Source organism: Ranitomeya imitator, chromosome 3, assembly GCF_032444005.1.
Source record: "Ranitomeya imitator isolate aRanImi1 chromosome 3, aRanImi1.pri, whole genome shotgun sequence".
Classification (NCBI taxonomy): Eukaryota; Metazoa; Chordata; class Amphibia; order Anura; family Dendrobatidae; genus Ranitomeya; species Ranitomeya imitator.
Genome location: NC_091284.1, coordinates 112,801,982 through 113,090,339, shown reverse-complemented (window position 1 = coordinate 113,090,339; position 288,358 = coordinate 112,801,982). Strand labels below are relative to the sequence as shown.

General features: G+C 44.0%; 1 protein-coding gene and 1 non-coding gene across 2 annotated transcripts; one reads left to right on the top strand and one right to left on the bottom strand.

The window, feature by feature from the left end:
• The first annotated feature begins 67,331 nt into the window (after positions 1-67,331).
• Positions 67,332-270,570, top strand: NLK (nemo like kinase). Its single transcript, XM_069761294.1, has 11 exons — positions 67,332-68,578; positions 174,273-174,402; positions 191,534-191,589; positions 207,669-207,775; positions 212,387-212,472; positions 214,213-214,422; positions 227,814-227,915; positions 256,784-256,870; positions 263,975-264,173; positions 267,283-267,376; positions 268,706-270,570. The coding sequence occupies exons 1-11, from the start codon at positions 68,100-68,102 to the stop codon at positions 268,758-268,760; spliced, it is 1,605 nt and encodes a 534-aa protein (XP_069617395.1). The 5' UTR covers positions 67,332-68,099; the 3' UTR covers positions 268,761-270,570.
• TRNAF-GAA (transfer RNA phenylalanine (anticodon GAA)) lies at positions 84,265-84,337 on the bottom strand. Its single transcript has one exon. It is a non-coding gene; the product is annotated as a tRNA-Phe (tRNA).
• Positions 270,571-288,358: the final 17,788 nt, after the last annotated feature.

The window sequence follows — 288,358 nt, the reverse complement described above, 5'->3', positions numbered from 1 at the left end:
AAAAACGCGAAAAAACACGCAAAAAAAAAATGCGGATTTCTTGCAGAAAATTTCCGGTTTTCTTCAGGAAATTTCTGCAAGAAATCCTGACGTGTGCACATACCCGCGGTCATTAAATTCCTCCATAAACATTAGATAACTTGTGACAAATAATCATTCTGTTATAAGCCATCTCTTTTCTGACTCACCCTTAGACAGGAACACGTTGGCTTGGCTGATTGCTCCTATGTACTCTATGTGACAGGCGCTGATAATCCAGGACCAGAGGAGCTTATCTCCTGGAGAACAAAAGAATTGGCGTTTGAAATTCAATGGCCAATTCATTATTTATTGTGCATTGTTTGTATAGCGCCACACTCAGCGACGCTGCAGCGATACCGACAACGATGTCGATCGCTGCAGCGTCGCTGTTTGGTCGCTGGAGAGCTGTCACACAGACAGCTCTCCAGCGACCAACGATGCCGGTAACCAGGGTAAACATCGGGTTACTAAGCGCAGGGCCACGCTTAGTAACCCGATGTTTACCCTGGTTACCAGCGTAAAAGTTAAAAAAAAAAAAACACTACATACTTACCTTCCACTGTCTGTCCCCGGCGCTGTGCTTTCCTGCACTGACTGTAAGCACAGCGGCCGGAAAGCAGAGCGGTGACGTCACCGCTGTGCTTTCCGGCTGGCCGGCGCTCACAGTCAGTACAGAGAAGCACAGCGCCGGGGGCAGACAGTGGAAGGTAAGTATGTAGTGTTTGTTTTTTTTTTTACTTTTACGCTGGTAACCAGGGTAAACATCGGGCTACTAAGCGCGGCCCTGCGCTTAGTAACCCGATGTTTACCCTGGTTACCAGTGAAGACATCGCTGAATCGGTGTCACACACGCCGATTCAGCGATGTCTGCGAGAGGTCCAGCGACGAAATAAAGTGCTGGAGTTTCTGCAGCGACCAACGATGTCACAGCAGGATCCTGATCGCTGCTGTGTGTCAAACTGAACGATATCGCTAGCCAGGACGCTGCAACGTCACGGATCGCTAGCGATATCGTTCAGTGTGACAGTACCTTTAGGATTTCTGGCAGAAATTTTCCTGACAAAAACCTGACATTTCTGCCAGAAATCCGCATGTGTTTTTTTCGCGTTTTTGATGCGTTTTTTCCAAATGCATAGAATAGCGGGAAAATCGCGGAAAAAAAACAAAATTAATGAACATGCTGCTTTTTTTACCGCGATCCTTTTTTTTTTTTCTTGGAAAAAAACGCATCATGTGCACAAAAATTGCAGAATGCCTTCTAAATGATAGGACGCATATGTCTGCAGTTTCTAATGCGGTTTTATCGCGTTTTTATCACGAAAAAAACTGAACGTGTGCACATACCCTTACAGACATCATCATTGTTGTCTTCAATGGGGCTCACAGTCTACATTCCTTATCAGTATGTCTCTGGAGTGTGGGAGAAAACCTGAGAGTGTCCACTCAAACATGGGGAGAACATACAGACTCCTTGCAGATGATGACTTTGGATGGATTTGAACACAGGACCTCAGTGCTGCAAAGAAACAATGCTAACCACTGAGCCACAGTATTGATCCTTCCCTCCCATTACATCATCTGCTGAGGGAGTCTGGATGTCCCCGTAGACATTAGACTGTCAGACGATCCCACCGATATCAGCGAGTGTCAAAGTTATTACAGTGACGGATCAGCAGCTGATAACCTACCTATTCATCCAAGCTTCTCACTTATTTCCCATTATTCATTTATGGGCAAATCTACTGTATATAATGTACATCTAGCTCAAATGTAAAAACTTATACAAAAATCAGCTATCCTATTGAATGTCTCAGAACAGGAAAATTAGGCATCGCAGCTCAAAAGGAATTAAAGAAATCTGTGTATAAACATAATATACGTAAATAGTGGCATGTACCGTATGTCCTGAAGAATTGTATGGCAGGCCATTCTAAAAGTGAATAACTAAAGAAACCACTAGGCATGGGGGAAAAAAAAAGGAGTAGTGATGGGACAATGGTAATAAAGTAAAACACCTTTATTGAACGGTGGGTGGCAAAAGTTGGCACTGTGGGCAAAAGAGTGCCTGCACAAATACAATGGTTAGATTTAAAAAAACAAACATATTAAAAAGCAAAATATACAAAACTAAATTGATTCAGGAGAAATGGGGACCACAGTGAAAGCAAGATGGTGAATGATTAAAGTGCAATTATTATTATTTATATAGCACCATTGATTCCATGCAATGTTGATTAAAATACAAAATAGTAGTAATCCCTTTAAGAATAAGCCTGTAGGTATAAAGTATGCAGAGGACACATTCATCTAATTAAATATTTGATGCATTATGTCAAAAACACTAATATATATATATATTTTATAACGCTGGGAGCGTCACTCTGTCTGAAGCCTTTATAGACTGCGCAAGCGCCGGCGCAGTCTGGACCCCACAGAGTGACGCTCCCAGGAGATCGCGGTATGCTTAAGCACTGAACGCACACCGCCATCTCCAACGGAGAAGCAGGGATGAGCCAGGAGGGTGATTATGTAATATTTACCTGTCCCGTTCCACCGCTGTTCCGTCCTCCACCCTCCACATCCTCTGCCTGTGACGTTCAGTTCAGAGGACGCGATGACGCGCTTAATGCGCGCCGCCCTCTGACTGAACAGTCACAGCCAGAGGACCCGGAAGTCGGAGCGGCGCGAATCGGTGGAACGGGGGACAGGTGAATATAGCAAGTGCCCGGGGCCTGAGCTAGCAGCGACTCCGGCACCTTACCCCCACAGCGCGCTGGTATCCCCGCCTGCTCAGGCCCCCAGCACTTGGCACCACGCACAGCCGCCCGCACTCAGCACAGCCGCACTCGGGCAGTAGAGCCGGAGAGAGAAAGATGGGAGCAACATATGGCAGAATGGAAACAGGAACAGGCAGAATGGGTGCAGCACATTACAACAGAATGGGGGCACAGGATGGGAGCAGCACATGACAGAATGGGGCGCAGGATGGGAGCAGCACATGACAGAATGATTGTGCACGATGGGAGCAGCACATGACCGGATGGGGATGCAGGATGGAGCAGCACATGACAGGATGGGAGAGCAAGATGGGAGCAGCATATACAAGGATGGAGACCATATACCAATATAGCCACCCAGGCGTAGATCGGGTTCAATAGCTAGTATATATTTATTAGGAGATGGAGAAATATATATATGTATATATATTTCTCCATCTCCTAATAAATAGGAGCAGGAGCTCCCCCTAGTGGCCTGGAGTATGAAATGCGTTGCATGTTTGTGATGCCTGGATGCAGTTATCCTTCTTTGCCTCCAAACGTAGCATCACTCTCCCAGAGAGGAAAGCAATACCACTGTGACGACCAGGACACTGGGGCGCCACACTTGGACCAAAAAAGAGTAGTGATGGGACAATGGTAATAAAGTAAAACACCTGGGTGGCAAAAGTTGGCACTGTGTACAAAAGAGTGCTCGCACAAATACAATGGTTAGATTAAAAAAGCATATTAAAAAGCAAAATATACAAAATTAAATACTTAAAAGGGAATGTGGTTAGCAGCAATAGGCATTACCTGATGGTGGTCCCCGATGCAAGTGCGGCGCACACATCCACGCTTGTTTCAGATTTGACCCCTTGCCTTTCAGAGCGGAGTCCATCAGACTACGCTCCGAAACACGTGTCGGGGTGTGTGCCGCACTTGAACCGGGGACCACCATAAGGTAATGCCTATTGCTGCTAACCACATTCCCTCTTCCCTTATGTGTACTATGCAGTCTAAATGCCCCACATGTCCCTCCTATGATTTCTCCTTATATATAAATATATTAGTCTGTAGGAAAAGTTTGTCAGTTCCAGACAGAAGTTAGTTCCTGACAGAGCTCCAGACAGGAGTTCTGTAGGAGTTGAGTTCCAGACAGTAGTCTGAGGAGGACAGAGGGTCAACGGAGCTGTGCATGCCCTCAGAGCTGCAGCTCCCAGAAAGAGACATTGAGAGGCAGAACTGTATTGCAGCGAGCGTGAAGGAAGTCGAAGCAAAGGAGAGGATACCAGAAGGAGACCAGCCCCGTTCAGGCTGCCTCCTTCTGAGGCGCAAAATCCCAGTAGCCGGAACACCGAGGGGGTAAGTACCTCTACGCCTTATTTCAGAGACCGGCAGGACAGTTAATTGCAGGTTACCTGTCCGCACCTATACCCAGGAGGCACGGTGACACCTACAGAGCCAGGTTATCTAAGAGACTTTAAAAACAGGCTCAAGTCACCAGTCATACGGGTTTTGTCCTATCCTATACGGGGGACAGAGAGTGAAACATCACATCTGTGAGACCCTTATATGAAGCCATATGCAGTAAGGGGCTACACCACTGCAGCACAAGAGAAGGCTACTGATTTCCACCTGGACAAGGGGACTCTGGACTTTCCTCCAAACTGGCCGGACTCTGCCTGCCCTGTGATCTGGTGCCCTGGACTGTGGATGCTGAAGTCTTCAGTAAAGGTAAAGAGACTGCAACCTTGTCTCCTTGTTCTTCTCTGCGCCTGTCACCATACCACCATCTACACACCGGGAAGCCCTGGGGACATACTTCATCTGTGGGAAGGTATACCATCTAACTGCCATAACATCACCCCAGCGGACCCTTTAAAGCAGCGTCAGTCACCTTGACCGAATACCACTGGTGGCGTCACGAACATAAGCTTTATCCCTTTAAAGACCTTTCCCTGTTACACGGACGTCCAAGGGCCATGGACCAGGTCAGCCATCGTGACATCCCCGTGAACCGCAGGACCCGGTACCGAGTACCCCGCGGCCCTTGGGGGGCGATCCACATGCCTGTGCAAATCAGGCAGGTAGTTAGCAACTACCAGAATATTAGTACTTAACCCCATTCACAAAAATAATAAACCCTTTTAAACAGAATTTTCAAATAAACATAGAAAAGTTGGATTTTTTTTTTTCAAAGTCATTTACATGGATTAGGGCCATACACTTCATGTATGAGAGATCCAATGTACATAGGAATACACTGGGAAAGACCCAGGGGTGAAAAAAAAAGTTGCATAGAAGTTTCACTCAAGTTTTCAGAGTCTATATGGACCGTTCCTGAAAAAATTCTGTGTAGCCTCAACATGAAACTATCATATCCAAAGTTACCCACACAGATCTATAGCTAAATACTATGGATGTTATTGGTCACATGGACTTTAATAGTTTACTGACCTTTCTTTCTAACAGAGATGACTTCATAGTTGTGTAAGCAAATAAGTCACATCCTATTTCCGTGTTAATTAAAACTGCATTTATTTTTTATTGTCCTGAATATATTAATGTCTCTGTCACAGGGAAATTGGTTGGAGTTGCTTGTCTCATCACGGTACAGTACATTTATAATCTTTCACGCTATATTTAGCATCTTCTTTAATATTGATGCGTTTTTTGGGGGCAGAAAGGGAGGCAACACACAACATACAGACACGCACAGGAGTCAATGGTAATACCGGTGCTGTACTGGTGGCAGTAAAGGAGTTAATCTCCCTGACCTAAATGTAAAGAGCATTTTTAAAGAAGCTCAAAATTGCTTTTTAATCCTGGCTCCCGAGGATTTCCTTTGTTGCCATCTGCTCTGCACCCTGGGTATTCACTTCCAGAATTAGGTCTCTAAACATCAGGACCATTGGTTGTGTTTATCCAGCGCACCATAAAATCCTACAAACCTGCACATTTTATTCTACATGGCATACCGGATATATAATGTACAGTGGATATAAAAAGTCTACACACCCCTAATAAAATGGCAACTTTTCTTCAAGTAAAAAAAAAAAAAAGAAATTCCAAGAAGAATCATTTCAGAACTTTTTCCACATTTAATGTCACCAACAATCTGTACGAAGTCTATTGAAAAACAAATTGAAATCATTTTACAAGGGGAAAAACAAAAAAAAAATACATAATGGGATTGCATAAATGTGAACACCCTCTTATAATTGTGGATATAGTTACGTTCATAATAAGCCAATCACATTTAACCCCCACACGGCATGCGCCATACATGTACGGCGCATGTCGTGTCTCTCCCTTTGATGTGGGCTCTGGCACTAAGCCCACATCTTTCCCGGCACGTGTCAGCTGCTTTAAACAGCTGACATGTGCCCCCAACAGCTGCGAGTGGAATCGTGTTCCACCCTCAAGCTCTTGACCAGTTAAAAGCCGCTGTCAATCTCTGACTGCGGCATTTACTGTGTTTGCACCAGAAGCGCGTCACTAATCCCACCCGTCGGTGCCTGTGTCACATGACCATGGGTCCAGAATGGGTTAACATTAGTGATGAGCGAATATACTCGTTACTCGAGATTTCTCGAGCACGCTCGGGGGTCCTCCGAGTATTTTTTAGTGCTCGGAGATTTAGTTTTTCTTGCCGCAGCTGAATGATTTACATCTGTTAGCCAGCATAAGTACATGTGGGAGTTGTCTGGTTGCTAGGGAATCCCCACATATAATCAAGTTGGCTAAGAGATGTAAATCATTCAGCTGTGGCAGTAAAAACTAAATCTCCGAGCACAAAAAAAAAAAAAAAAAAAAATACTCGGAGGTCACCCGAGCGTGCTCGAGAAATCTCAAGTAACGAGTATATTCGCTCATCACTACTTAGCATGACCAAGCGGGCGGCGCTCATAGCAAGTGAGCATTTCTGCTACAGACAGGTGATCTAATCAGTCTCCTATGGAGACTATTGAAGCATGCAAAAAGTAAAAATGTTGGAGACGCTACAGGTATCAAAATGACGCAATTTTTTTTTTTTTTTTAATAAACTTTGGATTTTTTTTATTTAAATGGTGAAAAAGCAAAAACAACAATCTATACATGTTTAGTATCTATGAACTCATAATGACCTGGAGAAGCATAACTGCAGGTTAATTTTAGCATTTGGTGAACATGGTAAAAAAAAAAAAGTTGTGGAATTGCACTTTTTTCGTCATTTCACAGCACTTGGAATTTTTTTCCCATTTTCGAGTACATAATATGGTAAAACCAATGGTGATGTTCAAAAGTGCAACTCGTTCAGCAATAAACAAGCCCTCACATGGCCATATTGACGGAAAAAAAAAAAAAGTTACGGCTCTGGGACGGAGTGAAAGACAAAAGCAAAAATGAAAAAGGGCTGCGGCATGAAGGGGTTAAACTCATGTTAAAGAGAATCTGTCAGTTTTTTTGCTATGTAATCTGAGGGCAGCATAAGGTAGGGACTGACATACTTCTTTCAGTGATGTGTCACTTATTAGACTGTGTGCTGTTTCAATGCAATAAGCATATCAGCAAGAGATAAAGGGTATGTGCACAAGTTGCGGATTCTCTGCGGATCTGCAGTGTTTTTTGGAGGTGCAGAAATGCTGCAGATCCGCAATTGATTTACAGTACAATGTAAATCAATGAGAAAAAAAAAAAAAATGCTGTGCACAATTTGCGGAAAATCCGCTGCGGTTTAAAAGAAGTAGCATGTCACTTTGTTTTTGTGAATCTGCAGCGTTTTTGTACCCATTCCATTATAGAAAACCGCAGGGGTAAAAACCGCAGCAAAAACGCACAAAAAACACTGCGGAAATGCACAAAAAAACACGACAAATCCGCAGGTGCGTTTTCTGCCAGGAGAGGCAGAATCCGCACCAGAAATTCCTAAGCCTAATCCGCAACGTGTGCACATAGCCAAAGTGTTTTTATCACTGTTAGGCCGGCGTCACACTTAGCATAGGGAAATACGGTCCGTTTTTTTTTTTTTTTTTTTTTTTTACAGGCATAATACGCAGAGATGATCCCAAAACAGTGTTCTGTATGTCATCCGTAGGCAAGGTGTGGCTGCGTATTTTGCGCATGTAAACCTCTGTATGTAATCCGTATGGCATCTGTACTGTTTTTTTCACGCAACCTTACAAAAATGGACGGTTTTGAGGCCTGAAATTAAATTTAAATCATCAGCATAATCCTATTTAAGGCCTCTCCAACAGGTGGAACCCTCCCATATGGCCATTTTGTTGCGGTGCTTGTGTAGGCATTTTGGTGGTACTTGGGCAACATGTGTGACCTCCTGCAATTCACACCAACTCAGCGGGTGTTATTTAATTGGGTCTTATCACACCGCTTTGGGCAGCCATACCCCGTGATAGTTGATCCGCGAAGGAGGAGAAGAAGAAGAATGTGGGTGCATCCACTTTTGCAGCAACGCCTCACTAAAGGGCAGTTGCACAGGCTCTATTCAGCTCTACTGACACATCCGCACAAATTCTTCCAGTGCTGCCGCGTGACAAAGGCCGGCGTCACACTTGGGAGTTTTACGGACGTAAGAGCGCAGAAACTACGTCCGTAAAACTCGCAAAAAATACGGCACAATTATTCTCTATGCCCCTGCTCCTATCTGCCGTATTTTACTGATCAGTATTATACGGCTTTCTACGGCCGTAGAAAATCGCAGCATGCTGCGTTTGTCACCGTATTGCGCAAATAAAACGTCAATGAAAGTCTATGGAAGCCCCAAAAATACGGATTACACATGGACCAGCAGTGTGACTTGCGAGGAATACGCAGCGGTGTTAGAGAGAAAAGCCGGTAATTCAGTGCGGTGTACAGTAAAATCACACTGACAGCTTACAGTAGAATAGGTAGAATAAATGTGTACACATAGAATAGGTATATATATATATATATATATATATATATATATATATATATATATATATATATATGTCAGTGAGACACATATATGTATATATATTAATATTTCATCCAGCGTGATATAGCAGAAAACCGGTAATTCAATTACCGGCTTTTGCTTTCTCCTTCCTAAAACCCGACATGATATGAGACCTGGTTTACATACAGTAAACCATCTCATTTCCCCATTTTTTTTTGCATATTCCACACTACTAATGTTAGTAGTGTGTATATGCAAAATTTGGCCGTTCTAGCTAGTAAATTAAGGGGTTAAATGGCGGAAAAAATTGGCGTGGGCTCCCGCACAATTTTCTCCGCCAGAGTAGTAAAGCCAGTGACTGAGGGCAGATATTAATAGCCTGGAGAGGGTCCATGGTTATTGGCCCCCCCTGGCTAAAAACACAGGCGTCAATTATGACACCTATCCATTATTAATCCAATACTAGTAAAGGGTTAACAAAAAAAACCACACACATTATTAAAAATTAATTTAATGAAAAAAACACAAAGGTTGTTGTATTCATTTATTCTACTCTCAATCCACTCACTGAAGACCCTCGATCTGTAAATAAAAAAAAAAAATAAACCAAGAATATACATACCTTCCGAGGATCTGTAAGGTCCAACGATGTAAATCCATCTGAAGGGGTTAAAATATTTTGCAGGCAGGAGTTCTGTTAATGCAGCGCTACTCCTGCCTGCAAAACCCCGGAGAATGTAGGTAAAGTAGGTCAATGATCTATATTTAGATTCATTTGCGGTAAGGCGCCCTCTGCTGGCTGTTCCTAGATCGTGGGAACTTTCCTAGAAAGCTCCCTTGCTCGAGTTCATATGAGGACAACCAGCAGAGGGCGCCCTCTTATGATCTCGAGCCAGGGAGCTTTCTAGGAAAGTTCCCACGATCTAGGAACAGCCAGCAGAGGGCGCCTCACCGCAAATGAAGCTAAATATACGTCATTGACCTACTTTACCTTCATTCGCTGGGGTTTTGCAGGCAGGAGTAGCGCTGCATTAACAGAACTCCTGCCTGCAAAATATTTTAACCCCTTCTGATGGATTTACATCGTTGGACCTTACAGATCCTCGGAAGGTATGTATATTCTTGGTTTATTTTTTTTTTTTTGATTTACAGATCGAGGGTCTTCAGTGAGTGGATTGAGAGTAGAATAAATTAATACAACAACCTTTGTGTTTTTCTCATTAAATTAATTTTTAATGTGTGTGTGTTTTTTTTGTTAACCCTTTACTAGTATTGGATTAATAATGGATAGGTGTCATAATTGACGCCTCTCCATTATTAATTTGGCTTAATGTCACCTTACAATAGCAAGGTGACATTAACCCTTCATTACCCCATATCCCACCTCTACACGGGAATGGGAAGAGAGTGACCAAGTGCCAGAATAGGCGCACCTTCCAGATGTGCCTTTTCTGGGGTGGCTGGGGGCAGATGTTTTTAGCCAGGGGGGGCCAATAATCGTGGACCCTCTCCAGGCTATTAATATCTGCCCTCAGTCACTGGCTTTACCACTCTGGCGGAGAAAATTGTGCGGGAGCCCACGCCAATTTTTTCCGCCATTTAACCCCTTAATTTACTAGCTAGAACGGCCAAATTTTGCATATACACACTACTAACATTAGTAGTGTGGAATATGCAAAAAAATGGGGATATGAGATGGTTTACTGTATGTAAACCAGGTCTCATCATGTCGGGTTTTAGGAAGGAGAAAGCAAAAGCCGGTAATTGAATTACCGGCTTTCTGCTATATCGCGCTGGATGAAATATTAATATATATACATATATGTGTCTACTGACACATTATATATATATATATATATATATATATATATATATATATATACAGTGGGGCAAAAAAGTATTTAGTCAGTCAGCAATAGTGCAAGTTCCACCACTTAAAAAGATGAGAGGCGTCTGTAATTTACATCATAGGTAGACCTCAACTATGGGAGACAAACTGAGAAAAAAAAATCCAGAAAATCACATTGTCTGTTTTTTTATCATTTTATTTGCATATTATGGTGGAAAATAAGTATTTGGTCAGAAACAAAATTTAATCTCAATACTTTGTAATATATCCTTTGTTGGCAATGACAGAGGTCAAACGTTTTCTGTAAGTCTTCACAAGGTTGCCACACACTGTTGTTGGTATGTTGGCCCATTCCTCCATGCAGATCTCCTCTAAAGCAGTGATGTTTTTGGCTTTTCGCTTGGCAACACGGACTTTCAACACCCTCCAAAGGTTTTCTATAGGGTTGAGATCTGGAGACTGCCTAGGCCACTCCAGAACCTTGAAATGCTTCTTACGAAGCCACTCCTTCGTTGCCCTGGCGGTGTGCTTTGGATCATTGTCATGTTGAAAGACCCAGCCACGTTTCATCTTCAATGCCCTTGCTGATAGAAGGAGGTTTGCACTCAAAATCTCACGATACATGGCCCCATTCATTCTTTCATGTACCCGGATCAGTCATCCTGGCCCCTTTGCAGAGAAACAGCCCCAAAGCATGATGTTTCCACCACCATGCTTTACAGTAGGTATGGTGTTTGATGGATGCAACTCAGTATTCTTTTTCCTCCAAACACAACAAGTTGTGTTTCTACCAAACAGTTCCAGTTTGGTTTCATCAGGCCATAGGACATTCTCCCAAAACTCCTCTGGATCATCCAAATGCTCTCTAGCAAACTTCAGACGGGCCCGGACATGTACTGGCTTAAGCAGTGGGACACGTCTCGCACTGCAGGATCTGAGTCCATGGTGGCGTAGTGTGTTACTTATGGTAGGCCTTGTTACATTGGTCCCAGCTCTCTGCAGTTCATTCACTAGGTCCCCCCGCGTGGTTCTGGGATTTTTGCTCACCGTTCTTGTGATCATTCTGATCCCACGGGGTGGGATTTTGCGTGGAGCCCCAGATCGAGGGAGATTATCAGTGGTCTTGTATGTCTTCCATTTTCTAATTATTGCTCCCACTGTTGATTTCTTCACTCCAAGCTGGTTGGCTATTGCAGATTCAGTCTTCCCAGCCTGGTGCAGGGCTACAATTTTGTTTCTGGTGTCCTTTGACAGCTCTTTGGTCTTCACCATAGTGGAGTTTGGAGTCAGACTGTTTGAGGGTGTGCACAGGTGTCTTTTTATACTGATAACAAGTTTAAACAGGTGCCATTACTACAGGTAATGAGTGGAGGAAAGAGGAGACTCTTAAAGAAGAAGTTACAGGTCTGTGAGAGCCAGAAATCTTGATTGTTTGTTTCTGACCAAATACTTATTTTCCACCATAATATGCAAATAAAATGTTAAAAAAACACACAATGTGATTTTCTAGATTTTTTTTTCTCAGTTTGTCTCCCATAGTTGAGGTCTACCTATGATATAAATTACAGACGCCTCTCATCTTTTTAAATGGTGGAACTTGCACTATTGCTGACTGACTAAATACTTTTTTGCCCCACTGTATATAGACAGTATATCTGGGTTTTTTTTTTTTTTTTACACTTGGATCCCTTGTATAGCCGTATGTCGGTTTTGCAAGCCTGCGATAAAAACACGCATTACGGCTGCCATACGGATTACATACGGAGGATGCCATGCGCAAAAAACGGTGACACACCCTGCCTACGGAGGAGCTACGGACCACTATTTTCGGGACTTTTCAGCGTATTACGGCCGTAATATACGGACCGTATTTTCATACGCTGTGTGTGACGCCGGCCAAATACTCACATTTGATATCTTGTTGGAGACAGTACGTCGATGAACAATGTATCAGGATAACAGGATGTGGAAATGCATATATCCGCAGAGGAGCGTCTTCCTTACGGTACGTATTCACCATCCTCACATACTGTATCTTGATGTTTTTTGGCCTATTTTGAAATTCCTAGCATCAGATTTAAATTATATTAATCAATTTGTACAAAATCAGATACAGATATGTAGTTAATGTAAAATGTAAGTAGCCAGTGTAAATTTTGTAAGGTACACTGGTCTCCTGCCGTTTTATATCCTCATATTACTTTGCTTTACTATGGTTTTTAACAAGCATTGTAACATTGCTAATATTTTTTGTTGTTGAGTGCTTTCCTATTCCTGCCAACTGGATTGTCTTAGGCTATGTGCACACATTGCGGTGCAGAATTTTCCGCACAAAATCCGCATCTCCTGGCAGAAACCGCAGGTGCGGATTTGCCACGGACTTTGTGTGGTTTTGATGTGGAATTAATGCGGATTTTGTACAGATTCTCTGTGGTTTTTACTACTGCGGATTTTTATAATGGAAGGGTGCAGAAACACTGCAGTTCCACACAAAAGTGACAAGCACGGGATGTCACGGTGACTGTGACCCGGTCCGTGGCCCTGGGCATCCATGTAAAAGGGAAAGGTCTTTAAAGGAATAAAGTTTATGTTCGTGAAGCCACCTGTGGTATTCAGTGGGGACCGACGCTGCTTTAAGGGGTCCGCTGGGGTGATGTTATGGCGGTTAGATGGTATACCTTCCCACAGGTGAAGTATGTCCCCAGGGCTTCCCAGTGTGTAGGTGGTGGATGATGAGAGGCGCAGAGAAGAACGAGGACACAAGGTTGCAGTCTCTTTACCATTTACTAAAGACTTCAGCATTCACAGTCCAGGGCACCAGACCACAGGGCAGGCAGAGAAGTCCGGGCAGTAAAGAGACAAGCAAGTTCCCATGGGTAAGTCAGGTGGGAGCTTACCACTCTGCGCTTTCTGTCTCTAAGTCCCTGCTGCCACTAAGTGTCTCAACAAGGTCTTTAATCGTTCTGCTGTTCTAAGACAGGTACCTGTATGGCAGGCAGCTCGGGCTGTGAACTGGGGTTCGTTTTTGGTGACTGCAGGCTCCTAGGTGCTGCTGTGCCACAAGTAATTATGGGCAAAGTGCTTTTAGAACAATACCCTCCGGTGTTTTATAATCCACAAAATCCTCGGGCTCCCGGTACCCGGATTCTTGCGTTGATACTCTTCAGTGGCCTGCTCATGGCCTCCTGGAGCTCTCTCTTTCCTCTGTGCTCCACTCCTGTCTGTCCTCGCACACAGACTTCTGCTATAAACTGAGCTGTCTTCGCCTCCAAACCAGGATCTTTATTGAGGGAAGCTGCCCTAAAACAGGGCTTGGAGCTCCCCCTCCTGGCCTGGAAGTGGAAGGTGTTGTGTGTGCGTAAACCTACCAAAGGAAACCTCACTTGTCTCCAGACAGCACCATCCTCCCCGTGAGGAAGACCGCACTACTGTGGTACCCGAACTCCTGGGGTGCCACACACTTTTCAATCCGCAGCGGATTTAGTGCAGACTTTTCCGCACCATTAGCACAGCTTTTTTTCTCCCCTATTGATTTACATTGTATTGTAAATCACTGTGCGAAACTGCAGCGTTTTTACGCAGAAAAATCCGCTGCGGATCCACACCAATTCCCCATCGTGTGCACACAGCCTTATACTGGAATGCATCTGGAATTTCTGATAGGGAGGTCCACTATTTCCGGCATTGTGCGTAATACATGTGTTCAAATATGGGACAAAACTACATCAACTTGTGATGCTCGGGGGTCCTGGTCAGGTGGCCTTTGTTGGGCCAATTGTCCTTCACCCTGTGTGTATGATGTCTGTCCCTGATCAAAATGCTGCCCTTGCTCATATTGGCCAGTCGGGTGTTGGCCATAAGGGTTTTGAGTATGGCCCTCATGAGGTTGGGAAAAAAGCCTTGCCTCATCTCCCTCCCTCCCCCCCCAATATGGCCATGTTGTCCAAACCCAGGTTGGGACCAGCCTCCAGCACTGGGTCTGTACGAGTGGCCATATTGGGAAGGTTGATGGCATATGGTAATGTGCTGGCCTTGGTGGGTTTTAGGTGGTAACGGGTAGAGGAGTAGGCACACGTGGAGGGGGTGCTTCAAATCCTTGTTGAGCATGCACCTGTTGAGATGTTGGAAGGCGCAGGACAGTACGCGCTGACAGCTGCCACCTCTCAATTAACACAAACAAATAATACGGTTCATTTCGGGGGGCGGGGGGTACATGCATCAATAAGGATTTGGAAACACCCTCTAAGGCTGGGGTCACACTCAGCGTATGAAAATACGGTCCATTTTTTTACGGCCGTAATACGCAGAAATGTTCCCAAAATAGTGATCCATATGTCATCTGTAGGCAGGGTGTGGCAGCGTATTTTGCACATGCCATCCTCTGTATGTAATCCGTACAGTGAGATTTTCTCGCCGGCTTGCAAAATGAACATACAACGGATCCATGGGCTCAAATATTCATGAAAACATATATACAGTCAGTATATTTCATACAGCGCTAGATAGCAAAAAAGCCGGTAATTCAATTGCCGGCTTTTGCCATCTCCTTCCCAAACCCGACAGGATATGAGACATGGTTTACATACAGTAAACCATTTCATATCCCTTTTTTTTTTTTGCATATTCCTCACTACTGATGTTAGTAGTATGTGCAAAATTTTAGGACTCTGTTAAAATAAAGGGTTAAATCGCGGAAAAAACTGGCGTGGGCTCCGGCGCAATTTTCTCCGCCAGAGTGGTAAAGCCAGTGACTGAGGGCAGATATTAATAGCCTAGAGAGGGACCATGGTTATTGGTCCCCCCCGGCTATAAACATCTGCCCCCAGCCACCCCAGAAAAGGCACATCTGGAAGATGCGCCTATTCTGGCACTTAGCCTCTCTCTTCCCACTCCCGTGTAGCAGTGGGAGGTGGGATATGGGGTAATAAAGTGTTAATGTCACCTTGCTATTGTAAGGTGACATTAAGCCAGGTTAATAATGGAGAGGCGTCAATAAGACACCTATCCATTATTAATCCAATAGTAGTAAATGGTTAATAAAACACACACATTAGGAAAAAAGTATTTTATTGAAATAAAGACACAGGGTGTTGTAATAGTTTACTATACTATCAATCCAATTGAAGACCCTTGTCACCTGAAACAAAGTTCAAATAAAAAAACAATATCCCATACCTTCCGTCGTTCAGTCTTGTCCCATGCTGTAAATCCATCTGAAGGGGTTAAATAATATTACAAGCAGAAGCCTGCTAATGCAGCAACCCCTGCCTGTTTAACCCTGGGGGAATGAATGGAAAGCAGGGGAACGTAGCTACCTAGACTTGCGGTGCTGCGCCCCCTGCTGGCATAACTTCAGATGAACTCGAGCGTGGGAATTTTTCTGAATATTTTCTCACACTCGAGTTCATCTATACTATGTGTAGACATTTATTCTATCTATTCTAATAAAACCTGTCAGTGTGATTTTACTGTACACCGCGCTGAATTGCCGGCTTTTCTATAGAACACCGCTGGATATTTCTCGGAAGTCACACTGCTGGTCCGTGTGTAATCCGTATTTTTCTTGCCCCCATTGACTTTCATTGGCGGATTTTTTGCGCAATACGCTGACAAACGCAGCATGCTGCGATTTTCTACGGCCATAGAATACCGTATAATACGGATGCGTAAAATATGGCAGATAGGAGCTGCCCCATAGAAAATCATTGGTCCGTTTGCAATGCGTATTTTCTGCACGTCTCATACGTCCGTAAAACTCGCTAGTGTGACCCCAGCCTCACCTCATGGGCTCTGGGACGGAGGTACGGGGCCAGGCTCCTCGCATAGGCCGCCTCACCCTCATCCTGAGCAGCTCTGGCCAAATAATTAAAGGACCCCAGTGTCCACATTCCTGTGACTTTCTTGCAGCTCTCTCCTTCTGCGGCCACGGCAGGAAATGACAGCAGGCTGTGGGGATGTCTCCAGTGGAACAGTAGGGCTGCCGTTTCCAGGATCATCCTGGCTTAGGGCTCCTTCTGACTTGTGAGAAATACGTCTGAGTCTCGCAGGTTAAAACCCTGCTCTAGCGCCGGCACTCCTGAGCGGAGCGTGCGGCCGCACAGCAATACATGGAGCTGCACGCTCCGCTCTGGAGTGCCGGCGCCAGAGCAGGGTTTTAACCTGCGAGACTCGAACGTATTTCTTGCAAGTGAGAAGGAGCCCTAACTGGAACTTGTGCTGCTGTGGGTGGTGGTGCAGCTTCTTGACCAGTTGTTGAAGCTTGTGGTGCAACTGAAGATGTTCCAGGAGGGATGGCCCTTGAAGGATCCGAAGATGGGCCAGCCACCTCTTCTCCTTCCCCAACCGGATCAATCATGACCTCCGAGTCTGACCCGGTCTCCCTCTCAGTGAGGTTGGACTGTGTTCTGTTGGTAAAGTAGAAGAATAAGTAAATAAAATTTAAAGTTTGACTGTTAAAAACATAGGTCTAATGTGTTTTGAGGTTTGTACTTACGGTCTCAGATCCATACTGGCATCCAAAAAGGAGAGTCTTTCATAATAACTGTATTTGCGCTTTTTTGAAGGCGCTGCTGACCCACTCCTGGCCCGCTGCTGCCTTTCTCTCCTATACTGGTCGCGTATGCTGCGCCATTGTCTCATAACATCTTCTACTGCAATGAAAGAATAAAATAATGTATAAGGCCAATGTGCACAGTGGTACCACATGGTGTCAGTGATTTAACCCCTTAGTGACAGAGCCAATTTGGTACTTAATGACCAGGCCGATTTTTGCAATTCTGACCACTGTCACTTTATGAGGTTATAACTCTGGAACGCTTCAACGGATCCCGCTGATTCTGAGATTGTTTTTTCGTGACATATTGTACTTCATGTTAGTGGTAACATTTCTTCGATATTACTTGCAATTATTTATGAAAAAAACGGAAATATGGTGAAAATTTTTAAAATTTTGCAATTTTCAAACTTTGTATTTTTATGCCCTTAAATCAGAGAGATATGTCACGAAAAATAGTTAATAAATAACATTTCCCACATGTTTACTTTACATCAGCACAATTTTGGAAACAAAATTTTTTTTGTTAGGGAGTTATAAGGGTTAAAAGTTGACCAGCAATTTCTCATTTTTACAACACCATTTTTTTTTAGGGACCACATCACATTTGAAGTCATTTTGAGGGGTCTATATGATAGAAAATAATGAAGTGTGACACCATTCTAAAAACTACACCCCTCAAGGTTCTCAAAACCACATTCAAGAAGTTTATTAACCCTTTATGTGCTTCACAGGAACTGAAACAATGTGGAAGGAAAAAATGAACATTTAACTTTTTCATCTTAATTCAGAACCATTTTTTTTATTTTCACAAGTGTAAAAACAGAAATGTAACCATAAATTTTGTTATGCAATTTCTCCTGAATACGCCAATACCCCATATGTGGGGGTAAACCACTGTTTGGGCGCACCGCAGAGCTTGGAAGAGAAAGAGTGCCGTTTTACTTTTTCAATGTAGAATTGGCTGGAATTGAGATCGGACGCCATGTCGCGTTTGGAGAGCCCCTGATGTGCCTAAACAGTAGAAATCCCCCACAAGTGACCCCATTTTGGAAACTAGACCCCCCATGGAACTTATCTAGATGTGTGGTGAGCACTTTGAACCCCCAAGTGCTTCACAGAAGTTTATAACGTAGAGCCGTGAAAATAAAAAATCGCTTTTGTTTACACAAAAATGATCTTTTCGCCCACAAATTCTTATTTTCACAAGGGTAACAGGAGAAATTAGACCACAAAAGTTGTTGTGCAATTTCTCCTGAGTACGTCGATACCCAATATGTGGGGGTAAACCACTGTTTGGGCGCACGGCAGAGCTCGGAAGGGAAGGAGCGCCTTTTTGGAATGCAGACTTTGATAGAATGGTCTGTGGGCATTATGTTGCGATTGCAGAGCCCCTGATATACCTAAACTGTAGTAACCCCCCACAAGTGACCCCATTTTGGAAACTAGACCCCCCAAGGAACTTATATAGATGTGTGGTGAGAACTTTGAATGCCCAAGTGCTTCACAGAAGTTTAGAATCCAGAGTCGTGAAAATAAAAAATATATTTTTTTTTCACAAAAAAGATTTTGTAGCCCCCAAGTTTTTATTTTCACAAGGGTAACAAGAGAAATTGGACCCCAGAAGTTGTTGTCCAATTTATCCCGAGTACGCTGATGCCCCATATGTGGGGGTGCATGTAAAGAAGCTGCGGAGACACCATCACGTGTTTCTCGACGCAAGCAGTGAATAGCCAGGCCTTTCCCTGGGAAGGAACAACCACGGGAAGGGCAGCATCTCCGCAGCTTCTTTACATGCATCTGCATATTTCCCATAAGGGATGGGGGCAGTGTTCTGGAATCACTGCGTTGAGAAACACGTGATGGTGTCTCCGCAGTGTTGGATGTTTTGGTCTCCCCGAGGCCAATCATCTGTGCCTTTATAGCCTTTTTACTAGGCACTGCTCCTAATAGCCAGATTCCTACTCCACACTGATGAGGGGCAAACACCCCGAAACAGCTGTCTGTGGATGGATACCATGCTTGGCATAGGTGGCTTTCCTTCATAGGATGCTGCCCTTCCCGTGGTTGTTCCTTCCCGGGGAAAGGCCTGGCTATTCACTGCTTGCGTCGAGAAACACGTGATGGTGTCTCCGCAGCTTCTTTACATGCATCTGCATATTTCCCATAAGGGATGGGGGCAGTGTTCTGGAATCACTGCATTGAGAAACACGTGATGGTGTCTCCGCAGTGTTGGATGTTTTGGTCTCCCCAAGGCCAATCATCTGTGCCTTTATAGCCATATGTGGGGGTAACCCACTGTTTGGGCGCACGGCAGAGCTCAGAAGGGAGGGAGCACCATTTGACCTTTTGAGCGCAAAATTGGCTGTCGTGTTTGGAGACCCCCTGATGTACCTAAACAGTGGAAACCCCCCAATTCTAGCTCCAACCCTAACCCCAACACACCCCTAACCCTAATATATAATAATAATAATAATAATATTTATTTATATAGCGCCAACATATTCCGCAGCGCTTTACAAATTATAGAGGGGACTTGTACAGACAATAGTCATTACAGCATAACAGAAATACAGTTCAAAACAGATACCAGGAGGAGTGAGGGCCCTGCTCGCAAGCTTACAAACTATGGGGAAAAGGGGAGACACGAGAGGTGGATGGTAACAATTGCTTTAGTTATTCGGACCAGCTATAGTGTAAGGCTCAGGTGTTCATGTAAAGCTGCATGAACCAGTTACCTGCCTAAGTATGTAGCAGTACAGACACAGAGGGCTAATACTGCATAAAGTGTATGAGAACATGATGCGAGGAACCTTTTTTTTTTTTATTATAAATAGGCCACACAGGGATCGTTAGGTTAATGCATTGAGGCGGTAGGCCAGTCTGAACAAATGAGTTTTTAGGGCACGCTTAAAACTGTGGGGATTGGGGATTAATCGTATTAACCTAGGTAAAATAATCCCAACCTGATCCATAATCCTAATCACTAACCCTAACCATAATCACAACCCTTAACCCAAAACAACCCTAATGTCAACCCTAACCATAACCCTAATCAAAACCCTAAATCCAACACACCCCTAATCCTAATCTCAACCCTAACCTCAAACCTAACCCTAATCCCAATACACCCCTAATCACAACCCTAACCTTAACCCTAATCCCAAACCTAACCCTAATCCCAAGCGTAACCCTAATGCCAACCCTAACCCTAATACCAACCCTAATCCAAACCCTAACCCTAATCCCAGCTCTAACCCTAACTTTAGCCCCAACCCTAGCCCTAACTTTAGCCCCAACCCTAACCCTAGCCCTAAGGCTACTTTCACACTTGCGTCGTTTGGCATTCCGTCGCAATCCGTCGTTTTGGACAAGAAACGGATCCTGCAAATGTGCCCGCAGGATGCGTTTTTTGCCCATAGACTTGTATTACCGACGGATCGTGACGAATGGCCACACGTCGCGTCCGTCGTGCACTGGATCAGTTGTGTTTTGGCGGACCGTCGGCACAAAAAAAGTTCAATGAAACGTTTTTTTGTACGTCGCATCCGCCATTTCTGACCGCCGTAACTCCGCCCCCTCCTCCCCAGGACATAGATTGGGCAGCGGATGCGTTGAAAAACTACAGCTGCTGCCCACGTTGTGCACAATTTTCACAACGTGCGTCGGTATGTCGGGCCGACGCATTGCGACGGCCCCGTACCGACGTAAGTGTGAAAGAAGCCTAACCCTAAATTTAGACCCAACCCTAACCCTAAATTTAGCCCCAACCCTAACCCTAAATTTAGCCCCAACCCTAAATTTAGCCCCAACCCTAGCCCTAACCCTAGCCCTAACCCTACCCCTACCCCTACCCCTAACCCTAACCCTAATTTTAGCCCCAACTGCTGTTCTCCTGCCGGCCGGCAGATGGAGACAGATGGCGGGCGCACTGGGCATGCGTCCGCCATGTTCTTCTGCCGGCGGCCAGGAGGAGCAGCAAGAGGATCCAGGGACCTAGGTGAGTATGCTAGGGTCCCCGAATCCCCCTATTTCTCTGTCCTCTGATGTGCGATCACATCAGAGGACAGAGAATTACACTTTACTTTTTTTTTTTTTTTTTTTTTTTGCGGTCGCCGGTAAACAGTTAATTACCGGCGATCGCAAAACAGGGGTCGGTAATACCGACCCCGATCATGCTCTTTGGGGTCTCGGCTACCCCCGGCAGCCGAGACCCCAAAGATTCTCCCGGTGCCGGCCGGCGGGCGCACTGCGCATGCGCCCGCCATTTTGAAGATGGCGGCGCCCACCGGGAGACACGAGGAGCATCGGGGGAGCTAGGTGAGTATTGGGGGGCCACCTGGGACCCCTTTTCTCTGTCCTCCGATGTGCGATCACATCGGAGGACAGAGAAATTAAAAAGAGATCGCGTTTTTTTTTTTTGTTTTTTTTTGCGATCGCCGGTAAACGGTTAATTACCGGCGATCGCAAATGAGGGGTGGGTTAAAAACCCCCCGAATCATGTTCTCTGGGGTCTCGGCTACCCTCGGCAGCCGAGACCCCCGAGAAAATCGGCCTCTGGGGGGCGCTATTGACTTTTTCCACAGCGCCGTTAATTAACGGCGCTGTGGTTTAAGTACCCTTAGCGGCCGCCGTTAAAAGGCGTATCGGCGGTCGCTAAGGGGTTAACAGATTTTAATGTGGCCTAGTAACCTGCATTTTTTTTAAAAATGTCAACAATATAAATATTGGAAACACAAACAGCACAATACGATATAAGGGAAGCTACATAGAATGTAAGGCCACAAGGACAGGGTCCTCTCCCCTCTGTAGCCGTCTGTCATTGTAAATTTGGTTACTGTAAGCGACATCTATATCTCTGTACGTAACCCCTTTCTCATGTCCAGCACCATGTAATTAATGGTGCTATATAAGAAAAAATATACTAATAATAATGAAAATAACAATAGGCCCAAATTCATGTAGGTACAGCAGTTTACAATATTAATTAATAGAGAAACATGAGTGTACTTACTAATTTGCCTCTGGACCTCACGTGGCCGCTGCTCATATTCTGGGAAAAGGATCCCACAGATGCTCCTCCGAGCAGCCTCTTTCCTTGCCCGGTTAGCATAGTTTGCATCCTGTTGGTCCCAAATTTCGGGCCTTTCTTGGACCAGGATGAGAAGCATGTCCACATTTATGATTGAAGCCATGATGCAGGCGACTCTGGAGGCGTGCGGCAGACTTCCGGGATGTCTGTCTGGCTTTTTCAGCTAATTAGCATGTCTGAGCTTCCTGATTGAGGGCTTGGCACATTTCCTGGCACCTGCAAAACTCTTGCGTATTTTACGCAAATCACACTGTTGGTCCGTGTGTAATCCGTATTTTTCACGAACCTACAGACTTTCATTGGCAGAATTTTTGCGCAATACGCTGACAAACGCAGCATGCTGCGATTTTCTACGCCCGTAAAATACAGATGCGTAATATACGCCAGATAGGAGCTGCCCCATAGAGAATCATTGGTCCGTGTGCAATGCGTAGTTTTTGCGCCTCTCATACGTCTGTAAAACTCTCTAGTGTGACGCCGGCCTTAAGGTACCGTCACACATAACAATATCGTTAACGATATAGTTGCTTTTTGTGACATAGCAACGATATCGTTAAGGAAATCGTTATGTGTGACAGCGACCAACGATCAGGCCCCTGCTGGGAGATCGTTGGTCGCTGAGGAAAGTCCAGCACTTTATTTTGTCGCTGGATCTCCCGCTGACATCGCTGAATCGGCGTGTGTGACGCCGATCCAGCGATGTCTTCACTGGTAACCAGGGTAAACATCGGGTTACTAAGCGCAGGGCCGCGCTTAGTAACCCGATGTTTACCCTGGCTACCAGCGTAAACGTTAAAAAAACAAACACTACATACTTACCTTCAGCTGTCTGTCCCCGGCGCTGTGCTTCTCTGCACTCCTCCTGCATCCTGTGTCAGCGCCGGCCAGCCGGAAAGCACAGCGGTGACGTCACCGCTCTGCTTTCCGGCTGACCGGCGCTGACAGTGCAGCGCTGCGCTTAGTAACCCGATGTTTACCCTGGTTACCGGGGACCTCGGGATCGTTGGTCGCTGGAGAGCTGTCTGTGTGACAGCTCTCCAGCGACCAAACAGCAACGCTGCAGCGATCGACATCGTTGTCGGTATGCAGCGTCGCTCAGTGTGAAGGTACCTTTAGACTAGCTGGCCCCATGCCACCTGTTCCAACCCAGCCACCAGCACTAATTAGCAGCTTACTGTCAATATACGATAATGAGGGCAAATTGTAAAGCGCTGCAGAATATGTTAGCGCTATATAAAAAGATAATATTATGAGCTCTGCTATACCTACAGCAGAGTAAACTATGATTGTATCACAACTGCTGCACTCCGTAAATTAAGGGATACATCGCTGAATTCGGGGTCATCTTTCCCTACATTATGCGGTTCTCAGATTAGGTAGCAAACACCTGGTAACAGATTCCCTTTAAATAGTAGTAAGTACAGAGCTGCCATCATTTAGGCTCTGTGCCCACGTTCAGGAAAGTGTGCTGAATTTTCCTGAGCAAATCCAGACTACTTTTGCACTTTTGTTTTTTTTTTGGTGCGGATTTTTCGTGTTTTTTTTTCCCGCAACTTCCAAATGCAATAGAATAGCGGAAAATCCATGAAAAATCCGCAAAATTAATGAACATGCTGCGTTTTTTTCCGCGATGCGTTTTTATCACGTAAAAAAACGCAACATATGCACAAGAAATATGCGGAATACATTAAAAATGATGAGATGCTTAATGTAAGCTTTTTTTTTTTTTTTTTAAGTGTTTTTTGCAGCGGAAAACTGCCGGAAAAAGAATGCAAAATATCCGGAACATGTACACATAGCCTTACAGTGATTCTGATTAAGCCCTTGTAACATTTAGCTATTCTAGTAAGATTTTACTTACGTTTTTTAGTTGCATTTTATAGCAAAAGCCATGATCTGTAAACAGCTTACAACCCAGCAAAGGGATCTCGTTGGTAAAAAAACAAAAAACAAAAACAAACAAACAAAAAAAAACATCCAAGGCATGAGATATATCATGCAATGCTGTGAAGATAGTCATCAAGAACAGGCTTAAATTTGGACAAGTCATATTACTTAGAACTGGATGTCCCTCAAAAATTGATGAAAATAGGTTCTGGAGGCTGCCAAGTAAGCCTACAGCTATATTAAAGGAGCTGCAGGAATTTCTGGTTGTGTAATGCATGCGACAATTGCGATCTTATCAGATCCGGTTCTGGTCACACTTGCAAGATTATTACACTTTGATGCGGAGTACATGCAGGTTCTGTTAGGCCGGTTTCACACGTCACACATACCGGAGCCACTGACACACGTAGACACATTGAAATCAATGCATCTGTGCAGATGTCATTGATTTTTTGCAGACCGTGTCTCCGTGTGCCAAACATGGAGACATGTCAGTGTTCGTGGGAGCACACGGATTACTCGGACCCATTAAAGTCAATGGGTCTGTGTAAAACATGTACTGCACACGGACGTTGTCCGTGTGCAGTCCGTTTGCCGTGCAGGAGACAGCGCTACAGTAAGCGCTGTCCCCCCCACTGGTGCTGAAGCCACCATTGATATCTTCTCTGCAGCAGCGTTTGCTGTAGAGAAGATATGAATATTCCTTTTTTTTTTTTGTTTCTCGTGTTTAAAATAAAGATCCATGTCCCCACCCCCCTCCCACCCACTGTGCGTCCGCCCGCTGTTCTTAAAATACTCACCCGGCTCCCTCGCTGGCTGGTGCTGCTTCCTGTCCTGGCCGCACCTTCTACTGTATAAGCGGTCACGTGGGGCCGCCGATTACAGTCATGAATATGCAGCTCCACCTCCCATAGGGGTGGAGCCGCATATTCATTACTGTAAATGAGCGGCCCCACGTGACCGCTCATACAGTAGAAGGTGCGGCCAGGACAGGAAGCAACGCCAGCCAGCGAGGGAGCCGGGTGAGTATTTTAAGAACAGCGGGCGGACGCACAGCGGGTGGGGACATGGATCTTTATTTTAAACACGAGAAACAAAAAAAAAAGGAATATCTTCTTTACAGCAAACGCTGCTGCAGAGAAGATATCAATGGCGGCTTCAGCACCAGATGCAGGGGACAGCGCTAAACTTTAGCGCTGTCTCCTGCACGGTGCGTGTGGTACCCAGTGGGCACACGGGCGGCACACGTGAGCCACACTGATGTGCCACAGAAACGCACGGGCACACGGACACGGATAATTCCGGTACCGATTTTTCTGGTACCGGAATTATCTGGACGTGTGGGACTGCCCTAATAGAGGAGAAATTGGACCAAGTGCTCACTGTTTCCTAGGGAACTAAGAAAACTGGACCCACAAAAGCAACCGTGAAAGTGAAGCAAAGGCTTCAGGCTGAGTTCATACAATACATATTTGGTGCAGATTTTATGTTTGTTTATTTTGAAACTGAAATTGGAAGCATTTTTTCTTGTAAAGTCCAGGCATATTTTCTGCAACAATGCATGCGTTTTTACATGCATTTCTTGTTGCGGCAACACACCAAAAACTGTGACCATACAATGCCAGGACAGGGACTTAACCAACAGATTAAGGGTATGTGCACACGTTGTGGATTCTCTGCGGATCCGCAGCGTTTTTTGCAGTGCAGAAACGCTGCAGATCCACAATTGATTTACAGTACAATGTAAATCAATGAGAAAAAAAATGCTGTGCACACGTTGCGGAAAATCCGCTGCGGTTTAAAAGAAGTAGCATGTCACTTCTTTTTTGTGAATCTGCAGCGTTTTTGTACCCATTCCATTATAGAAAACCGCAGGGGTAAAAAACGCAAGAAAACCGCATCAAAAACGCACAAAAAACGCAACAAATTCGCAGATGCATTTTCTTCCAGGAGAGGCAGAATCCGCACCAGAAGTTCCTAAGCCTAATCCGCAACGTGTGCACATAGCCTAAAGGAAGAAAAGCAGCCATACTTACCAATACCTGGTCACAGTACTAATGCTCTGCAAGACACAGCAAGCCCTAATGATAAAAAAAAAGAAAAGCAGAGATAGCACAGGTGCAAAATACTGATAACACCACCACTCACACACACCTGCCAACCATAAGAGGAAGTGGAAGGAGAGATGTCTAGTACTCTGAAGGTATGTGCACACGTTGCGGATAAGGCTACTTTCACACTAGCGTTGTGTGACGGACGTCGCAATGCGTCGTTTTGGAGAAAAATGCATCCTGCAAAGTTGCCCGCAGGATGCGTTTTTTCTCCATAAACTTGCATTAGCGACGCATTACGACATATGGCCACACGTCGCATCCGTCATGTGACGGATGCGTCATGTTTTGGCGGACCCTCGGCACAAAAAAACGTTACATGTAACTTTTTTTTTGTGCGTCGAGTCTGCCATTTTCGACCGCGCATGCGCGGCTGAAACTCCACCCCCTCCTCCCCGGAACTCACAATGGGCAGCGGATGCGTCGTAAAACTGCATCCGCTGCCCACGTTGTGCTAAACAATCACACTGTCCGTCGGTACGTCGGGCCAACGGTTTGCGACGGCCCGTACCGACGGACTAGTGTGTGAAAGTAGCCTTTTAGACTACTTTCACATATCAGGTTTTCGCTGTCAGGCTAAATCCAGCTAAATTTCAAAAAAACGGATCCGGCGAATGTTGCCGCTGGATCCAGTTTTATCCCCATAGACTTGCATTAGTGCCGGATGACATTGCGTTTCGTCTGGTTTTTGCCGGATCCGGCAAATCTGGCGTTTCTGGAAAAAACGTCCATAGCAACATTTTTTGTCTCTGACGAAAAAGCCGGAAGCGGCGGATCCAGCGCTTCTGGCTGTTTGCTAGAATGGAAGCCTATGGGAGCCGGAAGGTGCCAGATCTGGAAAATGACAGATTCTGGCGCCGAATTCCGGTTTTATAAACTGAGCATGCTCCAAATTTTTTTTAGCCAATAATCTAGATATGCTAGCCGGATCCGTCGAAAAAAACCGGATCCGTCGCATCAGTTTTTCACAATCTGAGCCGGATCCAGTTTTTCCAACATTCGCCGGATTGTGCCTGATGCAAAAAACCTGATGTGTGAAAGTAGCCTTAGGCTTAGGAATTTTTGGTTCGGATTCTGCATCTCTTGGCAGAAATCGCAGGTACGTTTTTTGTGCGGATTTACTGCGTTTTTTTATCCCTGTGGATTTCTATAATGGAATGGGTACAAAAACGCTGCAGATCTGCAAAAAAGAAATGACATGCTACTTCTTTTAATCCGCAGCGTTTCCACACGGAATTTTCCACACCATTTGCACAGCATTTTTTTCCTATTGATTTACATTGTACTGTAAATCACTTGCGGATCTGCAGCGTTTCTGCACATCAAAAAACGCTGCGGATCCAGAGGAAATCCGCAACATGTGTACATACCCTAAGGCTATCTGCACACGTTGCAGATTGGTGTGCGGACTTTTTGTGCGGATTCCAACTGCGGTTTTATACCTGCGGATTCCTATTGAGGAGCAGGTGTAAACCGCTGCGGAATCCACACTAAGAATTGACATGCTGTGGAAAAAAACAACCATGCATTTTTTTCCGCAGCATGTGCACTGCGGATTTTGTTTTCCATACGTTTACATGATACTGTAAACCTGATGGGAAAACAGATGCAGATCCGCAGCGTCAAATCCGCTGCGGATCCGCAGGAAAATCCGCAATGTGTGCACATAGCCTAAATGCACACACATAATGCTCGTATAGGGCGCTGGTCACACACACATGAAGCGCACCATAAAGCCTATTGATCATGCCTATACTATTAGAACAGTTGGACTGACCAGCACTCACAAGTGCACCCCACAGCAACAGACACCCCAATTTCCCTACCAGTATTTCAGGGCTTGGTTGCACCCAGCAAAAGATGAAATAGTATATGGGGTATTGGCTGATATTTATAGTGCTGCGCTCTCTATAAGCATGGCAGTTTAGAATTTGTAACACCAGCACTAAGGCTGGTTTCACAGTTGCGGTTGTGTCCACAGTGTTTCTTCCGCAATTATCCGCATGCGTTGTGTATTCCTATCTTTAACATTAGGGACGCATGTGTCTGCGTTAGATTGCGTTTTGCCGCGTTTGACGACGCATGCGCCGTTTCGTCATCTGCAGTTTGGCGCGTTAAACGTTACATGTAGTAATTTTAGAGGCGTCAATTTGCCGCCTAGAAATGTATGTGGTTGTTAGCGGATGGAATGCGGCAAAAAACGCATTGCTTTCTATGTGAACGCATGCAGCCGCAAGCACATGCGTTTGCTTGCACTTGTGAACGCATGCGCTGCACCAGAGAAAAGCATGTCTAGACACTAATTAGCCACCCCCCACATACAAGGTGATAAAGGGAGGGAGTGGACATTTGCAGGTCACTATTCAGCAGACAGAGAAGCAGAGCAGACAGACAAAAGCACCTTGGAGGAAATAAGACTCTGAACAATGTGAGTATATTCTAGCCAATGCCTTTATTTTCTATTTTCTGTCTCTGCATGTCCTAATTTCAGCCATTTCTTTTTTTCTGCATGCATCAGAATGTCATCTTCTGATGAGGAGCAACGTCATGGGCCTTCTCAAGCCGAACATGTCAGTAAAGTGAGTACTCAACTCCTCAGATTGGTAAGTATTCACTGCCACATCTACACATATGACAATTTTTTTACTTTTTTTAGAGCACTTCTTCCACTGCGGCAGAGGGTGAGCAGGAGCAGTGGGGTCACGGTCGGGTGGCAAGGCGGTAGCGTGTAAGTATACTTGGCTGATTGTTTACTGTATCCTCACTTTAGTATTCTTCAATCTTCCTTTCTTTTACTTTCTTCTTTCTTTACATTTTTCTTCTGGACCCTTTTTTTATCTTGACTTTCATTATTCATGCCATTTCTCAGCCTCTGTTTTTTTTCTTTTCCTTATGTTAATGTATCCAACATTAATGTCTTCATTTATTTTTAAGATTCCAGGACAGGATGAGGACCTCAATGACAACGATATCCTCATCTCCCTGGTCCATGAGCGAGTCCCGTTGTGGGACACCCGGATTCCACAGCACTCGGACAACGTGACGATCCGGCGGAATGAGGTGGCCAAAGCGATGTGGGATGGCTTGGACAACGCCCCGACTCGGGTCCGAAATGCATTTTGTAAGTATTGCAATGTAGTGTGAAGCAGCCCTTGGCCATTGTCTAACCATTATTTTTTGTTTTTTCACCAGTGCTCAAAGTCAAAACACGTTGGCGTTCGATGAATGACCGCTTCAACGTGGACCTGCGTCAAGAGAGCCGTGTTCCCAGTGCTTTTGGAGCAGGGATCCGAAAGTATAAATACCACCACATTCTGTCATTTTTAAGACCGGTCCTTGCCCAGAGAACGTAAGTATTTTTCCTGTGTATTAGGTTGTGTTGTATTGCTATAATCTGTATGTTTCTATTCAACAGGAGTTGGCTTTTTTTAGTTTTTGGTATTAATTTTTTTTTTTCCTTTTTTTCACAGCACATGGCACAGCACTGTTGACCCAGGTTCTGGAGCGGTCCTTCATCAGACAGCCATGGACCCGTCCCAGCCATCCTGCAGCGCTGCAGCAAGTGGGCCTGCCACACTAACTGGAGATCAGGAAGCTGGTGTCCATCAGGTGTTCCCCTTTCCCAGTCCTCTGCCCCTTTTTTTTTGGGCTCCTCCCGGCAGCGGCAGAGGGCATCAGACAGGTCACTCATGCCCGAGTTTTTGCACTTGAGCTCGGTTTTGCACGATGGACTCAAGGCTTTGGGTGACCGACTGGATACTGCCATTAGCCATATGAATACACGTATCCAGGAGGTCACCAAAAGCCTTGACCAAGTAAAAGCCGACCTCCAGAGGCCAGCACATCATTTTTTTTTTTACCAAATTGAACAGGGCATGTCGGAAAACCTTACTCCTGATCTCCAGCTTAGTGTCATGCAGGCCTGCAATGCTGCTTACGTGCAGGCTATGCAGCAGAGTCGGTATTTTCAGCAGACAGTTGCGGCATATCCACCTGTGCCTACACAGTCACGCTTTACCACAATGCCGACTTCTGCTGCATACCACTGCACGGCCACCTCCATTCCTAGCACTGACGGACACCACTACAGCACCACCACCATGCAGAGTGCTGTTGGAGAGCCCACTGCCACCACCATGACAACTGCTGCTCCTGCTTGGACTTCCTCCACTGCCGCCACCATGCAGCAGCAGGACCCTGGCATGGCCTTCCGTTCCACCACCACCACGATGCAGCAGGACCCAGGCTTGGCCTTCTGCTCTACGAGCACAATTGACCCTGGCATGGCCTTCCGCTCTACGAGCACTATGGACTCTGATATGGCTGCCCACTCTACGAGCACAATGGACCCTGGCATGGCCTTCCGCTCTACGAGCACTATGGACGGTGATATGGCTGCCCGCTCTATGAGCACAATGGACCCTGGCATGGCTTTCCGCTCGACGAGCCCTATGGACTCTGGCATGGCTGCACGCTCTATGAGCACTATGGATTCTGGCATGGCTGCACGCTCTACAAGCACAGTGCAGCCGGACCCTGACAGGTCACCCACCACGGCCATGCCGCGACAAATGAGCCCACAAATGAGAACACGTCGATCCCAGAAAGGGAAAAAAATAAAAAATGCGTAATTTCAGTATTCCTCCCCCCTCACCTCCCAGTGTGTCTGTAATGTCAGGTTTGTCTCACCATTCCAGTGCGTCTCAGGCCTCTCATGTGTCAAGCCCCATCCCCGAACTACCAGACCCCACTAGTTTAATTACCCCTTCTCCTGCCACCCCTGCGTCGTCCACACTTAGCCAGGCCTCACAGCTACACATCCCCCATTTCCATCACTCTACCCCAAGCAGGCGCAGTTAAATAAAGATTTTGTTTGTAATAAAATAAATACTATTGTTTTTTGCCCCCAATTATGTGTGGTTAATTGTGTATTTCGCCGCCGGCAACACACACCGTTCACCAAATAAAACACTGCACCACACACTTTATTTTTTGGCCACATCATAGCTCCAGTAGTTAGCAAGTACAACACTGCAGCTTTGTGTGTCTTTAGTATAGAGATATGAGGTGGGCTAAAAAATTTATACTTGTATTTTCTCCATAATCTCTTCCTTCTGCTTACTCTGTGACTGGTGTTGCAGACTGAAGAGAAAATGGTGGCAATACAATGCAGAACTATACTCAACAGGAAAAGTGTCCAAAAACTAATTAGTTAGGACACCTGACCTGGTGAGTAGAGAACTGCCATGCATAACCTCCATTTTCTCTTCTGTGTACGTTATCTATTTCACACAAAGTGAAGGGACGATGGCGGTCATACAAGGCATATCTATGCTTACCTGGACATGTGTCAGAAATAGTGAATTCATGAGGCTGTTATATGTGCATCATGAATTCATTATTTCTGACACCTGACTTGATGAGTATAGCTCTCTTTTGTATTAAACAGCCATCGTCTCTTCAGTCTGCGTCCAATAGATACTGCAGAACAGAATCAGGACACAATGAGGTCAGCAACCTTACCACTAACAACCTGGCTGCCATCACACTAGCAGTATGTGGTCAGTATTTTACATCAGTATTTGTAAGCCAAAACCAGGAGTGGAACAATTAGAGGAAAAGTATAATATAAACATATTTACCACTTCTGCATTTATCACGCACTCCTGGTTTCGGCTTACAAATACTGATATAAAATAGTGACCAAATACTGCTAGTGTGATGGCAGCCTTGGTTTGTAGAGGAAATATATAGGAGACACGGTCAAGATACCAAAAAATAAAGTTTATTAACAACAAATATTAGTAACATTTAAAAAAATAACTGGTACAGATCAAATCCCAACAGGACATTTACACAACATTGTCCTGCCATGACACACGTCCAATATCAGAATCAAAAAAGGCAGCAAATTGGTCCCGCATGTGGCCAACTTCAGCAGTTGACTGCAGCAGGTGATGCTGGTAATCTGGCAATGGGTTTCCAACTGGATCATCCAGTTCAATGTTGGGTCGCTCCTTAGCCATTATGTAATTGTGTAGAACCACACAGGCTTTGACCACCTCATCGTCTTCATTTTTAGATTAATGGCTGTTGCAAGAATGCACCATTTTGAGACTAGAATCTCAAAGGTACACTCTACTGTTCTTCGGGCCCTGGTCAGTCTGTAGTTAAAGATCCTTTTAGTGTGGTTCAAGTCCCGACTGGAATATGGCTTCAGTAGGTTTTCACACATCTGAAAGGCCTCATCCCCAACCATAACAAATGGCATCGGTGGACCTTGAGTGTTGGGGAGAGGTCGTGGCCGTGGAAAATTAAAATTTTTGCCATACACACGGCGCCCGATATCCGAGTTCTGGAAAGTCTGGGAATCGTTGCCACGACCAAAAGCTCCAATGTCCACGGCAATGAAGCGACAGTCCGCATCTGCTATTGCCATGAGCACAACAGAAAAATATTTTTTATAGTTGATGTACTCCGATCCTGTTCTGGCTGATTTGATAATGCGGATGTGCTTTCCATCCACCGCACCCAAACAGTTGGAGAAATCACACACACTCCAGAATTTTTCAGCTATTTCAATCCACATGTCCACGGTGGGCAGGGGTATAAACTCATCCCGGAGAACATTCCAGAAAGCCCGGCAGGTGTCCGCAACTATTCCGGACAGGGTGGAAATTCCAAGCCGGTATTGGAAGTGGAGGGATGATAAGCTCTCTCCGGTTGCCAGAAATATGGAAGAAAATAAATAATAAAAAAAATTACAATCAATTCTATTTATGGTGTTGTTCTGCTAAAGACATAAAGGAAAATACAAAGAATACATGTCAGAACACCCAAAATTAGCACTGGCACTTGTTTTGAATTGTTACGTACCTTAATGTAACCAGCAGACATTCCTCTGGTGGAATCGCTCTATGGAGCTGGGTGTCCTGTCTCCGGATGGCTCCTTGGACACGAGCAAGCAAATTCGAGAAAGAGTCTTGAGACATCCTTGTGTATTCTGGGAATTTGTCCGGGTTGGCATTAAGCTCGCCATACTGCGTGTGATAGGCTCCACGGCTCTCACGTAGTTCGATAATGGGGTGTCGCCAAAAACGCTTACGCCGTGTCCTTCTCCATCTTTCGCGATTTCAGTGTTGCTCCCAAGCAAACGCACAGGCAAGAAACAGCTTGATGCTTAAATTCAGGTTGAAATAAAAGCTCTCCATGCCAAGATCCATCATGACACAGGATACAGTAGCACACTGTTAAGATTTCAGCAGTCCTAGAGTCTATTTATAGATATCCCATAATACACACCCTCCGTAGTCCTATTGGCGGTGTCTGGTTATCTAGATTTTTCTCCTGTAAAATTTTCCACCATGCGTACAAAAAATGCAAACGCATGACAAAACGCATGGAAAAGCGTGAAAACGCGGCATTTTATTAACCGCATGCATTCCCGCATGCGTCTAAAAAACGCTGCGTTTGTATGTATTTCTATGCGTTTTTTCCTGCACTTGCGGATCCAGATTAAACGCTGCGGATTCGAACGCAAATGTGAAACTAGCCTAAGATGGTGCGTTTCAGGAACAAAAATGGACATGCTATGAATTAACGCAACAAAAGCCAATTTCAGAGCACATTCTGAACAAAAAAAAATAAAACAAAGGGATAAAAATAAGGAAAAATGCAACTTGTAGATGGAAGTAAATTAAAATTCATAGACGTTGCTAGAACTGTAAAATCCTGCAAATTTTAAATGCGAAAATTCCAAACCAAATGTGCAACATGTGAACCCAATCTCATCAGGACTACCATTAATCCCCTTCACTATTCATACATTGTAAGGCACATGACAGTATAAAAAAAACTCACTCCCATAAACCTAAATAGGTGAGTCTCATCCCATTTTCAGAGAAAATCATGCATGCTGAGTTTGTTTCACACACAGATTTAATCAGTCAAAAGAACCAATCATTTATACTGCCCTATTAAATAACATTGTCTGAGTGCGATTCTTTTTTTAACGGACAGCACTCAGATCGAAAATATGGTCATATGAAAATGCCCTAAGGCTGCATCAGTTGGTCACTTGAGGTGGGCACTGCACAGAAACAATATTTGGCATTGTATGCCGGTATTAATCTATAAATATTTGAGAATAAAAGAGCTTTATAAAGGGGTCTTCATAGGAATACATTATTAAATAAACAATAATAATACTAATATGACATCACCTGCGCTGCTTTTTGCACTGTCACTCTTCAGTGAAATGCCATAGAAGTCAATGGACATGGACAATATTTTTCAACTCTAAAATTATATTTTCTTCTCTTCTATGGAGAAAAAAAGGAAGTTGAGCAATCAAAATTGCTGAAAACTTGAAACTTGTGATTGGAGCCATTCAGTACAAGTAGCGGTCTCACCCAATTCTGTATCCACCAAACCAAGTCACGAAAGCCAGACTTCTTGAACTGTCTATTGTACAGATAAGATATAAATATATAGCAGTGTAACCACAGTATAATGTATAGAAATGCTTTGTTTCTGGCTAAAGTAGGGTCCTGTCAGCCCCGCCATCTTTCTTTATCCATGGATCATTTCTTGTAACATGAAATGTTCTCTCTCTTATGTCGCTGAGGATAAAGCTGAGAGCTATTTTCAGAGGAGGTCTATTAACTGTATGTAATTTACAGATTCACAGAAAAAGTCTAAATTTTCTTCCCAACTAGAACAGTCTGTACCGATCTCAAGACAATGGACACCAAGGCTGCGCTCGTGATTCAGGAGAATGAATGAGAGGTGTGAAGCAATACTTGCCTGTTTCATATACCACGGAGAAAGGCAGAAATAATCCCAAAATAGCTTGAACGCCATAATCACTAGTTTCAGAAGTTCACCCCTTGTCATCTATGCACACTGGCTTAATGGTTCCAGTTAACTCAAGTTTTATTTACTATTCACTATTGAATAAAAAAATTAGACTGCAATTGAACGGATTATTTATAACTTTGTTATATTTTCAAATTAGTCCGTCATAATTCAGAATAATAACTTTTAACTTCTCATAAATGGACAAAGCCTACAAGAAACAAAATAAGCAAAAACCCTGCTGTAACTAAAAAAGTAAAAAGCAAAAGAGCATTTAAATAACACAGAGATCTTAGTAATACTGTTTTTGATCAAAAATAGCATAAAAGCCATCCCACCTCTACAAGGTGACTCTGATAGGGACGGTGATTGGGAGCTTCAGTGAATAGCGGTGATGTCACTGAAGCTGCGCTCCCTCACAGCCTGAACTGCGTTGATCTGTGTACTGAGGGGAAATGCCAGTGCATTTTCCCACAATCCAGAGTTCACCGCAGTCCAGCACGGCTGGGAGGGCAGCCTCAGCGACATCACCGCTATTCACTGAAGCTCCGCTCTCAGCAGCTCATACACCAGTGGATTTCAGCTGATACGGTCGCATCTTGGCACCGTCCAGGTTGAAAACTGTATATCCCCCAGATATGGATTACTGCGTGGGACACAACTACTGACAGGTATGGGTATATTGTTGGTTTATTATTTTATTTTTATTACAGGAGAGCGAGGACTTCACAGGAATTAATTGTGGTTGTAAGTATGGTTTAATTAAGAATATTAAAGGAGTCTGAGTCTTGATTTCAATTGAAGGATTTTTTACTGAGTGTCTGTGTTTTCTTAACAGTTTGGGGTTAGTAATGGGGACGTCTTATTAACACCTCTCTATTACTAACCTCGCAAAGCACAAGAGAGTAACATCAGGGAAGATCAGCTAAGCTCAGACTGCCTCCCTCTGAAGCGGAGATAACCGGTAGCTGGACCACCGAGGTTGTAAGGACTCTACGACTTATATCAGAGATCGGTAGAACAGCTGAACATCAAGTTACCTGTCCGCCTTAATACCAAAGAGACACGGTGATACCTTTAGAGCCCAGGGCATGCTAGAGTCCCTATAAACAGATTCAAGTCACCAGTCATACGGGTTATTGTCCTATCCTATATGGGGGTCAGAGAGAGAACATCTGTGAGGACCTTATCTGAAGCCATAGGCAGTAAGGGACTACAACACCACCGCAATAGAGGAAGGCTTTTAACTTCACTTGGTAAAGGGGACTCTGGATTCGCTTCCAAGCCGGCCGGACCCTGCCTGCCCTGTGATCTGGTGCCCTGGACTGTGGCTGCCGAAGTCTTCAGTAAACAAGGTAAAGAGACTGCAAACCTGTGTCCTCGTTCTTTACTGTGCCATTCACTATCTTCCATCTACACACTAGGAGCCCTGGGGATATACTTCGCCTGTGGGAAGTTATACCATCTAGCTGCCATAACATCCCCCACAGGACCCCTTAAAGCAGCGTCGGTCCCCACTGACTGAATACCACAGTTGGTGTAATGAACATAAACTTTATCCCCCTTAAAGACCTTTCCCTTTTACATGGGCGCCCAGGGCCAAGGACCGGGTCGCCACCGTGACATTCCCCTGTGAAACACCAGACTCGGTATCGAGTACCCCATGGCCCAGGCAGGGCGACTCATATTCTATGTGTATATTTCTATTCTATCTCTTCTACTCTAACCTGTCAGTGTGATTTTACTGCACACTGCACATGAATTACCAGCTTTTCAAAGGACACTAGTGCGTAAAAAAACAGATAGCACTCGCATGCTGCGAGTGCTGTGCGTTTTTCTCTTGCACCCATAGACTTGCATTGGCGAGACTCAGCTGATATACACGTAAAATCGCAGCATGCTGCGATTTCACTTGCACGTAGAATACGCCAGAGAAATAAAATGGTGAAGTGAGCTTCCCCATAGATTAACATTGGTCCGAGTGCTATGCGATGTTTTCTCGCATAGCACTTATCCGTATTATGCGCCAGTGTGACTCCGTCCTAAGTGACATACTTAGTGAAAGGCAGTCCACTTGTGTGCAATCTAAGTGTCACATGGTCTGTCAGTATATCCCAAGCTCTGATGATCCCCCAGAGCACCATCAAATCCATTATCATGAAATGGAAAGAACACGGTACCACAACAAACCCACCAAGAGGGGGCCGCCAACCTAAACTCTCACCCGGGTAAAGAGGGCATTAATCAGAGAGGCACCACAGAGACCAGATGTAACCCTGAAGGAGCTGCAGTTTCCCAAACAGAGAGTGGAGTATCTGTCCATACGACCACAATAAACCGTACACTCCATAGAGGTGGCATTTATGAAAGAGTGAGTAAAAAAAAGCCTTTACTTACAGACTAAAATTGTAAGGCTAATTTCGAGTTTGCCAAAAGACATGCGGCTTAATATACATTTTTTGCAAAAAAACGTATCAACCAAATACCCTGTTTTTTTCCATCTTTTTACTAGCACTTGCTGTCCACTGTGATTTTCTTGCAACAGAGTGTTTTTGGTTTTACTGTGCTTTTTTGTGTTTTCAGGAACATCTGCACAGCATACGGGCTAAGTCCCCCCAAATCCAGGTGGGAGACCCCAGAAAAAGTGGTGGCGAATGAAAGGGTTAAAATCCTCTGGGACTTCAAGATCGAGACGGGTAAGCAGGTGTTGGTTAACCAACCAGACATTGTGATATTTCATATTATTTAGAATTTCTTTTGACCCATAATGCCTTCACATTTAACAATCAAATGTACCTGCAATTACAGGGTACAGCAATGGGGGCCTCCTGTGCCCCCTCTTATGCTAATCTTTTTTGGGGGGCATGGGAGAGGGACGTTTTTCATGGTGACCTCATTCAGGGAGTGAACCATGTTCACAACTGGATGAGGTACATCGATGACGTCCTCTTCCTATGGGATAGGTCCTTGGAGGACCTAAATAGCTTCATGCATAGATTAAATCAAAATGATCGTAATATCAAATTAACTTTTAAATGTGGCCGCCAAATTGATTTCCTTAATATATATAAATATATCGGTTGCTGGAGATGGTTGTTTGAGTACCGATATTTTCAGAAAATCTACTGCTTCTAATTCCTATTTGGCTGCCAACTCTTCACATCCAATATCTACTATTAGAGGTATTCCGATTAGTCAATTTCTGAGGGCTAAAAGAATTTGCTCTAACTCAGAAAATGTTGAAATTTAGGCCGCCGATCTGACACGCAGATTCATCAATAGAGGATACAGCAAGAGATCAATCAAAAGAGGCTATTTTAGAGCCGAAAGAACAACAAGAAATCAGCTTCTTTATGGCCCATCTACATCCTCCAAACAGGAAAATCAGAATCGGGTACGCTTTATCTCTACCTACAGCAACCAATGGCATAATTTGAAAAGTATCAATCGCAGGCACTGGGGGGTCCTCCAGTCCATACAGACGATTCTACCCTTAAATCCCTTCCCAGACATTTTAAATCGTTTCATGGACGTGGTACCAGGGGTCTAGTTATTAAAGCCATTGATCAGGTAAACCTAGGTGTACGTGGAGGTGATTTATCCAGGACCCTTGCACAGGTAGAGTAGATGGATTTACCGCCTTGGCACCATGAGTCCATGAGAACAACAAGAAATCAGCTTCTTTATGGCCCATCTACATCCTCCAAACAGGAAAATCCGAATCAGGTACGCTTTATCTCTACCTACAGCAACCAATGGGATAATTTGAAAAGTATCATTCGCAGGCACTAGGGGGTCCTCCATACGGATCCCATTTTGAGTCATGTATTACCGAAACAACCATCGTTTGTGGCAAAGAGATCGGCCAATCTGAAGGATATTTTAGTACGCAGTCATTATGAGTCCACGAAAAAACTAAAGGTCCTGCTACACCTTTAGGATTGCCAGGTTTCTTTCCCTGTGGCCTCTGCAAGGGATGCCTTAATCATACTAAGTCCAAAACCTTCACAAATTATGATGGGTCCCGTGTCTACCAGATACGGAAACATCTGAACTGCACCTCTCAAGGAGTTGTCTACCATTCCCAATGTCCCTGTGGAAAGGTATATATTGGCATGACTACCAGGGAACTAAAGGTAAGAACACGTGAGCACATTAGAGATATCGAAAAGGCTAAAACATGTGAGGACGATTTTACCCTTAAATCCCTTCCCAGACATTTTAAATCGTTTCATGGATGTGGTACCAGGGGTCTAGTTATTAAAGCCATTGATCAGGTAAACCTAGGTGTATGTGGAGGTGATCTATCCAGGACCCTTGCACAGGTAGAGAGTAGATGGATTTACCGCCTTGGCACCATGAGTCCAGGGGACCTTAATGAAAGCCTGGGATTTTCTTCCTTTTTATGATATTCCTATATTTAAATTGTATTAATGAGGCATTTTTAAGGGTATGGGTTGTTTTTTATTATTAAGCTCAGGTAGTTTGATTTTAATTGCTCTATTCAGATGTTAATTGTGTTATCTATTACTCCGTTTAGATTCTGGAGTTGATATAGGGACGAATAGAAGAGGCTTTGCTGCCGGAGCTATCTACCATACTTTGAAGCATTGGAGACAATATGAAGAAGGAGTCGTACAAATGCTATATCAGACTTTTCACCTCCTCTCCTTATCTATACTATTTTTGTGGACTATTTTTACTGATTCGAATGTAGTGCCATTTTGGCCTATTAGTATTGGGTTATGACATTGTATGATTGTCACATTTTTAAGTGGGTTGATATAATACAGTGGGGCAAAAAAGTATTTAGTCAGTCAGCAATAGTGCAAGTTCCACCACTCAAAAAGATGAGAGGCGTCTGTAATTTACATCATAGGTAGACCTCAACTATGGGAGACAAACTGAGAAAAAAAAATCCAGAAAATCACATTGTCTGTTTATTTAACATTTTATTTGCATATTATGGTGGAAAATAAGTATTTGGTCAGAAACAAAATTTCATCTCAATACTTTGTAATATATCCTTTGTTGGCAATGACAGAGGTCAAACGTTTTCTGTAAGTCTTCACAAGGTTGCCACACACTGTTGTTGGTATGTTGGCCCATTCCTCCATGCAGATCTCCTCTAGAGCAGTGATGTTTTTGGCTTTACGCTTGGCAACACGGACTTTCAACTCCCTCCAAAGGTTTTCTATAGGGTTGAGATCTGGAGACAGGCTAGGCCACTCCAGGACCTTGAAATGCTTCTTACGAAGCCACTCCTTCGTTGCCCTGGCGGTGTGCTTTGGATCATTGTCATGTTGAAAGACCCAGCCACGTTTCATCTTCAATGCCCTTGCTGATGGAAGGAGGTTTGCACTCAAAATCTCACAATACATGGCCCCATTCATTCTTTCATGTACCCGGATCAGTCGTCCTGGCCCCTTTGCAGAGAAACAGCCCCAAAGCATGATGTTTCCACCACCATGCTTTACAGTAGGTATGGTGTTTGATGGATGCAACTCGGTATTCTTTTTCCTCCAAACACGACAAGTTGTGTTTCTACCAAACAGTTCCAGTTTGGTTTCATCAGACCATAGGACATTCTCCCAAAACTCCTCTGGATCATCCAAATGCTCTCTAGCAAACTTCAGACGGGCCCGAACATGTACTGGCTTAAGCAGTGGGACACGTCTGGCACTGCAGGATCTGAGTCCATGGTGGCGTAGTGTGTTACTTATGGTAGGCTTGTTACATTGGTCCCAGCTCTCTGCAGTTCATTCACTAGGTCCCCCCGCGTGGTTCTGGGATTTTTGCTCACCATTCTTGTGATCATTCTGACCCCACGGGGTGAGATTTTGCGTGGAGCCCCAGATCGAGGGAGATTATCAGTGGTCTTGTATGTCTTCCATTTTCTAATTATTGCTCCCACTGTTGATTTCTTCACTCCAAGCTGGTTGGCTATTGCAGATTCAGTCTTCCCAGCCTGGTGCAGGGCTACAATTTTGTTTCTGGTGTCCTTTGACAGCTCTTTGGTCTTCACCATAGTGGAGTTTGGAGTCAGACTGTTTGAGGGTGTGCACAGGTGTCTTTTTATACTGATAACAAGTTTAAACAGGTGCCATTACTACAGGTAATGAGTGGAGGAAAGAGGAGACTCTTAAAGAAGAAGTTACAGGTCTGTGAGAGCCAGAAATCTTGATTGTTTGTTTCTGACCAAATACTTATTTTCCACCATAAAATGCAAAAAAATGATAAAAAAACAGACAATGTGATTTTCTGGATTTTTTTTCTCAGTTTGTCTCCCATAGTTGAGGTCTACCTATGATGTAAATTACAGACGCCTCTCATCTTTTTAAGTGGTGGAACTTGCACTATTGCTGACTGACTAAATACTTTTTTGCCCCACTGTATATATTATATACATTGTGTTGTTATTTAATTTAGGACTTTATTGTAATATTCGTGCGACACCTCATTCATCGAATAAATTTTTTGGTTTTCGCACTTTGCACTGTCACTTTGTATGTAGATGTGCCGCATCACACTACTGTGGGGTATTCTCTTTTTATCTCCTTATTTTGTCTTTTTAAACTGATATCTTATTTAATGCACTGTCACTTTCATATATGAGGTGTACTATATTATCACCTTATGTAATTTCTTTATTAAAATATTATATTTTCATGTCCCTTGTTAGTATTCATTCTATGTCTTGGCATTATGTCACTTTAAAGCACTGTCACTGTAATACGGAGGTGCATGGCACTGGTATTCTATTACTTTTAATATAGATTGATTATATTACTTTTTTTCATATTTTGGGATCATGCTTCAATGTTCTACCACTTCATTTTAGTACACTTTTTTATTCTCGCCTTTGTCTGGCAATATTTTTGATTTCACCAATTTCTTTATGCTTCTGCACATTATATTTTTATGGACTTTAAATACTTACTGTATTTACTTGAGCATATTGTTCACCAGCCTTAGGTCTAATTTATATTGGCCCACAGTTTCTTTAATGCACCCTTTTGTGATCAGCACGTACATTTGTGCTGACGTTATGTTTATCTATATAGCGTTCTTATTCTTGTATTTATAATCTTAAAATCTGCTTATCATAATGATTCCCTTAATTATAGCCTTGATCTTAATGTGGCACTTAAATTATTATTGCACCGGTTTTATTTTGCTCCAATTGTTGTTAGTTCCCTGCTGTACTCCTTGTGGACGGTGTGCATGCGTGTGATGTCACCACCCCATGTACTTCCGAAGGCGCTACATCCCTGGATCCATATGCGTTCCAGCGTGCGGACCAGGGAGTGCCGGTCCGGAAGTACGATTTAGTACGGATGGAGGTATGATGTCTGAATGCGCCATTATGTCCCAAGGCGCACTATGATCAATGGTAGAAGGCGTAGCCGTTAGGAGTATCTTGATTGGCACTCGTCCCTTTTAAATACCCCTAGTTATTCCATACAAGACACACCCCCGGAAAAAGCTACGGGCGAAACGCGCTTCGGGGCGCAGGGGAACCTTCGGATCACCGCTATCCTAATCACCCAGCAGTCTCTTTTAGCTCTTAGTGTTCAGGTAATATGTCTTTTTACAAACCGGGCTTGATATACTTATTTGCAGGTTATTGGGGACTTCTAAAGATGATATATTGATATAAGGGATTCCTTCTTTGGTACCACATAATAATGAGGATTCTTGCATGATAAATCTCCTAACAGAGATTATCATAACAAATGGATTATTTATGTACCCCATTCTTATTCTACTAGACTGTTTTGTGCCTGACCTAGGGCTATTGGGTAGATTTGTAACCGGATTGTTTGGTTGTTTTCTATGTGGATTCCCTTCAGGGTATTTTTTGTAATTTTGTCCTGTGACCATTTTAATTGTAGTAATAAATTCTCAATTTAAGCAATCATTTGGGTTCTCTCCTTGTAGTGACTTGTTTAATTATGTTTCAGTTTTTGGTGTTACAGACATTGTGATAGTAGACAAGGATCAGAAGACAGCAATGATAGATGTGGCAGTGCCAAGCGACAGTATCAGAAAGAAGGAATATGAGAAGCTGGAGAAATACCAGGGCCGTAAAAAAGGAGAATTGGATAAGATGTGCAAGACGAAGGCAACCAGTGATTCCAGTGGTGATAGCAGCACTTGGAGCAGCGACCCCTAAGTTGGAAGAATGGCTACAACAGATCCCAGGAGCAATATCTGACAAAAGTAATAATAAATAAAAAATCTACAGTATGAAAATGAACAAATGAAAGACAGACATTGCTTTTCAACCATGCTTCCACAGAATTTAAAAAAAAATAAAATAAAACTCATGAAATAGGCCTGGACAGAAATGATGGTACCCTTAACTTAATATTTTGTTGCACAACCTTTTGAGGCAATTACTGCAATTAAACGATTCCTGTAACTGTCAATGAGACGGCACCTCTCGACAGGTATTTTGGCCCACTCCTCAAAAGCAAACTGCTCCGGTTGTCTCTTGCTTCAAAGGTTGCCTTTTCCAGACAGCATGTTTCATCTCTTTCCAAACATGCACAATAGGATTTAGGTCAGGGCTCATAGAAGGCCACTTCAGAATGTTTTCCTCTTATCCATTTTTGGGTGTTTTTAGCTGTGTGTTTTGGGTCATTATCCTGTTGAAAGACCCATGACCTGCGACCGAGACCAACCTTTCTGACACTGGGCAACAAATTTCTCTCTAGAATCCCTTGATAGTCTTGAGATTTCATTGTACCCTGCACAGATTCTAGACACCCTGTGCCAGATGCAGCAAAGCAGCACCAGAACATAACAGAGCCTCCTCCATGTTTCACAATAGGGACAGTGTTCTTTTCTTTATATGCTTCATTTTTCTGTCTGTGAACATAGAGCTGATGTGCCTTGCCAAAAAGTTCAATTTTTGTCCCATCTGTCCATAGGACATTCTCCCAGAAGCTTTGTATCTTGTTAACATGTAGTTTGGCAAATTCCAGTTTGGCTTTTTTATGATTTTTTTTCAACAATGGTGTCCTCCTTGGTCGTCTCCCATGAAGTCCACTTTGGCTCAGACAAAGAGGGATGGTGCGATCTGACACTGATGTTCCTTGAGCTTGAAGTTCACCTTTAATCTGTTTAGAAGTTTTTCTGGGCTCTTTTGTTATCATTAGTATTATCCGTCTCTTTGATTTGTCATCAATTTTCCTCCTGCGGCCATGTCCAAAGAGGTTGGCTACAGTCCCATGGATGTTAAATTTCTGAATAATATGTGCAACTGTAGTCACAGGAACATCAAGCTGCTTGGAGATGGTCTTATAACTTTTACCTTTAACATGTTTGTCTATCATTTTCTTTCTAATCTCCTGAGACAACTCTTTCCTTTCCTTCCTCTGGTCCATGTTGAGTGTGATACACACCGTGTCACCAAACAGCACAGTGAGTATCTGTAGCCCTATATACCGGCCACCCACTGATTCCAAGATTGTAGAAACCTGTGGTTCTAGTTAGTGGACACACCTTGATTTAACATGTCCCTTTTGTTACATTATTTTCAGGGGTACCATCATTTCTGTCCAGGCCTATTGCATGAGTTTTATTTAAAAAAAATTCTGTGTAAGCATGGTTGAAAAGCAATGTCTGACTTTCATTTGTTCATTTTCATAGATCTTTTATTTGTTATTACTTTTGTCAGATTCAAGTTATTTCTGTGACCATTGTGGGTTTTTCTGTCATTAAACGAGGGGTACCAACAATTTTGACCACTTGTGTATATAGTTATGTATTATGATCAGATGGCAGCTACATAGTTCTGTCTCCTGCGCCCACGAAGCTGAGAGATACCATGAGGTCCAGACAATGTCTTAATCACCAGTAATCTATGTCACTGGGTTATGTTCCTGCTCATGTAAGTGATGTATGAGTGCACTAATGTTGCTTGATTTATGGCTTCCCTTGAATATGACATTTCAGACTGCTCACAGCGCTCTGTGTAGGTGGGTGTCACAGGGGCGCCTTCGCCTGTTGAGAAAGCCACAAAACATGACAGTGGTGATGAATGAACCTTTCACTGCAGCCACCCCTGGTAATGTTAGGACTCCCCAGCAGGGGGCACTCCTCCTCACCTCTGTTTTGCTATGGCTGTCTTTTCTAGATGTTATTAGTCTGTGGCTCCCAGTTATTCTCCATGTGGGTGACAGTAAGCAGACGGGAGGGTTCATGGATGTGGCTTCCTCTCATGCTGGCCATCCACTTTAGTGTGAACTTCAGTGCGGAATGAATGTTTGTGTTCTACAGAGCTTCTACTTCGCACTGTAATGTAGGTGAATGTGGGGGGGTACTTGGACCATCAAGGACTGCGACAAGCAAGTCACACAAAATATCCAACTACTTCCACATTTTTGCGACTTTTCATGCCGCAGTGAAACTCCATTCACTTGCATTACACTGCAACCCATCTCTGAACGGGCAATTTCATTCCTTAGGCCATGTTCACACATTCAGTATTTGGTCAGTATTTTACCTCAGTATTTGTAAGATAAAATCAGGAATGGAACAATCAGAGGAAATGTATAATAGAAACATGTCATCACTTCTGTATTTATCACCCCTGGTTTTGGCAAATACTGAGGTAAAATACTGACCAAATACTGAATGTGCAAATACTGAGGTAAAATACTGACCAAATTCTGAACGCGTGAACATGGCCTGAAATGGCACAATTAATGCTGACCGTAGCATCTAAGTGGTTAGCAACAATGGGCCCCATGTCGGTCGTCTTAGTATACCTTTAACCCCTTAGCGACCGCCGATATGCCTTTTAACGGCGGCCGCTAAGGGTACTTAAACCACAGCGCCGTTAATTAACGGCGCTGTGGAAAAAGTCAATAGCGCCCCCCAGAGGCCGATTTTCTCCGGGGTCTCGGCTGCCGGGGGTAGCCGAGACCCCAGAGAACATGATTCGGGGGGTTTTTAACCCACCCCGCATTTGCGATCGCCGGTAATTAACCGTTTACCGGCGATCGCAAAAAAACAAAACAAAAAAAAAAAACACGCGATCTCTTTTTAATTTCTCTGTCCTCCGATGTGATCGCACATCGGAGGACAGAGAAAAGGGGTCCCAGGTGGCCCCCCAATACTCAACTAGCTCCCCCGATGCTCCTCGTGTCTCCCGGTGGGCGCCGCCATCTTCAAAATGGCGGGCGCATGCGCAGTGCGCCCGCCGGCCGGCACCGGGAGAATCTTTGGGGTCTCGGCTGCCGGGGGTAGCCGAGACCCCAAAGAGCATGATCGGGGTCGGTTTTACCGAGCCCTGTTTTGCGATCGCCGGTAATTAACTGTTTACCGGCGACCGCAAAAAAAAAAAAAAAAAAAAAAGTAAAGTGTAATTCTCTGTGCTCTGATGTGATCGCACATCAGAAGACAGAGAAATAGGGGGATTCGGGGACCCTACAATACTCACCTGTGTCCCTGGATCCTCTTGCTGCTCCTCCTGGCCGCCGGCAGAAGAACATGGCGGACGCATGCGCAGTGCGCCCGCCATCTGTCTCCATTTGCCGGCCGGCAGGAGAACAGCAGTTGGGGCTAAAATTAGGGTTAGGGTTAGGGGTAGGGTTAGGGGTAGGGTTAGGGGTAGGGTTAGGGCTAGGGTTAGGGGTAGGGTTAGGGGTAGGGTTAGGGGTAGGGTTAGGGGTAGGGTTAGGGCTTAGGGTTAGGTTAGGGGTAGGGTTAGGGGTAGGGTTAGGGGTAGGGTTAGGGGTAGGGTTAGGGTTAGGGCTAGGGTAAGGGCTAGGGTTAGGGCTAGGGTTAGGGTTGGGGCTAAATTTAGGGTTAGGGTTGGGGCTAAATTTAGGGTTAGGCTTCTTTCACACTTACGTCGGTACGGGGCCGTCGCAATGCGTCGGCCCGACATACCGACGCACGTTGTGAAAATTGTGCACAACGTGGGCAGCAGCTGTAGTTTTTCAACGCATCCGCTGCCCAATCTATGTCCTGGGGAGGAGGGGGCGGAGTTACGGCCACGCATGCGCGGTCAGAAATGGCGGATGCGACGTACAAAAAAAGTTTCATTGAACGTTTTTTTGTGCCGACGGTCCGCCAAAACACAACTGATCCAGTGCACGACGGACGCGACGTGTGGCCATCCGTCACGATCCGTCGGTAATACAAGTCTATGGGCAAAAAACGCATCCTGCGGGCACATTTGCAGGATCCGTTTCTTGTCCAAAACGACGGATTGCGACGGAATGCCAAACGACGCAAGTGTGAAAGTAGCCTTAGGGCTAGGGTTAGGGTTGGGGCTAAAGTTAGGGCTAGGGTTGGGGCTAAAGTTAGGGTTAGAGCTGGGATTAGGGTTAGGGTTTGGATTAGGGTTGGTATTAGGGTTAGGGTTGGCATTAGGGTTACGCTTTCGATTAGGGTTAGGTTTGGGATTAGGGTTAAGGTTAGGGTTGTGATTAGGGGTGTATTGGGATTAGGGTTAGGTTTGAGGTTAGGGTTGAGATTAGGATTAGGGGTGTGTTGGATTTAGGGTTTTGATTAGGGTTATGGTTAGGGTTGACATTAGGGTTGTTTTGGGTTAAGGGTTGTGATTATGGTTAGGGTTAGGGTTAGTGATTAGGATTATGGATCAGGTTGGGATTAGGGTTAGGGGTGTGTTGGGGTTAGGGTTGGAGCTAGAATTGGGGGGTTTCCACTGTTTAGGTACATCAGGGGGTCTCCAAACACGACAGCCAATTTTGCGCTCAAAAAGTCAAATGGTGCTCCCTCCCTTCTGAGCTCTGCCGTGCGCCCAAACAGTGGGTTACCCCCACATATGGGGCATCAGCGTTCTCGGGATAAATTGGACAACAACTTCTGTGGTCCAATTTCTCTTGTTACCCTTGTGAAAATAAAAACTTGGGGGCTACAATATCTTTTTTGTAAAAAAAAAAATATTTTTTATTTTCACGACTCTGCATTCTAAACTTCTGTGAAGCACTTGGGCATTCAAAGTTCTCACCACACATCTAGATAAGTTCCTTGGGGGGTCTAGTTTCCAAAATGGGGTCACTTGTGGGGGGTTACTACAGTTTAGGTACATCAGGGGCTCTGCAATCGCAACATAATGCCCACAGACCATTCTATCAAAGTCTGCATTCCAAAAAGGCGCTCCTTCCCTTCCGAGCTCTGCCGTGCGCCCAAACAGTGGTTTACCCCCACATATGGCGCATCAGCGTACTCGGGATAAATTGGACAACAACTATTGCAGTCCAATTTCTCCTGTTACCCTTGTGAAAATAAAAACTTGGGGGCTACAATATCTTTTTTGTGGAAAAAAAAATATTTTTTATTTTCACGACTCTGCATTCTAAACTTCTGTGAAGCACTTGGGCATTCAAAGTTCTCACCACCACATCTAGATAAGTTCCTTGGGGGGTCTAGTTTCCAAAATAGGGTCACTTGTGGGGGGTTACTACAGTTTAGGTACATCAGGGGCTCTGCAATCGCAACATAACACCCGCAGACCATTCTATCAAAGTCTGCATTCCAAAAAGGCGCTCCTTCCCTTCCGAGCTCTGCCGTGCGCCCAAACAGTGGTTTACCCCCACATATGGGGTACCAGCATACTCAGGACAAATTGGACAACAACTTTTGGGGTCCAATTTCTCTTGTTACCCTTGTGAAAATAAAAACTTGGGGGCTAAAAAATCTTTTTTGTGGAAAAAAAAATATTTTTTATTTTCACGGCTTTGCATTATAAACTTCTGTGAAGCATTTGGGCATTCAAGGTTCTCACCACACATCTAGATAAGTTCCATGGGGGGTCTAGTTTCCAAAATGGGGTCACTTGTGGGGGATTTCTACTGTTTAGGCACATCAGGGGCTCTCCAAACGCGACATGGCGTCTGATCTCAATTCCAGCCAATTCTACATTGAAAAAGTAAAACGGCACTCCTTCTCTTCCAAGCTCTGCGGTGCGCCCTAACAGTGGTTTACCCCCACATATGGGGTATCAGCGTACTCAGGAGAAATTGCACAACAACTTTTGTGGTCTAATTTCTCCTGTTACCCTTGTGAAAATAAAAATTTGTGGGCAAAAAGATCATTTTTGTAGAAAAAATGCGATTTTTTTTTTCACGGCTCTACATTATAAACTTCTGTGAAGCACATGGGGGTTCAAAGTGCTCACCACACATCTAGATATGTTCCTTAAGGGGTCTAGTTTCCAAAATGGGGTCACTTGTGGGGGGTTTCCACTGTTTAGGCACATCAGAGGCTCTCCAAACGCAACATGGCGTCCAATCTCAATTCCAGCCAATTCTACATTGGAAAAGTAAAACGGCGCTCCTTCACTTCCAAGCTCTGCGGTGCGCCCAAACAGTGGTTTACCCTCACATATGGGGTATCGACGTATTCAGGAGAAATCGCACAACAACTTCTGTGGTCTAATTTCTCCTGTTACCCTTGTGAAAATAAGAATTTGTGGGCGAAAAGATCATTTTTGTGTAAACAAAAGCGATTTTTTATTTTCACAGCTCTACGTTATAAACTTCTGTGAAGCACTTGGGGGTTCAAAGTGCTCACCACACATCTAGATAAGTTCCTTAAGGGGTCTAGTTTCCAAAATGGTGTCACTTGTGGGGACTTTCCACTGTTTAGGCACATCAGGGGCTCTCTAAACGTGACATGGCGTCCGATCTCAATTCCAGCCAATTCTGCATTGAAAAAGTCAAACGGCGCTCCTTCACTTCTAAGTTCTGCGGTGCGCCCAAAAAGTGGTTTACCCCCACATATGGGGTATTGGCGTATTCAGGAGAAATTGCATAACAAAATTTATGGTTACATTTCTGTTTTTACACTTGTGAAAATAAAAAAAATGGTTCTGAATTAAGATGTTTGCAAAAAAAAGTTAAATGTTCATTTTTTCCTTCCACATTGTTTCAGTTCCTGTGAAGCACGTAAAGGGTTAATAAACTTCTTGAATGTGGTTTTGAGAACCTTGAGGGGTGTAGTTTTTAGAATGGTGTCACACGTCATTATTTTCTATCATATAGACCCCGGCCATTAGCAGTGACGACATTATCTTGTCATATTCCTCCGTCTTATCACTAGCAACGTACGGGAACCTTCAAAAAGCGGGGGAATTTCATTGTTCACTTGACTTACATATATGAACATAGAGTACTATAAGAAAATAACTGAGTTAGACACTATTCTGATCTATAACGACATCATAGATTATAATGGGTCTCACAATGGATGTATAGAATATTTCATGTGCACACCAACTAATGAGAAAATATTTTTTTATATATATACCGGACCCACAGATTAAAATGGGTCTCACATTGAGTGCGAGAGTGCTTCAGATTACCGCACACCCATAAATCAAAAAAACTTTTATTACGACCCGTTAGATATTTATATCGGAACAGAAAGTGCTATACTAAATCAGTATTAACCCTAAAATAATGGGTGATAACCTCAGAATTGGTGCCGTCAGGTAGTTTAACTCTCTTCGAATACAGTCCATTGGCTATATACAAAGTTTAAGGCAGACAATTACCTATAGCATCCTAAATGAAGCAACTATAATTTAGTTGCTCATTAAGCCTGTCATGATCCCAATGGCAGGGGATCACAAAAGGACAAGCACAAAAAAACAAAACAAGCTCTAGGGTGATGGAAACTGAGCTGACCGCGATCCTGAACCTAACACACAACTAGCTGTAGCCGGGGAACGTGCCTACGATGATTCCTAGACGTCTCGCGCCAGCCGAAGGACTAACTTCCCCTATTAGAAGAAACACAGACCTCTCTTGCCTCCAGAGAAACACCCCACAGAAATAGCAGCCCCCCACATGTAATGACGGTGAAATGAGAGGAAAGCACATACGTAGTTATGAAAACAGATTCAGCAAAATGAGGCCCGCTAAAGCTAGATAGCAGAGGATACAAAAGTGAACTGCGCGGTCAGCGAAAAACCCTACAAAAAAACCATCCTGAAATTACTTGAACTCACGTGCCAACTCATGGAACATGAGGAGTAATATCAGCCCACTAGAGCAACCAGCAAAAAGGAATCACATATCTGCAAGCTGGACTAAGACAAAAATTAAGCCAAACGTGGAACAGGAAAATCAAAAACTTAGCTTGTCCTGAAGATTACAGAAGCGGGAAGCAGAGGTAACAAGACACACTGATTACATTGATAGCCGGCGAGGAAATGACAAGAAAGCCAGGTTAAATAGGAAACTCCCATATCCTGATAGAACAGGTGGACACCAGAGACCGCAGAAAACACAAGTCACCCAGTACCATCTGTAACCACCAGAGGGAGCCCAAAAACAGAATCCACAACAGTACCCCCCCCTTGAGGAGGGGTCACCGAACCCTCACGAGAACCACCAGGGCGACCAGGATGAGCCCTATGAATTGCACGGACCAAATCAGCAGCATGAACATCAGAGGCAACCACCCAAGAATTATCCTCCTGACCATAACCCTTCCACTTGACCAAATATTGGAGTTTCCGTCTGGAAACACGAGAATCCAAGATCTTCTCCACAACATACTCCAATTCTCCCTCCACCAGCACCGGAGCAGGAGGTTCAAGCGAAGGAACAACAGGTACCTCATACCTCCGCAACAACGACCGATGGAACACATTATGAATAGCAAACGATGCCGGAAGATCCAAACGAAACGACACAGGGTTAAGAATTTCCAAGATCCTATAGGGACCGATGAACCGAGGCTTGAACTTAGGAGAAGAGACCTTCATAGGAACAAAACGAGAAGACAACCACACCAAGTCCCCAACATGAAGTCGAGGACCCACGCGGCGACGGCGATTAGCAAACTGCTGAGCCCTCTCCTGGGACAACTTCAAATTGTCCACCACATGACTCCAAATCTGATGCAACCTATCCACCACCATGTCCACTCCAGGACAATCAGAAGGCTCCACCTGACCAGAGGAAAAACGAGGATGAAACCCCGAATTACAAAAGAAAGGAGAAACCAAGGTAGCAGAACTAGCCCGATTATTAAGGGCAAATTCGGCAAGCGGCAAAAAGGTAACCCAGTCATCTTGATCAGCAGAAACAAAACACCTTAAATAAGTTTCCAAGGTCTGATTAGTTCGTTCCGTGTGTCCATTCGTCTGAGGATGGAATGCAGACGAAAAGGACAAATCAATGCCCATCTTAGCACAGAACGTCCGCCAAAATCTAGACACAAACTGGGATCCCCTGTCAGAAACGATGTTCTCCGGAATCCCATGCAAACGAACCACGTTCTGAAAAAACAGAGGGACCAACTCAGAGGAGGAAGGTAACTTAGGCAAGGGTACCAGATGAACCATCTTAGAAAAGCGGTCACACACAACCCAGATGACGGACATTTTTTGAGAGACAGGGAGATCCGAAATAAAGTCCATGGAAATGTGCGTCCAAGGCCTCTTCGGGATAGGCAAAGGTGACAACAATCCACTGGCCCGAGAACAGCAAGGCTTAGCCCGAGCGCAAACTTCACAAGACTGCACAAAAGAACGCACATCCCTCGACAAGGAAGGCCACCAAAAAGACCTGGCCACCAAGTCTCTAGTACCAAATATTCCAGGATGACCTGCCAACACAGAAGAATGGACCTCGGAGATGACTCTACTGGTCCAATTATCCGGAACAAGCAGTCTTTCAGGCGGACAACGATCAGGTTTATCCGCCTGAAACTCCTGCAAAGCACGTCGCAAGTCTGGGGAGACAGCCGACAAAATCACCCCATCCCTAAGGATACCAGTGGGCTCAGAATTTCCAGGGGAGTCAGGCACAAAACTCCTAGAAAGAGCATCCGCCTTCACATTCTTTGAACCTGGCAGGTATGAAACCACAAAATCGAAACGGGAGAAAAACAGTGACCAACGAGCCTGTCTAGGATTCAGACGCTTGGCAGACTCAAGGTAAATCAGATTTTTGTGATCAGTCAAGACCACCACACGATGTCTAGCACCCTCAAGCCAATGACGCCACTCCTCAAATGCCCACTTCATGGCCAAAAGCTCCCGATTACCAACATCATAATTCCGCTCAGTGGGCGAAAACTTTCTAGAAAAGAACGCACATGGCTTCATCACTGAGCAATCGGAGCTTCTCTGCGACAAAACCGCCCCCGCTCCAATCTCGGAAGCATCAACCTCAACCTGAAAAGGAAGCGAAACATCTGGCTGACGCAACACAGGAGCAGAAGAAAACCGGCGCTTAAGTTCCTGAAAGGCCTCCACAGCAGCAGGAGACCAATCAGCAACATCAGCACCCTTCTTAGTCAAATCCGTCAAAGGCTTAACAACACTAGAAAAATTAGTTATGAAACGACGATAAAAATTAGCAAAGCCCAAGAACTTCTGTAGACTCTTAAGAGATGTAGGCTGCGTCCAGTCACAAATAGCCTGAACCTTGACGGGATCCATCTCAATAGTAGAAGGGGAAAAAATATACCCCAAAAAAGAAATCTTCTGGACTCCAAAGAGACACTTTGAACCTTTTACAAACAAAGAATTGGCCCGCAGGACCTGAAACACCTTCCTGACCTGCTGAACATGGGACTCCCAGTCATCAGAAAAAACCAAAACATCATCCAAATACACAATCATAAATTTATCCAGATATTCACGGAAAATATCGTGCATAAAGGACTGGAAGACAGAAGGAGCATTAGAAAGTCCAAAAGGCATCACCAAATACTCAAAATGGCCCTCAGGCGTATTAAATGCGGTTTTCCACTCATCACCCTGCTTTATCCGCACAAGATTATACGCACCCCGAAGATCAATCTTAGTGAACCATTTAGCCCCCTTAATGCGAGCGAACAAATCAGTCAACAATGGCAAAGGATACTGATATTTGACTGTAATCTTATTCAAAAGACGGTAATCTATACAAGGCCTCAAGGAACCATCTTTTTTGGCCACGAAAAAAAAACCTGCTCCCAAAGGAGATGAAGATGGACGGATATGTCCCTTTTCCAAGGACTCCTTAACATAATCCCGCATAGCAGTATGCTCTGGCACTGACAGATTGAAAAAACGTCCTTTAGGAAATTTACTGCCAGGAATCAAATCTATAGCACAATCGCAATCCCTGTGAGGAGGAAGCGAATTGAGCTTAGGCTCCTTAAAAGCATCCCGATAATCAGACAAAAATACAGGAACCTCAGAAGGAGTAGATGAAGCGATAGAAATCGGAGGTGCATCATCATGAACCCCCTGACATCCCCAGCTTAACACAGACATCGTTTTCCAGTCCAAGACTGGGTTATGAGTTTGTAACCATGGCAGACCAAGCACTAAGACATCATGTAAATTATACAGTACCAGGAAGCGAATCACCTCCTGATGAACGGGAGTCATACGCATGGTCACCTGCGTCCAATACTGAGGTTTGTTCATAGCCAAAGGTGTAGAGTCAATTCCTTTCAAAGGAATAGGAACTTCCAGAGGTTCCAGACTAAACCCACAGCGGTTGGCAAATGACCAATCCATAAGACTCAGGGCAGCGCCTGAATCCACATAGGCATCGACGGAAATGGCTGATAATGAACAAATCAGAGTCACAGACAGAATGAACTTAGACTGTAAAGTACTAATGGCAACAGACTTATCAACCTTTTTTGTGCGTTTAGAGCATGCTGATATAACATGAGCTGAATCACCACAATAAAAACACAACCCATTTTTCCGCCTATAGTTTTGCCGTTCACTTCTGGACTGAATTCTATCACATTGCATTGTCTCAGGTGCCTGTTCAGAAGACACCACCAAATGGTGCACAGGTTTGCGCTCCCGTAAACGCCGATCAATCTGAATAGCCATAGTCATAGACTCATTCAGACCTGTAGGCGCAGGGAACCCCACCATAACATCTTTAATGGCCTCAGAAAGGCCATCTCTGAATCTTGCAGCCAGGGCGCACTCATTCCACTGAGTAAGCACCGACCATTTCCGAAATTTCTGACAATATATTTCTGCTTCATCTTGCCCCTGAGAGAGAGCCAATAAAGCTTTTTCAGCCTGAATCTCTAGGTTAGGTTCCTCATAGAGCAAACCCAATGCCAGAAAAAACGCATCCACATTGAGCAACGCAGGATCCCCTGGTGCCAATGCAAATGCCCAATTCTGAGGGTCACCCCGCAGGAAAGATATAAGAATTTTGACTTGCTGAGCAGGGTCTCCAGAGGAGCGAGATTTTAAAGAAAGAAACAACTTGCAATTGTTCCTAAAATTCAGAAAACTAGATCTATCTCCAGAAAAAAACTCTGGGATAGGAATTCTAGGTTCAGACATAGGAGCATGTACAACAAAATCTTGTATATTTTGAACCTTAGCAGCAAGATTATTCAGGCTGGAAGCCAAACTCTGGACGTCCATGATAAACAGCTGAGGTCAGAGCCATTCAGGGATTAAGAGGAGGTAAGACGCAGCCAGGCTGCAATTAAGGCTAGGCAGCAAACTCTGAGGGAAAAAAAAAAAAAAATCTTCCTCAGACTACTTTTCCTCCTACTTCAGCCAATACGATTACCACTTTTTGGCCGGCTATACTGTCATGATCCCAATGGCAGGGGATCACAAAAGGACAAGCACAAAAAAACAAAACAAGCTCTAGGGTGATGGAAACTGAGCTGACCGCGATCCTGAACCTAACACACAACTAGCTGTAGCCGGGGAACGTGCCTACGATGATTCCTAGACGTCTCGCGCCAGCAGAAGGACTAACTTCCCCTATTAGAAGAAACACAGACCTCTCTTGCCTCCAGAGAAACACCCCACAGAAATAGCAGCCCCCCACATGTAATGACGGTGAAATGAGAGGAAAGCACATACGTAGTTATGAAAACAGATTCAGCAAAATGAGGCCCGCTAAAGCTAGATAGCAGAGGATACAAAAGTGAACTGCGCGGTCAGCGAAAAACCCTACAAAAAAAACATCCTGAAATTACTTGAACTCATGTGCCAACTCATGGAACATGAGGAGTAATATCAGCCCACTAGAGCAACCAGCAAAAAGGAATCACATATCTGCAAGTTGGACTAAGACAAAAATTAAGCCAAACGTGGAACAGGAAAATCAAAAACTTAGCTTGTCCTGAAGATTACAGAAGCGGGAAGCAGAGGTAACAAGACACACTGATTACATTGATAGCCGGCGAGGAAATGACAAGAAAGCCAGGTTAAATAGGAAACTCCCATATCCTGATAGAACAGGTGGACACCAGAGACCGCAGAAAACACAAGTCACCCAGTACCATCTGTAACCACCAGAGGGAGCCCAAAAACAGAATCCACAACATAAGCCCTCTTGGAGCCACCGTATTCAAATTGAAAATCCATCTCATCTTTTTGTAATATTGTTTTATCCCAGTTGCCACCTCTTACAGGTTTCGCACTTTTTCAATGCCCATAAATTTAACGGAATCCGTATTGCCCCCTTGACAGGTGTTCACATGTCGAGCAATGGGGGTCTCTCGCTTATGAACAATATCCCCGATATGCTCCCCAATCCTACGTTTGAACTCCCTGATGGTTTTACCCACATACTTTTTCCCACACGCACAAGTGGCTCTGTAGATTACTTCTTTACTACTAGAGTTGATGAATTCTCTAATCATGTACTGTTTACCAGTCACATTACTGGTGAATCCATCTCCTGTCTTGATGTGAGAGCAGGCAACACAATGCCGCATCTAAAGCACCCCTTCGTGTCACTTGTTAGCCATGTTCTAACGGTGGGACTCTTAAAATGACTCTTAACAAATCTATCTTTCAATGAGCGAATAATGCCACGATCAGCATTATCAGCGTCCATATCTGTTTAACCCTTAGATGCTGCTGTCAATAATGACTATATCATATAAATGATTAAAAGAGTATGGGGGCTTCTCCCTCTTTATCCCCATCGGCACCCTGAGATCATGATTGTGTGGTCCTGATGTTTGTCAAGGCAATTCATGAGCAAATAGTGGCCTTAGAACTTGCCGGCTACAGAGACCTGTAAAAAGTCAGCGACATTTAGGTGGTGAAAATCAACTTTTTCATTCCTATCATGCAGCTTTGTATTAATTCCTGAAAAGCACCTGAAGGGTTAACAAACTACCTGACAGCGGTTTTCAGTATGTCAGGAGGTGTTGTTTTTAAAATGGTATCAGTTTTGGGGGTATTCAAATATATAGGACTCCTAAAGTCACTTTAACCCCTTCCCGACCCATGACGCCACGTAGGTGTCATGAAAGTCGGTGCCAATCCGACCCATGACGCCTATGTGGCGTCATGGAAAGATCGCATCCCTGCAGATCGGGTGAAAGGGTTAACTCCCATTTCACCCGATCTGCAGGGACAGGGGGAGTGGTAGTTTAAACATGGATAGGCCCCTAAAAAACAGTAATTTTGTAAATTTCCTTGAAAAAATTAAAAATTACTGCTACATTTGGAAACCTCCTAAAATGCTAACAAAACAAAATGACATTTTACAAATGGTAATGTAAAGCACACAAGGGAAATGTTATTTATTAACCCCTTCATGACCCAGCCTATTTTGACCTTAAAGACCTTGCCGTTTTTTGCAATTCTGACCAGTGTCCCTTTATGAGGTAATAACTCAGGAACGCTTCAACGGATCCTAGCGGTTCTGAGATTGTTTTTTCGTGACATATTGGGCTTCATGTTAGTGGTAAATTTAGGTCAATAAATTCTGCGTTTATTTGTGATCAAAACGGAAATTTGGCGAAAATTTTGAAAATTTCGCAATTTTCACATTTTGAATTTTTATTCTGTTAAACCAGAGAGATATGTGACACAAAATAGTTAATAAATAACATTTCCCACATGTATACTTTACATCAGCACAATTTTGGAAACAAAATTTTTTTATGCTAGGAAGTTATAAGGGTTAAAATTTGACCAGCGATTTCTCATTTTTACAACGAAATTTACAAAACCATTTTTTTTAGGGACCACCTCACATTTGAAGTCAGTTTGAGGGGTCTATATGGCTGAAAATACCCAAAAGTGACACCATTCTAAAAACTGCACCCCTCAAGGTACTCAAAACCACATTCAAGAAGTTTATTAACCCTTCAGGTGCTTCACAGCAGCAGAAGCAACATGGAAGGAAAAAATGAACATTTAACTTTTTAGTCACAAAAATTATCTTTTAGCAACAATTTTTTTATTTTCCCAATGGTAAAAGGAGAAACTGAACCATGAAAGTTGTTGTCCAATTTGTCCTGAGTATGCTGATACCTCATATGTGGGGGTAAACCACTGTTTGGGCGCACGGCAGGGCTTGGAAGGGAAGGAGCGCCATTTCACTTTTTGAATGAAAAATTGGCTCCACTCTTTAGCGGACACCATGTCACGTTTGGAGAGCCCCCGTGTGCCTAAAAATTGGAGCTCCCCCACAAGTGACCCCATTTTGGAAACTAGACGCCCCAAGGAACTTATCTAGGTGCATAGTGAGCACTTTGAACACCCAGGTGCTTCACAAATTGATCCGTAAAAATGAAAAAGTACTTTTTTTTCACAAAAAAATTTTTTAGCCTCAATTTTTTCATTTTCACATGGGCAACAGGATAAAATGGATCCTAAAATTTGTTGGGCAATTTCTCCTGAGTACACCAATACCTCACATGTGGGGGTAAACCACTGTTTGGACACATGGTAAGGCTCGGAAGGGAAGGAGCGCCATTTGACTTTTTGAATGAAAAATTATCTCCATCGTTAGCGGACACCATGTCGCGTTTGGAGAGCCCCTGTGTGCCTAAACATTGGCGCTCCCCCACAAGTGACCCCATTTTGGAAACTAGACCCCCCAAGGAACTTATCTAGATGCCTAGTGAGCACTTTAAACCCTCAGGTGCTTCACAAATTGATCTGTCAAAATGAAAAAGTACTTTTTTTTCACAAAAAAATTCTTTTCGCCTCAATTTTTTCATTTTCACATGGGCAATAGGATAAAATGGATCATAAAATTTGCTGGGCAATTTCTCCCGAGTACACCGATACCTCATATGTGGGGGTAAACCACTGTTTGGGCACACGGCAGGGCTCGGAAGGGAAGGCGCGCCATTTGACTTTTTGAATGGAAAATTAGCTCCAATTGTTAGCGGACACCATGTCGCATTTGGAGAGCCCCTGTGTGCCTAAACATTGGAGCTCCCCCACAAGTGACCCCATTTTGGAAACTAGACCCCCCAAGGAACTTATCTAGATGCATATTGAGCACTTTAAACCCCCAGGTGCTTCACAGAAGTTTATAACGCAGAGCCATGAAAATAAAAAATAATTTTTCTTTCCTCAAAAATGATTTTTTTAGCCTGGAATTTCCTATTTTGCCAAGGGTAATAGGAGAAATTGGACCCCAAATGTTGTTGTTCAGTTTGTCCTGAGTACGCTGATACCCCATATGTGGGGGAAAACCACTGTTTGGGCACACGGCAGGGCTCGGAAGGGAAAGAACGCCATTTGGCTTTTTAAATGGAAAATTAGCTCCAATCATTAGCAGACACCATGTCACGTTTGGAGAGCCCCTGTGTGCCTAAACATTGGAGATCCCCCACAAATGACCCCATTTTGGAAACTAGACCCCCAAAGGAACTAATCTAGATGTGTGGTGAGGACTTTGAACCCCCAAGTGCTTCACAGAAGTTTATAACGCAGAGCCATGAAAATAAAAAAAAAAAATTATTTTCTCAAAAATGATCTTTTAGCCTGCAATTTTTTATTTTCCCAAGGGTAAAAGGAGAAATTTGACCACAAAAGTTGTTGTCCAGTTTCTCCTGAGTACGCTGATACCCCATATGTGGGGGTAAACCACTGTTTGGGCACATGCCGGGGCTCGGAAGTGAAGTAGTGACGTTTTGAAATGCAGACTTTGATGGAATGCTCTGTGGGCGTCACGTTGTGTTTGCAGAGCCCCTGATGTGGCTTAACAGTAGAAACCCCCCACAAGTGACCCCATTTTGGAAACTAGACCCCGAAAGGAACTTATCTAGATGTGTGGTGAGCACTTTGAACCCCCAAGTGCTTCACAGAAGTTTATAATGCAGAGCCGTGAAAATAATAAATACGTTTTCTTTCCTCAAAAATAATTATTTAGCCCAGAATTTTTTAATTTTCCCAAGGGTAACAGGAGAAATTTGACCCCAATATTTGTTGTCCAGTTTTTCCTGAGTACGGTGATACCCCATATGTGGGGGTAAACTACTGTTTGGGCACATGCCGGGGCTCGGAATTGAAGTAGTGACGTTTTGAAATGCAGACTTTGATGGAATGGTCTGCGGGCGTCATGTTGCGTTTGCAGAGCCCCTGATGTGGCTAAACAGTAGAAACCCCCCACAAGTGACCCCATTTTGGAAACTAGACCCCGAAAGGAACTTATCTAGATGTGTGGTGAGCACTTTGAACCCCCAAGTGCTTCACAGAAGTTTATAATGCAGAGCCGTGAAAATAATAAATACGTTTTCTTTCCTCAAAAATAATTATTTAGCCCAGAATTTTTTATTTTTCCAAGGGTTAAAGGAGAAATTAAACCCCAAAAGTTGTTGTCCAGTTTCTCCTGAGTACGCTGATACCCCATATGTGGGGGTAAACCACTGTTTGGGCACACGTCGGGGCTCAGAAGGGAAGTAGTGACTTTTGAAATGCAGACTTTGATGGAATGGACTGCGGGTGTCATGTTGCGTTTGCAGAGCCCCTGGTGTGCCTAAACAGTAGAAACCCCCCACAAGTGACCCCATTTTAGAAACTAGACCCCCAAGGAACTTATCTAGATATGTGGTGAGCACTTTGAACCCCCAAGTGCTTCACAGACGTTTACAACGCAGAGCCGTGAAAATAAAAAATCATTTTTCTTTCCTCAAAAATGATGTTTTAGCAAGCATTTTTTTATTTTCACAAGGGTAACAGGAGAAATTGGACCCCAGTAATTGTTGCGCAGTTTATCCTGAGTATGCTGGTACCCCATATGTGGGGGTAAACCACTGTTTGGGTACACGTCGGGGCTCGGAATTGAGGGAGCACCATTTGACTTTTTGAATACGAGATTGGCTGGAATCAATGGTGGCGCCATGTTGCGTTTGGAGACCCCTGATGTGCCTAAACAGTGGCAACCCCTCAATTCTAACTCCAACACACCCCTAACCCTTATCTCAACTGTAGCCGTAACCCTAATCACAACCCTAACCCCAACACACCCCTAACCACAACCCTAACCCCAACACACCCCTAACCCTAATCCCAACCCTAACCACAACCCTAATTCCAACCCTAACCCTAAGGCTATGTGCCCACGTTGCGGATTCATGTGAGATTTTTCAGCATCATTTTTGAAAAATCCGCGGGTAAAAGGCACTGCGTTTTACCTGCGGATTTACCGCGGATTTACAGTGTATTTTGTGCGGATTTCACCTGCGGATTCCTATTGAGGAACAGGTGTAAAACGCTGCGGAATCCGCACAAAGAATTGACATGCTGCGAAAAATACAACGCAGCGTTTCAGCGCGGTATTTTCCGCACCATGGGCACAGCGGATTTGGTTTTCCATAGGTTTACATGGTACTGTAAACCTGATGGAACACTGCTGCGAATCCGCAGCGGCCAATCCGCTGCGGATCCGCAGCCAAATCCGCACCGTGTGCACATAGCCTAATTCTAAAGGTATGTGCACACGCTGCGGAAAACGCAGCGCAGTTCAATGTAAACCTATGGGAAACAAAAATCGCTGTATACATGCTGCGGAAAAACTGCACGGAAACGCAGGGGTTTACATTCCGCAGCATGTCACTTCTTTCTGCGGATTCCGCAGCGGTGTTACAACTGCTCAAATAGAAAATCGCAGTTGTAAAACCGCAGTGAAATGCGCAGAAAAAACGCGGTAAATCCGCCATAAATCTGCAGCGGTTTAGCACTGCGGATTTATCAAATTCGCAGCGGAAAAATCCGCAGAGGACCAGAATACATGTGCACATACCGAAACCCTAACCCTAGCCCTAACCCTAGCCCTAACCCTACGCCTAACCACATTAGTATTTCCAGCCATGGCCGATGATATTGCAGCATCGGCCATGGCTGGATTGTAATATTTCACCAGTTATAATAGGTGAAATATTACAAATCGCTCTGATTGGCAGTTTCACTTTCAACAGCCAATCAGAGCGATCGTAGCCACGGGGGGGGGGGGGGGGGGCTAAACTACCACTCCCCCTGTCCCTGCAGATCGGGTGAAATGGGAGTTAACCCTTTCACCCGATCTGCAGGGACGCGATCTTTCCATGACGCCACATAGGCGTCATGGGTCGGATTGGCACCGACTTTCATGACGCCTACGTGGCGTCAAAGGTCGGGAAGGGGTTAATGTTTTGCTATGGTATGACTATCTGAATTAAAGGGATAATCATTCAAAGTTTGAAAATTGCAATTTATATTATATTTTTGTTAAATTTCTGATTTTTTTTATAAACACAAAACATATCAACCTATATTTACCATTATCATAAAGTATAATGTGTCATGAACAAACATTCTCAAAATCACTGGGATTTGTTGATGCGTTCCAGAGTTATTACCATATAAAGTGACACATAAGGACTCCACACAGAAATGGAAGATATGGTTTATTACCATTTCTGCCTTACTGGTCACTGTATACACAGTGCCGAACAAGAGTTGTACATATAGCTTAAGACGTACTGATAGTGCCTCCTCCTCAGCACCCAGTGGTCATGTGATCGCTGAGTGTAGGAAGGGAACGGGCTGCTGTATCCTAAGAAACTCTGGGAGCTCTATTTAGACAGGAGACTGAATCGCCACTGGAACTTGGTCTAAAATACCAGCCCCAGTAACAGGGAAACAAATTATTTATTCCCTAATTTGTGAAAAATAAAGTAAAAAAAAAAGTAACAAAAAGCTGTTTCACAAACAAATGCTTTATTATGTAAAAGACAAAGTCACACACAGCACCAGAACATATATATATATATATATATATATACAGTGGGGCAAAAAAGTATTTAGTCAGTCAGCAATAGTGCAAGTTCCACCACTTAAAAAGATGAGAGGCGTCTGTAATTTACATCATAGGTAGACCTCAACTATGGGAGACAAACTGAGAAAAAAAAATCCAGAAAATCACATTGTCTGTTTTTTTAACATTTTATTTGCATATTATGGTGGAAAATAAGTATTTGGTCAGAAACAAAATATCATCTCAATACTTTGTAATATATCCTTTGTTGGCAATGACAGAGGTCAAACGTTTTCTGTAAGTCTTCACAAGGTTGCCACACACTGTTGTTGGTATGTTGGCCCATTCCTCCATGCAGATCTCCTCTAGAGCAGTGATGTTTTTGGCTTTTCGCTTGGCAGCACAGACTTTCAACTCCCTCCAAAGGTTTTCTATAGGGTTGAGATCTGGAGACTGGCTAGGCCACTCCAGGACCTTGAAATGCTTCTTACGAAGCCACTCCTTCGTTACCCTGGCGGTGTGCTTTGGATCACTGTCATGTTGAAAGACCCAGCCACGTTTCATCTTCAATACCCTTGCTGATGGAAGGAGGGTTGCACTCAAAATCTCGCGATACATGGCCCCATTCATTCTTTCATGTACCCGGATCAGTCGTCCTGGCCCCTTTGCAGAGAAACAGCCCCAAAGCATGATATTTCCACCACCATGCTTTACAGTAGGTATGGTGTTTGATGGATGCAACTCAGTATTCTTTTTCCTCCAAACACGACAAGTTGTGTTTCTACCAAACAGTTCCAGTTTGGTTTCATCAGACCACAGGACATTCTCACAAAACTCCTCTGGATCATCCAAATGCTCTCTAGCAAACTTCAGACGGGCCCGGACATGTACTGGCTTAAGCAGTGGGACACGTCTGGCACTGCAGGATCTGAGTCCACGGTGGCGTAGTGTGTTACTTATGGTAGGCCTTGTTACATTGGTCCCAGCTCTCTGCAGTTCATTCACTAGGTCCCCCCGCGTGGTTCTGGGATTTTTGCTCACCGTTCTTGTGATCATTCTGACCCCACGGGGTGAGATTTTGCGTGGAGCCCCAGATCGAGGGAGATTATAAGTGGTCTTGTATGTCTTCCATTTTCTAATTATTGCTCCCACTGTTGATTTCTTCACTCCAAGCTGGTTGGCTATTGCAGATTCAGTCTTCCCAGCCTGGTGCAGGGCTACAATTTTGTTTCTGGTGTCCTTTGACAGCTCTTTGGTCTTCACCATAGTGGAGTTTGGAGTCAGACTGTTTGAGGGTGTGCACAGGTGTCTTTTTATACTGATAACAAGTTTAAACAGGTGCCATTACTACAGGTAATGAGTGGAGGAAAGAGGAGACTCTTAAAGAAGAAGTTACAGGTCTGTGAGAGCCAGAAATCTTGATTGTTTGTTTCTGACCAAATACTTATTTTCCACCATAATATGCAAAAAAAATGTTAAAAAAACAGACAATGTGATTTTCTGGATTTTTTTTCTCAGTTTGTCTCCCATAGTTGAGGTCTACCTATGATGTAAATTACAGACGCCTCTCATCTTTTTAAGTGGTGGAACTTGCACTATTGCTGACTGACTAAATACTTTTTTGCCCCACTGTATATATATATATATATATATATATATATATATATATATATATATATATAAGGTGTGTGTATAGATGACAGATATATACACTGCTCAAAAAATACAGGGAACACTAAAATCCCACATCCTAGTATCACTGAATGAAATATTCTAGTTGTAAATCTTTATTCATTACATAGTGGAATGTGTTGAGAACAATAAAACATAAAAATGATCAATGTAAATCACAACTAATATCCTATGGGAGGTCTGGATTTGGAATGATGCTCAAAATCAAAGTGGAAAATGAAGTTACAGGCTGATCCAACTTCAGTGGAAATGCCTCGACAAGGAAATGATGCTCAGTAGTGTGCGTGGCCTCCACGTGCCTGTATGACCTCACTACAACGCCTGGGCATGCTCCTGATGAGGCGGCAGATGGTCTCCTGAGGGATCTCCTCCCAGACCTGGACTAAAGCATCCGCCAACTCCTGGACAGTCTGTGGTGCAACGTGACGTTGGTGGATGGTGCCAGACATGATGTCCCAGATGTGTTCAATCGGATTCAGGTCTGGGGAACCGGTGGGCCAGTCCATAGCTTCATTGCCTTCATCATGCAGGAACTGCGGACACTCTCCAGCCACATGAGGTCTGGCATTGTCCTGCATTAGGAGGAACCCAGGGCCAACCGCACCAGCATATGGTTTCACAAGGGGTCTGAGGATCTCATCTCGGTACCTAATGGCAGTCAGGCTACCTCTGGCGAGCACATGGAGGGCTGTGTGGCCCTACAAAGAAATGCCACCCCACACCATTACTGACCCGCTGCCAAACTGGTCATGCTGAAGGATGTTGCAGGCAGATCGCTCTCCACGGCGTCTGCAGACTCTGTCACGTCTGTCACATGTGCTAAGTGTGAACCGGCTTTCATCTGTGAAGAGCACAGGGCGCCAGTGACGAATTTGCCAATCCTGGTGTTCTGTGGCAAATGCCAAGCGTCCTGTACGGTGTTGGGCTGTGAGCACAACCCCCATCTGTGGACGTCGGGCACTCAGACCATCCTCATGGAGTTTGTTTCTATCCGTTTCTGTAGACACATGCACATTTGTGGCCTGCTGGAGGTCATTTTGCAGGGCTCTGGCAGTGCTTCTACTGTTCCTCCTCGCACAAAGGCTGAGGTAGCAGCTGCTGCTGGGTTATTGCCCTCCTATGGCCCCCTCCACGTCTCCTGGTGTACTGGCCTGTCTCCTGGTAGCGCCTCCAGCCTCTGGACACTACACTGACAGACACAGCAAACCTTCTTGCCACAGCTCGCATTGATGTGCCATCCTGGATGAGCTGCACTACCTGAGCCGCTTGTGTGGGTTGTAGAGTCCGTCTCATGCTACCACGAGTGTGAAAGCACAACCAACATTCAAAAGTGACCAAAGCATCAGCTAGAAAGCATTGGTACTGAGATGTGGTCTGTGGTCCCCACCTGCAGAACCACTCCTTTAGTGTGTCTTGATAATTGCCAATAATTTTCATCTGTTGTCTATTCCATTTGCACAACAGCACGTGAAATTGTTAATCAGTGCTGCTTCCTAAGTGGACAGTTTGATTTCACAGAAGTCTGATTTACTTGGAGTTATATTCTGTTGCTAACGTGTACCCGTTATTTTTTCAGCAGTGTATATATGGTGTGTATATAGATGACAGATAAAACGTATGTTTATCTGCAGACCTGTACTGCCAGCGGTGGATTTTTTCCATTTACGATTTGCCACAGTTGATAAAGGCTCAGTGCCCTGTTTAGTGGCCCGGGGTATGTGCACAGTATTCGCAGCTGACATCTCTGCACCATTATCTCTTGGCAGGAAAAGACGCTGCGTAACATCTGCGTTTTTGTAACATTTGTTTCCCCATTTTAGCCTGAGTGACATCTGCCGCCACTAGGCGCCTGTGCGTGAGACTGCGGGGCTCACTTTACTGCTGTCAGGAAATCCATCAGGTTTTGTGACAAATCTGAGCAAAAAAAAAACGCACCGTGAGCACTGGCCCTTACAGCTCATCCTGCCCAATCTCCCGGGTCTGTAGGCTGAAAAATACAAAGTTCTGATTTCATCAGGTGAAGATGAAAAACAAAACAAATCCTGGTGAGGCTGAGGCAGTGCGACCCCGGCTCTGCCACCTCTGCTGTCAGCCACTGCTGCCGTCTCATGTGTGACCTCCCGCCTGCATTATAGGGCAGATAATAAAGTGACCGCGGGGCAGAGATCTCCCCCATCCTCCGCCCACCCTGGGCTGATAACAGCGAGCAACATCCCGCAGCCATTAGCCCAGCGCGCAGATAAGATAGAGCAGTGTTCAGACAGTATGACCGAGTCACGAGTCTCCGGTGTAGCCGCTAAGAGCTGCAGTGTCCTGACAGTCACCTCGGAGCACGAAAGGGTTAAACGCGTTACCTCTTCCACACGGGTCATTGAGGGCGTGTCCACGTCTGCCGAATCTAATAGTTTATTGGCTACTCTTCCCATCCGTCACAAGGAATCAGCCCTCGTCTCCTTTCCTATTGGTTCATTTCTTATCTCCTCCTTTCTTTCGCTTCCACTGCCGTCCCGCCCACTTTGTACCGACTTCCCCTATGCATTGGTTGGCCGTCAATGAATCGGCTGCTGTGATTGGTTGCCGTCGCTGCCAGTCAGACGCGGCGTCAGGTGGCTGCTGCTGGGGCTGCCCGCGTCTAGCAGTCTGTGCTTGCTGTGACTGGTCGGACTGTGGCGGATTAGAGCCCTGTGGATTGTTCTCTCCGCGACCTCGGTGCCGGTCGTCGTTGTCCCCCGCCTGTGTGGTGATATTGGCGCCATCCTGGGAGAAGAGCATCCGGGAACCGTCTGTGTGTGACTGACAGGGATGGTGTGGCCGGTGTAGCCTCCATTTGTGTGTGCTGCCCCAGCCCCTCCCGCGGCGCTCACCTTGCCCCGGTCTTACCTGCCTGTAGTCGGGGCGGCTGTGGCCTGAGCGGCGGTCCCTGCCTGCTGCCCTGTGCCGCTCCATGGTGCGGGTGTAGCAGCTGGCACCTATATGTGTGCACCAGGGGGTGGGCTGCACGCACTCGGGTCCCTCTGCCAGGCTACAGGAGGATGTGGGATGGAAGGGCCGGCCTGTCATTTACTTCCTAATTGCTGTAGTTTGCTGCTCCTGGTAGCCGCAGGCTGGAGGGAGACGTCCGTGCACCCCAAGTGACAGGAGAACTATGGAGTTTTAGTATTTAGTGAGGAGCCACAGTCTTTGGGGGGGTGGGGGGTGGGTGCCCGCTACGAGCTGATCGTGGGGTCTTTGTGGGTGACTTCGGTTGCGGTGACAGGTGCCGGTTTGGTCTAGGATGAAATATCTTTCTTGGTTGTCACAGTCCTGGTGATCTCGTCTGTATGGCCCAGTGACGGGTCCAGCTGTCAGCAAGAACCATCCAAGGGCATTTCTGTGAATGTCTCTTTGTAGTACCCCAGCCAATGCAAAAATGATGGCGGCGTACAATGGGGGTACGTCAGCAGCGGCTGGGGGCCACCACCACCATCACCACCACCACCTGGCCCACTTGCCCCCTCCTCACTTACATCATCACCATCATCTTCACCCCCAGCATCATCTGCACCCAGGGTCGGCTGCTGCTGTGCATCCTGTGCAGCAACATGTGGCTTCTTCCTCTGCTTCCTCTTCATCCTCCGCTGCTGCAGCAGCTGCGGCCGCAGCAGCGGCTGCTGCCATGCTTAACCCTGGCCAGGCTCAGCCATACTTCCCATCTCCTGCTCCGGGACAAGCCCCTGGACCAGCAGCGGCGGTGGCACCTGCCCAGGTACAGGCAGCGGCAGTGAAGGCTCATCATCATCAGCACGCTCATCACGCTCAACAACTGGATATTGAACCCGATCGACCCATTGGCTACGGAGCTTTCGGTGTAGTTTGGTAAGTGATGCAAACTCTCTTCGGACTTTGTCACCCCTTGCAGGGCACCGCCGGCCAATGTCGGTAATCTAGAGCCCGATAGTGGTTTAGAATATATTAACATTGCAAAATCTAAGCTTGAAGGAACACTAAATGTAAAAAATGAAGAAAAACAATCTTAAAAAAAAAAAAATTGCAGCAATTTCTCCCTTGGTTTCCTCCTTTTCTTTCCTATTTTGTCTGTTGACAAATATAGAGGAATCTTGTGTCACGAGGTCAGACTTGTCACCCTCTGTCCGCCCCTTTTCTAGGCCCAGTCCGTCAGCTGCCCTCCATTTGGAAATGGGACAGTTGGCAACAGAGTAAAGGGTTTCTGTGCAGAAGTTACTCCACAATCAAACATCAGGAGTGGAGAGATGATGTCCGTGCCAGCTCCTTGCATGTATTTTGTGATGTCTGTCCACATCCGATGTCAAAAACGAGCACCCCGGAACAATCCCTTTAACCAGGGTTCATACAAGACTGTTTCAGGTGTAAGCAGACAAGCCTACGGCTTTACAACCTGTGAGGGTAAGAGTATCTACTGTGGCTTTCATTTTTAGGTTTAGTGTTCCTATAAATGCTGGATGACTTGGGTGTCGGCTTCTGAAGGTTCTTTCTAAATTTTAGATGAAAGTAAAGGATGAAACTGAAGAACTCTCCAATATTTTATTTTAGGGGTTCTGTGGTAGAACAGTGCAGACAATAGCCATGATTCCCGATGGTCCTCAGTGATTTACCATCTATAACTTTCTGCCGGTTGCTTGTCACTTTCATGGTCGACCATCAATAAAACTTTTAAAGCTTTTCTGATGAGCGTCCCGTAATAATTGGCTGGATAGGAGTTGATCGGCATCTCTCGTTTGATCACCGTAGTCTCTCATCTGCTGCCAGCTTCATTTCTCTCCTTGGCAGATGCTTCGTGTTATTGGAAACTTTTAGGGTGAACATGATAATAATGTGATAACATAATGACCGTGTATGGACCGTGCTCTGATGGGTTTGTGTCCTGTCTGTTCATGGGTGGCTTGTCCTGTCCATGTTGTCACTTGTGTCCCGGTTTTCCTCTGTTCTCTTGACGATCATTCTGAAGCCGCCGCTCCTCGTTGGAGACATGGTGCCCTGTTCTGTTTCTTTGTATCTGGATGACATATATATTTTTTCTTTTTGTGGGTAATTGCAGTTATTAAATTTTGAAGGTTCCTCACATCCATGCTGAAACAGATTTATTATTACAGACTGGTATTATTTTGGCAAGACGTAATTATCCCCCCACCCCTGTGTCACGGTGTTCACATTCTGTATTTCAAGCACATCTGTGTTTACAGTGTTTGCCTTCTTAAGCGAGAAAAAAAAGTTTTCTTCTACTTGTTTAAAGGTGAGGTATTGTTCTGTGTTATCAGCCGTTTCAGTTTGGGGAGAGGCTGACCGTTATGTGGAGGTTTATAATAAGTGAGTTTTCCAGAGAAACAGAAATTTGCCCAAACGTAATAAATGCCATAAGATAAGGCTACATTCACATTTGCGTCGTTGGGCGCAGCGTCGGCGACGCAATGCAACCAACAACGCAAATACACGACGTAGAGTTTTGCGACGCATGCGTTGTCATAGGATCGCACAGAGCAGGAATTTCGGCGCAGGGGAAACGCTACAAGTAGCGTCCTCTGCGCCCTGTCTGTGCGTCAATATGACGCATGCGTCAAAAAAAGCAATACAACGCATACCTGCGCATGTCCATGCGCCCCCCCCCCCCATGTTAAAGATAGGGGTGCATGACGCATGCGTCGACGACGCTAATGTGAACGTAGCCTAAGCCAACCATGAAACCAACACCGGTTCTCCCTGCCACCTACTCATGTGACCACTGCTGCCAATCAGTGATGTTGAGGTGGATGGCACAAATCCAGTAAGTGGCTGCAGCGGTCACATGGGTAGACAGCCAGAGACTGGTGGGGTGCATCGGAGGAGTGGTGCTGGAGTGCTGGAGATTCTTATATGTAATGGTTATTTTGTTCTTTGGCATTTATTGGCTTTAGCCAAATTTTTGTTAATCCCCCAAAAACTTTAAGAAGGGCACAAGGGGGTATTTACTGTCAGCAAATCTGCAATCTAATCCTTGTGTGTAACATGCGGACTTCACCCCTCTAAATTGAAATGGGTGAAATCTATGGTGACTCTCCGCATCGCAGGTCAATGTCCATATGGAGAATCTACGCCGCAAGTGGGTGACATTTGTTAATATCTCATCTGCTTTGCTGCTCTTGTATTATGCTGTGGATTGTCCATCACAAAATCTGCAGCTGCACTTGCTGGAGGAATAAATCATCTGCTGACGTGTAACTGAGACGTCTGTAAGCCGAGACCTCGCACCTTGTACTGGATCTACCATATCTCCCATCAAAGCCCACCCATGACCATTTAGGACCTCCCTGTCTCCTGTTCACTGCTTTATCTGAGGATTTCCAGAAATGTGTCCATACATATGTATGAGGATATTGGCGGCTCAGGTGTTGGGTGTAGTGCTCCTTTAGGGCTGTATATTGGGACTCGTAGATCTCACATGTAGAGTAGAAGCCTCGTTACTTATAAGAACTCGTGATGTGACGGAGGCGGCCAGGCTAATGGCCTATTAATAAGGAGTGACATTGTTCTCCATTTGACATAATGTGGCACCCTCATTGTGGATGGGGAGTCAAGTCGTGCTTTGTACCACCGAGGGTCTCCAGAACTGATGCACATGTCCTTTTTATCTGGATAATCTGGATTTATCTTATTATTGTTCTCACAACTGGATGAGGTCCCGTAGATCATCTCCCCCCACAATTACTGATGTCAGCTCCAATGCAACAAGGTAATAGAACAGATCAGGATTTTGAGTGTTCAGTCTGGGTTGCTCATTGTGGTTGGGTCGGTATTGATCACACGGACTGGCTTCTAAGACTTGTCACCTCTCTGGACATGTGTGTTTTATCAGATCACTCCATTGCCCCTGTTATGTGGTTGCTCTGTTATTCCTCCTGGAAATTTGTGTGAAACTACCAGAGTTGATCCAGTTATGCTCCTTGTCACATGGCTATATCCCTGCGCAGATTGAGAAGGGATTGATTGCACAGAGACTCCCCTTGTGGATAATGACTGTCAATTTATTCAGACATTTCCAAGAGGAATAATGGAGGGACTGCACAAAACAGCGTTCTGTAAAACAAAACAAAAAATGTTTTCAGTATTATGGCAATTGCTAGTGATTACTAAAACGGACATGTCAGGAGAGCTGACAAGGACTTTTAAACACCATGAAGTAATGTCCAAAATGTAACAGATTGTATTATATTAGCTGTTATAAAGCAGATCTGTCACCAGATTTCAAAATAAAATGGTATTTGTTATTAAATAGATCTCAGACCAGATGAGACTGGTATACTTACTTTGAAATTCCATGTCAGAATGGCTATAAAATCCAGATATTTAAAATGAGCATTTGTGTCTATTTGTAGCTGGACTCCTCCTCTTGGTATCTAAATTATACAGCTGTCCTGACCTAGATTTTCAAAGTAAGTACATCAGGTGTAAGGTACCTATTTGGTTACGTGCACACGTATTCTTGAGGTCTGCAGATTTTTCCGCAGCGGATTTGAGAAAGCCGCAGGTAAAAGGCACTGCGTTTTATCTGCGGATTTACCGTGAATTTTATGTGGTTTTTGTGCGGATTCCACCTGCGGTTTTACACCTGCGGATTCCTATAGTGGAGCAGGTGTAAACCGCTGTGGAATCCGCACAAAGAAGTGACATGCTGCGGAATGTAAACCACAGCATTTCCATGCGTTTTTTTCTGCAGCATGGGCACAGCGGTTTCTGTTTTCCATAGGTTTACATGGTACTGTAAACTCATGGAAAACTGCTGAGGACCCGCAGCTGCAGATCCGCAGCAAAATCCGCAACGTGTGCACATAGCCTTACATGTACGCAGCTTTAATTCTGAAATTTGGTGTCTGATCCCCTTGTAAGTGCCCACCTGCCCCATGGTTGTCACATTTTAGCAGTGATTGTTACATACATTATATAATTGGTGATCTCAGAGACACATTGCTTTAACATCCTCGCGTGATTTGCATTTTTAGACCAGCATTGATGTAACTCTTCGGTATCTGGTGCTTTTCACCCATGAATCCTCTGCTGTGCCTTGTTATACACCTGCAACCCTTTGGACGTCTGTTTGACATTTTGTAATTTTCTGAGTCATTTTGGCAGCCTGACTATTTCTATGAAAATGCCTGTGTGTTTCATGTCTCCTCCATTTGGCTCTCATTGTGGTTCAGATGAGTCTCAGAGATCTGGATTGGTAACCTGTTCCAGACTGTGTTTCAGCTGTGTGATTTCTCAGCTTTTCTTGACTTTCCTTTCAACGTGACATTGTTATTGTAGAATTTTTCTCACTTACTTGCTCTTATAATAAAGGTGTCCATATGAAGAGGATATTATTGTGTATCGGCTTACAATCTAAGGTATGTAGTGGCGAGCCCAACTCTTCGCCATCGGCAGATGTCTGGTCAAAGAAGCATTGCCGATGTTTGGAAGTCCAGTAAAGTACAAGCTGATTCTGCCCCCACGCTCACTATAACATTATTTATATAGCACCATTGATTCTATGGTGCTATACATGAGAAGGGGTTACATACAAATTACAGATATCACTTACATTAAGCAAACTAACAATGACCTCTTCAACCTCACTCACAACAGGTGTCTTTCCCTCATCCTTCAAGCATGCCAAGATCACACCCATCCTCAAAAAGCCCTCCCTCGACCCATCCTCTGTGTCTAGCTATCGCCCAATATCTCTTCTCCCTTATGCCTCCAAATTGCTGGAGCAACACGTCCATCTTGAACTGTCCTCCCACTTCTCCTCCTGCTCCCTCTTTGATCGGTTACAATCAGGCTTCCGTTCCCATCACTCAACTGAAACTGCCCTAACTAAAGTCACCAATGACCTACTAACTGCCAGGAGCAAGCGACACTACTCTGTCCTCCTTCTCCTGGACTTGTCTTCTGCCTTTGACACTGTAGACCACTCCCTTTTGCTACAAATCCTCTCATCCCTTGGCATCACAGACTTGGCCCTTTCCTGGATCTCGTCATATCTGACAGACCGAACATTCAGTGTCTCCCTCCCCCACACCACCTCCTCACTTCGCCCCTTGTCAGTCGGTGTTCCTCAAGGCTCTGTTCTAGGACCCCTACTCTTCTCCATCTACACTTTCGGCCTGGGACAGCTCATAGAATCCCACGGTATGCAGTACCATCTCTACGCTGACGACACGCAGATCTACCTCTCCGGACCTGACCTCTCCTCCTTGCTTACCAAAATCCCGCACTGTCTGTCTGCCATTTCAGCCTTCTTTTCTGCTCGCTTTCTACAACTGAACATGGACAAAACAGAATTCATCATCTTTCCCCCATCTCACTCTACCCCTCCACCAGACCTATCCATCAATGTCAATGGCTGCTCACTATCCCCAGTCCCACACGCCCGGTGCCTCGGGGTGATCCTCGACTCTGCCCTCTCTTTCAAGCCACATATCCAAGCCCTTGCCTCCTCCTGTCGTCTCAAACTCAAAAATATTTCCCGGATCCGTGCTTTCCTTGACCGCAACACTGCAAAAACACTAGTGCATGCCCTTATCATCTCCCGCCTCGACTACTGCAACCTCCTACTCTCTGGACTCCCCTCTAGCACTCTGGCACCACTCCAATCCATCCTACACTCTGCTGCCCGACTAATCCACCTGTCCCCCCGCTATTCCCCAGCCTCTCCCCTGTGTCAAGCCCTTCACTGGCTTCCTATCGCCCAGAGACTCCAGTTCAAAACCCTCACACTGACATACAAAGCCATCCACAACCTGTCTCCTCCATACATCTGTGACATGGTCTCCCGGTACCTACCTACACGCGACCTCCGATCCTCCCAAGACCTCCTTCTCTACTCCCCTCTCATCTCTTCTTCCCATAACCGCATCCAAGACTTCTCCCGTGCTTCCCCCATACTCTGGAACTCTCTACCCCAACACATCAGACTTGCGCCTACCATAGAAACCTTCAAAAAGAACCTGAAGACTCATCTCTTCCGACAAGCCTACAGCCTGCAGTGATCCTCAACCTACTGAAAAGCCGCACAGCCAGCTCTTCCCTCTCCTAGTGTATCCTCACCCACCCCCTGCAGACTGTGAGCCCTCGCGGGCAGGGTCCTCCCTCCTTATGTACTCGTGTGCCTTGTTATCTGCTCATGTTTAATGTATTTGTCTATATTTGCCCGTATTCACATGTAAAGCGCCATGGAATAAATGGCGCTATAAAAACGTATAATTATTATTATTATTATTATTATTATTATTATTATGACGGACTGATACAGAGGGGTGAGGACTCTGCCCTTGCGGGCTTACATTCTACAGGATGGTGGGGATGGAGACAATAGGTTGAGGGTTGTAGGAGCACTGGTGTTGGTGAGGCGGTAGCTTCTGTAGTGGTGAGGAGGCAGCGGGGTCAGTGCAGGCTGTAGACTTTCCTGAAGAGGTGGGTTTTCAGGTTCCGTCTGAAGGATCCGAATGTGGTTGATAGTCGGACGTGTTGGGGCAGAAAATTCCAGAGGATAGGGGATATTCTGGAGAAGTCTTGGAGGCGGTTGGGTGAGGAGCGAATAAGTGTGGAGGAGAGAAGGAGGTCTTGGGAGGACCGGAGATTACGTGAGTGAAGATATCAGGAGATTAGTTCAGAGATATATGGAGGAGACAGGTTATGGATGGCTTTGTAGGTCAGTATTACTAATTTGAACTGGATACGATGGGGGAATGGGAGCCAGTGAAGAGATTTGCAGAGGGGGGAAAGCGGAGGAGTAGCGAGGAGAGAGATGAATTAGTCGGGCAGCAGAGTTAAGGATGGACTGGAGAGGTGCAAGGGTGTTAGCAGGGAGGACACAGAAAAGAATGTTGCAGGAGATGATTAGGGCATGCACAAGTATTTTAGTAGATTGACGGTTGAGGAAAGGACGGATTCTGGAGATATTTTTGAACTGGAGGCGACAGGAGGTGGAAAGAGCTTGGATGTGCGGTTTGAAGGACAGGGGAGAGTCAAGGGTTACTCCGAGGCAGCGGACTTCCGGTACGGGGGAAAGCGTGATGTCGTTAATAGTGATCGATAGGTCAGGTAAGGAAGATCTATGAGATGGAGGAAAGATGATGAGTTCAGATTTGTCCACATTGAGTTTGAGGAAGCGAGAGGAGGATATGGCTGATAGACACTCCGGGATTCTGGACAGCAGAGGTGACGTCTGGTCCAGAAAGGTAGATCTGAGTGTCATCAGCATGAAGGTGGTACTGGAATCCATGGGACTTTATATCCCACGGATCTCTAGTTTTGTGACCCACCAGATAAATTGAATAGTATTTGTGAAAGTAATTAGAAGCTCATTTTATAGGATTTCTGTTAAAGGGTCATTTACTCTTTAACTGTGATTTTAATTGTTCTTTCCAGATAAAGGAGCTGTCAATCATTATTTTTTAATTTATTGGTTTCCTATGCTTTAAAAATAAGACGGTTGTACCTCCCAATTGTCATTGCTGTCTTAGGTCCTTCTTTATGGATGTGGCTGCAGTGGTCAAATATTAACATGTGCCTGCTGCAGCCAATCACTAGGCTTAGCGGTACAGCACCATCTACATTGAGATCTCTGCTGGGCCCCCCTAGTGATTGACTGCAGTTGTCACATGTTCTCAACAAGTCACTGGTGCCGCCATATTAACAAAGACCAGAGGAACCTACAGCAAGTCGGTGGGCAACTACAGCTGTCTTCCTTTAGCATAAAAAAGAAAAACAAATTGAATGAAATTGAAATGGACAACCCCGATCAGATCTCTCCATATTCAGTGCCAGTGTGCTAAGTGTTTATCTTCTCAGTGAGGCCTTTTATCAGGTACCTCTTGGAATGCCTTGGGCAAATAATGTAGAAGTCAAGTGTCCTTTAGCGTTTGCTTTGGCTTCTAATGAAATTTGAAACTTGTATTAAAGGGGGTTAAAAAAAACCCACAGCAGGGCTTCCATGATGCATCGGCAAAATTCAGATTAAAATCTGCAAAGTTTGCATTGGGACTGGGAAAAAGAATATAATTATCTTCAGTGTTTGCAGCAATGAGTCTGGGCTCCACCTTATTCTGTGGCTCTTGTATGAGAGATATAGTATTGCTGAGGAGACAAACAACGTCATGAAAGATATGAGGGCCAGACTAGATAGGATCGATCTATCCATTCATAGTAACATAACATAGTTAGTAAGGCCGAAAAAAGACATTTGTCCATCCAGTTCAGCCTATATTCCATCATAATAAATCCCCGTATCTACGTCCTTCTACAGAACCTAATAATTGTATGATACAATATTGTTCTGCTCCAGAAAGACATCCAGGCCTCTCTTGAACCCCTCGACTGAGTTCGCCATCACCACCTCCTCAGGCAAGCAATTCCAGATTCTCACTGCCCTAACAGTAAAGAATCCTCTTCTATGTTGGTGGAAAAACCTTCTCTCCTCCAGACGCAAAGAATTCCCCCTTGTGCCCGTCACCTTCCTTGGTATAAACAGATCCTCAGCGAGATATTTGTATTGTTCCCTTATATACTTATACGTGGTTATTAGATCGTCCCTCAGTCATCTTTTTTCTAGGTATTGTAGTTCTCCCATCCCCTTTATTAATTTTGTTGCCCTCCTTTGTACTCTCTCTAGTTCCATTCTATCCTTCCTGAGCACCGGTGCCCAAAACTGGACACAGTACTCCATGTGCGGTCTAACTAGGGATTTGTACAGAGGCAGTATAATGCTCTCATCATGTGTATCCAGACCTCTTTTTTAATGCACCCCATGATCCTGTTTGCCTTGGCAGCTGCTGCCTGGCACTGGCTGCTCCAGGTAAGTTTATCATTAACTAGGATCCCCAAGTCCTTCTCCCTGTCAGATTTACCCAGTGGTTTCCCATTCAGTGTGTAATGGTGATATTGATTCCTTCTTCCCATGTGTATAACCTTACATTTATCATTGTTAAACCTCATCTGCCATCTTTCAGCCCAAGTTTCCAACTTATCCAGATCCATCTGTAGCAGAATACTATCTTGTCTTGTATTAACTGCTTTACATAGTTTTGTATCATCTGCAAATATCGATATTTTACTGTGTAAACCTTCTACCAGATCATTAATGAATATGTTGAAGAGAACAGGTCCCAATACTGACCCCTGCGGTACCCCACTGGTCACAGCGACCCAGTTAGAGACTATACCATTTATAACCACCCTCTGCTTTCTATCACTAAGCCAGTTACTAACCCATTCACACCACAACCCGTCTCCTACACTGTGTACACGGTGCACGGTCACAGGCGACTATCAATCCTTCCTTCAATTGTCCATAGTGGGTGTTCAGGCTGGTGCATTGCCCCTTTTCTTCTCTGCTCATTCTGGCACTTTCTGTGAATTGGCTTATACTGTCTGTTGCTCGATTATTGACAAGAGGAAGAGATGGGGGGAGGGGGACATTGTGTAGACAGTGGAAAACTTTAGAAATGAGTAGGGCCATTATTCTATGTATTAAATCAGGTGTCCTCTTCCTCATGTGGTTTGTCTCTTTTCTGGCTGGAATATTCATCTCTAAAGGAAAGTTCTCCCGTCCGTCTGTTCTCGAGTCGTCGTCCTCTGCTGTAGTTTACACACATCTAATAACAAGGTTATTTATTTGTGTATCCAAACATGACTTAACCTTTGGCCCTTTAACCTGTACTTCTCTCAAGGTTTGCTTATTTTATCAATATGTAGACACTTCTAAAGTTCATCTGTCACCAGATTGGACAATATAAACAGCATACATTAGTAAATGGAGCTCTTAGGCTACTTTGCGTTGGGCCGACGTACCGACGCACGTTGTGAAATTTGTGCACGATGTGGGCAGCGGATGCAGTTTTTCAACGCATCCGCTGCCCATTCTGAAGTCCGGGGAGAAGGGGGCGGAGTTTCGGCCGCGCATGCGCGATAGAAAATGGCGGACGCGAAGGACAAAAAAAGTTACATTGAATGTTTTTTTGTGACGACGGTCCGCCAAAACACGACGGGTCCATCTGACGACGGACGCGACGTGTGGCCATCCATCACTAATACAAGTCTATGGGTAAAAAACGCATCCTGCGGGCACATTTGCAGGATCCGTTTTTTGCCCAAAACGACGGATTGCGATGGATTAAAAAAAAACGCAAGTGTGAAAGTAGCCTTAGACCTGGCGATGATTGTGTACTTACTTTGGAATACCTTGTCAGAATGCATGTAGAATCCTGATATTAGGCTGTGTATTTTAAAAATCCAGCTACAGAATGACATGGCTCATGAATCAAGTGTATTGTCTCTTTCCACCCAGCCTGACGGACAGCTGCAGCTTATCCTGAGCAGTGTGAGATCTCAGCAGCAGGGAGGAGGGACACTGAGGAACTGTCATTTAGGCTAATTGGGCGATGATTGATTTGAGCTTAGACTTTCATAAAGGAAAACCCAGCTAAGGCCTCTTTCACACTTCCGTCATTTAGCTCCCGTCGAAATCCGTTGATTTTTGAAAAAACAGGATCCTGCAAATTTTTCTGCAGAATCCTGTTTTTTCCCATAGTAACATAGTAACATAGTAACATAGTTAGTAAGGCCGAAAAAAGACATTTGTCCATCCAGTTCAGCCTATATTCCATCATAATAAATCCCCAGATCTACGTCCTTCTACAGAACCTAATTGTATGATACAATATTGTTCTGCTCCAGGAAGACATCCAGGCCTCTCTTGAACCCCTCGACTGAGTTCGCCATCACCACCTCCTCAGGCAAGCAATTCCAGATTCTCACTGCCCTAACAGTAAAGAATCCTCTTCTATGTTGGTGGAAAAACCTTCTCTCCTCCAGACGCAAAGAATGCCCCCTTGTGCCCGTCACCTTCCTTGGTATAAACAGATCCTCAGCGAGATATTTGTATTGTCCCCTTATATACTTATACATGGTTATTAGATCGCCCCTCAGTCGTCTTTTTTCTAGACTAAATAATCCTAATTTCGCTAATCTATCTGGGTATTGTAGTTCTCCCATCCCCTTTATTAATTTTGTTGCCCTCCTTTGTACTCTCTCTAGTTCCATTATATCCTTCCTGAGCACCGGTGCCCAAAACTGGACACAGTACTCCATGTGCGGTCTAACTAGGGATTTGTACAGAGGCAGTATAATGCTCTCATCATGTGTATCCAGACCTCTTTTAATGCACCTCATGATCCTGTTTGCCTTGGCAGCTGCTGCCTGGCACTGGCTGCTCCAGGTAAGTTTATCATTAACTAGGATCCCCAAGTCCTTCTCCCTGTCAGATTTACCCAGTGGTTTCCCATTCAGTGTGTAATGGTGATATTGATTCCTTCTTCCCATGTGTATAACCTTACATTTATCATTGTTAAACCTCATCTGCCACCTTTCAGCCCAAGTTTCCAACTTATCCAGATCCATCTGTAACAGAATACTATCTTCTCTTGTATTAACTGCTTTACATAGTTTTGTATCATCTGCAAATATCGATATTTTACTCTGTAAACCTTCTACCAGATCATTAATGAATATGTTGAAGAGAACAGGTCCCAATACTGACCCCTGCGGTACCCCACTGGTCACAGCGACCCAGTTAGAGACTATACCATTTATAACCACCCTCTGCTTTCTATCACTAAGCCAGTTACTAACCCATTTACACACAATTTCCCCCAGACCAAGCATTCTCATTTTGTGTACCAACCTCTTGTGCGGCACGGTATCAAACGCTTTGGAAAAATCGAGATATACCACGTCCAATGACTCACCGTGGTCCAGCCTATAGCTTACCTCTTCATAAAAACTGATTAGATTGGTTTGACAGGAGCGATTTCTCATAAACCCATGCTGATATGGAGTTAAACAGTTATTCTCATTGAGATAATCCAGAATAACATCCCTCAGAAACCCTTCAAATATTTTACCAACAATAGAGGTTAGACTTACTGGCCTATAATTTCCAGGTTCACTTTTAGAGCCCTTTTTGAATATTGGCACCACATTTGCTATGCGCCAATCCTGCGGAACAGACCCTGTCGCTATAGAGTCCCTAAAAATAAGAAATAATGGTTTATCTATTACATTACTTAGTTCTCTTAGTACTCGTGGGTGTATGCCATCCGGACCCGGAGATTTATCTATTTTAATCTTATTTAGCCGGTTTCGCACCTCTTCTTGGGTTAGATTGGTGACCCTTAATATAGGGTTTTCATTGTTTCTTGGGATTTCACCTAGCATTTCATTTTCCACCGTGAATACCGTGGAGAAGAAGGTGTTTAATATGTTAGCTTTTTCCTCGTCATCTACAACCATTCTTTCCTCACTATTTTTTAAGGGGCCTACATTTTCAGTTTTTATTCTTTTACTATTGATATAGTTGAAGAACAGTTTGGGATTAGTTTTACTCTCCTTAGCAATGTGCTTCTCTGTTTCCTTTTTGGCAGCTTTAATTAGTTTTTTAGATAAAGTATTTTTCTCCCTATAGTTTTTTAGAGCTTCAATGGTGCCATCCTGCTTTAGTAGTGCAAATGCTTTCTTTTTACTGTTAATTGCCTGTCTTACTTCTTTGTTTAGCCACATTGGGTTTTTCCTATTTCTAGTCCTTTTATTCCCACAAGGTATAAACCGCTTACACTGCCTATTTAGGATGTTCTTAAACATTTCCCATTTATTATCTGTATTCTCATTTCTGAGGATATTGTCCCAGTCTACCAGATTAAGGGCATCTCTAAGCTGGTCAAACTTTGCCTTCCTAAAGTTCAGTGTTTTTGTGACTCCCTGACAAGTCCCCCTAGTGAAAGACAGGTGAAACTGTACAATATTGTGGTCGCTATTTCCTAGATGCCCGACCACCTGCAGATTTGTTATTCTGTCAGGTCTATTAGATAGTATTAGGTCTAAAAGTGCTGCTCCTCTGGTTGGATTCTGCACCAATTGTGAAAGATAATTTTTCTTGGTTATTAGCAGAAACCTGTTGCCTTTATGGGTTTCACAGGTTTCTGTTTCCCAGTTAATATCCGGGTAGTTAAAGTCCCCCATAACCAGGACCTCATTATGAGTTGCAGCTTCATCTATCTGCTTTAGAAGTAGACTTTCCATGGTTTCTGTTATATTTGGGGGTTTGTAACAGACCCCAATGAGAATTTTGTTACCATTTTTCCCTCCATGAATTTCGACCCATATGGACTCGACATCCTCATTTCCTTCGCTAATATCCTCCCTTAAAGTGGACTTTAGACAAGACTTTACATAGAGACAAACCCCTCCTCCTCTCCGATTTTTACGATCCTTTCTAAACAGACTGTAACCCTGTAAGTTAACTGCCCAGTCATAGCTTTCATCTAACCATGTCTCGGTTATTCCCACTATGTCAAAGTTACCTGTAGATATTTCTGCTTCTAGTTCTTCCATCTTGTTTGTCAGGCTTCTGGCGTTTGCAAGCATGCAGTTTAGAGGATTTTGTTTTGTTCCAATCTCCTCGCTGTGGATTGTTTTAGAAATGTTCTTACCTCCCTTCTGAGTATGTTTTCCTGGATCTTCTTTGTTCAAGTCTAATGTTTTTCTTCCCGTCCCCTCTTCTTCTAGTTTAACGCCCTCCTGATGAGTGTAGCGAGTCTTCTGGCGAATGTGTGTTTCCCAGGTTTGTTGAGGTGTAGTCCGTCTCTGGCGAGGAGTCCATCGTACAAGTAATTCACACCGTGGTCCAGGAATCCGAATCCTTGTTGTCTGCACCATCGTCTTAGCCAGTTGTTTGCATCAAGGATCCTGTTCCATCTCCTGGTGCCATGCCCGTCTACTGGAAGGATAGAAGAAAAAACTACCTGTGCATCCAGTTCCTTTACTTTCTTCCCCAACTCTTCAAAGTCTTTGCAGATTGTCGGTAGGTCCTTCCTTGCCGTGTCATTGGTGCCAACATGTATCAGAAGAAATGGGTGGACGTCCTTGGAGTTGAAGAGCTTTGGTATCCTATCGGTCACATCCTTGATCATCGCACCTGGAAGGCAGCATACTTCTCTTGCAGTTATGTCCGGTCTGCAGATGGCTGCTTCTGTGCCTCTCAGTAGTGAGTCTCCCACCACCACCACTCTTCGTTGCTTCTTGGCTGTACTTTTTGCTGTCACTTGTTGCTGTGTGCCCTTTTCTTTTTTGCTTGCTGGTATTGCTTCATCCTTAGGTGTGCCATCTTCATCCTCTACAAAGATTTGATATCGGTTCTTCAGTTGTGTGGTTGGTGATTTCTCCATGGTCTTCTTGCTTCTTTTGGTCACATGCTTCCACTCATCTGCTTTTGGAGGTTCTGACACTTTTTTCACCTTCTGTGACCAGTAGAGATGCTTCTGTTCTGTCTAGAAAGTCTTCATTCTCTTTGATGAGTTTCAAGGTTGCTATTCTTTCTTCCAGACCCCTCACCTTTTCTTCTAAAAGGGCCACTAGTCTACACTTCTGACAGGTGAAATTTAATTCTTCTTCTGGTCGATCTGTGAACATGTAGCACATGCTGCAGCTCACCATGTAGGTTGTCACATCTGCCATGTTGCTCCTAGATCCTGCTGACTTGCTGTGTGTTTTCCTTCTTGTGTAATCTACTCAGCCAAGCTCTCTTGCAATAATGTCCTACAGGCAAAAATTGGTTTGGTGATTCTTTCCAAGCAGCTGGTCCCGGCTGTACCCAACGATCTTCTAGCTTAGGGAGACTCTTCGCTTTCCCAGAAGGCACCTGGAATATGCAAATTAGCCTCCTCAAGCTTGAATCCCTGGTTTGATGATTCTTTCCAAGCAGCTGGTCCCGGCTGTACCCAACGATCTTCTAGCTTAGGGAGACTCTTCGCTTTCCCAGAAGGCACCTGGAATATGCAAATTAGCCTCCTCAAGCTTGAATCCCTGGTTTGGTGATTCTTTCCAAGCAGCTGGTCCCGGCTGTACCCAACGATCTTCTAGCTTAGGGAGACTCTTCGCTTTCCCAGAAGGCACCTGGAATATGCAAATTATCCTCCTCAAGCTTGAATCCCTGGTTTGGTGATTCTTTCCAAGCAGCTGGTCCCGGCTGTACCCAACGATCTTCTAGCTTAGGGAGACTCTTCGCTTTCCCAGAAGGCACCTGGAATATGCAAATTAGCCTCCTCAAGCTTGAATCCCTGGTTTGATGATTCTTTCCAAGCAGCTGGTCCCGGCTGTACCCAACGATCTTCTAGCTTAGGGAGACTCTTCGCTTTCCCAGAAGGCACCTGGAATATGCAAATTAGCCTCCTCAAGCTTGAATCCGTGGTTTGGTGATTCTTTCCAAGCAGCTGGTCCCGGCTGTACCCAACGATCTTCAAGCTTAGGGAGACTCTTCGCTTTCCCAGAAGGCACCTGGAATATGCAAATTAGCCTCCTCAAGCTTGAATCCCTGGTTTGATGATTTTTTCCAAGCAGCTGGTCCCGGCTGTACCCAACGATCTTCTAGCTTAGGGAGACTCTTCGCTTTCCCAGAAGGCACCTGGAATATGCAAATTAGCCTCCTCAAGCTTGAATCCCTGGTTTCAAAATTATGTTGCCGAAACCCGGGATCGAACCAGGGACTTTTAGATCTTCAGTCTAACGCTCTCCCAACTGAGCTATTTCGGCCATAGACTTGTATTAGCGAGGGATTGTGACGGATGGCCATCCGTTTCATCCATCGTGCACTGGATCCGTCAAAAAATTGCTGTCCGTCGGGCGGAGAACGTTCAGAGGAACTTTTTTCTGCATGTTGGAAAATCGGTCAGCGACAGGTCCTGCGCTGTCCGTCGTTGGCTATAATGGAAGCCTATGGACGCAGGATCCGTCGCTGACCATCAAAAACTGGAATCCAGCGACGTATCCCGTGTTTTTTTTTTTTGTTTTTTTTTTCTCTTCTCCTCTGGTGACAGATCTGTGTTAATTTTGTAGGAAGGACTGTAACATGTAAGTTGCAAAATGGAGATATTAATCGAGAACTTGTCTTTAGCATTTTAGCTTTGACTTTGAGCTCACATTTATGTCACATACAAAGTGAGAGTTCAGTATAGGCCGAATGGACATGGCAACACCGAGGGCACCCTGACTTTTCAGCACAGCGGCACCCAGGGCACCCTGACTCTGCAGGACGGCGGCACCCTGACTCTTCAGCACGCCGGCACCCTGACTGTCAGTGCACCGCTGTGCTCTGCTTTACGGCCGGCCAGTGCAGGAAGCTGACGCCGGGGGACGTGACAGACATCAGAATGTGAGTATGTACTTTTTTTTTTTTTTAACTTTTACAATGGTAACCAGGGTAAATATCGGGTTACTAAGCGCGGCCCTGCGCTTAGTAACCCGATATTTACCCTGGTTACCAGTGAACACATCGCTGGATCGGTGTCACACACGCCGATCCAGCGATGACAGCGGGTGGTCAGCAACCAAAAAAAGGTCCTGATCATTCCCAGCGACCAACGATCTCCCAGCCGGGGCCTGATCGTTGGTCGCTGTCACGCATAACGATTTAGTTAACGATATCGTTGCTACGTCACAAAAAGCATGACGTTGCAACGATATCGTTAACGAAATCGTTGTGTGTGAAGGTACCTTTACTGAGAGCCAAGCAGCTCTGGGACCCTCCCCAGATGTTGAATTAATAGGTAGGCCGAAAATGCCCCATGTCCCTTGTAATATCACACAATATCACTTCTGGGGACTATTTTTTTTTTTTTTCTTAAATGGATGTATTTTGGGTAAAAAAAAACAAACACCTTTTTTCAATTTGGTTTAATTAAAGACTTTGCACCTTTTTGCTTTTACAGGTTCTTTGTTTCCTTGCACATACTCGGCTGAGAGGAGCTCAGAATAAAAGAGATGGATGTTGGAAACCCTCTCATCTTTCCTTTAGAACGAGTTCACTGATGGATTCTGTTGACTCAGTCGGCAGCCAGCCATAGTCAGTGCAACACTCAAACAGTACAAATATAAGGGATGGTGGGTGATTCCTCCCTTAAGCAACGCCATGTGATTCTGGACTGGGAGCTAATGGGAAATCACTATGTCTTACTGGTATCCTGTTTCTTACTTCAATGTAAACAAGGCCTCTAGCCTTAATGGTTGCGGAGTTATTTGAGGAAAATGATGCCCAAGGGAATCCTTTTTAAAAGCCCGTTTGAGGGGCCCCATCACATCTAGATATGAATAGTCACATGTCGGTACCATGTCGGCGTGCTGAGCCCAGCGCTTTAATCACAGTAGGGTTATCTGCAAGGTCAGTGTATAAGAGGCTTTGAAGTTCTCAGTCTAAATAGACGCTCTGTTCTTTAAAGGATGCAATTTTACAAGTCGAGCGGAGGACACGCTCCCATCAATAGCTCCAACTGCACTGTAATAAACACCATCTCCATCAATATTTAATGCGCTGAATAATTGTGACCATTTCATTTTAGTATCTTGTTCTAATTATGAGTTGTGCCCAAACAGTCGCTTTCGTCTTTTCCAGGATTATATCTAACTAGATGGTGGCTCGATTCTAGCGCATCGGGTATTCTAGAATATGTATGTATGTATGTATATAGCAGCCACATAGTATATAGCACAGGCCACGAACAAAACAGTATGTGACACAGCCCACGCAGTATGTTAACACAGCCCACGCAGTATGTTAACACAGCCCACGCAGTATGTTAACACAGCCCACGCAGTATGTTAACACAGCCCACGCAGTATGTTACCACAGCCCACGCAGTATGTTAACACAGCCCACGCAGTATGTTAACACAGCCCACGCAGTATATAGCAGTATGGGCACCATATCCCTGTTAAAAAAATAAATAAATAAAAAATAAATAAATAAATAAATAAAAAAAATAAAATAAAAAAGTTATATACTCACCCTCCGGCGTCCAGCGAAGCTGTGTCGTTGAGCGTGCGGCTGCCACCAGCTTCCATTCCTAGGATGCATTGCGAAATTACCCAGATGACTTAGCGGTCTCGTGAGACCGCTAAGTCTTCTGGGTAATTTCGCAATGCATCTCTGGGAACGGAAGCTGGCGGCAGCCACGTGTGCCTCGGCGGACGACAGAAGGTGAGAATAGCAGGTTTTTTGTTTTTTATTATTTTTAACATTAGATCTTTTTGCTATTGATGCTGCATAGGCAGCATCAATAGTAAAAACTTAGTCACACAGGGTTAATAGCGGCGGTAACCGAGTGAGTTACCCGCGGCATAACGCGGTCCGTTAACGCTGTCATTAACCATGTGTGAGCGCTGACTGGAGGGGAGTATGGAGCGGGCACCGACTGCGGGGAGGATGGAGCGGGCACTGACTGGACGGGAGTAGGGAGGGACTAATTCTCGGCCGGGCTGTGGCCGTCGCTGATTGGTCGCGGCAGCCAGGACAGGCAGCTGGCGAGACCAATCAGCGACGCGGGATTTCCGGGACGGAAGTCACAGACAGACGGAGGTACCCCTTAGACAATTCTATATATAGATGTGATGAGGATTGTGCTCACTCACAGAGGTATATATTACTAGAAGGGCGAAGCTGCCATAGTTGGGAGATTTTAGATTAGTTTGAACACCCTAATTTCTATTCAGATACCGTGGCCTCTGCTTCGATTTTGTTTTATTAGGGATTTTACATTGGGAGGGAAGCGGCTTCCTGTAAAACGATCAAATAACATTCTAGATTGGCCTTATTACACAGGTTAAAGGGGTTCCCTTTAATGGCGGTCTGTAAACAGAGGCTGGACAGACATCTGTGTGAGATGGTTTGGTGAATCCTGCATTGAGCAGGGGGTTGGACACGATGACCTTGGAGGGCCCCTCCAACTATAACATTCTATGATCACATATCCTTTCATTAGGACATCAGTAACAGAGTGGTGGGAGTTCAACATCTGGCAGCTCCACAATCGGCACTTCTAAGCATAAAACAGCTGCACTGCGCAAAGCTCCTATTCAGGAGAGTATAAGCTAATCCTAAGGACTGGCCATCAGTGTCATATGCCCATAGAGAAACATTTCAGGACTTGTAAGTACTCCCAAGCCTCTATACCAGTGTTCTCCAACTCTGGTCCTCAAGAGCCACCAACAGGTCATGTTTTGAGGATTTCCTTAGTATTGCACAGGTCATTGAATGCTTGCCTGTCCATGTGATGCAATTATCACCTGTGCAATACTAAGGAAATCCTGAAAACATGACCTGTTGGTGGCTCCTGAGGACCGGACTTGAAGAACACTGCAGTCTATACCATATTATTGGCTGTTTTTAAAAGGTTCTACAGGAAATGTGGCGCCACACTTCACAATAGATTGTTTGAAGTATTGCAACTCCATCCAAATTGGAGCTGATCTGCTATGCGTGGCACAGCTAATGGACTAGTGTGGTGATGTTTAAGAACAAGGCGAATGTTAATCTGTTATTGTATTTTAGTGGAGTTTGAGGTCCCAAAGTCTCATTAAGGCTGCTTTCACACATCAGTTTTTTGCCGTTGGGCTCAATCTGGCAAATTTTGCAAAAAAATTATTTTTTTTTTCCACAGATTGTGAAAAACTGATGCGACCGATACGTTTTTTGCTGGATCCTCCAGCTATTTTGGATCCTGAGAGAGAAGAATGGAAAAAGCAAAAATGTGCCCATGGTCCATTTGAAAAAAAAAAAAAAAACAGGAATCCGACGCCGGATTCCATCATTGGACGGAGCCGGTGCCATAGGCTTCCGTTCTGGCAAAGACCAGATGGCGCCTGATACGTTGCTGTGCGTTTTTTTTTTTTTTTTCAACATACACAAAAAAACGTTACTATGTCTGTTTTCTCCTGCCGCCGGAAAACCAATTTTCGGCGGATCCGGCGAAAAACAGATGAAACTTGAGGCCATCTGTCACTAATACAAGTTTGAAAAAAAACTGATCCGGCTTCAATTTTTGCCGGATCCTTTTTTTCAAAATTCGCCGGATTGTGCCTGACTGCAAAAAACTGATGTGTGAAAGCAGCTTAACTTGCTGCCCCATGAATCTTTTTCTTTCACGCATGACAGCACCAGAGAGCATATCCGCCCTTCAAGGACAGGAAACCTACAGAATGAAAAGGAGGAGCCTCTCCAATCGCCTCAGTGGTTTCTTGTCCTTGAAGAAGAAGCCTTCACCCTTGTATTTTGCTCAGGGAGAAGATCAAAACCACTTACCCAGTGGCTTCTTAGTGGCGGACTGTGTGCTTCTTCTGGCCAGATAAGTAGGTCGATGGTACGCCGCAGTGCTTCCTGGTGAGGAGTACGTGGCTGCATGGCAGCGCTGTAAGCACTTCAGTGAAGACTGCAAGTCGTTCCAGACAGTGCCGTACATCTGCATCTCCCTGAAATCCTTATGGTACCTGTGGGAAGGAGGTACAGGTGATGAATTCCTACTACATGCCAGACCTGGTATCCTGTGGATTGATTTATTGGTTCATAATTGAAAGGACTTATTTATCACTGGACTGATGGGCACAGTATGGGATTACTGTTTATGCCAGTATTTACTATGTAGGTACTGTCAAATTATATTCTGTGGGAATTCTGTGCTTTATACACTGTATGATCGATAGGGGCTGCCCTCTAGGACAACAAACAATCATGTGAATGAGCACTGGAGAACCATCTTCAGTCTAGGTGCCAGAAGTCTGCCACCCATCCTTGTGGATGAGGATGTCATCCGTGCACAGTTTTGGAGGTGTCTTTGTTGTGGCTGTTTCTTTTCCTCCTATTTATGAAATGAGTTAAATTACTCTGTACATTTCTTTCTAAAGTTAATGTAACTAGTAATCCTGAAGGATTACTGTGTTGTGTGTGCGGCAGCTAATGGGGGTCTGTATACTTAAGTCTGCTCTTGAACCTTTGCCCTTCTTTAGTAAGTTGGATGAAGTCTCCAGGGCAGGATGAATGCGTCCTAAGTCGTGTCACACTGAGGGAAGGCTCTTTTCCTTTCTTCAAGGTTATCAGTTTTCTTACCTTTGTGGATTAGGTAAATAAATCCAATATCACTGGGCACATGACGGCAACTCCTGCATGTAGATGAATCTATTAGCGCATAGTTTACCATTTCTGGAAGAGCATACTTTTACTTTGCAGTTCCTGGTTATTCAGTGGGTGCTGAATCAAAGGTGAAGATTGCCCCTAAGGCAGACTGGTCATCTCTACCCCATACCAGAATTCTTACATGGCAATGGAAATGCAGTATTACCATGCCATATCAATAATCTGATATGGACACTATCCACAGATATATCTGTGATCTGGGGACGTACCGTAATCTCTTCTGTGGGTTTAAGCGCCATGATTTTCGGCCTTGGGGAAAAGGCAGAATGTGGTTGCATAAGTGTGAGCACTATATAATTCGGGGTGTTTGTGTTCAGAATTAGCAAATCACATTCAAACTCGCGTTAAATTGTAGTCAGTACCCTGCTGTCATCATTTACAGTGATTCGGATTAACCCCATATAAAGTTTAGCTGTCTTAGTAGGATTTTACTGAAATTTCTTAGTACTTTATTACTTGCATTTTACAGAAAAAGTCATGGTCCGTAAACAGCTTACAACACAGCAAAGGAATCTCGTTGTAATTTATCAGTCAGTAGGAGGATGCAATTTGTTTCCAAGGCATTAGATGTATCATGGAGCACTATGAAGATGGTCATCAAGAAGTAGCTTAAATTTGGCAAAAGAGTGACATTACCTCCAATGGGCGCCGCTCAAATTTATGAAAATACAAGAAAAAAAAAATGGTCCTGGAGGCTGCCAGCAACATTGCAGGAGCTGCAGGAATTTCTGGTGTGTTCTGCATATGACAATAATTTCAAATATTTTTCATATATCTGGCCTGTGCGGTAGGTTGGTAAGACAGAAGCCTATCAAGTATGCCAAAAGCTTGTGAGGAAACGGGTTATGGACTGATGAGACCAAGGTCGAGCCTTTGGGCCATATTCCAAAAAGTATGTTTGGAGTTAAAGTCAACAATGAGCCTCACCAAAAGAACACTGTACCCATAGTGAAGTATGATGAAGGCATCATTATTCTTTGGGCTGTTTTTCAGTAACTAGAAATGGTGCTTTAGTCAAGATGGAGGGAATTATGAACAGTTACAAACATCATTCAGTTTTGCAACAAAACCCTCAGTCCTCTGCTAAAAACCTGAAGATGAAGGATCATTTTACATTTTAGAACAATGACCCTAAGCATACCTCTAAACAACAAAAGAATGGCTTCACCAGAAGATGGCTGTTTTGGAATGGACTACACCTGAATCCAGTAAATCTATGGGTGACCTAAACAGGGCGCTGTACACAGATGATGGCCTCGAGATTTAGGCTATATTCACACTTTGCGGATTTTGCTGCGGATCCGCAGCGGATTTGACCGCTGCGGATCCGCAGCAGTTTCCCATGAGTTTACAGAACAATGTAAACCTATGGGAAACAAAAAACGCAGTGCACATGCTGCGGAAAAAAACGCGCGGAAACGCTACGGATTACATTCCGCAGCATGTCACTACTTTTCTGCGGATTTTAACCTGCTCCAATAGAAAACTGCAGATGAAAATCCGCAGAAGAAACCGCAGTAAAAACCGCGATAAATCCGCAGTAAAAACCGCGACGGGTTTTCACTGAGGATTTAGGAATTCTGCTGTGGAAAAATCCGCAGTGGAATCTGCAAAGTGTGCACATAGCCTAAGAGCGCTACTGCAAGGCAGAGTGGGCAAAGATTGCCAATTCCAGATGTGTTTGTGATAGGCTCTTGCCCAAAAAGACTGAATGCTTTCATAAAATTCAAAGGTGTACTTCAGCCAAGTATTACTCTGTTGGTGTGCATATTTTATGCAACTGCATTATGTTCTTTATTTTTTCAATTGAATTGTACAGATTATGGATGGCAATAAAGACGGAAAGGCTGTGCACACGTTGCGGATTTATTGCGGATCCACAGCGGGTTTTTTTTTTCTGTGCGGAATTGCACCAAATCCACAAAGGATTGCTCAAGCAAGATTAGTCAACGGGAATCCAGAATTGTTGTGCACATGCTGCTGAAAATTCTGTCCTGATTCGCAGCATTTTATTTTCCGCAGCATGTCAATTCTTTTTGCGGATCTGCAGCGTTTCTGCACCAATTTACTTTCATTGAGTCAGTCAAACCGCAGGAGTAAAAAGGTTTGCGGATATGCTGCCAAAAACGCTGCAGAAAGGAAATGTCAGAAGTAGGAAGTGTGTGTGGGCGGAGAATATGTGCATGTCTGTGCGTGTGTCTGTCTGCGGGTGTCTGTGTGCGTAAGTACCCAGCCGTCGGCTGGTGGGACTACTACTCCCACCCGGCTATGTCTGCTGTCACATAGAACAGTGACAGCATGAGCCGATGATGGGAGAGTAGTCCCGACGCCCTCCTCTCCTGCAAGCAAACAAAAATAATAAACCAACATATACTTAACCTTTCCGCTGTAGTCCATTTAATAATGAGTGTCCCACGATGATCTCGCGTGTAAAACAGTTCGCTCTACCCGCCGCCGGCGATACACTGATGGGAGGTGATCGCTCCCGCAGTGTATCACTGAGTCACCGCGAGAGTTCACCAGAGTTCATCAGCTGATCAGCTCCGGTGCTCTCAATTGCGGCACCGCTGCTTGAGAAAATTCTCATACAGCGGTGCCGTAAGTGAGGGCATCGGAGCTGATGAACTTCGGTGAATTCTCAGTGATACACTGATAGGAGGTAATCGCTCCCGCAGTGTATCGCTGCAGACTGGGTAGAGTGGTCACATCTCCCGATGTGACTGTTCTACATGTGAGATCGTCGTGGGACACTCGGTAATGGACTACGTCAGACAGGATAGAATTATATGTTAGCTTATTTTATTTTTGTTGCAGGAGACGAGGGTGTCAGGGATTAGGCGTTCAGTAAGTATGGTAAATTAAGTATGGTAAATTAAGATTCAATAAAGGAGTCTGTGATTATTTCAAATAAAGGACTTTATTCCGGCTGTGTCTTTATTTACCATGTAACTATGGGGTTAGTAATGGATAGGTGTCTTGTGGAAGCTTCTCCATTACTAACTGTGGGCTTGATGTTGCCTGCACCGTTTCTGGAACGGCTGAGAGCTGATGTTTTTAGACTGGGGGTGCCAATAGCCATGGCCCCTTCCCAGGCTATTAATATCAGCCTGCAGCTGTCTGCCTAGCCTTTGCTGGTTCGATTTTTATAGAGGGACCCCATGTCAATTTTTTTTCTGGGGTTCCCCTGTAAACTAGTAAAGGCTAAGCAAACAGCTGTGAGTGGATATTAAGTCTGGGAACCTTTATGGCTATCGGCTCCTTCCCAGAATATTAACATCTGCCCTCAGCCATCGGCTTTCCCTCTGCTGGTTATTAAAATTATGTGGGAGCCCATGCAGTTTATTTTTTTGAAAAATAAAGATATTGCATTTCACGCAAATTTCTGACCGTTGCTTTTTTGTTACAGCATATGTAAGTGAATTATGTCAATCAAGAAAAAAAAGCGCATGAACCGCACCTCCAAAAATCATACGTTGATCTAAAGCCGCTAGGCAAAAATTACATAACTGAACATGAGGTTCTTAGTTTAACATTCCGATCAGAGTGTATGAAGCTCACTGCCACGTCACGTTGGTGCTGTGGGGCAGCCGTTGTTGTGGTTTTGTGCTGGTGGGGTGGCGTGGTCTGAAGACACCGAGCCGTCTGCCTTCCTGTGCTTTGCCGCTGTGGCGATGGCCGGTGCGCAGCTCTGCTCCGTTAGGGCGGTAGGACCTACTACGAGGCTTCACGTCAGTTGGCTTCATACAGTCTGATCAGAATGTTAAACTAAGAACCTCATGTTTGGTTATTTATATTTTTTGCCTAGCGGCATTAGATCACCGTATGATTTTTGGAGGTGCTGTCCACTCTCTTTTTTTTTTCCAGCATAATTATGTTAATACTCCTGCATAGACGTGTGTGTGTGTGTGTGTGTGTGTCTTTAATATTAATGAGGATATCTGGCTGAAGAGGTTGAACAAGGAAATTACATCACAATTTTTATTTTTTTTTATTATCTGTATTTAGCTCTATGGATTTACAAAAACGCATCAAAACATTAAAACCGCATTAAAACCGTGCGGATTTTCAACTGTTTTCTGCCAAGAGAGGCAGAAACCATGCAGAATTTTACATAAGCAAATCCGCAACTTGCGCACATAACCAAAAAGTTCTGAAATGTGTTTTTTTTTTTTTTTTTTTTAATCAATACAAAAGTCTGACATTTTAACATGGGCATGCAGGCCATTTATATCCACTATGTTTCCTGGTTGTGTTACCCTATGCATGCCAGAGTGGAAGAACTGTACCTCTCAGGTGCTTGGGAAAGGTGGGTGTTGTCACCCAGGCAGGCACGTCTCACTCGGGCACAGTGGTGTGGATGATGCATGGCTCAGTGTCAGACTATTGCAATAGGTGAGTAAGAAGCTGAGTCTGTCCCCCCCTTCAGTCACATCGGAGTCACGTGTGCCGCTAGCGGGTGATGGTAGTGATCTATATTACGGGACCCGGTATGGTCCAAGCCACTGCAGTGAGCAGGAGATGGCGTGTTAATATACATCTGCCGCTATTAATTTGCTGTGTGACTCGCAAGTCCCGAGTTTTGCTCACCTCTGAATAAAAATCAAAAAGATGTCACTTTTTTTTTCTGGCATTTTTCATTGTTTGGCTTCTGCAGCAGTCTTGAAGCTGTGCTCTATCGAGACCAAAGACCTCTATACACATTGGAATAATATTGGCCGATATCAAAAGGCTCAGCCATCAGTCTGATATGTATGGGGCCCCACAATAGATGCCTGCTGGGGTACTTAAGGATCCTGTGTTATCGATCCTTTGAGGTATTTTGCCCCCAGAGATGTCCGTGCGCTCCTGTGGTCTCAGAGAGCTGCTGTCAGACAGCCTGTACTGTGACTGAAGCAGCGCTCTATCCCTCTATCCCAGCTGGAAGTTCCAGCACAGTCTCACATACCCGCCTGTTAGTAGATGATATCCAGCCATCTGTAAACTTCCCATATCACCTTTCACATTAAACAACCTTTGCTAGTTGCCCAACACTTTTGTGGATGAGAAGGGAAGTTGTGGTTTTGTTTTAACAGGGTGGATGGGGCATCCATTTACAAAGTCATCTACTATTTCACTTTCCATACTGCTGTCTGTTGTGTGTGTATGTATGTATGTATATATATATAATCCATTAAGCTTAACATTATTGGTCTTCTGTACTGACGACTTTTCAGCAGTCTTTATCGTCACAGGCAGGATTAGAATGAAAGATAACACCTATACATGGATAACACACCTTCACAATAGATGATGGTCACTATTCATCTTCTCCCCGCACATTGACCTCTGCACAGATCATATCCATAACGCTGCCATACATCTCAATGAACATCTTCAGACTATCGATTTCGACCAGCCATTTCGCTCGTGGTAAATGGCACATTTCTTGTTTTAAAGAACGCCTTGCTTCCATGAATGCTGTTAACCTGCAGATATAGTGATTACAGCCGTGGGTAAGCATTCTGCCTTTAGCTGCGCTTCCACGAAGCCGACTATACAGGATTTAAATGCAGAAGATTAACCCTATATCTGCAGGTACATTGCATTTCTGGAAGTGAGAGATTTTCTTTAAGCATATCTCTAAATCCTTAGACAAAACGGCCTCCACTAAAGTAAAAAAAAAAAAAAAAAAGACTTCATGTTATTAAAGTATAAAAATATAAAGGAAAAATTCCCTTTTATTGTTTTATTTATTCAGAAAAATTAATTACCTTATCATTGGTTTGCAGGGTAGCTTTGCAGACTACAAGGACATCTGCAAGGAGTTTGTATATTATCCCTGTGTTTGTGTAGGTTTCCTCCGGGTTCTCCGGTTTCCTCCCAAACTCCAGACATACTGATAGGGAATTTAGATTGTGAGCCCTGATGGGGACAGTGATGATGGTGTTGGTAAATCGCTGCAGCATATGATGGCGCTTTACCGATACGTCCTTGTAAGCTCTTGTACCAAACCTGTAGTTTACAGAAGGTTGAGAAGATACTTGATACCCCTTTGTCCCCATCGTCTTGTCTGTTCTAGTGACTACAGATGTCACAGTTACAGGGGTTTTCCCGTCCAACGAACTTCCACAGTTTGATTTGTTTTAAATAAAATGTTCCTGTGCCGAGATAATCTTATAAATGTGCCCCTGCTGTGTACTGTGTAATGGCCGTGTCTGACCCTACAGGAACATGGTCTGATCTCACCACAGCTCCTGGGCAAGATGGGAAGCAATGGTAGACAGACAGAATCATTTGTAATCCCGTGCTGTTCTTTCTCTGTGATTAAACAAGTTTCTAAACAGGCAGGGAAATAGTTTTCCTTACAGAATTCAGCAGCTGCAATCACATGCTGTAATTTTTTTTTCTATTTTTAATATTTAAGAATAATTTAATATTTAATATTTCCCTGGGAACACATCTGGGTATCCACGCCTGATATTTCATGCTGAATTTGGTCTGTTCCATTCACTTAAAGCAAGAAGAGATGGAGAAAATGTTTAGGAATTGAGCAGAAGCCGATCTGTAAGACACAGAACTTTTCTCCCTTTATTTTACCGTGGCTTGGCCTAAAATACCCTAAACCCTTTTTAGAAGCTATAATCATTTCTTTGTGGAGGACAAGGAGTTGGTCTCTAGATTTCATTTTTAGAGCAGTATAATTGTTTGAGAAATAAATTTTAGGGAGGAAAAATATCAAACCTGTAACACTGTGGCGTTTACCATAGCGGCTTTAATGTGGCTTTCAAGCTGCAGCACTTTTGAGGGAAATACAAGACCTTTATAAGGTGTCTGGAAATCTCCTCTGTACAGACGGCTTTTGTCAGGATAGATGGTGGCATCTTGATGGGCTCCAGCAATTGCTCAGATGCTTATTTAATGTCTTAAATATCTTTTGTGTTCCGGTTTAGCATAATGGACCTCAGGGAGTTATGAAACACTTTGAAATGTTTGTGAAGGTGTGCAGCGCCACGTCTGCGTCTTACCAGGAGCCTCTGGCTGTGATATTGGCTTAAGCCATCCCTGTGTTAATTTTCTGTGTAATGAATTCCAGGCATTTCATCAGGTCAGCAGAATATTGCAGTTGTATGTCAGCAGTCTGCCCGGCCGTTAGCACCCGGCTCCTTCTACAAACAGATTTCAGGTTGACGTCTATCTCAGTCGGATAGGTTGATGTGTGTGAATCACCTGATACCCAAACCCTGGGGCCAGCCTTAATTCTACCCTTCTGCCCACTGGCCACAAGCCATTGTTGGGTATGTGATTGATGTCGCTGGTAACAGGGTATATCCTGATTCATGGAGCTGAGGCCGGAGGTCAGAATCATCACCCAGCTGTAGTCTGGAAATAACAGTAGGCGGCTGGCAGGGGGCTACCATGGCCGCTGATACTGCACATATGCAATGTGGCATACCGGCCTAATAATCTGCTGCTCTATAGCACAGATTACATACATATGTGGTAGGGTAACCAGAAGAATTGCTGACCTCTCCTATTCCTATGTAAAAAAAAGAAAACACACAAAAAAAAAAAAAACGGCATATGACACATATTGTTAAAAGATATATATGTGTGTGTATGTATATGTATATGTATATGTATATGTATATGTATATATATATATATATATATATATATATATATATATATATATATATATATATATATATGTGTGTGTATATATATGTATATATATAGTAACATAGTAACATAGTTAGTAAGGCCGAAAAAAGACATTTGTCCATCCAGTTCAGCCTATATTCCATCATAATAAATCGCCAGATCTACGTCCTTCTACAGAACCTAATAATTGTATGATACAATATTGTTCTGCTCCAGGAAGACATCCAGGCCTCTCTTGAACCCCTCGACTGAGTTTGCCATCACCACCTCCTCAGGCAAGCAATTCCAGATTCTCACTGCCCTAACAGTAAAGAATCCTCTTCTATGTTGGTGGAAAAACCTTCTCTCCTCCAGACGCAAAGAATGCCCCCTTGTGCCCGTCACCTTCCTTGGTATAAACAGATCCTCAGCGAGATATTTGTATTGTCCCCTTATATACTTATACATGGTTATTAGATCGCCCCTCAGTCGTCTTTTTTTCTAGACTAAATAATCCTAATTTCGCTAATCTATCTGGGTATTGTAGTTCTCCCATCCCCTTTATTAATTTTGTTGCCCTCCTTTGTACTCTCTCTCTAGTTCCATTATATCCTTCCTGAGCACCGGTGCCCAAAACTGGACACAGTACTCCATGTGCGGTCTAACTAGGGATTTGTACAGAGGCAGTATAATGCTCTCATCATGTGTATCCAGACCTCTTTTAATGCACCCCATGATCCTGTTTGCCTTGGCAGCTGCTGCCTGGCACTGGCTGCTCCAGGTAAGTTTATCATTAACTAGGATCCCCAAGTCCTTCTCCCTGTCAGATTTACCCAGTGGTTTCCCGTTCAGTGTGTAATGGTGATATTGATTCCCTCTTCCCATGTGTATAACCTTACATTTATCATTGTTAAACCTCATCTGCCACCTTTCAGCCCAAGTTTCCAACTTATCCAGATCCATCTGTAGCAGAATACTATCTTCTCTTGTATTAACTGCTTTACATAGTTTTGTATCATCTGCAAATATCGATATTTTACTGTGTAAACCTTCTACCAGATCATTAATGAATATGTTGAAGAGAACAGGTCCCAATACCGACCCCTGCGGTACCCCACTGGTCACAGCGACCCAGTTAGAGACTATACCATTTATAACCACCCTCTGCTTTCTATCACTAAGCCAGTTACTAACCCATTTACACACATTTTCCCCCAGACCAAGCATTCTCATTTTGTGTACCAACCTCTTGTGCGGCACGGTATCAAACGCTTTGGAAAAATCGAGATATACCACGTCCAATGACTCACCGTGGTCCAGCCTATAGCTTACCTCTTCATAAAAACTGATTAGATTGGTTTGACAGGAGCGATTTCTCATAAACCCATGCTGATATGGAGTTAAACAGTTATTCTCATTGAGATAATCCAGAATAACATCCCTCAGAAACCCTTCAAATATTTTACCAACAATAGAGGTTAGACTTACTGGCCTATAATTTCCAGGTTCACTTTTAGAGCCCTTTTTGAATATTGGCACCACATTTGCTATGCGCCAGTCCTGTGGAACAGACCCTGTCGCTATAGAGTCACCAAAAATAAGAAATAATGGTTTATCTATTACATTACTTAGTTCTCTTAGTACTCGTGGGTGTATGCCATCCGGACCCGGAGATTTATCTATTTTAATCTTATTTAGCCGGTTTCGCACCTCTTCTTGGGTTAGATTGGTGACCCTTAATATAGGGTTTTCATTGTTTCTTGGGATTTCACCTAGCATTTCATTTTCCACCGTGAATACCGTGGAGAAGGTGTTTAATATGTTAGCTTTTTCCTCGTCATCTACAACCATTCTTTCCTCACTATTTTTTAAGGGGCCTACATTTTCAGTTTTTATTCTTTTACTATTGATATAGTTGAAGAACAGTTTGGGATTAGTTTTACTCTCCTTAGCAATGTGCTTCTCTGTTTCCTTTTTGGCAGCTTTAATTAGTTTTTTAGATAAAGTATTTTTCTCCCTATAGTTTTTTAGAGCTTCAATGGTGCCATCCTGCTTTAGTAGTGCAAATGCTTTCTTTTTACTGTTAATTGCCTGTCTTACTTCTTTGTTTAGCCACATTGGGTTTTTCCTATTTCTAGTCCTTTTATTCCCACAAGGTATAAACCGCTTACACTGCCTATTTAGGATGTTCTTAAACATTTCCCATTTATTATCTGTATTCTCATTTCTGAGGATATTGTCCCAGTCTACCAGATTAAGGGCATCTCTAAGCTGGTCAAACTTTGCCTTCCTAAAGTTCAATGTTTTTGTGACTCCCTGACAAGTCCCCCTAGTGAAAGACAGGTGAAACTGCACAATATTGTGGTCGCTATTTCCTAAATACCCAACCACCTGCAGATTTGTTATTCTGTCAGGTCTATTAGATAGTATTAGGTCTAAAAGTGCTGCTCCTCTGGTTGGATTCTGCACCAATTGTGAAAGATAATTTTTCTTGGTTATTAGCAGAAACCTGTTGCCTTTATGGGTTTCACAGGTTTCTGTTTCCCAGTCAATATCCGGGTAGTTAAAGTCCCCCATAACCAGGACCTCATTATGGGTTGCAGCTTCATCTATCTGCTTTAGAAGTAGACTTTCCATGGTTTCTGTTATATTTGGGGGTTTGTAACAGACCCCAATGAGAATTTTGTTACCATTTTTCCCTCCATGAATTTCAACCCATATGGACTCGACATCCTCATTCCCTTCGCTAATATCCTCCCTTAAAGTGGACTTTAGACAAGACTTTACATAGAGACAAACCCCTCCTCCTCTCCGATTTTTACGATCCTTTCTAAACAGACTATAACCCTGTAAGTTAACTGCCCAGTCATAGCTTTCATCTAACCATGTCTCGGTTATTCCCACTATGTCAAAGTTACCTGTAGATATTTCTGCTTCTAGTTCTTCCATCTTGTTTGTCAGGCTTCTGGCGTTTGCGAGCATGCAGTTTATAGGATTTTGTTTTGTTCCAATCTCCTCACTGTGGATTGTTTTAGAAATGTTCTTACCTCCCTTCTGAGTATGTTTTCCTGGGTCGTCTTTGTTCAAGTCTAATGTTTTTCTTCCCGTCCCCTCTTCTTCTAGTTTAACGCCCTCCTGATGAGTGTAGCGAGTCTTCTGGCGAATGTGTGTTTCCCTGGTTTGTTGAGGTGTAGTCCGTCTCTGGCGAGGAGTCCATCATACAAGTAATTCACACCGTGGTCCAGGAATCCGAATCCTTGTTGTCTGCACCATCGTCTTAGCCAGTTGTTTGCATCAAGGATCCTGTTCCATCTCCTGGTGCCATGCCCGTCTACTGGAAGGATAGAAGAAAAAACTACCTGTGCATCCAGTTCCTTTACTTTCTTCCCCAACTCTTCAAAGTCCTTGCAAATTGTCGGTAGGTCCTTCCTTGCCGTGTCATTGGTGCCAACATGTATCAGAAGAAATGGGTGGACGTCCTTGGAGCTGAAGAGCTTTGGTATCCTATCGGTCACATCCTTGATCATCGCACCTGGAAGGCAGCATACTTCTCTTGCAGTTATGTCCGGTCTGCAGATGGCTGCTTCTGTGCCTCTCAGTAGTGAGTCTCCCACCACCACCACTCTTCGTTGCTTCTTGGCTGTACTTTTTGCTGTCACTTGTTGCTGTGTGCCCTTTTCTTTTTTGCTTGCTGGTATTGCTTCATTCTTAGGTGTGCCATCTTCATCCTCTACAAAGATTTGATATCGGTTCTTCAGTTGTGTGGTTGGTGATTTCTCCATGGTCTTCTTGCTTCTTTTGGTCACATGCTTCCACTCATCTGCTTTTGGAGGTTCTCTGACACTTTTTTCACCTTCTGTGACCAGTAGAGATGCTTCTGTTCTGTCTAGAAAGTCTTCATTCTCTTTGATGAGTTTCAAAGTTGCTATTCTTTCTTCCAGACCCCGCACCTTTTCTTCTAAAAGGGCCACTAGTCTACACTTCTGACAGGTGAAACTTAATTCTTCTTCTGGTCGATCTGTGAACATGTAGCACATGCTGCAGCTCACCATGTAGGTTGTCACATCTGCCATGTTGCTCCTAGATCCTGCTGACTTGCTGTGTGTTTTCCTTCTTGTGTAATCTACTCAGCCAAGCTCTCTTGCAATAATGTCCTACAGGCAAAAACCTGGAATATGCAAATTAGCCTCCTGAAGCTTGAATCCCTGGTTTAGGGATATATATATGTATATATATATGTGTATATATGTATGTATATATGTATATATATGTATGTATATATGTGTATATATATATGTATGTATGTGTGTATATATATATATATATATATATATATATATATATATATATCTCATTAAATTTGTTTTTATTCTCTGATTTACTAAGTTACATGCACCAGAGTTCTGGCTTAAGCTGTGCCGAATATGGATGGAGCAAATAGATTCTCAAAACCCGGCAACATCTGTATTTTGTAGTCATTGGATGGGTGCCCTACGGATCACCTGATCAGTGCCCCTTCTTCTGATTAACCAACGTGACGTGACATCACACATGTCGTGCTGCAGTGATGAGGTTGCGCCAGGCTTGCTAATCCCAAAAAAAGCCGGTGATGCCTTTATGTAGACGGCATATTCCACAGGGATTTATGCAGGTTCTGTAAATCTATTCACACAAACCCTAGTGCCAAATTCTTAGTTTTATAAATACTTGACAAGGGGTTGTGGCCTACTGGGTATTGGATGGGTGGTGGGGAGACTGAGCTAAATACATCCAGAAATGCATGTACCTGGATGCAATGAGATCTATAGGTAGTTTTGTACTTTGTCCTGGCACGCAAAATGCGTTTGGGAAAAGACCACTTGACCTTCAAGTTGTACAGGGGTGGAATATGCCACCCGTGAGGCCCTAATGGGCTTGCATATGCCTCTGATTGCTTAAGTATTTGTATATAAATCTGAAGGGGAACATTTTTTTTTATTTTTTATTGGTGTGCTCCATGAAATATTAGAGCACCCCCCCCCCCGAAGTGGGTTACATATGTAGTCACCATGTGGTGGCACATAGCATGTAGTCGTCATGTGGTGGCACATGGCATGGAGCAGTCACTGCACTGATCATGGCACCTTAGTATCTAACTTGTGATTACAGGGTCTATATGTAGATCTGTATAGAAAGTCATTAGATAAGGGTCACGGGCAGCCCATCTGTAGGCTGTATACACAAACCTCCTAACATGTTGGTCTCGGACTTGTGATTGGGAACTTCCCCCTTATGTCTAAGCGCTGGAGGCCCCTTTTATATACAGAGCAGAAGGAACATTTATGATTGTGGTCCAGCAGGGTTATCGCCTGACGGCATGAAGTGACCCTACTACTCCCCCGGCCTCCATGCTGCACTGCAGACCTCCTTTGATTAAAGCCTCTGTACATTGTATTCTCAGGAGTCTCTTCTACTAAGGATCTAGAAAGCTGCTCTGTCATCTGGTCAGTAAAGTGCCACATTTAGACCGATGCCATCTGTTGGGTTTCCTCTGTGTTCTTCTGATAATTTTAAGAAAACAAGCAATTCTGTGAAGTCCTAATCAAGAGCAGTTTCCCAGAGATCAGTGACCTCATGTTCACGTCTGATAAAACTACTGTGTCGGGTGGAAAGCCACAGAACTCTCCATAAAATGCTTCTAGGTTGATGCTAACGGAGTCTGCCCCTTACGGAATTATCCCATTAAAAAAAAGTTGAATTTAAAGTAAAAAAAATAAAATAATAAAAGCAACCTGTAAAATGGTATTTACAGTATACATACATTAAAATTGAAAGTTTTTGGATAGAACTTAAATTGGTGTCAGTGGTATTGCTTCCTAGTTTTTCAGCTGTATCTAAATTCTGCCACTGGCAATGCGGAGGAGGACACCCACATGCCGAACAACTTTTTCACTTTGTGATAAGGATAATAGAAAAAAATACATATGGTAAGTTTCTTCAAAAAGAGAACAAATATGGAAAGCTTTATAGATCTGTATCCTGCTGCTAGACCCTTGACGTGCTGTTAACAAAGCGAACTTGATATATTAGTCACAGTGGCCCTCACCGTTCCGGTCGTAGATGAAATCAAACTTTACCGCAGCTACGATCTTTGGAGCAGAATCCACATCATCCTCCATCCTCCACATCACCCTCCATCCTCCACATCACCCTCCATCCTCAACATCACCCTGCATCCTCCCTGTCCATCACACTTAGGGCTCGCTCACACTCTGATCAGAATGTAAGTCAAGTGTCAGCTTAGATGAGAGAATCGTAGCCTAGGTGATACGATGAACAAGATATCTCCATTCTGTAACTCTGCGGAAATCGAGCGGCAATCCGATCCGAGAGCAGTCTGATGTTTTCCATAAACTTGAATCCAATTTGCACAGCAAATTCCTCCTCATGGATCGGAATAAGGAAAAGCCTCTGATCTGGGTTGCCCCATAGAATAACATTGGAACCACCATCATATAGCACTTATCCGATGTATACGCTCGTGAGTTCCTCATTCTATGATGTTGCTCTTGTTCTTGCTATTAGTATCTCAAGTGATCACCGCCAACAAGTCTGTCCCGAGTTCTCCTTAGAGAACGACTGATACTGAGGTTTCAGTATACTCTGAAGAATAAATTAAATAAAAACGCATTAATATGTCAAACTCATGGTACGCAAGTTTCTCCCTGACCCTGTGTTTAGCCTTCTCCACTTCCTCTCGGGGCAAATGTGATGGACCACTTTTGTGGAATATTGCTTATCGCTGGCAACATTGTCACAACATGCCATCAAGATGTAGGTGGCAGATTTTTCTTCTTTTTTTTTTTTTTTCTTCTTTCTTCCTCTGTTTTAGGACGTTTTGCGAAAAGCATGGTTAAAACTCATTGAATTGATATAATGGAAAATCCTGATGGCTGTTCTGTTCCTGTGAATGTTTTCAATGATCGCTGATTCTTCTAGTGTCTATTACCGTAAGTCCCATTGATGCAAGATGAAATAAATGTAGGGGTACTCTGATGCTACACATTTAGTCGCTATCTGCTGACTGCTGGGACCGGCATCCGCACAACCCCCTGTTCCTATAATTCCTGTGGTCTGGATGGAGCTGCACTTGACAGACACCAACCTGACATCCATCTCCTGCCCTATGCATTGCTAAGAGCTATTTCAGATCTGCGGCATCGGTCAATTTACAAGGCGGCTTTTCTCTGTAGCGTGTGAAGTCTCCCTCGTAGTGCTGATACTGTCGTACGCATCGCCACTACTTTCACCCCATAGGAAAGTACAGTGCCGGCAAAAAAAATCTTTACAAGTTCAATGAAACCACAAAATCTTAATATTCAAGTGTTTTATTGTGAATATTTTATTACAATTAGTATTTTGTCATGTCACCCTTACATTTTATCACCATCTGCAGTCATTTAGGCATGGATTCAGCAAGGCTGGCTAAGTATGTGGAGTCCATGCTTACCCAGAGTGTCTTCAGCACCTCCTTTAATACTGTATATTTTGGGTTATACCGTGACACGGTACTCGGACGACGCACAACCTTTGAGCCTCCCCTGACCAGCCTGAAAGTGCTCTCATCACTAAACATCACTTTCTTCCACTCTTCAGATGTCCAATCTTGATATTTCTTACATAAGGCAAGCCTTTTCTTCATTGCTGCTGTGAGCAGGAGCTTCTTTGCGGCACGGCAACTTGGTAGACCCAGGTCCTTCTGCAGGTGGTGACGAATTGTCCTAGTTGCGATGTTCTGGAGGAGCATAGGGTACTTATAGAAGGATGTGACATCACTTCACACTTCAGAAGCTTATCAGTCCTTGGTGAAGTCTTCTGTCTGCGTATGATGCCTTCTACCTGACATTGATAGATGGCTCCTATATTTCTCAGGCATGTGAGTGTTTGGCTGGTAAGGATGACGCTGTAGTAGAAGGTATTCGGCCTTATCTTGTGTTTCCTTATGTAGAGGTGTCGGCTGCATTAGATATTACTTGTTCTTCCTACTGGATGGTGAATAGATAGATTTCCTGTCTTTGCCCTAAATAGGTCTCCACGACTATAATAAATTGCTAAGTCTTGTCGGTGTAACTCGTGTTATAGAATGATGCTCTAATTCCTCATGATCGTTTTCCCAGTTGATTAACTTTTGGTTTCCTTAGAATACCAGAGAGATTTTCTTTTACCCTTTCCAATGTACTTGAATTAAATACCACATGATACCATGGTGTATGTTGGGCATAAAGGATTTCTTAAGGACTCTACAAAACGGTCTTTCCCATTGGAATATATGAGGCCTTATTCAGACATCTGTGAATTATGTACGTGTTTTATCAATGTTTCTTAGACATCATGGCTCGGATTTAGCCGTATAAGTCTGTGAAAATCACAGCAAATGTAGGCATCCATGTGCGGTCTGCGTTGTGATGAGTAGGACAAGCTTTCCAGTATTTTTTTTATTTTTTCCATACAAGAAAATCACTGCTGAAAGACAGATGATGAAAACTAAAACCCTGATAAAACATGGAGTGTTTATTGGCTGCAAGAAAAATCAGTGTCTGAATGAGCCCCGGTGAGTCTGAATTTTCTCCTGAACTTGGAGGTCACACAGAAATAAGTTACAGCACAGCCTGGCTGAGGTGATCATCCCTGATCTCCATAGTCTTGTGGCTACCAGGATGATCACCTCTGCATATGACACGTGTTGCCCTCACCACAAGCATTGAAGTTCTCCTGTGGCTGGAGAAAGTGAACAGTATTAGGGCTTGTTCAGACAAGTGAGTAACTGACCTCTTCTGCACCCGGATGAGCACATGACGCCAGTCACTTTGCAGATGAGCCCGAGTTTGGCCGTATGAGCCCAGCTTTAAGCACATAATACATATTACACTTTTGTCGGCCGATAACTATTGGGGCATCAGACAGATGATTGTTGGGGGAGTTACGGTTCCGGCATGTCTGATTTCGAACTGCCAATCCTTTTGTTCTCTCTGAGATAAGTCGCCGCCAGAGATGTCCGGCAGCTGCTCTTTCATACAGAACACACGGGTATGGGAGAGACGGCAGAGATAGCTGCTAGCCAGACCATCTAATATGTATGGGGGCTTTAGGGTTTATTCACATTGGCAGGCAGAGTGCTAAGCACTCCAAAACTGCACCATGTTGTGGAGCTGCTATGGTTTTTAGCCACACTCGTTTGTCACTTGTACAAGCCACCAGGATGAAACCACATGTAAAACATGCAGATTTACTGTGAATTTTATGACTGCATGGCACATACTAGCCTGTGTAAATGCAGCTTTTGGGATATATGTATGCACAGAGATTTTTCAATGTGGATTATTCTAGTTGAAAAACCCCTTTTAAGATACGAGGAGTTTGGGCTCGGCTTTTTAAGAATGTGTGTATATATGTGTGTGTGTGTGTATATGTGTATATATATGTATATATATATATATATATATATATATATATATATATATATATATATGTGTGTGTGTGTGTATGTATATATGTATATATATATATATATATATATATATATATATATATATATATATATATATATATTATATACACACACACACATATATATATATACACACATTCTTAAAAATATACATACATATATTATATAATATACATACATACATATATATTTTATTATATAATATATGTATATATATATATATACACATATATATACATATATATATATTATATACACACACACATATATACACACATTCTTAAAAATATACATACATATATTATATAATATACATACATACATATATATTTTATTATATAATATATGTATATATATATATATATACACATATATACATATATATATATATTATATACACACACACACATATATACACACATTCTTAAAAATATACATACATATATTATATAATATACATACATACATATATATTTTATTATATAATATATGTATATATATATATATATACATATATACATATATACATATTATATATTATATAATATATATTTATATATATTTATATTATATAATAAAATATATATGTATGTATATTATATAATATATGTATGTATATTATAAAATATATATATATATATATATATATATATATATATATATATATATATATATATATATATATATATATATATATATATATACATAAACAGGAACAGCATCCAGTACTACCTCAATGGTGTGCAAAGCTCTCCCAACCAGCAGTCCAAACGGCCTCCAGTAATAATATCAAAAAAAGAAAAGCAGCACAAAAAATAATACAAAAAAGTGGACTTTATTGCCTGAGCAGGCGTGGCAACGTTTCGGATATAAGAATCCTTTTTCAAGCAGTGAACATGTGAGTGAGACCTCTCTTTATACAGATACTAAACATATCCAATTAAAGCATTCATTATATTCAATATCATAAATGCTGAATCAGTGTAAAAACCAATATTACAAAAATCAGTGCAGTAGTGTAATCAGTGCTTCACCTAAAACATTCATTATTCATAAATACAATGCATTACACATCCTGTGATTAATCTTAAAATTCTGCTCAATGAGCAATTAATACTCATAAAATCCAGGTGCTCCATTCCCCAGAATCATGGTTCTATCAAACTTACAGCGTTGTTTTCATACATGCCCCCATGTCTTCGGCGTCCTAGCGCACTCACTGCGCATGTCTATGACATCACTGCCAGCGTACCCATAGTACACAGGCACGCAGCTGCGCAGTACCGCCAAGAAGACTGCAGCGCCATCTTGTTTAAGGGAGAAATCGTCCTAACACACCTACTGCGCATGTCTGTGACTACACAGCCAACGAACCCATAATACACAGGCACGCAGCTGCGCAGTACTACCAAAAGGACTGCGGCGCCATCTTATACAAGGGAAAGACCGCTGTATGGAGTGCTGAATCACTACAATAAATAATAATAGCAAAAAGGTCAAACTATATCCGATTTACATCACCCCGCTCTCGTTATTCTAATTAACTAAAAAAATAATAAATAAAAAAATAAAAAATTTTTTTAACACCTAAGAGCATTGGTAGGAAACTCCATATTGTGCTAGAAATGAATCAAGTTGTGCCTTCAGCAGGATTTAAAGGGTCAGGGCACAAGCCCCTAAAAGTCATAAGAGCCGGGATACCCTCCCCAATCAAGTGGGGCACCCCGTACCTCCATGTGGGAATAGAGACATTTGGGGGTGGTGCCCCCCCGCATAGCTCCAACCCACTAATGACTCAATACGACCCATATCTATGGTCACAACATATCAGACTCATGACAAAAACACACCAGACATCATAAATGATATTCAAAGTTTATTATGCTATCATATTATTTTTTCTTATCATTTAATTTTCAATAGAAAACAACAAATAATAAAGCGAGAACCAGGGGATGTAAAGGACATAAGTATTAAATGACCTGAAATAAAGTTATACAAAAAACATACAAATAAACATAGAGAATCAGTCACCCCATAGGCACAAAAGAAAAAATTCTTTTTATAGAAAAAAACCTTTATTCTTGATACCATATGATTCAAGGAATGGAACATCTGAAAAATAAACAAGAAAAAAGGAATAGATTAAATTCCCCACAAATTACATACAACCATATATTGATAAAGGATAGACACCAACGTATATTTTACATGACCTGACTAAGTTTGTAGTCTACATTAAGACCATGTGGCTTTAAGGTATTTAACCTCTTAATCCACTCAAGTTCTCTCCTCTTAAGTAACTGCACCCGATCTCCCCCTCTCCTCTGCATAGGTATTGTATCTATAATTCGAAAGCGCAATTCTCTTTCAGTGTGAGATTTTTCTACAAAATGTTTTGACACAGGTAAGTCCATCCGTTTTTTCCTTATGATATGTCGGTGTTGATTAATTCTAGTTTTAAAGTCACACGTAGTCTCACCGACATACCATAGGGAACATGGACATTGTAATAGATAGATAACAAAAACAGAATCACATGTTAAAAAATGTTGAATTTTAAACTCCTCATTGGTAATGGGATGAAAAAAATTTGAACCTTTAAGAATCAAACTACAATTGACACACGATAAACACGGATAACACCCCCTTCTACTCCGACCAGTGAGTGTGTTTTGGCCTTGTTTCTTGAAGGAACCTATATCTGATTTGATCAATGTGGAGGCAACAGTACGATTTCTCTTATATGAAAACATTGGAGGTTTTGAGAATTCCTTCACTTGAGGTAAACAGCTATGTAGCATCCTCCAGTGTTTACATACAATATCAGCAATTTTATTGCTTTCCTCACAAAAGGAGGTCACAAAAGGAATGCGATCAAGCTCCTTTACTTTGGTCTTTTTCGTAAATAGATCCTTTCTAGGTAGTATATCAACTTTTTCCTTCTGCTTCTGTAGAAGCTTTTTTGGATACCCTCTATCAGAGAATTTTTTTAAAATTGCTTCAGTAGATTTTTCCAAAGAGCCTGTATCACTTTCAATCCTTTTTATTCGCAATAATTGACTATACGGAATAGATTCCTTTGTTTTCCGTGGATGTTGACTATTGTACATCAATAAGTCATTCTTATCAGTTGTCTTTGTATATAACTGAGTGACTAATCTGTCATTCTCAATTCGGACATTGACGTCCAAAAACTGTATATTTGTATCCGAGTATACAAGGGTAAATTTAATCGTTTCATCAATCCCATTCAAATAATCATGAAATTCTCGTAACATGTCTTCGGTCCCAGTCCAAATGAGGAAGACATCGTCTATGTATCTCCACCACGCAGCCACATAGCAAAAGTGGTGGGACACATAGACGAGGTCCTCCTCAAGGACACTCATAACTATATTTGCATACGCGGGCGCCATGTTTGCGCCCATGGCGGTCCCGCGTAATTGCAAATGTGACGCCCAGGAGACCGGGATACCCAGCACCGGACCAATGGAGTCTGTCTCTTGAGGGGGATGTCACGGGTGGCTTGACCCGGTGCTGTGGCCTCAGGCAATGCACAGTGTAAGGGGTATCATGAGGGGACAGGCACTTACTTGATCAGCAGCAGGTTCTCCCAGCGGTGACGATCTCGATCCTGGATAGATGGCTATTGTCCAAATGAAAGACTGAGGCACTGAAACGTTTAACCAGTTTACTTTAACATAAAAGGATTTACAACCAGTCCTGTCACCGGAGTCTGTATGGGAACTCTGAGTTACTTTGACCCTGCCGGGGTCTTCGCCTCTTATTGTGCGCAATTTCTGTGTGGCCCTGCTGCTGTATGTGAACTGGCTGCCGGCCCAATCTGTCCCCTCCGGGTCCTGGTTCGACGGGCAACCCGAGTCCTTTTATCGGTTTACCCCCTCTGGGAGTACCGCTGAACTCTGTGTCTGTTGCTGCATCCGACCCTAGTGAAGCTGATATCACCTCACGTTTTTCCGGTTGCTGTATTATATATAATGAATACAGCCACGGATCCGGTATCCGTCTTTGCGCCTGTTCTGGGTAGTGATTAATGCTACCCGGTTCTCACAATGTCCTTTTTCTCTATCCCTCTTCTCCTCAGGCCGGTGATTTAGGCCTGGTAACAGTCACAGGGCTGTTAGAGATTCAACTGTATTACCTCTCACTATCAGCTCCTTGGCCCAACTGCCATTTCTTCTCTCAGACCAGAATGGATCAAGGGGAGTCTCTGGAGCTCCCCCTTCTGGCCGGAGGTGGTAGTGCAGTCTTGCTATTTTAGTATTTGTACTTACTGTCAGTAACTATTTTTATGGCAAATACCCCTAGGGGTGCCACATTCCCCCTTAGTTAAGAACAGTACTCCGGGACTGTGGGACAATAACATTTTGAAATAACAATTAATATGTACAGAGTCTTAAAAATGAAAGTTACAAAAACCACTCAAGGAAACAAAAATAGAGTTCTGTAAAAAGTCACTTCAAATAGCGTCCATTAATACAGTTCTATCCTTGAAGGTATTAGGAACGGCACTGTACTTAGTGTCCAGGAATTTAGTTCCATTTTTCCAACTGAGTTATCAATATAAAGTCTAAAGAAAGTTCAAAAAGAGCAAAAAGCAAAGTTCAAAAAGCAGTCTTTCCGGAGCTTTGATTTAGTGCCTCCGGGCTGATAAAAAGTTCAAGAATATGCAATAAGTTCATACAGACAAGTCTCTGTAGGCACTGGGCTTAAACGTTGCAGACTGATAGCAATGACTATACTACATTTTCTGTTTAACTATATACGGCATAACATATATACAATTCACATTATGAGCTTTATAGTTGGTAATCTGCATACCTGGCCGGTAATTGACCCTGGGTACTACGCTGTGATCTACGTAATAGCGGTGTCTCTTCATGTGGTGTACTACTGTCTACTGCGGATGTAGTATCTGCCCGCTCTGCTAAAGATAATTCCACGACTATGGAGTTGGCAAGTCCACCGTGAATGGGATTACTCTGACCAGGAATCTGTTCTTCCTGGCCTGGAACCTCCTGTAGTACGGGGTCAGCCTCTTCCTGTCTTGGGACTTCTGGTATTGGGTTCGGTGTTGGGTAAAAGGCCACCATGGGAACCACTACTGCACCATGGTATGTTAGTAGGGTTTTGGGAAAGTCTCCTATACAGGTGTGATACACTTCCTCTTCTTTTTCCTTTACTGGTTGAACCTGTATGGGTTGAATAACTTCTGGTTCTGGCTGGACAACGTCTGGCTCTTTCATTGCTTCCGGACATAATTTAAGATTGTCTCTTGACACTAGTACAGATGTTAAGCCTCCGTTTTTGCTAATGAGACACATTTTAGGATTATCCACTCTTGTTGGTAAAACTGTGTAGGGTACGGCTTCCCACTGATTGTCCAGTTTATTGGTTCGACGATTTCTCTTGAGCACTTGGTCACCCGGTCTTAATGGGGTCGCTAGAGCATTCTGGTTGAAAGTTCGCTCTTGTCTTTCTCTAGTTTGCTGAAGGCTTCTTTCCACACTCTCTTGCACTTGGCGATACTGCTTTTGCCGTATGATATCCCAATTGGAGTCTTGAACTTCTGCGTCTGGTTTCAGAATTCCCATTTCTAGATCGATTGGTAATTGGCCGGGTCTTGCACGCATAAGGTAAGCTGGGGTGCAGTTGGTGGAGCTCACCGGGACATGATTATACAGATCCACCAAGTCAGGCAATTTCTCTGGCCATTGATTCCTTTCTGTCTCCGGTAAAGTCTTTAGTAGGTCTATTACAATATGGTTCATCTTCTCGCATAAGCCGTTTGTTTGTGGATGATAGGCCGTCGTCCGGATCTTTTTGCAACCATACATATTACAGAATTCTCTGAAGATCTCTGATTCAAAGGCTGTACCTTGGTCGGTGAGAACCTGTTCCGGATATCCATGGGGTCTACAAAAGTACGTTTGGAACGCTTTGGCTGCTGTTTTTGCTGTCAGATCTTTTACGGGTACTACTACCAAGAAACGTGAATAATGGTCCACGATGGTCAAGGCATAGACATAGCCGGACCGGCTTGGTGTCAACTTCACGTGGTCCATGGCTACAAGTTCAAGTGGTTGTTTGGTGATTATGGGCTGCAGTGGTGCTCTTTGGTTCTTTTGATCGTTTCTTCTGAGGTTGCACGGGCCACAATTTCTGCACCACTGTTCGATTGATTTTCTCATCCCGACCCAATAAAATCTTTCTCTTAGAAGTACTTCTAACTTTTTCCAACCGAAGTGACCAGCACCATTATGGTAAGCTTCGAGGACCATCTTGACATCTTGTTTAGGCACAATAATCTGCCAAACCAATTCATGTGTTTTCGGATTGGTGTATCTTCTACAGAGCTTCCCTTGATACAGGAACATTTTGCCTCTCTCTTTCCAGAGTTGATGCGTCTCTTCTGGGGCATCCTCATAGGGATATGCACTTTGCTCAGTCAACAGTTCCTTCACCAACTTCACAGCCGGATTGCTGTCTTGGGTGTCAGCCCATCTATGGTGTGCTAACGGATTAAAATTCACCTCTTGTTGTTTCTGATAGGTACTTGACTGATGATGTTTTGCCTTGGGACGATGGAAGGCTGGTAGTTCAATTTCTTCAAGCTCCCCCGTTTCCTCTTCTACATCTCTCAAGTGTGGCATCCGGGATAGGGCATCGGCATTTCCATTCTTGCGACCTGCTCGATACTTGATTATGAAGTTGTAATTAGATAACCGGGCTATCCATCGCTGTTCTAACGCACCTAATTTGGCTGTGTCCAGGTGGGTCAACGGATTGTTGTCAGTATAGACAATAAATTCTGCAGCGGCCAGATAGTGTTTGAAACGCTCCGTCACAGCCCAAACTACTGCCAGTAGTTCCAATTTGAAGGAGCTGTAATTTTCTGAATTTTTCAGTAGGCCGGAGCTTTCTACTTGCAAAGGCGATGACTTTCTCCCGACCTTCTTGCTTTTGTGACAGCACCGCTCCTAGTCCCACATTACTGGCATCGGTGTAGAGGATGAAAGGTTTATGGTAATCTGGGTATGCCAGAACCTCTTCTCCGGTTAGTGCCTTCTTTAGTTGTTCAAAGGAGTCTTCCCTTTCGTCGTTCCACTGAAAAGGAGGGTTTCGGTTTGAAGGTTTCTTCGTCTGCCCTACCAAGGTGTCTTGCAAGGGTGCTGCCAACTTGGTAAATCCTTTTATAAATCTGCGACAGTAACCCACCAATCCCAGGAATTGTCTCACTTCTTTTGCGCTGGTAGGTCTTGGCCAATCCCTTATGGCGCGTATTTTCTCGGGATCTGGTGCTACTCCCTCCGAACTCACGATGTGTCCCAGGTACTGTACCTTTGGCTTGAGAAGGTGACATTTGGATGGCTTGACTTTCATGCCATACCTGGATAAGGCTTCGAACACTTCTGCCAGGTCTATTAAGTGTTGTTCGTAAGTCTTTGAGTAGACGATCACATCATCTAGGTACAGGAGGACGGTCTCGAAGTTCTTGTGTCCGAGGCAGCATTCCATCAGCCGCTGGAAGGTACCGGATGCGTTGCAGAGTCCGAACGGCATGCGATTAAATTCACATAGACCCATTGGTGTGGTGAATGCCATTTTTTCCTTATCTCTCTCAGCCACAGGGACTTGCCAATACCCGCTTGTTAAGTCTAAGGTGGAAAAATAATTAGCAGATTTCAAAGCAGTTAAGGACTCTTCTATCCTAGGCAAGGGGTAGGCGTCTTTATGGGTGATGTTATTAATCTTCCGGTAGTCTACGCACATTCTCATGGTTCCGTCCTTTTTTTTGACAATCACTAGAGGGGCCGCCCAGGGGCTACAGCTGTCTCTTATTACCCCGGCCTGTTTCATTTCCCTCAGCATATCTTTTGCACATTGATAGTGAGCGGGCGGTATGGGTCTATATCTTTCTTTTATTGGGGGATGGTCACCTGTGAGGATTGTGTATTCTACCCCTTCTATCCGTCCGAAGTCCAATGGGTGTTTACTGAAGACTTGTTCATATTCCGTCACTAGCCTATACACCCCTTGTTTTTGATGGGTAGGTGTTGAATTTATGCCCACGTGTAGCTGTTGGCACCAATCCTCCATTTCTCCATCTGAGCCATTGCCTTCCACCTGACAGGTTGGTTCTAAGGGCTCAATGGTTGTGATGGCATTGTTGTCAACAGTATATAGCTTTGCCATTGTAGCATACCTTGGCAAAGTGACCTCTTCCTCTCCACAGTTCAAAAGTCGTACCGGCACTCGTCCCCGGTGTACCTCGACTATCCATCGTGCTGTGAGTATAGTGGGCCTGCTGTCGGTGTACACTGGTTCTATTAAGGCTTGATAATCTCGTCCCTTAGTACCAATGGCTGCTCTACACCATACCAGCATTTCTGTTTTTGGTGGGATTACAATAGACGTTGGATCACTTACCCTCACACTGCCGATTTCTCCACCTGCAACTTCTACCTGTTGCCTTAACATCAATACTTTTATTTCCCTCCGGAGAACTCTCTGCTGGCAGGATTGGGCAGTTTCAGCAATTTGCTGTAAGACAGAAATGACTTCGGAAAAGCAGTTCTCTAACACATTCATTCCTATCAATACAGTTGGTTCACAGTTCCGCCGGTCAACATCAACAACAATTATACCCTGTTTCTTCAGTTCTACTTTACCAATCTTTATGGTCATCTCCCTGAATCCTAGTTTCGGTACCAACTTACCATTACTGGCCCATATATCTAGTTCAACATCAGAGGGCCCTTTATCAATATCTGCATCAGCCCAGTACCTCTTATAAAGGATATACGGTATAGATGAAATCTGGGAACCTGTGTCCAGCAAAGCGTTGAGGGGAATTCCGTCCAGCACGATAGGGATAATGGGTCGTCCTCCGATGTACCTGTCGTGCCAGGGTGTTGGGCCTTGAAAGTTCATTCCTGCGAAGCGGCCCGCATTCCCAGGGGATTCCCGTTTAAATCACAATCTCGTGCAAAGTGGCCCGGCTGCTGGCAACGGCGGCAAATGTGCTGTCCATCCGGTTGGTAGCGGTCGCGTGGTCGTCCTCTCCATGTCGGGTATCTCCGGGGTCTCATCCATGGAACATCCTCTCTACAGTTTGCCAACTCCATCTTGTGTCCTCTCATCTCCTGCATGGTTTTAGCCATTGAAGCAACAACATCAGTTAAAGAGTCAAGCTTTTGTTGAAGAGCCTCATTAGTACTGGGCCCCAGGGGCTTAGCAATGGCCCCAGACATAGCTGATGTCACTGGCACTCCCTGTTGTTGAGGTGCCTCTGCCATGGGTTGCGCAGGATCCTGATCCCGAGGTGCCTCTGCCAGCTGGAGACGTATAGCGCTCTCCTTTAATTGGGCAAATGTCAATTCAGGGTTCTTAAAAACAAGCATGCTCACATGCCCCCGGTGAGAAGGGGTGTAGAGTCCCTCAATAAATTGATCTCTTAGCAGTTTATCCGCTCCGGTGTTAAAAATGGGTTCAGCCAGTGTAAGTGATTTAAGGGCTTCCTGCAGGTTTAAGGCAAAGTCTCTCACGCCCTCATTAGCTTTTTGTTTGCAACTAAAGAATCGTATTTTAGCTTTGCTGCTGGCCGTGGTTTCAAATGTAGCTTTTAATCCAGCAAATATGCGTTCAACAGTGCCTTGTAGATCAGCTGCCCATGCTGTGACTTCTCGCTTAGCATGGCCACTTAACTGCATCATCAGGAGACTAACACGCTGAACTTCACCCACAGGGAACATGTCAAAATGGGCCAGCATCTTTTCTCTGAAATCGTCAAGGGTATTAGGCTCACCTTCATACATTGGAAGCCATGGGCCACCCGGGGTATATGGCATCAGCACCGGCATGATGGGCGCCACTCCTTGCACCGCTGCGCTGCCGGACTCTCTATTGACACTCTGTCTTTCAGCTGCATTAGCGTTGCCGAGTGCTGCGGCGTCTCCGTGCTGCGACATACTGTGCCCCCTTAGTTAATCCGGACCCTTCCGGTCCTCCGCTTCCGTCGGGATAGTGTAGATTCGTTCCGCTGTGCAGCAGGATCGATTTTCCCCTTGCTCTGATGTCAGAGCGCTCAGCTTGGTGCCGCCCACAATGACACGCCCCCTGCTGCTCCCACCCACCGCGCTCTGTAATGGCGGATTCTGAAGTTTTTCAGTTAGACTGGGGCTCAGGTGATGGCGTAGCTCAATTAACAGTCTCGTGCCTAACGGTTATGAAGTGATTACCTCAGGGGATGGCGGCCATCTTTACTCCATTATAACCAATGGGGAAAAGTCACTTTCAATAGTTTTCAATGGGGAATGGATTTTTCTTTAATAAAGTCAATTTTCAAGATTTTTCATCCCAGTTTTCACAGTTTTGGGCTCCAATCACGGCACACAATACCCGGTATACGGGCTGGCTAGATCCTGTTCGTGACGCCAATTGTGACACCCAGGAGACCGGGATACCCAGCACCGGACCAATGGAGTCTGTCTCTTGAGGGGGATGTCACGGGTGGCTTGACCCGGTGCTGTGGCCTCAGGCAATGCACAGTGTAAGGGGTATCATGAGGGGACAGGCACTTACTTGATCAGCAGCAGGTTCTCCCAGCGGTGACGATCTCGATCCTGGATAGATGGCTATTGTCCAAATGAAAGACTGAGGCACTGAAACGTTTAACCAGTTTACTTTAACATAAAAGGATTTACAACCAGTCCTGTCACCGGAGTCTGTATGGGAACTCTGAGTTACTTTGACCCTGCCGGGGTCTTCGCCTCTTATTGTGCGCAATTTCTGTGTGGCCCTGCTGCTGTATGTGAACTGGCTGCCGGCCCAATCTGTCCCCTCCGGGTCCTGGTTCGACGGGCAACCCGAGTCCTTTTATCGGTTTACCCCCTCTGGGAGTACCGCTGAACTCTGTGTCTGTTGCTGCATCCGACCCTAGTGAAGCTGATATCACCTCACGTTTTTCCGGTTGCTGTATTATATATAATGAATACAGCCACGGATCCGGTATCCGTCTTTGCGCCTGTTCTGGGTAGTGATTAATGCTACCCGGTTCTCACAATGTCCTTTTTCTCTATCCCTCTTCTCCTCAGGCCGGTGATTTAGGCCTGGAAACAGTCACAGGGCTGTTAGAGATTCAACTGTATGACCTCTCACTATCAGCTCCTTGGCCCAACTGCCATTTCTTCTCTCAGACCAGAATGGATCAAGGGGAGTCTCTGGAGCTCCCCCTTCTGGCCGGAGGTGGTAGTGCAGTCTTGCTATTTTAGTATTTGTACTTACTGTCAGTAACTATTTTTGTGGCAAATACCCCTAGGGGTGCCACACAAATAAAAAGTGTCACCAAATAAAAAATAATTTTTGGTCAAAACCAATTCTAATAGCTGAATTATGAACCGTCTCGCTTCCACAGAGTATTGTGTAGTCAAAAGTTTTTTATTGATTGCCTTCAACCCTTGATCATGATCTATGGACGTGTAAAGTGATGTAACGTCAAAGGACGCCAACATCACCTCACCTGTCACTTCAATATCATTAATTTTCTCAAGGAAGTCTGTAGTGTCCCGGATAAAAGACTCCGCACAACTCGCAATTGGATTAAGGATTCTACCCAGGAACACCCCAATCTTAGAAAGAATGGAGTCACATCCTGATACAATTGGCCTACCCGGGGGATGTACGAGAGATTTATGGATCTTAGGCAATATATACATCACCGGAGTGATTGGAAATTTAACTGTCAGAAAGTCGTATATATCTTGATCGATAAGATCTGTGTTCAAAGCATTATCCAACACATTTTTAATCTCCTTAGCTATAGAAAATTTAGGATCACAAGATAATTCTTCGTACACCCCCGGGTCTGCCAACTGCCTCTTCACCTCTTCAATATATTCATTTATATTAAGGACAACTACCGCACCTCCTTTATCAGCTTTTTTTATAATGATTTCATTGTCATTTACCAATTCTTTTAAGGCTTCAATTTCCCCCATTGTCATATTTGGGTGATTCAATTTTTTAGAAAATTTTTCTTTCAATTTTTCAATATCATTATTAACAGCTGATATAAAAGCATCAATTATTGGAGGATTTTCAGGCGGAACAAAATTACTTTTTTTCCTAAGAGTCAAATGTTTTAGATCAAATTCACTAGTGGAAATTTTTTCTGTACTAATATTTCGTGAAAACCACTCTTTCAATTTAATTGATCTAAACAAATACTGTAAGTCCACACTCAGCTGGAACCAATCAACATGTGAACTAAAGGCCCCTTCACATTAAGCGACGCTGCAGCGATACCGACAACGATCCGGATCGCTGCAGCGTCGCTGTTTGGTCGCTGGAGAGCTGTCACACAGACCGCTCTCCAGTGACCAACGATGCCGGTAACCAGGGTAAACATCGGGTAACTAAGCGCAGGGCCGCGCTTAGTAACCCGATGTTTACCCTGGTTACCATGCTAAAAGTAAAAAAAAACAAACACTAGATACTTACCTACAGCCGTCTGTCCTCCAGCGCTGCGCTCTGCTTCTCTGCACTCCTCCTGTACTGGCTGTGAGCCGGAAAGCAGAGCGGTGACGTCACCGCTCTGCTTTCCGGCTCACAGCCAGTACAGGAAGAGTGCAGAGCACAGCGCTGGAGGACAGACAGCGTTAGGTAAGTATGTAGTGTTTGTTTTTTTTTACTTTTAGCATGGTAACCAGGGTAAACATCGGGTTACTATGCGCGGCCCTGCGCTTAGTTACCCGATGTTTACCCTGGTTACCAGTGAAGACATCGCTGGATCGGTGTCACACACGCCGATCCAGCGATGTCAGGAGGAGTCCAGCGACGAAATAAAGTTCTGGACTTTATTCAGCGACCAACGATCTCCCAGCAGGGGCCTGATCGTTGGTCGCTGTCACACGATTTCATTAACGATATCGTTGCTACGTCACAAATAGCAACGATATCGTTAACAATATCGTTATGTGTGAAGGTACCTTAAGACCAAAAGACAAGCCCTTATTTAATACTGACATCTGATTATTAGTAAGAGTTTTATCAGAAATATTTACAATTAGACCTGGTCCTTGCTCCTCGTGATTACTTGTTTTTCCATAGATGTTTTTTTTTTCCCTTTCTTCTCTTTTCTGTTGTCGATGGTGCTTCTTTCCTCCTCTTTTCCTGAAGTTTTTAACTTCTCTGTGGGGGGATATGATAATAAATAAATATATATATATATAATTTTTTTTTTTTTAATATGGTATTATGGGGTGTAGCATTAAACACATCACATAAACACAAAACTGCTGCAACATTTTGCCAAAATTAAAAACATTCTCATGAATTGACAGGATTGTTTTTCTCGCATGTTGAAAAAAAAAAAAACTCGTTGAAACAAACGTGACCAGTTCACTACAGGTGCACTAACGAGAATGGGAAGCATCTTGGAAATTGATTTTGAATAATTTTTGTGGTATGTATTTTAGCTGCTCTCCTATTGCAAAAGTGACCGTGAAATTGGCTGTATCCCAGTAAGTTCTTCAGTAAAAACTAATTTCAGACTGTGTTGGTCATGTTAAGACTAAAGTCACCCATCCGTAAAATACGTAGCGTGTTCCTAGACTTGTATGCTTATAAAGCAGGTCCGGATTCTCAGCGGTCAGCCCTGGTCTTGTGATTCCACAACTCTGATCTTGGAGCATATGTTGGGAGTGACCAGTACCACTACTGTATCCTAACCCTCTGTATAGGCTTGTAGTGGAGGGTCAATAATGGGCTCCCATTACTTAAAAAAACACTCACACTACAGTAATATATCTATCCTCTTTTTCATTGTTTTTTCCTGTACCTTTTCGAGATCTGTTGTGTACCCAATTTTCCCAGAAGAAATTGTTACTTGTCAGCCATACAGAGGAGGGCAATTGGGTAATGAATGGACTTGTACTTACTGATTTTATTATTATTTTTTTTATTTATTTCTGATCTAGATGGTCTTTAAATACTCCATCCTCCTTCATTGACAGTCTTTTTCATGTAATGCATGTGTCGCCTCTCTGGTGTAGTATGCGGGGCGCTTTTCTTTTTGCACAGCTCCTGGTGCATTTTCCCATCTGCAATAGATCCTGTAATTGATAATAAAGTCTTCCTGTGCAGTTCCTGACAGCTTCCCTGGAGCTGCGCTGGATGCTACTGATCTGAACACGGGTGCTAAGGCTGGGTCTGTTTCCAGACATTGAGCAAGATCTCAGAGGAGATATTTCTGTCATGACATAGTGGGAAGATAAAATATAATAGCGGTCGGTAGCTGTAGAGAAATAGAAACGCTGCTTTAGTCATTCTGAGTCTTGTGAGTATATACAATCAGCTGCATACAAGGCGGATGGAAACAAGTGCACTAATAGCAGTATTTATAAGGTTATATCTGTATATAGATTATACTGCCAGCCATCATGTATGCCCAGTGCCAGGGAATTGCCGGCTTTAGGGATTTCTTTTTTTGCTTCACAAATTTTTTATTTTTTTTTATTTTAATTTTAGTGTGGACCCCCAAATTAGGGTAAGGATTAGTTTCACTACTGCCATATGATGCTTACATCTATATATCCCCACAAGAGCATTTATGACAACCCTTCTAAATCCATAGGCATTAGCGTGGGGTTGTTCCCCACTTTTTAGGTTTAACAGCTTCCGTTCTCCTGGGAAGACTTGTTCCACAAGATTTTGGAGTGTCTCTGTGGGATTTTTGGCCCATTCACCCAGAAGATCATTTGTGGGTACACTGATGTTGGAGGAGAGGCCTGGTGCGTAATCTTTGTTCTAGTTTATCCCAAATGTGTGCGAGGACATTGAGGTCAGGACTCCACATTATTATTCCCCATCACCTGTAATAGATCCAGAGCGTTGTATATGGGAAAAAAATACTGCTCTCATAATCATCTTCACTTCTTCCCCGCTGCAACTATTCTCTTCTCTCTGGGTGTTATAATAATATTACAGCGCCACTCTCCTCCTCTCCCGGTGTTATTACAGCGCCGCTCTCCTCCTCTCCCGGTGTTATAATGATATTACAGTGCAGCTCTCCTCCTCTCCTGGTATTCTAATAATATTACAGCACAGCTCTCCTCTTCTCCCGGTGTTATAGTGATACTACAGCGCCGCTCTCCTCCTCTCCCGGTGTTATAATGATATTACAGTGCAGCTCTCCTCCTCTCCTGGTATTCTAATAATATTACAGCACAGCTCTCCTCTTCTCCCGGTGTTATAGTGATACTACAGCGCCGCTCTCCTCCTCTCCTGGTATTCTAATAATATTACAGCACAGCTCTCCTCCTCTCCTGGTAGTCTAATAATATTACAGCACAGCTCTCCTCCTCTCCTGGTATTATGATATTACAGTGCAGCTCTCCTCCTCTCCTGGCGTTCTAGTGATATTACAGCGCAGCTCTCCTCTCCTGGTGTTAAAATATTACAGCACAGATCTCCTCCTCTCCTGGTGTTATAGTGATATTACAGCGCAGCTCTCCTCCTCTCCCAGTGTTATAATGACATTACAGTGCAGCTCTCCTCTCCCAGTATTACAATAATATTACAGCACAGCTCTCCTTCTCTCCTGGCGTTCTAGTGATATTACAGCGCAGCTCTCCTCCTCTCCTGGTGTTAAAATATTACAGCACAGATCTCTTCCTCTCCTGGTATTATAATGATATTACAGCGCCGCTCTCCTCCTCTCCCGGTGTTATAGTGATATTACAGCGCAGCTCTCCTCCTCTCCTGGTATTATAATATTACAGCTCAGCTCTCCTCCTCTCCTGGTATTACAATGATATTACAGCTCAGCTCTCCTCCTCTCCTGGTATTATAATATTACAGCGCAGCTCTCCTCCTCTCCTGGTGATATAGTGTTATTACAGCACAGCTCTCCCTCCCGGTGTTATAGTATTACAGCACAGCTCTCCACCCCGTGTTATAATATTACAGCGCAGCTCTCCTCTCGTGGTGTTATATTGCAGCGCCGCTCTCCTCCTCTCCTATTGTTATATTGCCGTGCCGCTCTCCTCTCCTGGTGTTGTATTGCAGCGCCGCTCTCCTTCTCCTCCTGGTGTTATATTGCAGCGCCGCTCTCCTCCTCTCCTGGTGTTATATTGCAGCGCCACTCTCCTCTCCTGAGGTTATATTGCAGCGCCGCTCTCCTCCTCCCCTGGTGTTATATTGCAGCGCCGCTCTCCTCCTCTCCTGGTGTTATATTGCAGCGCCACTCTCCTCTCCTGAGGTTATATTGCAGCGCCGCTCTCCTCTTCTCCTGGTGTTATATTGCAGCGCCACTCTCCTCTCCTGAGGTTATATTGCAGCGCCGCTCTCCTCCTCTCCTGGTGTTATATTGCAGCGCCGCTCTCCTCCTCTCCTGGTGTTATATTGCAGCGCCACTCTCCTCCTCCCCTGGTGTTATATTGCAGCGCCGCTCTCCTCCTCTCCTGGTGTTATATTGCAGCGCCGCTCTCCTCCTCTCCTGGTGTTATATTGCAGCGCCGCTCTCCTCCTCTCCTGGTGTTATATTGCAGCGCCACTCTCCTCCTCCCCTGGTGTTATATTGCAGCGCCACTCTCCTCTCCTGAGGTTATATTGCAGCGCCGCTCTCCTCTCCTGAGGTTATATTGCAGCGCCGCTCTCCTCTCCTGAGGTTATATTGCAGCGCCGCTCTCCTCCTCTCCTGGTGTTATATTGCAGCGCCACTCTCCTCCTCCCCTGGTGTTATATTGCAGCGCCGCTCTCCTCCTCTCCTGGTGTTATATTGCAGCGCCACTCTCCTCTCCTGAGGTTATATTGCAGCGCCGCTCTCCTCCTCTCCTGGTGTTATATTGCAGCGCCACTCTTCTCTCCTTGTGTTTTATTGCAGCGCCGCTTCCCTCCTCTCCTGGTGTTATATTACAGTGCAGCTATAGATTTTTTTTTTCCCCCCCACAAACTGCTCCACACGTGCACATTAATTGTCTGGTGCAGCAATTCTGCTCCATTTATTTCAATGCAGCCAATTTCTAACAGCAGATGGTCGTAGGCTAGCACTGTACGTGCTGCTGCTAGAAGCCCCTGGTTGTTTGACATTATTGGGTGAAGACATACCGTAAGTGGAAAGAAGCCAAATGAGTGACAAGTCGACAGAAGCCGGGTGTCGAAGAGTTGATCCAACCCCCATAATGGCCATCCTGCAGTGTCGCCCTAGCATAAACCATTTATAACCCTGAGATTGGCTTGATATTCCAGTAGACGGTTAGTTCGGTACCCGGTCGTGTGCTCCCTGACTTCCCTTTTTTCAGTCGGGCATTACGTGTCTGAGAGTAATCTGTTTGCATTTTCATTTCTTCAAAGTACAATTCGAGCACATATAAAGCACGTCTGCTTCTTGTACGGGCGCTCATAATTAATGCTTGTGTATCATGTGCTTGTTTTATTTGGCAGGACAGGTTCCCCAAATGTGCACCTGTATTGCTTGCCCCACCCTTGTGAGCAGAAACTGGTGCACGGAAGGACTCATTCCTGGAGTGGATTTCATTAGCCTAATTATGGCAGCATTAAATAGCATATTATATACGAGTCATCCCCACAAGCCCCTCGGGCAGGGATTAAAGACAGTTTAACAATGCTTCAGCTTTATGGTAATTGTACACTAGCCTTTTTTTCCCCATTTTTTTACCATCACAAGAAGATATAGAAACGTTATTAGAAGTTATTCAAGACCTGTTTTGCTTCATTCGTTTTTTTTTTTTTTTTTTGTGTGAAAGTAAAAACCTGCAGAGCCCGTGGACCCCCAGAGTAGTCAGTGCGGCCCCTCTGCTCCGGTTTGCTTTAGGTCTGCCACTTAGACCGGCGCTCACGTGCTCCCCTCCCTCTGTATGTAGGAACATGGGGACATCTGTACTAAAATTGACATGTAGATTTGTCGGCCCCTGTGCCCATTAAGCTTTGCTGTTTTGTCTAGCGGCTGATATACATTTTTCTGGAGTTGGCGGTTCCGAGCCCATAAATGCCCATTATGACGTTTCCGCCCTACAAATGGTGCCACATATTCAATGCATGGACTTTGTGGTGCTCCATCAAATCTAGTTCTGAGATGTGGTTTTTGTCTGCGAGTCCTTGCCGGGCGCTGTGACTGATTACAGTTATTATTGTGACGAAGTGGTCGTGATTACATGCATAATTGCCCCGTAGTCTTAAATAATAGATGGTGGCTCATTAGCATTGCTAAGTAAATTGTCCTTATCTGCCATTCACAGGGGTCCGTTTTCTGCCGCCCCTGTGATGCCTCTTGGAGAATCTGTGGCACTCGCCATTTAAATGTTGGCATTTCTTTGTCTCGTTGTTTTACCCATCGGTGCGCTGCCATCCACAGGTTCCTAAGTGTTTGGATTTATCCGCTTGTGCTTGGTGCTCGTGGCAGCTGCAGACTTCGCCGTCCTCATTGTAATTCCTGCCCTCTTCCTTGAATATTCATGACCCGCTTGGCAGACAGATCTCTCTTCTGTCATAAGCAGCTGCTCCGATGACGGCCGGTTACTCCTGCGCTGCCAGTTATCACTCATTCAGAACTGACTTTTTGCTCCCATTTATCAGTTCCAGCCGCAGTTTACTTATTATTCGCCTTGTGCCGTTAATTTGGGAGGGGAATATCCAGGCTCCAGATAGAAGCGTCGACTCCATGTGTAATTTAATAAAAGCTGAACTTACCAGGTACGCGGCTCTCCAGGACTCTGGTGAAAACCATGGGAATATAATCCTTGTGTTCAGAAGGAAATGTCATGGCCCGACAGGAAAAGAGAAGCATGTGCGAGGCTATGTGCACACGTGCGGAATTTTCTGTAAAAAATCTGCGTCTCCTGGCAGAAACTGCAGGTGCAGATTTACTGCGGATTTTTCGGATTTTGTGTGGTTTTTATGGGGAATTGATGCGGATTTTCTGCTCGTTTTCTGCGGTTTTTACCCCTGCGGATTTCTATAATGGAAGGGTGCAGAAACGCTGCATATCTGCACAAAAGAAGTGACATGCACTTCTTTTAAATCCGCAGCGTTTCCGCACAGATTTTTCCGCACCATCACAGTGCGGATCTGCAGTGTTTCTGCGCGGAAAAATCCGCTGCGGATTTTCGCTAAATCCGCATCGTGTGCACATAGCCTAAGATGGGAATATAAAGGGGGACAAACGGCCTGTGGCAGGAGAAATGTGAGACGGACAGCTCTAGTTATCGTCCATAAGTGGATGATGGAGGGCACGGCATAGGACCTTGCATTTGCTGCATGTGCCACAATGCCTTTGGTGTAGTTGTGAATTGTATCCGCAGGGCTTCATTCACTCGGTAGAGATCAGATGAGTGTTGTCTTGGCATCCATCAGACTGATATACATTTGTATTAGATTTAGTGCAGATAAATGCATATGTCCCAGTCCATTGGCCATGGTAGTAGTCTGTGGCCTCTGGACAGGATCCCTGAGAATCGCCTCTTGCCTGACGACATTCATGGCTCCTCTTTTGATTAGCCGGCCTGGTGTGCGGTCACAGTCGCACCTTTTTACGCACATGTGACATCTCCCCACGCCGGCTAATCAAAAGAAGAGCTGCAGGTGCCGAGGTAGGAGGTGGTTCTTGGTTCTCCTGTCCAGTGGCCACTGGATCAGGTCCTGAGAATTGATTTGCACCAACTTAAGTTAGTTGTTGTTCCTTTTTTGTTTATTTATTATTGTTATTATTATTATTAGAAACTTTACTTACTATATTTGTTTATACTGCGCCTACCTGTCTGTTTTGTTTTATTTTTTTATGTACAACGGTTGGAAGTAGACGTGTATCTGCATCGGAGATGTACAGCCTGCAATACTCAATGGGAGGCTCATATGTGGCTTGTTGTAAAGTAATCTGGGGAATCTCTAGTTTCAGTCCAAAATTTAGGGAACCTGTCATCCCCAAAATAGAAAATGAGCTAAGCCCACCGGCATCAGGGGCTTATCTACAGCATTCTGTAATGCTGTAGATAAGCCCCTGATGTAACCTGAAAGATTAGAAAAAGAGGTTAGATTATACTCACCCAGGGGCGGTCCCGCTCCGGTCCGATGGATGTTGCAGTCCGGTTCGGGGCCTCCCATCTTCTTACGGTCCGATGGGAGGCCCCGGACCGGACCGCCCCTGGGTGAGTATAACCTAACCTCTCATCTTTCAGGATACATTAGGGGCTTATCTACAGTATTACAGAATGCTGTACATAAGCCCCTGATGCCAGTGAGCTTAGCTCATCTTCAATTTTGGAGGTGACAGGTTCCCTTTAATTGGTATTGCAACGTCTGTTATAACCAGAACTATAAAATAATTACATTGAACTATAAACACCATACCTAAAGAGTGGCAGAATTGCTGTTTTGTTCATCTTTCCTTCCAAATAATGGTAAAATGCAGTGATCAAAAATGTTTGCATATATACAGTACAAACCAAAAGTTTGGACACACCTTCTCATTTAAAGATTTTTCTGTATTTTCATGACTATGAACATTGTACATTCACACTGAAGGCATCAAAACTATGAATTAACACATGTGGAATTATATACTTAACAAAAAAGTGTGAAACAACTGAAAATATGTCTTATATTCTAGGTTCTTCAAAGTAGCCACCTTTTGCTTTGATGACAAAAAGAAAATAAAGTAAATTTCTGCTAGTTATGGAGCAAGTTTTTTCCCTTCTCTTTTAATTGTGCATTAGGAGGACACGGCTGCTTTTCCTGGCGATGTTGCCTGTCATACAGTAATCCGTCACTATTCCTGTCTTTTGGCCGTTGTTTTAGATTACAAATCATAAACTTGTGTTTCTTGTGAAAAGAGCTTGTGCACTTTGCTCTCTTGTGATGTTCCCGCCAAGGCCTGCGTTTCCTCTCGTCTGGCTGATCACACAGCCTGTGCCGAAATCTTCACCGCAGTTCTTCCAATAAGATGCCGGGAGTGAGTGGATTGGTCAGGACTCAGGACGTCTCTTCCCGGAGACCATTGATCTGTCCAAGATCTTTTATTCCGACTTTCATCATGTCCCAACCGGAAATAATCATTTTAGTCAAAGAGTATTTGGGGATTGATGTAGGAGGGTGTTCAGAATTGAGCTCACTTGTCAGAAATTTTCTTTCTCATTGCAAATATTAATTAGGCACCAAGTAATCCTAGTGAAGTCAGTAATTCTGCTTAGTGTCATTCATATTCAGTGATTGATGTTTAGGTGGTAATGAGATTAAAGGGCATTTCAGCAGGAAGTATGGAGCACAATGGAAATGCTTGTTTGTGTTGAGGCAAAAAAATATGCCAGCCGTATTGGTTATTCATGTGCTCCGCCACTGATGCCGCCGTTGATCTAATTTTCACGGTGAGGGAATTGTGCCAACGTTTTTCCAATGGCAGATGTTGAGGGTGTATGTATGTATGTATATTTGTGTATGTATATATATATATATATGTATATATATATATATATATATATATATATATATATATATATATATATATATATATATATATATATATATATATATATATACATACATACAGTGGGGCAAAAAAGTATTTAGTCAGTCAGCAATAGTGCAAGTTCCACCACTTAAAAAGATGAGAGGCGTCTGTAATTTACATCATAGGTAGACCTCAACTATGGGAGACAAACTGAGAAAAAAAAATCCAGAAAATCACATTGTCTGTTTTTTTAACATTTTATTTGCATATTATGGTGGAAAATAAGTATTTGGTCAGAAACAAACAATCAAGATTTCTGGCTCTCACAGACCTGTAACTTCTTCTTTAAGAGTCTCCTCTTTCCTCCACTCATTACCTGTAGTAATGGCACCTGTTTAAACTTGTTATCCGTATAAAAAGACACCTGTGCACACCCTCAAACAGTCTGACTCCAAACTCCACTATGGTGAAGACCAAAGAGCTGTCAAAGGACACCAGAAACAAAATTGTAGCCCTGCACCAGGCTGGGAAGACTGAATCTGCAATAGCCAACCAGCTTGGAGTGAAGAAATCAACAGTGGGAGCAATAATTAGAAAATGGAAGACATACAAGACCACTGATAATCTCCCTCGATCTGGGGCTCCACGCAAAATCCCACCCCGTGGGGTCAGAATGATCACAAGAACGGTGAGCAAAAATCCCAGAACCACGCGGGGGGACCTAGTGAATGAACTGCAGAGAGCTGGGACCAATGTAACAAGGCCTACCATAAGTAACACACTACGCCACCATGGACTCAGATCCTGCAGTGCCAGACGTGTCCCACTGCTTAAGCCAGTACATGTCCGGGCCCGTCTGAAGTTTGCTAGAGAGCATTTGGATGATCCAGAGGAGTTTTGGGAGAATGTCCTATGGTCTGATGAAACCAAACTGGAACTGTTTGGTAGAAACACAACTTGTCGTGTTTGGAGGAAAAAGAATACTGAGTTGCATCCATCAAACACCATACCTACTGTAAAGCATGGTGGTGGAAACATCATGCTTTGGGGCTGTTTCTCTGCAAAGGGGCCAGGACGACTGATCCGGGTACATGAAAGAATGAATGGGGCCATGTATCGTGAGATTTTGAGTGCAAACCTCCTTCCATCAGCAAGGGCATTGAAGATGAAACGTGGCTGGGTCTTTCAACATGACAATGATCCAAAGCACACCGCCAGGGCAACGAAGGAGTGGCTTCGTAAGAAGCATTTCAAGGTCCTGGAGTGGCCTAGCCAGTCTCCAGATCTCAACCCTATAGAAAACCTTTGAAGGGAGTTGAAAGTCCGTGTTGCCAAGCGAAAAGCCAAAAACATCACTGCTCTAGAGGAGATCTGCATGGAGGAATGGGCCAACATACCAACAACAGTGTGTGGCAACCTTGTGAAGACTTACAGAAAACGTTTGACCTCTGTCATTGCCAACAAAGGATATATTACAAAGTATTGAGATGAAATTTTGTTTCTGACCAAATACTTATTTTCCACCATAATATGCAAATAAATTGTTAAAAAAACAGACAATGTGATTTTCTGGATTTTTTTTTCTCAGTTTGTCTCCCATAGTTGAGGTCTACCTATGATGTAAATTACAGACGCATCTCATCTTTTTAATTGGTGGAACTTGCACTATTGCTGACTGACTAAATACTTTTTTGCCCCACTGTATATATATATATATATATATGTATATATATATAATATATTATATTATGTGTGTATCATGTGTATGGGGGATGTTGGGTTATGTAGATAGTCTTCTCATGCTAATTATGATGCACCTTGGTACAATTGTCCCCTTCCCACAAATCCGCCTTCCAATATGAGCCACGATAGGTTAAGTTCCTAGTCCTTGTTATGTGACTTTCTGTTCATTATTGTGCTTGCACCTCTTGGATTTGTGGTTCCTTATCCATCTGTTCACTAATACCCAGATTGTAGTTCTTAATAATCTGTTCTGCCTTGGCTGACCCCTGTCTTTACTACTTTCATTAAGCTTGTGTGTGTGACTTCTCTCATTGCCAGTGAAGGCATTGCACATAATGTAATGGCAGCTGACACAGAATTAGCAGTTGTTCCCTGGCTGCAGCGCACAAGGCTGCCGCTGCCAATGATTGGTTGCTGCAGTATGTGAAGAGAGACAAGCAGCGCTGCAGCGCCCGGGGGCTTTAATTACTTTGGAAGGTGCTATTTATTTTGTAATGTAGAAATTTACTTTTTTTTTTTTTTTTTTTTTTAATACCCAGAAAACTTTCAAGGCCAGTTGACCTATTTGACGCATTCATCACCATGGTCAAGATTAACCACAACATCCCTGTGGCACAAGCTGAGCAACTTCCCTGGAAACCTAGAAAGGACCCCCAGGCTGTTAGCACCCAGAGTCTACCTACTGTTACTCCCCCCACCCCCCAAAAAAAACATCCTGTTTCACAGTAACATTATTCGGCACCTTTCACCAAATTTTTCATGTTGAACTGGACACAGGATATAATGGTGACTGCAGAGCGGAATGAAAAGTTTTTTTTATTTCACCTCTCTCCTCCAGAGATATTAGTAATCAAAGTATTTGGCCCTTAATGAGTTAATTTTGAAGTCCAGGTGGGTGTTATCAGACAGTTTTCACTGGGGGCGTGTACTCCTTCTCCCTGTATGATGCTGACCAATCATAAGCAGATAGCACCACTCAAAGGACAGAAGAGCACGCCCCCCACTATAGCACAGAGCAGGTTTCTCAGTGTGTGAGATGTAATGATACAGCTGAGATCTCCTGGTCTGACCTCCTGTATGGAATCCGGGTGGGGCGATGGACAGTGCAGCGGAGTTAAGCTGTCACACATTATGGCATGTAGGAGTTAACGTTCATATCCAGTATGGTGTATATAGTGAAAGCTTTTGGAGCTCTCATGTGGCGTTTTTTTTTTCTGCATATTTAACAAAATGTTTAGCTGTAATTATAACTCCTGACGTGACTGTATTACGGAGTATTGACACACTTATGCAATGAGTGTGTGCGTATAGCAGCCACAGTAATCATAGTGATGGTGTCCTGGCTGAGCTTGCTCATTTCACTGGCCGGGTGCTTAGCCCCTGTATTGTCACATGAAGCGTTGGTCTGAATAGCTAATTGTATGACTTCATCCTCTAACACATCCATACAGATAGAAATTGCCGTGTATATGGCCATCATTAGCCCAATTACTCAGTGTCTGCATTAAATAAAGAAGAATGGTCCAACTGGTGATACCCTGCTCCCATGCCCAACAATAGAAACCTGCAGGGAGTCTCCGCATTTCACAGCCATAGACTGGAGTCTGTTCTGTAGCCGCCCCAGGGGACTCATTAGCCTTCAGGAGGGGGCTAAATGTGATTTGTACATTCTGAATAATGCAGATGTTCTGGGGTTAGAAGGACCTTTCAACACTTCACAGATCTCCTAATTCTGTATTTTATTTACATGGTTTGTGATGTATTCTCTCCCTGATGCCCTGTAAACATTGCAGAGCCCCAAAAGCTGACACCAGACTCTCAGGAAATAGTTTTTCTCAGTGATGTGGACTTGTACTTCTATCATGTAAATGGATGCCAGTCATCCTGTATTGCTAGTATTCACCATTGTCCTCTTATATGTAAATATGGGAACATTTCTGAGCTTTGATTCTGTGTTTTTTTTTTTTTCTTCTGTGGCTTCAAATTTTTTTTAATGGGAAGTTTTTAAAGGGAACTCGCCACCAGTTTTGTCCTGTGTTTACTAAAACTTTTACTAAAGGTTTACTAAAACCTTAATTTGCGCCTGTGCTGCAGTCCATCAATAGTTATATAACCCCCTTACTCTCCCTGTATACTACCCAAAAAACCTTTTTGCGTCAAATAGTTAACATCCGCTGCCTCTTTGGATAAATGATCCAAGATTTCTTAAAACATCTATTTATTTCTTCATATTAAAAAAAAAAAAATTATCAAAAATGGTCAGGCAGTTTGGATACACTCATCATTTAAATTAAAAAAAAAAAAAAGGCATGGAGACCAACATGTTTCGACTCAGGTCTTAATAGACTCCATGATTAAGACCTGCCTGGGTCAAAACGTGTTGGTCTCTCTGCCTTTTTTTTAAATCATGTTTTAAGAAATCTTGGATTTCCTGGGATCATTTGTCCAAAGAGGTGCTGGATGTTCTCTTTTTGATGCATATCAGCCTTCACCCAGTGGATCTGTGCAGCCTGGAGGACATATTAACCAGAGGAGGAGGTGAGCTGACAATCTCGTTTTATATAAAATACCTTTTTGGGGCCGAGAACAATGGCAGCCCTGCACACTGAGCGATCTACTACTGATTGTTCAGTGCACGTCTGAAGCTGGTTTGGCCTGGGTAAACAGGTTTTTAAAAGACTTCCAGAGGTGTTTTAGTGCCCCAAATCTGTTTTAAAACTGCAATCGGTAATAGTGACCCCCAGAGTCTAAAAATCTCTGTGGTCTCCGCTACCAGGAGAACACTGTTGGGGCCGTTTTTTCCACTCCCTGATCACATGATCGCTGTTATTCAATGATTAATGGCAATTGCGTTAAAAAAAAAAAAAAAAATGATCCGATGTAAAAATAATTTTTCTCTTCTCTGACATGATATAACTGTCACAACTCTGTTGTCAGATGTCCCAGGACCTGGGGCTCCTTCCCTGTCCCTAATTCTAGGGGCACCCTAGCTCGCCCTGTTTCCTGGATTACTTCTGATAATGATGCGTGGGCCCTGTACCTAGCCTTAGCTCCTGAATCTGCCGTCAGTATGTACCCTTCCCCCACCCAGGGAAGAAGGGAGTAGTAGTGTACCATAATACACCAACCAGACTAACAAGGTAATACGAATGGGGATAAAGGAAAATATCAATCATCTAAATATGCACAGATAAACAATAGAGGAAAATACCTTGTAGTGGAGGATGGGGTTAAACCAAAGTAGCAGAAGGGGAATTATCACACACTCAAAGCCTAGCACCAGTCAGATAAATCCACCAAGCACCTTTCTCCAATAATAACCACTAACCACCTCCAGCCATGCAGCAAAATCTAGCTCTGACAATGAGAGCTAGCCAGGGCCCAGATTATATAGGAGATGGGAGTAGCTAACAGTGTACAGCCGGGAGCGTTAATGCAGGAAAGCTTCAATGAGCCCCCTTGCACTGCTAAATGAAATTTATACTGTTTAATATAAAAGATGAAGAAGTGCTTCTAATCAGCTGCTACCTTCTGGCTACTCTGTCGCAGTAACCCTGTAACAATAACATGTCAAAGGAGAGCGAAATTGTCCCCCAAACCCCCCACAGCACCTCTGTACCAGTTATACCAGTATTCCTCCCAGTGAAGCAAAATGGAGGGTTCATTTGCTGTGCGCACCCCAAGATCTACCTACCTGCATGTATTTTTCCTGTTGGTTGCTGGCTTTTGATTAATGTGTTAGACCTTATCACAGTGGTTAAAAGTCCATTAATAATTTGTAAATAGGACAGCACTTGGGCTGTGACTCGCTGTGCACCCCCGTGTCATTCCCCTAGTCAGATTATTTTATTTTTTTGTAATTTTTCTTTCATTGCCGTTAGGGTTAGGATTGGGATTAGGGTGATGATGATGATGATGATTGATGACGACGACGACCTAATGTTATCAAATTCTGTGCAGTACCTGTGGGTTCAAAATGCTCACTGTACCCCTTAATAAAATCCTTGAAGGGTCTATTTTCCTAAATGCAGTCAGTTATGGGGGGTTCCTGCTGTTTATGCGACATGGTGCCCTTTATCACTTTTAGCCAAACTTGTGTTCCAATATACAAATATTGCTCCTTCCGCATCGAACCCTGCCATTTGTCCAAACAGAACTTTTTGACTACATGTGGGGTATTGCTGTGTGCGTAAGAAAGTGGGTAACAAACTGTGGGTCCGCTTTTTGATGTTACTTCTTGCAAAAGTGGAAAAACTTGTGACTAAATCAACAATTCAGAGGTAAAATTCTTTTTCATTTTACTTTGCATTAATTCCTGTGACACACCCAAAGGTTAAAAAAAATAATTCCTGCCAACAGTTTTGAAGTATTTGAGGGGTGCGGTGTTTAAAATGGCATAACTTTTGGGGTGTTTCCAATTTACGAGGGGCGATCCAAAAGTAATGATAATCGGTTATTTCTATTGCACACAGAAATTAAAATAAAATGTTTTCTTCTCTCTTAGGTACCCACTAGTCCAGGAAAAAAAATTACTTAAATAGACCACGATTCCCGGGAGCTACATTCATTTGAATATGAACAGCCGAGGAGTGAACATCAAAATGGAAAAAAACGAGCTCAGAGCTGTCATCAAATACCTCTGCTTGAAAAAAATGACTACCAAAGACATACACAGCGACTTGGTGGAAACATTGGGGGACTCTTCTCCTCCATATTCCACAGTTGCACACTGGGCCAAGGAATTTAAGCTGGGAAGAACATCGACGGAAGATGAACATCGTGAAGGCCGCCCATCCACGTCCCTCAATTGAAGAAGTTGTATTGGCAGATCGAAGAGTGACTATCAGGCATGTAGCTGAGGTCCCAGGGATCGCATATGGCAGTATTCAAAGAATCCTTGCAAAAGAATTGCATATGAGAAAGGTCTCCGCGCGTTGGGTGCCAAAAATGTTAACCGACGAGCAAAAGAAGAAACGAGTTGACATATCAATAGCAAATCTCGAAAAGTTCCAAGCAGACAAGGAAAATTTTTTGTCACGTTTTTTGACCATGGACAAGACCTGGATCCACCACTTTGATCCCGAAACTAAACAATCGATGACGTGGAAACAAGCCGACGAACCGACGCCGAAGAAATTCAAAGTGTCAAGCTCAGCAGGGAAGGTTATGGCGTCCGTTTTTTGGGACGCTGAAGGAATTATTATGGCGGACAGTTTGGAGAAGGGAGCCACTATTACGGGCTCCTACTACGCAGAACAAATAAGAAGATTGTGGGAGGCTATCAAGGAGAAAAGGCGCGGCAAACTGCGGGCTGGAGTGCTGTTTCACCAAGATAACGCGCCGGCTCACAAAGCTGCAGTTGCCATGGCTACCATTCAAGAAGCGGGCTTTGAACCGGTGGAACACCCCCCCCCCCCCCACCCCCTATTGGCCAGATCTAGCCCCCAGTGACTTCTTTCTCTTTCCTCGACTCAAGGAACACCTCCGGGGCAAGAAATTTGATGACGATAGCGACGTGATAACCGCTGTTGTGGATTTTTTTGAGGGTTAAGATCAAGAATTGTTTTCTAAGGGAATTCTAAGTTTAGAAAAGAGATGGACTAAATGTATAGACTTGATAGGAGACTATGTAAAAAAATAAAAATTTTTTTTTACTATATTCATTGTGTTTAGTATTGATTATCATTACTTTTGGATCGCCCCTCGTATAGACCCTTCATACTCCATTTAAATCTGAATAGGTCCCTAAAGAAACAGGCTTTGTAAATGTGTTGGAAAAAATGAGAAATTGCTGTTTAAACTTTTTAACCCCTCTAACAACCTAACACACACACACAAAATTGTTTGAAATATGATGCAGAGGTGAAGTAGACATATGGGAAATGTTGATTCATTATTTTGCACATGGTGCCTAACTGGTTTAACCCCTTAGTGACGGAGCCAAATTTTTGAAATCTGACCAGTGTCACTTAATGTAATAACTCTGCAACGCTTCAACAAATCCCAGTGATTTTGAGATTGTTTTTTCGTGACACATTATACTTTATGATAATGGTAAATTTAGGTCAATATGTTTTGTTTATTTATAGAAAATATCCAAAATTTGAGAAAAATGTTAAAAAATTAGCAATTTTCAAAGTTTGAATGATTATCCATTTAAGGGCTTGTTTTCACATGCGAGAAACACGTCCGTGTCTCACATGTGGAAACGAAGTTCTGGCGCCGGCACTCCGGAGCAGAGCGTGCGGCTGCATGTGTTGCTATGCGGCCGCACGCTCCGCTCCACAGTGCCGGCGCCAGAGCTTCGTTTCCACATGCGAGACACGGACGTGTTTCTCGCATGTGGAAACAAGCCCTAATACAGATGGTCATACCACAGCAAACCATTAATAAATAACATTTCCCACATGTCTGCTTTACATCAGCACCATTTGTAAAATGTTCTTTTATTTTGTTAGCATTTTAGGAGGTTTAAAATTGTAGCAGCAATTTTTCATTTTTTCAAGGAAATTTACAACATTTATTTTTTTAGGGAACTATCCATGTTTGAATTGACTTTAGGGGTCTCATATATTGGGAAACCCCCAAACGTGATACCATTTTAAAAACCGCACCCCCTGACATATTGAAAACTGCTGTCAGGTAGTTTTTTAACCCTTCAGGTGCTCTACAGGAATTAATGCAAAGTGGTATGACAGAAATGAAAATGTGTATTTTTTACCACCTAAATGCCGCTAACTTCTGAACAGGTTACAACAGCTGACAGACTCTAAGGCCGCTATTTGGTCATGAATTGCCATCGCAAACATCCGGACCACACAATCGTGATCTGAGGGCACAAATTGGGATAAAGAGGAAGCCCACACACTCTGTTAACCATTTATAATGATGTAGTCACTATTGACAGCAGCATCTAAGGGGTTAAACAGATATGTATGGTGCCAACACTGATCGTGGCTGATGCAGCAAGTTGTCAGCTATAGTGGACAGCCGACAGCTGCTGGATTGTCACCTGTATGGGGATACTATTCTCTTATATCTCAGGTCAGTTAAAAGACGTATTGGCTGTCATTAAGGGGTTAAGGATCTAAAAGATTGAATGTTTGAAAACTTTTTAAAAATATTGCGATATTTTCAAGTCATATCGAATAATTTTTACCACTCTCAAGTACAATATGTCAAGAAAAAAAAGTCTCAATCACTAGGATCCATTGAAGCGCTCCAGAGTTATTATAACATAAAGTAACACTGGTCAGATTTCTAAAATTTGGCCTGGTCATTGAGGTCCTAATTGGCTCAAGGGGTTAAACGGACTTAATTCATTCCTTGAATGCCTGCTCATTCTGTAAGAAAGCAGTCTAGGGGCCATCCTAATCTGTGATTGACATCATTCCCTTATTTGTGTAGTCACTGAAAGCTGTCAGATTAAGCCCCGCCCACTGGACTGCTAAACACAAAATTAGCAAGATTTCAGTTACACTGAATCTTTTTTTTCTACAAAGTTTTAAATATTGATCGGGTCGGATCCTCCAGCCCTTTGATGTGCAGCCCAAAGGTTGAAGGCCACCTATTGGCTTGGAAGTGCTATGCAGAGTATCCAGAAGCCGTGTACGACAGCAGTTTAGCTTTATAAGTCTCCAGTACCCTGGGGAAACTCGCGCAATCATGGGCGAAAGATACAAATTCCTTGCAGATGTTGTCCTTGGTGGGATTTCAACCCAGGCTCCCAGTGCTGCAAAGCTGCAGTGCTGCCCATTGATGATGTAATATATTTTTTCACTTTTACATAATTGATTTTGCAATCAATAATCGCCTTGGGAGGTTTAAGTAGTTTAATGTGTGAAAATGTCGCTGCTTTTCTGAAAGCGGTTATGGAGAAATTCTGCATCATTGCATGGTTTAGAGATGGTATACAGGACTTGTCGACGTGTTCACATGTATTCATTCTAGCTTGTGATGTTGGGAAGCGGAGGTTTGTAGGTGTTATTACCAGTTAGCAGTTAGTTTATGGAAAGATGACTCTTATTTCGGTTGAATAGCCGCACAATATTTTTACAGTGTGATGCAAACATTATACTAAAAAAATAAATTATTCACCTGTGAAATCCCCCACTGCTCCAGCACCGCCATCTGGTGGTCCCTGCCAGACTGATTACAGCGATGATGTATGATTCACCCATATGACTGCCAGGTTCTGATGAGTAATTGTAAAAACGTCCATCTTTCATTCAGAAGAAAACGACAATTTGTCATGTGTATGGTGTGCTGGATGTCCTCTACATGTCCATTCCTTTACAGGCGTATTGTATCTGTTTTTTACGTCAGTGGGTAGAATAATGTAGTTGACCTTTTATTTTTTTTTCATTTCCACATCGGCAATGAATCCGTCCAAACCAAATGCCACATGGATGATGTCCACATGGCATCCCTATTAATGCAACCATTGAGTTGAATCTACGCGGACAGTCTCTTTGTGGGTGCATACAGACAAGAGACGGAGGTAAATGACCTCCCTGTGTGTACTGCACGAGAAGCTAGGCCGATGGTTGTCGTGCAATAATGTAGACGTGGGCACCTTTTGGTAAACGTTATTGTGCGGTGATATTTTAATTTTCTGTGTGGCAATCTCAATCATTCATATCTACTATGTGGATTCCTATAGTAAAATTATCCATTCGTTGTAATATAGAGTGTGAAATAAAGCAAAAAAACAAACCTGAATAAATCTACCGGTATATAATGCCTCATTTTTCATTGTGTGCTAACTTTCTCTTTATAAGGGTTGTGCACATGTCCAATTAAAGTGGTTATCCACCCTGACCGTACTCGCCTGTTTTCACCCACCATTGCTCCCGCGTCATTGACCCAGTCGCCCCCATCAGTCTTTCTAGCCTTATTAAAAGAATATAAAAAACGCTCATCCCATACAATACATCTTATCTAAAATAGGACGCATGGTCTATTCATATTCTTAATTGACGACTTTTCTTGTATGCATCAGTGGTCGCCATGTGAGCCGCAAGAAGTTTGTACTGGCATATTCTGCAAGTGCAGCATGTACGCAGTACTCATCAGGAAAAAAGGCTTCCAGTGGTAGAAAATATCTATATTAATATTATTTCACAAAGCATGCTGCGCTTTTATTTTTACTGTCATGTGTACCTATGTAAAATCTGATGCTGTATAGACCCAGTGTGTCAGATTGGAAGTCTTTATTATGGGACCAGACAAAATTAGTCATGAGACTGCTGTGGGCAGAGCACTAAACTAGATGCAAAAATGTATGAGTGAAGATGGAGCAGAAGTATCCTCCATATGTTTTAAAGTGTCTTTGAACGTTCATGCACCACTGCACCATCAATCTCCTATATGTTAATATGTTCATCTGAGATAACAAATGATAATCTGCCCCCGGGAGTGGTCTTCCCTGCCCCCGGGAGTGGTCTTCCCTGCCCCCGGGAGTGGTCTTCTCTGCCCCCGGGAGTGGTCTTCTCTGCCCCCGGGAGTGGTCTTCCCTGCCCCCGGGAGTGGTCTTCCCTGCCCCCGGGAGTGGTCTTCCCTGCCCCCGGGAGTGGTCTTCCCTGCCCCCGGGAGTGGTCTTCCCTGCCCCCGGGAGTGGTCTTCCCTGCCCCCGGGAGTGGGCTTCTCTGCCCCCGTGAGTGGGCTTCCCTGCCCCCGGGAGTGGTCTTCCCTGCCCCCGGGAGTGGTCTTCCCTGCCCCCGGGAGTGGTCTTCCCTGCCCCCGGGAGTGGTCTTCCCTGCCCCCGGGAGTGGTCTTCCCTGCCCCCGGGAGTGGTCTTCCCTGCCCCCGGGAGTGGTCTTCCCTGCCCCCGGGAGTGGGCTTCCCTGCCCCCGGGAGTGGTCTTCCCTGCCCCCGGGAGTGGTCTTCCCTGCCCCCGGGAGTGGGCTTCCCTGCCCCCGGGAGTGGGCTTCTCTGCCCCTGGGAGTGGGCTAACCGTGTCGTCTTAGGCTTGCTTGAAAAATGTCTCGCAGATGATTAGCACCTGAGCATGCTTGAATAACTCCTTATCCAAGCACATTCGCTCATCACTACTTCTAGCCTTTGCTGTCCACATATTTAGTGCCGAAATGCATAACTTATGCTTTCTATCAATGGCAGAAACTGACATTCGGAGTCTGACTGTGTATAACGACTGTATAACAATCTCAGATGAGCTTTAAAAAAAATAATAAAAAAAAACTTTCAGACATAACTTGACAATCGACCTCATTTGGTGAGGAGGAAAAAAAGTTTAAAAGTAATCTAAAAGGATAAAAGTAAACCTTCCAACACCTACACATTCAGATTTTTAAAGATGGATATTCTGTCTAAATGAACATGTAATCAGCTAGCTGTAAACCTTTGCTTTATGGAGTCTGAAATGTCCAGATTATCTGCAGGGAGTGATTACATGTGCAGCTTCATCTTCGTAGAAATGTTCTCAGAAAGCACATATCATCCCTGATTAGTAAGGCTGCATTCACACAGTACAGTCAGGTTGCAATTTGTTGCTGCAGTTGTAGCAAAAACAGTTTTACTGTGATTTTCTGAAATTCCAACAACTGTAAAGATAATTTCACGTGAAAGTTTTTTTAAAACAATTTTAAAGTAAGATATATTTTCAGAACCCTGACCAAATGAAAAATACAGCTGGTGATGAAAGAATATTCGTGATGTGTTCAATATTTATAAGTAACTATTTCTAAAGGTGCAGTTGACATGAAATTCTCACCAGATGTCAGTAACAACCCATCCAATCCACACAGGCAAATAAATCAAACCATAGATGTCCATAAATTATGTGTAGTAATGAGAAATAGTAATAGAAGAAAGTATTGAACACGCTTACTGAAATTTATTTAATACTTTGTACAAAAGCCTTTGTTGGTGATGACAGCTTCAAGATGCCCCCTGTGTGGAGAAACTAGTTGCAGGCATTGCTCAGGTTTGATTTTGGCTAATTCGTCTACACAAACACTCTTAAAATCATGAAGGTCCCGTGGGCTCCTTCTATGAACTCTGCGCATTAGCTCCTTCCATATATTTTCTATAGGATTCAGGTCTGGTGATTGGCTCAGCAATTCTAGCAGCTTTATTTTCTTTCTCTTAAACCAAATGTGAGTTTCTTTGGCTGTATGTTTGGGATCATTGTCTTGCTAGAACGTCCACTCTCGTTTCATCTTGGTTATCCTGGCATATGGCAGCAGATTTTTATCAAGTTTGCCAGTGCCATATCCTGAAAAAAAAAGCCCCACACCAGGATCACACTCCAAACTTCACTGTTGGTATGGTGTTTTTGGGGTTGATGTGCAGTGCCTTTTGAGCCCAACCGTGGTGCATTATGGCATGCAAAGAGTTAAATTTTGGTCTCATTTCACCAGACTATATTCTCCCAGTATTTCTCAAGCTTGTCTAAATGTTAAAAAATTAAAAGCGCCTTAACATACTTTTTTTGTTCAGCACTGGAGTCTTGTGTGGTGAGCGTGCATACAGGTCATGGAGGTTGAATGCATTACTTAGGGTACCGTCACACAGTGGCATTTTGATCGCTACGACGGTACGATTCGTGACGTTCCAGCGATATCCTTACGATCTCGCTGTGTCTGACACACTCCTGCGATCAGGGACCCCGCTGAGAATCGTACGTCGTAGCAGATCGTTTGAAACTTTCTTTCGTCGCTGGATCTCCCGCTGACATTGCTGAATCGGCGTGTGTGACACCGATCCAGCGATGTTTACCCTGGTTACCAGCGTAAAAGTAAAAAAAACAAACACTACATACTTACCTTCTGCTGTCTGTCCCCGGCGCTCTGCTTCTCTGCACTCCTCCTGCATCCTGTGTCAGCGCCAGCCAGCCGGAAAGCACAGCGGTGACGTCACCGCTCTGCTTTCCGGCCGCTGTGCTCAGTCAGTGCAGGAAGCACAGCGCCGGGGACAGACAGCGGTAGGTAAGTATGTAGTGTTTTTTTTTTTTTACTTTTACGCTGGTAACCAGGGTAAACATCGGGTTACTAAGCGCGGCCCTGCGCTTAGTAACCCGATGTTTACCCTGGTTACCGGCATCGTTGGTCGCTGGAGAGCTGTCTGTGTGACAGCTCTCCAGCGACCAAACAGCGACGCTGCAGCGATTGACATCGTTGTCGTATCGCTGCAGCGTCATTTCAGTGTGACGGTACCCTTAGGTTTTGTAATTTTTTTTAAACAATTGTACCTGCTGATTTCAGGTCTTTCTGTAGCTCTCCATAGGTGGTCCTCGACTCTTGGACAACTCACCTTGTTCTTTGCACCAGTCTGTCTGAAATATTGTAGGAAGCATCTGGTTATCGCCAGTTTATGGTGATAGTGTTCTTTCCACTTCTGGATTATAGCCCCAACAGTATTCACTGGAACCTTCAGCCCTTCAGTAGTTTAGAAATTCTGTAACCAATGCCATCAGTATGTTTTCAACAATAAGGTTGCGAAGGTCTTGAAACAACTCACTGGTTTTATCCATCATGAGATGTTTTTTGTGTGGAACACTGGTAATAAGAAACCCTTTTTTATAGGCCATTTTATTTTTCCCTAATCTGGAGGATTTCTTTCTAATTAGTGATAGATTTCAGCAGATGTAATGGCTTTTCATGGCTTTTTTTTGCACCTGATTCTTCATGTGTTGAATACGTATTCCCTGTCGTTTCTCCTAATTATACAGAATTTAACATATGGACATCTATGGTTTAATTTCTTTGTCTGTGTGGATTTGATGAGTTATGACATCTGGTGAGAACTTCATGTCAACAGCACCTTTAGAAATATTTTTAATTACAAAATAAGTGAGGTGTTCAATTTCACTGGCTGTATAAAATTACCATTCTCTGGTCCTCTTATCTTAAATTTACACCGCTGATTATCAGAAGGTCAGATAAGATTTGATTGACAGCCTAAAGTAAGAAACTTCCTACAAAATAACATGCTACTTTTTGTGATCAGGCATGATAAAGCTGATTTTTTTTTTAAATATTTATATTTTTTATGTTGCTTTTTCACTTTTTGACAGATCTCAGAATGCTTTTTTTTTAAAGGGAGTCTGTCACCCCCAAAAATCATATGAGATAAGGCCACCGGCATCAGGGGCTTATCTACAGCATTCTGTATGCATTCTGTAATGCTGCAGATAAGCCCCCGATGTATCCTGAAAGATAAGAAAAACAGGTTATATTATACTTACCCAGGGACGGTCCCGCTGCGGTCCAGGTCCAATGGGCGTCGCGGTTTAAAGCAGGTCCCCAAAATAAGTGCTGGGTGGGCAAAATCTATAATTTGTCAGACTAAAGGTACCTTCACACTGAACGATATCGCTAGCGATCCGTGACGTTGCAGTGTCCTGGCTAGCAATATCGTTCAGTTTGACACGCAGCAGCGATCAGGCCCCTGCTGTGATGTCGTTGGTTGCTGCAGAAAGTCCAGCACTTTATTTCGTCGCTGGACTCCCTGCAGACATCGCTGAATCACCGTGTGTGACGCTGATTCAGCGATGTCTTCACTGGTAACCAGGGTAAACATCGGGTTACTAAGCGCAGGGCCATGCTTAGTAACCCGATGTTTACCCTGGTTACCAGCGTAAAAGTAAAAAAAAACCAAACACTACATACTTACCTTCAGCTGTCTGTCCCCGGCGCTGTGCTTTCCTGCACTGGCTGTGAGGGCCGGCCAGCCGTAAAGCACAGCGGTGACGTCACCGCTCTGCTTTCCGGCCGCTGTGCTCACAGTCAGTGCAGAGAAGCACAGCGCCGGGGACAGACAGCGGAAGGTAAGTATGTAGTGTTTGTTTTTTTTACTTTTACGCTGGTAACCAGGGTAAACATCGGGTTACTAAGCGCGGCCCTGCGCTTAGTAACCCGATGTTTACCCTGGTTACCGGCATCGTTGGTCGCTGGAGAGCTGTCTGTGTGAGAGCTCTCCAGCGACCAAACAGCGACGCTGCAGCGATCCGGATCGTTGTCTGTATCGCTGCAGCGTCGCTGAGTGTGAAGGTACCTTAAGGCATGTTCACATGTTGCATTTTTTAATGCAAATTTTAAGCTGCGTTTTACAGTACCAGCAAAGTCTAAGGCTAGGTTCACACTGCGTTAACAGCAGCCCGTTCAACACATACGTTAACCGGCTAATGTTAACGCAAGTGCCGACTTGTCACTTGGAAAACTGCGTTTTTAAAAATTGCAGCATGTCACTTTTCAGTGTTTGCAGCATTTTTTCACCCATAGGAAGCAATGGGTACCGTAAGTGCAAAAACGCAGCAAGAAAATCATGTATCCTTTTTTGCTGCGTTATTGGTGCAATAAACTGGTGTAGTTTAAATTATGCTTTTTCTTGGGCCACTAAACTTTATCAACATGCACAAGAGACAACAAAAATACAGCAAAATCTCAGCAAAACTTGCCTTTTGTTAGCAGCTTCTTAACTGGCAAGAGAGCAGGTTTTGTCTGCAGAAAAAAGCGCAGTAAAAAGCAACTTGTGAACATGGCCTAAAGGAAATTTTACAATATATCAGATACATTAATTTACATGTTTGCTATAAAACATTTTTTTCCTCCTTTTTAACAACTGTAAAATATTGTGTCACAAAAATCCAAGCTGCAGTGTCCCTTTTCTGACCTCAGGGAGATGCAGGAGTAGGGGCTGTCGCTGCCTTTACGTTGTATTTGTGGGATCAGCATGTTATTAAAGATCACATTGTACACTGCCTGGAGCAGATGCAAAAATATAGACATCAGCCAACTTCAACATTCGAGAAGTTATTACAAATAATATATTTTCTGTGTGCCGTCCCTCGCTATTATTGCCTCTCCACTCCTTTCTTAAAACCAAATAATGGCTTTCAAGCTGTATGTGCAAAAAGGGTAGAGTTTATTAGTGCGTACTTAACAATAAATTACGCACAGCCAACTTTTAATGTTTGGATTGCGCCCAGTTCAGCTGCTCTGAACGGTTTAACCAGCTCATTTCCTCTGATGTCTGTGCTGCCAGCCCCATAAACCTGATATCTCTGCAATAAAATGTGTTGTGAAACTCTTCAATAAGACAAAGCTCACAAAATGTGGAGGCTTCGCTTATAGCAACCGATCAGGCCACAGCTATCTCTGCGGCTGCACCCAATACAATGGCATTGCTGCTGGGGTTCGGACTGATCATAACGGAAGACCCCATAAAGGTGTGGTTGCATGTTCAGTGACCACCTGCCATACGGTTCCAGAGATTTGGGCCTTTCTATTAAGTGCCAATTTTTAACCAAGGGGGCGTGGCTCACAGGATTCTCTGGGGCGTGTCTTTAGGCTGCTCTGCATTATTTACTCTTAGCACACCCCCATTGTAAAGGCCATAAAGGTTAACGTAACAGAAATGGCCCGTATCTATGAAATTGTGGCAGATTTTTGAAATGCAAAAAAAATAATAATAATAATAATAATCAGGGTAGCAGACAAAATGTCAGAGTAAAAATTGGCCCCCTTTGATCTGATGTGCTTTAACTCCTTCACAACAAGTGACGTACCGTTAACGCCATAAGTAATGTCCTGCCTTTGGTGTGGGGTTGCAAGCTGAGCCTGCATTTTTCCTGGCAGATAATGGCTGATTCATCAGCCATCATTTGCCTCGAACAGCTGCGGGTGAATCTGGGCTCTGCCTGTAGCTGTTAACATGTTAAATGCCAATGTTAATATCTGACAGCAGCATTTAACATGCGCCGGCAGGGGATGTATCATTCTATGTGCCCTTTGGCACACCTATAATGTCAATACAGGGCACTGATAGGTTGCCATGACAGTCAGGGGTCTGCTGAATACTCCATGTATTGGTCATTACGGTTCTCCTGTGAAAGCCAGTGTTTAGCTGACGTTCATAGGAGATTGTGATTTTTAGTGGCCAGATGTTACAGCACAGTGGATGGGATCTCAAGAAATCCCATGTCCACTATGCGTGCATCGGCACCCGCGGCTTCTCTGCGGAGATGGGTCTCTTCAGACCGCAGAATGTCTATTTCTCTTGCAGAGACGCCAGCCTCCGCCAGATAAATTTCACCTGTACAATGTACTGGACGCGGTGATTCCGCACGGTTCAATGAATACATGCGGAATCACCTGCGTTCAGTAGCCAGCAGCGCTTTGTATGGAGCGGACATGTGCTGCATCCAAAGCCCTGCCAATTATAATAATAATCTTTATTTTTATATAGTGCTAACATATTCCGCAGTGCTTTATAGTTTCGCTTTTCCCGACGGGGCTCACAATCTAAATTCCCTATCAGTATGTCTTTGGAGTATGGGAGGAAACCAGAGTACCGAATAAAAATATAAGGTTGGCAGCACTCCAATAAATGGTGAAAAAAGTGGACTTTATTAGCCCATAGGGTGTAGACCCCTGAGGAAGCGTCATTTTAACGCCAAACGCGCGTTGGGGAACGTGGCCGCAGTCAAGGCAGGACAGACTACTGAAATGGGTAATTACTCCCTGTATTATTAACATTACTTGAACATGCACAGTGCATGACAAAGGGACCTAGAGACATGAGATTGGATGTTAAGCATTATCTTCATAACTGACTACTTGTTTACCATCAGTTTACATAAGATGACAATTGTATATAAGCATTCATTATGGTCTTTGAGTCTCTACTATGGGATAAAATCCCTTTTTTGCATGCACTCTAATATTTGATCCTGACCTACACCCCGGCTTCTTTTTACACCCACAGATTCAATCTCACTTTGCCCTGTCAAAACCCATGTTTTTTGTAATTCTTTGGATTGTTATTAATTTGTGTAGAATAATAAGCTTTTTGTATTTTTGGCATATTTTGGTCTGTTTTCTCCTTGTTTGGCATATTATGGAGAGTCGCCAATTACAAGGGTATATGGAAATATATTACTGGTATCTTCTGTATAAATTCTCCCGTAGTGGTGAATGATTGTGTGTGAACATGAACCTAGTTTAACCGTTGCACGCCCTCTATTTAATCTGATCGTCTCTACAAACCTCTGACTTTGATTCGTTATGAGCGAACGTGCTCGGATAAGGTGTTATATGAGCATGCTCATGTGCTGGTAACCGAGTGTTTTTGGCGTGCTCGAAAAATATGTTCGAGTCCCTGTGCTGCATATTTCAACAGCCGCAACGCGTTCAGGGATCTGCCAGTTTCTGAGCCGGTCCTGGAGGGGCACGGCCTCTCTCAATACATGTGTATGGGGGTCGACCAATACTGGTCGGGGGTATGTGTATCTCATACATACCCTCTGGTTCCGGCTCAGAAACAGAGTCCCCTCAGTGTACAGTGCATTGGTGGGATTCGGGAGTCTGCAGACACACAGAGCGACTGTAGACTTATCACTTTGGACTGGAAAACCTCAGATTTCAAATGAAAAATCTCTCATCGGTTCAGATGAGACCCAGAATTCGGCCTCTGCATAAAACCATCTCATTAATAATTTTCTCAGGCTCGCTGGATACAGTGAGAAGATCACATTTAGTAATGTGGCCATTATCAGGTGTAGTGTGAAGCCGAGGTCACGTACCTCTAGTCTGCCTTGTAAAGCCCTTGTTTTATGTGTGTGGACATGTGAAAATGGAACTGAGCCAAATCCTTATTGGGGACACTGCCCCACGGATGATGACCATTGGGATGGAGGTTGATATGTTCAATGTTTTGTGCATTTTTTGTCCTGCTTCAGGCTTTGAAAAACTCTTGGTGGGGAAAATACTACATGCTATACCTTTTTTGATGGAAAGACTAGGAACCATCCAATCAAATGGCTGCAAAAAAATAAACTAAACTTCAGGGGAAAAACTCTTCCAAAATACTTCAAAACTATTCAAGGAATCAATTCCTAAAAAGATTTTCCTAAAGAGATTCCCCCTACAAAATACATTGTTTTTCACTGCTGCAAGAAAAAAATCTATGAAAAATGTCATCCAACAACTGAAGAGCCGTAGGTTGAGGATTTCCTTATCTGTAGAGTTTAGAAGGCTTCCTGTTATAGGTTCTCTGCCTATATGGTATTGGTTTTGCGCTTCGCTAGTGCCTTATTAGAAGGTGATTTTTATTTGGGGCCTTCAGCCAGGGCCATGGAGAAATGTGCCTTCAGCAAGATCAAGCTCATTTCCTCTAATGAATCCCCGTCTCCCTGCCTACAATATGACTGCTCGCTTCAGCTTTTACAGGCTTCATGCACTGAGAAAATTGCCTTCCTCTCCTTAGTATGAGAAAGGTCAGTATATCGAGATTATTTAGCATGCAATACAAGATATCATACCATAATAATTTGTAATAAAAAGCTTCAGTTTTCTGCCCTTTTTGAGGAAACATTTTCTTGTTGCTCACAGTAACTGACCAGTCTTCATTATTTTACTTTAGTGCAGTTTACTGAAGGCAGTATTTCCCGTTTTCTCAGTTTTGCACTATTGTTAGCCGTTAAATTTTTTAAGGCTACACCTCGACCTTCCTGTGTAAAAATACTCTAATATACTGTCAGTCCAGTGTATCCACTTTACAGATGAAACTCTAGGCAATGAATAAATGCCCTAAAATGTACCTATAATTGGCACAATATATACTGATCTGGGCATCCAGCTGGAAAGGACATGGAGGAGGAGCACTGGCTCATATTGTCTGTCTTACAGCTGCTTCAAGCCCATCGGCATCGCCAGGATCATTCTGCAAAACCCATTGGTTGAGAGCAGCTGATGGTGGTCCAGGGAAGTGTTGTTCACAAATGTTCCTGGTACTGTATACTGGCCTTTGCAGAAAAAATAGTTGGAGGGCAGCATTCCTATACTATTAATTTGCAGATGCTTGTATGCGGTGGCCGATATACAGACATTATATACAAAGATTATGCACTCTGCAACTAAAGAGAAGTTTCAGTGCCCATCCTCCCCTCAAATTAGCCACATATACATTCACTAGATGGTGGCCCGATTCTAACACATCGGGTATTCTAGAATATGTATGTATGTATATAGCAGCCACATAGTATATAGAACAGGCCGCGTAGTATATAGGAGTACTACGTGGCCTGTGGTATATACCATGTGGCTGCTATATACATACATACATATTGTAGAATACCCGATCCGTTAATATAGCCCACGTAGTATATAACACAGCCCACACAGTACATAGCAGCCACGCAGTATATAGCAGCCAAGCAGTATATAACACAGGCCACGTAGTATGTAACACTGGCCACGTAATATATAGCACAGCCCACGTAATATATAGCACAGCCCATATAGTATCTAACAGTGGCCACGTAGTATATAGTACGCAGTATAGAACACAGGCACGTGGTATATAACACTATATAGTATATATGGTGCATATGGTATATATGGTGCATATGGTGTATACACTGCATATGTCAGGCTCCTCTCCACTACACACAGGGACACTGCAGGCTTCTCTCTGGCTGATGCCAGGCTGCTCTCTCTGACCCGTCTATGTACACAGTGCTCCTGATAGCTCATGTGAAATTTCTTATGAAGTGATCAATGTTGGATTTCTTAAGTTTTCCTGTTGTATTTTGTGACAGATTAGGAGAATGAGTCATGGGCTCTTTATTGAGGAACTGCCGCTCTGGAGGTGAGGTTACCTGCTGGCACCTCCTGACGCCTCTGTAGCACCTGTTTCCTTGTGCTGCAGATATATAAAGCTGTGAGGTGCCCGGAGGAGGCAGAGCTGCTGCACACAGAGCACAGGCTGCATCTGACAACTCAGAGCGGTCTCGCGAGATGATGACGTGCGGTCTCTCTACGTCATCATCTCGCGAGATCGCAATGCATGGACCGTTCACCGGAGCGTCGCGAGGAGCGGGAAAGGCGCCGGAAGGTGAGTATATGATGATTTTTAATTTTTTTTATTATTATTAACATTAGATCTTTTAACTATTGATGCTGCATAGGCAGCATCAATAGTAAAAAAAAGTTGGTCACACAGGGTTAATAGCAGCGTTAATGGAGTGCATTACACCGCGGCATAGCGCGGTCCATTAGCGCTGCCATTAATCCTGTGTGAGCGCTGACTGGAGGGGAGTATGGAGCGGGCACTGACTGCGGGGAGGGAGGAGCGGCCACGTTGCTGTCGGACTGCGCCCGTCGCTGATTGGTCGTGGGCGTTTTGCCACGACCATTCAGCGACTTGGATTCCATGACTGACAGACAGGCCGCGACCAATGAATATCCATGACAGAAAGACACAAGGACAGACAGAAGGACAGACAGAAAGACGGAAGTGACCCTTAGACAATTATATAGTAGATGTAGAGGATTTATCCCCTGTAAAAATCATACCTGTAGTATAGAGTTCACTGCTTTCAATATATGCATAATTAAAATGAGGGGTCCTCTGTGCTCCTGTGGCAGTGTTCAGTGCACCTTTCTGACCCCTTAATTGGCCATCTCCACAGTGCTAGCTTTGGAGCATTGCTGATATGAATCCCCAGCCCCCGGAGGAGCCGAGCGCAGTGTGTATGTGGAGGCATGCTCTCTTCCCTCTCTCCAGCTTGCAGTGGCTGCTCGCTGCACACAGGTCACAGTAACAGGAGGCTGATGCCTACAGGAGAGAGGGATGAGAGCACACCTCCACAGGCCGAGCGCACACAGTGCATGTGGAGGTGTGCGCTAATCCCATTCTCCCAGTTGCAGTGGCCGCTTGCTGCACACAGGTCACAGTAACAGGAGGCTGATGCCTACAGGAGAGAGGGATGAGAGCACACCTCCACAGGCCGAGCGCACACAGTGCATGTGGAGGTGTGCGCTAATCCCATTCTCCCAGTTGCAGTGGCTGCTCGCTGCACACAGGTCACAGTAACAGGAGGCTGATGCCTACAGGAGAGAGGGATGAGAGCACACCTCCACAGGCCGAGCGCACACAGTGCATGTGGAGGTGTGCGCTAATCCCATTCTCCCAGTTGCAGTGGCCGCTTGCTGCACACAGGTCACAGTAACAGGAGGCTGATGCCTACAGGAGAGAGGGATGAGAGCACACCTCCACAGGCCGAGCGCACACTGTGTATGTGGAGGTGTGCGCTCATCCTCCTCTCCCAGTTGCAGTGGCCGCTTGCTGCGCATAGGTCACAGTAACGGGAAGCTATCCGACAGGAAAGCATCATGAGATGACGCCTACACATACTGTGCGCTCGGCTCCTCCGTGGAGGCATGCTCTCTTCCCTCTCCAGCTTGCAGTGGCTGCTTGCTGCACACAGGTCACAGTAACAGGAGGCTGCCTACAGGAGAGAGGGATGAGGGCTCACCTCCACAGGCCGAGTGCACACAGTGTATGTGGAGGTGTGCGCTCATCCCCCTCTCCCAGTTGCAGTGGGTGCTTGCTGCGCATAGGTCACAGTAACTGGAAGCTATCTGACAGGAGAGCGTGATGAGATCACGCCTACACACACACTGTGCGCTCGGCTCCTCCGTGGAGGCTTTGTCTCATCCCTTTCTCCTGTCGGCATCAGCCTCCTGTAACTGTGACCTGTGTGCAGCAAGCGGCTACAGCAAACAGGAGAGAGGGATGAGGATGTGGTAGCACACACATTGGGCACGCTCCAATTGGCTCCGGCAGTGTAAGACCATGCATGGCTGGGTATAAACAGTGCTTGAAAAGAGCACCGCCAATCAACAGCAGTCTTCATTCACACATCAATGTTAGCCCCGTGAGTCAAAAAATGGTACAGTGTCATCCGTATTTAGACCAGTTTGTCACCAGTGTATGTTCTGTGTCTGTTTTTACAATCAGTGTTTTATCAGTGACTTTCACGGATGGATAAATGACAAAGCTTCTCCTAAACTGAAAAAAACACGACCTGTGAAAAACCATGGACAGCACCATAATTATAATGGGTATGTATTCTTTCCGTGAAAAAACAAACTGATGGAACACTTTTGTGCAATACAGAAGTGTGGCTAGATGCTACATAAGGGAGTTGAATGGTGTGCTGAGTGCTTGGCCACACCAAGGGTGCGCCGAGGACGCCTCAATTACATATATAATATTTTTCTATAAAATGAAGGTAGTGAAATCTATAGTTTGGGGGTGACCAACTCCCTGTAATGAATCCATGACTCTGACTCCTGCATGGTTCTGGTGCATAGTGTTTGTGAACAGCCGCCATGCCTTGGCACCATTTCTAACCTTTGCGACAACTGAGAGAAGCTAACCTGTCCAACAGAGGTCAATATTCCTGCAGAACTAGGTCATCACCGCCTGCCATGATGAAGCCCTGAGAGGTCCAGCGTGCCGCTAGATGGGGGTCTCTAAGCGGCCACATGGGGCGCTGTGGTTTTCAGTGAATCGATGCCATCAGCTGACGGATAGCTCTTCCTCATCCTGGTGACATTGTACAGATGGTCCGCAGCGTTCTCAGATCATCCAAGTGTATGCTTTCCAAATTGCCGGCCAGCGTTCTCTGATGTTGTCCGTCCTTCTCATTGTTTTAGCTGTTGCTGGCAGGGTTGCTTTGCAAAGCAATTTGAGAAATATTTAATTGTTTGTGATGGATGATGTCATGTAGAATTGGAATCCTGGTGCTTTCATTGTAACATCTCCAAGAACTTCTTGTCATAGTGATGCAGCCATGGTGTCTGCAGAACTCTCATCAGCTGCTTCCCCTGTTAGAAGAGAGCAGACTCAACACGGCGTGAAATTACGCTACTACCATTCCCATTCATTAGCGCTAGATTGTTACCAGCTACAGGCTTGATTGACCTTTTGCATTAATTAAGAGAAGGATCCTAGGTTGGTAAATATAGATGAACCTGCCTTCCTGTCGCACCATGTCAGAAGAGATAACAAGAAGAACATTCCTGCCATCCTTGCCATGTTGCCGCATGCCAGGTGCTCCCCGGCCGCCTTTTAGGTTTATCCAACATTTTTGTTGTACTTCTAGTTTACTGCTTAGCGCAGGCAATACTGATCAGATGTGGACTCATCCAGTATAATACAACCCTGAAAAATGCCTTCAGCTTACAGATTATGGAGTCAGATGTTTTAGTGGATGAAACAATCTGCAGTTTTTTTTTGTTTTTTTTAAAAACCTCATTCACAGAAACTGGCCGCGGGCCTTCTAACCTGATCTCTAGTGTCTCATATATAACCTGAGTTTGCATCAGGAGCCCCATAGCCAGTGTGTGCATCATGGTACATACTCGGACTGTTTCATGGACCTCTAAGGAGTTGTCAGTCTAGGAGGAGGCGACGCTGGGTGTACAATAGAGCTGGAGTGACGGAGGCTTGAAATCTGCAGATGGCTCTTCAGCCACCTTTGCATGTAATTTCAAACACTGATTTCCCAGTAACTGAGGGACGGACTGGTAATTTAAAGAGATTGCTGGACTTAACTTTAAAAAAAAAATGCCACACACACATATATGGGCACCAGAAATCCTGGTGACAGATTATATTTAGCTTCAAAATCCAGGGCAGAATATACAGAATAGCTGTATACTCCAGATTTATCAAAATGAGCAGTTTGGGCCCAGCTATAGAGGAACAGCTCATGAGCCCCATTTCATTCAGTCTCCCCCAACCCAACCTGACTGACAGCTGCAGCTTGTACAAAACCAGGTGTGATTTCAGCAGCAGCAGGGTGGAGGGTGGTTATAAAACATATGACCAATTCAATGGACTGTGCGGCATTATATCCATTGAACACAAATATGGGGTAGGCTATAGGAAGAAAATTGTGTAAGCCACATTTGAGAAAGTAGATAAAGTGCCATTTCTGGGGGCCTCCAGTCATCATGTTTTACCTTCCTGCTTTTTTGCATCTTGTCATTTTTTTCTTCTCCGTTTTCCTTATTTGCATTGTTTTCCGATACATGTACAGCACCATGGAATTAATGGTGCTATATAAATAATAATACTGCAGATATTTAGGTGTCAAAAGCCAAGCGAGGCAGTCGAGGTGTAATCATGTAATGTCACACATATAATACTTTACCGGCGTCACTTGTCACTCATTTTTTTTTTTAGACTGTCACCTGGTTTTTGCCACCTAGTTTGAGATCAGCATAATGCAGAGACATAGTCCCTGATTCCAGCAATGTGTCACTTAGTAGGCTGCTTTGCTATCATTTTAATAAAATCCACCGTTTTTTTTTTTCAGCATGAGATTCATAGAGGACTAGTAAACCTGCTGCCTGGTAGTCCTCCTTGTTCATGAGTTCTGTATAACCCCACCACTGATTGGCAGCTTTCTGCCTATGCACTGTGCACACAAAGCTCTGAATCTGTGATGTGGGCAGGGTTACACACAGAGCTCATCATTCAGATAGCTGCTAGATCTGCAGTAAAGAAAATGCTGATTTTATCAAAACTGTAGCAAGCAGCAAAATAAGTGACACATCACTGGAATCACGCTGCTCTCAGATGGGGTAGCAAAAAACTGTTAACAGATTCCCTTTAATCCGTATTATGAGATATTCCATTGTAGGCATTAAGTTATTTATTTTGCTTTTTGTCATTCTCCTATATAAATTTTTTTTTTTCACATAAAAGTGCTCAAACTCAATCCATGCTGGAAATTACATAAAATTGCCCCACGATGTGTCCTACCTGAAGCCCTCTGCAAGAGGGACAGAACTGGATCTATTCCCTAATTTGTGTGAGCTAGAAGTTTTGGGAGTAGAAGAAGGGAATGATAAATGAAGGGACAAGAGACTTCCTGCTTCTATATAGAGTGAAGAGAATAATTTACTGGGTAGAAAAGCAAAACGAGCAATTGGAAGTACACAGCGCTATGTAATAAGATAACTGCAAAATATTAAGAGGATAAAAACGTTGCTGGTAGGAGTGCTTCTTTGAGTGAGGTACAGTCAATGCGGGCTTCTCTGGGTCCTTCGGGGGGCACGTCTGCGCTTTGAGCAACTCCAGTACCTGCCACTTGCTAGAGTTGTGTGGCTACTAACCAGACAACAGCATCTCAGCCACTTGTAGGAGGACGTTCTTTCCTCAGGCTGCCATGTATATACACTGATCCCTGGTGCACTATGTGCAGCGGTTTTGCAGTAGTCGTATTAGGGATACATCAGTGCGTGTTGTACAGATTTTAGCTTGTATTCTATCAGCAGCCATTGTTCCCCGCTACGTCTTTGTGCGGTAAGTGTTTGCTTCTTTTGTGTTCTTTGTGTTTCTTTTTAGGTCGTGTAATTGCATGTTTCTGATAGAATGGGCTCAGCTGCAGCAATTGTCAGCACAACTGGTGCTCTCCGATACACATACGGGGGACATGGGGAATAACAATACTTGGTTGATTAAATATTCTAAAATAAGGCAATTTTCTCTTGCCATTTAAACCATATTATGTGTTTCTTGGTGATCTTTTCTTCTATATAACTTTCTTATTGCAGTTCCCAATAAATATGTTGCTTGGCTACATTAAAAAATGTTCGGCCATTGTCATTTTTTGTCTGTGGTGAATGCTTATTCAAAAGCCTCTGTGCTACGTTTGTGGAACGCATGGTGTGTAAGTTGCTTTTAGACTTCTTCTACCACCTCCTCCTCCAATCTTGGGGGCAATTTTGATTATGCCACACAGCTTGTTTCTCCACATACCTTAAATTCTTTGTGGCGAGGTTTGGAAAAGTAGGCTTTTAATTCCAGATTGCCACATTATAAAAAAAAAAGTTCCTAAATACTTTTAATTGGAAAATCACAATAATATTAATTAGGGAAGTAATCATTATAGAACATTAAAATGGCCTCCATCTTGTTACCCTGATAAAAATCTGTTCTAAAATAACAGGATGGGAGTTTGTGAGCATGTGCACTTCATGTGTAGGAACATGTGACCCCAGTACATATTCTGATCTAATACTAGAGATACCAGGGGTGCTATGGTAAGAAGAGGCTGCTCACACTGCTATCCAGTGTCTATGTAATCTGGTACTGGAGATGCCTGGGAGGTGTGGTAAGAGGCTGCTCACACTGCTATCCAGTGTCTATGTAATCTGGTACCGGAGATGCCTGGGAGGTGTGGTAAGAGGCTGCTCACACTGCTATCCAGTGTCTATGTAATCTGGTACCGGAGATGCCTGGGAGGTGTGGTAAGAGGCTGCTCACACTGCTATCCAGTGTCTATGTAATCTGGTACTGGTGATGCCTGGGAGGTGTGGTAAGAGGCTGCTCACTCTGCTATCCAGTGTCTATGTAATCTGGTACCGGAGATGCCTGGGAGGTGTGGTAAGAGGCTGCTCACACTGCTATCCAGTGTCTATGTAATCTGGTACCGGAGATGCCTGGGAGGTGTGGTAAGAGGCTGCTCACACTGCTATCCAGTGTCTATGTAATCTGGTACTGGTGATGCCTGGGAGGTGTGGTAAGAGGCTGCTCACACTGCTATCCAGTGTCTATGTAATCTGGTACTGGTGATGCCTGGGAGGTGTGGTAAGAGGCTGCTCACTCTGCTATCCAGTGTCTATGTAATCTGGTACTGGAGATGCCTGGGAGGTGTGGTAAGAAGAGGCTGCTCACACTGCTATCCAGTGTCTATGTAATCTAGTACTGGAGATGCCTGGGAGGTGTGGTAAGAGGCTGCTCAGACTACCCGGTCTTTCTAATTGAATATTGGAGGTACTAGAGGCTAGAGATGAGCGAATATCTTCGGGTCCCTCCTTATTCGGCAAGATATAGCGCTTACCGAATAAGCTGCAGCGGGAACCCGGATTTCTGGAGCGCTCCTGCTGATCATCTGTTCGGCTTCGCAGCTGCATGTCGCGGCTGTGTGACAGTCACGACACATGGATGGAGGGTGCTAAGGTAAGAAGAGGCTGCTCACACTCCTGTCCATCCGATCTGTTTTAATACTATATGTATTCATTTTGCTGAATGCTGAGCGCTGCTGTAAGCTGAACATGGCTTGACAGTATCTGGCATAGGGTTTTCTCCAGGTCACAGCAGGTCTACTGTACATACTAAAAGACCCCTGTCCTATTAACATTCTAAGACCGGTTTCTATCAGTGTAAGAAGGCATCATCCATTTTAATTCTACAGTAGTCTTCTCTGTTTGACTAAATGATTATTATTCGCTAACTATAGAGGAATTTTCACAACTGTGAATTATGGCACATAGTAGGATAGCATGAATGTAGATGAAAACTCTCCCTCCTCCAGCCCCCCTTATTCTTCTCCAATCCATTGTGGAGAAACTAAGTGCAACACGAGGGGAAGGAAGCCCAAACGCTAGGGAAAGGGGGAGTGGAGACCCCTAGGCAGATCTAATAGCACCCTCTTTCTCCTACCGTCACTATATTGGTTCCACCCCAATTGGTGAGCAGGAACCTAAGCCCTGTAGATCCCTAGAGCTAGGCCCTGAATAGGGAAAGGGGTTGAGCACTGGTCAGTCCCCACTGTACACTAAAGCCAAGGGAGACAAACAAGGGGGAAGCAACTTAGCTTGAGCAGACTCCAGAGATATAATACCAAACATCCTTCAACAGCACGAGAGAGGAAGAAGGCCAACTGCTATAGCTCCAAGCCTTCACAATGGAAAATGTGAATATCAACCGCGACTCTCTGAAGCAGACTGGGTGTCTATAAACACCAAGGTCCAGGTGTGTCAATTAGAGCCAGTAGAGGGAGGTCGCCACTGGTTCCTGACATCAGAAGGACTAAGAGGGCATCTGCAATGCCAAATGCAGAGACCTTCTGCAGCCAGATGAAGACCAACTGTCTGTAGCATCTGACATACCCGTGACTGAAACATTGTATTAAAATTACTGGTGCCCACTATGTTATTTTTCTTATTCAATTGGGCATTTTGTTGCGATCAGCTTGGTGGGTGTGTAGTTTCTATCCATGATGATGATGCTGTACGATCCTAAAAAGGCAGCGTCATGGGAACAGTAAAGTCAATGCTCTTCAAGGCTGTGGAGTCGGTAAGCCAAACCTCCTACTCAGACTCCAACTCCTCAAATTCCATGACTCCGACTTCCCCAAATTTTGCTCTGATTCCACGACTCCAACTCTACAGCTCTGCCAGGGCTGTGGAGTCGGTAAGCCAAACCTCTGACTCTGACTCCACCAAAATGGTCTCTGACTCCACAGCGCTGATGGCCACAGTTCTGACTGAAATGAAAGGACCATAGAGAACTGACCCATCGCAATACTCTTCCTCTTTCTTCAGCTGTGCTCATGACGCTCCTCACTTTTCCTGCTCCTCCGTCGCTCTGATACTGCTGTCAACCTCCTTCTTGGTACTTAAGAAATGTGCCAGAGTTTCTCACATGGACAATGCCAGACTCTTGGCACTTTCTGTTAGAAAAGAGTTGAAAAACGAGGGAGTTAAATTGCTTGTCCACTATCACAACCCCATCTTGATGTGAATGTTTGGCGCTGATGAAATAAAAAGGCTTATACTCCCCTGCCATGCTGGCGCCGTTCCAGCGGTGTCTGCACTCGCGGTTTTGGGGCTCTCGTGCGGTTGTTTTGAGTTTGGCGCCCAATCAGCGCTGGCGTCACGGTCACCACTTTTGGACAAATCGAACATCAAGAGGAAATGAGTGAGCAGCCGCAGGCCTGACTTCCACTTGATGTTCAATTTGTCCAAAGTCTGGGTCAATGACGCCAGCGCTGACACGTGAGCCCATCGCCCAATCACGTGCAGGGCTGGGAGGGGAGTATAGGGTTATTTTATCTTACCTGGGCCAAGCGTGGGGTATGAGAAGGGGGTGTCCTGGTAGTGGACCAAGCCTTATTTGCATATGAAATAAAACTGCAAATTTTTTCCCCCTCTCTTTCAGTCGGGCAGCATCAGTTGGTGTGGATCACATCTTTCAGAGTAATATGATCCCATAAGCAGGTTGCATCGTTCTGACAGATTCTGTTTTAAGGGTTAAATGTCAAGGATTCCACATTTTTATGTCAGCACTCTACCATCTATAAAGCAGCAAGGACGTCATATGTCGGTGTGTCGCCTGCCAAGACCGATGAACACTAGAGAAACTTGTCACACCGCCATGTGAAATGAATAGTCCGTGTGCAATCTGCAGGGTGGCCACGGGCAGCGAGTGCTTGGAATAGCCGCGCGGCTACGAACGCTGCAGTGGTGGCTATAGGAAAGTGCCACACTCTATAGAATGGTATGAGTGTACAAGGGCCCTGTTCACACCACGTTATTTGTATGTGCGTTATCTACATTGGGAACATATCCCTGTGTTCACCCAGAACGCACCGCCCAATGTGTCCTATTGTAAATTAGAAATCGCACGCGCCTGCCATACTGACGAGCGCCATGGATGAAACTTTGTGTGAACAATGGCCGATTGCCCTACTTTGGCCAGTGGTAACTTTTGCTCTTTCACTTATTCCTTCTCTTCCGCCAAGAGCCGCTTTTTTTTTCATGGACATTGCCATAAAGGAAGAGTACAGATGTAGTTTTGTGACACCATTTATTTTACTATGTAATGTAATGAAAAACAGGAAACCAGGTGGGGTGAAAAAAAGGGCAGCGCTGCCATTTTGTGTTTTGATTTTAGGGTATATTGTGGTAAAGTCATGGCGGCAGGATTCTCCAGGTCAGTACAATTTATCATTTTTATTTTTTTTATTTTTTTTTTTTATTTTCATTAAAAAGAATTCAGAACCTTGAAGAATAAACTATCACCATTTTCCCACACATGTAACTTGTTTTTTTGTCCTATTGTTTTCTTTAATTATATGTTTTGATAAATCAGACTTTCAGGCAAAACCATGCCAAATATTTTTTTTTTCCCCCTCGGATGGGGAATCTGGAGACAATTTAAGCTTTATATTTTTGTTTTTAAAAACTTTTCTTTTTTTCTTTAATTGAACCTGTAATGGGTTGATCATTTATACTATATTCTGCGATACTACATTATTGCAGTATAACTGGCAGTTGTGGTTCTCCCATGACTTCGGCCTCTGGCTAAGCTGCCCAGGAGCAGTAAAGTGGCAGTCAGGGCCTTCAGCAGGGTCTTGGCAGCCATGATAACCATGGTAACCAGTTGACTCAAACAGCAATCTGAGCTCGCTCCGGCCGCTGCTGCTGTACATTTGACGTCTGCTGTGGATGAAGCTCCTGAAAATACTCAGTACACCTTCAACCTGTGACTAAAGTGTGTATCACTTGTCATTTAATGGATTGTCTAGCTGCACAATTATATTTAAAGGGGTTGTCTCATGACAGACCTTTTATGGCATTTTCACAGGCTATGGCCCAAATGACAGGAAAGGTGGCCGTGCATGTGTAGTTCTCCCCATTCACTGCTGTAGGAAGCCCAAATATAGCCAGGCGCCCCTGCAGCTTGTGTTTGGGATTAGGGAACCCTTGTTCTGGAGATACATATAAAGTAATATTAGATATAAGTTCTGCACAGTCTGTTTTTGAGGGATTTTTTTTTCAGGATAGTTGTAGACTGATGTCTGGATGTGACACACAGGTGTTTGGAATCTTGATGTAATTGAGTTCTCCACTATTTTGGTTATGCGTAAGCTGCTTCAATAGACGTGTCTGGTGCCAGGACTGCCTGTTTGTTGTGTGTGAAGATTTCCCACGATTGTGTTAGTCCGCAGAGCTGAGCGCAAGGACTATTCTGCCCCCAGCGGGCATGAGTCTGTAGTGTCTTAGGCTATTTTCACACTGGCGTTTTTTGCCAGACGTCGCAATGCGTCGTTTATGCCAAAAAATGCATCCTGCAAAGTTGTTTGCAGGATGCGTTTTTGCCCCATAGATTAACATTAGCGACGCATTGCGACGCTTTGCCACACGTCGCAACCGTCGTGCGACGGTTGCGCCATGTTGTGGCGGACCCCCCCTTCCCCCGGAGCAAAAAAGTTAAATGTAACGTTTTTTTGCTCCTGACGGACCGCTTTTTCCGAACTCCGCACCCACCTCCCTGCACCTCACAATGGGGCAGCGGATGCGCCGGAGAAATGCATCCGCTGCACCCGTTGTGCAGTGCATCAAACGCTAGCGTCGGAATCCCTGCCCGACGCACTGCGACGGGGAGATTCCGACGCTAGTGTGAAAGTAGCCTTAGTGTTTGGGCCGCTCTGGCCCCGGAGCCTCTGCGGAGCCTCGCGCTCTGGCCCCGGAGCCTCTGCGGAGCCTCGCGCTCTGGCCCCGGAGCCTCTGCGGAGCATCACGCTCTGGCCCCGGAGCCTCTGCGGAGCATCGCGCTCTGGCCCCGGAGCCTCTGCGGAGCGTCGCGCTCTGGCCCCGGAGCCTCTGCGGAGCGTCGCGCTCTGGCCCCGGAGCCTCTGCGGAGCATCACGCTCTGGCCCCGGAGCCTCTGCGGAGCATCGTGCTCTGGCCCCGGAGCCTCTGCGGAGCATCGTGCTCTGGCCCCGGAGCCTCTGCGGAGCATCGCGCTCTGGCCCCGGAGCCTCTGCGGAGCGTCGCGCTCTGACCCCGGAGCCTCTGCGGAGCGTCGCGCTCTGGCCCCGGAGCCTCTGCGGAGCATCACGCTCTGGCCCCGGAGCCTCTGCGGAGCATCGTGCTCTGGCCCCGGAGCCTCTGCGGAGCATCGTGCTCTGGCCCCGGAGCCTCTGCGGAGCGTCGCGCTCTGGCCCCGGAGCCTCTGCGGAGCGTCGCGCTCTGGCCCCGGAGCCTCTGCGGAGCATCACGCTCTGGCCCCGGAGCCTCTGCGGAGCATCGTGCTCTGGCCCCGGAGCCTCTGCGGAGCATCGTGCTCTGGCCCCGGAGCCTCTGCGGAGCATCGCGCTCTGGCCCCGGAGCCTCTGCGGAGCGTCGTGCTCTGGCCTCGGAGCTTCTGCGGGGCGTCGCGCTCTGGCCCCGGAGCCTCTGCAGATCATCCCTGGGGCTCCGCTTCAGTTTGTTTAACCAGACACCAGTTAGGGAAGAATAAACACTGGGATCAGTGGGTATTTCATCTAAGCAATTGCCAATAGCTATAAAGTCGGGGAGAGCCGCAGTGCAGTGTTTTTCATGTCGGTTCTTGTATAACTTCTCACCCCAGCTTTTCTAGGTTGTACAGCGACGTTGTGTTGTAATAAATGTGTATGTGCCTGGTGACTTTTATATGATGTGCATCAATACAGCTCACTTTTTTGGAGTCTACATCCGGCCTATGTGCCAGAAAAAGGCCCCCAGCGTATTATTCGCTATTTGACTCCATTAACCTGTTGGGGCCAAAATGTCTTATGCCTCCTGTTAGGCAAGTATACTTATTTGTATTTAATTTTTTCCCTCTTTGTGTTAGCGGCAGTGATTCTATACAGCAGTATACAATGGTACCATGCCACAGTATATGGTATATATTGATGATATTTTTTCCCATGTAGCCCACTGTATTCCTGTACGGCGGAGTGCGATGCTGCCTTTAGTTACAGGACGCAGAGGCTCCTAATGTACCGCACTGGTGTAAAGTTCTTAATGAGCCTAGCCTGTCTCATGGAGGGGAGAGGGATTGGTACAGACTCTTGACAATTGTGTGCTGTTGCCTATCATAGTCCTACTGTTCACCTTGAAATGAAAAATTCTGTATTGCCCATTATATTCATTCTAATCCTTGTAGTGGTCTTCGCCAGGGTTTCCATATGGCTTAGCATTGATCTGACTACTCTTCTTAGCTCATGGATATAATTTCAGGCATACAGAATGTTACAGGAGCCACATTGGATTTATTGGTGCATGCAAAAAGATATGTAGTATTAATTTATAAGCCACATAATTGTATATCTTTTTTTTTCTTATCCTGGGCATTTATGGCAAATATAAAAGACATGTCCTACTCCACTAATAGATATGGGTGCCACCTAATTTAGAAACAGCCTCTTGCAGAGCTTGGTTGCTCCATGTACAAATCTTGTGATTTCCAGCCACAAATCAATATATAGTAACTGACTGGGCAATGGTATGATCTGTCCCTGTAAATGGCAGCCTTCCCAGTGACTGGGGCAGCACGGTGGCTCAGTGGTTAGCACTGTTACTTTGGCAGTAATGGGTTCCAGGGTTCCAATCCCACCAGTCTCCCCATGTTTGCATATATTTCCTCCAGGTTCTCCAGTTTCCTCCCACATTCCAAAGAACTACTGATAAGGAATTTAGATTGCGAGCCCCAATGGGGACAATGATGGTAATGATGTCTGTAAAGCGCTGTGGAAATGAATGGCAGTATATAATTTAAATACATTTGTAAAAGGGGGATGTCTCACAAATCCACAGGATGTATTCAAAGGTGTCTGATCCCTGGGACCCCCATCAATCACTAGGTCTTCAAAACACGACTGCAGTGAGGGGGAATTTTTAAAGTAATGGCCAGTGTATGGTACCCTGTACATACTGACTGGAGCAGCAGGGCAGATGCTCGACCATTACCTTTATAGCCTCGCCCATGCCATGGTATCCTGTACACACTGACTGGAGCAGCAGGGCAGATGCTCGACCATTACCTTTATAGCCTCGCCCATGCCACGGTATCCTGTACACACTGACTGGAGCAGCAGGGCAGATGCTCGATCATTGCCTTATAGCTTCGCCCATGCCATGGTATCCTGTACACACTGACTGGAGCAGCAGGGCAGATGCTCGACCATTGCCTTATAGCCTCGCCCATGCCACGGTATCCTGTACACACTGACTGGAGCAGCAGGGCAGATGCTCGACCATTGCCTTATAGCCTCGCCCATGCCACGGTATCCTGTACACACTGACTGGAGCAGCAGGGCAGATGCTGGATCATTGCCTTATAGCCTCGCCCATGCCACGGTATCCTGTACACACTCACTGGAGCAGCAGGGCAGATGCTCGATCATTGCCTTATAGCTTCGCCCGTGCCACGGTATCCTGTGCACACTGACTGGAGCAGCAGGGCAGATGCTCGATCATTGCCTTATAGCCTCGCCCATGCCACGGTATCCTGTACACACTGACTGGAGCAGCAGGGCAGATGCTGGATCATTGCCTTATAGCTTTGCCCATGCCACGGTATCCTATACACACTGACTGGAGCAGCAGGGCAGATGCTCGACCATTGCCTTATAGCTTCGCCCGTGCCACGGTATCCTGTACACACTGACTGGAGCAGCAGGGCAGATGCTGTATCATTGCCTTATAGCTTCGCCCATGCCACGGTATCCTGTACACACTGACTGGAGCAGCAGGGCAGATGCTCGATCATTGCCTTATAGCCTCGCCCATGCCACGGTATCCTGTACACACTGACTGGAGCAGCAGGGCAGATGCTCGATCATTGCCTTATAGCTTTGCCCATGCCACGGTATCCTATACACACTGACTGGAGCAGCAGGGCAGATGCTCGACCATTGCCTTATAGCTTTGCCCATGCCACGGTATCCTATACACACTGACTGGAGCAGCAGGGCAGATGCTCGACCATTGCCTTATAGCTTCGCCCGTGCCACGGTATCCTGTACACACTGACTGGAGCAGCAGGGCAGATGCTCGATCATTGCCTTATAGCTTTGCCCATGCCACGGTATCCTGTACACACTGACTGGAGCAGCAGGGCAGATGCTCGACCATTGCCTTATAGCCTCGCCCATGCCACGGTATCCTGTACACACTGACTGGAGCAGCAGGGCAGATGCTCGATCATTGCCTTATAGCTTTGCCCATGCCACGGTATCCTGTACACACTGACTGGAGCAGCAGGGCAGATGCTCGACCATTGCCTTATAGCCTCGCCCATGCCACGGTATCCTGTACACACTGACTGGAGCAGCAGGGCAGATGCTCGACCATTGCCTTATAGCTTCGCCCGTGCCACGGTATCCTGTACACACTGACTGGAGCAGCAGGGCAGATGCTGGATCATTGCCTTATAGCTTTGCCCATGCCACGGTATCCTATACACACTGACTGGAGCAGCAGGGCAGATGCTCGACCATTGCCTTATAGCCTCGCCCATGCCACGGTATCCTGTACACACTGACTGGAGCAGCAGGGCAGATGCTGGATCATTGCCTTATAGCTTTGCCCATGCCACGGTATCCTATACACACTGACTGGAGCAGCAGGGCAGATGCTGTATCATTGCCTTATAGCTTCGCCCATGCCATGGTATCCTGTACACACTGACTGGAGCAGCAGGGCAGATGCTCGACCATTGCCTTATAGCTTTGCCCATGCCACGGTATCCTGTACACACTGACTGGAGCAGCAGGGCAGATGCTCGACCATTGCCTTATAGCTTCGCCCATGCCACGGTATCCTGTACACACTGACTGGAGCAGCAGGGCAGATGCTGGATCATTGCCTTATAGCTTTGCCCATGCCACGGTATCCTGTACACACTGACTGGAGCAGCAGGGCAGATGCTGGATCATTGCCTTATAGCTTTGCCCATGCCACGGTATCCTGTACACACTGACTGGAGCAGCAGGGCAGATGCTGTATCATTGCCTTATAGCTTCGCCCATGCCACGGTATCCTGTACACACTGACTGGAGCAGCAGGGCAGATGCTGGATCATTGCCTTATAGCTTTGCCCATGCCACGGTATCCTATACACACTGACTGGAGCAGCAGGGCAGATGCTGTATCATTGCCTTATAGCTTCGCCCATGCCACGGTATCCTGTACACACTGACTGGAGCAGCAGGGCAGATGCTGGATCATTGCCTTATAGCTTCGCCCATGCCACGGTATCCTGTACACACTGACTGGAGCAGCAGGGCAGATGCTCGACCATTGCCTTATAGTCTCGCCCATGCCACGGTATCCTGTACACACTGACTGGAGCAGCAGGGCAGATGCTGGATCATTGCCTTATAGCTTTGCCCATGCCACGGTATCCTGTACACACTGACTGGAGCAGCAGGGCAGATGCTGTATCATTGCCTTATAGCTTCGCCCATGCCACGGTATCCTGTACACACTGACTGGAGCAGCAGGGCAGATGCTCGATCATTGCCTTATAGCCTCGCCCATGCCACCTATTTGCAGCTTCCTGTGTACACTACATTAACAGAAAGCTGCCAATCTGCGGTGGAGGGATTAAACAGAGCAGTTGAATAGGAGGCACGAGACACCTAGTGCTGTAGGGATAATCTCCTGCAAAACACAGCCCAGTAAGTGACACAATACTGGAATCTGTGCTTTTACCCCACATCATGCAGCTCTCAGATTACGTAGTAATATCCTGGTGACAGACTTTATTAATGAATGGGCAAAATACTCACGAAGCGCTCTCCCTAATCATTGTGTAACTTTGAAAAGCCTCGTGGTTCAGTTTCTGCACCCAGCAGTGATCTGCAGGGAGGCAGTCAAATCCCCCATTTATTACATTTCTGCTGCACAGTCGGTGAGTCTGGAGAGAACACGAAATGACTGCTTCCGTGTAACCGTGAGGCCACAGCTGGCACTGTGGTGGGTGCAGGTAATGGGGTCTTCAGTCTGTTCTTTGTAGTATGGCACAGCACGAGTTGTAGACGTTTAGTGGAAATGTTTAATCTTTTTTCACTTTGAGGGCTCGCTCACACTGGCGTATGTTCTCTTATGCAAGAGAATCGGGCCGATTATATTAATGACACTCTGCTCAAACTCTGTCTGACTTTGGTCTTGGTGTCATCTGCGTGTGTTGGAATTCTCTCATGTGAGAAGATCGGATCACGAGTGCAGAGGAGATGGAGAACTTAATTTCTTCATTGTCTCTTTGCACGTACATTGGACTGCACTCGGATGTCCTCTGAGTGCTGTCCCATGTTTCACAGGCCCCCATAGACTTGTGGACATGATCTGAATATCAGAGCCACTCGCAGCATGTGAATTGCTATGAGACAATAATTGCAGATCTGCACTGCCCCATAGTATAACAGTGGGCCGAGTGTTATTCCGATGAAACCTCAGAGAGCACTCGGCCATGTTATACGCCAGTGTGAGCCCTTATGTGCTAAATGCCTTTTACACAAATGTTTCCCATCAGCTTTATATCTGTGATCACCACATTGTATGCACTGAGCAGGAATTCTGAAGCAGGCATTTTAGTTAATGGCGCACAGTGTCTGCTGGGGGCCGCCACCAGAAGCCCCCTTTAAGTAGATCCCTTTTAGGGAAGAATGTTGTTTGTACTAGGCGGTCATGATATTCTGCTTCCTTCCTCATGTAAATGCATGTTTATGGGGGAGATGGCTCTTTGCCAAAGACGTGTGCATCTGACAGCTGTTTTATGTGCATTTCTGGCATTATTGTGAGACTAGACTAGATTTGGCTTTAAAGGGTCGCTGTTTCACAAGAAAAAGATTTTGATAAGTCACCAATTAATTGGTTGAGTGCTGAGACTCTAGGTGCATTTACATTGCAAGATTATAATGAATGACGAAGTCTAGGAACGCTCCTTTTGTGATTATCTTGCACTGTAAATAGGCTGCCGACCTCCCGATGAACAAGAAAAAAGCTTCTTTTTTTTGTCAGGTGAATTGATTTATAAGCAGGCTTAAAGCTTAATGTTCTCAGCAGTGCTTCGTCTCCTGTCAATAGGACTTGTGCTGCCGACAACAATGGCAGCCTGAGCATGCTGGACGATCTGTGATAGATTGTCTGCACACAGGCAGAGCACGCTCAACGACTGCCAATGGATTCATGCCCCTGTATAGACTAGACTAATGCCAGCCGGACCCGCCGATTCACTGGTTTAACGACCGCCAATGGGTTCATGCCTCTGTATAGACTAGACTAATGCCAGCCGGACCCACCGATTGACTGGATTAACGACCGCCAATGGGTTCATGCCCCTGTATAGACTAGACTAATGCCAGCCGGACCCGCCGATTCACTGGTTTAACGACCGCCAATGGGTTCATGCCTCTGTATAGACTAGACTAATGCCAGCCGGACCCACCGATTGACTGGATTAACGACCGCCAATGGGTTCATGCCCCTGTATAGACTAGACTAATGCCAGCCGGACCCACCGATTGACTGGATTAACGACCGACAATGGGTTCATGCCCCTGTATAGACTAGACTAATGCCAGCCGGACCCGCCGATTGACTGGATTAACGACCGACAATGGGTTCATGCCCCTGTATAGACTAGACTAATGCCAGCCGGACCCACCGATTGACTGGTTGAGCGACCGCCAGTCGGTTCATGCCCCTGTATAGACTAGACTAATGCCAGCCGGACCCGCTGATTGACTGGTTTAATGACCGCCAATGGGTTCATGGCTGCCCCCCATATAGACTAGACTAATGCCAGCCGGACCCGCCGATTGACTGGTTTAGCTTGACCATCTGATGTGCAGAGGGCCTCGGCTCACTAATTTCGGGGAAGTAAAGGATCTGTCCTATCTGATTTCGGACTGCCAATCCTGTTTTGTTCTCCCTGAGATAAGCCACCAACCGCATTGTCTCTCTTGGAGAACACAGAAGCATTCGGCAGAACAAGTGCTTTTGTATGGGAGAGATGGCCAAGGTAGCTGCCGGCAGGACAATTGTTGGCCTAATGACCACTTAGGCGGACCTCTGCCATATCCTGCCCTTGTGCTGTTCCTTTCTGGCCTGCAGATCAAGACAACCAAATCGCTGGAAACAGTAGCGCATCAGAAAATGCGTCCTCTACCCACCTGGGGTATCCATTTCATTGGTATCTGAATCCACAGGATGCTGACGATGTTGACATAGACTAGTTGTCAGCTCCCTCTTCTACCATTCAACCTGGGCAACTGCATCTCTGCGCCGCACTAGCTCACGGCAGCTGCCCGGAACCCTAGTCCAAACACTACACAGAAAGAAGCGGTACATCGGGTCAAGGTGTTGAGTATTTTTATTTTCAGTCAGTACTTGTGAGAAATTGTGGGGCTATCATACTTTTGTGGTGTATGTATTGTTCAGGGTGAGCTGTTGATCAAGGTTAAAGAGCTCAATAACCAGAGCAGAAGGATTTTCTTTTTTATTAGAATCTTTATAATAAACAGTAAATTATATGGTCATGATTAGCTGCTAGTGGTAAAAATACAGGTTACAATAAGCCATATCATAACATGGATTGGCAGGAACAGCTGGTCACTATACTGGGACAATTATGCAAATGACAGATCAGATTGTGATCATAGTGTGATGCCATTATCTCTGAAAAAAAAGTCTTCATCTTCTCCAGTCTGCTACTGCATGACAGGCAGACTGCACTCAGGTGTGATCAGAGTGCAGTCCAATGTTTTCTACAGTCATTGACTTGTATGATAGTGTGACCGAATATTGGATCATACTTGAGCTTGCAGCAATTTTTTTTTTTTTCCATCTGTCTCTGTCCGAGGGAAAAAAGTTGGACATTTGCACGGCTCCGTGAACGAACGTTGGTCCATGCTTTGTCGGATTGCACTAGGATTGATAATACGCTCGTCGGCACGAGGGCTGTGGAGTCGGAGGCAGTGTTCATTTTAATGAAGTCAGAGTTGAAGTCTGTATAAAATGGATCAACTCCGACTTCTAAAATATGTAATGAATTGGGTACAGTAGTTCAGTACAGGATGTAAATGTTGTCGTAATAATTACGAAAAGTTCTGAAATGTCCTGGAAATGTCTGTTCTGTTCCTAATCTAAGGAGCTCAGCTTTTAGTTGAGATGAATCTGTGCTGCACTTTATGCACATGCTCAGTAGTGACCAATGCTGTGGGGTCATAGATGAGATAAATCTGTGCTACACTTTATGCACATGCTCAGTAGTGACCAATGCTGTGGGGTCATAGATGAGATGAATCTGTGCTACACTTTTTATGCACATGCTCAGTAGTGACCAATGCTGTGGGGTCATAGATGAGATGAATCTGTGCTACACTTTATATACATGCTCAGTAGTGACCAATGCTGTGGGGTCATAGATGAGATGAATCTGTGCTACACTTTTTATGCACATGCTCAGTAGTGACCAATGCTGTGGGGTCATAGATGAGATGAATCTGTGCTACACTTTATGCACATGCTCAGTAGTGACCAATGCTGTGGGGTCATAGATGAGATGAATCTGTGCTACACTTTATGCACATGCTCAGTAGTGACCAATGCTGTGGGGTCATAGATGAGATGAATCTGTGCTACACTTTATGCACATGCTCAGTAGTGACCAATGCTGTGGGGTCATAGAGGAGATGAATCTGTGCTACACTTTATGCACATGCTCAGTAGTGACCAATGCTGTGGGGTCATAGATGAGATGAATCTGTGCTACACTTTATGCACATGCTCAGTAGTGACCAATGCTGTGGGGTCATAGATGAGATGAATCTGTGCTACACTTTATGCACATGCTCAGTAGTGACCAATGCTGTGGGGTCATAGATGAGATGAATCTGTGCTACACTTTATGCACATGCCCAGTAGTGACCAATGCTGTGGGGTCATAGATGAGATGAATCTGTGCTACACTTTATGCACATGCTCAGTAGTGACTAATATTGTGGGTTTGGGGAAATTGAGGAGTCCGAGTCGGTGGTTTAGCTTGCTGACTCCACAGCCCTGGTCTGCTCCTTCTATATTAATTTGTATCATTTAATATTGAGCAGAATAAGAGAATATAAACAGCATTGAGTTTGGCCCCCACAACAGTCAGTCTCTAATGAGACCCCTTTGAAAAATTAATTGCCCACTCCTGATATAAGGTGTATGGGGGCTTCTGTCATCCGCAGTATATACGGTAGATGTTTTATTCTGGAGCGTTGCACTAAACAGACGGTAATATAAATTTTATATCCTAGTTCAAAATAATCCGTTCAGTTGAGCCATCTGCCCATCTTCACCACCAGTCTAGGTACTAACTGTTTCAGTCTTATTATTGACTATGTATTCACTTTAATTTTTTTTCGCACCAAATGGATGTTTTAGAACAGTCAGTCTAAATCTGAAGTGTTTTTTTTTTTTTGTATGGTTTCCAAGCTTTTTAGCAATAACTTAGTTTATTATTTACAGTATTCGACCATAGATGTCAGATAGGAAGTCCAGAAAGTTGTGAGACCTGACGATCAATTCTTTTACCTGGCATTAGTCTGGTTTTTGATACGTACATATGTGAGGAGCTGAGCCATCAGTCTGGCTCGGTTGCCAGAGACTGAATACACTTGAAATTAGCTGGATTCATAAAATGCTCATCTGAATATTTGACAATATCAGAATGGCTGTATATTCTAAGTAAATACAACAGTCACATTAGGTTCAGGATATGCATGTACAGTACAGTTGTGTGAAAAAGTGTCACCTTCCGGATTTCCTATTCTTTTGCATGTTAGTCACACTTAGGCTACTTTCACACTTCCGTTTTTCGCAATCCGTCGTTTAGGGCAAAAAACGGATCCTGCAAATGTGCTCGCAGGATGCGTTTTTTGCCCATAAACTTGTATTAGCGAAGGATTGCCACATGTCGCGTGCGACGGATCCGTCGTGTTTTGGCGGACCGTCGGCACAAAAAAAGTTCAATGTAACGTTTTTTGTCCATCGTGGCCGAAACTCCGGCCCCTCCTCCCCAGACTGCAGAATGGGCAGCGGATGCATCGAAAAACTGCATCCGCTGCCCACGTCGCGCACAAATTTCACAACGTCCGTTGGTACGTCGGCCCGACGCATGGCGACGGACCTGTACCGACGGAAGTGTGAAAGAGGCCTTAAAGGGAACCTGTCAGCAGGATTGTGCACAGTAACCTACACACAATGTCAGGTCGGCGCCGTTACACTGATTACAATGATACCTGGGTGATGAAATCCGTCTTGTGGTTGTTCTTTAATCTTTATTTTCAGTTTTGTGTTAATGAGATTCTCGTGCCCTAAAGCGGGGTTCATGTGGTGTGCTGATTAAATATTCATTATGCAGACTACTGACAGGTACCCCTCGTTTGCATAATAAATAACTGTACATACGTTAGAAAAAAAGAACCTTCTGTGGCACCTGCTCTGCAGCAAAATTGTATGTTTTATGTGCCAATAATCCATTTTGGAGGAGGAATTTTATTTTTCTGTTCAAGTAAGATGGCACCGCCGGCGGTTGCGCAGTAGCAACTATCGGATCACAACTACCCCAATGGCAAGTACTGCGCAGGCGCGGTGGGCGCCATTTTCAAATGGAGTTTTTTATTTTTTCTTCTTTCCTCAAGCTGAATAACTTGAGTACGGGTATGTGCACACGTTCAGGATTTCTTGCAGAAATTTCCCGACAAAAACCGGACATTTCTGCCAGAAATCCACATGCGTTTTCGTGTTTGTTTGTTTTTTCACGTTTTTCCCAATGCATTAATTAGTGAGAAAAACACGAAAAATCCGCAAAATTAATGAACATGCTGCTTTTTTTTTACCGCAATGCTTTTTTTTTTTTTTTGCAGAAAAAAATGCATCATGTGCACAAAAATTACAGAGTGCATTCTAAATCATAGGATGCATATGTATGCATTTTTTATGTGTTTTTATCGCGAAAAAAACGTGAAAAAACCTGAACATGTGCACATAGCCTAAAACACATTATTGGCACATAAAACATGCGATATTTGCTGCACAGCAGGTGCCATGGCTGACACCTGCCTACAGAAGTTTAAGTTTTTTGTTTTTTTTAACGTATGTACAGTTATTTATTATGCAAACTAGGGGGACCTGTCAGTAGCCTGCATTATGAATATCTATTCATCAGATGTTCATAATGAACAATAATCCAACACACCAGCAAGTCCACCTCTGAATGGCTTAAGAAAAGCAAAATTCAGACTTTGGAGTGGCCTAGTCAAAATCCTGACCTTAACCCGATTGAGATACTGTGGCATGACATTAAAAAGGTGGTGCATGCTCGGTAACCTTCCAGTGTGGCTGAATTACAATAAATCTGCAAAGATGAGTGGGCCAATATTCCTCCAGAGCGTAGTAAAAGACTACCAGTTACCACAAACACTTGATTGCAGTTGTTGCGGCTAATGCTGGCCCAACCAGTTATTAGGTTTAGGGGACAATCACTTTTTCAGGTTTGCATTTCATTTTCCCTTAATAAAGTCCTTCATTTAAAAACTGTATGTTGTGATTACCATACTTGTTATCTTTTGTCTAATATTTATTATTATTTATTTATATAGCACCATTAATTCCATGGTGCTGTACATGAGAAAGGGGTTACATACAGGGTTATAGATATCGTTTACAGTAAACAAATTTACAATGACAGACTGGTACAGAGGGGAGAGGACCCTGTCCTTGTGGTCCTACATTCTACGGGATAATGGGGAAGAGACCAGGTCGGGGGTGCGGCAGCGCTGGTGGTTGGTGAGGTGGCAGCAGCTCGGGTGGTTGGTGAGGCAGCAGCAGCTCAGGTGGTTGGTGACGCTGCAGCTTGGGCGGTTGGTGACGCGGCAGCTCGGGCGGTGGCGATGCGGCAGCTCGGGTGGTTGGCGATGCGGCAGCTCGGGTGGTTGGTGAGGGGGCAGCTCGGGTGGTTGGTGAGGGGGCAGCTCGGGTGGTTGGTGAGGGGGCAGCTCAGGTGGTTGGTGACGCTGCAGCTTGGGCGGTGTGACGCGGCAGCTCGGGTGGTTGGTGAGGGGGCAGCTCGGGTGGTTGGTGAGGCGGCAGCTTGGGTTGTTGGTGAGGCGGCAGCAGTTCGGGTGGTGGTGATGCGGCAGCTTGGGTGGTTGGTGAGGCGGCAGCTTGGGTGGTTGGTGAGGCGGCGGCAGCTCGGGTGGTGGTGAGGGGGCAGCTCGGGTGGTTGGTGAGGGGGCAGCTCGGGTGGTTGGTGACACTGCAGCAGCTCGGGCGGTTGGTGAGGGGGCAGCTCGGGCGGTTGGTGAGGCGGCAGCTCGGGTGGTTAGTGAGGGGGCAGAATGGTTATTGCAGGCTGTAGGCCAATATTTAAATTTGTTTGGTGATCTGAAACATGTTACAAGTGTAACAAACATGTAAAAGAATAGGAAATCAGGAGGGGGAAACACTTTTTCACACCATTGTAATAATGTATGCAGTTTGTATTGTGAATTGATCCGCTTTCAAACGAAATGTCCAGTCTCCCGCATGGAAGTACTGCCTTCTCACCGGGAACTGCAATATATTTTTATGTAATATACTGGTACCTGCTTAAATTACACTACAATGTCATTTATTTATTTTTTCTCGTTTTATGTAAAATGATACAACATAGCAAGGTTACATCACAGAACAAAAGTACAAAGCGCGTTTCTTATTGCTCATTAATACTGTCTGGACAATGTCATTGTTATCACACAACTTATGTTTCTTTAATTTTCTAGGTCTGTAACAGATCCACGAGATGGAAAGAGAGTTGCTCTCAAAAAGATGCCCAACGTCTTCCAGAATCTAGTCTCTTGCAAAAGGGTCTTCCGAGAATTGAAGATGTTGTGTTTTTTTAAGCATGACAACGTAAGTAAGAAGTGTAACTTCTGAACATAAATGTCTCTCCTGCTTCTCTTATAGATTGGATAGCTGCCCCTTATTGTGTAATGTCTCTCATGTGCTTTACCTATTGTGTGATCAAAGGGAATGCTTCCATGCTCACAGTAGTATTTTCACTTATTCTTTTACTCTAACCTCGTGTTCTCATTTTTAATTCATCGGTTTTCAGCATAGTTTAGCCTCTTGCTTCTTGTTTCCCATCTCCTCGAATCCCAGGTTTGTGATACTTCTGTTTTGCTTTGTATTATTGACTAGCACCAGCTGTTCCTTCATTTGCATAAAAAATATTTGCAAATGGTTTTGTTATAATATTATCTGTAGCTCTGCCTCCGAGAACGGACTAAAGATCTATGGGAGAGAATGCCTAACACGATTGCATGGCGCTGCCCCGTCCCTTCATTAGGACTGGCTTTCTAATCGAGGATCGAAGTCTAATGAAGTCACTGCTGTGTTCATGTATTGTGGGGACACATTCATTGTAATTTCAGCTAAGCAAAGAAAACGAGGTGTATTATATGCACAGAAAGGCTACTGGAGTGACCGGCTAGTGGCTGGCAACAATCATTGGCATAGAATATATATAGTCCATGCTATGTCCACCTTCTGCAAACTTTTTAATCTTTTTTTTTTTTTTCAAGTGCATATTAAAATAAAAAGGGACTCTGCACATGATGACTGTTCACACAAAGTCCTGCCGCTTGGTGCTTCATGGAGGGGCCAACCATTTAGGGAAACGTTCCTACCTGCTTGTTTTCCATCTATCTCCACCCCCTCTCTTCTTTGATTGACAGCTCTGGCTTCATAGAGCCAGAGAAGGGCCGAGATAGAGGGGAACCAAGCAGGTGGGAAGGTGTATGCAAATGATTGGCCCGGCCATGAAGCATCGAGCATCTGTGCTTGGTTTGAACAGTCATGCTGAAAGTCACTTTTTGGTATGTGCACACGATCAGTAAACGCTGCGGGTTGGACCCTGCGTACTTGTGCAGCATGCAATCTTCAGCAGCCAGATGTTACAGCATAGTCTGTGAGATTTCAAGAAATCACCTGTCCACTATGTATCCAGAGATGGACATGCGGCACATCTCTCCAGACCGCGGCGTGTCGATTTCTCTTGCGATAGTCTCCGCAAGAGAAATTTCACCCATACAATGTATTGGACGCTGTGAATCCGCACGGCTCAGTGAACACATGCAGATTCACAGCAGCAAACATACACTGCGTCCAAAGCGCTGCCAATTCCGGATTGTGTGCACCCGGCCATAACCATTTCTTCCCGTTTGTGTTTACAAATACAAACCTCTGCATCTCCACGGTAACAGACCTCAAAGAAGCGCTATGTAGTCAGATCCTTTGTCATATTCCCATCTCTGCAAAGTACAGTATAAGGCTACTTTCACACTAGCGTTAACTGCAAACCGTCACAAAAACGTCTTTTTGCCAAAAAAACGGATGCGTCAAAAAAGTGCAAAATGTATGCAACGCATACAGCATTTCGACGGATCCGTCTATTTGGGGATGTCTGGCCAATTAGCTAAAAAAATCCTGTTTCTGAGCATGCTCAGTAGAAAAAAACGTATTGCAGTGCTGCATTGCGTCGTACGACGTGTCTCGACGCATCCGTCGCTCATAGACTTTCATTGTAGCCAAAGACGCATGCCGATGGATGCGCCGAGACACGTTTTTTTGTCGGAGCCAAAAAACGTTGCAATCTACGTTTTTCCAGACGACGTGTCGCCTAATTTCGACGCATCCGTCGAAAGACGTATACCGACGTATGCAAATCCGTCGCAATGCGTCGCCAATACAAGTCTATGGGGAAAAAACGCATCCAGCAAAATATTTTGCTGGATGCGTTTTTTCTGCAAAACGACGCATTTTAACGTATTGCAGTTAACGCTAGTGTGAAAGTAGCCTAAGTGGAAAAAGATGAGACTGCAAGATAACAAGATTAGATTAGTTCACATTTGTACATCTGCCTTTGCCTTTTTTTATATACATTTACTGTATATAATACGCCCTGCTGTGTACAGTGTTGTGCTTATTATTCCCCCCCACACTTGTTCTTACTGACTTACACAGGCCCATTCACCTGGATTTTGGTGCCAACTCTGTGGGGAGTGGCACAAACTGAATTAAAGCCATCTACGTTAGATTTAGTGAAATGTACTGCTGAGCAGGGCTGTGGAGTCATGGAAATTGGGGAGTCTGAGTCGCAGGTTTGGCTTACCGACGCCACAGCCCTGCTGCTGAGCTCCTAGAATTACAGATTATAGAAATGCTGACAATGCGTTACTCTAAAATACTAGGAGACGTTTTTGCTCTTGTTTTATTAGGGTATGTTTACACATCACATTTTTTTTGTCTAAAGAAACATAATTTTACTGTCCCAGCAAAGCGAATGAGCTTTCTAAAATCGTATCTGCAAGATGTCAATTCTTCCAGCATTTTTGCATGGCTTTTAGCGTGTTCAATTGAATGGGGAAAACCGCATGCAAAAAATGTGCAGTTTTTTTAGGCAGAATTTTTCACGTCAAGAGAATTATTGATGCAGAGATGTCTGCAGCAAGTACTTAATGTGCGCACATACCCCAACTGTTCTAGAGATGTGGGCCTTTTCATTTAGTGTAATTTTTATGGCCTTTTTAGTGTGATTTTTGTTTTTGAATAATAGTGGAGGATTCAGGACCCCCATGGTAGGTCCCACCAGTGACTTACAGCTGTCTCTCTACAGCAGGGGTCGGGAACCTATGGCTCGCGAGCCAGATATGGCTCTTTTGATGGCCGTATCTGGCTCGCAGACAGGGGGCCCGGGGCCGGCAAGTCAGACGCCCCTGGTCACCGCACTATGTCCGCCTCCTGCTCCCGCACACTTCCGTCACTTACTTCCAGGGACGGATTATCAGAGGGTCAATATGGGCGGTAGCCCAGGGCCCAGTGGTCTGGGGGGGCCCTGGGCTACCGCAGATTAACCCTCTGATAATCATTTGTGAATGCCGGCCCGTGCCGGCCGCCGCCGCCGGCGTTTGTGCCCCCCGGACCCGGTGGGCGGAGAGAGGGGGCCGCATCGGGCCCCTTCTCATCTGCTCACCGGGCCCCTTGCAGCGCTGCGGCGGTTTCCTATTGATGTGCGGGCGCGCGCCCGCACATCAATAGTTAACAACAACAGCCGCCAGCCAATTGGAGGCTGGCGGCTGATGTCGGCCGCAGCGCACACGTCGCCGGCGTCTGACGTCATTGTCAGTCGCCGGCGAGTGTGCGCTGCTGCAGGGAGCTCGCCGCCTGGAGCGCGGACAGGTGAGGAGACTGCTTGTTTTTTTTTTTGTTTTTTTTGGATCAGTTATCGGTGGACACACTGGGGGAGTGGGGGGCAATGCTGGAGGACACACTGGGGGGCAATGCTGGAGACACTGGGGCAGATTGGAGGACACACTGGGGGCAATGATGGAGACAGTGAGGCAGATTGGAGGACACACTGGGGGGGCAATGCTGGAGGACACAGTGGGGCAGATTGCTGGAGACAGTGGGGCAGATTGCTGGAGACAGTGAGGCAGATTGGAGGACACACTGGGGGGGCAATGCTGGAGACACTGGGGCAGATTGGAGGACACACTGGGGGCAGTGCTGGAGACAGTGGGGCAGACTGGAGGACACACTGGGGGGCAAAGCTGGAAACACTGGGGCAGATTGGAGGACACACTGGGGGCAATGCTGGAGACAGTGGGGCAGATTGCTGGAGGACACACTGGGGGGCAATGCTGGGGGACACACTGGGGGCAATGCTGGAGACAGTGGGGCAGATTGCTGGAGACAGTGGGGCAGATTGCTGGAGACAGTGGGGCAGATTGCTGGAGACAGTGGGGCAGATTGCTGGAGACAGTGGGGCAGATTGCTGGAGACAGTGGGGCAGAATGCTGGAGACAGTGAGGCAGATTGGAGGACACACTGGGGGGGCAATGCTGGAGACACTGGGGCAGATTGGAGGACACACTGGGGGCAATGCTGGAGACAGTGGGGCAGATTGGAGGACACACTGGGGGCAATGCTGGAGACAGTGGGGCAGATTGGAGGACACACTGGGGGGGCAATGCTGGAGACACTGGGGCAGATTGGAGGACACACTGGGGGCAATGCTGGAGACAGTGGGGCAGATTGGAGGACACACTGGGGGCAGATTGCTGGAGACACTGGGGGCAGATTGCTGGAGACACTGGGGGCAGAATGCTGGAGACACTGGGGCAGATTGCTGGAGACACTGGGGCAGATTGCTGGAGACACTGGGGCAGATTGCTGGAGACACTGGGGCAGATGATTGCTGGACACACTGGGGCAATGCTGGATACACTGGGGCAATGCTGGAGACACTGGGCCAGATTGCTGGACACACTGGTGGTAATATGCTGGACACACTGGGGCAGATTGCTGGACACACTGTCTGGGGGCAATATGCTGGACATACTGGGGCAGATTGCTGGACACACTGGGGGTAATATGCTGGACACACTGGGGGTAATATGCTGGACACACTGGGGGCAGGACTGGAGGCATGGGCAGAATGTAGACACGGGGCATGATTGGAGACATGGGGCAGGATGGATACAATAATAAAATAGACAATTGACATAACTGACAATGCGTTGTGTGACATGTCCAACATTCCAGCTTCTTTCTTCTGCGAATGCCTCAAAGCTGGCATTCTCTCAACATCAGGTGGGAAGAATGCCAGCTTCCAGTCATGCGCAGGAAAAAGAAGAAGCCAGACTGCTGGACTGATGTCATGCATCGCAAGCTCACAATGTAAGTTATTTATTTAATTTTTTACTGCTAATTACCATTGTTTCAGTCCAGTTGTGGCTTTATACAGCAGGGAGGAGCATTCCTTGCTGTACTAAGTGAACATTGAAGCGATTGATCTGTCAATGGCCCTTTAAACATATTGTACGGCTCTCGCGGAATTATATTTCAAAATATGTGGCGTTTACGGCTCTCTTAGCCAAAAAGGTTCCTGACCCCTGCTCTACAGGAATGAAATATATCTTGGTACCGTGTTAGCCAGTAGTCAGCTGTCTCTCTCTACACCTATACAAAGAAAGCTGCCAGTCACTGATAGGACCGCCGACTGGACCGAATGTCCCAGAATACCAGATTTATGTCCATAAACCACAGGTTATACTGAATCTTTTCATACAAGTCTATATATCCCTCTACTCTGCTGCCCCTGCTCTATAACATAGTGCCGGCAGATTAAACTGCGTTTTTATGGTGACAGGTTCACTTTAAATCAAAATCGATTGATGTTTCTTTCGGTCTCTGTTTCGTTTAAGGCACTGCGCTTCATTATGCTGATACTGCCTGTTCTGATCACTTTTTAGCATTCTCATTATCATCCAGTGCATTTCTATACAGTAGAAGACTCCAAAGCCACTATTCATAATACATGGTACTCACATCCCACCTCTCTGTACAGGTAACAGCCTGCCTAGGAAACTCCTCCATAGCAGTCACTGAAATCTGCAGACTGTTCATATGGTCCATGGTAAAGCACCTCGAGATGCTGCTAACAGAAGCCATCACCATGGCCATCCCTGCAATAGTTCATAGAATAAAAAAAATACATATACTTGTATATAAATTACAAAACGTTTCATGATCTCTGGTATTAATTGTTTAAATTCATAAAGAAATGCTGTCAATTTGTTATAAGACATAATTTCAGTTAAAGGGATTGTCCAAATTCAGAAAAATTCCAGAAACCATTCAGAACCTTTTTAGAAAAGAAAATCTCCATCGAGTTGTTCTGTGGGGATTCTGCTCCTGTGCCGTTCCCTGGTCTTCCTCTCTAGTCTACATGGTTGTGGAAGAGAATGTAATGCGTGTGCCATCCGGTTGGGCCAATTTGGCCAAATTTCAATGAATAGATGCCAGTTGTGTGCGGACGGACATGTGAATTGGCATCATGCGTAGTGCCCTTACTTGCAATGTCTGCCTGTGAGCATTGTATTCCCCAATCCCTTATTGATATGTATGTAGTGTGGAGGGCTGTAAATCTTCACCTTCCGCCATCTTCTTCGGTTTCCAGCAGTGATCGTCTTCTGACCCATGCGACTGCTGATCCGCTTATGAGCGTCTGCTATGTGGGGCGATAGCTTTGCCGCTGTGAGCATGTGAGGCTACATTTGCACATCCGTGTGTGAGTTACCATCTGAGGGAAACGCAGCGATTTTATTTATTATCTTTTTTCAAGTGTAATCATTCCACAGGACTTTTTTTTTTTTTCAAATTTTTTTTCTTACACACACACCATATCCCAATTTTTTTTTTCTCACCAAGCTGAGTGTCTAAACTATTCGTTGACTATAAGCAGTGGATCAGTAAAAATTGGATTATTTATATATTTATTCACTGTTTATATAGCGCAATAAATTCCACAGTTTTACAGACATTATTTGTGTTGTCCCCATTGGGGCTCACAATCTATCTATCAGTTTGTCTTTGGAGTGTGGAAGGAAACTCATGCAAACACGGGGAGAACATACAAGCTCCTTGCAGACGTTGTCTTTGGTGGGATTTGAACCCAGGACCCGAGTGCTGCAAGGCTGCAGTGCTAACCACTGAGCCACCGTGCTGCCCATGAAACTCTGAAGTACCAAGTCTGACTTCCCTGTTTTATCTATTTTAAATGGATCCCTCAGACTTTAAGGCAATGTGCCCACGATCCGTAAGTAGCATCATTTTGGATGTGCTCTATTGACCGCAGGTAAATCCGCATGTGTTCAATGAACAATGTGGATTTACCGCATCCTATACATCCTATTATGCTAATTTCTGTTGCAGAGCCTAGCTTCTCGGCAAGAGAAATGAACATGCTGGGTCTCGTACGTTCGTGCCGCATGTCATTTTCCATGGGTGATCCACAGGAGCACATACACGTATGGTGGACATGGGATTTCATCCACTATGCTGTAACATCTGGACGCTGAGGGTTTGATGCTGCATAAATACACAGCCTCAAAACCGCAGCAGATTCTGAATGTGTGCACGTACCTTAATGGCAGAGTATCAGCCTCAAAACAGATGAGAATAGAACATGCTCTCATGTGTCTCTTCTACCAGAGACACGGATACGTTTTTAAAACTGATGGGTGGATCAATAAAACGGAGCCAAGAGGGAAATAAAATTGTACATCACTTGGACGAGTCCCACAGATATGTAATGTAGCCTAACCTTGAGAAAGTGACTACCTGGCCACACAAGACATAGGCAGCTAATCTGACCGAATACTGAACGTGTGAACGTGGCCTTACAGTTGGGAATGTCTGGTCTCTTGGAGGCAATTGTCAGCGATGAGCAAGATCTGCCCTATGTTTCCTCTCCCCATTAGAATCGCCTGCACAGTTGTAGGGAGGGAAAGCTGTCGGCTAAATGAGCATTTGGTCACTGCTAAGATCTAAGGAGATCCTAAGGCCTTGTTCACGTTGCAGAGCGTTTCCACTGCAAATATGGACAGAAAAACTGCAGCACATTTCAGGTTTGATTGCATCTTTATCACAAAGTATTATATTGGGTGAATCCACTGTGAAAACCTGAACAAGGATTAGCGTTCTGCAGGTTCCGAAATCCTTTCCATACACTTATTTTCATGTGGATTTGGCTTTCAAGACACCATTAACTTGTACAGTAAAATGCAAAGTATTTCTTCACAAATCCTGACCAAACCCTAAGGCTATGTTCAAAAGTTGCGTTTTTACTGCAGGTTTTTTAATACAAATTTTAAGCTGCGTTTTACAGTACCAGCAAAATCTGGGATTTCAGAAATCTCATGCACACACATTTTTTTTCCCCCTGACTTATTTGGATAACTGCAATTTTTTGGCAAACTGCAGCATGTTACTTCTTTCAGCGTTTTTTCAGCGTTCTTTCACCCATTGAAAGCAATGGGTAAGTGCAAAAAAGCAGCCATCAGGTTTTGCTGTGTTTTTGTTGCCAAAGTCTTAAGAAAGTTAAATCCTCTTTTTTGGGAGCGCTAAACTTTATCAACATGTCCAAGAAATAATAAGAACGCAGCAAAATTTTTTGCAAAAACTCATCAAAACCTGCTTTTTTGAGGCTGCATTTACTGCCAAGAGAGCAAGTTTTGCCTGCAGAAAAAAAGCAGCAAAAATGCAACGTGTGACCATATCCTATGGGTGTGTGCACACCTTAAGTGTTTGGTGCAGAAATTTCTGCATCTCTTGGCAGGAAAAACGCTGCGTAAAATAGGCGCCTTTTTGCAATGTTTGTAATACAAAAACAGACAGAATTGACAATGCTGTAGGTGTAAATCTGCGAGTCACAAATTAACAACGTGTGTATGAGACTTCAAGCTTCTCATTCACTTTTTGCTGGCATCAGGAAACCCTTCAGTTTTTTGGGGGGAAAGTCTGTGGAGAATAAAAAGCAATAAATCTGCAACGTGTGCACAGGCTCTAGAGCGGAGTTTAAGGGTATGTACACACGTATCTGTGAGGGCTGCAGATTTGATAAATCCACAGTGCAAAACCGCTGCGGTTTTTCCTGCGGATTTATCGCGGTTTCTATTGCGGATTCTGCTGCGGGTGTACACCTGCAGTTTTCTATTGGAGCAAGTGTAAACCCGCAGCAGAATCCGCACAAAGAATTGACATGCTATGGAATGTAAACCGCTGCGTTTCCGCGCGTTTTTTCCGCATCATGTGCACTGCGGATTTCGTTTCCCATAGGTTTACATTATACTGTAAACGCATGGGAAACAGCTGCGGACCCGCAGCAAAATCCGCAACGTATGCACATACCCTTAACCGGCCACTCTCAGGCTTAGATGCAGCCGGTTGTTTTTCAATTACCAGCCCGTGTTTAGACAGGCAGAAACTTCCATACCCACAGAACGATCACAAACACATTCTGTATGCATAAGCTGTCACTGTTCTCTGTAGCAAATGGACAATATATACACAGGATGATGCACTGCCGAGAACAATCATTTTTAAGCAACTTAAAGGAGTTGTCCACTACTAGGACGGCACCATCTTAAACTAATTGTTCGGCCCCGATGATGCCTATACTCTCCTCCCGTGCGGGCTCCGTTCCAGCAGTGTCGGCACTCGCGGTCCCAGGGCGCGGATGCGGTGGAACGACACGTGATGCCCGGCATCCAATCAGCACTAGCATCACTGTCTCCACATACGGACAAACTGAACATGAAGAGGAAGCCAGGGATCAGCTGGCTTCATGCTCAGTTCGTAGGAAGGTGGCGACGGTGTCACCGTACCGCATCACAGCCTCGGGGGGAGGAAGTGCTGACACCTCAGAAACTGCGCCATAACGGGAGGCAGTTATAGGTTTTAATAATTTTATTGGGGCCAAACATTTAGTTTAGGTAAGGCTTGTTCTTGTAGTTGACAACCCCTTTAAAGGAAATGGGTCAAACGTGGTGACAGATGTAAACTCTTAATATGAGCATACAGGTTACAGACTGCTGAAAACAGACCTACCTGCGTGTCTCATCAGATGTGGTGGTGGTCATAAATCCTTCACTTTTCAAATTAGTTTCACCAGAGGAAAAGTATTTTTCCTTGTTTGTTGAGTGACTGGCCAATAATTGCGAAAAGAGTTCCTAGGAAAGCTTATTTACTTTTATTGACCAGTGTAAATGCCCAATAAGATTTGCGTAGTGGCCAACGTGCATTTGACAATGTCTGAAGGATTAGGGACAAGAACCTTCCTCCTCTCAGTGCAGATTTAGCATAAGCCGGAAGCTTCTCAGCACACCCAACTGCATTCAGTCCTTCACCTATTAATAGTCCGCTTGTTTGTATAATGACAATGCCCATTACTGACTACACACTGAAGTAAGATTATATAATTGATTGAATTCTTAATAGAGAACTTGACCTGAAATACAAGTTGTCTTCTAAAAATAGTGCTAATAACCCACATGAATATAGATTTCTCAGGCTTATGTCAGGATCTCCTTTGAAGGCCACGTTGGTGATTCTCTTGTGAGCCCAATATGGCTGATTTATAAACTATAATAATGCAAATAGATTGAAATTCAACTGTACCAAAGGTATGAAGCTATACCAACCACCCAAAGCGGAATACTGTTTTCAGAATGCTTGGCTTCTTCAGGATCTGGTTCTTTTCATCTTCTGTTTTGCCTTCTCCGTGCACTTGGTAGCACTTTGTATCTGGTGACCGGGTCGTGCTGCTGCAATTGAATATTGTTATTCAATATAAAGATGTCTGGACCATACAACACATGCACGGTTTTACCTCTGTTTAGATTGTAAGCTCTTGTGATCGGGGTCCTCATTTTGTGTTTGAATTTTTGAACAGAATGTTGTTATAAAATTGTCCTAGTTGCACAAAAATATTTGTGACATCTCGAAGTTGTGGGAAAAAAAATGGGAGCTTATCATTTTTACGCCAATCCAGTTGCACCCACTTTTGGAAAAGTAAGCAAAGTTTAGACAACATGTGGCCGATACTTACCCCCCACCATTCTCGCCTTATATCAGCGTTTTCGCGGTCGGTCTTGAATAGGTTGTAACCTGCCGGATCTCTCCAGTGTTTGATGGAGTGAGACTGAGATCACATTTGAAAAGGGTTGTGTTGTGTGCGCCGGCGTCCCTGCATGCTGCCCCTCTCCCCCAGCAGGGACACTGACTCGCTCACGGTGGCCCCTGTCCTGCAATCCCTCCTCGTTGGCTGCTGCCAGGGGTACACACAAGGTGCTCTGTGATTGGGGAGCGCACTCCCTCCTTCTAAAGGGGTCACTCGCACCGTCCTAAAGTGTCCCCAGCCAATGGCTGTGAAGTACTTATTAGTTTAGGTACCTGCATGTAGGTGCCTGTGCAACATTGTAAGTCTGTTCTCAAAACGCTTGCTAGTTCTCGGGTCCCTGTCCGTTAGTTACCATTAGTCCTGCTAGTATCTGTCCGTCCCTAACCTCCTTGCTATTATTTGCCGTGCTAGTCTGTATGACAGGCGGACCCGCCTGCACCTGCTGTGCTAGTCTGTATAACAGGCGGACCTGCCTGCACCTGCTGTGCCAGTCTGGATATCAGGCAGACCCGCCTGCACCTGCTGTGCCAGTCTGTATAACAAGTGGACCTGCTGTGCCAGTCTGTATAACAAGCGGACCTGCTTGCACCTGCTGTGCCAGTCTGTATAATAGGCGGACCCACCTGCACCTGCCTTGCCAGTCTGTAAGTCAGTATAATAGGCGGACCCGCCTGCACCTGTCGTACCCATCTGTATAACAGCTGGACCCGCCTGCTCCTGCTGTGCCAGTCTGCATAACAGCTGGACCCGCCTGCACCTGCTGTGCCAGTCTGTATAACAGTGCCTGCCTGTATCATCTGTCCTCTCCTTCTGGACCGTTCCAGCTATCCATCCCTTATGGTCCAGCTGCCATGTGCCTGTGGTTTGTCCTGGAGTAGCACCTGGTGTTCATGGGAAGCCAAGCGTAACCCCACCATCAGGAACCCTAGTGAAGAGTCGGGTACCCGCCCAGTCATGCTCTGCCAGGCTCTCCTCAGACCACAGTTCTACCACTCCCGTTACAGGTTGTCCTGTCCAAATCGATAAGTCTGTGTGAGTCCAGACTTATGAATTTCTCCAGCACACGCCCCAGTTTCTGACCTGGAACTGGAGGGTCTGTATTAGTTATACTTACTCCTGGCCGGGGCCTGTCTAGCGGTTGTGGCCTCGCTCCATACACAGTGTATGGAGTGAGGCCTCCCCTGCTGGTCTGGAGCATGTGCAGTATAACTCGTACATACCCTCAGGTCCCAGGTCAGATACCAGGGAATTCCCGCAGTGCACGGTGCCCCCAGTGCGTGGTCTGGGGGGGATTCATAACTCTGCAGTCACGCAGAGTGACTAGAGACTTGTTAGTCTGAGAGCCTCGATCTGGCTGGTTTAGTGCTCACAAGGTGGCGCCGGAAGGACCGAAGGGGTGCTGATGAAAGGTGAAGATGGCTGCGGATAAGCTCAAAACTAGGGTCAGAGACGTTGGGTTAGGAGCACCACTCGAGCAGAAAAAAATTGCTGACGTGGTGCTTTAAAGAGGCGCATCTTACTAGAAGACTCGCTCCTCTAAGACTGGTGGGCAGAACACCAACCTTAATGAATCAGTCTGATACTGTGTGCACATGTACTTGCTGCATTGTAAAGTGCTGCTGAATATTATGGTTCTATATAAATATTATTTTAGTATTCTTCCCAATGACACCTCTGACTTGCTTTTTAGAGTTAAGTCCTGTTTTTCTGTCTTAATTGTAGAAATAACTATTCATCCCAAATTTTGAGCAATATGCCAGTGATCCGCAGAGGTAGGACTGGGGCACCTGAGGCCGTACACTGGGCCCACAAGCTTTACATAAATGCAGTGTGTTACGTGCTTCACATTTTTTTTTTTTAACTGTATTTGAGAACTAGCAATTTAATGTTTTTCTTTTTTCCTGTTGCTAGTGAAGACTTTTGTATGCCAAATACTAGCTGTTATCTTTTTTTTTTAACAATAATTTTACTTTATTTTTTACCCAACTTATTAGAGAAGAGGTTACGGTATATATAGAGGGTGCAGCATGATTCAAAGACTGCAGAAGACAATTTGTCGATTTAGTTTTTTCCTCACGTGTGTCTTGTAAAGTTGCTGTAGACTAACCTTTTAAATCTGTCGCCCAGTCATAAGTTGGCCATTCAGATATGGACACCACAATCCTTTATCCAACAATGATTATTAGGGTTTTTTTATGATATGACAATGCTTGTAGTGTTATTACCAGTGTACAATTACTACAGACTTTAGGAGGAAGCAGACGTAAAGGAGCATCGCTTTACTGCAGGATCAGACTGCACACCGTAATCTGTTACCATGGAGACGAATGGGTCTGCATTGGTGCTATAGACAAAAAACCGTAGGCTATTTTGTATTCAAAGAAGAAATGGAGATAATACCGTGTACATTGGTGCTGCTCCTACCGGTAACATTTCAGAGCATTGTCCATCGTGTTTAATAATCTGAATTTTCCTGTAACTAGACTTGTTAACGGCAGGCACATACAGTGATGGCTTTCATTTTTAACTGTCTATTTACGTGATGGAAATGATCCACTGACTGGTGATTAAAAAGAAGAACTATGTCATTTTAAGCCGTTCATTTTCATCTTTCATTTTCATCTTGGCTGCCAGCAAAAAAATGTACCGTAACTGCTTTTAATATAATTCTGTTAATGTAACACTTTTCCCTGAGTGACTGATGAGCGAGGTCAGAATCTAGAAATTGGTTTGTTTCCTTTTTAATTAAAAGGATCACTTGTCTCTCACTATAATTTGCCCCTTTTTTATATTGCTGGAAACACTGTACTGTTTTTCTGTACCCTGTTATGCCTGAATGAGCTGCCATGTGCCACCCTGTGATGGCAGATAAATGTCGGCCTACTTTTAATCTATGCCCATCATCGAGTATGTGTGTTTTTAAAGGGAATCTGTTAACAGATTTATACTACCTCATCTGAGAGCAGAATAATGTAGGAAATGAGACCCTGATTCCATCGATATATCACTCCGTTTACTGGGTGTAGCAGTTGTGATACAATCTAGTATTTGGATGTGGCATGTAGCAGAGCTCAGAAAGCTTCCCCCCCCCCCCACACCGCTGATTAGCAGCTTTGTGAGTACATTGTAAATTGGCAGTAAGCTGCTTATCGGTGGAGGGGGCGTGGTTGGACTAGGAAGCACACGGGCACCTAGTCCAGCAGTGATAATCTCCTGCTAATAAAACACTAGTAATTTTGCACATACAAGTTGTACTTAACTTAATCACTATAAAGTAGCACCTGATGTGAGTCTTAAGATTTGCATTGAGAAAGTGACTTCCAGTCCACAGAAAAGATGCTGTGTGATCCAACTAACCAGATCTGTGGTCACGTGGCGTAGAGGAGGACCGAGCAGCGCTGGGTATGGAAGATGGAGATCGATAAGTATTTTAATACATACTCTGCACATAACTATCATTTATGGGTAGATGCAAATATAAAGTTTTCAGTGGCATTCTTTATGGGAAGAAAACTTGCACTATTTATATGAACTTAGTTTAACAACTGATGCAGCAGCTGTGTGCATTAGTGTTAGGGGTGATCACCCCACCTTAGGGTGTTCACCAATAAAACTTGCCTACAAACGTGCTCCTGGTGTTTTAAACATGAAATGCCCATTGCTGTTCTGTGATCAGCAGCTTTTTCCGACATTGATCAGATAACTTTGCCTGCGACCATTCATTTCTTTGTGTTTGTTACCCTGATGACACGATGGGTAACTAACACTACTTGCAGATTAGCCCCATAGGGTAATGCTTAGCCATATGCCCGCTCCCCTTTCTCAGCAGTTCTGATTGCAGATCCATAATAGAAATCGTTGTGACATCTTTGATTTGCGTTGAAACTCATCAGTGCAAATACGCAGCTAATGTTTTCATGTGAACATAACAATAACCGCTGCCCTTTGCCCACCATCTCACAAACTTCATCAGATTTCACCCCATCAAAAATAAGTGGCGCCTATGTCCAATAGAGTAGTTAAGTTTTGTTGAATCTGGGCTTCAGGTTGATGAGCAGCGGAGCCTCTGCGTTGGCTAGCTCTGCTTAAAAGTCCGCTGTCCTGCTCCACAGGAGAGGTGATGGGTCAATGATCACCAGAGATACGAGTGCTTCTCACTAAATTAGAATATCATCAAAAAGTTAATTTATTTCATTTCTTCAATACAAAAAGTGAATATATAGTCATTAAAAACAGAGTGATTTATTTCAAGTGATTATTTCTGTTAATGTTGATGATTATGGCTTACAGCCAATGAAAACCCTAAAGTCATTATCTAAATTAGAATACTTTATAACACCAGCTTCAAAAATAATTTTAAAATCCAAAATGTTGGCCTACTGAAATGTATGTTCAGTAAATGCACTCAATACTTGGTCGGGCTCCTTTTCCATTAATTACTGCATGCGTGGCATGGAGGTGATCAACCTGTGGCACTGCTGAGGTGTTATGGAAGCCCAGGTTGCTTTGATAGCAGCCTTCAGCTCGTCTGCATTGTTGGGTCTGGTGTCACTTTTCTTCCTCTTAACAATATCCCATAGACTCTCTATGGGGTTAAGGTCAAGTGAGTTTGCTGGCCAATCAGTATCAGTGATACTGTTGTTTTTAAACCAGGTATTGGTAATTTTGGCAGTGTGGACAGGTGCCAAGCCCTGCTGGAGAATGAAATTTCCATCTCCAAAAAGCTTGTCGGCAGAGGGAAGCATGAAGTGCTCTAAAATTTCCTGGTAGACGGCTGCGCTGACTTTCATCTTGATAAAACACAGTGGACCTACACCAGCAGATGACATCACTGATTGTGGAATCTTCACACTAGACCTCAAGCAGCTTGGATTGTGGCCTCTCCACTCTTCCTCCAGACTCTGGGATTTCCAAATGAAATGCAAAATTCACTTTCACCTGAAAACACCTTGGACCACTGAGCAACAGTCCAGTTCTTTTTCTCCTTGGCCCAAGTAAGACTCTTCTGGCGTTGCCTATTGGTCATCAGTGGCTTGACACAAGGAATGTGACACTTGTAGCCCATGTCCTGGATACGTCTGTGTGTGGTGGTTCTTAAAGCAATGACTTCAGCAGCAGTCCACTCCTTGTGAATCTCCTCAAAATTTTTGAATGGCCTTTTCTTAACAATCCTTTCAAGGCTGCTGTTATCCCGGTTTCTTGTGCACCTTTTTCTACTACATTTTTTCCTTCCACCAAACTTTCCATTATTATGCTTGGATACAGCACTCATAGAACAGCCATCTTCTTTAGTAATGACTTTTGTGGCTTTCCCTCCTTGTGGAGTGTGTCAGTGACTGCCTTCTGGACATCTGTCAAGTCAGCAGTCTTCCCCATGATTGTGGAGCCTAATGAAACAGACTAAGGGACCTTTTTAAATGTTTTTGTTAATTATTCTAATTTACTGAAATAATGACTTTTGGGTTTTCATTGGCTGTAAGCCATAATTATCAACATTAACAGAAATAAACACTTGAAAAAGATCTCTCTGTTTGTAATGACTCTATATAATATATGGGTTTCACTTTTTGTATTGAAGAACTGAAATAAATTAACTTTTTGATTACATAGTGAGAAGCACTTGTAGTCATCAGTTTAATGAATGGGGTTCTAGAGTGCATTATACAAATGGTCCCAATGTGCACCACAGCTCTATTCATCGGTGGGAGTGCCAGATCACTGTACTCTGCTTCCTTTTTTAAACAAGCGCTCCCATCAAAATTTGTATCCTCTTTGTATTGCAGTTTTCACATTGTACAGTGCTGTGTAATTACAATTGCTCATTTTGCCTTTCTACACAGCTAATTATTTTGTTTTCTAATAGGTATATGACACCATGTGATTAAGACCTGACTAGCTGAATTCTTCTAAGCTCTATGTAAAAGTAGTTCAATTTTCTCTGCACAAATCATGAGTTACTGCAAAAGTCCATGTCAGTGGGAGGCAGAGCAGCTGGGTCAGGAGTTGAAGAGCGGAATGATTGCTGCAGGGACAAGACTCCTATTTATACATAGAACAGAGAAAAGAGAAGGATTAGCTGGGTAGAAAGGCAAAATGAGCAATTGTAAGTACACAGTGCTGTATAATGTGGTGATTACTATATATTACGAGGATAAAAACTTTGATGGTTCTGCTTCTCCAATAGAAGTTTGATGTTTTGGATTGTTTGTTGCTTTTTGTTTTTTTATTATACTAAAGGCATATTTTATTGTAAGATTGAGCCCAGCAGACCAATGTACCGATACATATAATGTGCTTTTCTTAATTAAGGTAGTATAGTAAAGTGACAGATCTGTAATGGTTTGCCGTCTTTTTCACGCAGCATAGTGGCGGTTTGCTGCTGCTTGTCTCTTATAAAGTAGCGTAATATGTGTTCTTTATTTGTATGATCAATACACTGCGCATTATTACCCTGCTCTGTGTCATAAAGATAATGTAGCACAGGGCTGCTCCAGTGACTGTGTCTGTTCTTCCTTGCAGGTCCTCTCTGCACTTGATATTCTCCAGCCGCCTCACATTGATTATTTTGAAGAAATGTATCCTCTATGTTTCAGGCGTTTGCTGCTCCTAACTGAAATGTACAGCGCATAATAGTGCCTATCTAATGAGCCTTTCCTGGAGGTTTGTGTATTCATTGTAGTAACTGGAAGAAGTAAAAGCTGCGCAGGTCTTGTATGCACACAGATGGTCCTAGGGCCTGTGAATCTGGGTTTACTCTTAGACTGCATTTAAAGAGTCTTTCACCCCCAAAGCTCAAGATAAGCCGCTTATACAGCCCCTGATTGGCTCCTCGGTGCATCGTTCACGTGGCTCAGGGCTCGGGTCACTGTTCCATCACCTCAATTAGAATCCTACAACTTCCTCTTAACCATATTGACAGCGCTTGTGTCAGGCCAGGGATTCATTTCAGGCATTGATGAAGTGGAGGATGCTAATTGAGGTGATGGAGTGATGCACAGGGCCTTTTGCCAGGCCGAGGGTGCACTGAAGACTCCAATTAATTTTACCTAAAAATAAAAAAAATAGATATGCTAAAGTAGTGAGATCTATATTTACAGATTTAATTTTTTCTTTAATAGGGACTACGTTTCCCATGTGACCATATTAGCGGTTTAATTAGTATTTTGTGGGTGACAATCTCCTTTTATCTTCAGCTGTTTTGCAATATGAATTTTAAGCTTAGAAGGTTTTTTATAAACTGGTTATGTTGCTGCTAATGTTTGCTTCTGTGTTAGACAGAATCAGGTGGCTGATAACTATGCTTATGTCGAATACATGTGAAATTGGCTGAATGGCTGACAACTGGGGAAACTAGCAATGAAATTGCCAGTAGGTAAATGTGTGTATGTGTATACACATGCACGCACACATGCACACTCAAGAGAATGTTTTCGTTTTTTTTGGATAATACCCCAGTGCCCCTTTTCATCAGTAAGAACCATTTTATAATGAGACACAACTCTCAAAAGCTCCAGAAAACAACTTGGCTGATAGTGTTGCATGGCACCTATTCACATCCAAGTACCGTACATGCTTGAGTATAAGCTGAGATTTTCAGCCCATTTTTGTGGGCTGAAAGTGCCCCTCTCGGCTTATACTCGAGTCATGGTTGGCGGGTGAGGGGGAGCGACTGTCACATACTTACCTGCTCCTGGTGCGGTCCCTGCGTGTCCCATGGTCTCCGGCACCCGCAGCTCTTCCTCTGTTCAGCGGTCACGTGGTACCGCTCATTAAAGTAATGAATATGGACTCCACACTCATAGGGGTGGAGCCGCATATTCGTTACTTTAATGAGCAGTACCAGTGACCTCTGAACAGAGGAAGAAGCTGTCGGCTCCCGGACACCATCTGTCTGGGAGAAGCTGCCAGGGGCCGTGCCGGGAGCAGGTGAGTATTTCATATTCACTTTTTCCCTTTCCACCGACGCTCCGTCTTCCGCGTCCTCTGCACTGACTGTTCGGGTCAGAGAGCACGATGACGTATTAGTGTGCGCGCCGCCCTCTGCCTGAACAGTCACTGCAGAGAGACGGGACGCTGAGGGGCAGCAACAAGAGGTGAGTATTTCTTTTTTTTTTTTTTTTTTTTTTTTTTTATGCAGCAGCCTTGCATGTGGCACATTGTTATACGGAGCATCTTGTGGGGCCATAATGAACTATATGGAGCATTATATGTGGCACATTTTTATATGAAGCATATTACGGGGCCATAATGAACTTTAATGCAGCATTACATGTGGCACATTTTTCTATGGAGCATCATATGGGGCCATAATCAAATTTATGGAGCATAATATGGGCCCATCATGAACTTTTTGGAGCATCTATGGGCCCATCATGAACTTTATGGAGCATTATATGGGCCCATCGTGAACTTTATGGAGCATTATATGGTCCCATCATGAACTTTATGGAACATTATATGGGCCCATCATTCAAAAACACTTAACCTACTGATGTCTCAATGTATCTATTTTTATTTTTGAAATTTACCAGTAGCTGCTGTATTTTCCACCCTAGGCTTATACTCCCAGTTTTTTTTGTGGCAAAATTAGGGGGGTCGGCTTATACTCGGGTCGGTTTATACTCCAGTCGATCTATACTCCATTTCATTCACTGCCTTTTGTGAGTAGTGATAATGTATGTGCACTACCTCATTCATATGGGGCTTTGGGACCCTTTGGTAGGGTCATTGGGGATCTCAGCGGTTGAATTTCCTCCAATCCATCAGCTATAGAATATATTGTTTACAAGATAATTTAAAGGCAATTTGTCACCACATTTGATCTATCTAAACTATTTATTTTGCCATGTAGGTTATCGACTGCTGAGGAGCTAAATACCTGTGGGTCTCCTATCATATGCCTTGTTGCTGAGAAATCATCTTTTATCACTTTATATAAATGACTTCTTCTAGTCTCTGGGGAGGACGCTGCCTGGAAGATAACTCTGCCTCCAGAGATTATTCTACATGTAGGGGAGCTACCAGTGTGAGACAAGTAACTAACACAGAGCAGGAGAAATGAAATTTATCTTTTTCGCAAACACTTTTTTTTTTTTTTTTTTTTTAAGCTCTCTTTCAGCTCTGCTATATTATGACAATATATATTACAACCCTGTCTGCCTGTGAGAGGAAGCTGTAGACGTCAGGTATAATCACACACCGCTCTGCAGTGGGATCAGGAGAGCAGCCATCACACTGGTAACTCCCCTACATGTAGAATAATCTCTGGAGGCAGAGTTATCTACCAGGCAGCGTCCTCCCCAGAGCCTGGAAGAGGTCCTTTATATAAAGTGATAAAAGATGATTTGTCAGTAACAAGACACATGAGACACACAAGTAGGACTGTTTCCAGATGTTTATAAACTGTATGCCCATATTAAGTTATTAATAGTTTAGATAGGTCAAATGTGGTGACAGATTCCCTTTTAATGGTACAAATGTTACCCAAAAATAACACAATTTGCAAATGCTAGTCACAAAAAAAGCAAATCTGCAAAGTATTGTGACAGAATAAATCTCTCTTCCTACAGCTATTACTCGGTGTTGCCCACTTTGTTGGTCTCTAAGAAGGTTTAGAAGGGCATTCACTTGAAATGGTGCAGGCTATAAGTTTACTCTGCTGAGATGGCAAGAATCTCAGTATATTTCTGCCAGTTTCAAGTGAGGTGTATGGAAAAACCACCAGGGAATGATCACTAACACCTCTGATTGTCAGCATCATGAAGACGTTTGTCTGCACATACTGGCAAGGACGCTTGTACGTTATGGTCAGCAGATATTGTTCACCAGTTATTTTCAGATGCAACATCGGAGGGTTTACCAGCGCCAAACAACCCCTTTAAATTCCATTCTAATGGCTGTTTCTTATGTTCTCATGTACATTTATTTGAGGTGAATATACAGGTGTCTCATTCAGTTTATGCATCTTCATATGGTTTGTAAATTATCGATCCACCCAGATGACCTATAACATTGTCTGCCCTGAAAAAAAGGATCCCTGAGTCTCATCAGCAAATCACGGTCTCCCTTCATTGTGCTGAATAGGTTTCCCAGGAATGTATTCCATTATGTTGTAGTGTTATTCTTGGCTTTCTTTCACAAAGACCATCGGATTGTGCCTAGAAAACAACCAAGATTGCTTTCCTAACACCTAAGCATCTCAGGTTTAAAGAGGTATTTTATTGTATAAAATGGGTTGGTGTAACTGGTTCTGATATCCACAGCTTTACATCCAGGCCTGATATATTACATGCAGCATGTTGGCTCAGTGGTTAGCACTTATTACTAAGCTGGGGGTCTTGATTTTGAAACAGACCAAGGACACTATTCACATGCCGTCCATAACTTCTGTGTATTGGAGGTTTTCTTCCCAGATGCCAAGAACATTCTAATGGGTGGCATTAGGGCGGCACGGTGGCGCAGTGGTTAGCACTGCAGCCTTGCAGCGCTAGAGTCCTGGGTTCGAACCCCACCAAGGACAACATCTGCAAAGAGTTTGTATGTTCTCTCCGTGTTTGCGTGGGTTTCCTCCGGGCACTCCGGTTTCCTCCCACATTCCAAAGACATACTGATAGGGAATTTAGATTGTGAGCCCCATCGGGGACAGTGATGATAATGTGTGCAAAAAATGTAAAGCGCTGCGGAATATGTTAGCGCTATATAAAAATAAAGATTATTATTATAAAGATTATTATAATGGGTAGATTGGTTTCCTATGAGACTGACCCACGTCTTTGTGCGAAATGAAATTGTGATCCCTGATGCGAGTGTTGACAATCTTAGTACAGCTGATCATTTGATGATGCGTTCCGATTTTGTGTTTTTATAGCAAACAGCCCTTTTTATTATGAGATCTGAATGGCGCTGTCCGCTGGTTATGCCCCAAAAAGTTGCTGTCAGCGCAGCCGGTCCATGTTATATATGGACTCCGATGTCTACCTGCACTAATTGTTTCCTGTGAGTGACTCTCCAGTTTCGCATGGGGGCAAAAATAACAGAATCAGCCATACTTTCCCAGCAATGCTTATCTGCTGGCCTTTGTTGGCGAGGCGCAGCAGTCTCGTTGGTGTAGGCGGCACAAGATCACTGAGCCATGTGATTGGCAGTGTACTCATGGTGTTACTGCTGAAGCCTCATCAACAAGGCCAAATGGCATTGAGGCATCGCTGCATCCATGATGGGTAACTATTTCATTTTTTTTTTTTAATTTTTTACCTTCCCTCATTATGGAAAACCCCTTGAAATGCTTATTTATAGCAGTAAGTCTTTCGATCCTTTTAATGGCTAAATTACCGTATGTTGTTTAAAATCCCTGATCTCTTGCATGTTGAATACTGCGGAGTTGTCTCTAATATAAAGTAAATGGTGAATCTTCAGTGTAAGGTTCATCAGCAAGTTAATGGAACATGAAAGAAACAACATTAAATTGCCATTCGCTTTCTTAGTGCAGCGTAGAATCTGTCCTGTTCCAATTTCGGCTGCTCCTAGTTCACTGCATGTGTAATATTTGCATGTGCAGATTATTCATTGGGTGGCCGTACATCCGGTCCTTGCATTTGCCTATATATAGATTAATAGCACGTGAAATGTGCAAATACTGCACGCTACATGAATTACCATCCGCACTGTATTACCGGGAATATGGTCATCTTAGAGGGGCTAACCGACCGTGCAAAATGAAAGCTGTCAACAAATGATAAGTAATACTCCTTCTCACATTCCGCAGCCAATCAGTGGCCTCCTAAGTACTGTGTGTTATATAGCGGACACCCCCTGCAACTGCGGTGATCGGAGATGAGACTGATTGTAAACTTGTAGACTTGGATGCTACAGTATCTAACTAAATATACAGCCCCTCTTAAGGTTTAGGTACCTTCAGTAACTAGTCTGCTGGGCAGTTGTCTTTAAGTAGGGCAGCATATTCTGCTGACAGATCCTGACATACACTTCCGTCTTTTTAATCGATTTTTTTTTTTCCCCATCCATTTACCAAATTAAATTTTTGCCATCTCCACTGTTTACATGCAGAGTTTTTTTTTTTCTGCAGCTAAAACCTGCTCTTTGCAGTTAAACCGCTGCATATTTAGCTGCCTTTTTGGTGCATTTTTTTGGGTTTTTTGTCAACCCTTTCACTAATGAGGCTGAAGGGTCCACTTTGGACTTGGAGTAGCCTCCATCCAGACAGCGTTTTTCTGTTCAGACTTGCACAAAAATGTGGCTGACCATGTTGTTGTAGACAATGTGAAAGTGCTCAAAGTGCTCGCCAGTTAAAGTAAAAGTAGAAACAAGGCTATGGATGGTCACACAGTGCGTTTTTGCAGCATTTTCTTCAAAGAAAAAAACGCTTTTACATTACACATGTTTTTATTGCATTTTTGATGTGCGTTTAAGTGTTCATTTTTTGATAAAAAAAAAAAAAAAGTTTTCAAAACGATGCAATGCAGCTAAAAAATTTTGGGTACAAAAAACGAACCATGCGAATGAGATTTTAAAAATCTTTTAGCTTGCTGCTACTTTGAATGCTGTATTTATTTTTTTTTTTCTCTGCACAGAAAAAATTCAGCAAAAACATATGTGAACAAATGCTTATTCTTCCAGTAGCATCTCCTCTCCAAGCATCCTCAACTTGTTTTTAGTCATGCAAAAAAATATGAACTTGTGGGACTGAGGCCATTCAGAGGCCAAAGTGACTTTTGTTGGCCTCATATTGAATGGCTGTGCTCAGGGGTCAACACTATATACGTACACTGTATACGTAGTATTAACTTGGCCGTATCTGGCAATGGTGACAGGAGTGACCCTTTCCAAATGCACTGCCTGAGATTAGGAAAGGCAAAGCTCGGGTTCTGTTTTTGTCTTATGACTGTATTAGATATAGTTACGGTAGATAAGTTGGGTTTTACTTGGTTCTGAATACAGCGTCTCCCCTCGAGGTGGACCCCGCTGGTGCCAGTGAAGCCTTTGTTGAATTAATGTCATGGCTTTCTCTGACAGCTTTTAATCTGGAAGCCGCCTTTTATCTGTGGTAAGCTTGTTCCCTGTTGATTACTGTGCTACAAGTGTAATGGGGTGTTAATGGTAAGAAGTAGTGAACTAGACCTTCACATTTCTAATGGAGCCAAGCTGTAAAATCAATATGAGCTGAAAATAGCAGGCGGTAATGTTGTATAGATCCACTGTGAAAAAGACTGGAGTGAACCCAATAAATATCGAAATATTCCTCTGAATAAGGCCCATGTCTCGGGGATACTGCTACAGAGTGGGATCAGACGATCGCAGCATCTGGTGGCACATACACCTGTGGTGGTTAGAACAGCTTCACCATCCTATTCGCATGTCTGGCTTTTTTGCTCTGGTGCTGCAAGGGTTAAACCGCTTAGTTGGACTCCTGGCATTTTTTTTTTTTTTTGGGTGATATCAGCTGTTCTGAGTTTGTTACTCCATTTTGGTATAAGAACCATCCTCCTTGCTTCTGACCTTGCCAGTGATAGTTACCACTACCTGGTTTGGACTTAAAGGAGAGAGTTCAGTGTTGGGAGAGTTTTTCAGGAGATTGCTGTGTTTAGTTGGTTTGCTTGTTTATCCTGATCTCCCATTTATTGTTATTATTATTTATATAGCACCATTAATTCCATGGTACTGTACATGAGAAGGGGTTACATTAAAATACAAATATCACTTACAGTAAACAAAACTAACAATGACAGACTGGTACAGAGGGAAGAGGACCCTGCCCTTGCGGGCTTACATTCTACAGGATTATGGGGAAGGAGAAGGTAGGTCGAGGGTTGCAGTAGCTCCAATGGTGTTGAGCTGGCCTTGTGGTCTTTACAGGCTGTAAGCTTCCTTGAAGAGGTGGGTTTTTAGGTTTCTTTTGAAGGATCCAAAAGTAGTGGATAACCGGATGTGTTGGGGCACTGAATTCCAAAGGATCGGTGATATTCGGGAGAAGTCTTGGAGGCGATTGAGTGAGGAGCGAATAAGCGTGGAGGAGAGGAGGAGGTCTTGGGAGGACCGGAGATTACATGAGGGAAGATATTGAGAGATTAGTTCGGAAATGTAAGGAGGAGAAAGGTTATGGATGGCTTTGTAGGTCAGTGTCAGTAGTTTAAACTGGATACGCTGGGAAATTGGGAGCCAGTGAAGGGATTTGCAAAGAGGTGAAGCAGGAGTGTAGGAAGGAGAGAGATTAATTAGTCGGGCAGCAGAGTTAAGGATGGACTGAAGGGGTGCGAGAGTGTTAGAAGGTAGGCCACAGAGGAGTATGCTGCAGTAGTCGAGGCGGGAGATGATTAGGGCATGCACGAGCATTTTGGTAGAGTGTGGGTTGAGGAAAGGACGGATTCTGGAAATATTTTTGAGCTGGAGGCGACAGGAGGTGGCGAGAGCTTGGAGGTGCGGTTTGAAGGACAGGGAGGTGTCAAGGGTTACTCCGAGGCAGCGGATTTTGGGGACAGGGGAAAGTGTGATTTCATTTATTTTGATAGATGGATCAGGTTGGGAAGATATGCGTGATGGAGGAAAGATAATGAGTTCAGATTTGTCCACATTGAGCTTGAAGAAGCGAGAGGAGAAGGAAGATATGGCTGATGGACACTCTGGGATTCTGGAGAGCAGAGAGGTGACATCTGGGCCAGAGAGGTAGATCTGAGTGTCATCGGCATATAGATGGTACTGGAAGCCATAGGACCTTATGAGTTATCCCAGGCCGCTTGTATAGATTGAGAAGAGTAAGGGTCCTAGGACAGAGCCTTGGGGGACTCAAACAGAGAGGGGGCGAGATGAAGAGGTAGTATGGGAGTAGGAAACACTAAATGTGCGGTTGGCAAGGTATGACGAGATCCAAGATAGGGCAAGGTCTTTGACCCCAAAGAAAGAGAGTATCTGTTGTAAGAGGCATTGGTCAACTGTGTCGAAGGCAGAGGACAGGTCTAGAAGAAGGAGTATAGAGAATTGTCTGTTAGCTTTGGCTGTAAGTAAGTCGTTAGTAATTTTGGTCAGGGCAGTCTCAGTGGAATGGTGGGGACGGAAGCCAGATTGTAGGTTGTCGAAGAGAGAGAGTTAGATGCAAAGTGAGAGGAAAGTTCAGCATGGACGGTGCTGCTCAAGGAGTTTGGAAGCAAATGGGAGCAAAGATATGGGGCGATAGCTGGACATACCACTTGGGTCAAGGGATGGCTTTTTGAGGATAGGTGTGATTGTGGCATGTTTGAAGTCAGAGGGGAAGGTACCAGAAGTTAGTGAAAGGTTGAAGAGATGGGTTAGGGATGGGATTAGTGTGGTGGTGAGGTTTTGGAGGAGGTGGGATGGGGTCAAGTGCACAAGTGGTGAGGTGTGATTTGGAGAGAAGATATGCAAGCTCCCCTTAAGAGATTTTGGAGAGTGAAGTTATGGGGTTTGGGCATTGGTCTCTCATACAAAGGGGTTGTGGTGGTTGGACAACAAAGACTTGCCTTGTTTGGTCTATCTTATTTTTGAAGTATGTGGCAAAGTCCTTGGCAACGATTAGGGAACTCGGAGGAGGCAGTGGTGGGCGGAGGAGGGAGTTAAGTGTTGAACTGTTTGGGTTTGTGGGATATGGAAGATACGAGGGTTGTGAAGTAGGCCTGTTTAGCAGAAGTGAGAGCTGATTTGAATGCCAGTGTTGCTTGTTTGAGTGCAGTGAAATCATCTTGTTAATGCGTTTTCTTTCAACGCCGTTCTGCAATTCTGGATAATTGCCGAAGCTTTCTAGTGATATTGTGCCAGGGTTGTCTATTGGTTCGTCACACTCTGCTATGCATGACAGGGCGACCTTGTCAATAGCTGATGCAAGAGTGGCATTGTAGAAAGCAGTGGCAGTGTCTGTGTCGTGGAGTGAGGATAGAGTCAGAGAGTGTGTTGGTGTCTAGGTGTGCGAGGTTCCTGCGTGGGTGCGCATGGTGCTGGACATGGGTGACATGTGAGGAGGACAGGGATGAGAAAGTGAGTAGATGATGGTCAGATAGAGGGAGAGGGGAGGTTGTGAAGTTAGATAGGGAACATAAACGGGTGAAGACCAGGTCTAATGTGTGTCCGTCTGTGTGGGTGGCTGAGGAGGACCACTGAGTAAGTCCAAAGGATGAAGTAAGGGAAAGGAGTTTGGAGGCTGCTGACTGGTGGGTGTCAATGGGGATGTTGAAGTCACCACTTGGTTTCTTCCTTCCTATTCTTCCCCTGTTTCCTACTCTGTTTTGTGAGTGTATTTGTATGATTGTAGTTTTCTTTTTATCCCTATGTTTGCCTATACACTGCGGCCTCACACCTCCCTGGGTGGGGGAGGGGGAGGGAACAGCTAAGGGTAAGATAGGAGTATAGCAAGGTACAGACCCCAGCATCTTCACCATCTGAGGGACAGGGATAGACTAGAGCACCCCTTAAGGTACCGTCACACTGAACGATATCGTTAACGATATCGTTGCTTTTTCTGACGTAGCAACGATATCGTTAACGAAATCGTTATGTGTGACAGCGACCAACGATCAGGCCCCTGCTGGGAGATCGTTGGTCGCTGGGGAAAGTCCAGAACTTTATTTTGTCGCTGGCTCTCCCGCTGACATCGCTGAATCGGCGTGTGTGACGCCGATTCAGCGATGTCGTCACTGGTAACCAGGGTAAACATCGGGTTACTAAGCGCAGGGCCGCACTTAGTAACCCGATGTTTACCCTGGTTACCGTTGTAAATGTAAAAAACAAACACTACATACTTACATTCCCGGTGTCTGGTCAGGTCCCCCTGCGTTCTGCTTCCCGCACTGACTGTGAGCGCCGGCCAGCCGTAAAGCACAGCGGTGACGTCACCGCTGTACTTTACGGCCGGCGCTCAGACAGTGCTGGAAGCTGAAGGCGAGGGACGTGACCGGACACCGGGAATGTAAGTATGTAGTGTTTGTTTTTTTACATTTACAACGGTAACCATGGTAAACATCGGGTTACTAAGCGCAGCCCTGCGCTTAGTAACCCGATGTTTACCCTGGTTACCCGGGGACTTTGGGATCGTTGATCGCTGGAGAGCTGTCTGTGTGACAGCTCTCCAGCGACCAAACTGCGACGCTGCAGCGATCGACATCGTTGTCGGTATCGCTGCAGCGTCGCTTAGTGTGACGGTACCTCTAGTCCGAGGGATTGGGTAAGTACCTTGTCACTACGTGATAGCCAAGTTCGCACAACCGTAATTTCGGTCCAATTGCTGTTTGTGATAAAACTATCCGAACAGCATATTATTCAGTCGAGCTTGTTGAAATTACGGTAACTTTTTTTTTTTTTTAATGGGCTCAGCATGCACTAGTTTCTTCCGTGTCAGGCAAGACTACTATTCAAGTTTGTGGATGCGTAAAAAAAATAATTGTATCACATCTGGATTAACCCTATAACATCCAATTTTTACATTGCTATTCTTTAACATGGGAAACTGTATTTGGGCTTGAAAATGTTTAATAACCACTGATGAATAAAAAAAAAATTGGACTCTGATGACAATTGAGTTGAAAATCGCCAGTTTTATTTCTATTTTTTTCTGGATGAAACTAGAGGCTCGTTTGAACGTGTCGTAAAGCTGAGTGATCTTCAAAAAACGTGAAGCCTCACCTCTTCCGACAAGCCTCCAAGATCCCCAGTCTACTGAACTGCTACACGCCCAGCTCCACCCTCTCCTAGTGTATCCTCACCCATCCCCTGCAGACTGTGAGCCCTCGCGGGCAGGGTCCTCCCTCCTTATGTACCCATGTGTGTGTGTGTGCCTTGTATTGCTCATGTTTGTTGTACTTGTCTATAATTGCCCCTTCCATGTGTAAAGCGCCATGGAATAAATGGCGCTATTAAAATTAATAATAATAATAATAATCTGACGTCTGCCGTGTACAGTACATTAACAGCTATATTTTCAGGCAGAATACTGTGTACCCAACACTTACTGGCACTGATATTAGATCTTTTTTTTTTTTTTCCTGCTCCAATATCGCGTTGCTCCTCAATTTCCTGTCCTAATGACCAACAAGGAAATGGGGGTGTCAATCATTTGAACCGTTTATCACCCCTACCTAGACTTCTGACAATTAAAATATCTTCCCTGCTTAAAATCATACTGCCAAACAGTTCCTGGACCTTGAAAGAGGAATTGGGGACTCTTTGTATAGGGGCTTATACTGTATGTAGAGGGAACCTATGTACTCAATTCTGCTCAATATTCAGTGCTAAAATTATCAAATAATTATGATATCATGCATAATTAATTTCAACCTATTGGTTCGGCCCTCCACAACAGTGACGGTCTTTCATGTGGCCCCTTGGAAAAATTAATTGCCCACCTCTGGTTTACAGTAATATAAAGCTAATAAATTAGGGGAGATGTAGCTGCAGGAATTTGCTCTTGTAATTGTTTAGTAACAGCTTGTGTAAAAGTATTCGATGTAAAGGCTGAAAGTTTATTTTTCAGGGTCGGTCCTGTAGCATATGACGAGCTGACATTTAGTGTAAATGTCCATTATCCAGTGAGTTGTAATCCCTGTGTAGTTAATGCGCTGGTGGAATTTACAGACTTTTATTATTCATTACCCTAAAGAGTTCAATGCGTTTCATCTGCCTGAAGGAGACTTCTCTGACAAGTGGTGCAGAACGGAGTAAAATATCACACCCCCTGCTAACAGCGTAACTGTAGTGTACATTGGTGGTAAATACCTTACACAAAGACCTGCAGTTTGCTAATAAGAAAAGCAGTGATGCAAAACTAAACAAACGACTTGTTTTTCTTATTGTCCCTCAAGCACCAAAAATGATAACTGGTATAAATTGTATATATGGATGGAGAAGCTTAAAACAGCAGCACCCCAACGTAATTAAATAACTGTTACTTGTGTGTACGCTGGGTCACATTTATATACTATGGCTCAGTGAGCAAGACAGAAATGTTGTGCTCATGGGTGAATGGGAAGATCCAAGTTATCCCATGAATATTTTTTTGCCTCTTTTTAATCTTTGTGCACACAGAGCTTGCATTAATAGGCTTACAGCCTTCTGTTATCAGTGCCGTTCTTACCCTCGTGACCACACATGAAACTAGCCAGATTACGCCTCATCGTCTTTGTGGTGAATAGATCTTCCATACACATTGACTAAGGTGGTCTGCACCCGCTGGTATCGGCAAGTTTGACCTGCACTTCATTGTATGGCGACTTTCTCCTAATGAACACGAGCACATCTGGGTATGGGAGTGTCGGCGGAGATGGACGTCTGCCAAACGAATTGCAGAAACCTTGTTCGGCTGATGGCAATCGTATGACCAGCGTAAGGCTAGGTTCACACAAGCGTGTTTCGGGGTTAGTGCTGCAATGTATGGACCCGCTGCAAGGCTCCTGACTCGCACTCGGCATATATAAGACTATGAGGCTGTTGACTTCGGATCAGGAGACTTGAGACATATGAATGTGTGAATGGAGCCTGTGAAAGTCACTTCAAGGTGCCATTAGGAATGTATTGAGATAGCGACTTCCAGTCCAAATATTAGGCGCCATGTGATCAGCTAGTCTCATTAATGATCATGTGGATGAGGATCGGAATGGGGCTGATAAACGGAGAGGTCGGTGATCAATAGGTAGATTAATAATGTATGTAAGTCAACACAAAACGCTGTAAAATGCCTTCCAGAGACACATTTTCTTGGGAGTGCTTCTTAGACTTTGGGGTTTATGCTTGTTTTTTTCATAGTAGTTTAACAAAACATAGATTTTGGGGATTGCACTTACAAAATGGCACTATTGCCTTGATTACTTTTGCGGATGGACCTGGCTCATGGAGTACGTCTAGGGTTGCCTCTGGCAGAGGATCCCCCAAATCCAGGTGTGAAAAACTTGTTGCATCATTGCCAAGAAAACTCATGGCTGTACTAGCTCAAAAGGGGGCTTGTACTCCATACTGAGCAAAGGGGCTGGATACTTATGACTGTGATATTTCAGTTTTTCTATTTAAATAAATTTGTGAAAATTTCTACATTTCTCTTTTTTCAGTCAAGATGGGGTGCAGAGTGTACATTAATGAGAAAAATGAACTTTTTTGAATTTACCAAATGGCTGCAAGGAAACAAGAGGGAAAAATCTAAAGGGGTCTGAATACTTTCCGTACCCACTGTACCTCTGATTTACTCATAAAACTGGCTCTCAGCCTGAGGGATTTCTAAGGTATAGGACTATAAGAAGAATGAATGATGAGTTGGCGATTATTGCAGACAAGTGGCACCTCATTCTTCTCATGGGGTTTATTTTTGTGTTCCCCAAATTTTCTAAATGTTGAACCCCTGACAGTGGTATATCGGTCAGCATAGCGGCACAGCCGGTGCTAGTACTCCTGAGAAATGCGAGGCCCCGCTGCTCTGCAGTATACGGCCATTAGCATTATATGTCCCCGGCAGAAATAATTGGCCCACGTTTCTCCTCGAGAACAAGTTGAAGAACTTTAATGCCATTTTTTTGTACGTTCACAGAACTATGATTAATATGTGGGTAGCGCTCCCAGAAATGATCTAATTCTGAAGTTGTGAACACGGATCATTTATTTTCACTCGTCACCTGTTACTCCAACCATTAAATAAAATAGACGGGCCTGTGAATGAAATCTGCTGCGAGGACGATGCCAGCTTTCTTGTCTGTTTTTCACATTTGCGGGCTCGAACGGAAGTTTTAACCCACTTGGGCACCATCTGTTCGAGAGGCTGTCACATCTAGAGCAAGCAGGAGCATCACACGCACTCGTCACTCATTCCTATTCTGGTGCCCTCATTAATTACCCACAGACAATAATCGCAAGGCTTCTTTTCGCGTCAATGGCACCTCCACGTCTCTTTCAAGGCAAGTGCCACTAGCTCGGGCCCAGAGAGGGGCAGGTGCCATTAGCCCTTCATGTCATTCCAACTGCCTTGTAACGTTTGGGGATACTTTTACTTAAGGCTTTTATTTGTTTTGTTTTTTTCTTTGAGCAAATATCTGTAAGACTAAATGGTATGCTTTGTGCCATATTGGGGTCAGCTGTCTAAACCATACTAATTCAGAGTCCCCCATAAAAAAAAGCTACCCCTGTTGCACAATTTAGTCTTTCGGTTGTAATTGACATCTTACCATCTAAAGAAAAGAAAAATGTATTTTATGTCCCTTCTTTAAAGAAGCTTTTGGCTTCTGATTGGACCTAATTGCATTAGGAATAAGGCAGAGCCGCGACATAATGGTCTGTTAGCTGTAGTAATGATTTTATTTTTTTCCTGCTCTTTTCAGGATTTTTTAAAATAATTATCTGTATTCACTGCTGACAAACAGAATGTCTTAGATTTATTTCTTGTTTCCTTTGCTGGATTTTGTCTTCCACTACTACCCGTGTTTTATTGATGGCAACTTCTGACACGTGATGTTTGGATGCTGGGTCATCCACAGGGCCATGTTTTAAAATGAAGTATGCAATCATTGAGATGGGGATCCATGTAGAGCACGCATTTATTTTTAATTTGCATAAAGCGACTTTCAGCAGAAAAGTACAAAAATGTCTTGCCGTTTTTGCAGTGGCCACTATGTATTAGACCGGATAGATTGACTCCTATCACAATTTTATAGAAACATTATCTGAGCAAGCTCTGATCTGGGCAAGGGTCATTGTGACGGGAGGGGGAGGAGGTGAGCTGTAACATCTCTTGTGAAGGGAGGAGGTGAGCTGTAACCATCTCTTGTGAAGGGAGGAGGTGAGCTGTAACCATCTCTTGTGGAGGGAGGAGGTGAGCTTTAACCATCTCTTGTGAAGGGAGGAGGTAAGCTGTAACAATCTCTTGTGAAGGGAGGAGGTGAGCTGTAATAATCTCTTGTGAAGGGAGATGAGCTGTAACAATCTCTTGTGAAGGGTGGCTCTGAGCTGTAACATAATCTCTTGTGAAGGGAGGAGGTGAGCTGTAATCTCTTGTGAAGGGAGGAGGTGAGCTGTAACATCATCTCTTGTGAATGGCGATTCCTGTGTCATCTGCTGTATATATAGGCATTACCTTTGATACTAATCCTGTCTGTGATGACAATGAGACGTCTGCAAAGTCTGTTCCACAAAATAGGAAGTGTGCATTTAGTTTGAAGCCTAGTGGCCAGTTTGAAATTTGCAAGATCTCTTTATTTTTTCTATATAGATAGTTATATGGAAAATTGAAATATTAAAAACAAAAATACGGTACGTGTGAAACAGAAACCTGAATACTAGGGTCAGTTTTTTTTTTTGTTTGTTTGTTTTTTTATAATACATTCCCTTTTCAATAATTTGGACCAGGAGGCACAAGGCAACTAGTCCTCTTGACGATAAACTGCTGATAAAACACTGAATCGGTAAGCAGCCTAGTAAGTGTCACATTGCTGGAATCAGGGACTCAGCCACTACACTATATTTCTCTGAGATTGCACAGCAAGAACCTGCTAACAGGTGATTTGATATCTCTATAAGCATGTATAGCAAATGTGTGGTTGTTATTTTGTAACCTAAATGTGCATGACTTTTCTGCTGCAGTCATAACGATATAAGATGGGGAATGATGAAATGTCTGGTAACCGCATGTTTCCTCCTGTGTTCACCTTAACTGATTGATCAGATATGTTGTCACCGAGTTAATGCAGAGTGACCTTCATAAGATCATCGTCTCCCCTCAGCCGCTCAGCTCCGATCATGTCAAGGTTTTTTTGTATCAGATTTTGAGAGGTAAGTTTTTAATTTCTCAATATTCTATGATGTCATTTAATAACAGAAATAATCAGATAGTTACAGACATAAGCCCCGCTTAGACCTTCGATGGCTGTCTGTTGTATGATTAAGGTACCTTCACACTAAACGATATCGCTAGCGATCCGTGACGTTGCAGCGTCCTGGCTAGCGATATCGTTCAGTTTGACAGGCAACAGCGATCTGGATCCTGCTGGGAGATCGTTGGTCGGCGCAGAAAGTCCAGAACTTTATTTCGTCGCTGGACCTCCTGCAGACATCGCTGAATCGGCGTGTGTGACGCCGATTCAGCGATGTCTTCACTGGTAACCAGGGTAAACATCGGGTTACTAAGCGCAGGGCCGCGCTTAGTAACCCGATGTTTACCCTGGTTACCAGCGTAAACGTAAAAAAAAAAAAAAACCCCTACATACTTACATTCTGGTGTCTGTCCTCTCCGGCGCTCTGCTTCTCTGCACTGTGTAAGCGCCGGCCAGCCGTGAAGCAGAGCACAGCGGTGACGTCACCGCTGTGCTCTGCTTTCCGGACGGCGCTTAGTGCAGAGAAGCAGAGCGCCGGAGAGGACAGACACCGGAATGTAAGTATGTAGTGTTTTTCTTTTTTTTTTTACATTTACGTTGGCAACCAGGGTAAACAAACCCGATGTTTACCCTGGTTACCCGGGGACCGGCATCGTTGGTCGCTGGAGAGCTGTCTGTGTGACAACTCTCCAGCGACCACACAGTGACGCTGCAGCGATCGGGATCGTTGTCTAGATCGCTGCAGCGTCGCTTAATATGACGGTACCTTTAGTTCAGCTGATCGTTTGGCCTGCAGTTATCTCTGCCATATCGCCTATAACAGGACCTGATGCATAACTCCCCCGAAAATCATCTGCCAATATCTGCAGATTTGGCCAACAAAACTCTATTGTGTATGGAGGGTTTTAAGGCGTTCATACAACCTTATGTAACGTGTTCTGAAAGGTGGAACAGTGTCGGCTAGTCTCCAGTGAGAACAAAGATCGGGCATGTTGAAATTCAACATGTTCAATTCTATTTTACCCAAACTTTGTTTGTTAGACGTTCCATATATATTTGATACTGGCAAGTTTGCATGTTCGCTGTTGTATATTACTACAATTAGGCCCCATCCTGGTGGTAATATAGAGCTGAATGGACCTAATCATAGAAACCATACAAAGGTCCGGAACCTTGCCAGCTGCTGGAAGATACTCCATGTGGTCTTCACGGATTGTGGTCTTCTGTGAACCATTTGGCAAATTGATATGTTACCAGTAGATTGCCAGGTTTGCCATCAGTATTAAAGGGGTTTTACATGTTGTAGAGGTTTTTTTTTTTAATCTGCTGTTTTTTTAATTGAGAAAAAAAAGCTGAAAAAAATTGTGCAGACGTTTTTTTTCTTTCTTTCCAAAAGATAGATCGCAGACCAAAGGGTTGAAATTGATGACATTTTAGGAAAAATAAACCCATTCAAATAAAACCTATAAATTAACATAACATAAAAAAAATGTTTGATCCTAAAATAGATCATATAAATTTAAGCAAAAACTGTCATGGCTCCCCTTTTGATTAGCGTGGCATAATCAGTGACATCATCATTGATTGGCGTGACTTCATCATTGCATCTTGACACACAGGATTTTACACCGGAGTGCCTTATCAATGCCATCAGATAAGAGGTGGTTTTTGGGACCCCCCTCCTGTGGCCGTTAGACCAGCTCTTGTCAATGGATGCCCACCAGCTCTATGTGGCATGTTTGTGCATTGCAGAGTTTGCCCATTAGTTTAGTGAAGCTTAGGCCTCATTCATACGTCCGTTTTTCTTGTACGTGTTCTGTTTGCATTTTTCACCGATCAAATATGCACCCATTATAATCTATGGTGCAATTCACTTGTCTGTCTTTTGTTTTTGTTTTTTTGGACAAAAATCGCCCCTAGAGGTCTGCCGAAATCACGGATCGCACACAGATGCCAGTGGTGTGTAATCTGCGTTTTGTCAGGTTTTTAGCAGTGTAATTAATGGATAGGAGAGTCTTGGGTAAACAAAAAAAAAAAAAATTGAACAAATAAAAAAATCAAACAAATGCGATCCAGCTCGCTAATAGAATCCAATTTTATTTTATTTTTAAAAAATAGTGAATAAGAACGTCTGAATGAGGCCTTATGGTGGGAGCAGCTGCTGTCCCAGGCTTGTGCAATGTAATCATTAAAGTCTTTGGATTATTTCTTCTCATTTTTCATAGTATTTTTTTAATTTGCAAAATGAGAACTCAATCTCTTTGTATCTCCTGAGCACACGTCTGTACAGTGCAGACGCCATGTAAAGTTCATCCCTAGTCCTGCGCTCCTTTCACCTTGATGTGGATTTCCTGAGGCCGGTGTGTTGACTGTGCTGGGACATTGCACCTACACGCTGTGGACACCTGCACCAGCGGCAGCAGATGTGCTGCGTACAATAATCACAGTGATTCCCCACAGCGCAGATGGCTAAAATAAAATCAACCAGTTCATTGTCCAGCATGGGATAAGACTTAGTGAATAATTGCTGTGAATGTCTAGTTAAATTAGGCAAGCACTATACTATTTCCAGTATACCGTCCCACCATGGGCGGAGAGGTATTATCAGCGTTACCGCAGCGTAGTTATAGGGTAGGACCGAAAATCTAGTGAAGACTAGAGGATTGAAACTGAATCCCTGCCACGGAGGAGAATGTGGGAGTGATCTGGAACAACCAGTCGGCCATGCTATAATAGCTCATAATTACCGGTTACTGGGAACTATAGCGATTACTATTAAGTGACGTGCTAGAGGAGGCTAGAAATAAATCACAGCGGAGGCCGCAGCGTCTCCTTACAGCAAGGCCTGACTGTAATACTGCACATATAAGAGGCTCATTAGTTCCAGTCATCACTTTACTTGAAAACTAAGCGATGGTTGTCTGACCCCATGTATAATTTTCTGATTGTGCACTGATTTTGGTTGACGAGTTCCACAAATACAACCCATACACCACATTCAAAAAAGGTTCAAAGTGTCAAAAAAGAAAATATGAAATCAAAAGCAATACCTTACCGATCCACTGCCAATCCCACTCCAGCGCTGCCTCGATCCCTCCTGGTTTCCACTTCCTTGTCCCATATTAACACTAGAATTGCCTCTTAGCAATCACTAGCTGAGGTCCTCTCTGCAGTGTGGCTGCTATTGGAGGGGCTCTCTCCTAAAGGCAACTGTTGTGGGGGAGAATATTGTGTCCTTTAGAGGCGCCATCGTACATATAATGTAGGGTCTATAGGTGGCGGTGCAGACTGTATTTATGGACAATCCTTTCAGGGGGTTGTCCAAGACCTATATTTCCCTTTATAATTATCTATCTTATAGGTCCAGGACCTATATTTCCCTTTATAATTCTCTATCTTATATAGGTCCAGGACCTATATTTCCCTTTATAATTATCTATCTTATAGGTCCAGGACCTATATTTCCCTTTATAATTCTCTATCTTATATAGGTCCAGGACCTATATTTCCCTTTATAATTCTCTATCTTATAGGTCCAGGACCTAGATTTCCCTTTATAATTCTCTATCTTATATAGGTCCAGGACCTATATTTCCCTTTATAATTCTCTATCTTACAGGTCCAGGACCTAGATTTCCCTTTATAATTCTCTATCTTATATAGGTCCAGGACCTATATTTCCCTTTATAATTATCTATCTTATAGGTCCAGGACCTATATTTCCCTTTATAATTCTCTATCTTATATAGGTCCAGGACCTATATTTCCCTTTATAATTATCTATCTTATAGGTCCAGGACCTATATTTCCATTTATAATTCTCTATCTTATATAGGTCCAGGACCTATATTTCCCTTTATAATTCTCTATCTTATAGGTCCAGGACCTAGATTTCCCTTTATAATTATCAATCTTATAGGTCCAGAACCTATATTTCCCTTTATAATTATCTATCTTATAGGTCCAGGACCTATATTTCCCTTTATAATTATCTATCTTATAGGTCCAGAACCTAGATTTCCCTTTATAATTATCTATCTTTAAGCCCCTGCAACTTTCCTAGTTAGCTTTATTATTAAACTCCCTATACACCGCTAAAGCCAATATGTTCTTTTCTTAATGTGCCGTTTCATGAGATGCTGGGGCTGCCGCCACTTCGCTGTAGCTGCCGCCACTTCGCTGCAGCTTCTATCACCCCTCCTAAAACAAGCCATCATCATGGGGCGGTCCTGCAGTATCTTTGCATAGCGTTTGTCACCACCATCCCCCGATGATAAACCCTCTGAAACAGGACATGACCACATATTCTATTTCTGCCTCCCAAAATCTCCAGTGCCCTTCACCACAGTCCCTGCTTGACAACACCGCCACTTTCCCTGAAGAAAGATTTAATCGGGGTTGGTGATAGATGCAGGGTAAGTGACAGCAGCGCCATCCCACAGCTAAATGAATCCTCATCATGGGACGGTGCTGGTTTTTGTGTAATTAATGTGTCTCCATTACTGAAACCCAAAATGCAATGTCAGAACTTTAGCACTTCTTCTCTTTTCTACCCCTCTCTTGGCATTAGGTCTGAAGTATTTACATTCAGCTGGCATTTTACATCGAGACATTAAACCAGGGAATCTACTTGTGAATAGCAATTGTGTGCTCAAGGTAATTTTCCTCTTAGATTATTCGAATGCAAATGTAATTACCGGTCTTGTAATATTACACGCGGCTCATGTGATCTCCTCCAGTGTACAAGGCTTTGTGAAATATAATGCTGGTTAATAACCTCAAAAAGGAATATTTCTCCCAGCTTCTAATTAGTATGTATCTAGCCACCCTAGCCACTATAATGGGGGTAATGACTTATTTGTTACCAGATTGCAGCAGCAGTAATCATCTAACGATTGTCTTATGTGAATCTTGATTTTATGTTACTCTCTGCCCAAATGTTTGACGTTTTCCAGGACTTTTTCAAAGCTTGTGGAGGGAAAAGTGTAAAATAATTAATGTTACTTACCCATCACATATTCCCTGCCACTTCACTTCTTCAGTGGTCTCCACTGACACTGGAAGTGATGTACTGACTGTCAGTCACCTGAGCTCTGAGGCCACTGATTGACTGCAGCGGTCAGGTAACTGATGGACAGGATTATATCCTATTATTCCTGCATATAACTACTGTTACTAGTAAGTGGGCCCCAGCATTCGGGCGTCATTACTTCTTGTCATGGCCAAGACAGTTAGAGCTGGACTTGTGTACTAGGAAACATTTATTTTTCAGCAATCTCTCGTCTTTTAAGGGTAAGTTCACACAGGACTTTTTTGCTGCGTAATTTTGCTGCGTTTTTAATGCTAATTTAGGTGTGTTTTTGGTGCGTTTTTTTTTCTTTTTCGAGGCTAATGTCCTTGGATTTTCAGCAGCAAAAAACGCAGCAAATAATGATACCTGCGTTTTTGCTGCGTTTTTTCAACACCCATTCAAGTCAATGGGTGAAAAAACGCAGCAAAAACGCTGAAAGAAGTGAGATGATCTATGTCAAAAAAACGCAGCAAAGCACAAAATACTGATCAAACAAAAAACCAATATGTGTGCATGAGATTTCTGAAATCTCATAGGCTTTGCTGGTACTGTAAAAAGCAGCTGAAAATTAGCATAAAAAAAGCAGCAAAAAAGTCCTGTGTGAACTTACCCTAATAGTCCTGGAAGACCCCCTAAGTCTAGCACAGGAACACCCCCAATAAAGTATTGTCCTTTCCTAATGTCTATTACATGCTGCAATGACAACACAGAGGGCAGTGAATAAAGTTGTAGTAACTTTGGAAAACAGCTCAATACTAAGGCTATGTGCACACGTTCAGGATTTTTCACGGTTTTTTTTTATAAAAACGTGATAAAAATGCTTTAAAAACGTATACATATGCATCCCATCATTTATAAAGCATTCCGCAATTTTTGTGCATATGTTGCGTTTTTTTTCCGCGAAAAAACGCAGCATGTTCATTAATTTTCCAGATTTTTTGCGGATTTCCCACTATATTATGGCATTAAGAACCTCCGGAAAAAAACGCAAAACATCTGCAAAACAAAAGTGAAAAAAATGTCCGGTTTTGTTGAGGAAATTTCTGCAAGAAATCCTGACGTGTGCACATAGCCTGAAGGTGACCGGTTCTATCTAAGCCTTCTCAGCTTTTCCTGGAATTAGGAGCCTCTATTTGTTACTTTTGTAAATCCACCACTCGATGATAGTGCTAGGACTGCGGTAGCACCTTGTGTGCGGCACTGATTGCCTGCAAGCGCCTCCTTTCTCTGTCCTGCTGCCAGACTGCCTCCTTCATAATACAGTATATTTGTCGGTTATGTGAAATAATCTTTTTTTTTTTTTTTTTTTTTTCCTCCATTACTAGATTTGTGATTTTGGATTGGCAAGGGTAGAAGAGCTTGATGAATCTCGGCACATGACTCAGGAAGTTGTCACTCAGTATTACCGGGCTCCTGAAATCCTAATGGGGAGTCGTCATTACACTAATGCTATAGACATCTGGTCTGTAGGTTGCATCTTTGCAGAGCTGCTTGGGCGAAGAATATTATTTCAGGCGCAAAGTCCAATACAGCAGGTACGGTAACTTTTTATTACTGTAAGATATATAAAACTAATGTATTTTTGCAGAGTATCATCTCGGTATATTGTCATTTATAGTTTCCATTTTTCTTTGTTTTTTTTGTGGTAAGGCCCTGTTGTATGCCTAATGGTTATAGGGCCTCTGTAGAGGACCTCAATGTGCTCTATTGGTGGAAGAAAGCATATAGCAAAATGACATATATAACTACATCAAGAAACAAGATAATGTAATTATCTCTGGCTGTAAAACTGGATCCATCATCATCACTGCTGTTACTCTTATTTGGATATATTTGTTTGTCTCCCCTTTTTGTTTTTTCCTTCCCTTTAAGGATTATAGCAATATTGAGTAACCAGATTGGATTTTCAATGCAAACCAGACAACTAACTATATTACTCGCTTTTATTAAAAAAAGAAATGCCTGGACCCATTGGCTTCAAAGCTCTGTTACGTCATGGAGAAGGCTGCACCAATACCTCTTATCCGCTAGGGATAAGTGAAGTCTATCTTCAGTGAAAGATCTTTCACTCGGGTTTTACATTTTCTGAGAACAATAAATGAGACAAGGGTGCAAGATGATCCCATCGAATTGCACAAAATTTCAAACAGGAGGCAAACCACTAAAAAATCGTTGACCCGTCATTGAATCAGCGGAGTCAGGCGGAGGGGCCGCAGCAGGAGGAGAAGACCCTACCCACAGTCCAGCCCCTCTGCACAGAAATCTCATCAGAAGAAAGGGTCAGGTGCTGATGAAACAAGGAATTGCTGCCATATTCTCTGTAAATACCTTGTAAATATCCCTGATCTCCCCTGATTCTGCCGCTGTTTTCAGTTTTAGCTCTGCAGCTGATTTATCAGTCACAGACATTGACTGATTGACCGTGCGAGGGAGTGGTGAAAGTGCACGCCACCAGAGGAAGCGCTGAAGAACACCCAATTGAGCTATATGCAGAGATTTCACATATTGCGCTCAAAAATCAATAAATGTTCATGTATTTTTCTTTATTTTTATTTTTTTGCACAAATGAAAAAATTATACAAGTCCTCTATGAGCTGGCGTTGCTCTGTAACAGGTTCCAATCTTTAACGAGAATGCCATAAGCTAAAATGACAAGTCTGGCAAAACGACCCATCCATTTCTGCCTTGATCTGCAATTTTGTCTGTTTACATTTATGGGATGCGGATTTGTCATAAATGACTTCTCTACTGCTATGCCCGTCAACAGCAGGAAGCCGAACACCGCATCAGCAGCCTGCCATCAGTCACCTTTTGTTCTTGTCACAAAAATGCATTGATGGTTAAAATGGTCTCTTGAGTTTTCTAGAATCTCTAGAGGCAGGTTTGTTGATGAGATTTGTTTTCCATCTGTTTAAGGGGTTTATAAAACTCCATGCAGAGGCTGCTAAATAACCGATCCCGTTCTGATGTACAGAAACCATTTTCAATTCCTGCCATTTTTTGCATCGGTTCTACCTTCTATGAATGTACTCTTGTGATATGATGTTACATTGTGTAACTGTATTGATGACCTTTTGTAACAAACGTAAGCAAGAATTTTTAATTCTAAGAATGATTTTATAAATCTAGGTGGGGGTGGTTGGAAATTTTGGAGACTTCCAAAAATGTAACGTCAATGTCCTACAAGCAAGCTTTGGCACACATTCATATATCGTAAGAGGCAAAAGCCCTGTAAAACAATCTTTTTATACAAGCTTGGGATGAAAAAAATAATATAACGCCCTTTCTCTTTTTGACAGTTTGAGAAATACCCCAATAATGTACTGTGCAGCAGGTTTAAGTACTTTTTTGACTCTATAGCACCACGTGTTGGAAGCAGCAATCCTACAAGTCACCATCGACCCTTTGATGAGCCTTGCAATATGACTTAGGATAAAAGCTTAATCAATTTGCAGACAGTGTTTAGGGGTATTGCCTCTCGTCAGTGCAAAGTATGAGAACTGATTTAGCTCTCAGAAGAGGCAATTTGCACATTAAATGTCCCAGAGAAGCATTACATGGCAAATAGTCCTCCTTACCTTGGCATGCCAGAGCTGGTATATCACTCTCCGCAAGGAGAAATGTTACCTCTTTGACTTTTTTATACCTGTAATATTGTTGAACTGTAATCTATAGAAAATGAAATGTCTAACTCCTAAAATGTAAGAATATTTCTTACAAAACCGTTCCCACCATCCCAGAAGTAACGCTGACCTGACATGTAAGATGACTGAGCAAGAATATCACTATCATGGATATGAAAGGAAAACCTCTCTACCTATTGAAGTGTGACTGCCGCGTATACAGGGTGTCAGGAAATTGACAAATCAAAAAATAATTAGATTTCCAAAATCTGCTCATTAGCGTCTTATACGCTGGTTTCTCTCCTTCACCTAACATCTAACATATCAAAGTAGCAAAGTATTTATTCCGCTTGTGATTCCTCATGCCGTTGTTTGGATATATGGAAAAGAAGCTTTGAAACCAGATCAAAGATTTCAGACGGCATTTGTACAATTCCTCAAGTACTTTTGATCTGTAACTTATTAGTCTCCTCAAACATTTCTGAAAGAGAGGAAGGAATTAGCAAATTAAATCATCAGTGTAAGGCTTGGGAACGATCCGTCCTCTGACCACTTGAATGACTGCTGATGAGCTGACTGCCGGTATCATGCAGACTGGTAACCAGCCTTGTTATATCGGCCAGGCTCCGGTGAGAACAGATAATTAGCTCTACTCATGATGTTAATTAAAGCTGATTTTCCACATTTGATTGGTTGATCTAATGCCCTTTTGGTTTGATCAAGATCTGTTTTCTAGCCACCTTTTTTCTCCATATTGAAGTCAACATATTTTTGCCATGGAGATGTTCTCCATAATTATCAAACCCTGAGGCCCAGGTCTGGAGGACCCACGGCCAGACACTGAGCCACCATGCATGAACCCCACACACAGACCACATGTAAAGGCAGCATGGTGTTAATTGATGACTTTCCACTTGCCAGTATTGCACTTCTGGCAGGCACCACAAAAATGCCCTGTATGAACATCGGCTTACACCGCCACAACAGAAGGAAAGCCGCTCGTATGAAGGGATTTCTACAGCTCATGTTTCTGAAAAACTAAAGGTTGCTCATACAGGTTGCTGTGGGTTGACGTCCATTTCCCTCCACCTACCCCCTATTTATATGAACATTTATGATGAACATTTGTGTATTCTGGCGGGGTAAGTTAGTGAAAGATATCTACTGAGAACAAGGGATCAGGCACGCTGATATTCAGCATGCCCAATGATTCTTCTCCCTAACATTAACTGCTAGTCATTTGATCCTGCCAAAATATGTGGTTTCAGGCAACTTTGCTCTAATTTTCATAACATTAAAGTAAACCTTTTATTGTGCATGCAAACTGTAGACAAGCATGGTCTCTTCTGCTGGTTATCCCTTGTCATAAAATGAGGACCTTTCCCACATGTTTCATGTCCAGGTGGACACATGATGTAATAGTGGCTGCAGAGAGGAATAAAATGTTTTTGCATTTTTTATTTTTAAATCCCTCCTGTCCATTGCGGCATTTCATGAATCAACTGTTTGTTTTCTTTTAAGTCCAAGTAGGTGTTATCAGGTTATCAAAGAGTTTTTCCCTGGGCCCGTGTACTTATGTCCCTGTATGTTGCTGACCAATTAGACGGAAACAAGAACGCGCCCCCACCATAGCTTAGAGAAGATTTCACAGTGTGTGAGATGTATGAGACGGCCCTGATCTCCTGGTCTAACCTGCATGGTTAGAAAGCATGGATGGCTGAAATCTTTCAGATAAGGTCCCTGTGGAGGGTAGGGGCAGCACTGCTGAGTTTATCTCTGTCACATTACAGACTCTATCAGCTCTCCTAGCACTGTCAGCTTGTACCACCCCTCTGCATCAAAAACTGCATCAAAATATATCTGCATCATATTGAAGTGTGATGTGCTCAACTTGTACTCTCTGTGCAGTGAGAGCAGAGCAGGGTGTCATTATATCTCACCCTGCAGTAGTCCAGAGCAGGTTTCTCCTGTATGAGATCTAATGACAGCCCTGCTCAGAACTCACTGCAGATTGATTACAAGTTGTTTCAGCAAAACAGATGCAAGTGTGATTCCTGACGCACTCAGTAATCAGAAGAGCTGATAGAAGGGTTTGTAATGTGATACAGCTAAACTCAGCTGCACTGCCCATCACCGACACTGACACATGCAGGAGGTTAGACCAGAGGATCAGAGCTGTATCATTACATCTCACACACTCAGAAACCTAAGCTATGGTGGGGGCATGTTATTCATGGCTTATGATTGGAGCATCATACAGGGAGAAGTACACGGCCACAGTGAAAACTGTCTAAGGGCCTGTGGACATGTTTCAGATTTATGTTATTTTTCTGTGTGGATGTGTCAAAAAGCTGAGGGGTTTCCTGATGCCAACAAAGTAAATGATAATCCTGAAGTCTCTTGCACGTGTTTACTATTTTTGACTTGCACATTTGGTGCAGCATGTCAATTCTTTTAGCATTTTTGCTGCAGATTTCACCCATACTAATGAGTGGGGAAAGATGTGCGATAAAAACGCATGTAAAATACATGTTGTGCTGCATTTTTCCTGTCAAGAGATGCAGAAATACTAAAGGTGTGCACATACCCTAACACCCACTTAACAACCCCCCCTCCTTTAATTGAATAGGTGCCAAATACTTTGCTAGCATCTCCGCAACAGAGAGGTGAAAATAAAACGTATTATTAAGCTCTGCAGCCACTAATACATTGTGTGTCCAGTTAAACATGAAACATTTTGTGAAAGGTCCTCTTTTAAAACTGTTGGATGTACCAGTCTGTCCCAGGACTGTCCTCCTTGCATCGGTAATTGACCACTAGCTTACCTGCCCTGTTACGTCTTTTGCAGTTTGACTGACGAGATAGTAGGTGCAGTGAAATGGACTCTGCTTCCCTTCCTGTAATCCATCTCTGTCTTTGTTGTTAGTGATGGATTACATTTGACAATGGGCAGTGAATAGGAAGTTACAGAGAAGGGAGATGCCTAGTAGCCAACGCTTTAGACACAGGGATGTCAAACTTAAATATACAGAGTACCAAAATTAGCTTTGACAAAGTTGTGGGCCAACCTTGATATTTATTTTTGAAAAAAATGTTTACAAGAGAAAGTTTTTCCATATTAAATTTAACGATTAACCTTTTCATATTGGAAACAAACTTAGTGGTTGTCCCACAAACAAAGTACACTTTAGTTATTAGATCTTGAAAATAAAATATTGGAATCATGTTATGTAAGAGCAGTAAAAATCATGTGGCCCAATTTAAATATGTAATAACAAAGGCTAGAAAACCTTGAATAATGTATCATGACAACAAAAGTGCACCCATACGCTGTATGCCTCCACAGTACTCTCCACACGCAAGGTATGGTGACCCCCATCACACCATGATTCCCCAACGGTAATTCTCACTTTATAGAGTATAATGGCCATAAAAAGTCCTCCATACAGTACAATGACCCCACACAGTGCTCCATACAGTATAATGGCCCCCACACAGTGATCCATACAGTACAATGACCCCACACAGTGCTCCATGCAGTATAATGGCCCCCACACAGTACTCCATGCAGTATAATGGCCCCCACACAGTGCTCCATGCAGTATAATGGCCCCCACACAGTACTCCATGCAGTATAATGGCCCCCACACAGTGCTCCATGCAGTATAATGGACCCCACACAGTGCTCCATACAGTACAATGACCCCACACAGTGCTCCATACAGTATAATGGCCCCCACATAGTGCTCAATACAGTACAATGACCCCACACAGTGCTCCATACAGTATAATGGGCCCCCACTGTACTCCATACAGTATAATGGGCCCCCACAGTGCTCCATACAGTACAATGGCCCCCACACAGTGCTCCATACAGTACAATGGCCCCCACACAGTGCTCCATACAGTACAATGGCCCCCACACAGTGCTCCATACAGTATTATGGCCCCCACACAGTGCTTCATACAGTGCAATGACCTCACACAGTGCTCCATACAGTATAATGGCCCCCACACAATGCTCCATACAGTACAATGACCCCACACAGTGCTCCATACAGTACAGTGACCCCACACAGTGCTCCATGCAGTATAATGGTCCCCACTTAAAATAAATAGCTCTGCCCTCTCCCCCACATGCTCCGGTCTCTTTGTGGTGTCTTCTGATCCGCTGCACATCTCTGTACAGCAGTCACGCAGAGGGGGAATGATGGGAGAGGGAGCATCACCTGACGCTCCTTCCTCCATCATTGCTTTCAACAAAGTGCGTTGCAGGGCTGGGATCCCGCCTGGCATCGCAGGCTAAATATATCTTGAGGGCCAGAGTTTGACCTGTGTTTTAGTGATTGTCCAGTGTTGAGACATTTGCAGATTGTCTGTTTAGCACATTGTCAAATTAATTGAGATCACGTTTTCTGAAAGTACAGGGAACATTTTAAGTGGTATCACTCATGGAGTGTATTCTGTGTTTTACTTTGGAAATGTAACTCCTTTTGCCACTAACCTCCAGGAGTTACACTTAAAAGGAATCTGTAAGTAGGATCAACCCTCGTAAGCTGTCTATGTGGGCATGTAAGTAATAGGAAGATGAATAAAATGATACCGTACTTCTTATATCTGCGATCTGATGTCTTATTCCAGAAAAAAACGACACTGTTTACAATATGTATATAAGCTAAGATCTATGGGCCCCGACATAAATCTCCCCGAGAATCTGCCTCCACAGCTTATTTTACATAAAAGTGGGGTTATCAGTGTGTGACATGTAATGACTGACAGCCTGCTCTCCTGATCTACAAGTCTCACATTGGTAACGCCCCCTTTTATGTAAATAAGCTCTGGAGGCAGATTCTCATATAGATCAGTGTCCGGCACATAGATCTTCACACAATATTTTTTCATTAAAATAAGCTATTTCTCTGGAATAAGACATCTGAACAGACATCAAGGTATCATTTTATTCAGCTTCCTGTGACCTGCAAGGCCATATAGATGGCCTGGGAGGGTTGATCTAACCGATAAAAAACTATATTAAAGGGAATCTGTAAGGTGTTGCTGTTTTGAGCTTTCACATGCAGAATGTGTTCACTACCATGGGTGGCTGTCTAGATCCCAATATAATCAGAGCTGCAGGTTTTCCCTGGCAGATGTAGCGTGACAATAGCTTTATTTAATAATAAATAATAATTTACAGCTTGCACACTTTATCATTGCTGTTCCCTATGGGGCTCACAATCTAAATTCCCTATCAGTATGTCTTTGGAATGTGGGATGAAACCGGAGTGCCTGGAGGAAACCCACGCAAACACAGAGAGAACATACAAACTCTTTACAGATGTTGTCCTTGGTGGGGTTTGAACCCAGGACCCCAGTGCTGCAAGGCTGCTGTGCTAACCACTGCGCCACTGTGCAGCCCATTATTTTCCATAATACAGATATCTAGCTTTCGGGCAACAATCCTGTGTCAATCTCAGAGCTTGTAAGTAGGTGACATCGATGCACTGGAAGTGCCCAAGCATAAAAAGGTCTCTAAGCAGGAATAAGGCAATTCTACTTCACAAATGTTATTAATTTTCTTCAGCCTTCAAAAGAACATGATACCCAGGTGCCTCTTTCTCCTAAGCAACGACGCACCAACAGTTTTGTAGCAATTACCGTTCTCTGGGGAGAATTTGTTCCGATTACTACTTCAGCTGCAGCATTCACAACAATCCTTTGGCAAGCTCTGAGGACCAGGTGCACAAACCCCTACTGATAAAGGTTGAATTATACCCTTTTCTTCACTTGACAGGTATATTTGCCTACTGATCGCTTTAACTCTGGGTTGCCTGCACTGTGACTCATCCTGCGCACCTTCCACCTAGTAACATGCTGCCCGAGATCTTTTTATAGAGCAGCCTTTGTATTTTATAGAGGCAGTCGTGGATTCATTTTGACACCTAGAACAAATGCGTTTCCCTATATTCTTCACTCTGATGTGTTAAAGCGCACCATTCTCATATACTTAGCACATTTTGCTGTTGGTGTGTTATCTAGCTTGAGGGGAACCTGGCATGTACGTGCAGTCCGATCTGTGGGCTGGATCTTATAGAGAAGAAACTGAGCAGAATGCTATATAAGTTCGTTGTAAAAAATTCAGTATTGTATTTTATTCATTGTTAACCCTGGTGTTTGCATTTATAGTAGTCCAGTGGGCCGTCCTACTCATCATTTGCAGCTATATTTGCATACACAGAATAGGACCGCCGACTGGGCACTTGTGTATAAAAAAGAGAAGAATAGCACTAAACAAATCACTAGTTTTACTGAATTGTTTCTCACAAGTGTATATCAATCTGATAATATTTTCCTAGTTTATAACATAATGCCTGTAGTTCAGAAACCATTTTCAACATGACACTTTCCCTTTAAAGGGGTTCTCCACTACTAGGACAACACCTTCTTAAAGGGAACCTTTTAGCCACCAGGGCGTTTTTTGGTTAAAGAGCCACCTTCAGCAGCACTAAGGCTGCATCCTGTGAAGGTGGCTCTTATGCTTAGTATCCCTAGGAATGCTGAAATAATCACTTTTATAAATTGCCCGCCATACCTCTATTGTGTGGTGGAGGTATGTCTTCTCCCCCCGGTGTCAATCATCTCCCTCTTGGGTCTGTGCGCCTCTTCCTGTGTTTCTGTTACATGCCCGGCGCCTGCGCTCTGCCAACATTTCTCAGCCATGTGCCGTGTGTACATTGCCCGTGAACTTGCATCAGGCGAGAAATGTTGGCGGAGCGCAGGTGCCGGGCATGTAACAGGAACACAGGAGGAGGCGCACAGACGCAAGAGGGAGATGATTGACATCTCGGAGGCGGTTGACACCGGGAGAGAAGACATACCTGTGGGACACAAGAGGTATGGCGGGCAATTTATAAAAGTGATTATTTCAGCATTCCTAGGGATACTAAGCATAACAGCCACCTTCACATAATGCAGCCTTAGTGCAGCTGAAAGTGGCTCTTTTACTTAAAAACACCTTGGGGGGGTTGACAGGTTCCCTTTAAACTAAATGTTCGGCCCTGATAAAGTAATAAAGCCTATACTCTCCTCCCGTACTGGCGCCGTTCCTGCGGTGTCAGCACTCGCTCTTCCTAGGGCTGTGATGCTCAGCGCCCAATCAGCTCTGGCGTCACTGTCCCCACCTTTTGGACAAACGGAACATGAAGAGGAAGCTATGGCTCAGCGGATCCCATACTTCCTCTTCATGTTCACAGCCCCAGGGAGAGCGAGTGCCAACACCGCAGGAAGGGCATCGGCACAGGTGGTGAGTATAGGCTTTATTATTTTATCGGGGCTGATCATTTAGTTTAAGAAGGGGTTGTCCTAGTAGTGGACAACCCCTTAACGTATTCCCACGGTATACAGGAATGGAAATTTGCCTGGCAATATGCCCAACACCCTCTACACTGGGATTTTACCTATAGGACAACTGCATTGATGGGAATTTATAAGACATTAAGGTAAAACTTAAAGGATACATATTGTTGTTTCACACAATCCTTTAGAAAAGCATGGATGCTGTCCTCATTGTCCACAAATTAGAGCTGCGTTAGTGCACACACTAGTCTAATATGCCCAGGAATTGGCTCACTTCTCCTGTTTTGTAACTTGTAGTGATGAGCGAGTATACTCGTTGCTCCGGTTTTCCAGAGCACGCTCAGGTGACCTCCAAGTATTTTTTTAGTGCTCGGAGATTTAGTTTTCATCACGGCAGCTGAATGATTTCCAGCTACTAGCCTGCTTGATTACATGTGGGGATTCCCTAGCAACCAGGCAACCCCCACATGTATTTATGCTGGCTCCTAGCTGTAAATCATTCAGCTGCCGTGATGAAAACTAAATCTCCGAGCAGTCATAAATACTCGGAGATCACCCGAGCAAGAGTACACTCACTCATCACTAGTAACTTGTTATCTTCCATTTTTGAGTAGGTGCTTCATCTTAATCAGTAATTCTCACAGCACTACATGTGCTGAAATTCTAATATTTATTTTACTGATATTTTTATATTACTAATATTTGTATTTTATATTTTTTTAATTCTAAGTAGTGATTAACAGATTGTCTGTTTTATCATATTAGCTAGCAAATGAAATAGTTGTCTGAATGTACAGGGACCATTGAAGTCAGACATCAAGTCCACCACATAGTGAATACATTCAATATCTGTAGATTATAACAGATTATTATGCAGTTTATGGTTTCTCTTGCTACACACACCAAAGATCCGACTCCACCATTACTGATTATTTCTCTATAGTGTCGGTTGGCAAGTGTTCAGTCAAGTGATGTTAAGGCCGGAGTCACACACAACGTATAAAAATACGGTCCATTTTTGATGGCCGAGACATGCATAAAATTTCCTGAACAGTGATCCTGACATCAGTACAGTGAGATTTTCACGCCGGCTTGCACAAGGAACATAGAATGGATCCATGGGCTCAAATATTCGTGAAAACATATACGCAGTCTACATATATCTATATATATGTCAGTGAGACACACACACACACATAATAAATATATATATATATATATATATATATATATATATATATATATATATATATATATATATTATCATCCTATGTGTAGACATTTATTCTACCTATTCTAGTCTAACCTGTCAGTGTGATTTTACTGTACACCGCACTGAATTGCCGGCTTTTCTATAGATCACCGCTGCGTATTTCTCGCAAGTCACACTGATGGTCCGTGTGTAATCCGTATTTTTCTCGCTCCATAGACTTTCATTGGCGGATTTTTTGCGCAATACGCTGACAAACGCAGCATGCTGCGATTTTCTCAGCCCATAAAATACGGCTGAGAAATATACAGCAGATAGGAGCTGCCCCATAGAGAATCATTGGTCCGTGTGCAATGCGTAGTTTTTGCGCCTCTCTTACGTCCGTAAAACTCTCTAGTGTGACGCCGGCCTAAATCTTCACTCATGGAAGAGTTGGAAATAATGCAGTTCAAGCTAAAATAATTAGCATTGGACAGTTTCACAGGGGGTTGATAGTGTAATATGTGACCTGGAGCGACCGCTGATCCTCTGTATAATGATGCATCTATATGCGGTAGTCATGGTTTTTGCGGATCTTGATCACAGCTGAGGTCTTCCTCACCCTCTGTCTCGGGCCAATGCGAGTTTACATGAGTGGATGTCACCCGGCAAATCAAGTTTTTGACCTTCATAAAAGATAGCGACAGACCAGCTAGTAATCGCACGTTGGTCATGCCATCTCAGTATCAAAATAAGCGTATGCACAGCTCTATAAAACGGTGCCCAGGTAGGTTCCAAAACCTTAGTGATATATATAACAAAACCTAGCACTCAACTTTATGGTATATGCAGGTGGTTTTTTTTATTCCAAGCGGAAGTGCAGTAACAGCAAAACGTTTCGGTCATGAACAAATGACCTTCATCAGTTACTGAAAGTTACAAAATTATCAAAGAAATATTATAAAAAACAATATATAAAAAATAAGGTATATACAAAAGGTTCATGGCACTGTATAGACAAAATGAATCATGGTTCAAAGAAGAATAAATACATCATGGCACAGTCACATAGGGAATGGCAAAAGATGAGCGAAGTTACATGCCATATGGTGATTGAGGGTGAGGTGAGTGTTAAATCTGATTAACAGACTGAAATGTTTATAGCTTGAAAGAATGGGTAAGGATGAGTGTGTTAGAGAATAGAGAACGTGACTATGGTATCATATACCAGTGTGTGTATATAGTATGTTGGCATACCCCTTTAAAGGAAGGCACAGAGGACGCTGGTATGAGCGCAGCCTGTAGTAAAAGAAGGGTACTATTAAAGTAATGGCCCCTCAGCAATGTGGTCGGAGCGGTGATAGAAATGACATGCGATGTCTTACCCGGCTGTAGTTCTGCAGACGCGGACTCCACCGCTTGTCTGAGGTTTGCGGTCGGAGTACTTCATGATATGCACATGGAAGTGGGCGGCGGATGTGCAGACGCCGTAGACCGGAAATAGGTGGGAACCGGCAAGCGCTGTGGTGTGCTGGGAGCGGATGTGACAAAATCAAGATGGAGGTGCGCTCCAGAGACACGCTGGATGCGTTCCACCCACATAACAGAAGTCAGATCACAGTCTGCCTATTGTGGGAGTCACGTTACATCTAAATGTTATGGGGCGGGGATGTAAGGAGGCCACTGTATGGTATAAAGTAGATGTTATGGAGGGGTCGTATGGCGCGGGGATGTAAGGAAGCCACTGTATGATGTAAAGTGAATAATCTTAGAGTGTGTGGGTATTTGTCAAGATCAAATAGTAAAGGAACAGGCTATCATTATTAGAGAGAAGGTGCAGAAAGAATAAATCCAATATATTATTTCTGGAAGATACAATCTCATACATGGTGCGACAGGCAGTGAAGATAAGGAGGTGCTCGTGAAACGATGTGGCTGCAGATCAATTAAGACGACTCTAAAGGAATAGAGAAAATATAGTTAATGATCACTGCACAAAGACAAAATGCAATCAAAACGTAATCTATATGAATGCTAACAGGCCGTACTCTCTATTTAACCCCTTAGGGGTGAGTGTCTCCAAAGTGTGTATCCAATATGCTTCACTTTTTTTAGGAGAGATATCCTATCACCTCCCCGTCGTGGTGGGGAGACAGAATCGATAACCTGATACTTCAATTGGGAAATGGAATGACCCTGTGAATGGAAGTGGTATGGGATAGGTAAGAGTAGGTTTTTACAGCGAATCGTCGATTTGTGCCATCTCGGCACGTCTACACTGGCCGATAATCAGTTGGAAACCATTACCTGAGAGTCAGGTATCTATGTAGTTCGTAGGCGTTGGAAGTGCCTCACTTTTTGTGTTGATTCTTTTTTTTTAGCGATGAGCGAATATATACGTTACTTGAGATTTCTCGAGCACGCTCGGGTGTCCTCCGAGTATTTTTTAGTGCTCAGAAATTTAGTTTTTCTTGCCGCAGCTGAATGATTTACAGCTACTATCCAGCATAAGTACATGTGGGGGTTGCCTGGTTGCTAGGGAATCCCCACATGTAATCAAGGAGGCTAGTAGCTGTAAATCATTCAGCTGTGGCGATAAAAACTAAATCTCCGAGCAATAAAAAATACTCGGAGGACACCCGAGCGTGCTCGAGAAATCTCGAGTAACGAGTATGTTCGCTCGTCACTATTCTTTTTCTGACTCTACTGTACCAATTATTTTGCAAACTAATGACGACTCGTGTTTTCCTTGATTCTGCAGTTGGACTTAATCACAGATTTGTTGGGTACACCGTCACTTGAAGCAATGAGGACAGCTTGTGAAGGCGCCAAGGCACATATACTCAGGGGTCCTCATAAACAGGTAACTCAGACTTTTCTTTTTTCTTTTTTGTCCACAATATTAATAATTACCGTATATACTCGAGTATAAGCCGACCCGAGTATAAGCCGACCCCCCTAATTTTGCCACAAAAAACTGGGAAAACTTATTGACTCGAGTATAAGCCTAGGGTAGAAAATGCAGCATTTACCGGTGAATTTCAAAAATAAAAATAGATGCTCCATACCGTTCATTATTGCCCCATAGATGCTCCATATACAACTGTGCTATATAGAATGCTCTGCACCTTTGATTATGGCCCCATAGATGCTCCTTATAATGCTGTGCCATATATGCTCTGCACCTTTGATTATGGCCCCATAGGTGCTCCTTATAATGCTGTGCCCCATATATGCTCTGCACCTTTATGGCCCCATAGGTGCTCCTTATAATGCTGTGCCCCATATATGCTCTGCACCTTTATGGCCCCATAGGTGCTCCTTATAATGCTGTGCCCCTTATATGCTCTGCACCTTTATGGCCCCATAGATGCTCCTTATAATGCTGTGCCCCTTATATGCTCTTCACCTTTATGGCCCCATAGATGCTCCTTATAATGCTGTGCCATATATGCTCTGCACCTTTGATTATGGCCCCATAGGTGCTCCTTATAATGCTGTGCCCCTTATATGCTCTGCACCTTTATGGCCCCATAGGTGCTCCTTAGAATGCTGTGCCCCTTATATGCTCTGCACCTTTATGGCCCCATAGGTGCTCCTTATAATGCTGTGCCCCATATATGCTCTGCACCTTTATGGCCCCATAGATGCTCCTTATAATGCTGTGCCCCATATATGCTCTGCACCTTTATGGCCCCATAGATGCTCCTTATAATGCTGTGCCCCATATATGCTCTGCACCTTTATGGCCCCATAGGTGCTCCTTATAATGCTGTGCCCCTTATATGCTCTGCACCTTTATGGCCCCATAGGTGCTCCTTAGAATGCTGCTGGTGCTGCCATAAAAAAAAAAAAAAAAATCACATACTCACCTCTCTTCTCAGGATGCCGGCGCTTTCAATAATTACCTGCTCCTCTGCGGCTCCGTCTCCAGCACTGACGCTCAGCAGAGGGCGCGCACTGACTACGTCACAGCGCCCTCTAACCTGAGCGTCACTGCTAGAGGACGCTGCAGACGGAGCCGGAGCGAGGAGCAGGTAATTATAGCGCTGCGCTCCCCTTACCTGCTGCGGCGCGGTCCCTGCAGTCCCTGGCTTCTCCGGCGCTGCAGCTTCTTCCTGTAATTGAGCGGTCACATGGCACCGATCATTTACAGCAATGAATATGCGGCTCCTCCTCTATGGGGGTGGAGCTGCCTATTCATTTCTGTAATGAGCGGTGCCATGTGACCGCTCAGTGCAGGAAGAATCTGCAGCGCCGGAGAAGCCAGGGACTGCAGGGACCGCGCCGCAGCAGGTAAGTATGATTACACAGCCCCCGCTCCCCCTCCCCTGCTGACAACCGGGTATATGACTCGAGTATAAGCCGAGAGGGGGACTTTCAGCCCAAAAAAATGGGCTGAAAATCTCGGCTTATACTCGAGTATATACGGTAGATTAGAAATGGTGCATATCCATATTTTCTAAAGTCAATTTGGGTGTGAAATAAAGAAAACAATGACAAAAAAACTACATTTTCTTAATGGCCAAGTTCTCAATGATAATATTTTAGCATAAAATTGCAGCGAGTAAGATGCCGACATGCAAATCCATGAGCAGACACCTCGGATTTGCAGTGTACTTTGCTTTGTAATCAAAACATTTGTTTCGGTCTTGATGTCCAAAGAAGCGTGTTATTATTGCCGGGGCCAAAATAGGTGCAGCCAGAGGCGTATCTAGGGTTTCTGGCACCCGGGGCAAGAATTCATTTTGGCGCCCTGCCCCAGGACATGTGATTTGCACACTTAGTCATGTACCGATGAGCTCCTCTCCCTAATGCTCTCAATATTCAGTGAAAAACTGAGAGAAGCAGAAGAGAAGCTCGTTGTCACAGGACCATAATGATGAGTACTGGAACCTGCAGAGCTGAATCCTGACATCGCAGCTTCTGAATTCTCACAACTAATGCACTGCACACTTTTAGGATTCTCCCTTGCCGGTGGACAGTCATGTCAGTACAAGCATGCGATTTGTATACTTCTGACCACATTCCGACTAGACGTGCCCGGCCTCGCTCAGTTCATTTTCATTGAGGCCACACATCTAGTCAGCACGTGACCGCACGTATGTAAAATCGCCAGCATGAGAGAATCCTGGCAGTGTGCAGGGCGCACTGTGAGAACTCAGAAGTCTGCAGTCACAAAGAATGACTGCAGACTCATCACAAACATGGACATCCCCTTTAATGCTCCCAACACAAATAAAAACATGAGTTAGTTAGTATCACAAATAACATTTACATCCAGGTACCTTATAGATGACGTCGTCTCTGGAGTCGTTCTCCTTTTCTTCATCTTGTCCAGACCCCATGATGAGTTTTCTCATCCACAGCCGTCTCTGCAGACCTCCATCTTCTCCGCTCTTTTGCAGAAAATCTCCACATGATGCCCTTAAAGATACAAGTGTTATTATAATGCTCCTGAATGAATAATTGCCCCTCACTATATTGTCTGCACAAAATATGACCCCCACACTGTCCCTCTTATGGTACATGCTCTTCACACTGACCTCTCCTTTCCATACCGGCCCCCTCTTCATATTGTCCTCTCACACTGTGTCCCCCTATAGGGCCCGGTATTTATACTGTACTCTCATCACACTCCCCCCTCCTTGGTATACTGTCCACTCCTGACTGTGCCCTTACACTGTCCCCCCATGCTACGCCCCACTACTCCGTTTCTATTCTGTGCCCACTCACTTTTCTCCCCCATACTGTCTCCTCATACTGTGTCCTCATACTGTGTCCGCATAAATTCCCCCGTTCGCTCCTCATACTGTCTGCACCCATCCCCCATACTGTTTCCTCAGATATGCCCTACATTTCCCCAGTACTGTTTCCCCATACATGCCCCCCATTCTCCTGTACTGTTTCCTCATATATGCCCATTATTTTCCTCTACCCCACCCCATCATTGCTCTCTTCACCACCTCCATCTTTGCCTTCTCCACCACCATTATCATTGCTTTCTCCCCCACCACCCCATAATTTCCCATTCCACCACCTCCATCATTTCCTCCTTTGCCTTTTCCACCATATCCATCATTTTCTCTTCTCCACCATCCCCATCTTTGCCCTTTCCACCACCATCATCATTGTCCTTTCCGCCGCCATCACCATACTTGCCCATTCTACCACCTCCATCATTTTCTCCCCCTCCAATATCATCAGTGTGCTTTCCACCACCACCATCCTTGTCCATTCTACTACCTCCATCATTTCTTCCCCCCCTCATTATTGCCCTTTTCACCACCTCCATGATATCCTCCTCCCCACCATCATTGCAGTCTCCCCCCACCACCATCATTGCCCATTCCACCTCCATCATTGCCCATTCCACCACATCCATCATTTCCTCCGCCCCACCCCCATCATTGCCCATTCCACCACATCCATCATTTCCTCCTCCCCCTCCATCCCAATTATTGCCCTCTCCCCGTCAGCCCCATCATTGCCCTCGCCTCTCCTCCTCGTACACACACACAACCATTTACGTCTCTGCACATTCACCTGCAGCGCTACGCATGCACGCACAAACACACACATGTTGTGTACAGTATAATGGCCACACCTAGTTACTCCTACACACGCGGCTCTGCTCCGTCCACCTCGTACACACGCGGCTCTGCTCCGTCCACCTCGTACACACGCGGCTCTGCTCCGTCCACCTCATACACACGCGGCTCTGCTCCATCCACCTCGTACACACGCGGCTCTGCTCCGTCCGCCCAAAAGCTTACCCTCATCCAGCACCGAGCACCATGACAACCAGCAGAGTCCTGCACTATAGGCCCTTGATCATGTGACTCCTGACTCCTCCCCTCCTGTGACCTCATCACAGGTCCTGTGCGCACAGAACTGCAGCAGCAATAGCTATGGTCTGCAGTGGAGGGGCTCTTCTGCGGGACAAGTGCAGTCCCACCCGAGACTCCTTGGACCGCCGCATCATCAGGCGGCCCACTGGCGCCCCTTGTCGGCTGCGCCCGGGGCACATGCCCCGGCTGCCCCCCCCCGGATACGCCACTGGGTGCAGCTACTCTTGTCTCAAGTCTTCAACACTATCATTACCACTCACTTTACATGTTACAGAATGTGTTGAAAATGTTCTCACTATCTGGGCCAAAATTGTCATACAAGCACAAAATACCAGTATCGGCAAAGGAACAGTGCGACAACCGACTGCTCCTGTTTGCGAAAAGTGTGGACCCCTCTTCTGTGCATAACTGCAAAGATGGCCGGACAGTCTGGCCCTCCAGAGCAGTAGCTGCTCGTTGCTCTTGCTCTGGCTAAGGATGTCTTGAGCATGGGTCTTGCTCCTAATACATCTACATGTCCAAATTACCCTTGAAGATAAATTGTTTATGCAGCGCCCCAGAGATCTGGTCATTGCAGTGTGACACTCTGCCGCTAAGGGGAGTGATGGTACGTCTGATGGCACTGAAGGAGTTCTACTGACCAGGTATCACCAGCACACATTACACTTCACACTCCGGCCACTAGGGGGAGAAAAAGGCTTTATTTATTGGGCCACTCCTCACACTGGTAAAATTAGGGGTTGGATAGGAAGTTAGTCAGAAGCTGACTGGGTTGGATTCAGGCAACATCCCGTGGCAGGGGGTGTTGCAGGGAGAAGACACAGGGGGTCCCTGGCAGGTGTGGGAACCTGGCAGGTGCCTAGCGAACAGAGCAGAACGTTATGGAACCGCGCCTGCACACCCCGCGGCGGTATCCTAAGAAAGTGACACGAAGGGAAGGATATTGTGGAACAGTGAGAAACAAGATCAAGCACAAAGGAGAGCCAGTAGGAGTCGTGCCGTGAGACCGAGGCAACATCCTACTGAGGCGCGTGGCCGGAACACCGTGGGAGTAACTGACTCTAGGCCTTACTGCGAACTCCGCAGGACAGTTAATTATAGGTTGGCGGTCTACCTTAAATTTCCTACGAAGACATAGGGGGCAACGCGTGGAGAGGGGCGTCTCTAGGGTCCCGGAAGAGCTCCGAGCCTTCCTGTCATACGGGTGCGTCCCAGCCATAACATATCTGGGGGACGAGAAACTAGTAACATCTGGAACCAGAGAGAGAGATAGAATTAGAAAGAACGAACGAACGAGAACAGCAGTTGTGAGGACTATTCCGAATGCTCAGCAGGGTAGCACTACAACACACAGGCGCTAGTGGTAGGCACTGATTTCCACCTGCAAAGGGAACTCTGGATGTGCCCATCGGACCGGCCGGTCTCAGGTAGCCCTGTTAAGCGTGCTCTGGATTGAGGATCCTGAAGTCTTTAGTAAAAAGATAAGAAACTGCAACCCTGTGTCCTCGTTATTGACTGCACCTCACACCATCACCATCCACCTTACTGGGAAGCCCTGGGGACATACATCACCTGTGGGAAGGTATACCATCCAGCTGCCATTCCATCACCCCAGAGGACCCCACAGCAGCGTCGGTTACCCTGACCGAACACCACAGGTGGCGTCACGAATCCCTGACAGACTGTACCACCTTTATTGGACGCCCCTTAGCAGGGTCGCGGACCGGGTCTAGCCACCGTGACAGCCTCAGAACCAAACCAGAGAAGCCCGGTACCAAGAACTCGTGGCCCTGTGTCTGGGGGCGATCCATTTATTTCAGGAAGTCCCAGGTTAATAAGTTCAGTTAGATTCAGAAATATTTGGACAGCGACACAAGTTTTGGCATTTTCTGTTTACCAAAACATATTCTAGATACAGTTATATAATCAATATGGTCTTAAAACGCAGAATCTTAGTTTTAAATTTGAGGGTATTCACATCTTAAGTTCTTAGCAATTCCACCTCTTTAATATATAGCTGATCTTTTTAAAGGGACCAAAAGTCCTTGGAGAGTTATCTGAAAAGCTCTTTAATAGCCTGCGTGGGCAATTCTCTTGTTAACCCATCAATGATTAAGCAGGTAAAAGATCCTGAAAGGATTCCAGGTATGGCATTTCCAATTGGAAGCTGTTGCTGTGACTGCACAACATGCGGTCAAAGGAACTCTCAATGGAAGAGAAACAGACCATCATTAAACTGAGAAAAAAAATCCATTTAGTGTCAATATCCCTAGTTTACGATGGTGAAGCATGTGGGTTTTTTTTCTATGTAGCTATAAGATGTGCCTGTCATGATAAATCTAGCGTAAAAGCCGTATGCAAATCAAGATATAAGTGCATTGAGGCATGTCTGTTCCCTTGGAATAAGCCATCCAAATTCATTGACGACCTCGAGCATGATTTGAGGTTGGTTATCTATAAAAAAAAAAAAAAAAAAAGGTATTTTTATTGGGGAACAAGTGGTTATACAGCCACATCATTACTAGGAAAAATATGTGCTGCCAGGTTGCCTTCAATGGATTAAATTACAGCGCGGGTAACATTGGAGGCTCTGAGACAGTCTGTGGAAGCAAAATGTCCACCCTAAAGCCCCCTGTAAGACAGACGCTGCTGAATGCTCACCCACAATATTCCTTACCAGTAAAAAGGCATAACTGTTAAACTCGATAAGAGATAAATTACCACAAACTACCACTGTCTGTTGTAATAGTAAACAGATCAGGGGCCTGAATACATAGTGTTTGGTAAATGCTTTCTTCTTCTTGATGGAGTTATTCCAGAAAGCTGGATTCCTAAATCTCCATCATGTCTATGCCTAACCTGGACATTGTGCATATTAGATGGTCTTGCACACAGAAAACGGTCAATCTCTCCTCAAGATATATGCTATTGTTCCGCGAGATCTGAATGTCTGTAGACGGAGGATTTATAGAAATTTACTGTTCTTACATTTCTCTTCCTTTGTATATTAGCAGAGCATAAAAATCTATGACCAAGTATTATTGCAAACCTGATTACGGGCAATGTGCAGGACAAATTGCATCAGAGGCGGACATATGGCGGCCTGACCGGGCAGCTGTCGAATACTTGCGCAGTGGCTATTAGGTGTAGCTTTGCTGCCTTTAATCCTCGGCACAGCCACATTGGGGACATGTATGTCATCAGATCAGTGGAAGCGGGACACAGATATGACAGTCGCCGCAGGCCAGATGTGACTGACGGTCATGAGAGCACAGTTTTCTGCACAGCACGTCGCTCATCTGCTGTAAATACTCAGTCTGTGCCTTCAACCCTTCAACATTTCCAGTTATGACACCAAAATGAATGGCTACATCACATCTCAGAGATAATCTGTAATATCTGCATAGAAAGGGTTCGTTTAGGAGCGTGTGACGCATAATTGTAAATGCTGCCATCCATGGTTTTTTATTTTTTTTCTCCGTAGTTTTAATTTGTTCTCTCTCCAAATGTTACAAAGCAGATTATGCCATAGCTGGGTCAGGGCTGTTTATTTGCATAGTGAGCCAGCTAATGGCTTCTGTTAGACGCTCCTCCGGCGTTCAGGCTTTGTAGAAGCATTTTCACTCAGCCACTTCAAAGCAATTTTCATCCCGACTCCCATATTGGCTGCTTTTGAGTTCAGAAGAATGACTCGGATTTCATACATCCCGGATCTGTCTGGTCAGAAAAACGCTCCAGATGGTTTGACACGAGTAGGTCTTGGTTGCGAAGAGTTAAATTCATTGTTGCATTAGGGAAGCGGCTGCCAAGAAATTGACATTTGCAATTTGTAAATGGGTAACAGTGATTTCTCCTGGATCTGTTAAGAGGGTGGTCTTGTGTTCACGGGTGCGCGGAGCGTTATTATGGCGGCGTTTTCCGCTGACCCAGTTGTGCTTTACTGTGGAATGCATCGCACTGTCACTTCCATTTATTGTGATCTGATTCCATTAATTCCCCGACAGGACAGATAATGCAGGGCATCAGTTTGGCACCATGCCCAAACCACAATATCCCTGCCATGTAACCAGAAGCCTTGTCATAAGCCAAGTATGGGTCACTCTGCAAACAAAAGCATAGTTACAGGGAGGAAAGAAAATAAGAGAAATCCATTTCCCAGAAGGCAAAGAAAATCTGAGCATTACTAACCCTTAAGCCCCGGTTCCCATCTGTCAGCGCTGAAAAGCTCCCGAGCTGCAGGACAAACCCTTGGAGAAGGGAGAGGTTCAGTGAAGCCATTAGAGCAGGAAACGCGTCGTCCAGGAGAGCAATGCCGACAATTTAATCAGTAAGCACAAGAAAGTAGAAATTCAATAAACCAGTTAGTTTTTCCAGGCGCGCAGGATTGGTCTGTTACTTTTGGAGATTATTGAAGCCAATGGAAAGGAAAAAAAGGTCCATTATACTTCCAAATTGAAGTGGAACGTTATGGCTGCTCTGCAATATTACCAGCTCATAAAACCGACAGCCGGGAGAAAGGGGAATATATTTCATGACTGATCAATCCAGCCCGACATGCTGATCCGCTGGATGTGTGCCGTCATTCCCGTGTTATATGGACACTGCCGCCTTACAAATGTAGGGACACGTTATTAAAAAGTTTATTCCTCATCTGCATCTGAATATGCAGCCGAAAATAAGAAGTATCCAGGTATTTAATTTCAGTTTGTACCTAATCACTTGATGTATGGATCTTCATGGGTGTCTTTCTTAAGACCTTTGTAACAGTCTATTTGCCGCTCATCCTTGCACCACCTCTAAAGTTTTGCCAGCGCCCACTCTGATAATCCGTACTTAGCAGGTGCCCCGGCTCTTTACCATAATCTCATATAGCTGGGTTGCAGAGATACCCTGCTTCCCTCTCATTGCACACTGGCATATTGATAGTCTGAATCCTGGGAAAGCAGGGTGATGACCCCTGTCCGCCTCTGCATAGGTTCCCATCATCTAGATTTATCTGACCTCATGCAATTGAAAAATGGAGACAATGCTCATAGCATCCATTTTCAATGGGATTTCTAGCAAATTGAAATAATCCGGTTTCTTCTATTAACTTGCACCAATTTTGATGAATATTTCACCATTGAATAATTTAATATAAATGACAGTCAAAGGGGTTTATGTTCTTTAAAAACATTCCCACAGACACCAATATTGGTGAAAATAACAAACAAAAAATGTATACTTTTCCATTAATCCTTGCTGTGTCGCCAGTCCTCTCTGATAGTCCTCTGTGTGGCTGGCGGCAGTGGAGACCTCTTACACCTCACGTGGGCGCAGCCGCCAGTCACTGGTCTCCATCATGTAAGGACGAGACATCTGAGGTCAGTGGTGAGATGCAGCAACCAGCTACACAGAATACTGGCGGGGGGGTCTGATACACAATGAACAAGGGTGGAGATTTAATAGGACATTTGTGCTTTTTTTGTGGGGTTTTTTTTTTTTTTTTTTTTTTTTGGTATGGGCAATTTTTTTTTACAGCATATGGAAAACTCCTTTAACTGCAATTTGGGACAAACCCAATGGTAGATTGTCCCATTTGTGGAACAATATCACATACTGCAGGAGACTCGAGTCCAAGTCTAATAAGGAAGCAGAAAATGTGTCCTTTGTATAGAGCCGCTCGTCTATTGATGTCGTGATCTTTGTTCAGGGTTGCCTTTTCTATGTTTTTGAGCCAAAGGGCACGCTCCACTGCAGATCCCTGGAACGCCTTCACATCTCTAACGTTCAGTCTTGTTGGGATGCAATGACGGCAGAATCCTTTGACTTGGTGTGACATCGGGGACATGATTGCTCCCTGTGTTTGCCAAGCTGTCACTTATACTGTGCCTGCCTCCGTTACAGGAGCGCCTCCCTTCTAATGTAGACGAGTGAAATGGAGCCTGATGGAAAGTGGAGCGCTCATTTATCTCATGAGGATGGCAGCTCCGTACCAAGGGAAAATGTGAATATCCCACTTCTCTATTACACTGGATGCGTTCTTTGCTCTCCATAAATTGGCGTACTATCGCAAATATAAGCTCCATATAAAAGTGCTGCACTTGTAGACGTGTGATGTGAGACCTGGGCTCTAAGAATCTTTTTTATTTATTTTTGGCATGAACGACTGACCATAGTGAAGTGGGCGTCCTCTGCCCCTGAATGATGATGATAATGACAGTATAGCTATACTAATGCAAAATGTGTAACACAATGAGCAATACAAAATTTATTGTGAACCCGGATTACCCAGTTTGATTGAAAGCCTCTTTGATGGCAAATGTCGCAGACTGCGTCTATCAGAAGTTGTAGGAAAGAAGTCTACATTTCAGCTTCCCTCTTTATTGTAGACGTTGTTAGTATGATGTATGCCTCATCCATCCATGGTATATACAAGCCAGGAAAATAAATAAATGGTCAACCAGATTATTATCAGGGAATCGCTGCTTTAATATTAAAAACCAGGGAGGCAAAGCAGTGAGATGTGTCCTACAGAAATGCCAGCAGCTCTCTACACAGATCTGATCAGGCTCTTTAATTTTTCTTCAGTAAAGGGGAAGACCCACTATTAACCCCTTAATGACCGGAGCTTTTTTTTTTGTTTTGTTTTTCGCTCCCCTCCTTTCCGCTCACAGGAATTAAAGGATTGTGGAAGGGGACAAAAATGAACATTTTACTTTCTTTTTTTAACACAAATGTTAACCCCTTCATGACCTGGGGTATTTTCGTTTTTGCGTTTGTTTTTCGCTCCCCTCTTTCGCTCCCTTTTTTTATTTTTCCATCAGTATGGCCATGTGAGGGCTTATTTTTTTGCGGAACGAGTTGTACTTTTGAAAGACACCATTGGTTTTACCATGTCATGTACTAGAAAACGGTAGGTTCACTAAATGCTAAAACTGACCTGCCATTGTGATTCTCCAGGTCATTATGAGTTCATAGACACAAAACATTTCTAGGTTATTTTTTATCTAAGTGGTGAAATTTTTTTTCCAAACTTTGCTAAAAAAATATATATTGCACAATTTTCCGAGACCCGTGGCGTCTCCAATTTTCATGATCTCGGGTCACGGGAGGGCTTATTTTTTTTGCGCGTCGAGCTGACGTTTTTAATGATATAATTTTGGTGCAGATACGTTCTTTTGATTGCCCGTTATTGCATTTTAATGCAATGTTGCGGCAACCAAAAAAAACCCCATAATTCTGGCGTTTTTTTTTCTCGCAACACCGTTTAGCGATCAGGCAAATTTTTTATTTTTTTTTTATTGATCGGGCGATTCTCTACGCGGCGATACCAAATATGTGTAGGTTTGATTTTTTTATTTTTATTTTGAATGGGGCGGAAGGGGGGTGATTTAAACTTTTATATATATTTTTTTTTTAAACATTTTTTTCTAACCTTTTACCATGTTTCAACAGCCTCCGTGGGAGGCTAGAGGCTGGCATAGCCTAATCGGCTCAGCTACATAGGAGCGATCATCAGATCGCTCCTATGTAGCTGAACTACAGCATTGCTATGAGCGCCGACCACAGGGTGGCGCTCACAGCAATCTGGCATTAACAACCAAAGAGGTCTTCAGGAGACCTCTCGTTGTTATGCCGATGCATTGCTGACCCCTGATCACGTGATTGTGGTCAGCGATGCATGCCTTTCTAGCCCGATGGCCGGAAGCGCTTGTTAAATGCCGCTGTCAGTTTGACAGCAGCATTTAACTAGTCAATAGGCGCGGGTGGATGGTGATTAAACCTGCTGCTATTGCAGGCACATGTCAGCTGTACAAAACAGCTGACATGTCCCGGCTTTGATGCGGGCTCACCGCCGGAGCCCGCATCAAAGCGGGGGTTCTGCCATCGGACGTCCTACTACGTCCGATGGCAGAAAGGGGTTAATATGCATATATGAGGTTAATCTGCAGGTTAATAACGTTCTGAAGCCATGTGGCCACAGCACTGAGAGCCCCACTGCTGGAACTAAGTTAACTTTAATCCTCTTGATAGGTCCCGGCTTTCTCGTAATGGCATGGCTACAGTCACCGCTCAGTACATGGTGAGCAGCAGCTGTAATCCCTTCCCAACACTGACTGACAGCCGGCTGTGCACTGATTCACTGCTGAGCTGGCTGTCAAGTTAATACCAGGGCGCAGTTACAGCTGCCGCTCACAGACTACTAAGCAAAGACTGAACCCGCGCATCTTGCTGGAAAGCTAAGACTGCCGGGAAGGACAGTTAATTTCTTCCTGTCAGCGGGGCTCTGTGCTGTCACCACACAACTTCAGAACTAGATTAACCTTCAGATTAACCCCATATCTGCAGAGAAACAGTGTTTTCATGTTTCCCTTTAAGAACTAATACACTAAACAAGGACGACAATAGATTGTCAAGTTGTAAGTTTTCCCCAAGAAACCCCCTACACCAGGTCCAGTAATGATGTATATACAGTTTGTGGAGGGGCGCCTGACCTCCCGCTGACTCTCCATCCACATGTCAGTGGAGTGAAAGATTTGGCCGGTTTATTTCAGACGGCCGATCCTTATGCTCTCAAGGAGATTAGCTATTGCCAGAGGAGACAGCAGCTCTCCGACCACAAAAGCTCCCAGCCGAGTGTTCCTGTGTATGGGGGGCAAGTGTTACAATGTCATTGGCTCTGTCCATTATAGGAAGTCATCACTGGAGTAGAAGTGCATAGACCATCATAGCACCTGAAGCAAAGAGTACCCTAACTGGGTTTTCTTGTTTTGTTTTATTTTTTGTACCTTTGGGAGCCTGAATAATTTTCAGACTTGGTGTGTGCATATTAAAATCCAAGGTAGAAAATAAAAAAAGATATTAAACGTCAATACCTATATATTTTGAAAATGCCACTCAACACTTTATATACACAGGCACCTTAAAGGGAATGTCCACATTTGACCTATCTAAACTATTACTATGGGCATACAGGCTACAGAATGCTAAATACAGTCCTACCTGTGTGTCTCATATCAGATGTATTGTTGTGGAGAAATCAACTTTTATCACTTTACAGTGGGGCAAAAAAGTATTTAGTCAGTCAGCAATAGTGCAAGTTCCACCACTTAAAAAGATGAGAGGCGTCTGTAATTTCCATAATAGGTAGACCTCAACTATGGGAGACAAACTGAGAAAAAAAAATCCAGAAAATCACATTGTCTGTTTTTTTAACATTTTATTTGCATATTATGGTGGAAAATAAGTATTTGGTCAGAAACAAAATTTCATCTCAATACTTTGGAATATATCCTTTGTTGGCAATGACAGAGGTCAAACGTTTTCTGTAAGTCTTCACAAGGTTGCCACACACTGTTGTTGGTATGTTGGCCCATTCCTCCATGCAGATCTCCTCTAGAGCAGTGATGTTTTTGGCTTTTCGCTTGGCAACACGGACTTTCAACTCCCTCCAAAGGTTTTCTATAGGGTTGAGATCTGGAGACTGGCTAGGCCACTCCAGGAGCTTGAAATGCTTCTTACGAAGCCACTCCTTCGTTGCCCTGGCGGTGTGCTTTGGATCATTGTCATGTTGAAAGACCCAGCCACGTTTCATCTTCAATGCCCTTGCTGATGGAAGGTTTGCACTCAAAATCTCACGATACATGGCCCCATTCATTCTTTCATGTACCCGGATCAGTCGTCCTGGCCCCTTTGCAGAGAAACAGCCCCAAAGCATGATGTTTCCACCACCATGCTTTACAGTAGGTATGGTGTTTGATGGATGCAACTCAGTATTCTTTTTCCTCCAAACACGACAAGGTGTGTTTCTACCAAACAGTTCCAGTTTGGTTTCATCAGAACATAGGACATTCTCCCAAAACTCCTCTGGATCATCCAAATGCTCTCTAGCAAACTTCAGACGGGCCCGGACATGTACTGGCTTAAGCAATGGGACACGTCTGGCACTGCAGGATCTGAGTCCATGGTGGCGTAGTGTGTTACTTATGGTAGGCCTTGTTACATTGGTCCCAGCTCTCTGCAGTTCATTCACTAGGTCCCCCCGCGTGGTTCTGGGATTTTTGCTCACCGTTCTTGTGATCATTCTGACCCCACGGGGTGGGATTTTGCGTGGAGCCCCAGATCGAGGGAGATTATCAGTGGTCTTGTATGTCTTCCATTTTCTAATTATTGCTCCCACTGTTGATTTCTTCACTCCAAGCTGGTTGGTTATTGCAGATTCAGTCTTCCCAGCCTGGTGCAGGGCTACAATTTTGTTTCTGGTGTCCTTTGACAGCTCTTTGGTCTTCACCATAGTGGAGTTTGGAGTCAGACTGTTTGAGGGTGTGCACAGGTGTCTTTTTATACTGATAACAAGTTTAAACAGGTGCCATTACTACAGGTAATGAGTGGAGGAAAGAGGAGACTCTTAAAGAAGAAGTTACAGGTCTGTGAGAGCCAGAAATCTTGATTGTTTGTTTCTGACCACATACTAATTTTCCACCATAATATGCAAAAAAAAATGATAAAAAAACGGACAATGTGATTTTCTGGATTTTTTTTCTCAGTTTGTCTCCCATAGTTGAGGTGTACCTGTGATGTAAATTACAGACGCCTCTCATCTTTTTAAGTGGTGGAACTTGCACTATTGCTGACTGACTAAATACTTTTTTGCCCCACTGTATATAATTAACCTCTTCCAGGCTCTGGGGAGGACACTGCCTGGAAGAGAACTCTGCCTCCAGAGATTATTCTACATGTAGGGGAGTTACCAGTGTGAGACAAGTAACTAACACAGAGCAGGAGAAATTAAATGTATCTTCTTGCAAACACATTTTTTGCTTCTCTCTCAGCTCTGCTGTACTGTAACAATATGGCAGTCCTGTCTGCCTGTGAGATGGAAGCGGAAGCTCAGAGGAACTTGCAGATATGTCAGTTATCAGGAGAGCAGAAATTACACATCACACTGGTAACCACAAACATCCTGAAAATAGACTATCCGACTGCCAAATGTTTCTTGAAGCTAATGGGATTCCCTCTGAGTCTGTATTAACCTTTTCCCGACCCGAGGTCGGTACCCCCAGCAGTGAGCCCTCATCAAAGCTGGGACATGTGAGCTGTTTTGAACAGCTGACATGTGCCCGCAATAGCGGAGGGTGGAATCTCCAGAAACGCGTTGAGATTCTTACCCATATGGTTCGTGCTGAAGCTGGACATTCTTTTCTTTTTTGGACTTTATACACCTGGACACAGCGGGTCCGTGCTCCCGAAAATTGGTTTATGCATCACGGGTGAGCTGGCTTATTTTTCTTAATTTTAAATCACACAAACATTGCAGGGTTTGGGTATAAAAAACGTATTAAATTCTTTGATTCCATCCACACAGGACTAAATCTGTCAGGAGGATTTATGACTCCCTACAGAATCTGAAGAATCTGCTCTAAAGAAGTTGAGGGCACCAGGCCTCTGATCTTACTTGGATATTGGGACTATAATAATTAATAATAATTATTATTTATATAGCGCCAACATATTCCGCAGCACTTTACAATTAAGCGGGGACATGTACAGACAATAAATTCAGTATAAGTTAAGACAATTTAAACAGTGACATTAGGGGTGAGGTCCCTGCTCGCAAGCTTACAATCTACAAGGAAATGGGGGGACACAATAGGTGAAAAGTGCTTGTTATTTCAGGTCTGGCAATTATAATAAATAGGGATTTTCATATGAAGCTGCATGATCCGGTCATCAGCCCGTGTGTTTAAGTGCAATAGTCAAGTATCAAGTGCAGTTATCGTGTGCATGGAGGGTGTGGAGACAGATGAATAGTAGGGTGCAGATTCAGAATAATATTTGGAAGGAGGGGACAGGACAAAGTTAGTTTACTGAGTAGTTGATGTGGTAGGCTTGTTTGAAGAGATGGGTTTTTAAAGCGCGCTTGAATAGGTCGGGACTAGGTATCAGTCTGATCGTCTGGGGAAGTGCATTCCAGAGAGCTGGCGCAGCAAGAGAGAAGTCTTGGAGACGGAGGTGCGAGGTTCGGATTACGGGGGATGTTTGTCTTAGGTCATTTGTAGAACGGAGGGCACGTGTAGGGCGATAAACGGAGATGAGAGAGGAGATATAAGGCGGTGCAGAACTGCGGAGAGCTTTGTGGGTGAGAGAGATGAGTTTATACTGGACCCTGTAGCGAATGGGTAGCCAGTGTAATGACTGGCACAAGATGGAGGCATGGATGAAGCGTTTGGACAGAAATATGACCCTGGCTGCCGCATTCAAGATGGATTGGAGAGGAGAAAGTTTGGAAAGAGGGAGACCGATTAGAAGAGAGTTGCAGTAGTCCAGACGAGAATGAATAAGAGCAACAGTAAGAGTCTTAGCAGTTTCAAAGGTGAGAAAAGGTCGGATTCTGGAGATGTTTTTAAGATGCAGGTGACAGGAGCGAGTGAGTGATCGGATATAGGGAGTAAAGGAAAGTTCGGTGTCGAATATGACCCCAAGCCAGCGGGCATGCTGTTTGGGAGTTATGGTTGAACCCTCCAGGGTAATTTCGATGTTGGGTAGAGTGAGTTTAGTAGAAGGGAGAAACACAAGTAGTTCAGTTTTGGAGAGATTTAGTTTCAGATAGAGGGAGGACATGATGTTGGAGACAGCAGACAGACAATCCTTGGTATTTTGAATTAGGGTAGGGGTGATGTCGGGGGAAGAAGTGTATAATTTGGTGTCGTCAGCATAGAGATGGTACTGGAACCCAAATCTGCTGATTGTTTGTCCAATAGGGGCAGTGTATAGAGAGAAGAGGAGGGGGCCCAGGACTGAGCCCTGCGGAACCCCGATAGTAAGGGGATGAGGAGAGGAGGAGAAGAAGAGGAGCTGGCAAAAGATACAGTGAAGGAGCGGTCAGAGAGGTAGGAGGAGAACCAGGAGAGGGCTGTGTCCTTGAGGCCTATGGAGCGGAGCATGGTGAGAAGGAGCTGGTGATCCACAGTATCAAATGCGGCAGATAGATCCAGGAGAATCAGCAGAGAGCAATGACCTTTGGATTTAGCTGTTATTAGGTCATTAGAGACTTTAGTGAGGGCAGTTTCAGTGGAGTGTAACGAGTGGAAACCAGATTGTAAGGGGTCAAGAAGAGAGTTGTCTGAGAGATAGCGGATTAGACGGGAGTGGACCAAGCGTTCCAGGAGTTTAGAGATGAAGGAAAGGTTAGAGACAGACTATAAAATTTTTACATTACTAATCTAATCCAATTAAGGATTCAGTCTCTGAGCAACTACAAGATTATCTTATTTTCCACACTGAGAGCACTGGTAACCACTACACATCACACTGGTAACCATTACACATCAGACTGGTAACTCCTCCTTCATGTACAATAATCTCTGGAGGCAGAGTTCTCTTCCAGGCAGCGTCCTCCACAGAGCCTGGAAGAGGTCATTTATATAAAGTGATAAGTGTTATCCACAACAATACATCTAATATGAGACATAAAGGAAGGACTGTTTTCAGCAGTCTATCACCTGTATGCCCATATTAATAGTTTAGATAGGTCGATTGTGGTGACAGATTCCATTTAATACAATTTTGTATGAAAATGTAATTTTTTTTTGTTAAAAGAAATGCGTAAACATTGATATCTGTGGCTAAAAGTTTGATCCAAGCATAAAAGTAGACCTAGAATACCAGCATAAAGTAGATGTCTGTCATGTGTGGAATCCATAAAACACCCCCACCCCCCACCCCACTGTCTATAAGAGCCTCTCCATTCTTTTACAAACTTACAGAAAGCTATTTTTTTTTTAAATGGTTGATTTCAGTTCTCAAGTGCCTTTCATGAGCCAATATGAGAAGCCCCAATTTTAAGAGTGCACCCCTTATACTATTCAAAAAAGTATTTGAGGTTTAACCCTTCAGATGCTTCACATAAAGACAAAATGGAAAGAAATGATGAAAAATTTCAATTTCCCACAATTTAATAATTTACCTAACTCTACATATGCGGTCGTGCTCTACTCTTTCGGCACACGGGGAGCGCATTTGACTGTAGGAGTGCAAATTTTGCTGCATTGATTTTCATTTGCCGTATTGCATTTGCAGAGCCCATGAGGTATTTGTAAAGAGACTTTCCCCTCCCCAGAAGAGACCCCATTCTGGAAACTACTCATTTTATAGCTGGAGTTGTTGAATGATATTAAACATGTTAAGTTAAACTTATTTTATAATTTATTTTTCTATTCGCCACGACAGCACCCACGAGAGAGGGGATCCGCCCCTAGGAACAGGAAACCTACAGAGAGATAAAAGGGGCGGCCCCCCCTCGCTCCTCAGTTGGTTTCCTGTTCCTAGATGGGAAACCCTCAGAGAATCTCTGGAAGTTATGGAAGAGGAAAGCTCGTCTGGATTGCCGCCTGTACGTCTTTGCTGAGCGGCAGGGGCTCCAGAGCGAGTGTCAGAGACAGGGGAAGGTTCCTGCTGGCTCCCCCCTCTTCTGATCGCATCAGAATGGATGTTCAGAGGCAACAGTCTCCCTGCTGGGAGAAGGTTGTAGCGCTCCACCGCGGATGGCAGAACGGCACGGCCGGTGAGTACCTGCATTGTGGGCTTGCCCCTCGATAATATCTTGTGGGCATCAGCATTGTCTCCGGTGTGCGGATAGCAACGGAGCACCTTCCTCCTCCATGGCGGTGGATTCGGCCGCATGGAGAAAGTTGTCGCACATGTGCGGTATGGTCGGCGTCCCGGAAGTAGTTCTTTGAACTTCCGGGGGCGCGGGGTCAGACTGGCGTTTCCTGTGTGGACGCCATTGAATGCAGCTGCGGTGGACGCAAAGACTAAAGCCTAATGAAATGGGTAAAAAAAAAAAAGGGGGGAAGGTGTGTGTGTGTGTGTGTGCTCTCCGGTGCCATAAATTACAGCGCAGCTGTGCAGAGGGTGCGTCAGCATGTCGTCCCATGAGGAGGTCTGTGAGCGCCCTATGGAGGAGGTGGTTGCACCCAGTGTCACTGTTAGAAAAAGAGGCAGTGGATTATCTAAAGGCGACTCCACTGACAAGTCAGGAAGGAGATCGTCCCATAGCACACCCCAGGCCGAGCAAAGGAGCCGAGACCCGGTATACAAGTATACTTCAGGGTGAGTGTTTTTGTATAGCTCGATGGAAGCTTATGCGGTTCCCCTCCTTATGTCTTAATAGGCGAAGAGGACTGGGAAGACCAAGCACAAACAATGTGCAATATGTACTGAGCCCTTACCTGACTCTTACAGTAAAAAGCTATGTCAGGCTTGTATAGAGAACACACTGCGGCAGGAAGAGTCCGTTAAGATGAACGAAATACGTCTTATGATTCGGGAGGAGCTTCAGAGTTTAAAAGGAAGCAGTCCATCCATAAATAATGAAAGGAGAGTTAGCAGAGCATCCTCGCCTAAAGCCGACACGTCAGCAGAAAGCGGGGAGGTTGAGTCAGATGTCTCTCAGTTATCGGGTTCATCAGATGAGGAAGACTATGTCTGCTTTCCTACGGATGGCATAAATAATCTGGTTAAGTCAGTAAGGAGTACTATGGGGGTTTCAGAATCTAAAGAACCCCAGACCCAGCAGGAGGTGATGTTCGCGGGTCTTTCTCAAAGGAAGGGCCATGTATTTCCGGTAAACTAGGCTATAAAGGACCTGGTCAAGAAGGAATGGAGTAAAGGTCAGAAGGGGTTTGTGCCAGTGTCCTGTAAGAGACGCTACCCCTTTGATGACGAGGACTTGGCCACCTGGGCTAAAGTGCCGAAAGTTGATGCAGCTGTAGCATCTACCTCTCGCCGCTCTTCTTTGCCAGTAGAGGATGCGGGTTCTTTGTCTGACCCAATGGACAGAAAATCTGATGCGCTGCTAAAGAAGTCATGGGAAGCCTGTTACTGCTTTTAAGCCAGCAATTTCAGCTACATGTACTAGTAGATCCATGTTGGTCTGGCTGGAACAACTGGATCAGAATATCAGGAGTGGCGTCTCCAGAGAGAAGTTACGGGCCTCCATTCCATTGATTAAGGGGGCTGCGGCATTTATATCTGATGCCTCAATAGACTCTCTCCGCCTGGCGGCTAGATCAGCAAATCTCTCAAATACGGCTCGTCGAGCATTATGGCTAAAGAATTGGAAGGGAGACGCCCAGTCCAGGGCTAAATTGTGTGCCATACCCTGCCAGGGTGAGTACCTCTTTGGATCTGTCATGGATGACATACTCACTAAGGCGGGCGAAAGGAAAAAAGGGTTTCCTAATCCCTTCATTCCTTCCTACAGAAGAGAGTTCAGGAAGCCACCATTTGGAAGGAAAGGAGGCTTTAAAGACCGTTGGAGTAACAGGGAGTTCAGGCAGAAGGGCAATCTGTTCAATAAGCGTCCCTTCAGACCAGCGGATAAGTTCCGTGAACCCTATTCCACCAGTGGGCGGTAGACTACTACAATTTGTGGATAAGTGGAGAGAGATAACGGCCAATACATGGGCCTTAAATTTAATTTCGTCAGGTCTCACTTTAGACCTCATCCGGACACCTCCGGATTCTTTTCTTCTTACATCCCTAAAATCCAGGCTGCAGCAAGAAGCACTGGAAACTGAAATCAAGTCTCTTTTGTCCAAACAAGTATTAATAAAAGTTCCACCATCTGAAATAGGAAAGGGTTTTTATTCTCCCTTATTTCTAATAACTAAGCCTGATGGGTCCTTTAGGACTATATTTAATTTAAGGAAGTTAAACACCTTCATAAAACCTAAAGCCTTTAAAATGGAGTCCATTCGATCAGCCATTAAAAATCTATTTCCCAACTGTTACATGGTGGTGCTGGATCTTAAGGATGCTTACTACCATCTGCCTATACACCAGTTACACCAGCAGTTTCTCAGGTTAGCAGTTGTATTAGATGGTCAGGTTTGTCATCTGCAATATAGGGCAATGCCCTTTGGCCTATCTTTGGCTCCGAGGGTCTTCACTAAATTATTGTTAGAGGTAATGTCTTTTCTGAGGTTAAAGGACACACTAATCATCCCGTATTTAGATGATCTTCTAATAGTGGGTAGAGACTCCCTACAGTGTGAACAGAGATTGGAAGAGGTAGCCGTTTCATTACAATCTCTTGGTTGGATTATTAATTGAGAGAAATCGAGACTCCGGCCTGTTACATGTCAGAAGTTCCTTGGCCTCCTTTTAGATTCGGTTGATCAAGTATGTTGCCTGCCAGATAGTAAAAAGACCTCCATAATTGATAAAGTGAACTTAGCAATCAATAGGCGTAGTATGACTTTGAGAAGCGCCATGTCGTTGCTGGGGTCTTTAACTTCTTGTATTCCTGCAGTTGAGTGGGCACAGTTTCATACCAGGCAGCTGCAGAGATTTATATTACAGGAGAATATTGAGAATCAGGGTCGTTTAGATCAGATAGTTTTTCTTCCAACAGAAGTGGTACACTCCCTCACATGGTGGTTAGATTGGGGAAATCTGTCAAAAGGAGTCCTGTGGGTAATCACTCCTTCAAATATAGTTACCACAGATGCTAGTCCTGAAGGTTGGGGAGCACATTTTCGAGATCAGATGGTCCAGGGACTCTGGTCCAGATCAGAGTATAGTGATTCTTCTAACGTTAAAGAGTTGAGAGCTGTATATTATTCCCTGCTCCACTTTCTTCCTCAGCTGCGAGGCTGGCACACAAGGGTCCTTTCCGACAACACCTCTGCGGTGGCCTATCTAAACCGGCAAGGAGGTACACGGTCAGTCACTCTTATGGAGGTGGCGTCAGACATCATAAGGCTAGCCGAAGGTCATCTGTTGTCCTTGTCAGCGGTACACATAAGAGGGGTAGACAACTTTCAGGCCGATTTTCTCAGTCGTCATACTCTTCATCAAGGGGAATGGATGCTCAACAGGAAGATTTTCAAAATGATAACAACTCGATGGGGCATGCCTCAAATAGACTTGTTCTCAACAAGATCCAATCGACAGGTCAGGATGTTTGCCTCCCTGTGCAGGCTGGACAATCCAGACATATTAGATTCCCTTCAGGTACCATGGACATTCGACCTAGCATACGCATTTCCCCCATGGAATCTATTGCCCATGGTGATAAGGAAGATACGAGAGGAAGGGGCAATAATTCTGCTAATAGTCCCCTTTTGGCCCAAGAGGCCATGGTTTTCATGGCTCAGCCATGTCAGTGACAGATCCGTGGATTCTGCCTCTGGCCGACAACATGCTGTCTCAAGGTCCGTTTTTCCATCCTCAAGTGAAGGGCATGAACTTAACTGCCTGGAATTTGAAAGGCAATTACTAAGCAGGAGAGGGTTTTCTAGTGGATTGATAGATACCCTTATGAAGAGTAGAAAGCCTTCTACCACCAAAATTTATGTTAGAGTCTGGAAAAAATTTCTTCAGTTTCACACTACACAAATTTCTTCAGAGGTGCCTATATTTTCAATACTGGAGTTTTTGCAAAAAGGACTAGAATTGGGACTTTCAGTTAATACTTTGAAAGTTCAGGTCTCAGCGTTAGGAGCCCTCTTCAGTTATGATATCGCAGGTGATAGATGGATATCCCGTTTTATATCTGCATGTGAACGGTCGAAACCAATAAATATTCCACAGGTGCCCCAGTGGGATCTATCTTTGGTCCTGGATGCATTGACACAAAGCCCGTTTGAGCCTATTCATGCAGCCTCATTAAAGAACATTTCATTGAAAGCAATATTATTAGTAGCTTTGGTATCAGCTAGAAGAGTGAGTGATCTGCAGGCGTTAGCAATCGATCCTCCATACCTATCTATAACACCTGATAGAATAGTTTTGAAAACAGATCCATGTTACCTACCTAAGGTGGCCACTAGTTTTCATAGATCCCAGGAGATCCTATTACCTACCTTTTATAAAGACCACTCATCTCCAGAGGAAATAAGACTTCATACCCTAGATGTTAAAAGGACTATTTTAGCCTATTTAGAAAGAACTAGGGACTGGAGGAAGAGTAGGGCCCTGTTTGTGTCTTTTCAGGGTAAAACCAAAGGATCCAGAGTCACGAAGGGGACGTTGTCTCGTTGGATCAGAGAAGCCATAGTCTTGGCCTACAGGACCAAAGGAAGAGATCCTCCAATGCATGTGGGGGCTCATTCTACAAGGGCCGTATCAACTTCCTGGGCAGAAAGGGCGAACGTGCCAATAGAGCTCATATGTAAGGCCGCAACTTGGGCTTCACCGGGCACCTTTTATAGGCACTATAGATTAGACCTATCTGCTGCTTCTGATCTAACCTTTGGGGTTTCGGTTCTTGACTCAGTTAACCCTCCCAATCTATAGTCTCTGAAAATCTCTCGTGGGTGCTGTCGTGGCGAATAGAAAATACCGGATTACGTACCGGTAATGCTCTTTTATAGAGCCCACGACAGCACCCATTCACATCCCTCCCTTTTCTTGTATAGTTGCACGTGGTGCTTTTTTGGTGAGGTGTAAATATTAGAAAGATGTAGTATAAGGTTGTAAATATGTATGTATATATGTATATATACCTGAACCTGTTAACTAAAACCTGGCGGCGGTTCCTCCTATTCTCTGTAAAACAACTGAGGAGCGAGGGGGGGCCGCCCCTTTTATCTCTCTGTAGGTTTCCTGTTCCTAGGGGCGGATCCCCTCTCTCGTGGGTGCTGTCGTGGGCTCTATAAAAGAGCATTACCGGTACGTAATCCGGTATTTTTTCCACAAGAAACTTGTAACTCTTAGTTTTCTTGGACTTCACTGTGCTAGGACTTTTTTTTTGCATGATGACCTGTAGTATTAGTATCATTTTGGGGTTAATAAGACATGTTTCAGTATTTTTTTATTTAAATTTTTAGTGATCATAAAACAGCGATTCTAGCTTTGTTTCTTTTTATGGCGTTTGCTTGGTGCAATAAATGGTGTCCTCATTTTAAAGTTTGGGTCCTTTATGGAATCTGTTTTTTTTTGTGGTGTTCACTGCAAAATCTAGGTGAAGTTTTTTATGGTTTGGGTTGTTCGATGCGGCAATGCCAAATTTATGTTTCTAGTAATAAGGGACTTAAATAGACATTTCTTTTTCTTCCTTTGTCTTTGTTTCTACACTTTTTTCTTTGCTGGTTTGATACACATCTATTCTTAAAAGGAGACAATCAATCACATATCATCTCCCCTGCCCCTGCTGCAGCTTCTTAGCAACTTTTTTGTTGCATTTTAATGGGTGAAAAACACTGAAAGAAAAATGCTGCAGATTTAAAAAATGTAAAAAAAAAAATAATTGGTTAAAATATGAAAGGAAAAAATAGTCGTATGAGATTACTGGAATCTCATTCATCTTGCTGGTACAGTATGACGCAGATTTTAATTTAACTTTTTTTTAAAAAAAACCACATTGAAAATTATTGTAGATAGGGGCAAAATTGTTTGGTGAATTGGAACGCGCGGGGTTAAAATTTCGCCTCACAATATAGCCTATGACGCTCTCGGGGTCCAGACATGTGACAAAACATGTGCAAAATTTTGTGGCTGTAGCTGCGACGGTGCAGATGCCAATCCCGGACATACACACACACACACATACACACACACACACATACACACACACACATACACACATTCAGCTTTATATAGTAGATTTTCAAAGTACAAGCAAACATATACACTTCAAGCACTGATTAGGCTAGAATGTGCAGCCATCAGTCAGGATTTGGCCCCGAAGCTGATATCCAGATACCAGGGTGAACTGTAGAGGTTCTGAAAAATAAGCCAACTCTGTAAATATTGGGGCTTTGCACAAACTTGATATATTGGTCAATAAAAGTTGTAAGTTTTGGAATGCTGATAATAGAAATTTCTGACTAATAGATGTAAAGATAGCACATAAACCTCTATTGTGTGTAACTCAATGAGGTAAGGAGAATTTTCTTTCAAATATAAATATTTTTATTAACAAACACAAATTACATACGGTAAGAGTACCACAAACCAAGCAGGTTTAAATGGGAATGTAACCAGGTAATTAAACAATAGCTATATTATGCCCCCGTCAGAACAAATACCATATATTTGAGGCGGCAGGCTGGGGCTCCAGGTTTTCACTAGCTTTATGTAAGTTTATTATTCATACTCTGGTCCATTTTTGCTTATTTTTCAGCTGGGTAACTACTTCGGTGGTAGGGATATAACACATGGCACATGCCATTATATAAAATAGAGAAAAGAAAAAAAAACTTGTTTTCTAATGAAAACCCTGCCTTGTACAGCCAGCTGTATTTGTAGCGATCTGGGCTAGGTTTACTCCCCCGGCTCTTAAAGGGCCAAAATCCCTTTCTCTCCTATATTTTTGCAACTTTGCACAAGATTTGTCTATACTAAATGTGTGGAGATATATGGTATTTGTTCTGACGGGGGCATAATATAGCTATTGTTTAATTACCTGGTTACATTCCCATTTAAACCTGCTTGGTTTGTGGTACTCTTACCGTATGTAATTTATTTGTGTTTGTTAATAAAAATATTTATATTTGAAAGAAAATTCTCCTTAGGGTATGTTCACACGTTCAGGATTTCCATCCTTTTTTTTTCAGGACAGTTTTTTTTAAAAACTGCAGCTCTTGGCAGAAAACGCAGGTCCTTTTTTTGTCCTTTTTTGATGCGTTTTTTGATGCGTTTTTTTATCCTTTTTTTATGCAGTTTTCTATGCAGAGACTGTGTGTTTCCTAGGAAGCTTTTTAGGGCTAAAATGGCTGAAAATACCCTAACCCTAACCCTACCCCTAACCCTACCCCTAACCCTACCCCTAACCCTAACCCTACCCCTACCCCTATTCTAACCTTAGTGAAAAAAAAAAAAAAAATTCTTAATTTTTTTATTGTCCCTACCAATGGGGGTGACAAAGTGGGGGGGGGGTGTCATTTACTATTTTTTTATTTTGATCACTGAGATAGGTTATATCTCAGTGATCAAAATGCACTTTGGAGCGAATCTGCCGGCCGGCAGATTCGGCGGGCGCACTGCGCATGCGCCCGCCATTTTGCAAGATGGCGGCGCCCAGGGAGAAGACGGCCGGACGGACACCGGGACGCCGGGTAAGTATAAGGGGGGGAGATTAGGGCACGGGGGGGGCATCGGAGCACTGGGGGGGGGGCATCGGAGCACGGGGGGGCGGGATCGGAGCACGGGGGGGCAGCCACACTCCGCCCACGCACTTCCGCCCGCTCCCCCGCACTTCCTGCTGCAGCGGTTCTGCACATCAAATCGCAGTAAAACCCGCAGATATATTTTTGATCTGCGGGTTTTACTGCGATTTTGACCTCACAATGGAGGTCTATGGGTGCAGAACCGCTGCGGTTCAGGAAAAAGAAGTGACATGCTCCTTCTTTTTTGCCGCAGCTATTCTGCGCGGCTTTTTAAACGAAATTACGGACCATGTGCACAGCAGTGACTGTTTTCCATAGGGTTACATTGTTATGTACCCTGCATGGAAAACTGCTGCGGAACCGCAGCGGCAATACCGCTGCGGTTCCGCAGTAAAAAACGCACTGTGTGAACATGGCCTTACCTCATTGAGTTATACACAATAGAGGTTTATGTGCTATGGTGAAATTTGGAGTAAAACTATATGAGATCCCCTGGTGTATAATAGATGTAAAGACTCTGAAGCAGCAAACTTTGGGGAAAAACAAAATTGGTCTAAAAATATTTGGCCATGACTGTAGTCATTGATATGTCAAATGGACGGAAAGATCTATTTGTTTTGCACAAGGATTGTTGGGTGGTTATATACTGAGGGAAGCAGAGGAAGTATTAAAAACTGGTAGAATGAAACATTAGAGGGACGGCTGTAAACAGACAGCTACACATTTCACCGACTCATTGAAGTCACGTCATACATCCAGTGCACTTGAACTGTCCTGTAAATCTCTGAGCTGCAGAAATATGTAGCATTCAAGAGGAAATATACTGCTATCCAAACCCTCCATTCTCAAGGCTCTGTGACTGTGTACGCTATATATATATATATATATATATATATATATATATATATATATATATATATATATATATACACACACACACACTGTATTTCATTTTTATTTTTATATATATATATACACACACACACTGTATTTCATTTTTATTTTTATAACATTTTTGTCTTTTGTTGTACTTGGGCGGCTACACCTGTAGGAAACCACAGTAGATGTGCTGATGCAGTTTCTGGTAATTATTGCTTTTCACCGTTAGGGAGTCTTTCAAACCGGCGGGGAACATTGTGTTCCCCTGCTGGAGTTTTTCTTTTTAACTTGCCAACTCTCATATTTTGGCCTGAGAATGTGGAATGATTAGGTGAGATTTGAGCTGTCATTTCTCTCCCATCACAAACCACTCATCATTTCCTCCTGGCTTTGGCAATCAGTGGCAAGATAAAGTGCAGCCTTTGCTCCTCTACACACTGCTTGTACTTTCACATATCGGATGAGTTTTTATTACATTGGTCTTGAATTATGGTTGAAACTATCCACCAGGAGAATTGGTGTTCATTTCTAAATGGCGGTCGTCTTGCTCCTTTACATGCATTGTATGACCTTATAAAACTGAGATGGAAGGGACAAACCTACAAAACAACCTCCTAAAGTGCTAGTCAGAAAAGCACATCTACTGCAGCATTGTACCTGGTATATCTTCCTTCAACTACTGGTGGCAAGTGGCTTCATGAAAAATCAATTTTTTAACTCTAAATTTAGTTTTTCGGTGTATTTAGACCATTATCAGGAGGTGAGCGGGGCTCTGAAATCACATCAGCTGAGTCGCATGCGCAGTCAGACGGTATCGTCCAGTTGTAATATTCTAGGACTGTTGGGTGAAACCCGCCGGTTAGCAAACGACCAGGTATCGGTAGACACGGTCACCGGCTGCACTCGCCTCCTGATGTAGAGCAGAGCCGGCGTGATATCACTGACCCTGGTCAGCTCAAGATGGGGATGTGAGCTCTTCTGTGCAGGGCTGCTTACAAGATTCACCATTTTGAGATGTGCTCTTCATACCTTTTTGCTAGACCTGGAGCTAACGCACCAAGCTGGCAGACAGCCGCGAGCCACAATTCCTGGGACCGCGAGCCACATGTGGCTCCCGAGATTACAGGTTGGGGACCCTGCGGTAAGCCAAACAGACGACTCAATTTCCCTGACTCTGACCCCACAGCACTGGTCACTACTGAGCATGTACATAAAGTGCAGCACAGATTTATCTCCGTTAGATCAGGAACAGAACAGACATAGGACATTTCAGAACTTCCTCAAATTTGTATGAAAAAATGTACATCACATCCTGCATTGTACCCAATTTATTATATATTTTAGGAGTCGGTCCATTTTATTCCATCTCTGACTTCACGAAAATGGACACTGACTCCCAACTCCACAGCCCTGGAAGGCAGGCATGTTTTTCTTTAAGCGGTGCCCTTGTTTCAGCAGTCTGTATGCTGTGTGGGAATGATCACACTACAGACTCTTGATTAAGTGAGTTCAGCAAGTATGCTGGCAGCTTGTCCGCTATATGTACTAGCCATGTGTCACCAGGGGCACGAAGTGCTGACAGCCCACCCTGTCCAAAAAAATCAGTGCCAGTCATTGAAACAATCTTACTGTAGTTGCAGCAGTGTAAATATTACCTAAAGTAAAAGTGGTTCTTTTCAAGGGCAGATTTCCTTCCAAGTGGCAAGATCCTCAGTGTGATACTGTGCAGGGCTGACATTAAACTGAGCCGACAGAACTGCAGTGCTGGCTGACTCCAGGCATCTATCACCCAAATTGGTAATTTCAGTCTGCTTGCATAACTCCAGGGCTCAGAAGCAACTCAGCACTTTTCCTGCACTCGTCCGACATGTTACATCTCTTGTGTTTTGCTTTTGTTCTTACAGCCATCTCTTCCTGTCTTGTATACACTGTCCAGCCAGGCCACTCATGAAGCTGTTCATCTGCTCTGCAGGATGTTGGTCTTTGATCCAGTAAGTATTTTTGCAGCTCACTACAGATCATTGATCGGCTTGTAGTGGTCACTTTATGCACTTTTTGAATTGATGTATGGTCGTAATGTATCCCTAAACACAGCTTTATAGTGTTCTGCTTAATGACAAAAGCATTATAAACCTGTTCCCCTTCAAAATTGTAGACCTCTTATATAGTACGGGGCACTACCTGTAAAGAAGAGGGGGCTGTTGCAGTCTCCCACTGAGCCATTAAGTTCTGACTACCTGGCAGCTTTTATTATTGTTATGTTAGCGGTTTAGGAACGGTATTTTTGATAGGTTTCCTTTTGAACATTAGACACAGATTGCATATTTGGTGACATTCCCTTTTTACAGCACATTAGGTAATTTGTACTAGGCTGCAGATAATGCTTTTGTTGTCATGCACCCTAATGGCCGAAATGAGAAAAATCTTCACTAAATATTTGTGTAGTCTGAACCCCTCTATTATCTGCGTGCAGTGGTTTGCTCCAGAGCACATCTTTACCAAATGACTGCATCCTTGTGGAACAGACCATCTCACAACACTACAGGAGGGGTTCTGACTACAATAAGAAACAATGAGTGATTATTAATACAGGCAGAAGTTTGATCCAGAAACAGTATATTGCGTTGTTCTACTGAATCCTCCATATGTGGTGTAAATGTTTATTTGTAAATTTCCACAAAAATCCAGATTTTATTTTAGCTTACTAGGAACTTTGTCCGAAAATTGACTTTTCTAAAAATTGTAAAATTTCCCGCAAATGGTACCCACTTTTAAAGTGCCAGTTACTGGGTCAAAAGTGGGTATTTTTTTCTCTAATTTTGCTCCTGCTGCTCCCCTGAGTATTCAGTCTTTTGATTTTAGATCGGCTATATGGATCCAGGGATATGGGCCTTTTTATTTTGCGCTAATTTAGATGTTCTTTTCTGACGAGGCTCTGGATTCTTTAGGGGGTGTCATTAGGCTATTCTGCATTAATAACCTTAGTAATTACTATAAAACACAGTATATTCAGGGAGGTGTTGGCAATTAAGAGCAAAATTGGCCACTTTTGGCTTAGTGACAGGACCTCTTTAAGAAGGGGAGGATGACGGCGACAGCCACTAATGGATTTTGCACCTCTGGCTTTTGTAATGAGATATTTCTGAAAATTTAAACCAAATGACTGGAGAACATCCTGAAACCGAAGTTTAGTGACCCCCTGGACATTAGTGCAATCATGCTCCTTTTACTTACAGATAGTCTACCTATAGAAATAGACTGCTGTATTGAAATATAAAATGGTAGAAATTCTGTGTGCAGCCGGTCTCTGAAGTGCTAGAACACCAGTGTATTCTCTGACGTCCCTGAGCTATGTAAAGTAACGCTTAGCCCGGTGTACAAGGGTCATGTGCATTATCCCCCATGCAGGGTAAATAGCTAACCATTAGTCCAGTTAGGAGAATCTAAGAAACACAAGCTAGAAATTGTTCCCTATAGAACAGCCTGTGGACAGCGTCGTCCTCCTAGGGGCACGCTCTTAATTTTTCTATTAAAGGGGGCCACAGCATGACAGGCTTAATTCTCATTATGTAATGCTCGTTTGGTGTGGATTGAGCGCCCCCTTGTGGTTTGTGCCATTAATGTAAGCTCTTCAGTAGTGAACATGTCATTTGTTTATTAATCATCCATTAAACTTCCAATATGATAGAGATTGGAGTTTATTTGTAAACAGCAGGTGAAGTAACCAATTTTTAACTTAATATGTTTGAAATTCTGACCAGATGTCTGTAACAACCCATCCAATCCACAGGGGCAAAGAAATCAAACCATAGAGGTCCATAAATTAAGTTGTGTGTAGTAATGAGAAATAATGCAGGGAAAATGTATTGGACACATGAAGAAAGAGGTGCAAAAAGCCATGGAAAATTATCACAATCTGTCAGTAATTCAACGATACTCCTTAGACCACAGTCCAGAGCCTCTCACCTAGCCAAATTAGTTCTCATGCTTCGCACTGACGAGGGCCAACAGCCCAAAACTCCGTGTCTGCGAATTGAGATACTAATTTGGCTTTTATCCTAAGTCATATTGCACGACTCGTTAAAGGGTTGATTGTGACTTGTAGGATCGCTACTTCCAACAGGTGGCGCCATAGAGTTTAAGTCCTCTTTTTCTCAGAAGAGGCAATTTGCATAGTAATTCGAAAAGAAATTCTGCCACTTGATGAAAACTAGCTGGTTCAACTGATGGTCATTAAAAAGGTCTCATTAGCTGCAAGGTGCCACATAGGAAACATCTTATGGGTAAAACCAGAGAGCAGTCTCAAGACCTTCACAACCTTATTGTTGCAAAACATACTGATGGCATCGGTTACAGAAGAATTTCTAAACTACTGAAGGTTCCAGTGAGCACTGTTGGGGCCATAACCTGGAAGTGCAAAGAACATCATTTCACCATAAACGAGCTACGACCAGGTGCTCCCCGCAAGATTTCAAACAGAGGAGTGAAAAGCATTATCAGAAGAGTTGTCCAAGAGACATACTGATAGGGAATTTAGATTGTGAGCCCCATCGGGGACAGTGATGAATAATGTGTGCAAACTGTAAAGCGCTGCGGAATATGTTAGCGCTATATAAAGATTATTATTATTAAGAGCCAAAAAACACTTTTGTAGAGCTACACAAAAACCTCAAATCAGCAGGTACAATTGTTTCAAAGAAAATGCAGCCTCCATAGCCTATATGCACACTCATCACGCTAAATTCCATTTCTGAACAAAAAGTATGTTCAAGTACGTGTTAAAGTTAACTCAACATTTACACAAGCCTGTGAATTACGGGGAGAACGTAGCCTGGTCAGATGAGACCAAAATTTAACTCTTTGGATGCCATAATACACACCATTTATTAACACAGAAAAAAGGGCAAAAGAATGCAGCAAACCTACTTATTTAAGATAAATGCAACACAGATACAAAATACTGATGAGACAACCACTCACAACATACCAATTCATGGATGCGGCAATTGCTTAGTATTAAAATTGCACAGGAAGTAGGCTTGTATATGGTGCTGGTCACACACAGGTAGTGCAGTATCTGGCTTACAGCCTATTAGTGATGCTCATACTGTTATTGCTGGACAGCCGGCCTAATCTATTTAAGTGCACCCCATGAGGACGTACACCCTACACCCTTTTTATTCAGGCTGCATCCTGAATAAAAATATAACGTGCAAAAAAAATATAATCTATATTGGCGGCATTGTTCGCAAACTTGGCAATCTGTGTCAAACATTTTCATATTGGCGAGTCCCTACATTATAATATACACTGTTTGGAGGCCAAAAGGTGGTGCATATCACACCAAAAACACCATACCAACAGTGAAGTTTGGAGATGGGGATGTCATGGTGTGGGGCTGTTTTCTGCAGATGGCACTGGCAAACTTCATATAATTGAAGGACGGATGAATGGACAAATGTACCAAGACAATCTTGATAAAAATCTGCTGCCATCTACTAGGATGGTGAAGGTAAAACGAGGGTCAACATTTTAGCAAGACAATGATCCCGAACATACAGCCAAGGAAAGAATAGCTAAAGCCAATAATGAAGTGAGGCTTGCAAGGGAAACCAAAGGCAGTAAAAATGGATTTTGGGGGTATGTCAAAAACAAAAGAAAACTCAAAGATAATATAGGATTTTTACAGGTTGAAAAGGGTGAAGTGGTCAAAAACAATCTTGAGAAGACCGAACTTTTAACTTCCTATTTTGCATCTGTGTTCTCTAAGAAAGCAATTGTAGCATCAACTGATCTTTATGGTGCCATCAAAGGAATAAAAGAATCCACACTATCTATAAACAGAGAGCTGATGAAGGGACACTTAGCTTATTTAAATTAATTTAAATCTCCTGGCCCAGATGAATTACATCCTAGGGTACTGAAAGAGTTAGAGTAAATTCCAGAACCACTAGCCAGAATCTTTGAAAAATTCTGGAGAACAGAAATATTTGAGAAGGCCAAATGTTGTCCCTATCTTCAAAATAGGAAAGGAGATGGAGCCAGGAAATTGCAGGCCAGTGAGCCTTACTTCTATACCAGGGAAGATGTTTGAACAAATTATTAAACAGCATGTATGTAAGTACTTGGATAATAATACAGTAATTAACACAGCCAGCATGGATTTGGAGCAAACAAGTCATAACAGACTATCTAATTTTGTTCTATGATGGAATTGCTGACTGGGTGGATCAGAGAAATGCGGTACATATAGTAGATCTCGACTATCCTTATTGAAAAAAATTACCAAATATGTGACAAACAAGGCTATGGTTAGATGGATTCATAACTGGCTCAGTGATCATACTCAGGGTACCGTCACACAGTGCAATTTTCATCGCTACGACGGTACGATCCGTGACGCTCCAGCGTCGTAACAATATCGCTCCAGCGTCGTAGACTGCTGTCACACTTTGCAATCTACGACGCTGGAGCGATAAATTCATGACGTATGTGTGATGTAGAAGCCGTTGGTTACTATGCGCACATCGTATACGATATATGTTACACCATGCAATCATGCCGCCACAGCGGGACACTAGACGACGAAAGAAAGTTTCAAACGATCTGCTACGACGTACGATTCTCAGCGGGGTCCCTGATCGCAGGAGCGTGTCAGACACTGCGATCTCGTAACTATATCGCTCGAACGTCACGAATCGTGCCGTCGTAGCGATCAAAATTGCACTGTGTGACGGTACCCTCAGAGTGGTAATAAATGGTTGCACGTCCAATTGGAAGAGTGTTTCAAGTGGGGTACCACAAGGCTTTGTCTTGGCCCCTGTGTTGGTCAACATTTTTATAAATGATCTAGATAAGGGAACTGAAGGTAAACTAATCAAATTTGCAGACAATGCAAAGCTAGCAAGGATGGCTAACACTAGAGAAACCAGGATTCTAAAGGATCTATATAAGCTTGAACAGTGGGCAGTGACTAATGGAATGGTATTTAACAGGGAGAAATGCAAGATTCTACATCTGGGCAAGAAAAACAAAAATTACATCTATAGAATGGAAGGAATAGAACTAATCAACAGCACATGTGAAAAAGACTTGGGTAAACTAATAGGTCACAGACTGTACATGAATCTTGATCACATTAAGTAATTATCCCCCTCTACTCCTCCTTGGTCAGACCTCATCTGGAATATTGTGCCAAATTTTGGGCATCACATTTTAAAAAAAGACATTGAAAAACTGGAGCAGGTTCAGAGAAGAGCTACCAAGATGCTGAGCAGACTGCAAAGTGTGTCCTACAAGGAATGGTTAAAGTATCTGGAAATGTTTTGCTTGCAAAAAAGGCTAAGAAGAGACTTAATAGCTGTCTACAAATATCTGAAGCAATATCACAATGTACAGGGATCATCCTTAGGCCGGGATCACACACAGCGAGATACGGCCGAGTCTCGCTGGCTAAAACCAAGCTCTGGTATCGGCACTCCAGAGCGGAGCGTGCGGCCGCACAGCATTACATGGAGCTGCACGCTCCGCTCCGGAGTGCCGGTGCCAGAGCTTGCTTTTAACCAGCGAGACTCGGCTGTATCTCGCTGTAGCGTGACTCTGGCCTTATTCTCTTTGCACATGGAAACACGAGAAGTAATGGAATGAAACTCAAAGGGAGAATATACAGATTAGAAATTAGAAAAAAAGCTTTTAGACAGTTAGGGTGAACAGTGAGTGGAAAAGGCTGCCACGAGAGATGGTGAGTTCTCCTTCAATGGAAGTCTCCAAACAGAGACTGGACAGACATCTGTCTGACATGGTTTAGTGAATTCTGTGCTGCATTAAGCAGGGGGTTGGACACAATGACCCTTGTGTTCCTTTCCAACTCTAAAATTCTATGAAACGCTCAATTGGTTTCAGAGAAAGATAATAAAAATGCTAGAATGGCCGAGCCAATCACCTGACCTGAATCTAATAGAAAATATGTGGAAGGAACTGAAGCTCACAGTCCATAGGAGCCCACGTGACCTTCAGGACTTGAAGAGTGTTTGTACGGAAGAATGGACCAAAACCACACCTGAGCAATGCCTGTGACTAGTTTCTCTATACAGGAGGCATCTTGAAGCTGTCTTCAGCAGCAAAGATTTTGCACAAAGTATTACATTTTAGTAAGCGTGTTCAATACTTTTTACCGGTGTCATTTCTCATTATTGCACAGAACTTAATCTATGGACATCTATGGGTTGATTTCTTTTGCCTGTGTGGATTGGATGGGTTGTTACTGACATACATCTGGTGAGAATTTCAAGTCAATAGCACCTTTAGAAATATACTTAAATTAGTGATGTGTTCATTACTTATTTCACCCACTCTATGTCTGTTATTGGCGATCTTTCATTTTAATTTCACTACATCAGTGAAGCACGCATGCTCATAGGAAGCCTATTAACATATCAGACGTAAAATGAACAGTTCCCACCCAGTGTGCCTGACTCCGCTTCTGCAGTCACTTAGCTGAGCTGTGAACCTGAAATACTTCATTATTGCCTATTCAAAACTTTCCTGCTTCCTAAAAGAAGTTTTGTCATATTTGATATGGTTGTCCTATAAAATGTTCTTTCTTGGTCCATCAATCTCCTGGTTTGGACTGTTACTCATTGATGTATGAGATGCTTCTAATTGTACCACCATAGAATCGATAGATTGCTCAACTGCTATGTGAAAGGTCCTAGAAGGGCTCTAGTGAACAGTCTCCTGTGTTAGAATTTATAAAATGTGGAACCATGCAGAGACTTTGGTCTATTAAACTAGTGTAATAATAAAGTGTAGTACAAAACTCTAGTCCCCTGTCCGAATACCCTAATAGAGCATCTGCACATCACCCCCATTTGGGACAGAAGGAAGAGCTGCAATATAAGAATGGCTCCCGTTCTGGCAAACTCAAGCCTTTGTTGTATTACAGCTATTTGGCTGAAGTAAATGATGGAGATGCAAGAAGCGGAAACAGCTTTTTAAAGCCCTTAAAAAAAAAATATGGCCGCTCCTGGAAGTCATTGTTTTTGGTTTATTAACACCAGTAGAGAGTTAATCATACACATCTTTATTTGCTACAGTCCAAACGGATATCTGCTAAAGATGCATTGGCGCACCCCTACCTGGATGAAGGGCGTCTGCGGTATCACACCTGCATGTGCAAATGCTGTTTCTCCACCTCTACGGGCAGGGTCTACACCAGTGACTTTGAGCCAATCACAAATCCAAAATTCGATGACACTTTTGAAAAGAACCTTAGTTCTGTACGGCAGGTGAAAGGTAAGTGGTGTCTTCTGTAGAGTGGAAATATGCTTGGATCTTGGGGTGGAAAAACCATCTGCACTTTCCTGCACCTTCCTAGCTAGGAAATGTAAGGATTCATTAAAATGTGCTGCAGTGTTCTGTTTGGAGGATGGATGGTGGTCCCAGCGGACGGATCTTCACCAATCAGAATAGCTTGGCATGTCACCTGGAATGCTAGGAATTATTTTAGCGGAACTTTTTTTTTTTTTTTTTTAGCACTGCCTAATATTTTCCAAATGATAAGATGAGATCCACCTCCAGATAAAATTTGTTCACATAGTTATGGCTTTCATTCTTAAAGGGGTTGTCCAATCCAAATCGATAAGTCTACAGTCAGTCTGCTGCAGGGATTTGCCGATTTCAGATCTGAGACCGGAGGGTATGAGTTATACATACTCCCGGCCAATGGGCACGGACTCGCTCCATACCCGAAATGACTGCGTCACTAGAAGAGGTGCAGCTTCGGCTCAATGCCGGTGAATGGAGAGAGGCTACTCCTACTGGTCGGGGGTATGTATAACCCATACATACCCTCTGGTCCCGGGTCTGAAACCGGCGAATCCTCGCAGCGCACAGTGTGTGCACTGTCTGCAGTCACATAGAATGACTGCAGACTTATCAATTTGGACCCGACAACCCCTTTCATAGAGCAATGACTGTTGCTGTGAATCGGTTTTCAGGCAGAAACCATTGAATCCTGATTGATCACATCGACATAATAAGGTTTCAGATCATTAATTTCTGAAGGTAAGAATATCTGCAGACTATGCTAGTCCGAAGCAACACTGGTTAAAACCCACCGCAGGATGCTACATATGTGCGATAGTTTCACTTGTATCTGTACAATAGGCAACACACACGTTTGCACACCTGTAATGGTCAAATATATAATTGTATGTCTAGCATTTTATCACTCACTATATAAATATATAAAAGCAATTAATACTTTGCCAACCACATAGGATACTACAGCTAGGCACAATGGTGCATGACCCTAAATAGGGTGTTCAGCAAATGCATGTATCATCCAACTAAGAAACAGTAATAGCAATGCTACCGAACTGCTGGGACAGATCAAAATAGAGAGTAATGTGCAGACTCTCATCTGTACCATGCAGGAGCAGTGAGAAGGGTAATTCATGAATTGTAATATCCATTAAGTAAATTATCTCAGTACCTGAGGTATAGAGTGCAGGAAAATCTGAGAATAGGAATCGGTACACTGCGGAAGTGCAGCTTCATTTCTAGCTATGAGTATTGTGCTATATATAAAGAGGTGCATAGTGACCACGTAAGAAGACACAGACCGGCTGATAATGAGAAATAGAAATGAGGTATATGCACATCGCAAATGGGCACGAAGGAAACGAAAACCGTCTTTAAATTGCAACATGTGACGTTAAAGTGACAGTGCGGGCATGAGAGACGATACCCAGGCCACCGTCACATGCAAAGAATTTACTTTCCTCAGAGTTATCATGAGAAATAATGGCAGTCGATCATTTCACAAGGGCTGGTATCTTATTCCTCATTGCAATTATTATGGTTATCCTGCAGTCGGGTCCTGTCCGCCCATGCAATTCATTATGCATTTAATGGAACACTTTTAACAATGAAAAATGATTTATACATACCATATATTAGAGGATGGCGGTTATAAGTCTGCGATCTTCATGCCTGCATTCATTTTCAGACCCCCTGATAAGCACTTTGCTGCCTGATCCAAGTTTAGCTTTTTCTCCCATGAGTGCATCTACCTGCAGTATACAGTCGTGGACAAAAGTTAAGACTGAACCAATTTGTGATTCTCAGTTTGCTTCTTCAGTGTTTTTAGATGTATTAGCTATTTCTATGATTAGAAAAGTAAAAACCTCTCATCGTACTCACATTGAAGAAACCCCCCGTCTTTATCCTCAGGAGTGCCATTCCGAAACTGCTGAAGAACAGACATGTTAAAAAGAAAAAATGGAAAGGCACATCCAAATATATATTTAAAAAAAACTTCTGAATTGATATACAAGTACAATTATAAACATTTCATAAGTTTTTATACTGTTATCGGCAAATGCATCAAGTTTTTGCATAGACTGAATATTTATAGTGTTGACCCTTATGTTTCAAGACTTCTGTGCTTCGCCCCAGCCCCTGGATATCTTCCTTTGGGCCAAATCCTGACTAATCACAACCCATTGTTGCCTAATCAATGCTTGGAGTGTCACAATTTCTGTATTTTTGTTTGTCCATCTGCTTTTTGAGAATTGACCACAGGATCCAAATTAAATTGAGATGGGGGGGGGGGGGCATAGACCAAAATTTAATTTTTTTTTGTTCACTGAGCCACTTTATCACTTTTGCCTTGCGACTTGGACTCCATCATTCTGAAGACCGTATTTTCCATTACCAAATTGATGCTGAATCGTTGAGAGAAGTTGCTCTTGAGGATGTTTAGATCCCATTCCTTATTCATGGCAGGGTTCTTGGGTGAAATTGTGCGAGCCCCCTCCATGAATGAAAACCAATCCCACAAATGAATGGTCTCAGGTGCTATGTAATATGATTACTGCAATTTATTGTGTACTTACAATTGCTTATTTTGCCTTTCTACCCAGCTAAATCTTCTCTTTTCTCTGCTCTATGTAGGAACACCATGTTTCTTGTCCCTGCATTTATCATTCCACTCTTCAACTCCTACCCCAGCTGCTCCTTCCTCCCCCTACCAGGGACTTTTGCAGTGACTTATGTCATACAGGAATAATTGACCTCCTGTTTCTACATAGACCTTACAGGGATTCAGCTAGTCTGTTTCAATCCCATGATGTCATAAATCGAAGTGAGAACAGAATTAGCTGGGTAGAAGGATAAAATGAGCAATTGTAAGCACACAGTGGTGTATAATATGGTGTGACTGCAATATATTAAAGGTTTACAAATTTTGATGGTAGGAGGAGTGCTTCTTTAAGAAAAAATCAGAAATACATTACTGAGACACAAAGATGCAGAATGCTTATGTAGCTAATATTAATGGCATATGGAATAAGTTCATTGTAACATTATTTTTTGCTTATTTTTTTTTTTTTTTGTGCAGAAATCATCCATCAGTTCATTTTGGAGCAGCAAAAAGGGAACAGAGTGCCTCTCTGCATTAACCCTCAGTCTGCTGCTTTTAAAAGCTTTATAAGGTATGTGTACTCCTAGTGCTCGATCAGTAAGGCTCCTGGTTATATCTGACATTGTGCTAGTCATCCTCGCTATCTGAGGGGCCTGTACCCCACATAAAGGGGAACATTCTGAAAGACTAATTTCATACTCTGTCTTGACCAAAAGTAGTAAATTCTGTCAAGTTCATTGAGGTGCTCACCATTTAATGAATCTGGCCCAGCGTTCAGGCTGCCAGTCAGAAAATATGCTCCAGTCATGAACTGGAATACATTTCTTTTATAATTTACTGCACTTTTTGGCATTTTCACAGTTCAACAGTGAATTTGTTTGGCTTTTGTAGGCTGCTACTATTCTGCTAAGCCACACTCACTTTTCAGAAAATTGTCGGAACTGGTGTTATAAAATTTTGAGCAATATGTAATTCCACAAAAAAACTGCGACCGTTAAATACCAGTATAAAGTGAGTTGATGAGTAAAGAGAATAATTGATGGGATTTCACAATCATAGCCTTATTTAGGTGAGGTTTCATGGTCTGCCTTGCTGATCGTGGGCTATTGAACATCAGACACACACTGGTCGCTCATTGGTGGCCTGTAATAAGCATATACACTGTATGGACAGAAGTATTAGGGCTTGTATTTTATTCATTAATATCAGATATTTCATTCAGTCCCATTGTGTCATGTGTATAATATCCAGCCTCTCTCCATACTTGTGTCAGAATGGCTGTTTCTATAGATCTCACCGATAACAGCGCGGTCCAGTAATTGGATTAAATTTCTCCCCCTTTAATAATACCACTCATAGGTGATTGTGGAATATTTAGGAGGGAAGTGTTAAAGAACCACAGTAACTCCGCTACAAAGTGGGGACCACATAAGGTTACAGAGAGGGGTGAGAGAGTGCATAAATCGCCAACACACGTCAGCCAAAAAGCAGTGCATCAGGAGCTTCATGGTATGAGTTTCCATGGCAGAGTAGCGGCATGCAAGTCTAATATCACCAACAGTGCGCTCCCTTGATGGCTGTGATGAAACTTGAAGAGCCAGCAAGAGCGCACTGTCAGTGCACATTGTAAGGGGAGAACTCTGGCAGAGACCACTCTGCCCCCGTAAGTGAAGTCACTTGCGGGGACCGGACTGGTCTCTGATCGCAGGAAACAAAACAGATGTCAGTCATTCTAGCTGGATGCACTCCAATGTAAAGGTTTTTAAAGGGGGTTTTCAGGTCAAATTTCATAAATCTCATTTCATTAGGTATTAATCATTCTGATAATTTTAAGAATATTTGCACGTCTAAGACTATGGTCATTCTCGTTTAACTTTTGTGCTCTCTTTAACCATTGCAGTTCCACTGTTGCTCAGCCATCTGAGATGCCTCCATCTCCACTGGTTTGGGAATAGTTTGGAAGACTTACTACTGAAGGTGTCCTGTAGCTTTCCACTGGAGTCTGGGGATTGCAATCTTGAAGCTTGATCATGCTTGTAATATTTTCTTAATTAAGATTTAACTTATCAACCACTAAATGTAAAATCTATATAATATTTAAAACAAAATGGCGTTCTAGTGACTTTCACTCCGACAAAGTAAGTGGTTGTATTTTGAGATAATTTAAACCCACATTGGTTATTTTTTTTTTAGCAATTTAAAGAAGTTTTAGGGCTCAGAACAAATTGAAAATTGCACCAAATTGTGTAATAATTGATTTATTTTTTTTTGTTTCTCTTAGAGGTTGCTTTTAAGCTTAAGTATTTTGTTCTATTTATATTTTAATGAAAGAGACTGTGCAAAGCATTTTTATACTGAGCCATTCCTAAAACCTCATTTTATGTTGATACAAGCAATTGCAAGGAAGAATACAGACATTGTCTGGAGACCAATCATGAAGTACTTCCCAAAAACAGGAGCTGACCACAGGACGGTGATGTCACCCGGTGTCCAGTCTCCGACACTTGATGGCTTCTTTGCAGCACTGTGCTAAGAGGAGCGTGTTGCTATTTTGATATAGTGAAGACAGAAGGTTTGTGGTTAGAATGAGTGCATCTGTGACTAGAGGGGATGGTACCCCTGGGTACCTTTCCCTATATAAATATATAAAATATATATTTAATCTATTTTTCTTAGACTTCCTTTCTTTCTTACCTTTTCAGTCATGGGCATGCGTCATTATTCATCTATGTAAATAATTCCATTGATGGGCTTCTTTGTAAAGGTCCTTTTCATGTCCCGCTGTACAAAGGTGCGCTAGCTGGCACATTTTATTTGTTTTTGTGAATTCCCCCTTCCCCTTGCACTGGGCAGTTCCAACATGAGGAAGGACAGAAAAAAAAACAAGCTACAACCGACTATAGGGAGTATCTCTAATCGTAATCTGTATTTAGGGATGAGATGTTGGATGTGGACGTGTTGAAATGTCACAGTATATATATATATTTTTTTTTTTTTCCCCCTTCATTTTTAGTTCTTTAAAAACACTGAATTTTCTGTGTATATGTACATACAAACTGATGGCCTCTACCTCCTGGAGTTTACAGCTCAGCTTGTTTCACTCCAAATTATTTTTAGGTTCAGTGTGCAGACTTTAAAACTTGAATGTTCCTTCCAACTTTTATATGTAAACATTACAATAAAACAGAAGATTGCTTTCACCTAGATCAAGACATTTTGATGGACTAGCCTTGTATGAATCCAATAATTATTGTTTTGAGGGGAAGACAGAGGTATTTGTAATGGTCTATTAATTGTTAAAGTTATTGTAATTTATCTTTTAGAATAATATTTTTATCCAAAATGAGCTGGATTGTAATAGGAGGAGACTAAAATGTTTTTATTTCTGTTTTGGGGTTTTTAAGCTTATGGGAAGTTTTAACTTCAATGAAGTAACTTGCTGTGAAAGACTGTATATTGGAATTCCAAATTTTAAGAGATGGTATGGAATCTTTTTCTACTTTTTTTTTTTTTTCTTTTTTTTTTTTTCCTCTTTCTAAAGTGGCTCCAAATAAGCTCCAAATGAAGCATTTCATCAAGGATGTCTGAGACAGTTTACCATCAACAAAATGAATCAATGGATGGAGCTGAAGACCTGAAAGGCCATATCTTAAGATAATGGTCATATGAGACACTTGATGGTCACTTTTGTAAAATGTAGATTTGAAGTAAAGTGGTGAAAACATTAAATGTGAAAATAAAACCCTTTCTTGCTTCTCCCTTTTATTTATTGAAAGCAGTTTAATTCTTTTATGTCAAGTTCTTTATTGGTGTATGGCAAATCCTTTTATTAGCAAGTGTAAAAGGAATACTCTGACTGTCCGTTGGCTCTCCCTACACGAGTGTGATGGCTGCGTAGAAATGCATGCTGTCCTGCTCTGGTCAGGAGCGCCAACGGCCAGTCAGACAGGGATCGCAACGGAATGCTCGGAGTTATACAGTCGTCTGACCCCTCCCTAAGGCTCTCCGTCGCTCAGGCCCCCGGAACTTTCAATATTCACCTGACTTTGTTCCGGTGCCGCTCCATCTTCAGCGTCTTCGGCACTGACGTTCAGGCAGAGGACGCGCACTAACCGCGTCATCGCGCCTTCTGACCTGAGCGTCACTGCTGAAGACGGAGCGGCGCCGAAACGAGGAACAGATGAATATCGCGCAGCGCTCCCCTCCCCGTTATACTCACCTGCTCCTGGCGCGGTACCTGGTTCCCCGGCGCCACAGCTTCTTCCTTTAGTGAGCGGTCACATGGTACCGCTCATTACAGTAATGAATATGCGGCTCCACCCCTATGGCTGTAACTAGATGGTGGCCCGATTCTAACGCATCGGGTATTCTAGAATATGCATGTCCACGTAGTATATTGGCAACACACGTAGTATATTGCCCAGCCACGTAGTATATTGCCCAGCCACGTAGTATATTGCACAGCGACGGAGTATATTGCACAGCGACGGAGTATATTGCACAGCGACGGAGTATATTGCACAGCGACTGAGTATATTGCACAGCGACGGAGTATATTGCACAGCGACGGAGTATATTGCACAGCGACGGAGTATATTGCACAGCGACGGAGTATATTGCACAGCGACGGAGTATACAACACAGAGCCACGTAGTATACAGACAGAATAAACACATACTCACCTTCTGAAGGCCCGTTGAAGTCATTATCATTATCAAAATCATTATATACTTACCTTCCGCCGCCTTTCCCGTTCCTCGCGACGCTCCGGTGACCGCTCAATGCAAGCGGCAGCTTCTGGTCCCAGGGTTGGTATGAGCGCAGGACCTGTGATGATGTCGCGGTCACATGACTGTGATGTCATGGCAGGTCCTTCTCGCATACCATCCTTAGCACCGGAACCTGCCGCTTTCATGGAGCGGTCACCGGAGCGTCGCGAGGAGCTGGAAAGGCGGCGGAAGGTGAGTATATAATGATTTTTTATTTGCGCGACCAATCAGCGAAGCGGGATTTAAATCCCACGCGGCAATGTCGCTGATTGGTCGCACAGTGCCTTGCGGTCTCGCGAGATGATGACTTAGTGGTCTCGCGAGATCGCAATGCATGGAGCGGTCACCGGAACGTCGCGAGCAGCGGGAAAGGCCTGTTGTGGATCCGAGGGGCCGACGGACGGTGAGTATATAACGATTTTTTATTTTTTAAATTATTTTTAACATTAGTTATTTTTACTATTGATGCTGCATAGGCAGCATCAATAGTAAAAAAGTTGGTCACACAGGGTTAATAGCAGCGCTAACTGAGTGCGTTACACCGCGGCATAGCGCGGTGTAACGCAGCCATTAACCCTGTGTGAGGGCTGACTGGAGGGGATTATGGAGCGGGCACTGACTGCGGGGAGGAAGGAGCGGCCATTTTGCGGCTGGACTGTGCCCGTCGCTGATTGGTTGTGGGCGTTTTGCCACGACCAATCAGCGACTTAGATTTCCATGACAGAGGCCGCGAACCATGAATATCTGTGACAGACAGAAAGACAGACAGACGGAAGTGACCCTTAGACAATTATATAGTAGACTAGATGGTGGCCTGATTCGAACGCATCAGGTATTCTAGAATATGCATGTCCACGTAGTATATTGCCCAGCCACATAGTATATTGCCCAGCCACGTAGTATATTGCCCAGCCACGTAGTATATTGCCCAGCCACGTAGTATATTGCCCAGCCACGTAGTATATTGCCCAGCCACGTAGTATATTGCACAGTCACGTAGTATATTGCACAGCCCACGTAGTATATTGGCCAGCCACATAGTATATTGTCCAGCCACGTAGTATATTGCCTAGCCACATAGTATATTGCACAGTGACGGAGTATACAGCACAGAGCCACGTAGTATAGAGACTTAAAAAATAAATAAACATATACTCACCTTCCGAAGGCCCGTTGAAGTCCTGCTATACTTACCATCCGCCGCCTTTCCCGCTCCTCGGGACGCTCCCGGGATCGCTCCATTGCAAGCGTCAGCTTCCGGTCCCAGGGCTGGTATGAGCAGGACCTGTGATAAAGTCGCGGTCACATGACCGTGACGTCACAGCAGGTCCTTGTCGCACACCAGCCCTGGGACCGGAAGCTGCCGCTTGCAATGGAGCGGTCCCGGGAGCGTCGCGAGGAGCGGGAAAGGCGGCGGATGGTGAGTATAGCAGGTTTTTTGTTTTTTTTTAAATTATTTTTAACATGACATATTTAAATAGTTGGGGACACACAGGGTTAATAGCAGCGGTAACGGAGTGCATTACACCGCGGGCCGTTACTGCTGCCATTAACCCTGTGTGAGCGGTGAGTGGAGGGGATTATGGAGTGGGCGCCGGGCAGTGAGTTCAGGGGAGTAGGGGAGGGACTAATCGGACTGTGCCCATCGCTGATTGGTCGCGGCAGCCATGACAGGCAGCTGCCGAGACCAATCAGCGAATGAATAACCGTGACAGGACAGACAGACAGACGGAAGTGACCCTTAGACAATTATATAGTAGATGAGCGGTACCATGTGACCGCTCACTAAAGGAAGAAGCTGCGGCGGCGGGGAACCAGGGACAGCGCCGGGAGCAGGTCAGTATAATTAGAAAGCCCCCGCTCCCCCTCCCTTGCCGACCCCTGTGTATGACTCGAGTATAAGCCGAGAGGGGGACTTTCAACTCATAAAAAAGGGCTGAAAATCTCGGCTTCTACTCGAATGTATACGCTATATATATTTTTAAAAGACTATAAAATTGTTTTATATCATTTTTTATTTCTATAGCGTTGACATATTCCAGGGGACACGATCAAACAAGACTTAAGGAAGTAGAACATAATTCAATGCATACCAAGAGGAGTGAGGGCCCTGCTCAAAAGCTTCCAGAGTTCACGGAGGGTGTGGAAATATAAGGAAAGGACCAGATTATCAGATAATGGTTGGAAAGGAGAGCAGGGAATAGTTATTTAGTGACGGGAAGTGATAGATCAGTCTAAGAACTGTTTTTTTTTTTTTTAGTACATTTAAAACTGTGGATACGTGGAATTAACCAGATTTTTCAGGGTAGAGCAGAACTTGCGCAGTACAAGTGGAAGACTGGAAAGGGAGGTTCAGATTATAGGGGATGTTAGTCTGATCATATTCGTTATATCTCTATGACTAAAGGTGAAATTAACTCCAGAAATGTGTTAGATGTGTATACTGAGACAACAGAAGTAACATTTTAATGGATTAATAGTAAAATTTCAATTTAACCTACGAGGAGATGTGCCAATTTCCTTTGTATAGTTTGCACTGTAGTGCAAGTCAGCATTTGAAACCTCTTGCGCAGATATGGCATTGAGGTCAACATCATTTTTTTTCTTTACTGTGCCATGAGAAGTCAGTCTTGCCTCATGCTGGATTGAAAGCGCGGGTGGAATGGTAGATGGAGATGAGAAGATGAGGGAGGAGATGTAGGGGAGCTTTGTGGTTGAGTGATAATTTTATATTATACTCTGTAGAGGATGGGCAACCAATGCAATGACTGGCACAGAGTGGAGGCATGGGTGTAACAGCTGGATAGAAATATAATGCAGGCTGCTGCGTTCAGGATAAGGAGGGGAGATCAATTAGTAGAGTTGAACATTCCAGATGAGAATGAATGAGAACAGCAGCAAGAGTTTTTGCAGAGTCAAAGGTAAGAAAATTTTGAATTCTAGAGATCTTTTTTATGATATGAGTGAGCGGATATGAGGAATGAAGGTAAGATCTGAGTCAAATAAAACCCGAGACAGCGGGCAGGCTGCTGTGGGGTTTTGGTAGAAGCACACACAAAAATGGCAATATTGTGTTTAGTAGAGTGTAAATTCTAAAATATGAGAACCCTCAGCCTATATGAAAATATATTACATTGCATTATTTGGCACATAATACAAAAAATGTAACTACAGCAAAATGGTGCCATAATATTAACTACAAGCCCAATATTTAAAATAGGAAGCATGTCATTGAAGGTTCAGTGACTTTCATTTAAGCCCACAAGGATGGCAATAAGCCAAAGCCCCAAACAAAGCTCCATCCACAGGCCCGCCCGCAAACTAGAATCTCAGTAACCGAAAACAAAGATTAAACGACAACCACAAGATGGATTTCATCAACCAAGGTATCATTTTGTCAGCGCCAACCTGACAGTGTCTGTAGTTTACTTAGCAAAATCCTGATGAAAGATTCATTTTAACAACATATATTGTTGCTCGTTTTTAGAAAACACCCATGGATTAACCCCTGCACAAGCTATGACGTATAGGTACGTCATAGGCATTTCCCTGCATTCCATGCGGGCTCCAGTGCTGAGTCGGCATCCTGTACATGACAGCAGGTGGAATTGCGATCCACCCGCAGCTGTTAACATGTTAAATCCTGCTGTCAATCTCTGACAGCGGCATTTAACATGGCCTTGCTGAAAGCATGTCACTAATCCCGCCCATCTGTGTCTGTGTCATATGACCACGGGTTGCCGATGGGTTGGCATGACAACCCGAGGTTTGAAGGAGACCCCTGTGGTTGTCACTACCGGAATGCTATGAGTTGGCGCTCATAGCAGGTGATCATTTTAGCTAGCTCAGGGGATCGCAGCTTCAGCTTCTAGTCTCCCATGAGACTTATTGAAGCCAATGAAAAGTAAAAAAAAAAAAAAAAGTTTTAAGGGTAATCTGTCACCTCATTTTTCGCATATAAGCTGCGGCCACTGCCATTAGGGGCTTATCTACAGCATTCTGTAATGCTGTAGATAAGCCCCCGATGTAACCTGAAAGATAAGAAAAACAAGTTGGATTATACTCACCCAGGGGCGGTTCGGTTCGGGTCTGATGGGCGTCACGGGTCCGGCGCCTCCCATCTTCATGTGATGACGTCCTCTTCCTTCCTTCTGTCGCGGCTCCTGCACAGGTGTACTGATTTGCCCTGTTTAGAGCAGAGTAAAGTACTGCAGTGCGCAGGCGCTGGGCCTCTGACCTTTCCCGGCGCCTGCGCACTGCAGTACTTTTCTCTGCCCTCAACAGGGCTGAGAATTACGCCTGCGCAGTAGCCGCGACAGAAGCAAGGAAGAGGACGTCATCGCATGAAGATGGGGGGCGCCGGACCTGCGACGCCCATCGAATCCGGACCGCCCCTGGTATCTTTCAGGTTACATCGGGGGATTATCTACAGCATTATAGAATGCTGTAGATAAGCCCCTAATGGCCATATCTTGTATGCGAAAAATGAGGTGATCGATTTCCTTTAGAATATGAAAGTTAAAATCACCCCACTTTTGCCCCATTCAAAATAAAACAAAAAAAATACATTTGGTATCGCCACTTCCAGAAACACCCGATCAATATATAAATAATCCGATCAGTAAACAGCATGCCGAGGAAAAAAAAAATCAAAACTCCAGAATTACGTTTTTTGGTTGACGCAACATTGCGATAACAGGCGATCCAAACATCGTATCTATCCTAAAATGGTATAGATAAAAACGTCCGCGTGGCTCGCAAAACATAAGCCCTCACCCAGATCCCAAAAAATGGAGACACTACGGGATTTTTTTTTTCACCACTTTAAAAAAACAAACAAAAAAAAACTATACATGTTTGGTATCTGCAAACTCGTAATGACCTTGAAGAATCATAGAAGCAGGACAGTTTTAGCATTTAGTGGACATGTAAAAAAAAAAAAAGCCAAACCAAAAAACAATTGTGGGATTGCACTTTTTGCAATTTCACTGCACTTTGAATTTTTTTTCCCGTTTTCAAGCACAAAAAAAACGGTAAAACCAATGGTGTCATTCAAAAGAAATAAGATAAAGTTATGGTTCTAGGAAGACAGAACAAAAAACGGAAACTCAAAAACTGAAAAACTCAAGGTCTTAAAAAGGTTAAAATTCATCACTTCACCTGTACATAAATTTCAAGAAGGGTGTAATTTCAAAATATTGGTCAATTGAGGGCGATTCTGCTCTTCTGGCACTTAGTGGCTCTGTATATGGAATCATTTTTAGGCTAGGGTCACATTGCGTTAGTGCAATCCGTTTAGCGCTAGCGGATTGCGCTAACGCAATGTTTTTAAAGGGTCGCGTTTCGGGGTCGCGTTAACGTCCCCGCTCTCGCAGATCCCCGATCTGCGAGAGCGGGGAACGGACCTCGGGCGCGCCGCGGACGCTGCAAGCAGCGTCCGAGGCGCGCTACAAAAGACCGGCGCGTCGCTAGCGCGTGCCGAAAATGACACGCGCTAGCAATGCGCTGGTACATTGCGGGCAATGGGAGCGCTAATGGACGCGTTGCATGGCGTTAATTTCGCCGTGCAACGCTGTCCGTTAGCGCTCTGACCAAAACGCAATGTGACCCCAGCCTTACCTATTTCTGTGAAAATTTAAAATCTGGGGCTAAAACAACATATAGTTGGTTTGTTTTTGTTTTTCACCCCTCAGTGGTATAACATTTTCTGAAACACGTGTTGTTAATATGATCACTACATGATTTAAAAGGTGTAGTTTATAAAATGGGGGTACAGCTGTTCTGACGCCTCAACGGCGTTCCAATGTGACGTGACGTGGCATCAGCAAAATCTGAACTCTGATATAGTGCTCCATCCTTTCTGAGCTTTGCCCTGTGCCTAAAAAGTTGGGTTTGATCACATATGGGGCATATCCGAACTCTGGAGACATTGTGTAACACATTTTGAGGTCCATCTTCTCCTGTTGCATTTGTGAAAATGCCAAAACATTTCTGGGGAAAAAACATTTTTAATTTTCACTGTCTAATGTATTAAAATTCCGCAAAGCACCTGAGTATTCAAGATGCTCACCACACCTCTAGATAAACTCTGAGGGGTGAAGTTTTAAAAATAGGGTCACGTGAGAGGTTTCCAGTGTTTAGGCACATCAGGGGCTCTCCAAATGGAACATGTCTGCTATATAGCGCTCCTTCCCTTCTGAGCTCTGTTGTGCACCCAAACAGTAGTTTTCCACCACACATAAGGTATCAGCGTACTCATAACAAATTGCACAACAAATTGTAAGGACCATTTTCTTCTGTTACCCTTGTGAAGATGAATTTGGGACTGAAGCAACATTTTTGAGGGAAAAAAGTATTTTTTCATTTTTACAGTTCAATATTATACAATTTTGTGAAGCACCTGCGGCTGGAGGTGCTCACAACACCTTTAAATACATTTCTTCTTGGGTCTAGTTTCCAAATTGAGGTCACATGGGGGTGTGGAGTGTGTTATTTCTGCCTTCTAGGCATATTAGGGCTTTGCAGACGTTACATGTGGCATGCTCTCGTTTTCCAGCTCATTTCGAGTTAAAGTTAAACTGTGCGCTTTCCCTTCCGAGCCCTCGCATGGCCCATAGTTTTCCTCCTCGCATGGGGTATACACATGCTCGGCAGAAATTGAACAACAAATTTTGAGGTCAATTTTCTCCTGTTACCCTTTTGAAAATAAAAAAAAAGGCTAAATTAACATTTGGGTTTCTTTTTTTTAAAAAAAAGTACCGTAAAATGTTAGTTTTTTTCCTTCCACAATCCTTTAATTCATATGAGCGGGATGAGGGGTGCAGTTTTTGGAATGGTGTCACTTTGGGGTATTTTCTGTCAAATAGGGCCCTTAACCCCTTTCTGCCATCGGACGGAATAGTATGTCCGATGGCAGATCCCCTGCTCACCGCCGGAGCCCGCATCAAAGCCAGTACATTTCAACTGTTTTGTACAGCTGACATGTGCCCGCAATAGCGGCAGGTGGAATCGCGATCCTTCCGCCGCTATTAACTAGTTAAATGCCGCTGTCAAACACTGACAGCGGTATTTAACAAGCGCTTCCAGCCATGCGGCCGGAAATGCGCGCATTTGTGACCCCGTCATGTGATTGGGGTTCATTGGTGCGTTGCCATAACAACCAGAGGTCACCTGAACACCTCTATGGTTGTAGATACCAGATCGCTGTGAGCGCCACCCTATTGTCGGTGCTCATAGCAATGCTGTAATTTAGCTACATACAGTTGTGGCCAAAAGTATTGACACCCCTTCAATTCTGTCAGATAATACTCAGTTTCTTCCTAAAAATGATTGCAAACACAAATTTTTTGTTATGATCTTCATTAAATTTGTCTTAAATGAAAAAAACGCAAAAAGAATTGTTCTAAAGCCAAATTGGATATAATTCCACACCAAACAAAAAAGGGGTGGACAAAAGTATTGGCAATGTTCGAAAAATCATGTGATGCTTCTCTAATTTGTGTAATTAACAGGTGCCACAGGTAAGTTACAGGTACTAACAGGTGTTGGCAATAACTAAATCACACTTGCAGCCAGTTGACATGGATTAAAGTTGACTCAACCTGTGTCCTTGTGTGTACCACATTGAGCATGGAGAAAAGAAAGAAGACCAAAGAACTGTTTGAGGACTTGAGAAACCAAATTGTGAGGAAGCATGAGCAATCTCAAGGCTACAAGTCCATCTCCAAAGACCTGAATGTTCCTGTGTCTACCGTGCGCAGTGTCATCAAGAAGTTTAAAGCCCATGGCACTGTGGCTAACCTCCCTAGATGTGGACGGAAAAGAAAAATTGACAAGAGATTTCAATGCAAGATTGTGCGGATGTTGGATAAAGAACCTCGGCTAACATCCAAACAAGTTCAAGCTGCCCTGCCGTCCGAGGGTACAACAGTGTCAACCCGTACTATCCGTCGACATCTGAATGAAAAGGGACTGTATGGTAGGAGACCCAGGAAGATCCCACTTCTTACCCCGAGACATAAAAAAGCCAGGCTGGAGTTTGCCAAAACTTACCTAAAAAAGCCTAAAACGTTTTGGAAGAATTTTCTCTGGTCAGATGAGACCAAAGTAGAGCTTTTTGGGCAAAGGCATCAACATAGAGTTTACAGGAGAAAAAAAAGAGGCATTCAAAGAAAAAAACACGGTCCCTACAGTCAAACATGGCGGAGGTTCCCTGATGTTTTGGGGTTGCTTTGCTGACTCTGGCACTGGACTGCTTGACCATGTGCATGGCATTATGAAGTCTGAAGACTACCAACAAATTTTGCAGCATAATGTAGGGCCCAGTGTGAGAAAGCTGGGTCTCCCTCAGAGGTCATGGGTCTTCCAGCAGGACAATGACCCAAAACACACTTCAAAAAGCACTAGAAAATGGTTTGAGAGAAGGCATTGGAGACTTCTAAGGTGGCCAGCAATGAGTCCAGATCTGAATCCCATAGAACACCTGTGGAGAGATCTAAAAATGGCAATTTGGAGAAGGCACCCTTCAAATATCAGGGACCTGGAGCAGTTTGCCAAAGAAGAATGGTCAAAAATTCCAGCAGTTATTTTGGTTAAAGGTTGTGCAAACAAGTATTAGGCTGAGGGTGCCAATACTTTTGTCTGGCCCATTTTTGGAGTTTTGTGTGAAATGATCAATGTTTTGCTTCATTCTCTTTTGTGTTTTTTCATTTAAGACAAATTAAATGAAGATAATACCAAATAATTTGTGATTGCAATCATTTTCAGGAAGAAACTGAGTATTATCTGACAGAATTGCAGGGGTGTCAATACTTTTGGCCACAATTGTAGGAGCGATCTGAGCATCGCTCCTATGTAGCAGAGCCGATCAGGCTAAGCCAGCTTCTAGCATCCCATGGAGGCTATTGGACATGGCAAAAGAAAAAAAAAATGTTTTTAAAAATATGAAAAAATAGTTCAAATCACCCCCTTTGACCCCATTCAAAATAAAACAATAAAAAAATCAAACATACACGTATTTGGTATCGCCACGTTCAGAATCGCCTGCTCAACCAATAAAAAAAACGGATTAGCCTGATCACTAAATGGCGTAGCAAGAAAAAAATTCAAAACGCCAGAATTACTTTTTTTTTTGGGGGGGGGGGGGGTCGCCGCGACATTGCATTAAAATGCAATAATGGGTGATCAAAAGAACGTATCTTCACCAAAACCGTATTAAAAACGTCAGCTCTGCATGCAAAAATTCACCCTCACCCAACCTCATCATGAAAAATGGAGATGCTACGGGTAACGGAAAATTGCACAATTTTTTTATTTTTTTATTTTTTTTTAGCAAACTTAGGAATTTTTATTTTCACCACTTAGATAAAAAATAACCAAGACATGTTTGGTGTCTATGAACTCATAATGACATGGAAAATCATAATGGCAGGTCAGTTTTAGCATTTACTGAATCTAGCAAAAAAGCCGGTGATGGCGAACTCAGTCGAGGGGTTCAAGAGAGGCCTGGATGTCTTCCTGGAGAAGAACAATATTGTATCATACAATTATTAGGTTCTGTAGAAGGACGTAGATCTGGGGATTTATTATGATGGAATATAGGCTGAACTGGATGGACAAATGTCTTTTTTCGGCCTTACTATGTTACTAAAAAGCACGTGTGGGATTGCATTTTTTTTTTTTGCAATTTCATCGCACTTGGAATTTTTTTCCCGTTTTCTAGTACATGACATGGTAAAACCAATGGTGTCGTTCAAATAGTACAACTCGCCCCGTGAAAAAATAAGCCATAACATGGCCATATTGATGGAAAAATAAAAGTTATGGCTCTGGGAACGAGCGAAAACAAACGCAAAAACAAAAATTCCCCCGGGTCATGAAGGGTTTAACATTTGTTTAAAAAAAAAAGTAAAATATACATTTTTTTTTTCTTCCACAATCCTTTAATTCCCGTGAGCGGGATGAGGGGTGCAGTTTTTGGAATGGTGTCACTTTTGGGTATTTTCTGTCAAATAGGGCCCTTAAAGTCACTTCATATACACTGCTCAAAAAAATAAAGGGAACACTTAAATAAGGCTAGGTTCACATTTGCATATAGCACATATGAACAAATGGAGAACGGTCCAGAAATATCAAAAATAACAATTTTATTGAATAAATAACAACTAATCAAAAGTACAAAATATAAAAGACTAGGATCGGGAAAAAGGGGGCCCGAAATCCCGACCAAAAAGATGGAAAAAATGGCCAGCATGGGAAAGACACACAGGCTAAGTGCCATACATAAATAAAGGAACCCTGAGTAATAAATCCGTTTGAGTCCAATGACTATTTACATCAGATATGTAGTGCACACTACCTTCTGACAACACTCCGGTTCATGTATTATCACATTTGCTTACCCATGCTTCTGCCAGGTCGGGATCAATGCCCCCTGCCGCCACCTATCAGAACGAACTACAGTATTCATATCCGTGCACCAGCCGGACTCTCCCTATCAGATATAGCACATATGAAAAAATGGAGAACGGTCCAGAAATATCAAAAATAACAATTTTATTGAATAATTAACAACTAATCAAAAGTACAAAATATAAAAGACTAGGATCGGGAAAAAGGGGGCCCGAAATCCCGACCAAAACGATGGAAAAAATGGCCAGCATGGGAAAGACACACAGGCTAAGTGCCATACATAAATAAAGGAACCCTGAGTAATAAATCCGTTTGAGTCCAATGACTATTTACATCAGATATGTAGTGCGCACTACCTTCTGACAACACTCCGGTTCATGTATTATCACATTTGCTTACCCATGCTTCTGCCAGGTCGGGATCAATGCCCCCTGCCGCCACCTATCAGAACGAACTACAGTATTCATATCCGTGCACCAGCCGGACTCTCCCTATCAGATATAGCACATATGAAAAAATGGAGAACGGTCCAGAAATATCAAAAATAACAATTTTATTGAATAAATAACAACTAATCAAAAGTACAAAATATAAAAGACTAGGATCGGGAAAAAGGGGGCCCGAAATCCCGACCAAAAAGATGGAAAAAATGGCCAGCATGGGAAAGACACACAGGCTAAGTGCCATACATAAATAAAGGAACCCTGAGTACCTTATATGGTGTATGTTTATTTAGGTTCACATTTGCGTTGAGCAGTCCGTCTAGCGCATACTCTAACGGACTGCGTCTAAAAAGGATCGCGTTTAGCAATCGTGCTAGCGCAGATGCCCGATCTGCGCTAGCGAGAACGGACCCAAAAACGCTGCAGACAGCGTTCGAGGTCCATCAGAAAATAACGGAACATCGCTAACGCATGACAAAAATGGCATGCATTAGGGATACGTTACATACATTGCGGTCAATGGATGCGCTAACGGATCCATTACATTGCATTAGTGGCGCTATGTAACGGATTCAATCAGCGGACACCCACTAACGCAATGTGAACCTAGCCTTAGGCCTCACATTTCACATTTGTACCGACGGACGTTGTGCAAATAGTGCACAACGTAGGCAGCGGATGCAGTTTTCAGACGCATCTGCTGCCCATTGAGTTCCGGGGAGGAGGGGGCGGAGTTCCGGCCGCGCATGCGCAGTCGGAAATGGCGGTTCCGACGGACAAAAAAAAAGCGTTACATTGAACGATTTTTGTCAGGACGGGCCGCAAAATCATGACGCATCCGTTGCATGACGGATGTGATGTGTGGCCATACGTCGTTAATGAAAGTCTATGGAGAAAAAACGCAAGTGTGAAAGAGGCCTAACAGATTATAACGCCAAGTAAATCAAACTTCTGTTTAATCAAACTGTCCACTTAGGAAGCAACACTGTTTGACAATGAATTTCACATGCTATTGTGCATGGAAATTATTTGCAGTTATCAAGACCCCCTCAATAAAGGAGTGGTTCTGCAGGTGGAGTCCACAGACCACATCTCAGTACCAATGCTTTCTGGCTGATGTTTTGGTCACTTTTGAATGTTGGTTGTGCTTTCCCACTCGTGGTAGCATGAGACTGACTCTATAACTCACACAAGTGGCTCAGGTAGTGCAGCTCATCCAGGATGGCACACCAATGCGAGCTATGGCAAGAAGGTTTGCTGTGTCTGTCAGCATAGTGTCCAGAGGCTGGAGGCACTACCAGGAGACAGGCCAGTACACCAGGAGATGTGGAGGGGGCCATAGGAGGGCAACAGCCCAGCAGCAATGATCGCTATGTCAGCCTTTGTGCAAGGAGGAACAGGAGGAGCACTGCCAGAGTCCTGCAAAATGACCTCCAGCAGGCTACAAATGTGCATGTCTGCAGAAACGTTTAGAAACAGACTCCATGAGGATGGTCTGAGTAGCCGACGTCCACAGATGGAGGTTGTGCTCACAGCCCAACACCGTGCAGGACGATTGGCATTTGCCACAGTACCACCAGGATTGTCAAATTTGCCATTGGCGCTCTGTGCTCTTCTCACATGAAAGCAGATTCACACTGAGCACGTGACAGAGTCTGGAGACGCCGTGGAGAGCGATCTGCCTGCAACATCCTTCAGCATGACCAGTTTGGTAGTGGGTCAGTAATGGTGTGGGGTGGCATTTCTTAGGAGGGCCGCACAGCCCTCCATGTGCTCGCCAGAGGTAGCCTGATGGCTATTAGGTACCGAGATGAGATCCTCAGACCCCTTATGAGACCATATGCTGGTGCGGTTGGCCCTGGCTTCCTCCTAATGCAGGACAATGCCAGACCTCATGTGGCTAGATTGTGTCTGCAGTTCCTGGAAGATGAAGGCATTGAAGCTATGGACTGGCCCACCAGTTCCCCAGAGTCCAGTTGAACACATCTGGGACATCATGACTCGGGACATCATGTCTCGCACCACTCCACCACAGACTGTCCAGGAGTTGGTGGATGCTTTAGTCCAGGTCTGGGAAGGGATCCCTCAGGAGACCATCCGCCGCCTCTTCAGGAGCATGCCCAGGCATTGTAGGGAGGTCATACAGGCACATGGAGGCCACACACACTACTGAGCATCATTTCCTTGTCTTGAGGCACTTCCACTAAAGTTGGATCAGCCTGTAACTTCATTTTCCACTTTGAGTTTGAGCATCATTCCAACTCCAGACCTCCGTGGGATATTAGTTGTGATTTACGTTGATAATTCTTAGGTTTTATTGTTCTCAACACATTCCACTATGTAATGAATAAAGATTTACAACTGGAATATTTCATTCAGTGATATCTAGGATGGGGGATTTTAGTGTTCCCTTTATTGTTTTTTTGCAGTTTATGATGTGCCACCTTAGGCCGGCCTCACACTCAGCGTATAAAAATACGGTCCGTTATATACGGCCGTAATACGCAGAAAAGTCCCCAAAATAGTGGTCCGTATGTCATCCGTAGGCAGGGTGTGTCAGCTACACACAGTGGGGCAAAAAAGTATTTAGTCAGTCAGCAATACTGCAAGTTCCACCACTTAAAAAGATGAGAGGCGTCTGTAATTTACATCATAGGTAGACCTCAACTATGGGAGACAAACTGAGAAAAAAAAAATCCAAAAAATCACATTGTCTGTTTTTTTATCATTTTATTTGCATATTATGGTGGAAAATAAGTATTTGGTCAGAAACAAACAATCAAGATTTCTGGCTCTCACAGACCTGTAACTTCTTCTTTAAGAGTCTCCTCTTTCCTCCACTCATTACCTGTAGTAATGGCACCTGTTTAAACTTGTTATCAGTATAAAAAGACACCTGTGCACACCCTCAAACAGTCTGACTCCAAACTCCACTATGGTGAAGACCAAAGAGCTGTCAAAGGATACCAGAAACAAAATTGTAGCCCTGCAACAGGTTGGGAAGACTGAATTTGCAATAGCCAACCAGCTTGGAGTGAAGAAATCAACAGTGGGAGCAATAATTAGAAAATGGAAGACATACAAGACCACTGATAATCTCCCTCGATCTGGGGCTCCACGCAAAATCCCACCCCGTGGGGTCAGAATGATCACAAGAACGGTGAGCAAAAATCCCAGAACCACGCGGGGGGACCTAGTGAATGAACTGCAGAGAGCTGGGACCAATGTAACAAGGCCTACCATAAGTAACACACTACGCCACCATGGACTCAGATCCTGCAGTGCCAGACGTGTCCCACTGCTTAAGCCAGTACATGTCCGGGCCCGTCTGAAGTTTGCTAGAGAGCATTTGGATGATCCAGAGGAGTTTTGGGAGAATGTCCTATGGTCTGATGAAACCAAACTGGAACTGTTTGGTAGAAGCACAACTTGTCGTGTTTGGAGGAAAAAGAATACTGAGTTGCATCCATCAAACACCATACCTACTGTAAAGCATGGTGGTGGAAACATCATGCTTTGGGGCTGTTTCTCTGCAAAGGGGCCAGGACGACTGATCCGGGTACATGGAAGAATGAATGGGGCCATGTATCGTGAGATTTTGAGTGCAAACCTTCCATCAGCAAGGGCATTGAAGATGAAACGTGGCTGGGTCTTTCAACATGAAAATGATCCAAAGCACACCGCCAGGGCAACGAAGGAGTGGCTTCTTAAGAAGCATTTCGAGGTCCTGGAGTGGCCTAGCCAGTCTCCAGATCTCAACCCTATAGAAAACCTTTGGAGGGAGTTGAAAGTCCGTGTTGCCAAGCGAAAAGCCAAAAACATCACTGCTCTAGAGGAGATCTGCATGGAGGAATGGGCCAACATACCAACAACAGTGTGTGGCAACCTTGTGAAGACTTACAGAAAATGTTTGACCTCTGTCATTGCCAACAAAGGATATATTACAAAGTATTGAGATGAAATTTTGTTTCTGACCAAATACTTATTTTCCACCATAATATGCAAATAAAATGATAAAAAAACAGACAATGTGATTTTCTGGATTTTTTTTCTCAGTTTGTCTCCCATAGTTGAGGTCTACCTATGATGTAAATTACAGACGCCTCTCGTCTTTTTAAGTGGTGGAACTTGCACTATTGCTGACTGACTAAATACTTTTTTGCCCCACTGTATATATATTAATATATCATACAGCACTAGATAGCTTAAAAGCCGGCAATTCAATTGCCGGCTTTTCCTTTCTCCTTCTCGAACCCGCGCAATTATCTCCACCAGAATGGTAAAGCCAGTGACTGAGGGCAGATATTAATAGCCTGGAGAGGGTCCATGGTTATTGGCCCCCCCTGGCTAAAAACATTTGCCCCCAGCCACCTCAGAAAAGGCACATCTGGAAGATGCGCCTATTCTGGCACTTGGCCACTCTCTTCCCATTCCTGTGTAGTTGTGGGATATGGGGTAATGAAGGGTTAATGTCACCTAGCTATTGTAAGGTGACATTAAGCTAGATTAATAATGGAGAGGCGTCAATTATGACACCTATCCATTATTAATCCAATAGTATGAAATGGTTAAAAAACACACACATTATTAAAAAGTCTTTTAATGAAATACACAGGTTTTTGTAATATTTTATTAGACTGGTAATCCACCTGAAGACCCTCGTTCTGTAAAAAAGGTAAAATAAAAAAACAACAATATCCCATACCTTACGATGATCAGTCTCCTCCAACGATGTAAATCCATCTTAAGGCGTTAACTAATTTTACAAGCAGAAGCCCTGCTAATGCAGCTGTGCTCCTGCCTGTAAAACCCCAGGGAAAGAATGGAATGTAGGTCAATGACCTGTAGTTACCTTCAGTCGCAGTGATGCGCCCTCTGCTGGATGTCCTCATATGAACTCGAGCGTGGGAAAATATTCTGAAAAGTTCCCAGGCTCGAGTTCATATGAGGACATCCAGCTGATCGTCCCGGCGATTGCTATGAGGAGGAGGCATGATCAGCTGAATAGACAGAGGCTCTAAGGCGGGGGACCTGGGTGACAGTCTGACACACGCAGTGCGCATGCCCAGGAATCCTAGCCCCGCACTGTGCATAATTCATAACAGTGCGGGGCAGGGATTCCCGAGGTGGGTGGCCGCCCTGCCAGCACAGGCGCAGTCTGCAAGCCTGGCTGAGACGTCAGACCGCCAGAGCTTACTGCGCCTGCCCCACAAAGTTTTACACAGCGCAGGCGCCGGTTTTGAAGAGAAAACAGCGCGGAGGGGGCGGCGCCGAAAGCCCCTGAAGATGTGAGTGACGGCAGAGTACCGTTCAAGCTGGGGATTGAGGACCCGCCTCCATGGACAAAGATAGGTATTTTTGAAAAGTTTCAAAGCGCTTTATTTTAGTAATACATAAACGCAAAACTAAAAGAGCCACCTTGTTAGAATGCAGCATTACTGCTGCACAAGGTGGCTCTTTTAGTTTATAACGGCTGGAGAGGGGGTGACAGTGGCCCTTTAAGAGCATAAAAATTTTAAGGTTGAAAATGTTCATATTTTTTGTCATTTTCAATATTTTTATAAATAAACGCAAATCATATCTACAAAAATTTACCACTACCATGAAATACAATATGTCACACAAAAAATCACTGGGATATGTTAAAGCATTCCGGCGTTATTACCTCATAAAGTGACTGGTCAGATTTAGAAAATGAGGCTCTGTCATTAACATTCAAAGTGTCTTGGTCCTTAAGCGGTTAAGGTCGAACAAACACATTGGATAGCTGTTGGTAATTAGAACTGCCAGCCACCTCACCTAAGTAGCCTGTTCACACACATAAATTTCTCATTTAGGGGAATAGGGTTCTTCTACACACCTCTTTCTAGGCTCTATGCACACCTGCATTTGTTAAATGACTGAAGTGAATGTCCTCCTGCGTGATGTAAG

Excerpts from the sequence above, each read along its gene's own strand:
- NLK (XM_069761294.1), top strand. The coding sequence starts at position 68,100 with ATGTCTCTTTGTAGTACCCCAGCCAATGCAAAAATGATGGCGGCGTAC. Across the intron at positions 214,423-227,813 it reads CGCAAAGTCCAATACAGCAG|TTGGACTTAATCACAGATTT; the intron begins GTACGGTAACTT and ends TTGATTCTGCAG. Across the intron at positions 264,174-267,282 it reads TTCTGTACGGCAGGTGAAAG|AAATCATCCATCAGTTCATT; the intron begins GTAAGTGGTGTC and ends TTTTTTGTGCAG.